Genomic DNA, 284,617 nt, shown 5'->3' on the forward strand with positions numbered 1-284,617 from the left:
GTGGAACAAGATGCTTTCGGAGCTGAGAAGACCTTTTTCTCAGAAGTGCCGGGCTCTTGCCACCAAGCACCTCACTGTGTTTTGTGGCATGGACCTCAGGGGCCTGTCCTGGATGCCAAGGAATGGACATGGTCTCTTTCTCTTTGGAATCCATAGTCTCCCTGTGCTGAACCAGGAGATCACGGGCAAGGACATGTGAAGAGAGAACGACTCATTCATTAACTTTAGGTGTTCTCGCATGTTCTCATTAACCATGTGTTCGGAGTGGTGGGGTTGCTGGAGAGATTTGAATTGAGTCTGTCTCTAAGATTGGCTGAGGTATCAGAGTTTGCACCGGAGGGTCTCCCTGTGGCGAGATGCTGGGACCCCTGAGCTTTAAGGATGCAGAGCGAGAGGTAAGGGGCCTGGTGACCCAAGGGGCAGTTCATTGATTGATTTAGTTATTATAGCACCTTGCCCTTCATCTCATCCAGGACGGGAAAGATGCCATTCCATAGTCTGCCGACTTCTAGAGTGTATTAGTTTCCTTTTGCCGCTATAACAAATGACCGCCAGCTCAGTGGCTTTAAAAGAACACACAGGTTTTATGTTTCAGTTCCGGAGGTCAGAAATCTGCTGTGGGTCCCCCTGCACTGAAATCAAGGTGTCGCCAGGACTGGTTCCTTCCAGAGGCCCAGGGGAGAACGTTTCCCTGCAGGAAGGACGGCAAGCGCCCAGCCTCCAGCCCCAGGTAGGCCCAGCCTCACCGAGGCCACCAGCAGAGTTGGATGATGGGGAACAGGGCCAGCATTGAGAGAGAGAAAGGGAGAGGGAGAGAGAGAGAGAGATAGAAACTTCAGCGATGAGAGAGAATCATCGATGGCCTGCCTCCTGCACACCCACTACTGAAGATTGAGTCCGCAACCTGGGCACGTGCCCTGACCGGGAATCAAACCAGCGACCTCTTGGTTCATGGTTCAATGCTCAGCCACTCAGCCACATGGGCCGGGCCTGGCTTTATGGACATCTAGTTTTTCTAGCATGGGGCGGGGAGCCACCCTGGGGTCTGACTGGTGCCAACTGGTAAATATTTGGAGAGTGTGAGCCTTCGAGTCCCTGCAGGAAAGTAGGCAGGGACTCAGAGCCATTGAGATTTGGACGCTGACGTCAGCTACTTCCATCCCCTGGGGCTGGTGACATGGTGCGCAGGATCCTGTGTAGAAGGCTGCTGCCTGGGGGCGCCTCCCACACAGACCCACAGGCTGCAGGAGAGAGCGGGGCAGCCACGTCTGCTTTGGGCAGAGAGAGGCAGCAGGACTGAGGGGGCTTTAAAGTGACAGAGCCCAGGACACAGCCTGCTGTGTGGAGGGCCGGGGCGGCCCTGCCTCCAGGGCCGGGGGAGGGTGGCCGCTGGCCGGACTGGGGGAACGAGGAAGCAACCCCAAAGGGGCCGCGCCGGTCCTTCCCAACCAGGAGCCGTCCACATTTATAATTGAGATGAGAGAGGGAGCTGCATTATTGATGAAGCAGCTTGGCCGGCCCGGAGCTAACGAGGAAGGAGGAGGCCTTGAGAGGGGAAAGTGGTTTCCAAAGCATCCGTATTTTGCTGAAAAAACGCACACACAAACTATGATTTAGGGTGCACTGAGGTTTAGAACCGGAGATGACTTGAGTGCAGTTAGAGACCGTTGGGGGTGGGGTGGCAGTGGGGGGATCCTGCAGGCTCCTGGTGAGAGAGGGCGCACTGTGGGTCACTCCCTAGTTATAGAGGAGTGTGTGTGTGTGTGTGAGTGTGTGTGTGTGTGTGTGTGTGTGTGTGAAGGTGCAGAGCCTCTGGGACTTGCCTGTTAATTCTGTGCTATGCTAATCAGTATTTTTATTTTTTTTAAATGTATTTTTGTTGACTTCAGAGAGGAAGGGAGAGGGACAGAGAGAGAGAGAAACATCCATGATGAGAGAATCATGGATCAGCTGCCTCCTGCACGCCCCGCACTGGGGACTGAGCCTACAACCCGGGCCTGTGCCCTGACCGGGAATCGAACCGTGACCTCCTGGTTCATAGGTTGAAGCTTAACCCCTGAGCCACGCCGGCCGGGCAGGCTAATCTGCTTTAGACCGAAACTCTGAGAAAAGAGTATGTTTAGTATTCTTTCTTTTTAACATTCAGGTATAATAAATCGAGGTATAAGGTGGTCAGGTTGATGAGGGTTGATCATTGTATGTGCCCATGTAACCGCTGCAAACATCTCCAATCCCTGTGCCCACCCCCAGCCCTGTGGGATGGGGACTCCCCTGAGGCCTTGTGGCCCGTCCATCCGCACTTGATGGGGGACAGTAACGCTTCCATGCTCCTCCTCCTGGAGTTTGAGATGAGGAAAACCTCTCCCCTCTCCATGGCCTGATCTTTCCCTTGAACACTTGGCTCCTACCCTCTGGTTTCTGAGCTGGTTTGGGTGTCTGAAGCTGGGCCGTCTTCACTCCACCGTCTCCTCTCTCCTTCTTCCCAGCTACCACCCCTGAAAGTGACGGAAACCGAGGCTAAATAAGGGAAAGCCACCGAGAAGGAGAAGAAAAGCAAGCACATGCATAGAATTCAAGGTATTCATCTTTTTCTGGTATGTGTTTATTGGTTTTTAGAGGAAGGGAGAGGGATAGAGAGAGAGGAACTTTGATGAGAGCAACATCATTGATCGGCTGCCTCCTGTACGTCCTCTACTGGTGATCGAGCCCACAACCCAGGCATGTGCCCTGTCCTGGAATCGAACCAGTGACCTCTTGGTTAGCCTAACCAACTTGGGACTGGGAGCAACATGATAGGCCGCCTCCAAGATGGCCATCGGTGATCCCCACCCACCTCTGAGTATCCATGCTCTTGTGTAGTTTCCTCCCACCATGTATTGGTCGGTGTGACCGATAAAATAAGGCACAGTGCCCCTCTCTCTTGAGTCGCTCGCTCTGGGGGAAGCCAGCCGCCATGTTGTGAGTCTACGCGAGGAGAAACCGAGGCCTCCTTTCAAAAGCCCCTGCGGGAGCCACCTGGAAGCAAGCCCAGAGTCACAGCGGCAGACGGGGTGGCAGGCAGGGCTCACGCAGGCAGCCCATCGGCTCCTCAAAGAGGAAGTCGGGGCCTGGAGCGGTCATAACATCACACATCTGGTCAGCCCCCAAGCCGCAGTGCTCAGTCTGGTTTCATTTTTAAAATACACTGAGTGGCCAGATTATGATGATCTCTGAATGCATAGTAATCTGGCCACTCAGTGTATATCCTATCTAATAAAAGGCTCATATGCAAATTGTCCCCTTGACCAGGAGTTTGACCAGCAGGCAGGCCGGCCAACCGCCCATGTCCCCTCCCCCTGGCCAGGCTGGCCGGACCCCACCCATGCACAAATTCATGCACCGGGCCTCCAATACACACACACTCACACTGAGTGGCCAGATTATTATGTGTTCAGAGATCATAATAATCTGGCCACTCAGTGTATATTTCTATTGATTTCAGAGAGGAAAGGAGAGGGAGAGAGAGATAGAAACATCAATGATGAGAGACAATCATGAGTCGGCTGCCTCCTACACTGGGGATCGAGCCCACAACCTGGGCCTGTGCCCTGACCGGGAATCGAACCGTGACCTCCTGCTTCATAGGTCGATGCTCAACCACTGAGCCACACCAGCCAGGCAAGACGTGGCTTATTACAGAGTACTGTTACTGTAAAAAAAAAAATCCACTTAGAAATTCAAATGCTTTTCCCTTCACTTTTGTGAAGAGGCTGCAGGCCAACAAAGACAATAGTTTAAAGAAAAGAAACCTCAGGGACAGGGGATAGCTATCCCGTCGGGTGGACGGAAACAGATGCTTTCTGCAATCAAGTTCTGCGTAGCCAACAACAGAAACCAACTCCGCTCGGTTACAAGAAAAGGGGGCTCTTCAAAGAACATCGGGCAACTAACAGCATCACGTGGCGGCCTCGAGGGCAAGTTCAAAGCCCCCCTCTGAGCAGCAGCAAGTCAACCCACACCAGATCCGGGCCGTGGGGGAAGTCCCGGCACTGCCCTGCGCTGAGCGCCACCACCCTCTGATGGGAGGCAGGGAGGGGCGGCCGCCAGCGCCGCTGTGGTCACCACGGCCCTTCCTCCCGGCACTGAGCTGGTGCACGGGCCTGGCAGAGGCGAGGCCCTGCTCGGAGCCCCAGCTGCAAGGCAGTCTGGGAAAGGAGGTCTCTGACCATCACAGCGCCTATGGAGGAGGTCGTGTTTGCTCCTCGCAGACGCACGCAATTGGCAGTTCTCCAAAGAAAGATGCCGGGGAGCCAAGGCAGGTGGCCAGGCTCCTCCTCGCACACAGGAAGCACACCAGGGCTGGGCTGAGAAGGCCCTCCATCCTCTCAGAAGCTCCGCCCACGAATGGGGGCCAGCAGGCAGGCGGGAGGCCCAGGGGACAAAGATACTTGGCCTTGGGGAGGGTGAGCAGAGGTGTGACAGGAGCAGCCGTAGCCCGTGTGGCTCAGTGGATAGAGCAGTAGCCCGTGACTGAGGGTCTCACATTCGATTCTGGTCAAGGGCATGTACCTCAGTTGCAGGCTCGATCCCCAGCCCGGGTCTGGGTGTGTGTGGAAGGCAACTAATTGATGTGTCTCTCTCACATCGATGTTTCTCTCTCTGTGTCTCTCCCCCTCCCTTCTACTTTCTCTAAAAACCAATGGGAAAAAGACCCTCCGGTGAGGATTTTTAAAAAGAGAGAGAGATGTCAGTTGCATTTACCACACAGCCGGGGCCAGAGCAAAGGCTGGGCGAGCGCCCAGGCCTTTCAGCTGGAAATCACATCCTGCTCGGGAACGTAAATGTCACTCTCCCAGGCCCCAGCACAGCGACCCGCCTCCGCGCCGTGCCCAGGACTCCGCAGTCGCTGGCCAATGGGCTGCGATTGCTTTTAGACACAGCCTGTCTGGGTGTGGAAGGCCAAGCCAACAGGAAGCACCGGAACGTTATCACCGACCTAATCTTTTTATTTGCAAAACCAGCCGAACGAACATGCGTCGTGTCAGAAACCCTATAGAGAGAGGACCTGCTCGGCAAATTCTTTCCCAGGCCGGTCATGTTCATCAGTCAAGCCGGCGGCACGACGAGGACCGAAATGCCGATCTGGGTGCCATTGCAGGTGCTTGTTGCTCGTGAAAATTAAGATTCACGCTTCTTCGGAGCCTTCATGCCAACGCCGGTGGGATGTTTGCAGGTTTGTCCGTGGGTGGGCACCAAAAGCCTGGGTCTGCTGCGATCACCGGATGGCAAATGGAGTAAGAGAGAGCGTGAACGCAGCCCAGGAGAGATCTACAGACGAGCTGGGAAGACGTTTGATTTGTTTGCACAATAAATCACAGCCAGAAACGCAGCAACCTGAGAAAAGGCAGTCGACACGTGGAAGGGAGACTGGGCATGGCAGTTTCTTCCTAGGAGGAAGGGATCCCACCGAGCTTGTCCTTGGCACCCTCAGCCTCCCCTTTCTGAGGCTTTTCCGTCTCGGGGTTCCCTTGGACCCCCTCATTCCCACCACCATAGAACAGAGGGGCCGAAAGTTTGTCCTCCGAATAAGTCACACTCAACTGTGAGTGACTGATATTAGGAAACAGAACCAAGTCTGACGCTCTAAGGAGCAAGCTCCCAGAAAGACTTGGGAGATGCTCACTGGGAACGTGGGGTCCTGCATGGGGAAGGGGGTCCCAGGAAGAGACAGAATGGCCAGACTCACTGGGACTGGGTAGAAATTTCCAGCTCAAGTGTATTAAAACAAACAAAAATCACCCCTCAAAGCTGAAGTTTCATGGTACTATCCATACATCGAAGTTAACAGGAAGGCCAGTTTAAAGAAAAGTATTGGCTAAATGATGAAACAGATGGCATGACAAGAAGTTTGCTGAAGGATGCCTGGGAGCCTGGCTCCTCAGAGCCTGGTCCCCAGGCAGCATCCTGGGCATCTCCGGCCCACCAGCTGGAATCTGCATCTTAAAAAGCCCCCGGGACTCGCATTCATGTCAGAATCTGAGAAGCGCCGTCTAAGAAACCTGGGGAGAGCATTCAGGGTGCTGCTATTAGTAGATGGGTCACATACATCTAGCGGAGCCCGAGGGGGCACACTTGGGTCAACTTCTGCCCAGCAGAGAGAATCATTTTGAATGTCCGCGGCTCCTTCCTTCACTCTCCCAGGAAGATGTTTTTGTGTGTGTTTCCACTGTGAGCAGCGCCCAGGGCCTCCCCACTGACCTCCCTTTGCCTGCAGAGAACCGTGGCCTCTGCTGGACCAGAGACACAGCCCGGGGCGGTCTCACGTGCAAGCGGGCGAAGGGGCCCCCGGCCGAGGACAGCCCGGATGGCCCAGGACGGGGCTGAGCCTCAACTCCAGCGCCTCCAGGCCCCGCGGGGCGGCTGCCAGCTGCAGGGGCCCGAAGATGAAAGCGTGAATTTAGCTTGGCCGGCGTCTAGAGAGCTGAGCAGAGCGAGGCCTCCGAGCGAAGGGTAGAAATAGAGAAATAAATAAATAAGATGGAAACACGTTGGCAGATGTTCGCGCTTCCCTTTAAAGCACGAGCTGCACGCATTCGGCCCGTCCTGCGTCCTGCGGGCCAGGCACGGGGCCAGGCGCTTTCCGTGGTCATTCTCTGCGCCTCACGAAAGCCCCGCCGCTCAGCAGCATCCGGACAGGCCCGAGAGGGGTCTTGCCTGGGGTCCCCCAGCCAGCCCTCCCCTCACGTGACCCCACGGCTTTGTGCTGAGAGCCAGCTCTGGGCAGGAAACGGAAACAGGCTGGTCGTCCTTCAGGGCTGCAGCACAACCCGTTTTCCCGGATGGAGAGGACGCTCGGTATCCTAATAAGGCCTCAGAACCCCGAGGCGTGTCTTCATCACGCTCAGCTCTGCCAACACCATCTCATCAATCCTCTCTGCACTCGGACGCTCACGCGGTGGACTGCTAGCCACGCAGCAAGCTTGGAGGCACCGTGGGAGAGAGGCGGAGCAGGCTGCCGAGATGCTCGCCTTCAGGCGGGGGGTGCGTCTATGACAAGGAGCCCGGGGGGCTGCCCCCCACTGGGATGCCAGGGGACCAAATGGGGCCACAACGGGATGTGCATGATGCACAGGAGCCTCTCAGTACCTGGGCGGTTCCTCCCCTCTCCCTCCCTCGCTCTGATTGTGGCTGACCATTTTATTTATTTATTTTTAATATGTTTTTATTGATCTCAGAGAGGCAGGAAGAGGGAGAGAGAGAGAAAAGGAAAACCATCCATGATGAGAGAGAATCATGGATCAGCTGCCTCCTGCACACCCCCTATTGGGAATCGAGCCCGAAACCCGGGCATGTGCCCTGATCAGGAATCGAACCGTGACCTCTTGGTTCATAGGGCAGTGCTGCACCACACAGCCACGCAGGCGGCCCTGACCATTTTATTTATTTATTTATTTTTAAAATATATTTTATTGATTTTTTACAGAGAGGAAAGGAGAGGGATAGAGAGTTAGAAACATCGATGAGAGAGAAACATTGATCAGCTGCCTCCTGCTCACCCCCTACTTGGGATGTGCCCGCAACCAAGGTACATGCCCTGACCAGAATCGAACCTGGGACCTTCCAGTCCTCAGGCTGACGCTCTGTCCACTGAGCCAAACCGGTTTCGGCGGTCCTGACCGTTTTAGATCAGACCTTCCATTCACCCCACAGAGAACGAGATCCACTCAGCCTCTGTCCAAACAGGAGTAGATGCCACTGCTACTGAGACGGTGGGAGAAGCTCACGTTGAAATGCTGTTTCTGAAACATTTCTAGTCTGTGCCCCGTTTAGATCAATGTAAACAGTGTGTGCCCTTCCTTCTTCAATATTATTTGAAATTTCAAGTGAAATGAAACACGAAATCAAAACAAATCAAATGAATGATGTAATTTATGTACTTGATGCAAATGGCCTCCCCCTGCTGAGATCTTAAAATGCCCCTCAATAGGGGAGAACCTGGCTGTTTTCAGCTGAGTTCTGATGGATCAAGTCCATGCCAGACCACGACAAAAAGATGTGGACAGCACAGCACACCTATACTGTTCACACCTGCCCAGCACATGTGCCTGCCCTGCGCTGGGTAGAAGGCTCTGTCACACTCCTTCTTCATAGATGGGACCGTGGCCAAAGCTGAGCCAATCATAGTGCCTCACCTGACCCTGGCTGCGGGGATTGGCCAGGGGGGTGGGCACGTGACCAAATCTGGGCCAATCACAGTGCTTCATCGGCCTCTGGCTACAGGGATTGGCTCAGGGAGTGGGCACATGACTTTTCAAACTGGAGAGGTGGCCCTGAGGGGAGGAATTGGAGAACCCCCTCTCTGTTCTAGAAGCTGAAGGGCAGGGCACCCTGAGGCCAGACACCCCTTTGCTGCCGCCTGGAGAAGCGGTCCGGACAGAGAAGCCAACCACACAGAGAGGCCAAGATAAAACACAGGAGAGCCCCGCCAGAGTGCTCAGTGGTTGAACGTTGACCTATGAACCAGGAGGTCACGGTTCGATTCCCGGTCAGGGCACATGCCCAGCCAGGATGCAGCCTCCATCCCCAGTGTGGGGTGTGCAGGAGGCAGCCCATCAATGATTCTTTCTCTCATTGCATTTGGCACTCTCCCTTTTTTTTTCCCCCCATCTTAACAAGAATGGTTAGCCCTAACTGGTTTGGCTCAGTGGATAGAGAGTCAGACTGCGGATTCAAGGGTCCCAGGTTCGATTCCAGTCAAGGGCATGTACCTTGGTTGTGGGCACATCCCAGTAGGGGGTGTGCAGGAGGCAGCTGATCGATGTTTCTCTCTCATCGATGTTTCTAACTCTCTATCCCTCTCCCTTCCTCTCTGTAAAAAAATCAATAAAATATATATTTAAAAATGAATGGTTAAAAGTTCCAGTTGTCTAAGTAGCTAGAAGTTTAAACTAATTTTCCATTAAAATTTTTTCTCCTAAGATAACTGTAAATAGTAAGACTTTTTTTTTTTCACTATGGAGGAAAGGAAGGAAGGAAACCCTCACTTTACCACCTCCCCTTTGTAAATTTTCTACTTTTTTTTTTTGGTTAAAAGTCTTATTTTCAAACCCCACAGCTCAGAGTTAGTGAATATACCCTTTTTAAAGAAATTGAATTTTGTGGTGACATGACCAAATAGCTTAGAAGGAGAAAAATAAGATCTGATGAAGAAAATACTAGACTTCCAATAACATCTCTCTAAGATCCATTCACATCGCTGCCTTTTTATAAGTTAGAGGTTGAAGTCTAACCCACCTAGGTACACCCAGGACTCTATAAATACACACACACCTCACATCCTTCTAAACGCAGTGAGTGCTGGGCTCGGGGAAAGATTGGAGCCACACAGTTCCCGAGAGAAGCTTGTTTTTTCAAGTTATTAAAAGAAGGTGGCAAGCATTCACAAGGATATGAAAATTCAGCATCGTCTGGAGGGAACGCTTGAATCTGGTTAGCGCGGCTGCCAAGCATCTCAGCTATGTTATGTCAGAATGTTCAATTGCAAGCTCCACGCTAATGGATGGAAAGATGGAGTAAGAGCAGGAAGTTCCTGCAGGAACACAGAACAACCTTGAAGACCGGCGTCCCCACCGTGAACTCAGCAGTCCAGAGGCCACCCTGCCAGGCCCCCTGAGCTACCAGTGAACAGTTAGGAGCGCCAGCTGCCCGCAAGTGGGGAGCAGGGAGCGCCAGATGCCCACAAGTGGGGAGCAGGCCCGCCTCTCTCCACCTTCTCCTAGACATCTCGTAGTGGGAAGATAAACTCACTTTGCTCTTTCTGAAAAAGCAGATGTTTTAAACAAAAACAACATAGCCTGACCAGCGTGGCTCAGTGGCTGAGCATCGACCTATGAACCAGTAGGTCGCGGTTCGATTCCCCGTCAGGGCATATGCCCTGGTTGCGGGCTCAAGCCCCAGTAGAGGGCGTGCAGGAGGCAGCCCATCCATGAGTCTCTCTCATCATTGATGTGTCTATCCCTCCCTCCCTCTCCCTTCTCCTCTGAAATCAATAAAAACATATTTTAAAAAAACAACCAACATAACAACACAGCTCTAGACTCAGAAAAAGTAATCACCTTGGGGTGGGGGATGGGGGCTGAGAGGAGGGGAGGAAAGAAGGGGAAATGGGAGACATCTGTAATACTGTCAACTATAAAATAATATTTAAAAAGAAAAAGATAAAAGTAGTCATTAAAAACTTGGTTCCCCTCTGTTCCATGCAGTTAGCTTGCAGGGTGAGGTTGCTATTTTTATCAGCTGTCTTCAACCCAGCTGTTGCTTCATGTTAACATGGCGAATGGTGTGAAAATCCCAGCAGAGGCACGTGAATCCCAGAGGGATCTGTCTCCTGTCGTTTCTAGAACAGATAAAATGTCATGCGCTGCCGTGGGGGTGGGTCAGGGACGTTGCACCAGTGAAGGCAATGAGACTATTTCTGACATTCATTTTTTTAATATATTTTTTATTGATTTCAGAGAGGAAGGGAGAAGGAGAGAGAGAGAGAGAGAGACATCAATGATGAGAGAGAATCATGGATTGGCTGCCTCCTGCACGCCCCCTACTGGGGATCCTGGGTATGTGCCCTGACCCGGAATCAAACCGTGACCTCCTGGTTCATAGGTAGATGCTCAACCCCTGAGCCACGCCGGCCAGGCTATTTCTGACATTCAAATGATGTGGAGCTGGGGACCAAACTTCCTCTCCATCAGCCCCAACCAAAAAGCCTGCCCTCGGAAAAAACCAGAAGCAGGACTCCTCCGTTTCAGGGGCACCTGGCTGTCCCAGGTGCTGGGCGTTGTGGCGTCCTGAGGTTGGGACAACTGCATAGCCTCCAGCCCGGAGGTGGCCCCCGGAGAACCCACTTCCTTTTTCTGACTTAGAATGTGACTTGTAATTTTAAACCCACTCTTTGGATTTCCTCTGTGCAAATAACAGCATTTTGGCGAGACTGTGCAATGGGGCGGGGGGGGGGGGGGGGGGGGAGGGGAGTGCCACATAAAACTTAGACAATTTAAAAATACAACTCTAATTGCAGGTTGGTTTGCCCAGGGCTTGGCAAATTAGGCGGGCAAATTGGAGGGGCAGTCAGAACTTGCCCCAGGCACAGAAAGACGACTCAGTTACCCATCCGACGGTGTAGTCCACAACTCTTTCAGAGCCTCTGAAAATAGGATGTCAGGGGCTTCCTTCTAGAACAGCAACTGTTTTCTCCGTGTGGGGATTTTGTGCCTCAATTCAAGGGCTTTAATTTCTCTGAGTCTTTTTTTTTCCAACTTTAAGGTGAGGACAAATGATTTCCCTTTTACTACAAAATTCTCAGATCCTTATTTTTTTAAATATATTTTTATTAATTTCATAGAGGAAGGGAGAGGGAAAGAGATATAACATCAATGATGGGAGAGAATCATTCATTGGCTGCCATCCGCAAGCCCCAAACTGGGGATCGAGCCCACAACCCAGGCATGTGCCCTGACCGGGAATTGAACCGGTGACCTCCGGGTTCCTGGTCGATGCTCAACACTTGAGCTCATTGACTATCTTGTTCACAACTGTATATACAAAGCCCAGCCCGGTACCTAGCATGTAAGAGGGTCTGTGATGCTTGTTGGATGGGGGGATAATAAATAAATCGTCAAGGATATTTATAGAGAATTTAGTGGAGCCCTAGCTGGTTTGGCTCAGTGGATAGAGCGTCGGCCTTCGGACTGAAGGGTCCCAGGTTCGATTCCGGTCAAGGGCATGTACCTTGGTTGAGGGCACATCCCCAGTAGGAGGTGTGCAGGAGGCAGCTGATCGATGTTTCTCTCTCATCGATGTTTCTAACTCTCTTTCCCACTCCCTTCCTCTCTGTAAAAAATCAATAAAATATATATTTTTTTTTTTAAAAAAAAAAGAGAATTTAGGGGAGTGCCTGGTGCATAGTAGATGGTGTTCACAATGGGAGGCTCTGGAAATACGATGGTGGGGTCATCACTCTAACTGGGAAGACACTACCGGCATGTAGAGGGCAAGGCCAAGGGCAAGGGCACTAGACAAGGCCTGGGTGTGGGGGGGACACACAACTTCAGAAGATCCTGCCAGACATTGTTGTTAGGGGGGAATCTGTAATGATCTGCATTCATAACACTGTGTTTTACATCTGACCAGAAAGGACCATTCGCACCTTTTAATGGGCACTGAATGGTGCAGGAATGCAATTAGCGCACACACTCAGAAAAGACCCGAATGCATTTTGTTTGCAACTCCATGGAGAATCGTTCCCCTTTGCAACATCTCCATTAGCAACGCTGCTCAGGGTATTTGAACCCTCAATAGAACACGCCTGGATCAGGCTGTGTATGAAAGTGTGATGGTATGTGTTGATGCAAACAAACAAACAAGCACCCTGATTTGTTCGTGTATTATAATGTAATTTCTTCTTTTTTTAAAAAAAATATTTTTATTGATCTCAGAGAGGAAGAAAGAGGGATAGAGATAGAAACATCCATGATGAGAGAGAATTATGGATCTGCTGCCTCCTGCACGCCATACACTGGGGATCGAGCCTGCAACCCGGACATGTGCCCTGACCAGGAATAGAACCGTGACCTCCTGGTTCATGGGTCGATGCTCAACCACTGAGCCATGCCAGCCAGGCTCTGCTTTCTTCTTTATGTTATATTTAAAGCATACTAACTTTTTTGAAATTATGTATATAGGTAGGTTATCTATGCATTTTTTACAAGATCGTAAAAAACCAAAATGCTTGTTTTAAAGGAAGGCAGTAATTCTAATAGGGATTAGAATCACTGTATTTGCTCTTTTTCTTTTAATAATAATAACAATAGAAAGTTAGAGCTTTGTCTTAGGTGAATGGCAAAAGAAATAAGATATCTCTCATTTTCATTCTAAGATCTCACTGTCTTATTCATATTACCAAAATGATCCTTTATACACATTAGAGAAACTTTTTTTAATTTATATTTTAATATTTATTTATTAGATTGGGGTGACATTGGTCCGCATGAACATATAGGTTTCAGGTGTGGGTTTCTGTGTTACAAGATCTGTATATTGCTTTGTGCGCCCACCCCCCAAAGTCAGATCTTCTCCTGTCACCTTGTATTAGCACCCTCTTCTCTCCCCACCCCCTCAGAGATACTCTTAATACTTTGCCCTCAAAGTACTGGTGCCTGAAAGAAAAATGTGCATTGCAGGACTCTGAGTTGTAGCTAACTAGAGGGAACAGAGAATCAGGAAGTTTTAGATCCAGAAATAACCTTAGAAAAAAATGTTTTTCATTCACTTTTACTTTCAAATAGCCAGATTTTTGCTGTAGCAGGCCATCTGGCTAAGAACTCTTTGTAATAACTTTTAAAAAATGATAAAAGTAGTGTATATATTTATTTTTTTAAATTGGAAATTATGATAAAGAACAAAGAACCCGAAAGGACTCACAATCCTATACCTGTTTTCTTCCATTATGGGATTCACAGCCATTTAGTTAACCATATAGCTATATTTTTGGATTGCCAGCTTGCTTCTTTTTACTTTTCTTTCTTTCTCTCTCTCTCTTTTTCTTTCTCTTTCTTCTTCCTCCTCCTCCCCCCTCCTCATCCTTTCCCTCTTCCTCCTCCTTCTTCTTTTCTACTTCAATAATGCTGCCAGAAACATCTTTGTTCCCAGAGTTCTGTTACGTATAATATTATCCCCCCCTTAGTCTACTTTTCTAGAAATAGCCTTTGGACTCAGAGGATCTGGCTGTTTCTGAGGCTCTGGATATATCCCGCAATGATTGTCAATGGCTGCCTAAGTCACGAGATAAAATATTGATGAGGAACTTTATGAAAGATGAATCAGGCAGAAAATACCTAAGTACATCCATCAATCTCCGCATTGCCAACACTGAGACAGCCAAACACGGCATGTACCCCTTGACTGGATGCAGGAGAAGCGACACGGCCCTGCCTATGAGGGATTCTTGCCAAAGTGGAAAAAACAACAACAAAACAAAACAAAACCAATGCAAACCGATCACACTTTCAGCTCTCGTCTCAGTTCACAGGACAGACAAGGGGCAGAGGACGAACTCCCACAGTGCCCCCAGCAAGCGATCCCATGTGGGACCTGGGGCAGCCCACTCCACAACTAATTCAGTTCTTACAACGCGTGGCGTAACACAACAGAGTATGGGTTAAAAGAAATGTAGGGGCGCCCAGCCGGCGTGGCTCAGCGGTTTGAGTGTCAACCCATGAACCAAGAGGTCACCGGTTTGATTCCCGGTCATGGCACATGCCCAGATTGCAGGCTCGATTCCCAGGAGCGGGCGTGCAGGAGGCAGCCGATCCATGATTCTCTCTCATCATAGAAGTTTCTCTCTCTCTCTCTCTCTCTCTCTCTCTCTCTCTCTCTCTCTCTCTCCCCGCCTCTCTCTCTCTCTAAAACCAATTACAAAAATATTTTAAAAAGAAAAAAGAAATGTAGAGGCATAACTAGGTTTGATCTACGGACCCTTCCTGGGATGCTAGAAGAGAGGCCTGAAACAGATTTAACCAAAACAGCTCCGGGCTCTTCATTTGCCCAAAATGGGGGCTGGTTGCTGAGGGAGCTATACCTGCCTACCCCAGGGGTGTGGCTTGTGCCTCCTCCTTCAGCAGGTGGTCATCTGCATAGTCTTAATGTAATACTCCATCTCCCTCCCCCCCCCCCTGCAACCCCGCCCCAACACACTGATCTTAAGTGTAAGAATTCAGTCTTCACGATTCAATGTATTAGCTGTAGAGTTTTCATAAGTGTTCTTTATCAGGTTAAAACATTTTCCTCCTAATCCTAGTTTACTGGGAGTTTGCAGCATAAATGGATGTAGAATTGTTTATCAAATGCCTTTTCTATTGAGATTATATGAGTGGTGTTTTTTTTTCTCTCTCTTTCAATCTGTCCACATGGAGAATTCCATTGTTTGATTTTCAAATGTTACATGAAAGTTGTATTCCTGGGATAAACATCACTTGGCTATGATGTGTTACTTGTTTTATTTTTATTTTTTATCCTCACCTGAGGAGTGAGGATATGTTTTTTAAAATATATTTTATTGATTTTTTACAGAGAGGAAGGGAGAGGGATAGAGAGCTAGAAACATCGATGAGAGAGAAACATCGACCAGCTGCCTCCTGCACACCCCGTACCGGGGATGTGCCCGCAACCAAGGTACATGCCCTTGACCGGAATCGAACCTGGGACCCTTCAGTCCGCAGGCTGATGCTCTATCCACTGAGTCAAACCGGTTTCAGCTGAGGATATTTTTTCATTGATTTTTAGAGAGAGTAGAAGGGAGAGGGGAGGCAGAGAGAGAGAGAGAGAGAGGAGAGAGGAAGCATTGATGTGAGAGAGACACATCGATTGGTTGCCTCGCACCTGTACCCAACAGGTCCTGGGCATCGGACCTGCCACCCAGGTACATCCCCTTGACCGGGAATCGAACCTGCATCCCTCAGGTTTGCAGGCCGGTGCTCTAACCACTGCGCGACACCAGCCAGTGCCCCATCCTGAGTCTCAAGTCCCATCACTCACCGTTGACCAATTTATTTTCGCCTCTGGTCCCTCGGCCAGGCCACACCCTCTCGGGTTTGTGAACACACGGCTCTGTTCCTAGCCAGCGCGTCCCGACCAGCAAGTCACTGTAATTTTTGGTCGCGTTCCCAAACTCCCTCCCAGTGTCATTAGTCACATCCTCCTTCCCCTTTCTGCCTTGAATAGGCCGTCATTATGAGGAGGGCCAGGCCTGTGTCAGGATTGCATGAGAACCGCAGTGTCAGGCCGTCTCCGCGCTGGAGCCGGGGATGGAATCGGCCGGGATCCGGGGCTGGCTGGCACCGTCCCGTGAGTCATCATGGAAACGCCGTCCCCGGATGCTGCTGAGAGGCCCTGGGCGGCTGGTGAGTCCATCTGTCAGATGTGTCATATGAGATCCTGACCCCCTGACATCCTACAACGTTCCACAACGTGTGGGATGTTGGGCCTTCCTTCTGGTCTCCTGGTGACAATAAAATTTGGGTTGTTTCATTCTATTTTTGGTTCTCTTGCAGTTTCCAGTGTGTTTAAAAGAAAAACACACAAAATACTTGTTTTCAGATCACAAAAGGAATACGTTATTCATTGTACAGAAATCGAAAAAGACAGGGGAACGCATGGAAGAAAATTCCACCACCAGAGATATATAGAGTTACATATCTATCTGGTGGTGGAAATATATATATATTATTGATTTCAGAGAGGGAGGAAGAGAGAGATAGAAATATCAATGATGAGAATCATTGATCGGCTGCCTCCCGCATGCCTCCCACTGGGGATCAAACCCACAACCCGGGCGTGTGCCCTGACCAGGAATCGAACCTGGATTCATAGGTTGACGCTCAACCACTGAGCCACACCGGCCGGGCTAGAATTTTTTTAACGAGTTGCATTTGGCCTTAAGATGTTTTCTGGATTATCGTGTGTCTAATACTTTTCCAGGTTGTTTTTTTAAAACTCTCAACAGTGTAGCTCACACAGTCCTCATTTTTTAAAGCATAAAATGATATCATGTTTGCCCTGAAGGAGAACTTACATAAGATACCTAGTTAAACACATTCTTTCTAAAAATGAGAAAAACGAATCCCAAGAGGGTCTTTGGCCCCAGGCTCCCAGCTAGGAGCCCGGAGTCAGGCACGGAGCTCTGGGTGTTTGCCGCAGCTTCCTGCTGCTCCGTGACCCGCCATGTCCGCGCTGGCCTGGATCGCGCTCCTCTCCCACAGGATCTGGAAGGACTCGGGCCTCGCAGGCAATTGGCCTGGAGGAAGTAGCCCTGAGTTCCCAGGCTACCGAATAGGAAATCTGCCCCGGCCTCCCGTGCTGAGCCGGCGGCCTTGTGGAGTTGAGGAGATGGAATTGGCAGTTCAAGGACACTCTGTTGGGAAAACAGCCATTGTCACACATTCCCAGTAGGATACATTGGCCAACGCTCGGATGGAGGCCATTTGGCAGTATGTGGCCAAGTTACTTTCAGAGTTAGACATCTTGTGTTGTTGTTAATCCTCACCTGAGGATATTTTCCATTGGCTTTTAGATAGAGTGGAAGGGAGGGGGAGAGAGAGAAAGAGAGAGAGAGAGAGGCATCAATGTGAGAGAGACACATGGATTGGTTGCCCCCCGCACGCACGTATCTGTGCAAGTACCTCTGTAAGCTAGAATCCCAGACCTAAGATCGCTGCCCTGGCCGGTTTGTCTCAGTGGATAGAGCATCAGCCCTCAGGCTGAAGGGTCCTGGGTTCGATTCCAGTCAAGGGCAGGTATCTCGGTTGCCATCCCCAGCAGGGGGCGTGCAGGAGGCAGCCGATTGACGATTCTCTCTCATCACTGATGTTTCTAACTCTCTCTTCCTCTCCCTTCTTCTCTGAAATCAATAAAAATATATTTTAAAAAATAAGCAAAGAAAATAAACACACCTCTCGAGATTAAAAAAAACAATGTTCGTTGATGGGAGATGTGGCGGGGTCAAGGGGCGCTGTTTCCATGCGGGATAGAAACGGCCGTTCTGTGGCTATAATTTCCGGGACCGCAGCCCGCCTCCAGGCTGGTCTCCAAATGTGAAGCACCAGCATCACCCACCGCAGCCACCAACCCACAGCACATGCTTCCCAGAATGCCCAGCAGCTGGTGAGCAAGGCATGGCTTCTGGGCTCCGGCAGCCATAGGTGGCACCTGCTAGTGGTGAGCGGCCTGCTCTCCCGAGGCCTGGGACAGCTGTGACCTGCAGGTGGGGCCCCTGTGGTTACCCCAACCGCGTCCCCCCCCCCCCCCCCCCACTTCCAGAGAGCTGCCCCGGGTCCTTTTTGTGACATGATCTGGAATCTGTGGCTGCGATGCGGACAGGTGCTCTAGCACCTGTTGCGGTGAGGACTGGGCTGTCATGTGTGACCTGACATGAGACCTGCTGAGCTGTCCTGCTCCTAAAGCTTTCTCTAGAAGGTGGATTTTTTTGCCTCCCTGGATGCAACCCTGCCCCGGCCCCTATAGAGACTCCCCTGGAGCCTGATGTAGATCCATCACCCTCGCTGGCAGGTGACTTAACATCTGTCTTCAGTCCACATCTGAACTATCCTTTGCATTGCTTGTCAGAGAGAGTGGAAGGGAGGGAGGGAGGGGGAGAGAGAGAAACATCGATGGGAGAGAGACGCATCCATTGGTTGCCTCCTACACATACCCCACCAAGGATCGGACCTGCAACCCAGGGTCGTGCCCTTGATCAGGAATCATACCCGAGACCCTTCAGTGCACCGGCCGACAGCCTATCCACTGAGCCACACCGGCCAGGGCCACATCTGAACTATCTTTACTTCCTTCATAGAATTGGTGGCAATGTTGTTTGCTTATAGTAGGCACTCAAAAATACTAACAGGAAAAAGGATGGTAACCATATTCATATTTATTCCATGGCATTGCTCCTATCTGAAGGCTCATGTACCTGTATGTGCCAATTTGCTGGAAACGGATTTGGCTATAATTTTAAAGAAAGGCTTTAAATTGTCCGTTGAATTCGATAATCCCTTGCCTCTTTTACATTCCGATGTTTTTGCAGTTTGCTTTTATAGTGTTTTTACATTGTGTGCATTTTGAGGAAGAAAAAGGAATACTCAGAAAAACATTTTATATGGTCCATACTCTTCCTATCCTGGTAACTGCTTTTGAGAAATGAAAAAAAAAAAAAGCATGTACACGGCCAGAGCGTTTAAACCACGTGTGGGGCCGGGAAATGCCAGCGAGAGCTGCCTGTGAGGTTTCCCGCCCCAGGCCCTTTCATCAAAGAGCCTGCCGTTAGGGAGTTTCTTATCATGGCCCTGGCCGGTGTGGCTCAGTTGGTTGCAGCATTGTCCAGTGCACCGAAGGGTTTCAGGTTCGATTCCCGGTCAGAGCACAGACCCAGGTTGTAGGCTTGATCCCCAGTAGGGGGCGTGCAGGAGACAGCTGATCCATGATTCTCTCTCATCATTGATGTTTCTCTCTCTCCCTTCCTCTCTGAAATCAATAAAAATATATTTTTAAAAATAGCCCTAGGTGGTGTGGCTCAGTGGATAGAGCACCAATACGTGGACTAAAGGGTCCCAGGTTCGATTCTGGTCAAGGGCATATGCCTGGATTGTGGGCTCGATCCCCATTAGGGGGCATGCAGGAGGCAGCCAATCAATGATTCTCTCTCATCATTGATGTTTCTATCTCTCGCTCCCTCTCCCTTCCTCTCTGAAATCAATAAAAATATATTTAAATATATAGATATATATATTTAAAAAATAAAAGAACAAAAGGTGAAACATTGGGGTCTTTCTGTAACCTCAGCTCTGCCCCTGAATTCGGTTGGGGACCACGTATTCTAAAGAGCAGCTGCTCCCAAATGCACCCCGTTACAGATCCAAAGACCAGAAGGGGGATTCTTTATTTTTCATTTTTTATTTTTGGCACGCTGAGTCCTACTCCCCCAAGCTGCTGCAGCCCCGGCCCCTTGAAGCCCGGCGCTTCCTTCACGCAACGTGCCGGGGCACGCAGGCCTCCCGCAAGGGCTGTTTGCATTCCTTGTAGATCCTGTGCCCGATACACACTTTATCGCTTATCTGGGGCGCTTCCCCACCCTGGGCTGAGGGGCGCTGTCCGCCTCCATCTGCTCGCTGCCTCGCAGGTAGAAATGATCAAATGAAGTCAAGACAAGGATCAAGCCTCATAAAAATCTCGCCCGCAGCAAGTACCAGCAAAAAAGCGAGCCGTGCCAAGGCGGCGCGGGCCAACAGGAGCCAGGGGTTGTGCAACCACCCAGCAGGGGTTGAGGTCTCTGACAAACACAGGGACCTCCTTGAAAATGGGAGCTTACCGATGAGGCCTCATTAAAAAAAAAAAGTCATTTGGATCGTTGGCGAATGGGAACCTGGAAAACCGTGCTTTCTGACCTCCTGTGTGTGTGTGTTTTTTTTTCTTCCTGTGTCAAGCCCGGGATAAAATAGATTTTCCATTCTCGGGTTTTCTGGGTTGGTCACTTTGGCTCTAACCTGAACCGAGTTTCCAAGCGGTTGCATCAGACCCAGAATGTTCCACGCGTTGGTTGCCTTTGCCCGGTGGCAGAGAAAGGGCCTTTCTTGCGCTCAGGGGGACATTCACCGGAAGCCCTACTGTGTGTCAGGTCCTCAGCCAGGCTCTGGCGAAGGCAGGAGGTGAGGGAGACGCAGCCACGCCTGCAGGCCAGGCCTCGGCTGAAAGAAGATGGTCTGGGAAGAAAAGCTGGGAGCCAGGGGTGTGGGGAGTCCCCCCCCCGCTCCCCCCCGGACCCACCAGCGGAAGCTCTGAAGGTTAGGGCTCCAATTAGCCAGCACCGTGGCTCTGACTAATGAGAAAAGCCATTGAAGTCTGTGTTCTGATCTCTTTCCTGTTCACCCTGCTGCTGGTGCCGAGGGGACCCCACCCTGAGAAGTGGGAGGTGATTGACACCTGCCACCTGCCAGTGGACAGAGGAGCCTGGCAGCGATTTATTGGTCACATGTGCTCACAGCCTGGGGAGGGCCGCATGGAATGGGGGGGTGCACTCAGGAGCGGAGTGAGCCAGCAAGGACTGTGGGGCGCAGGCTGTGCAGTCACAGGAGGGTGAGAGGACCCCTGGTTCCTGCAGGAGAATGAGATGTGCTGGTGTGAATGACTGTTTGGGCTGGCAGGGACAGGGCACCGGGTTAGGATCTGGTGGGCGCGGCTGGGCTGGCTAACAGGTGAACTAGCTGAAATGAGAGGTCATGGTTAAGACTCTGGGACCCCGGGAGGGCCAAAGATGTCAAGACAGCACAAGGAGCCCGGCCAGTGTGGCTCAGTGGGATGAGATCATCCCAGTGTAAGGTCACGGTTCTAGCCTGCAACCTGACTGGGAATTGAACGGTGACCTCCTGGTTCATGGGTCAACGCTCAACCACTGAGCCACACGGGCCGGGCTGTTTATATATATTTTTTATTGTCTATATACGGCCATGACTGCAAGCTTCATGAGAACACGGGTCTTCTCTGTATTCTCAGGGCCTCGAACAGCCCCTGGAGCACCAGTCCGGCTCAGTGCGAGTTTGTGGGCTCAGGCAGCTGCGACTTGTGCAGGTACATGCCGATTCCTTAGGTGCGGTGTGGGGGTTGCTCAATCCTCAGCATGACCTCAGGGAAGGATTACTATCATCTCCGAGGGAGGAAAAGGGAGGTTTGGAGAGATTGAGCAACTTGGCTAAATTCACCCACGTGGAAAATGGTGCAGGTGCGGTCTAAACAAAGGCCCACTAGACAGGTCCTACCTTTTCAGTGACTCCTGCACGATTGGTCTCACATGGTAACCTTCTAAAGTCCTGACATACAGCTTGCAGTTGGGGGATGGTTTGTATAATGTGACTATCCCCGGGAGACCATGCTCTCCGTATGAGATCTTTGGGACACATGGGCCCAGACTAGGTCTAAACGGACATGCCATAGACGTGGCAGACTGAGCCTGGGAGTGCCCGAGATGCATTTGGAAAGAAATCCTTGGGGGAGAACTAGACAGTTGCAGCCTTTAGAAGAATTATCTGGGACAAAAATACAGAGAAAAGAGGACAGTTGCGAGAGATCATGATCTCATATGTAAGGGGTAGATGTGGGTAGAATATTCGGCGATTTGTGAATGCAACCCTCTTTTAAAAATTTTTTTAAAAATATACTTCTTTATTGATTTCAGAGAGGAAGGGAGGAGAGAGCTAGAAACATCAATGATGAGAGAGAATCATGGATCGGCTGCCTCCTGCATGCCCCCCACTGGGGATTGAGCCCGAAACCCAGGCATGTGCCCTTGGCCAGAATCGAACCTGGGACCCTTCAGTCCGCAGGCTGACGCTCTATCCACTGAGCCAAGCTGGCTAGGGCTACCCTCTTTTTAAAATATGTTTGTTTTTATTGATTTCAGAGAGAGGAAGGAAGAGTGAGAGAAAAAGAAAGATCAATGATGAGAGAGAAGCATGGATTGGCTGCCTCCTGCACACTCCCTACTGGGGATCGAGCCTGCAACCCCAGGCATGTGCCCTGACCGGGAATCAAACTGTGACCTCCTGGTTCATAGGTTGACGTTTAACCACTGAGCAACACTGGCTGTGCTGCAGCCCCTTTTTGGGTGGAACACAAAAAGTGAAAATATACTCAAGGTTTGGAATGACTCTAATTGCCATGTGAATGTCTTGTGGGTTGAGGAGAGCATCACAAAGCCTGGATAAACCCTGTGCGGAAGAAAGAAACACAACCTAACAAAATGACAACTCCTGATAGGAACTGAAAGACTTATTTGAAGTTCGATTGTATAAAAACACCCAGCTGCCAAAGACGCGGGCTCTGACATTTTTTAAGTTTATTTAATCTTTATGTCGACTCTGACATGTTAGGAACATAAACTAAGCAAAGGAGAGGTCTTTGATCTCCTCCGCTGGGAACCTGAATTCATCATTTTCATTACCAGGCATTCAAGAATAAAAGCCCGTGTGATATGCAAATGAGAGAATTGAAAACAACATTTCTTTTTTTCCCCTATATATTTTATTGATTTTTTACAGAGAGGAAGGGAGAGGGAGAGAGAGTTAGAAACATCGATGAGAGAGACACATCCATCAGCCGCCTCCTGCACACCTCCTACTGGGGATGTGCCCACAACCAAGGTATATGCCCTTGACCGGAATCGAACCTGGGACCCTTCAGTCCGCAGGCCGACGCTCTATCCACTGAGCCAAACCGGTTAGGGCGAAAACAACATTTCTAATGCTTGAAAAAAGATGTCATGGACAGCCCAGCCGGTGTGGCCCAGTGGTTGCACATCACCCCTCCCCCCCCATCCCCCTCCACCCACACCCCCTCCACCCACACACCATGGCCTGGCAGCCCTTTTGATCGTAGTGCGGCTCTTCCTCACCTCCATATTGCAGTGCCTAGTGCCGTGGTCGGCAAATTGCGGCTCTCGAGCCACATGCGGCTCTTTGGCCCCTTGAGTGTGCCTCTTCCACAAAATACCACGGCCTGGGTGAGTCTATTTTGAAGAAGTGGCATTAGAAGAAGTTGAAGTTTAAAAAATTTGGCTCTCCAAAGAAATTTCAATCGTTGTACTGTTGATATTTGGCTCTGTGGACTAATGAGTTTGCCGACCACTGGCCTAGTGAGTCCCTTGAGCTCAGACACACCTGAGCGCTTTAGAGAGGCCAGAGCGGGAGGGCTGACAGGTGCTGCTCCTCATCATTGACCTCCCAGATGAGGCAGATAAAAGTGCGCCCATGTGGCCTACGCCCCATTGCATGCCGGGAATCGCTGAAGATGCTGGAGTTCAGGTATGGTTTCTTGCCCCGAACAGAGGCTGTCAAATTGGTTACTTTAATGACAAATAAGAGTGATTCTGTTTTGCTAATGGATTTAGCGGTGCTGTAGAATTCTTCAACTTTTCCTTCCTGCCTGCCTTCCTTCCTCCTCACCACTCCCTGCAATTCTCCAACTGCTTTGATGCGGTGGGTGGGGAGAGAGGTGCTCGCTTAGGGCGATGCAAGCTCCCTTTTCATCTCTGCTTGGGCTGGACTCACCGCCCAAGTTCTCCGCCTGGCTTTCTGGAGTGACCCATCGCCTTGGAAAGGGTAGGAGGTGGTGTGAGCCGAGTGGTCTCAAGAGCTGACCTTTGCATGGGGGGGGGGGGGAGGTAATGGGGTGGAGCCATGAGTAGGAAAACCTCTTGTTGAGCAGCCTTCCTCCCCGTCCAGGATGAAGGACCGGTGGGAAGGAGGGCGTCCTTGCTCACTGTCCCCCCACCTCAGACCCTAGGGCCTAGGCTTTGAAGGAAACGAGTCAGACTCTTTATTTTCCTGGAGCGGAGAAGCCAAACCCAGCTGGGTTTGCAGCGCCCAGCAGGTTCAAGAGCACGCATTTCCACTGGACTTGCTGAGTGACGCCCAATGTTAACGTGTTTTCAAACCCTCCCCATAGCCCCCGCTGCTGGCCCCGCTGAACACGGCCGCCGTGGGCTCCGAGCAGCACCCAGGTTCATTTTTCCGTGTCTGGTGTTGGGTTTTCCCCGGCACATGGCCTCCTCCTTCAGGGAGGAAGCCTGCGAGCCTCCAGCTTCCTTTGCAACTTCCCAGTTCCTCTGCCCACAGCCTCTGGGAGCCTGCTCGCCCACCCCCATCACTTCGTTTTCAAGTGCTAAGGGAAGGAATGTCTCATCTCCAGGTGAAAACAAGCATTGCATTCATTGCAGGTGCAGACGTAAGGCAGCATGGCCTTCGAATGGCTGCAGAGGGAAGCCAGCAGCCTGTAGGACGCAAGGGCCAGCAACAGGAACCCCACAAAACAGGACAGCTGTCCGTCCCAAGCTCATCTCCTTCGCTCCTCTCGCGAAAAAGGCCGCAGGCAGAGTGGTTAGTAAGTAGTTCAAGTCCTCCATGCCCTCCTCTTAAGCCCTGTGACCTCTGCTTCCCTTTCCTCTTCTGTAAAATGGGAACAGAAACTGAATCTATTCATGGTGATGTTGTAAGAGCTGGTGAACTCTGTCTGGCACAGAAGGCATGCTGGCTACGCCTCTATTAGTAATTGATTATTACTGATAGAAAAGACTAGAAGGTTGTGGCTCTCCTGGGTCTTGGAGAGCTTGGCTGGCCAATCCCAAAGGGCCTTTCTAGGCCCTTCAAACCCTACTCTCTCCTCTGGTCCGGGTTCCATTGCGATTGCTCAATGAGGTTAACCTGGGGGCCGCCAAGGCGTGGGCACAGGTGCGGCCCTGACCACAAACAGGGCGTGGGCTTTGGCCAGACCAGGCGAGCCGAGGTCGGGAGAGGCCAAGTGTGCCGTCGGGGCGGGGGCTGGCCGGGCCCCAGAGCCCGGCAGGGGGCGTCTGCGCGGTGCCGGACGCCGTCGGGCAAGAGACCTCATGCTCCGGCCCCGCCCCCTGGCGTCCCGGGTTGGCTGCCGCTGGCGGCCTCGCGCGGCCATTGGCCACGGGCCGCGTCACTCTAGAGCGCTCGGGGCCCGCCCCCGCGGGCTGGTCAGGGCGGTGGGGGCGGCCGGGCGCGACGCTACCGGGCCAGCCCGCCCTGGGAGCCGCCCCAGCCCTCATCAAATGACCAGTATCCCTCCCTGGAGAACGCGGCCCTTCAGAGGAAGGCCAGCTCCATCCCGCAGCCCGGCGCCAAGCCGCCGTCATCTCCCTTCCTGTGCCGGGTGATCCGTCTCCTAACCCACCCGGAAAAACATAGTCCGCCCTCCTGTCCTTGTGGAGTGGCGCTCGCTCCCCATCGGCATGCCTCCCTCAGCCCTCACCAGTGCCTCTCCCATTCCCAGGACTCGAGGGCCCACCGAGGAGGTAGAGCAGGTCCCTAGGGAGAGCTCATGGGAGAAGCGAACCGGGCATCCGGGGGAGAGGAGGGCGAAGGCGAGGCTGGCGGAGGGACACCGTGGCCGCCCGCGCAGTGCGCATGCGCGCGGGCAGGAACGAGTTCCGGTCTGGCCCGGGCCTGGCTCCTAAAAATAGCCCCGGTGTGGGGATCCGTGCGCGGCCGTCCCGGCGAGTCCCGGGCTGAGGGAGGGAGGCGTCTCCGGGCGACGCGGTGCTGGCGGCGGGTCCTGGCTGCGGCGTGTGCACGCCTGCCCGCGGCTTCGGGGCACGGTGAGGGCCGCTGGGGCTCGGGGCTCGGGGCTGGGGGTGCCGGACTGGGCGGCCTTCCGACGACGGGGCCGGCCGGGGGCAATGGCTCGCTGGGGCGGGATGCAGGGCGACCGAGGCAAGGAGCCCGCTGGCCCCAGCGACACTGGGACAGGGCGGCGTCCGGCTGGCGGGAGGCCGTGTCGCGGGCTGGCGGCGCTGGGGCGGGCCGGGTGCGGGGAGGTGGCCCTTGAGGGGTCGGGTCGGTCCTGTCCGCACGGAGGGGCAAGGCACCCGAGGAGGTGGGGGCGGGGTGCCCCAAGGGCGGGCCCGGGTCGGAGGGGTGCCGGAGGGGTGCCGCGGGGCCAGGGAGGGATCGGGCAGCGCGGACTCGGCTGCGGGAGCCTCGGGGCGCGCACGGCTCGGCGTTCGGGGCTGGGGACGTCACCTCCCCGAAAGTTGGAGTCTCCTGGGGGCCTGGCGCCTTTCCGGGGCGGGACCCCGCGCCCGGAGGCCGGGGTCTCCCGGAAGGGATTGACCCCCTCACCCCCCGCCCCCCTCACTCTGGGGGGCGTTCGGGCGCTCGCTGTTGCGGGACTTGAGGTCCCCCCACTTCTGCTCTGGGAGAAGGTCGGTCTGAAGGGGCGGCACATCTGGGGCGAACTCCCGGTGCGTGTAGATGTCAGTGGCGGCGGGGTCGCTGTTGGAGGGTCGGGGAGGTGGCCCCGGCCGGGCGCACCTGCGGGCGCGGGCGGACACGGGACCCTCCGCGGAGGAAGCATCGCGGGGAAGCGGGGCGGGGGCCGAGGCGGACATCCCAGCGGGTCCTGGCTCGCAGGGAAGGGTTTGTGCGGTAGAAACTTTGCCTTTTAGTTCGAGTATCATCTATGTCTTCGAACAGCGAGAATGAAGTGAGGCGGTGACATAGTAAAAAAGAAAGAAAGAAAAAAAAAAACTTTGGAAAAAGTGAGCGTTTCCAAGTTAAGAAAACATTGATTGTTGTTTTTTTACCCCCCGAAAGGGCAGACGAGGTAGGAAGCCGGCCTCCTGGAATGGTCCCTTCGGGAACCGTGTGTACAGGGAAGGAAGCGGCATATCCTTAACCTGGAGGGGGGCGGGGGTCCCCCCCGCAGTCACCCCACGATCAGAGGGGCCTCCTGCTGCGAGGTGCAAACAACGGGGTGTGCGTTTTAAAAACAAATAATTGTTCTCCAGCCTGTTTCCCGTGGGTCTCGCCTCGCGTGTTCCTACGCGCGCGGGAAAGGTTGTCCGAAGCCGCCGCCGCCGCCATCGGGTGTGGATGGCACGGCGGTCCTTTCCCTTTAAGGATCCAGCTGTGTTGTTTTGGCGACTGCCAAGCGCGCCAGTTGTCAGTTGTAAAATCTGTTACCTTGGCAGTGCTTGCACAGTCTGTGCAAAAGGTAAACAGAATAGTTAAAAAATTTTTTGAAAGCCTAAGTATGGCGTTTTTTTAAAAAAAAATGAATTGAGGAATGGGGAATAAAATAACTATGGGGCTGTTATGGCTTTTGGATGTCCACTTTTTTTTTTTTTTTTTGGTGGGTGTGTGTATTTTTGGAGGTCTTGGTCAACTCATTTCTTTCACTGTATGGTAACTTTTGTTTAAGGAAAAAAAGTAAAAAAAATGTTTCCACCAAAGTGGATGCCGGTTTGAGTTAGACTTTGTAGCAGATGGGAGTGAACGCGTTATGGGTCACGAACTATGAAGACCAGCTCGTTCTGCGGAGGACGGTGCCCTGATTGATGCTGGAATCACTTTCAGTTCTCAGGGAGCATTCTTGTGAAAAAGGTGTGATCATCGTGTTATAATGATGAAAGTATTCTGAAGCGCTAAAACTGGGTTTTGGGTATCTCGTGGATTTCAGACTGTAGCAATTTGTTTGCAAGGTTGTTTCCAACAGAAACGTAACTACTTGAAGCAATAGTGACCTCCCTAAACAAACTTGCTTATCTGTTTCTTTTAATTCACACACTGTTGTTACTTGTGTATAAAACTGTGTGTGTTGTTCACGTTGGAACAAAGGGGATGACATTATATTGGACAGAAATTACTTTTCAGTAAAAGTGTTGTTGTTTTTTTAATTAAGGGATTTGAGTGAGTGGTGAGGGTTGTTCAGTGGAAGGAACATAGCTCGTTGGGATTCGGCAATAGTAAGTGTAATGTCATTGTGTTGAAGTATGGCTTGATAATGACCTCCTTCCATATTCTTGGAGTTTTTATATTTCCTTAATAGGTAGGTGTGACAAAGGTTTTTATTTTTATTTTTTTTGTAAATACAACTGGAAGTAATCTTTTAAAGATGTTGAGTGGTGTTTTATTTTTCAAAACGGTTGCATTATAGCTTTGTATCTTCCATTTAGAATGCTGCTCGGGGTAACATTAATCGTATTAACATTCGAGCAATAGCAACATCAGCCATTCATTTGGTTCCCGGGAGAGAAATAGTGACGCGTGTGCTGAGGGTAGTTAGGTAACGACGGAAATGTCTACTAGAACATGATTTTAATGTTTGAGCTGGAGTAGATCTGTGTTCTGATCTTACGAGGAGGAGGAGGCTGTAAACAAATTTGTTGTTGGCAAGTTGCATGTTGTCAGCCAAGTTTTGGGAAGCCTTTTTTTCTCCTTTTGCTGTTTTTAATCTGGCAAGAGGACATACAGTGATGATGGTTCTGGGTTGTCTGTGGGCATTTATACTGTCAGTAATCAGACCATACCCCTCTTGTTTGTTTGCTTGCTTTTTGTTTTTATTTGTTTGTTTGTGGTTTTGTTTAAAGATATACTCTGGGTACCTATGAATGTTACAAAGTGTTGCTGAAGTTTTATCAGTGATGGGACAGTGGGAATACTGCCCTGTGGGTTGAGAGGGATCTGATTGCTCTTTTCTAGAAGAGAAGGAGAATCTGTGAACATTCTCAGTAGATGAAGTAATTAGAGGAATATACATGTGGCAAGGCAGACCTGTCTTCCCGTTAGATAATCTCCCCCAGGAGGACACTGAACCGGGGACTGACCTGCACGTTTGCCTTCAGATCTTGGTTCACGTCTCAGCTCTACCCCTGACAGAGTTATGAGACGTTTGTAAAATCCGAAGGAATTACACTGCCTGCCCCTTGGAATTGTTAGGGTTAAGTGAAATAATGGGTGTGAAAGTGCCTAGCACACTGCCTGAGGCTCAGTGTACAAAAAGGCACAGGGCCTGATCTCGCTTGATTTCTTCCCCCATATATCCCTTCCTTCCAATGAGATTTCTTCCACCATATATCCCTTCCTTCCAATGAGATTTCTTCCCCCATATATCCCTTCCTTCCAATGAGATTATGTAGGTACTTTGCCTAGTACATGTACGTGTAGTGTCTGTGACCAAAGGACTTCCTATAACGTGTAAATAGAGGAGAATTGCACGTATATTTGTTTGGGACACAATATCCCAGCCTCTCAAACTCATTGTCAAAGTCTACATAAAGTGTTTGCCTGGCTCTTCTACATTAGATTTTTAATCTGCAATCATTGTTTGATTCTAACTTCTCTAATGTCCCCAAATTAATAAAAAAGTTACAGTTAAATATAAGCTTCCCTTCTCTTCAGTGAAATGTGCCAGTTAGGAATTAACTGTGTTAAGATGCAGTTATTAAAATTTGAAATTAGAAAAATATTTTTATAATATACCTGCCATAGGTGTATTTTAAAAATAGCTTTTCTTTAGGAGGTAGTCTACAGGGTGGGGCAAAAGTAGGTTTATAGTTGTGAGTACATGCAACAGTTTATTTTTGTGCTATTATTTATTGTACTAGAGGCCCTGTGCACGGATTTGTGCACTGGTGGGGTCCCTTGGCCTGGCCTGCACCCTTTCGCATTCCAGGGGATGTCATATTGCTAGTTTTGGCCCAATCCCCACAGGTCAGGCCAAGGGACCCCACCAGTGCATGAACTGGGCCTCTAGTATGCATATAAAATCTTTGGTTAATCTCTTCCCCCTACCCCCTTCTGTCAGAGGTTCATCAGTCTGTTCCATGTTTCCATGCCTGTGTGTTGAGTGTCTGCCCCCTGGTGGTCAGTGCATGTCATAGCGAACGGTCGAACGGTCGCTTAGGCTTTTATATATATAGGTTGTTTTCTATATGAACAACTGTAGAGTTACTTTTGCCTCCCCCTGTGTAATTTCTATTCTTCATTTTACCTGCTTTGTGGAATGAAATGATTTATCTGTGTGTGCTTTACCTGTGTAGTCTCCAGTCTGTGGACCTGTGTCTAGTTTATTATAATTGAGCGTAAACCCATTTGTTAAGTCTCACGCATAGCACCTGATGTGTGTTGATACCAACTATTAGTAAATACTATATTTTAATATGTTTTTATTTACCAATTTCAATGGTTATTTGTATTTACTGAATTTAATTGTTTATTGAACTTCATACTGTTTTTAATATCACATTGTCTTAGTAATCACTTGAGATGGAGTCATACGTATGTAAGTTAAAAAGTGGCAGGTTTCTGAGATAGAATGCCAGTGTTTGAACCTTGATGTGTGACAGCTGGTAACTTCCTTCTTTAGTTGAATCTGAGGGTGCTGGAAGCCAGAGGAATTGGTAACATGGATGAAAAACAGACAGTAGTGGATGAGACTACTAATAAACATCAACACGCCACATCTTTTTATGGCTGTCTTGAATCAATACTATTTTTATTTTCTTCTTTATACAAAAATATAAACTTTAGTCTGAACTTTAAAAAAAATTCAACCATCAGTAAAGTTAGGTTATGAGAACTATTTTGGGAGTGGGTGGTGAATTTATACTGCATGAGCTGGACCCCTTTACCAGGTTATCTTTGTTACCAGCAGCATGGGTACTAGTGTGCAGGTTGACTTGGGTTAGTTTGAGTTATGATTTGTGACGCCCTGGGAGAAAGGGATCCTCTTCATTTAACCTGGGCAGGTAACTGCTTATTAAAGCAAGGTGCTCTTGCATTGACTACTACTGTGTTTGCCTGTCTCACCTCTTATCTCTCCCCTTCTTCCCTCCCCGCCAAACAATCCATCTTTTACATAGAGATGGAAGTTACATTTCTAAAATTCAGGTCTAAACGTCATTCTTCTTTAATGAAAAAAATTTGAAAGCATGAAAATCAGCAGAGAGGCAGTCATTTAAGGGGTAGAGATTGGCCTCTAGAATCATACCGCTGCCTGGCCGGTGTGGCTCTGGATAGAGCATCTGACTGGGGACCGAAGGGGCCTGGGTTCGATTCTGGTCAAGGGCAGTACCTCGGTTGCAGGCTCCAGGCCCTGGTCCAGGCAACCAATTGATGTGTCTCTCTCACATTGATGTTTCTCTCTCTCTCTGTGTCTCTCCCTCTCTCTCTAAAAATCAATGAAAAAATATCCTCAGGTGAGGATTTAAAAAATAAAATAAATAAAATCATACTGTCTTAGAATACCCAGTCTAGTACTTCGTGTTCTTTGGCGAGGTCTCCATCCTCATGGAGTTGTTGCGAGGATGAGGCGAGATGTGTATTATAAAGGCTTCAGCACGGTGCTTGGTCCCTAAAATGCAGTCACTTCTGTCCCTGCCAGTACTCTCACTACCACTGCTGCTGTGGCTATTGTTTTAGTCATGGTTCACTTCCCGGTAGATTCTATCCTCTCTCCCCAGGTTCATTGTCAGCCTCTGCCCTTCACTGCTCTGCCCCCCTTCAGGCCAGCTGCTGGCTCTTCCCGGGAAGCCACGCCTGCTGATGGCTGCCACGTTTATTTTCCTCGCCCGGAATGGCCCTTCAGTTCCATATCCACTTGGAAATCTAGTTGGGATTTCGAACGTAATTTTAGCCATGTGACGAAAACATAGCTATTTATTCCGCTCCCACAGTCCTCTGCCTCCCTCCTACCCCCAGGCCTTGGTGTCATCGCTGGCTTTCTCCATCTCCGTGGATGGCAGTCCTCGAGCCAAAAGCGTAAGCTGTCTTTCTGCATTCACTCCTTCCTCCCAGATCCAGCCCGATCTCGCCTTCGGCCACACCTTCAGCGTTTATCTTGAGCCGTCCGCCCCTCTGTCTTCCCGGCCACCTCTTGATTGCCAAGCACCCTTACCTTCTGCATGCATCACTGCAGTGGCCTCCTCACGGGGCTCTGGCTCCCTCTCTTGCTCCTCACAAGGTCTTTTCTCACACAGCAGCTCCAGGGATTATTTGAAGAGCTAAATCCTGTCATTTCTCTGCTTCGAATCTTGCACCGACTTCCCATTCCTCTCCTCTCTGTGGCCTGAAGGGTCTTTCTCTCCTCCTCATCTTTCCTTCCAGGGTGCTTCTCCTCAGCCACCTGGCCCCGCCAGTGATCTTGTAGCCCTTGATGTCCTTGGCCTTTGTAATAGCTGCTTGAGATGCTCTTCATAAGGCGGGTTCCCGTCCTCACGCAGACTCTCCAGTCTAATGTCGCACTTCGTTCGTTACTGTCGTCACACAGCTTGCTTGACTTCCTTTAAGATACTTACTGTAATTTACACATAGCTTGTTTAGCTTTTCTTTCTTTTTAAAATATTTTATGGACTTCAGAGAGCAAGAAACAGAGAGAGAAAGAGTGGGGGGGGGGCGGGAAGAGAGAAACATCAATGACGAGAGAGAATCACTGATCGGCTGCCTCCTGCACGCCCCCTCCTGGGGATCATGCCCGCAACCCGGGCATGTTCCCTGACCGGGAATCAAACCGTGATCTCCTGGTTCCTAGGTTGATGCTCAACTACTGAGCCACACCGCCGGGCTAGTGAATGCTTCTTGACGGCCTTTCTCTCTTACCTGAATGTAAACTCTGTGAAGGCGAGGCCTGGTCTGTCTGTTGGTGGCTGTGTCTGCAGGCACTAGCACACTGCCTGGCATGGGATGACGGTAGATGTGTGAGTGAGTGCTTTGGTGTCTTCTGTTCATATTTTTGCTAGGAATCGGCATGCTTCTTTGCTTATATACCTATTGCACTAATTATTCTTCAGGTTGTGGCTCAGTTGTCATCTGTGATGCTAGTTTTAAACTCTCAAGACAAAATGTTTCTCCCTTGGTCTTGATACAACACACTGTCTGTAAAAGAAATGCCAGTTTAGAATGTTTGGAGTGCTAGGCTGGGTGCCTGCACCCAGGGCTCCCAGGCTCGGGACAGACCAGCCCATCACGGAGCTGGGGAATGCTCAGCCAGTGCGGCAGTTTTCCTAATCAGCTACAAAGATCAACCACAACTGGTTTTCCCGGTCTGCCTTTCAGAACGATAAAGGTGCTTTCCGTATGCATCGGTATGCATATTCGCATTGCCATCAGCATTGTGGGTCCAGGCGGTAAGTCAGAGCTGCTGAGTGCAGGTGGCATTTCCCGATATTCCATCTCGCCATCCATCGTTGGCCATGCCTCTCGCTGTGAAAGGTGTTGGAAAGTGTAATGGGTTACTGGGTGCTCCTTACTCACCAGCATCTCCTCCAGCCAGTTCCTCCCTTCAGCTCACCCACCCACTTTGGTTTATCTCGGAAAGGCTAGGGGGAGGGGACTCTGCAGTTTAGCACAGTCTGCAGGAAACACAGTGTGGATTTCACCTGCGTTGCTAACAGATTCGCCAAGAGCTTTTGCCCAACGTCGGGGACCTAACCACTGTTTGCAATAGTGAAAATCAGTCCACGTTGTAAGCAGCTGACTCACACGTGGGGTTTTGGACTATATCCCATTTGCAAGATGGGGACCACGTTAGCAGGATGTTTATCTGGATACTGCAAATCTTTTTCTTAATGGCGTTCTCCGTAATTTGACAAGGATTATGGAGGGGAAGGAAAAGAAGAGTCTGCAAGTTAAGATGGTGTTGTCCAGGAATGGCTCCGTTTCCCAACACTAGTAAAACGTTAGTATTGGCAAGCAGGTTTTTGTGTGTGCGTTTGTTCTGTTTTGTTTTGGGGAAAAAACTTAAAAGAAAAGTTACAATAATAATACAACACACTTCCATCTACCTGCCCGTCGTTAACCTTTGGCATGCTGGCTTCGTTATTTGTGTTTACACAGGGCCGCAACGTCTGGAAACAGATGTTAGTATTTATTTCATTTGCAGCTGGAAGCCCCGTGGTTACATCTTCCGGCGTATGCCAGAGCTGGACGTTGGCTCAGTTCATTGGTCGGCAAACTGAGGCTCGCGAGCCACACGCGGCTCTTTGGCCCCTTGAGTGTGGCTCTTCCACAAAATACCACGTGCGGGCGCGCACGTACAGTGCGATTGAAACTTCGTGGCCCATGCGCAGAAGTCGGTTTTCGGCTCTCAAAAGAAATTTCAGTCGTTGTACTGTTGACGTTTGGCTCTGTTGACTAATGAGTTTGCCGACCACTGGCTCAGGTAGTCAGAGGCGTGTCACCTGATGCAGAGCATCCCAGATGCACAGCGATGGAGATGCTGCATTCACCACTGTGTATTATAACAAGGAAACCGCACGTTGGGCATAGCACGCCTTGTAAAGTAATAGCAGGAATCCACTCTGTAGGTCGCCTTTTGCTTCCTCTTCCTCCTCTTTCCCCCCTCTTCATCTTCCTTTTAAAAAAAAATTGTTTTTAAATTGATTTCAGAGAGGAAGGGTGAGGGAGAGAGAGAGAGAGAGAGAAACATCCATGATGAGAATCATGGACCGGCTGCGTCCTGCACACCCCACACTGGGGATGGAGCCCGCAACCTGGGCATGTGCCCCGATGGGGAATCGATCTGTGACCTCCTGGTTCCTAGGTCGACACTCAACCACTGAGCCATGCCGGCCGGGCTTCTTCCTCTTACAACTATTTTTATTGAACCATTTGAGAGTAGGTTGCACACATCATGATCCTCTACCCTAATTGTCTTAGCTGATACCTTCGAAGAACAAAACACATTCTTACATAACCGTTGTGGTGGATTCTGGAAATTTAATATATTGATGCTGTAATAGGCAGTTCCTGTTGAAATCTTATTTATGCCAATTCTTTAGTAGCATTGTTTCTAATGTAGTATCTATTCCATTATAATTGTCACATCTGCTCTCTTTTCATCTGAAACAGTCCTTCAACCTTTTTTCCCCTTTTTTCTTTTTTCTGACTTAAAAGTGTTGAGGAGCACAGGCCCTTTGTAGGATGGCCGTCGGTTTGGGTTCGTCCTCCTGCTGCTGTGTTGGATCCTGGCTAAGCTTTTTGGGCGGGAATACCTCCTAAGGGATGGCGTGCCCTCGGCACCACGTTAGGAGGCGGTGTGATGTCAGGTTGCCCGTTGATGATGTGCGCGTGGACCCCTTAGGGGAGGTTTGCCTGCCAGTTTCCCCCATATAAAGTGATCATTGTAATCGTTGCTCTGATTGAATCATTTGTGGGGAGACACTTTGGGACTGTAAATACTCTGTCCTCCCTAAAATGCTCACATAATACTTTTAGCAGTCATTGAGGATTCTTGCCTGAATCAGCTATTACACAATGGTTTCAAAACGGTGTTTTTCTATGATTCGTCCCACATTTACTGCTTGGCATTTGACTCCATTGTAAAGAAGAACTTTGCCTTCTCATTTGCTTATTTAATATCTCCATAAATTCATCGACTCTTTTTTTTTTTTAATCAGGTAGGTTACACTCTATTGCCTATCAGTACAGGACTCATTTTGATGAGTTGATGTCCTGCACGGACTCACATTCGGTCAGTGGGCGCTCCATAATTCAGCTTCACTCCTTGATCGTCTTGACACGCGCCTGTCATTTCTGGAGCACTTCCTTCTTTGGGGGCCAGGAGTTATTCCAGGCTCCCCTTCTGCTTTTCCTCCAGCCCTCTCTTCGGGGAGGCCTGGTCTCTCTGATCGGGGGAGAGTATTTAGAAGCGAGACCTGGGCAGGAGGTAGGAGTGCTTGGGACACAGGCTGCGTGGTTCCGGAGGCCTCTCCGCTGCCCAGGCTAAGACACTGCCAGTTTCTGCTGATGCCTCGCGCAGCAGGGTGTACCTTCTTACATTCCCAACGCTCGGAGGAGAAAGGCTTTCCCCTGAAAGTGTCAACAGTTTAAGCGACGACTTCCACCTGATTGTTCTATAGCATTTTGCAATGGTTGTCTGTTGTTTTCCACATCGTAAGCCTCTTGGGAGTAAGAATCCTGTTTTTTATCTCTCTTTAGATATTCAGCGAGTATGTTCCACAGGCCTGGAATATAGTTGATACCCATGTGTTGTTTATAACATATAATTAAAATAATGACTCAGTATTATCTTTATTACTCTCATACCGTAATTAAATATTCTTCTGTTTGTGATAACATTTTAGGTAATTTTGTGGATCCTTTAAAGTGAATTGGTGATTCATTTGCTCTGTTTTTAGTAATCTGCTCTCCTAGAAGAAATGAAAAACGGTCAAGTTTTTCAACTTCAGCATTTAAAACCCTGGTTCCTGAGCTTCAAGTATGCAGTTGAAGAACATCAAAATGCCCAGTCTTGGCATTGCTGTTTTCCAGTGTTTTGTTCTTTAGCAAGTAACACCCTTTCTGCGCATCGCTTAATTATCCAATGAGATGCTATCTAGATGCTCTGTAACTTGGCTTGCTTCATGTCTAATCAACATGGGGTTGTTTATGAAAGTAAAAATGAAGTGCCGCAAAGCTAGTGGAAGGCATACTGTGCTCCCGAGCCCGGGGTTCACAGGCTGGCTTCTGTGTAAGCGTTGTGGTGCCTTGGCGATTGATTCGCAGGGCTGGTCCTTGCCTTATGCGTTCCGTCCACGCGGCTCGGTGATGAGGCGCTCAGTGCCCGGGCTCGACTTTCACAGTGCGATGAGGGGGGTATGGACAGACGTGTTCATCACTGCTTTGCTGTGTGCTTGATGTGGACCGTGCAGGTTCCGGGAACGCAAAGAAGGGGCGATCCACCCAGTTGCGAAGGAGGCAGAAACGTTTATTCCGGAAGTGGCACCTTCAGTTCAGGTTGGACCCTGCAGAGTGAACAGGACAGCTGTGTGAGGAGGCGGGGGACAGCGTTCGCCAGGCCTGTGTTAAGGACAAGAGATGCACTCACAGAGCCTGCATTGCTTGGAGAAGCTCAGCGCACCGGGCACAGGCCGGGCAGAGCCAGAGAGAGCAGCAGGCCCCGCGGGAGTACAGAGGTGGGGCTTGAAGGGGGAAACGGGCAGACTGGGGCAGACTGAAGAGCCCTTAAGCCACGTTAGGGGATTTGTACGTGGTCCGAGGGCGGAGGGAAGCACCCTAAGCCTGGGAGGCGATGGACTACACTGTGGAGAGATCTTTGGAGAGAGTTAAGACTGGTAGGCGGGGAGAACTAAAGGGCTGGCAGCAAATTGGTTAAAAGGGGTCAGGTGCCTCGCTACAGCTGTGGGGGTGGGGGTGGGAGGAATTGGTGGGTTTGAGAGAGAGGTGGGCGGCAGAGTGAAAAGCCTCCGTGATGGGAGGCATGTGGAAGGTGAAAGAAAGAAAGAGTGAGGGGTGAAGATGAGGTGTATGGGCAATCGGGGGAATGAGTGGGCAGCGTACTGAATGGAAGCCAGGAGGAGGAGCAGGGTGAGGACGTCGATGTGTTTACCTGTGATGGAGCGCCTGATGGGTGATAAACAGCTAGGTCAGAGGTGGGAAGGGCTCACTGTCAGAAGTGGGGCAGTTCCTGGTCATGAGGCCCAAGGATTTGGCCAGGACATGCGTGTTGGGAGAGGACTGGAGTGAAGAAATGAAATGGGCAGGGACCCGAGGGGATCTTTGTACAAGAAGCATAAGGAGAAGTCTTGCTGTGACTCGTTCTTGTCTTGGTGATCTGGATGCTCCTGAGAAGTACTGGTTATTCCTTTCTAGAATGTCTTTGAGTTTGGGTTTCTCTTTGGGCAATAACACCACCAGAGTAATGGTAGCATGCCCAGAGGTACGTTTATATCGGTGTCTTATTCCTGGTGATGTTCTTATTGGTCACACAGTTAAGATGGCCTCTCCTGGCTTCTCCATTGAAAGTTAGCTTTTCTCTTTGAGAATGGTATGTATCTGGGGGGAGAGTCTATGTTAGATTTCCTGTTTCTCTTCAGACTTTCACCCACTCCTTTTAGCATCCATCAGTGGACCTTATCTACAGCAATTATTACTGTAATGTTTAACTAATGATTTTGTTTTTCCTTCATTTACCAACTGAAAGTCTACCATAAGGAAGAATTGTCCCTCCTCCATCATTTATTTATTTAGTCACTTATTTATATTGGTACTAGAGGCCCGGTGCACGAAATTCGTGCACTTGAGGGGTGTGTGTGTGTGTGTGTGTGTGTGTGTGTGTGTCCCTCAGCCTGGCTTGTGCCCTCTTGCAGACCGGGAGCCCTTGGGAGATATCCGACTGATGGCTTAGGCCCACTCCCCGCCACCGCACTCGCCAGCTGTGAGCCTGGCTCCTGGCTGAGCAGCGCTCCCCCTATGGGAGCACACTGACCACCAGGGGGCAGCTCCTGCGTTGAGCGTCTGCCCCTGGTGGTCAGTGTATGTCATAGCAACCGGTCATTCTGCTGTTCGGTCAATTTGCATATTAGCCTTTTATTATAGAGGATAGACCCAAAGGTATTTTATCTGTAGGCTATGATTTCATGCTGTCATTATTTACTTTATTGCTCAGATCGGCCCGCGCTGGCCTTTGGGAGTCCCTCTGGTTGCCTGTTGTGTCCTTTTGGCCTGTCCCCATCCTTTTTGACGAACTTCCTTACTGTCCGGGACTGTAAGAAGCTGCAGGCTCAGCCTGCATTTTACCTGTCCCCGTCCTAGGCCTGGAATCATCTTTTGGAGGCTGGTGTTTAGAAACCAAGCTCTGGGCGCTGGTGTTTAGAAACCAAGTTCTGTGCTCATTGGGTGGGGGTGTCAAAAATACATATTTTTGGCGTTCCTAGGCCTTCTCAGTAAAGCGAAGGAACATACATATGTGTACTAACCCACACGTGCACAGCTACAGTCAGGTCTCTGGTACGGCCTGTGTGTCCCTAAATTCCCTGAGTTCTACGAAGTTGTGCAATAAATACCACAGGATTCATGGGATAAATGGAGTTGGGGAACAAACTCAAAAACTTTGTTAGTGACACATTAAAAAGAGAGAGTAGGAACCGAATAAACCTGTTTAAAATAGCAGCGTGGTTTTGGACATGTTAAATGGTTAAGTAATACGTGAGTACATAGCAAATATGGCACTTCACTGTGAAAAACAAGTGTGCTCACATAGGTGGGCGTCGGAGGGCTGTGGCTTGTGAGTCAGTGTGAAGTGGCGGACAGGGAGTTGCGTGAAACCAGATGAAACGTAACACAGATGTGGATGGATGTGGCTCATAGCACACGCCGTGGACTGTGGTAGCTCATTGGTTTTGAGCCCGTTCTCCCTTGGGCGTCTCATTCTGTGACAACGTCTCATTTTGTCTATTTCTTTTCTGAATGCAGCCAGCTTTTCTGTATTTGGACCGTTTGGGGTTTTAATGTCTGAATCTCTGATTCAAAGTGGTTTTCATTGAATTCTCTTTGGAGTTTTGTGTTGCCCTTTTCTCACCTGCTTTGGGGTTGTTTTGAGGGGTTTCGCTCAGTTGGTATGGGTCAAATTCTGTTTCCTGGTCTCCTGCATTCCCGTGTCCTTTGTTCGTCTTTACGGTGGGGGCGTTTGTGGTGTTCCTAGTCTAATGGTGCCCTCTTCTGTCAGCGTAGACCGTCCTCTTACTTCAGTGGTTTTGGTTGGTTTGAATGGTCAGAGAAGGGTTGCGAGACTTGCAATGTTGCGACTCTGTTTGGTCTTTCCAAGACCTTAGATTTTCCCCTTTTCTGTTTCCCTTTACTGTCCACTTGCCAAAGGACATCCCTTTTCCTTCTCCGTTTCCTCCCCCGGAAGCCACATGTGGCACGGGTGGCCCCTGTACATGGCAGGGACGTCTTGATTGGTGCCTGTGCCTTTAAATCGCCAGAACTTTGAACTTCCTTCCCAGTTCCTATCCACCAGGCTCGGTTCCAGTCTTTTCAGATTCAGGGTAGGTTTAATATTTTCGGGCGTTCTTGCTAATGCCACCCCCCCCCGCCCCCCCCCGTCTGCTTTGCTAGCCTCCTTGCCACCAAGCCTGTGTCCAGTAGGGGACAGTAGGGGAGAAGGGACAAGCCTGAGACCCCGAGTGCTGGGATGGGGTGAGTGTTCTGGTCTCATTCCTCATTTTGTGGTTTCAGCATTCCTTGTCTTCAGGCGGTGCTGAAAGCGTGTTTTTGTCGTTTTTTGTAGAATTTCCTTTGCCTTTTTTTCATGTGGTTTAGGGAAATAAATTTTAGAGTTACTTAGATACTCTGTCACCATTGTTCTGAATAAAGTCTCTTCTTTTGGGGGAGAGGGAGTGGGACTCGATTTTTGCCCGTGATTTTCAACCTGTGTGCTGCAAGAATTTTTAAAACCTGACTATTTAGTCGGGCACTGACGTCTTTTCCCTTAGATGTCAAATAAAAAACAACAACAGCCAACACAACAATAGCTGTCTGGTGTGAATGAATCACAATCATACCGATTTTTCTGTCAGAGTGGCAAAAAATACATATTTTTTGGCGTTCCGCAGAATTTTAGTAATTAATTCATTTGTGTGTGCCGTGAGATGGAAAAGGTTGAAAATTGCTGATTTATGCTGTCAGTGCTACAGAGCTTTTAGTTAAGAAAGGACATGGGCAGTCAACTTCCTCTGGTGAGCTAGGGACTCCAGAAAGCTCCTTGTCTGGGAAATAGGCTAATCCTGTGTAATAAAAGCCCAGCGATTGACAGGTGGGACGACCAGAATGACTGGACAACCAGTCGCTATGACATGCACTGACCACCAGGGGGCAGACGCTCAATGCAGGAGCTTCCTCCTTGGCTGACTGGGATGAGTGGCTGCTCCCGCTGTGAACCCTGGGTCGGGCAGGAACCCAGGCTGCGATCCTTGCCTCCTCGCCCCAGGCTCCTCCTCCTCGCTCCCTGCTGCCTCCTCCAGACACCCACAGGCCGCACAGCGCCACCAGAGCTGACCCCGGAGGCTGGGAGGTGGGTTCGTGGCCTACTCTGCCGCCTCTCAGTGTTCCTGTCCCTGGGCCCAGCCCCGACCGGGTCCCTTGGAGAGGCGAGTGCTCTGGCTCCACGGAAGATGCTGGACCAGGGAGCAGCCGCTCAGAGGGCGGGTCCACGGCCGCTTGGCTGACCAGGATGAGTGGCTGATCCCCGCAGGCCACGCCCCCACCAGTGCACGAATCCCGTGCACCAGGCCTCTGGTTGAGTACAAACACTCCGGCTGCATTCGGACAGCACGCAGCTGCGGGTTCTGGGGGGTGGCAAGAGTCTTACATGCTTTTATCTGCAAAGCAAGGTTCTTTATCCCAAGGTTGGTTTCTAGGACGTGTATTGGAAACCTCGGCTCTATTGTCACACGAATGAGGTATGGGCCCATATTCAGCCACGGGCTTCTGTGGAACCTTTTTATTCTCACGTGGGAAGTTCTCAGGAAAGGTGGCTTCTACCCTTCTGACTGAGCTGATGGATATGATCTTCTTTGAAAATTACACCACATGTACTCTCTTCATTATTTTTCTCCTCTCTTTTGGTTTTCCCAGTTTTATTTTATGATCTTGAGAATTGTCCTTTAGTTATAATGAATGGTAGGTGTGTCATTCTTAGACGCCACACGCCTTGTTGAGTTGAATAAGGTGGCACTATATATGTTCATTGTAGCTGAAGTTAATTGGTTCTGTCTTTTATGCTTTCTAACAAGAGAAATTTAAAATAAAGTAGGAATTAGGCATGGGAGTTCTTTCTGAGTGATCTCTAGAATTTAGTTGTTTGAAATATGTATTACCTGTAAGCACTTTTTCCCTAGAATGAAAAAGGATTTTTTGTCAGTGTTTTCTGTTGTTGTAGAAGTTGACTTGTTTCATTAGCCATGTTACATTTCTTTGTGTAAAACTATCCACCAGAATTAAAGGGCATATTGGCTGGAACATCAGAAGTCTTGTGTAACCAATGGAAACCTTCTGCGTCTTTGGGGTGAAAGGCAGGCAGTACCTGTGCCCAGTTGCCCGTCTTTGGAACCTCACTTATGAGTTTTCATTTCCTATTTTTTTTTTCATATTTTCCCTGAGTCTTAGATAATGACTTGACATGCTCTTTATGCATTTTCTTTTTTAACATCTATTTGTATTGATTTCAGAGAGGAAGGGAGAGGGAGAGAGCGAGAGAAACATCAATTGATGAGAGAGAAGCATGAATCGTTTGCCTCCTACATCCCCCCCATTGGGGATCGAGCCCGCAACCCAGGCCTGTGCCCTGATGGGGAATTGAACCATGACCTCCTGGTTCATAGGTCAACACTCAACCACTGAGCCACGCCCCTTGTCTGCAGTTCTGATAGCCAGAGACCTGTCCATAAAAGCTTTCCTTAAGGGAGCTGGTGGCAAGAAGTGGCCTGAGCTGATGCGGGCAGAGTGTCACCTCTGCACCGTCTCCCACCTGAAGTCCGTGTGCCCATTGCCTGGCTGGTGTGGTCCCATCACACAGAACGTCCAGAGCAGGCAAACTATGGGGACAGGAGCAGATGCCCCACTGCTGCGGGCCGGGGTGCGGGCGGGGATAGGGAGCGGGGAGTGACTGCGCATGGTACCGGGTGAGTAGGTTCTGCGATTAGTGGTGACAGTTGCACATCCCTGCGACTATAAAGACACTCCAGTGTGCACTGTAAGTGGGTGAATTGTATGGTGTGCGAATTCTACCCGGGAAAGCTGTTGGGTATTTCTTTAAAAAAGAGCAGCAGCCGCGTGAAGAGATGCTTTGGGCCTCGTGGGCAGGTCAGGGGATATGGATGGAGGTGGACGGGCGTGGTGGACAATGGCATTTCTTGGCGTTAGTATATTGTCACACAGGACACAAATGCTCGCCGCTCCATCCCCGGGCAGAGGATGGAACAGGTTGCCTTGTAGGGGGGCTTATACAAGAACCAGCCCTTCACCCGCACTCAGGGCTGGGATTGCGCCTGATTCCAGGTGCCCGGATTAGCCTGCCTCTCTCTGACCTTTGCATTTATTTGTCACGTTAAACTCAGATGCTTTCCCATCTCCAAGGGGGCGCGTCATTGTGCTGCGCCCATCTGTCTCCCCTGCGCCCCGCTTTGCTCTTTTTGTTCAGCACACCTACTCAAGTTTGTGTCATCTTCCTTTCTTGCCTCCTGTAAGGGGAACAGGCCCTGGCTGCTTAACATCCCTTTCTTCCTTCAATGCTTGCTTCTGTGAGATTTTACTGACTTAAAGATACTGTGTCTGGTGACTTAGTATCTATCTATATGCCTCTGCATCCTCGTAAGACCTTAGCAGCATTTTTTTTTTTCAAGATTAGTATCAGATAGTAAATGATTCCAAATAGATTCCAGAAGTTCTAATTTGGCGTTCGCTGTAATGTTTGCCTTTCTGACGTCGTGAGCAAAGTGATGAGATTTTAACAGGAATGTGAACTAATTGATTTCCAGTGACATCCGTCTGCTCCACGTGTCTGTGTTCTGAGTTCTGTCTTTCCGAATGCATTGGCCTCCCCATCAGTGATTACAGTGATTGTGATGGTGATTGCACAACAGCCCCAGTAATTAGTCAGCACTTAGTGCACTCGTACCGTATGCCAGGCACTACGCTAAGCACATTAGCTGCTTGTTTAATGCTCATAACTAAATTTGCGAAGTTTATGAGCTATTACTGCGTTATTATAGATGCAGAAACCAAGACTTGGAAGATAATGCTGATTGTTCTTAACTTTGTAAGGTCAGAAAATTCTGTTGTATGTAGCTTTCCAGTGTTGAGGGCTGGCTTGCATAATGTGTGAATTTTGGATCTTTGTATGTTCTCTGGTGGTGGCTCAAGAATTTGCAAATTTATTCCTAAGTGGAAGCGTACAGTATGCACTCACTAATGTTTTGCTTTCTTCTCTCACCAACATGTTTTTGCGATTCATTCATGCTTGTGTCTATCCGTTTTTGTTCCATTTTCCGTTGCCTGGTGTCCCACTATATGTTGATACCACACCTCCTCCATTCACCTTTCGTGGACAGCTTGCTTGTTTCCAGTCGAAGCTATTAGAATAAAGCTCCTTTGTATGTTTGAGCACAAGCCCTTGTGTGGACGGATGCTTTTGTTATTCTTGGCAAAAACCAAGGAGTGGGAGTTCTGGATCACATGCTAAGTGTATGTGTTACCATACATGCTAAGTGTATGTTAAGTGGCTAAGAAGCTGTGAAACTGGTTTCCCAAGGAGTTGTATGGTTTCACAGCCTCGCCAGCAATACGAGTTGTGGTTTCTCTGTATCCCCATCAACGCTTGGTGTTGTCCGTCTTCTTAGGTCTGGCTGTCTCAGTGACTGTACAGTAGTCCCCTTCTTGTCCATGGTGTGTGTGGGGGGAGGGGATACATTCCGAGACCCCCAGTGGATGCCTGAAGCCACGGGTAGTATCGAACCCTATATGTGCTATGTTTGTTTCTATCTACACGTTCCGATAGTAAAGTTAATTTAGGTACAGCAAGAAATTAACAATAATAGCTAATAAAACAGAACAATGTTAACAATATACTTTAATAAGAGTTACATAATGAGGTCTCTCTCTCAGAATATCCTATTGCACTGCACTCACCTGTTCACGTAAAGGAAGCACTTGCGGCTTCTCCGTGGCAGATCCGAGTGGCCACATCACTCCTCTTGTGCTTGGGGCCATTGTAGAGTAAACTAAGGTCACGTGGACTCAAGCACTGTGATGCTGCGACCTGATGACCTAGAAGGCCACTAAGCGGCTAATGGGCGGGGAGCATGCGCAGTGTGGGTGCGCTGGACAGAGGGGTGAGTCACATCTCAGGCGGACAGAGAGGGACAGCATGAGATTTCACACTCGTCAGAATAGCATGTAATTTAAAACGTATGGATTGTTTGTTTTTGGAATTTTCCATTTAACATTTTTGAGACCATGACTGAAAGCCCAGAGAGTGAAACCACAGATAAGGGGGGACTACTGTCTACTGGCATCTCATTGTGGTTTTAATTTACATTTCTTTGAGTAATGATACTAAACTTTTTTATTTACTTACTAGAGGCCCGGTGCAGAAAATCCATGCATTCCGGGGGGGTGGGGGGGGTCTCTCAGCCTGGCCTGTGCCCTCTTGCAGTTTGCTTAGGCCTGGCAGCCGGACATCCTTTGCGCGATTGGGGCCAGGGAGGGATTGCGGGAGGGGTCCAGGGCGTGTCTGGCCTGTCTCGCTCAGTCCTGATCGGCTGGACCCCAGCAGCAAGCTAACCTACCGGTTGGAGTGTCTGCCCTCTGGTAGTCAGTGCACATCATAGCGAACGGTTGAGCAGCCTTAGCATATCATTAACATATTACGCTTTGATTGGTTGAACGGATGACTGAACAACCGGACACAGCATATTAGGCTTTTATTATATAGGATTGGTGTTTCATGTGTCTTCTGTGGTGAAATGTCTGTTCATATCTAGATAGAAGTCTTTTTATTCTCACCATTGTAGAATATTTTCTTGCCTATCATGTCAGCAGTACTTTGATTTCCCTTTGCTTTCTCGCTTATTGGCATTCACTGATTAGGCATAAATAACAAGCAAGGAGTTAGTGAGCAAATTATTTATTTTGGGTCATTTAGGACTTCAGTGATCAGCAATTGTAACAGGGTTGTCTGTTTGCTTGGTAAAGGGTAGTTGAGGCATTTGAAGAGAGGAGTTGGAACCTTGGTCATTTAACCTTTCTCGTTAATATGGAAAATTGGAAATGGACAGTAACTTGTGCCACAGTATAAAATATGTATTCAGCATTTATTCATCATTGAAATGATAATATCGCATTTGTTTGCCTTCTTTATTAAAAATAATTTTTTACCATGTGATTTTTGTGACATTATCTTGTGTAATTTTTATTTGTGATAACTGTCCTGTAGAAATTTAAAGTACACTTTACCAGGTATTGAGAAGGTAGCCATTGTCATTTTTGTTCACAGCAGGCGCCCACCTGCCATTTGTCAGGGCGTCTGTCACCTCTAGGTATTGGTGGGCAGTGTCTGTCAATGTGTATCAGAAGCTGCTCAAACGTACCAGCCTCTGAGGCTGAGGTTTGCTCTGTGGTCTTTTGAGCCCGTTGCTGCAGTCTGCATTCATTTCGTCACTTATTTAATTCATTCATAGAAGCGTGACGTGGGCTGTGGTTGGTGAGGCATAGCTGTCGGAGCATGCCTGGATCCTAACGCTGGCTTCGCCACTTCACCAGTTTCACTGCGTGACCTTGGCAAGTCGCTTCTTAGTATTTCAGTTTCCTCTCGAGGACAATAATGAGGTTATTGTTGGCTTTACATCAGTTAACACATGTAAGGCAATTAGGATACCGATTAGCAGATGATAAAGACTCAGATGTTCCTGCTGCTGTTGCAATGGTTCTTGTTACTATTATTACACTGGGTCTTCCCTGGATACCGTTTCTCATGGTTTGGTCCCTCCCTACCACAGTACTTTCTCTCCTGCTTTGTTTTTTCTCATGAAGGACTCTTTACTAACCTGCCATATATATTAGGTGTTCTTCGTTCACTTGGGTAAAAAGCTGAGGAAAGTTACAGACATTGATTTGATAGTTTGGGCAATGGCTTGTGGTCCATGTACGTTAGTTAGAAGTAGAGGGAGCTAGGTGGTTGGTTGGGACCAGGTTTGGGAGGGGCAGCAGTTAGAGGTACAGGGGTCTAGACCTTGCCCAGACAAACAATGGGATTTAGAGGTTCAATATATGAAATTTATTTACAACTCGCTAAAGGATTAACATTTTAGTTTTGGTTTTATTTTTTTGAAGATCGGAGTGTGTTTCATTGTAGATAATTATTAAAGAACTACAGTCATGCAAGTCACCTAGTCATGCAAGTTTACATTATTGGATTAGCATCAGAATTTAGCCTGTCCATTTGGGGTAAGGAGAGGCGTAGTTTTTACCATCTTTCCCTTTTCTGCCTAAATGTCTTGCTACTATTTCCAAGCAAAAATGTAGCAGGACTGGATTATTCTTTATGCACTAATTCATTGGTTAGTATTCCCAGTGTTCCTTTGTTAATGTGAATTATTGACATTGATCAGTTTTATATTCATTTTTGGCATTGTATGGTCGTTTTCATTTTATGTTCCCTTTAAAAGATAGTGAAAGCTACAAGTATATATGTTGTATATGAATACAAACATGTATTCTGGCAATAGAAATCACCCATGGACAGTTGTCTTTCTAAATGAGAATGGAGTACAGTGAACATTTCCAACTATTTTATCCAACCATAAATTCGGTAGGCTGTGTGTACCAGGTAAATATACAGCATTATCATGTGATATACTAGTAGACCATAGGAAAATGGAACCCAGGAAGCCGCTTGGTGAATCTTGGAGTGCATACAATGTTACTGAACATTTCAGTAATACTCCCTGAAAAATGGATTAGTGACATTAGACATGCTCAGTTGCCTAACATTATATTTTTTAGCCAAATAAAACAATTGACCTTTAAACATTTATTTTTCTATTATTCAGCAAGTATTTGTGGAGCTACCTGCTAGGCATAATGTTAGAATTTGTAATAATGAAATATATTTATTTCTGTGTCGGAGTTAAGAACAATTACTAACCCATCTCATATTTTTTTCTTTATCAAGGAGTGGCATTTTGTGAAAAAGTAACAAAGAAGAAGTTTCTTCAAGGATCCTAAGTGCACTTTTTGTTGATACGTCATTTCTAGTAAGACACTTTTCATTTTTCTCTGATATGAAGTAAATAAGTACCATGGAAATGCTTTGTTTAAACATCTAACTTTGGGAGTTACATATGATCCATTCATACTGTCTTGTGAGTTTGAATGGCAGTCATTTTGGAGTTTACCTTGGGGATTAATATAGATGAATTAAGGATTTTTAGAGGCCAATTGAAGTGCATAATAGTATATAGTGATAGTTTATCTGACACTGTTCAGATAACCCCGGATTTTTTCATCATTGCCACCTCCATATCAATTACCTTTGTTCGTTTGTTTTTTTAAAGAAGAAAAAGACCTACAGTGGGTAGTCTGTATTTATTGTGACAAGAATTAGGAGGATGGGAGGGTGTGAGGAGAATTACGTGAGCCGGGGAAGGAGTTTTCAAATAACAGATGAAGAGGACAAATCTAGCCCTGTTTCTTGAAAGATGGGAAGGGTCAATGAAAAAAGTTAAGCTAATTTAGGAGATCCTTGAAAATGTGGGCCTTTTTGTGACTTTCAGTTTATTACCTTAAATCATAGGCCCATAATTGCAAAGCCCTGGAGTACTCTACTTGATTTTAAAACTTTATTGGTCCAGGTTAATGGTTCCAATACGCCAGTACAATATGTAGTCTTACTCAGAAGTTTTCATGAGCGAAACCTCATCTGAGGTCTACCTTTTGTTTTTAATGGGAATAAAACTACATTGATACTAGACTATTTAAAACGAATGGAATTTTGGAAAATGTTAGCAGGGGATATTTCTGGTATGTTATAATAAGTTAGCATTAACATTTTAAATATTAGATCTCATTGATTAAGCCTGGTTATGTCAGTAAAAACCTTGGGGAAGGTACTTAAGACTTTTTGTTGTTGTTCTTGTCATTGTAAGAATAGTTTCGCTATTTAACATAAGGTCTAATTTTTTCCTTGAATAATTATATGATAGAAAGTACTTTTATAAATTTAGAGAATGAGTTCCTTGTTAGAATACTTTATTCTGATATCAGTTTCTTGTAGCTTTATGTTTTTATTGTTAAACTTGGAAGAAAGTGTATTTTTATATCTTTCAGTTCAGGCAACTCGGAGAACAGGCATTGCTTTTCAGTCGAAGCAAAGTATCTTTCAGACCAAAACTTACATGTGTCCAGGCAGGATGGGGCGAATGACGTTTGATTCACACTGTAAAATAGAACCCTTGGTTGGTCTTGTGTGAATCTCTGAATGTTCATTTTCGTCATCTTACTGACGTTTCTCCGAAGTCCCTTTTGTCCACTCACTGCTCAGAACGGAAGGACGGGAGGTAGGGCACTGGGCCCTTCTCACGCCCGTTGCTCAGAACTCGGACCCTCTGAGCCGCCGTGAGGGCTCTGTACACAGGGCAGCCGTTCTGTTCTGGGCCGTGTGTAAGCGTAGGAAGTTACGAGGCTTCCTTCCCCAACGAGCTCCCGGAAGTCGCCAGCGTCTTATTTCCATGCAGGCTCCCCATGGCCCTGAGGGTTAGGCGTGAGCTCATCACTGCCTGCTTAGGAGATACTCTGAGGACTAGGGTGGGAAATGCTCTTTCCTTTTGAATAGATTCATACCCTGACTCAACAGCCTCCGATGAGGGATTTCCCCCTATAATTCCGCCCTAATTTGGAGTAGAAATTGGAGGAGTTGGCACAGAGATTGGGCAAAAATTTTTCTAACCTTTTTTCTTTCATGTTTTAGAACTGCTTTGGGCTTCTGTTTTAGGTCTGTGATCCACTTTGAGTTAAATTTTTTATATGGTGTGAGGGAAGGGATGAGATTTATTTTTTTTGCAAATGTAACATTTTTGAGAAGCTAATATAGTCTGTTGAATTACGTTGGCATCTTTGTTGAAAATCAGTTGACCATTATATGTGGGTGTATTTCAGGAGTCCCTATTCTGTTTTTATTAATCTATAAATCTGTCCTTAATGGCGACGCTGTACTGTCTTGATTATACTGTAGCTTTATGGTGAGTCTTAAAAGCAGATGGTGTAAATCCTCCAATCTTGTTCTACTCCTAAGTTTTCCTATTCTAGGTTCTTTCCCTTTCTCTTTGTGTATTTCAGAATCAGCTGGTCAGTCTACAAAAATGCCTGCTGGCATTTTGATTATGAACACTTTGGTCTGACAGGCCAGTTTGGGGGGAGTTGACCTCTTACGGGTATTTTTCTCTCTAGGCTTCTAATTTAATTCTGTTGTAGTCTGAGAACATACTTTGTGTATTTGTTATAAGTGCAGGATGTTGTCTGTGTTGGTGACTGTTTGGTGGGCACTGAACATTCTGCAGTTGTTGGGTGGAGCTTTCTGAAATGTGAATTCGGTCACATTGGTGGATAGTGCGTTGAAGACTTATCCCTCTGATTTCCTATTATTCCACCACCTGCGGAGGGAGCAGTGTGGGACTCTTCAGCATTGGCTATGGGCTGGGCTCCTTCTCCTTTCACTTCTTGGCTCATGGAATTTGAAGCTCTATAATTAGGTACATGCATATTTAGTGGGGGTTTTTTAATGTCTTCTTGGTGAATTGGGTCCACTGTCTTGAAATGGCCCTCTTTACTTCTGGTAATACGTTGAGAAATAGTTTCTGAAATAGCTCACATAGTTTTGTTTGTTTGTTTGTTCGTTTTATTGCCTTCTCTGTGTGTCTGTCTCTCCTCTAATGTCCACTTGCATAGTTTTTGACAGAAAGTCTGATGTTATTCTGTACCCCCGTATGTAAATTTTCTGTTCCTTTGGACTGCTGAAAGACTTTTTCAAATGCTTGTTTTAGCCATTTGGTTAGGATGTGCCATCGGATGGGTTCCTTTGAGAAAATGCTTAGTTTTTTGTTTTGTGTTTTAGATTTTTTACATGACAACCAGGTCTGGAAACACTGCCGCCGTGTTTGATGGCACAGACAGGCTCCCCCTGGGAGCTCACATGGCGTTGGCCCTGATTGCTCCTGTTCTGGTTGCACCGATGAACACCCATTTCATGTATTTTGTCATTGTCTTCTTTCCTTAGAATTTTTGAAAGTGGAATATTTTTCAAGGGAAGCTGAAATTTAGGTTTCTTTTTGAAAAAATAAACGATTTGACCCACATTTAAAATTTTAAGAACCGTTTCTCTAGAGGATAATTTTGAGTGACTGATTTTCAAAGACAAATGTTTTGTTCCCGGGTGCTTGACTTCCTTTCATTTTCTATCTCACCCCAAGGTGGGCACAGTTCCCTACAATATTACTATCATCAAGATGCCCGAGGTCCCCCAACGTGTATCTTTAGCGCTGATGTCTGAGCCTTCTCTCTAGCTTCCTACTTGACATTTCCAGCTGCCTGACCCATGACCATCTCAAGTTTAATGTGACCAAAACTGAATTCTTAACGCATTGCGGACCAGCAGTTTCATTGCTAGCTTATCCCAGTGGCAGATAAGTTTCTATTGAACGAGTACAAAAAACGTTTTACATAAATGTTAAAGGCACGCCTTAAAATTAAATACCCATTGCATTTTGAAGTTATTTATTACATGTTTTTACAAGCTAGTACCTTTTTCAAGTATGGTACTTTGTAAAACACGGTGTAATATGAAGCGAGAATTCTCGTGAACTGTCCGCAATGTGTTAAGTTCCTCTCTTTCAAAGAAGGAATGAATCCTTATAGATTTTCTCATGATAGATGCCTATTTGGTTGTTAAAAGCATTCAGTTGTTGATTGTACATAATTATTTTATTAGAAAGTAGTTTTATTTTAGTAGCTTTTGATAAAATTTAACAGGTAGTTGATTATTAGAATCATCCAAATGTTGTGTTCTGATGAGTGGTGTTTATTTAATAAGGGCCAAGTTGAAAGTAAAGTTCACCTTCTGTTTAAAGTCCGAGCTCTTAAAATATTTATGTACTTAAGCCACAGGTTCTTTAAAACAGTAAACAAAATTGATTGTAAAAGACTGAACATCTGTAATCAGTATTAGAATGACTTGGTCTGAATTTGAGTGCTAGATTCTGATATCTCGCAAATTAAGACAACAGAACCCATATTGGGAATCTTTCTTAAACTCTAGTTCCTGATTTTTTTTTTTAATGACATACTACAAAAAATAATTCAATTATCTGGGAGTTCAGTTTAAACTGATTTTTTTACTGTATTAATTTTGCCTGAATACAGTTATAGGCCTGGCATTTAATTAGATTCATTTTTACCCCCGAGGGTAAGATATATTACTTTATCTGTGGGCAAAAAAGTGCCCAACAGTGTTTGTTAAACATGGGTTTCAATTTTAAAGGTAGGTTTTAAATGTTGCGATGTCTACTAAGACTCCTTGTATTAGAAACACTTGAAACCTGAAATTATTTTAAAGATGCATACATACTTTTAGAGTACTGTATTTTTGAAAGTGGTCTTTGCCACTTTAGCCACTTTAAGTGTGCAGTTCAGTGGCATGAGGTAGATTCCCATTGCCGTGCAAGGATACCACCATCCATCTTCAGAGCCGTTTCATCATCTGCTGAAACTCTGCACCATTCGCGCTGACTTCCATCCCCCCCTTCCTCCGGTCCCTGGCAACTGCCTGTTTATCTTTTCTGTCTCTATGCATTTGACAGCTCTAAATGCCTCACGTAAGTGGAATCATATAGTATTTGTTCTGTGAATTTATGAATGTCCCAGTCTTTGTCTCCCATCCCTCCAAAAATATTTTTATCATGGAAGTTTTGAAAGCACTAGGTTTTGACAGAGCTGTCATTCACAACATGACAAGTTATATAATTGCCAGCCGTTCCACTATAGAGATAAAGGGAATAAACATCCTTGTTTATGAGTGATCCTCGGAGTCGGAGGAAAATGGACATGGGGTTCACAGGCCCACACCCACCAAGTAAGATGCTGGGTTTATTCTACTCGGGGCATTGGTTTTGGCTTCCTCAGGGAGATGCCATTCCAGTTGATAAGGAGCTCATTAAGTAGCTAACAGAAGAGCATTACATCCAGTGCATGTTATTAGGGAAGTAGATCGTGTCTTTGTGGGTTGACGAATAGCACTTCTGCGGGTGTCGCTGGCAGTTTGCAGGAAGTTTGTAAAGGCAGATTGGAAGTATCCAGATTGTTAGCCATCAGAAGCGTTGAAAGATGTTTAATAATGTGTATGAGGAGCAGCTTTGGAGCTAGACTCCTTGTGTTCATACGCTGAGCTGTGCCTCTTACTGTGTGACCCTGGGCACATTCCTCACTGTCTCTGTGCGTCAGGAACCCTAGTTACCAAATGAGGTAATTACAGCCGACTCAGAAGATTGCAGTGAGGAGAGAATGAATGAAAACGTACCCAGCATTTAGAAAAGTCGCTGGCACACTGACCAGTCTCAGCAAGCCTTGCTCTTGTGGCTATGTCATAAGCATCGAGGAGAAACTCAGCGGTGACAGGTGCACTCTTTTAGCCAGGGCTAGAGGTACAGAAAGACTTAAGAGGTATTGTAGGGGTCAAATGAACAAGGCTTCAACTTACTTTATTTCATTTTTTGTTTATCCTCACCTGAGGACATTTTCCTATTGACTTTTAGGGAGAGTGGAAGAGAGAGACAGAGAGAAACATCGATGTGAGACACATTGATGGGTTGCCTCCTGCACGCGCCCCGACCAGGGCCCAGGCCTGGAAGGCAGGGCTTCACCTTACGTACTGGTTTTAACTAATAATCTCTCAGCGTGCAGCATCACAACAGGTTTGAAGTTTGTACAGCGTTTTCATGACGTGCAAATCTGTAGAACTTAAATTTTCAAATTGGTGTTTTCTTTTAGATCTTTCAGAAAATTTCAGCGGCAGCCCGTGGACCAGAAGCTGCAATAACAGAAGCCGTGTATGATGCATTAGGCTATTGAAGAAAAGCAATTTTTAAATTAAATATTTGGAATATAAGGGAGGAAAGGTGACCGAAAATGGGGCGGAAGAAAATACAAATCACACGCATAATGGATGAAAGGAACCGACAGGTGAGTGGACATCTTCATTTATCTATTTAACAGATGTAAATATTTTTTCCTTAGAAAGGAGTGTAGGATAAAATGGTTGAATTTTTCTTACACATAATTTTAAGTCTAAATATTTTTATTTTTAGACTAAATTAAATATTTTAGCAGTCAGAAAGTTTTGGCTTTTTATCATGTGCTTTAAGGAAACATTTTATTTCAAGAAATCGCATGTGTTAATTATAAAAACATAGGCAGAAGGAAGAAAAGTAAAATCCCTGCAGTGATTTTATGTTCACTAATTGTGTACATTTTTCATAATATATTTATTCTTCTGTACATTTCATTATTAGTATTCTACATAGTGATAAAATTATCACCTCGGTTTTCATAAGTAGGTAATTCTTAAGTTAACTACAGCTATCAGTGAATGTGTTCTGGTCAGTTAAATTTTCAGGTTAACCAACAAATAATCATATTTTTTAGAAACCATGTTATCACAAATATTCTACATCATTTATGTACCTGGTGGGCAAAAGTAGGTTTACAGTTGTTTGTATAGAAATAATCTATAATAATAAAAGCGTAATATGCTAATTAGACTGGATGTCCTTCCGGATGAAGCCGAGGCTATGAGGGAGGCCCGGGTCCCAGGTGAAGCCCAGATCCCGGGTGCCAGAGGGAAGCCAGTGCCGGTAGCCGGGGGAAGGAAGGCCTACTCTTGCATGAATTTCTTGCATGAATTTCATGCATCAGGCCTCCAGTAAATCTATACTAATAAAAGAGTAATATGCTAATTAGACTGGACATCTTCCAGATGTCCTTCCTGATAAAGCTGGGCCCAGGCAAAGCTGCCCGCCCGTAGTCCCAGGTACCTGTGGTTGCGGCCGGCCCGGGCAAAGCTGGCCCTGGTCCCTGGTGCCTGTGGCCGGCCAGAGGAGGGAATCCTGGGTCCTGGGTGTGGCACCGAGGCAGAGGTGGTTATGGGCGTTCAGGCCAGCAGGGGAGCAGTTAGGGGCGATCAAGCAGGTAGGCAAAGGTAGTTAGGGGCGATCAAGCAAGCAGAGGTGGTTAGGGGCAATCATGCAGGCAGGCAGAGGGGTTAGAGGTGATCAGGCAGGCAGGCAGGCAGGCGAGCAGTTAGGAGCCAGCAGTCCCAGATTGCGAGAGGCAGTTGGACATCCCCCGAGGGGTCCCGGATTGGACAGGGTGCAGGCCAGGCTGAGGAACCCACCCTCCCTGCCCCCATGCATAAATTTCATGTACCGGGCCTCTAGTAATAAATAATAATACAATCATAAACTGTTTTCCCTGCGCACCACAATTTTTGTTTGTCTGAGAAGGTCTTTATTTCTTGTGAAGTACAATTTCTCAAGATACAGCATTTACGCTGGTGGGTGCTCCCCGCCCTCCGGCACTTGAAGCTTATCCGTGTGCTCGTCCTCGTTGCGTGGTGTCTGAGGAGAACTTGGATGTAGTTCTTACACTGACACGTCGGTGATAAGGTGTTTTTCCCCTCTGGCTTCTTTCAAGATATTTCTGCCTTTGATTTTATACAGTTTATATATAACATGCCTTGCTGTCATCTTGGGGTTTGGAGGGGTTTTTGTTTGTTGTTTGCATTTATTTTGCTTGGTGTTCTTTGAGCTTCCCGGATTTGTGGTTTGGTGTCTGAACATTAATTTGGGGCAATTCTCAAATGTTATGATTCAAATATTTCTTCTGTGATTTCTCTTTCTTCTCTTGCTGCTGTTTACAGTTTCTGTTGGCATGTCCTCAAGCTCAGAGGTTTCTTCCTCATTAGTTCCATCCTGCTGATGGACCCATCAAAGACACTTCCTTTATGTTAGTGTGTTTTACTGCTGGCATTTAAAAAGGATTTTTTTAAAAAGAATTTCCATCTCTCTGCTTACCTGTTGCTGCATGCTGTCCACTTTTTCCATGAGAGCCTTAGTATGGTCATCATAGCTGTTTTGCATTGCTGGTCCGATAACGCCAACATTTCTTTTTATTTTTATTGATTTTTAGAGAGAATGGAAGGGAGGAAGAGAGACAGAGAGAGAAACTTCGATGTGAGAGGGACACATCGATTAGTTGTCTCCCTCACGTGCCCTGATTGAGCCTGCAACTGAGGTACATGTCCTTGACTGGAATCGAACCAGGGCCCTTCAGTCCTCAGGCCGACGCTCTATCCACTGAGCCATACCGCCTGGGGCTAATCCCAGCAGGTCTGCCGTACTTCTGATGCCTGCTCTGTATCTGCAGACTGTGTCTCTGACCCTTAAGTAAGCCTTGTAAGTAAGTGTTGCAAGGCAGAGGTGGCGACCCTGGGACTGTGGTAGTGGGGGGAGAGCGGACGTGTTCCGGAGCCTCGCTGAGACATAGACTAAGTTAGAACAAAAGTGACCACTGACTTCAGTCACATAAGCTGAAGGATATTGGGGATAGGAATGAAAGTGATGGCAGCAGGTTGAGGCGAATGGGAGTCATGAGATTGGAGAAGGTGTGGATGTTTCTATCAAGCATGCGCTCTCCGGAGGAGGCGAGAAGGGGTGGCACCTGGAGGAGCAGGGCGGGGTCCGGAGAGGCCTGTGCCTCTGCCCTGGTGGAGAGGACGGGGCGCTGTGGGGAAGAGCCCGGAGTGTGTGGAAGGAGCGGGCGGAAGTGCCATCACTAACAGCAGAGCCGGGAGGGCGTGCGAAGGTACGGATGAAGCGCTGGAAGGATAGATTTGGTGATGGAAGGGAGAGGAGAGAGCTGCCTATTCCGTTTCCTCGGTGCAGAGTGGATCTGAGGGAGGGAAGGTAGGAAGTAGTTGACTTGGAGGATGGGCTTGTCAGACAAGCCAAGTCGTGATGGGCAGGCAACACTGAGTGTCGGTTGAGACTTAGGATCATCAGTGTAGAAACACCAAGTGGCCGTGTGTGTGTGTGTGTGTGTGTGTGTGTGTGTGTGTGTGTTCCTGCTCCCAGGAGAAGTGTGAGCTACTTGGGTAAAGACGCAGGGATAATTGGTAGATGAATGGGGGTCGGTCCTGGGTGGGGCTCTGCAGGCACCTATATTAGGAGGGAAGAGGGAAGGAGCTGTTTGCAGGGAGTGAAAACTGATGGGCCATGGGACCTACAGAGGCGAGAACGGACCTGAGCGGGGACAGTACCCGCGTGGTGAGATGAGTAACGGGGCTCGATAAAGGGTGAAGGGTTTCTGGAGGCGCCATACACCGTGGGACAGCGGGGAAGGGCCGGCGGAGTGGGCCGGTGAGATGATGCTGGCGGCGGAGTTCCAGGTGTGGCTTCAGGAGTGAGTGCTTGGCATGTGGAAGGCCGATCATCTGGAGGCTGGGAGATGCAGGACCTGAGAGGCCGGGGTATTTGCAGTGACCCGCCCCCCCATGCTGAGTCACCAGAGACGAAAGAAGAGCAGGGCTAGACAGAAAGGTGGCTCGGTGATGCTCATCGACGTGCGAGGGAGAGGACCCGGGGTCACTTGGCGCTGCCACAGGGGGTTGGTGGTATAAATGCCATGGCGTGAGCTTAAAGGCCCTGGGGTTTGTGAAGAGGAAGGAAGGAAAATAATTTAGAAGAGACTTGGGAGAGAAAGGACGTATTCCAGGCTGAACAAACACAAACCGGGCTGAGAGCACGGCGGGGACAGGAAGAAGCGGTCAGAGGCCATCAGGGAGTGGCTGTCCTGGATGCAGTTCAGGGGTGCACCAGGAGGGCCTGGGAGAGCACGAGGGAGATGGCAGATGTGCTCGGTTCAGTTTGTGGGGAATAGTCCAAGTGAGGAGGGGTTCCTGGAGGGGGGACCTGGGGTTTCTGGTGGGAGCCATTTTAAGCCAGACGGTAAGGGGCCACTGGCCACTGTTCCCTCCTGTGGTCCTTGGCCTTCTGCAGTGGAGCGGGCCGGGGTAAAGGCCTGGCTCCCAGGAGGCTGCCCTGCCGGAGCCCGTGGAGATACGAGATCCATGTGGGACTGTGGTACTAGGGCAAGTGGGCGGGGGGCGGGGGGTAGAGGCTCATGGCGGGTGTGAAGCTAGGAACCTCTCCATCTTCAGACTCTGACTCAGTAGTAAGACTCATTTGCAGGGAGACTGTGTCCAAGTACTAATGCTTTTTACAAATTTTTTTTTATAAAATTTTATTTTTATTGATTTCAGAGAGGAAAGGAGAAGGAAAGGGAAAGATAGAAACATCAACGACGAGAATCATTGATCGGCTGCCTCCCGCACACCCCCCACTGGGGATCAAGCCAGCAACTCTGGCATGTGCCCTTGACCGGAACCGAACCCAGGACCACTCAGTCCGTACGCAGGCCAACACTCTATCCACTCAGCCAAACCAGCCAGGGCCAAATGTTTTAAATTGATTTTTAGAGAGGAGGGGAGAGGGATAGAGAGATAGAAACATCAATGAGAGAGAAACATCATTGATCGGCTGCCTCCTGCACACCCCCCACTGGGGATTGAGCCCGCAACCCAGGCATGTGCCCTGACCGGGAATCGAACCATGACCTCTTGGTTCCTGGGTTGAGCCACACCGGCAGGGCGACTGCTAATGCTTTTAATAAAAATGGCCTTTTCCCCCTTGCTTGTCCAGGTCACCTTCACGAAGAGGAAGTTCGGGCTGATGAAGAAAGCCTACGAACTCAGCGTGCTCTGCGACTGTGAGATCGCGCTCATCATCTTCAACAGCTCCAACAAGCTGTTCCAGTACGCCAGCACCGACATGGACAAGGTGCTGCTCAAGTACACCGAGTACAACGAGCCGCACGAGAGCAGGACCAACTCGGACATCGTCGAGGTGAGAGCCGCTCGCCACTTACCAGCTGTGACTGAGATGGTTTCACATCCCACACAGATCCGTCAGAGCGACCTCTTTTCTCTGAGCCATTGCTTTTTTAAAAATACATTTTTATTGATCAGAGAGGAAGGGAGAGGGAGAGAGAGACAGAAACATCAGTGATGAGAGAATCATGGGTTGGCTGCCTCCTGCACACCCCCACGGGGGTCGAGCCTGTAACCCGGGCACATGCCTTGACCGGGAATCGAACTGTGACCTCCTGGTTCATAGATCGATGCTCAACCACTGAGCCACGTCGGCCGGGCTGTATCATTTCTTAGGAGGATCTAATGGTTGCCTGTGATGACCCACTTCAGCTATAATCGTGTCCTACTCAGTGAGGCAAATGAATGAGGCTGTTGGAACCCACACCCACTTCACCTAGCTTGTCACCTGTGATGACTTAGTTAGGAGTTTCTAAGTTTACATTCTAAGAAACTATTATCACTACGAGTTAGTTTTAATGTCTTCATTGTTCTATGACGTCAGTGATTGCCCACAGCTCGAACACTAACGAAGTGAAAGAAGTGATGTCGCTAATATTTCTCTCGCTAATCGTGCTTTAGTTGTGGGGGAAGGATGCCCTCATTTTCCTTCCCCTTGTAATTCTGCCAGCCTAATTGGCGGAAAAGAAAGAAAAGGGGTTGTTTTTAGGATGATTTCTCTCTATTCAGAAATGCTGTTTTAACACAAAGCCTTCAAAACGGAGGGCCAGCATGCTTCGCCTTGCAAACTCTCCTCTTAAAAGCTAGCATGCCATGTGTATTTCTAACCGAATTTAGTTAGCTCAGTCTTTACTTTGGCCTACTTTGTTATATTTGGAGATTTTGCTTCCTTTTCATTCATATTTATTTCTCTCCTTGAAAAGATACATACTTTGGCTTAATTTTGTAACATTAGAAAGTGATTTTAATAAATTCGGTATTTCCTTGGTGAAAAAAACCGAAACCATGTGAAATGATGCACAACAAACTATAAAAGAAGGAATGAAGCTCCAATCTCGATTTTATTCAAATAATTTAAATTTAGGTGAAGATACTTTATTGTGTAGGCATCTCTTTGCCATCACAGATTATGTTACAGATCTGACAATGAGATCTATACGTTTTCCCTACATTTCTCTGCCTTAGCTATTCCTTTTTTTCACAGTAATTGTGACTGCAAAAAAAAAAAAAATTCTCCTACTTGTGTTAAAAGAGCCCTTCTGTTACTTTTTAAGCAGTTAATTGTGTGAAAAGCAGAGAAAAGTGTAGCATAATTACAGCGAGGACCCGTCTCTCTTGCTGATTGGCCGGTTTTAAGTGGCTCGCTCCAGTAGCCTCCCCGGAAAGTGTCTGACGCATTTGTTCAGGCTCTTGCTGAGCCTTCACTTACACTCGTGGTCACGTCGTTAGCCACGCCCCCTCATTGTCAATTACTTCATATCATTGAGCATTTTTGGTCTCTCTCCTCACTTATACCCAGCACGAACTATGCAGTAGACTTTCCCCTTAATAGAGACACCATGAATTTTGAATCATAACTTTGTAAATGAGGAGATCACCATTCGGGTTAGCTTTCAAAGAGATTTCATAGCTGGATTTTCTTGAAATGGGGATTATCCCTTGTGTGTTTAGTTTAAAATGATAGCTTATTTTTAAAATCTCGATTTCTGATAAAAGGTTGCAGTGCCTTAAGTCAACCAGAACAATAGAGTTGGCTGTAACACTGTCAACAAACGGATGTCCAGCTAGTTTCCCCGGGAGGCGGCGGCCGCCTTCTGGCCCTGCCTTCTCTGCTCCGATGGGCGCAGCCGTGTTGCTCGGGGCCCCAGAAGTCGAGCGTGCGTAGCGCAGGCAGGCAGCGTGTACCCCGCAGAGAACAGGAGGAGGACGGTCTAGCTCAGTCCTCCCAGAGCTTCCGTCTCCTCATCACAGTGTCGGGGTGTGGGTCCCGAGCCCCTCTGAGCGTCTCCTGTATTGCTCCAGCTGCTTCAACAGGAAGGAGAGCTTTGCAGCCCAGTTGTCAAGTGGGATTCCCATATTTTCTTTTTAATGGGAATTCGTGGAGGGAACATAAATCTTAGCAGCAGGTTTTTATGAAGGTCATAAATGCAAAGGGGGGAAGGCAGGTAGGTGATGGTGAGGGACCGTCTGTTGTGGTAGAATCCACGGTAAGGCTTGCTTCTCCTTTCCTGTGTGGTAATGGCGTGCTGAGGTCGCCTGCGTTTAAGATGTTCTTTCTCCCACATAGAAGGTGCTACAACTCGGCCTCAGTAGCAGTGCATACACATCTGAGTCCTCCTATCGGCCGTGGGCCTGGCTTATGCTAATGCAGCACAGACTCAGCCACACCGAGTTCACCAGATAAGAGAAACGCCAACCCCCTCTGGTGCTCCTGCGGCCCAGCATCTTACAGTGCTTACAGATACCGCACTTACGATCCTCTTAGAATGCGACTGTAAGTCTCCCCTTCTCAGAGCTCCCTTCCCAACCGGTGTAGTCATTGGAAGCCCACTCTCTGATGGGCATTTGCTCATTTGACAATAGGAACTGGGGCTCCTGTGTGCCGGGGGCTCAGCAGGGATGTTATTTGGAGAGTTTGAGCTCAAGCCAGTGCCCCGTTCTTCCTGGTTGTATAACCCATTGAGCTCAGCTCTTTCCAGCTGAAGATCTTATATCCATGGACTTCTAACACGGAGTGTGCTGTTCTAGACTCTTCAGCCTTCGCATGGAGCGTGAAATGGAAGCTTAGAAACCGCTATAAACGATAGACTTTAGTGTGTTTCCTTATGCAGTAGGTCACGTGTCACTAACGAGAAACTTGGTGGACAGCTTTCCTAAGCCTCTAGCTGAATTCTCCGACTTCCGGTCGCATATTTGTCAGTCTGTCCAACCGGCAGGATTTTACCTGAACGTCCTTCGGCAGAGTGCTGAATATTAAAGTGGAGCCAACTGCAGATGTATGTCCATTGTGTCCTACACACCGGCCCTTTCGGGGCGCACTGTGACGAGAGAGGAGGGTGGGTGTCCTGTGTTGTTAGCCAACCTGCATGGTCGGCAGCGTGCGGACACGTGTGTTGTGCCTGTGGAATTAGGCCTGGTATGTTGTCTGGGAGCACCACGCTAAATACATATTAAGGCTGTTGGTGTTGGAATATTGCGGGATAAACAGATAGTGAGAAAGATGTGACACTCATTTATCCACCTTTCAGTTTTTAAAAAGAATATTTGTATTGATGTCAGGGGAAGGGAGAGGGAGAGAGAGAGAGAAACATCAAGGATGAGAGGGAATCATTGATCAGCTGCCTCCCCCACGCCCCACACTGGGGATGGAGCCCACAACCTGGCATGTGCCCTGACTGGGAATTGAACCGTGACCTCCTGGTTCATAGGTCGACACTGAACCATTGAGCCACGCCGGCCGGGCACACCCTAGTGTGGAGTAGAGTTTGTGTAGGGGAATGATGAGGGTGAGGAAGAGGCAGGTGGGAATAGCTGGTGGGGAGAGCGCCTGGAGTGCCAGGCTGTGGCATTTGGCATGTGTGCTGTGGCCCCTGGCCACAGAAAGTCAGCGTTTTAAAAGGAGCTTATAGCTTTTGGAAACAGACTGTCCTCGCATCTCTAAACTCCATAGGTTGTCAGCAAGCTGAGGTGTGTGAAGAATGCCGTCTCCCTGGGGAAGGGAGAGGAAGTGGGGTGCGGGCTGTGTCCTGAAGGACAAGTCCGGGTGCTGCTGCTGTCAGGCAGTCTGCGCCCCCGGACACCCTCACACCGCAGAGCCGAGCAGCCGTGTGCTCGGGAAGTCCGCCTTCAGGGAAAGTGTGACCCTCACTGGGAGAGGCAAAATGCTCGGCCCTCTTAGAAGATAACTAGGAAAACGTCTTCATAATGTTGAGGAAGGGAAAGCGTTCTTACACAAGACAGGAATTAATGCCGTAGGGAGAGCTGTAAAGGGAAAATTGGATCAACTTGACTTCATTAAAATGAAGAACCATTTTCATCCAAAGACAAGTATTAAAAAAACATGCCGAAGAATGGGGAGAGGTTTTTACAGTGCATAAAATTAGCAGAGGACTTGTGCTGATTACAAATAAAAAGCCTCTAAAGCAATAAGGAAGAGAAACAGCTCAGTAGAAAACTTGGCAGAGTACTTGACAGGCACTTCACGAGAGAAAATCCAAATGGCCAGGAGATACGGCGTGCGCTTTCTGTTCTCAGTCATCGGAGGAACGCACATCCAGCCCTCCGCGCAGGTGGGAGCGTTCGCTGATGCAACTGCTGAAAACCAGTTTGGCATCGTCTGGTATGACAAGGATAACATTTTATGAAGTAACAACTTCACTCAAATACTTTAGAGACGTGTGCAGATGTGTAGACTTCCTGCCAAAATGAACATACGATCCAACCGGCGTGGCTCAGTGAACGCCGACCCAGGAGGTCACAGTTCGGTCCCTGGTCAAGGCATAGGACCAGGATGCGGGCTTGCTCCCCAGTAGGGGCGGCATTGATGTTCTCTCTCAGCATTGATGTTTCTCTCTTTCTCCTCTCCCTTCCTCTCTCTGAAATCACTGATTGGCTGCCTCTTGCACGTCCCCTACTGGGGATCGAGCCTGCAACCCAGACATGTGCCCTGACCAGGGAATTGAACCATGACCTCCTGGTTCACGGATCGACGCTCAACCACTGAGCCATGCTGTCCGGGCTGATGTACTTTTCTTTATGTATGCTTCGCAATTTAAAAAAATGAAATGTTTTTATGTATTTTCAACTTGTCTAGGAAATATAAGAAGTGTCTTTCAAAATTGGGAACAATTATTAAAAATGGGGAAAAGGAGAACTTTTTTCTTCTTTTTAAATATTTTTATTGATTTCAGAGAGGAAGGGAGAGAGAGATAGAAACATCAATGATGAGAGAGAATCATTGTCGGCTGCCTCCTGCATGCCCCCTACTGGGGATCGAGCCTGCAACCCCGGCATGTGCCTTTGACCAGAATCGAACCTAGGACCCTTCAGTCAGCAGGCCGACGCTCTAGCCATTGAGCCAAACTGGCCAGGGCAGGAGAACTTTTCTTATTTAAAAGATCCCAATGGTCTAAGTTCCTTGCACCTTAAGACATCATTCTGTTATGTTACACGTGCTCATTTGTACCTTGTGCTCCATCTGACTGACTACCCATCCAGCCGGCCCCCAGGGAGCATGCGCTGCCCAGCTGCCTCGCAGAAGTGAGGGGGGTGGTAGGTGGCGAGAGCGTGGAGGGAGGTACTGCTGAGCACTCGGGCGGTGAGAACGCAGGCAAACGGCACCTGAGTCCTTTCAGGCCCCTCGTCCTACCTCTGAGTGCTGTGGCTCCGTTAGTGTGGAGTGGAATGTGACAGTTAGCATTACGGAATTGAGCACACACTGAGGAACATTCTGGATCTCTTAGTAGGTAAAGCCGCAGTTCCGTCAGGCCCGGCTCTGCTGAGCTCTCCGGTGGCGGCTCCCGGGAAGCTGTGAAGCCGAGGCTGGCCTGTCTCTCCTGCGCCTCGCGGCCTTGCTGAGATCACAGCATTCCACTTGTTAGCACCGGGCCCAGGGAAACCTCGCCCTGGCGCTCTGTGCTCACGATAAGGAGACAGAAAAGGCCTTTTTAGGCAGCTGGGTCCTCAGAGCCGCGCTCCATGCTCTGGTGATAAGAGGGCGCAGTTGGCTCCCCAGCAGAGGCACATCAGTCGGTTATCTGCGGGGTTGATAGGGGCTCTCACATTCCCTGCTGGACAGGCCCGAGGGAGAGCCCGCTCCCCGGAGGACTCGCAGGGCGCCCGCTGCTGTGCAGGGAACACGGTGCCGTTATTCAACAAAGGCATGTTTCTCCGGCAGCAGAGGTGTTCGCAGAGATGCGGACTTAGTGATGCTGTTAGTGACCGTGCAAGACTGGATTGTCTCCTCTGAAGGCTGACGAGCATGAGGGGACACCTGGACCTTGGGGCCGGGATCGGTCCACGGCCTCTCGGTGGTGACATGTGTGGAGGCACCTGCTGTGTGTCTGCGGCAGGCCGTGCGCTGTGGAGGTCAGGGCAGCAGCGCTCTGAGTGTTAACACCTCCCTGCGATAGCGGCTGCAGGCTGGGCAGGGTGGCGGGGTCCTCCGTGTTCTGAACAACAGGACCTTTTATGGCCACGCGCACGCAGCGCCCGTGGTGAGTGAGCCCGCAGCCCGGAGCGCAGGCCGGTGCGGGGACCCGCTGCAGAGTGCTGGGTGCGATGGGCGGTGACTGGCGGGTGGCATTGTGCGGGGACTCTTGGCACACATCAGGGAGTTTGAGACGCTAATGCATCTGCACTAATGACTTTTATGGTTCTTTAAGCATGGAAAGAAAATCAATTTAGTGAAGGGCAATTGTAAAATAATTTTACTTCAGAGAAACTAAGAAAAAAGTCACCAATCTTAATGTATTGTGTGATTACTCTTTACTTCCTCCAAGAAAAGAGGAGTAAAAGCAGCATTCACAATTATTATTATTTAATATATATTTTTATTGATTTCAGAGAGGAAGGGAGAGGGAGAGAGAGAAACATCAATGATGAGAGAGAATCATGGATCGGCTGCCTCCTGCATGCCCCCTACTGGGGCTGGAGCCCACAACCTGGAAATGTGCCCTGACTGGAATCGAACCTGGGACCCTTCAGTCAGCAGGCTGACGCTCTAGCCACTGAGCCAAATCAGCCAGGGCAGCATTCACAATTATTGTAAGTCATGTTTTAAAGGATGCCAAAATCTATTACTATGGATTAATTAAAAAGATCCTTCAATCGAATTTAAATAATTATTTGTTAATGAACTTATCTAGTGCTGGTCTGTGGATCAAACCATTTCCTAGTTAAATGAACCCTGGGAGGTAGGCTTACCTGGAAAATTTCAGCTTCCCTTTGGTTGGCTGGAAAATCAACAAATCTCAAAGCTACTTAAGTTGTTGGACCCAGGAATTCTGTGAACTAAGACCCACGAGGGTTTTTAAAAACAGACATTCTAGAAGTAAGTTAGTATTCATAGATTGTCAAGCCCTTGGTTTTCAATACTGGACAAGTCATTTCATGATGATTTTTCCTTTAAAAAATTAAAAAGTAGAAACCCAGCTGTGCACTGTATTTTCACTATATTAGTCAGAAGAAGAAGAAAAGTCATTTTGGTGCAGGGGATACTTGATGACATTCGAGAAAATTCTCCAGAAAGGCACTTCAGTGGATTACGTTAACCCGTGAAGCGCTATGGAAAGGGCAGGGGAGAGAATGCTGAGTCCCTTGTTTTACAAATTTTAAAATATGTAAGGGCACTCTTATGTTCATTCTATATAGGAAGGAGTCGGCACTGTCATATATTCAATATTTGAGTTTTTATACTTCAGAGTTATGTAGGAAAATGATGGTGTTTGAGAACAGGTGAAGAATGAGATTTGGGGATATAGTGCTGCTTGGATGCTCTGGGCATTAGGGTACACTCTCAGAGTCAGTGTCGGTAGGTGAAGCTGCTGAAATGTTCGTCTGTTTAAGGCGCTGTCCTGACTCCTAGGGCAGCATCGTGCTCCATTTCTGTTCCGGTTTCACGCGCATTAGCCCCTCGGGAAGGAGGGCGAGGCTCTCCTCGGGTGGGCTGTCACCGGGAGAGAGGGGGCAACTGATTGTCTTCTCGTGGAAGCGTGGGGAGGGCGAGTCCAAACAGAGTCCTCGCTGTGGGTGTAGAGGGAACATCCTTGTGCTGCTGCCTCTCTGAGGAACAGGTCCCTGTGATCACGTGAGAGCACGTCGGTGGCTCCGCCCAGCCTGTGCTCCAGTCGATTTTGCAGAAAACCTCGTGGCACGTCAGTATCCTGTGTGTGTGAACTTTCCAATTGTATTTCAGACGTTAAGAAAGAAAGGCCTTAATGGTTGTGAGAGCCCTGATGCTGACGATTACTTTGAGCACAGTCCACTCTCGGAGGACAGATTCAGCAAACTAAATGAAGAGAGTGATTTTATTTTCAAACGAGGCCCTGTAAGTACTCCCGCTTCACCTCTCCTTGTGATGTGTTGATCCTGTTTGTTAACTTCACCGTTTAGGCTCTGAACAAGAAGGAGCACCGAGGGTGCGACAGCCCAGACCCCGATACTTCCTATGTGCTAACGCCACATACCGAGGAGAAGTATAAAAAAATTAATGAGGAGTTTGATAATATGATGCGGAATCATAAAATCGCAGTGAGTACTAACGTCTGGTTTGTGCTTTTACCTTGTGCATGAAGCGACTGACCACACGTCTTGTTTATTTTCAGTGACGGCAGTGATAAGTAGGAGGAGGAAAAAAGCATAGTTTATTTTATTTTATAGAACTTTAGGTTGAAATTGCTGAAACCTTATCCTACATGTTCAGTGCCTTAAACATAGACGTGAGAGAAACGTTCTAATCCAGGCTCGCTTCCTACCGCGCCCTGTGCCTTTGGATAGGGCCCTACCCCATCCTGGACTCGTTTCCTTCTCTGTAAAGTGAGTGAGTTGCCTCACGTGATGTTTAAGGTCTCGTCAGCTCTAAACTTAAGCGATTTTAACTGAAGGGTGCATATGACTGCCCCCTACCTCCTATGACTTAAAAAATATTTCATGCACTTTAAATAGATCTTGAGACTATAAAGTATAAAATGGTTAGCTTTATTACAAAATGTGGTGTTTTAAAATTATTATTAAAATACATTTTTATTAATTTCAGAGAGGAAGGGAGAGGGAGAGAGAGAGAAACATCAATGATGAGAGAGAATGATTGATCGGCTGCCGCTTGCACGCCCCCTACTGGGGATGGAGCCCGAAACCCAGGCATGTGCGCCCCCCCCCCCCCCCCCCCCCATGACTGGGAATTGAACTGTGACCTCCTGGTTCACAGGTTGACGCTCAACCACCGAGCCACACTCGTTGGGCTCAAAATTATGTTTACTCATGTTGTATGGTTGCTGTAATAGTAGCAGCTTACTGGTTGGCTCTTTATAAATGTCTTCAAACCACTTGGCAGCAGTACCTCCTGTGCTGAGCTGAGCCTGTGGGTGTTGAGGAAGACCCTGGTTCTATTTCAGTTTAAGCAGCAGCATTCTTTTTTTAATATATTTTATTGATTTTTTACAGAGGAAGAGAGAGGGATAGAGAGTTAGAAACATTGATGAGAGAGAAACATCCATCAGCCGCCTCCTACACACCCCCTACTGGGGATGTGCCTGCAACCAAGGTACATGCCCTTGACCGGAATCGAACCTGGGACCCTTCAGTCCGCAGGCCGACGCTCCATCCACCGAGCCAAACCGGTCTTGGCAGCAGCAGCATTCTTAACCTGGTGCAGAGTGAATAGTTGTTCAGAACTGTCCACGCTCACACCTCCAACCATCATGAAACGGTCTTTCTCTGAGCTCACGCTCCTCAGATAGCTCTTCACAGAGTTCTCATCCGACGCCCCATTGGCAAGAGCTCCTCACGGCCCCTGTTCTGAACCTGAGTTCAAACGCTATGAGGGTCGTGTAGGCCTATGGGACAGACTGGTTCTGATGCTGATATTTATTTCTGTCTGAGTTAATGCTCTTAAAACTATGCCCTGAAGTATGCATCCTGGGCTGTTTCTTCAAAGCAGTTTTATGCTGCACAAGCCACTCCTGAAAGATAGACTTAAGGAGGTATTTTTGTGCTAATACCATCACTGTCTTTAAAAACAATAGCAAACAAAAACATAAAATTCCTTCTGACCTCATATGGATGTTGGTGACCCCGCAGTTAATGTTAAGCTGCAAAAATTGTGTAAATAAAAGTATTTACATTTGAAAAAAATTTAAATCTTATGTCCATTGTTCTGTGTCTGTTAATGACTTACAACTTTCTACCTGGAATAAACTACTGAATAGAATATATAAACTGTGTTCTTCCAACTGAGTTAGCAGTTTCCTTACTTTGCAAATCACTTTAAAAAGTCTGAGGAGGAAGGGCTTCTCATTTTAAATTATGAAGAGGGTTGTTGTTTATCGTGGTTAACAGGCCTGTGGAAATGGTCTGTGCGGGAATGAAAGAGGAAATAGAAAATATTTTAAAGGGTTGTGGACTGTTTGGAGGGAAGGAAGATAGCATTGATAATCGTTATAATTTAATCATCATACAATTTAGAGAGCTTGTCAGTTGTTAATTTTATTGTTTAGATTATTTTTTCCCTTTCGTTACACTCGGATTGCTTTGTGCTACATATGTAACTTAATTGTTGTTTTTAGTTTTGTCCATTAAGAATGCCAGTCAACTAAATCATTCCAGGGTTATTTATAATGTCTGAAATTCTGTGTATTGAGTTTATAATATTTGTACACACTTTGCCCTTTTTATTATAGTGGGAATCTCCCAATAGAAATGTAATGTTACTAACCTGGTTTCATTAAAGTGATGATTTATGCTTACTTGGTAACATAGATTTTGTAATGTCTAAATTTGACCACAGTACTTTAACATTAGGTTGACTTTTTCATCTCTATGAATGTCTGAAATATATAACATATACATTATTTCAAAATATATGTATTAATACATAAAAAATTGAAAAGTATGTCAAACATACTCCTGTTTAAATATAATTCTAAAGGAAATAGCTTACATCTGCGAGGTGAAAATTTAGTAAGGATCTACCCCCATCCTCTACTTTTAATAACGAGTTAGCCATTAAAGTTCATACGTTTAACATAGATGTGAATGCGTTTAACGTAGATGGAAATGAAGCTAACAGCTTCTCTTCCTGTTCTTTCTTTACAGCCCGGGTTGCCGCCTCAGAACTTCTCCATGTCCGTCACGGTCCCTGTGAGCAGCCCCAGCGCCTTGTCCTACACCAACCCCGGGAGCGCCCTGGTGTCCCCGGCTTTGGCGGCCGGCTCCGCGTTGGCAGACTCGGGCATGCTCTCGCCGCCCCAGGCCGCGCTGCACCGGACCGTGTCCCCCAGCGCCCCGCAGCGCCCGCCCAGCACCGGCAGCGCGGGTAGGTAGTGACGGCTGTTCTGGCAGCTCTTTATCAAAAAGGGTAAAAAACCCCAAACTGCTACCCTAAGCAGGTCTTAATGCTGCTACTCTTAGTTTTCTTGTTTTAATAAACAATAATTAGCTTTTAAAGTATTTTTAAAAATATATTGTTATTGATCTCAGAGAGGAAGGGAGAGGGAGGGAGAGGGAGAGGGAGAGAGAAACATCAATGATGAGAGAATCATGGATCGGCTGCCTCCTGCACGCCCCACACTGGGGATCGAACCAGGAATCTGCCCTGACCCGGAATCCAACCTCGACCTCCTGGTTCATAGGTTGATGCTCAGCCACCGAGCCACGCGGCCGGGCTGAAGTATTTTTGGACCATCAGGTCCGGGAGCAGTGTACACTGCCCGCCACCGCTGAGCCTTCCTCCTGGGACAGCGTGCTTGGACGGGCGGACATCTGAGCAGCTGAAGCTGTGTGGGCCGTTCGTGTTGAAAGTCGCGGACAGGCCTCATTGATGGGAGTGAGAGCTCCTGCCTCTCCCCCTGCCGAACGTGGGGGTGGACCGGCAGGATTCGCAGCGCATGGACGGCCCCCCCCCATGGGAAGCGCGCCCCTCTCCGTGCCCTGGTCTGCAGCGCCCCTGAGCGCTGTCACCCCAGCAGCGGGCACTGTCTGGCCTGTCCCAGCGAGGCAGGCGCACGCAGAGCCGGACGGTGAGCTCAGCGCAGGGCGGGCCGAGCAGGCCGACAGCTGCGAGTGCGCAACAGTTCTTCTTGCACGATCATGTGTTAATTACTGCGTTCGGTATATTGTTTGTGCTCCTGTTATGGTGGTGGTGATTCTGTGTCCTTACTTACCAGTTATCGTTTAGGTAGTGATGGCTGGTAACCTCACCCACATAGATTACCCGTCAGTGCCAAGTTCAGGCTGGGCTGGGGTCCTGGCGTGGAGGGAGGCCAGCTCCTCCTCACCTGTCCCCCCCTCTCCCCCCAGGTGGGATGCTGAGCTCGGCGGACCTCACGGTGCCCAATGGAGCTGGGAGCAGCCCCGTCGGTGAGTGGGTCCTGCGGTCGCTCTGTAGATGCCTCTGCCGATGAGGAGGGAAGGGGGCGGGGCATCTCCCTCGTGGACTTGGTTTCTCCCTGAGGCACTTCCTCCTCTACCTCACGTTTCCTGTCTTACTCCGTACGCCTTGGCCTGGATTCAGTTCCTCACTCCTCAGTAAGTATTTGGGGAGAGCCTCCCTCCCAGCAGGCGTCATTCTTTTCTAAAGACTAAGGCGCCACAGTGCAGTTTCTGCAGCAACACTTAAGGAGAAGCTTTCTGTATCATCTCCTCCCAAAACGAGACCGGCAGACCCCCGACCGTCTGACCGCGGGAGACGGGCCGGGAGGCCACCGGAAGGCCGCCGGAAGCAGTGGCGCTGCGTCAGAGGCTCAGAGAGCCGGCCTCGGGCCCAGGGCGCTGGTGGTCACAGTCGGACACTCATGTCGTGTCGGTCGCGGTCGCAGCCAGGCTGGCTTTTCCCTTCGGGACCCTCCCGAGAGCACTGGCAGCCTAAACCCTTGTCCTAGGTGCGCCCGCCGCGTCCAGGGGTCTGGTGACGAGGTTGGGGTCCCGCCCTGACAGGGTGGCGTGTGGAGTTAGGACAGCGGGTCCCTCCGGGTTGTCGTCCGGCTGAGGCATCGAGGTCTCCTACCGGCGACTATCGTCCGAGGGGCCTGAGAGGACAAGCAGGCGCTCCTCTGCCTTAGGCACCGGGTGGGTCCCCGAGACTTCTGGAAGCGCCTTCTGGGCCAGTTCCATGCTCCCCGTCACTCACTGGAACATCCAGCTTCGCCTCAAGGCGATGAGAGGACTGAACGACTGAGGAAGAAGGAACAGGCCCGTTAGGGAGACACGTTCACACACAGTGAGTGCCCTGACGTCGGAACAAGGGCCCAGCGACATCCGCCACCGCGCCAAGGGCTGTGTGAACGGGACTGAACGGGCCGGGCCGGCGGAGGGTCTGCTGACAGAGACTTCATGTGCACAGACTCATGCAGGTCCCGCCAGTGACACATTGGGGCGCTCGCACTGGGTGTGTGTTCCCAGATATTTACGGCCTTTTCGTCTCTGTCGTTGGCACGTCTGTGTTCCCTCTGCGCTTCTACCCCCACCCTGTTCATCTGCTCTCCCTCACCGCCAGCTGCCCGAGGCCGGACCGCCATTCCTCCTGCGTTCCCTGTTCACTTTACTGGGTCTTGGTTTGTTGTTGTAGTTTTTGTAATATATTTTTATTGATTTCAGAGAGGAATGGGGCACCTAAGACCATCTCCCGCCCCGTCCCCCTCCCTCCCCTCCGCTCTCCTATCCCTCTCTCTCTCCTGTCTGGATCCCCGGGTACCAGCCTCCCTGTCCAGCTGAACGGCCTCATCGAGGCCCCGGGGAGGAGGGACTAGCGCTGCTTGATGAGGTTCTTCTGAACGAGATCCTCGTGTCACCTTCTGATGTGTGAGAGGAAGGAGGACTGTGCCCTCAGATCTGAGTGCACGGCAAGTCGGGCATCTTCCAAGGGTTCCCAGAGAGACCGGGGAAAGACGCCCGGGCCCTTATCTGTCTCCTGAAGGAAAGGGCTGCTGTCGCACTTGTTTGTGAATCCGCCATGCTCTTGGTTTCTGGTAAGCCTGCCTGTCTGACGGGGAGGATTGATGAGCCTTCCTATCCAGATGTGGTTGTCTGTGCCCGGCTCACAGCCGAGCTCTGCCCACCGGGGTGGCCGAGGGAGCGGCAGAACCAGGAAACGGCTCTGGGTGTGGGGCGCGGCCGCCTGGATCCAATACGTCCCCCTCAGGATCAGGATCAGGATCAGGATCAGGGATCAGGATCAGGATCAGGATCAGGATCAGGGAGGCAGGAAACGGCCTGAGGGCGCCCGAGAACCAGCCACAGCCGGGGAGCCGCACAGACGCACTGCGGCTCTGGGCCACGCGGCCGAGTTCTGGAGAAGCAAGAAGGCGGTGGGGGTGAGGCGGGGGTGGGGGTGAGGAACCCGGCCGTCCTGAGTGACAACTGCAGGAGGTGCGCAGGCCTGGCACCCGAGCCCCGCCCTGCTTCCTGTCCCTCAGACACGGGCTGCTCGGCGCCCGTCCTGCTGGCAGACGTCACTTTCAGTGTCTCATAGGTAACGTGGCTTCCTCAGGCTCTCACAGGCAGACACTGAAGCGCCCCTTTTCTCCCATTTGCCTTCAGGAACTTACGCCCTCTCCTTCTAGGTACATGTGTTTTTAATTTTGGAATCGATACATCCCTTTGTCAGCTGACCCTATTCCTTACATACTGTCCCTGTAATGTTGCATGCACTGCCAGGCACTGCATACATGTTAAGCGGCTGTAGTAATATTTCTATTTCCCTGAGAAGCGCTGATGAAATGAACACGGTCCCAGCGCCAGCGCCACAGCCCTGGGGGAGACCCGTGCAGGCGCCGTGGGGTTGGTCACTCACGCATCGCAGTGCTCGGGGCCCGTCCTTGCCTTTCTCCGGACGGTCTCGGGCGAGAGGAGGTTCCGGGGCGTGTTTGGCACGTGGCAGGCCGTGAGGTGTGCGTGTGCGTGTGCACTTACCTTTGGATTGTCAAGTTGTCTGTTGTGCTCCGTGCTGGAGGGCAGGAGGGGAGCAAACACAGCTGCCGTTTCCTGTGATGGTCACGGAGCAGCCGTGGACTCAGCTTATCTGTCCCTTCCTTCCCCACCCTTTCCCCGACGCCTGCCTTCTGTCACTTACTGTCCGCTCAGCCTGCTCAGAGCCATTCCCACCGTCTCCCACAGCCCCAGGCCTGGGCCCGCGCCTGCTCTCTGTCTCCTCCTGAGCTCCGTGTGCGGGACCTTAGAGTGCGCTCCCGCCCTTATCTAAGTGTAGCTCTGACCTCTCCCTGCCCCGGGAGTAGGCCGGCTCCTGCTCCTGCTCCTGGAGGAAAAGCTGCGTGAAGACCTGTGGATTTCCTCTTTCCTGTACCTCCCCCTGGTGTCCCACACGTAATAGGGTGGAAAGGGTTACTTCCCCAGCGTGAAGGTAGCTCCGTGTTGTGCGAGTGGAGAGGTTGCTAAGGTTGTGCCAACGCCAAGTCCAGTAGAGAATTTGGGGGCCACTCAGCCCTCCAGTGACTCCGAGGTCACTGTTCCGAATATCTTCTTTTTTGGTCGATTTGTGTGTGGTGTAAGCTGGCGGTCTAGTTTAATTTTTTTGCGTGTGTCTGTCCAGTTTTCCCCATGCCATTTATTAAATAGACTCTTTACTCCATTGTGTGCTGGCCTCCTTTGTTATGGATTATTTGACCACACAGGCGCGGTGTTTTGGGGGGTCTCTACTGTTCCACTTGCCCACGTCAGTTCTTACGCCAGTGCCATGCTGTTTGGATTCCTGTAGCTTGTATGGTAGTTTGATGCCAGGTAGCGTGATACCTCTGCCTTTGTTTTCTTCTCAGGATTGCTGTGGCTATTTGTGGTCTTTTGTGGTTCCATATACATTTTTGGAATATTTTGTGAAAATATTCCAAATGTTCTCGTTTGTGAGATACAGTAGTACATCGAGCTTAAGCGTTATGTCTATTTCACACTTTGGCCAACTTCCTCTGCTTATTTAAAAATATTCAAAGGCACACGGTGAGCTGCTAATGAGTTTTCTTACAGAACTCGTCTGAAATCAGAACTGGGGGAAACTTGCCTCAGACTCACACCCAAGTACGTGGATGGCTCTGTTTATGTTAACGAGTGATATTTCTTTTTTCCAGGGAATGGCTTTGTAAACTCGAGAGCTTCTCCAAATGTAATTGGAACTACGGGTGCGAATAGCTTAGGCAAAGTGATGCCTACAAAGTCTCCCCCCCCTCCAGGTGGCGGCAACCTGGGCATGAACAGCCGAAAGCCGGACCTTCGCGTCGTCATCCCTCCGTCCAGCAAGGGCATGATGCCCCCCCTGGTACGTCACCTTTCCTTCCGTTTCCTTCCTCAGAGCACGCGTCCTACACACTCTCGAGCTATATTTCCTTTTTAAAATATACTTTTATTGATTTCAGGGAGGAAGGGAGAGGGGGACAGAGAGAGAGAAACATCAACGATGAGAGAGAATCTCTGATTGGCTGCCTCCTGCACGCCCCCTACTGGGGATCAAGCCTGCAACCCGGGCCTGGACCCCTGGCCTCCTGGTTCCTAGGTGGATGCTCCATCACTGAGCTGTGCTGGCCGGGCTCGGTCTCTATTTTCTTCTGGAATGTTCGTACTTCCCTAGAACCTGGACTTGTTCCTGATGATTATTCCATGGGAAGTTACCATTTGAAGGAACAAGTCAACTTTAAATACACAGAAATCAGAGTCTGGAGAACCAGACCGGTTATTTAAAATTAACGCTGAACAGGGAGAGGTTCTTTCTTCTCTGTGGAGGGCCTACTTTTAGTGACCTACTGTGCCTGCTTTCTGTGAGGAAACACTACTTGTTAGAAAACTCTGCACACCAAGGAGAACTGTGTGGGACAGGGAAGAATGCATAAAAACGTGAATGAGTTACTTTGCAAGTAAGTTTATTTCTTCTCAAAAAACCTTCCCCTGTGAGTCTGTGAAGAACAGTCTCCGGCCCGGCCGCTGGCAGTGTCTGCGCCGTCCCGGCCTCGTTGGCTGTTGCAGGCTGTGTCCGGAAGCGGAGCGCCTGCCCCCCCCCCCCCCCCGGTCTGTAGGAAACACCCCACCCGCAAGCTTCCCAGCGGCTCTCCGTGTGGCGGCCGGTGCCAGCAGGCCGGGGGCCTCTGGGCGGGGCAGCCGCGGGCTCGCCACCTGAGCTTCACGAGGGGGAGATGCATCAGCTCAGGCAGTCACTCCGCATTTGGTAGCTAACGCTGGGGCTCCCGCACATCTTCCTGTGCGTCAGCTCATCCCCCAGGACCTGGCCTGGCGGGTCGAGGGGAGGAAACAGGAGAGGTTAGTACGGAAGAGCCAGGCCCAGACGCGGAGTCCTAAAGCCGTGGTCGGCAAACCGCGGCTCGCGAGCCACATGCGGCTCTTTGGCCCCTTGAGTGTGGCTCTTCCACAAAATACCACGTGCGGGCGCGCACGTATAGTGCGATTGAAACTTCGTGGCCCATGCGCAGAAGTCGGTTTTCGGCCTGGGCAAGTCCATTTTGAAGAAGTGGTTCTAACGCTGAGTCACACTCAAGGGGCCAAAGAGCCGCATGTGGCTCGCGAGCCGCGGTTTGCCGACCACAGTCCTAAAGCAAAGAAGGACTTTTCATCCGGAGATGCCACTGGACCCCGCCGGCCGGCCAGCGCCCTCGGGCCTGTGGCAGGAGCCTGTGCGCAGGTGCAGCCAGAAGGGTAGGCGGAGCTGGGGAGACACGCTTCAGAGCCCTGGCCCTGGGGACTGACAGACATCTTCCCAGGCGTTGGGCGGCCACAGCAGACAACAAGTCACCTGTGTGGCCGCGTGTGCAGTGATCTCGGGGTGTCCAGCACCCCCTTGTCCGCATGACATGTTTTCCTAGAAGCCTCTCTCTGCGAGTTCCGCCGCTAAGTAACTCTCTTCTCCCTCTCTGTCCGCGTGCAGTCGGAGGAAGAGGAGTTGGAGCTGGTGAGTGGGTGTCTGTTACAGCGATGTGGAAAGTACTAACTCGATGTTTTAACAACCAATGTTCCCTCTGCTACACAGCTTTCTTTCTTGTTATCAAACACGATAGAAACACTGTGAATAACTAAACCAGCCTACTGGTAATGTGGCGTCTAGTTTATTTGTACTTGTCCATCTTGATCCATTTTGTTGGTTGGAGGGAACATTGGCATAAACAGTAGCTGTCCATGATCAGGAGACAGTTGTTACAGCTTTTAAGGAAAGATGCAAAATGCCGTATATAGCTCCCCAAGTTACTGACATATTCTTAGAAGATGACTTCACCTTCCTCAGAGTAACACATGGCCACGTGTTATTTCTCTCTCAAGATGGTGACATCACTGCTGGTGAGGTCACCTTCTGCAGAGCTGGGCTCGCTCATTGTCCACTGAGCAGTCTGCACCCCCCAGGGGCTCCCTGTGTGCCAGCAGGGATGCCTGTCAGTGCCCACAGACAAACTTACTAGTTTCTATCAAGACTTTTCATTCTCAAAAAAAAGTAGCTATTAATACCCTTTTTTCCAAAACATGATTTCTATTGGCTTTTCTTCTAGAAAATAAGTTGGACTAAAAAGAACTTTCAGTTGATGTTTCTTCTTTGCGAACTAAAACCCAAACCTCATAGAAGTGATGAGACGAATTCAACGTCAGCTGCTAATTAGAGGACTTTTAGGGGAATGAGTCTTGAAAATGTTTCCTTTTTAGCATGGACAGAGGGTCAGACTGCATGAACGCATGGAGAATGGCATCTGTTGGTTTTATTTACACACACGTGTGTGTGTGTGTGTGTGTGTGTGTGTTGTATGTGCATGCTGGCCTGTTTTGCACAATTTATTTTAAAACGAGCTCATTCTTTATTGAACTTGGTGATTGCTCGTAGATCTGGATGTGGTTCATTATATCATGTGCAGATTTGGACCGTCTATCGGGGAAATACTTAATGACACAGCAATGTTTACAAATGGAAGTTTACAATTCGAGATAAAATAATTTAGATTAGATTAGATGTCACTATTTACCCTTAAGTTGATATCATGAATGTGTCCTTTTGGATTATCCAGCAGTACGTCGCCCTCTAGTGGTTCCGGAAGTCACAGCGCCAAACACCATCTGTTAGAATGTAGAATTTGAACTTGGATATAATCATTGATGGCTCTGACCCAAAGTGAGGAAGGAGGTGTCCTGGAGCCAGGCCCGAGACCCCAATTCTAGACCAACTGTCCTCCTCACGGCTCCGGGGACTGGCTCCGGACCCCAGGCCCTGTAGGACCTTGGGCCGGAGGGGTGGCGGGACCACAGGTCTGTTGCTTTTGCGCAGGACTGTGTTCGGGGAAGGGAGTGATTTCCCAGTGCTTGTGAGGTGGTGGGTCTGGGACGAAACCCGGGCCGCGGACCCACATCCTGAATGTGCTCCCCACATTCTCTGCCTGAAGATCGTACAGGAAATACAAACTAGGGAGAGAGAACCGAGGTTGGGTCCTTAGCCAGTGACCCATGTTCGGTCCATAGACCTACCCCCAGGCCTCCCCTGCGTGCAGACGACACTGGGAAAGTGGGGAGAGGAGCCCATGAGTCGATGCCTCGTCCTCTCGGGCGCTGACTGGGCCTTTACAACCTGCCGGGTACAGGCCTCCCTGCTCCCTCGGACGCCACTGAGCTGGTGGCTTTCTCTGCCCCGCCCCACGGAGCATGGCTGCTCATCCCTCTGCCCCCGGCTTTTGGGAGGTTCCTGTAGCCACGGCGGCGAGAAGCGGCCGCCGCTCCTCCTAGTCCACACGGGACAGGGACTGCCCCGCCCGCCCTGAGGCCCCGCTGGTCCTGCTGCTCCCCTGGGTGCGGGCAGGACGCCGTGGGGATGGGGCGCCGGCGAGCAGCCGCTACGGGCATTCACACCCTGTCCAGGCCCTTTCCCCACAGCCCCTGCCCACCCCGCAGACGGGTGGGCGATGTGGGTAACGAGGGAGGGCACGCGTGTAGGAGGGCAGGGGCGCATGGGAAACCTGTACCTTCCCTAAAACACAGTCTCAATGTCAGAAATGCAGACACATCCCGGCTGCAGGACCCCAGGGAGGAGCCCGGCGGGAAGGGGTTGGCCCTGGGCCATGGACTTCGTTCCCCGGACACGGATGCCCGGCCGGCCCGGGTACTTAACCCGCCGGTGTCGGCCTCCGATGCCCACACGGGGCGTCGCTCACAGTGCGAGGCCCGGCTGGCAGCCGGCAGCCCTGGAGGAGAGGCGAGGGGCCCGAATCATCGCTGCAAAGTCTGTCCCTCAGCGTGAAGTGTTCAGCTCTTCCCGGCTCTCACCGCGTCCCTGCTCAGGAAGGGGCCCGGCCCAAAGCTGGGCAATGCCGCTCCTCAGCGGAATGTGATTTCCAAGGCGCAGCCTGAGCAGGTTCCTCCTGATGACACCCCCCCCCCCCCCCTCCCGCAGAGCGCGCAGCGGATCAGCAGCTCGCAGGCCTCCCAGCCCCTCGCCACCCCCGTGGTGTCCGTGACGACGCCCAGCCTGCCCCCGCAGGGGCTCGTGTACTCGGCCATGCCCACCGCCTACAACACAGGTAAGTGGCTCACGCCTCCGTTCTGTCACCCACGTGTGCGTCTGTGACTTTAAAGAACACATTTGTGGACGTACACGCTTGCCAGCTTCTGAGACTCATGTGTGCATTGGAAACACACGCCGCCTTCTAGAACATTACAGACAAGACACGGCCAGCGAGGGGTTTCCCAGCGCGACCTTGGTGACTCACAGGCACAGCAGCCGCGAGGAGGACACAGCGCCTCCCCCAGGCTCTGAAGTAGCCGTTTCCCTCGCGCCCCGTTAACCCACTTCGGGGAGGGCCGGGCCTGTCGGACCCGGGAGTCAGGAGGCAGCACCCGCTCCCTCGTGCCCTCCGGGACCCGCCCGGGGCTCCGTGTGCGCTGAGGGCAGAGCCAGCCAGGCCTCAGCCGAGCGTCCTCCCTCAGGCCCTAGGCCTTGCATCTCACAGCGCCCCTCGGGGGTGAGGGGGCGACGGAGGCTGCCGAGTGGGGGCGCTCAGTGCAGTGGGCCCTGTGCTCTGAGGCCTGGCAGACGCTGGGTCCCGGTCGCTGCAGAGGGAGCAGGGATGGGGGACGGGTAGCCTTGCAGCTCAGGGAGCGGACGCCTTACGCTGCGATGGTGCAGGGCTGGACGCAGGTCCGCTCGTCCTGGGCCTGAGGGTCGCACTGAGGGCGCGGAGCCGGGCCCCCTCGATGGCTGCTTTCTTCTCTTAGAACACGTCACTACGGTTTCCAGTGTCGGCAGGGAAGCGGGGCTCATCCCAGCCTCGGGGCGCTGAGCGAGGCAGCGCAGCCGTGCGCTGGGGACTGGGGGTGCGGGGGGCCACCAGCTTAGAGCTGGGAATGCAGGGCCGGGGCAGGGTGAGGGGAAGGTCAGGCGTGTGGGCTGAGCAGCTGGGGCTGAGCTGGGGCCGGAGGTAGACCAGAGACTGAGCGTTTCCTGCAGGTTTGCATGGAAGAGGGCGTGGTGAACGGGAATGGGGGGGAGGGGGTCTATGGGGGAGAAAGAACGACACTGGAATGGCCCGCTACAGTGGAGTTCGGGCTCCATACCCGCTCTGGCCTGAAGGCGTGCGTGACCCAGGCGGGAGGGCGCTGGGTGTTGGAGGCGAGACTGCAGAGGCCATGGGGGTGCAGACGTTCTCTTGAGCGCTGGGAGCCGTGGGGTTCTAAGCAGGGAGGTGTCCTAGCTGTTGTGGCTGCAGTGTGTGTGTGTGTGTGTGTGTGTGTGTGGGAGGGGGGCAGGTGGAGCAAGGCCACGTGGGCAGGGCAGTGGCCGGGGACAGCAACTAGAACCAACCGGACGTGGGAGAGAAGGGTCCAGGGTGACCCCAGGTTGTGGGCTCCAGCAGCGAGGTGAAGGCCGCTGCGATAAGGAGGCGTGGAGGAGAGAGGAGTGGACATCGCAGTGACAGTCCAGCCGGTGGTGGGAGGCGTGGGCTTCGGGGCTCACTGTGGAGGCATCGGTGTGATGGGCGCCCCCCAACTGCTGTGGGGCCGGGTGAGGGCGTGGAGAACACAGGACAGTGCGAGAGGAGCCTGCTCCAACTCGGCTGCTGTGGGCTTGAGTTTTATTTTTCAGTTCCGTTGACCCTCACCATTCTTTTGTATTGGGGTCAGGTGGACAGCACTGTGGTTAAACAGCCCCCCACTTTACAGACTGATCCCCTCATATTTCCAATCTCCCCTCCTCCCTCCCCCCGCACTGCACGTCGTTATTACATTAAGACTCGAGTCCCCGTGCTGGACTGCCTTCCCACGACTGAGCTAACTGCCACTTCTCACCTCCCGTCCCTTCACCGTTCCCCCCGCACCTCCCCCCCACACACACACACACCCCTTTCCGCAGCCATCAGGCTGTCTCCGTCTCTGTGGGTGTTGTTCATTTTGCTCCTTAGAGTCCACACGTCAGTGAAATCATAGGGCGTTTTCCTGTCTGACTTACTTTGCTCAGCGTAACACCCCCTCGGCCCCCCCATGCTGCACGGAGGGAGGTGTCCTTTATGGGAGGGCTGGTCCACCCCCCCCCCCCCATGGGCACCTGGGCTGTGGCAAACAGCACTGCGGTGAACGGAGGGGTGTGAACGGAGGGTGTGCTGTATCCCCTCGGGCAGGAGCCTCGCTGTGGCTGGGGCACAGGCAGTGTCATTGTTAATGTTTTGAGGAAACTCCAGTTTCCACAGCGGCTGCGCCCTCTGCACTCCCACCAGCAGTCACGAGGGCTCCCTCCTCCCCGCATCCCCCCAGCACCTGGGGGTGACGGACGGATGGCCGCCGTTCTGACGGGTGAGGCCGTACCTCCTTGTGGTTCCGGTCTGCCGCCGGCTCCTGCAGGTCCTCTGGAGCAGGGCCGCCTTGAGGCCCTCGGCCATCTTTCATTGGAGCGTGTGTCCCTGCCGGGGGACCTGTCAGACCAGCAGCGCTGAGCGGAACGTCAGGTTTCACCGCCTGCCTTCCTTCCAGGAGTCAGTTCCTGAGCCCGACCGTTAAGTCCTGATCCGTCTGAGCCGATTTCCCCTCGGAGGGTGGAGGGCGGCCCCGTGCTGTGACCGTCTACGCAGCGGAAGCTCTTGCCTCCTTGGTCACGTGCCGCTGGCGTACAGGCGTGGCATCTTCCTGGGCGCCGTCTGTCCCGCTGATGGTGTTTGTGCGTCAGCCTGTGGTGGGGCTAGTGTCGGGCAGGTCACACCTCCACCTTGGTTCTCTCTCAAGACCCCTGGGTTCCTCAGGGCCTCTGAGTTCCAGACACATTTTTGATTCTTTGGTCGAGTTCTGTGAAAAGCACCGTTCAGCTGCTTTTAAAAAAATGGCAACTTGGTGGGAAGACCAGCTTCTTGACACACCCGTGGAGCCGTGAGACAGTTAAGGTAGGAGAGCTTTGGGCACGCTCATGTAGAACTAAGGGACCTGCCCCGACGAGAGCCAATGAGGAATGAAGTGGCCGAGGGAGTGCGCGGGTCCGAGCCTTGTGTGTTGGGGGACAGGTGGACTGGAGCAGGCCCAGGAGCGACCTGCCTGTCGTCCGGGGCAGTTTCCTCATGAACTTGAGCGCAGGTCGCTTGCCCTCGAGGGTGACGGCAGTCCCGTAGCAGAGGGGGCGAGCTGTGCAGTGACACGTGGCTGCCTAGGACACGGAGCTGGACACGGAGCAGGCCGTGCGGACAGGGACCCGTCGGCCCGAGCTGGAGGGTGTCTGTGTTTAGGATGCTAGTGGGGGGAGGGGGGTATTTAAAATAAGTTGCCTAGCAACAGCCTTGGGCGATGGCTTTGTATTATTTACAAGTATCTCCACTTTTTGTGAAATTATAAACTGTGAACATTTGGTACAACATGGAAGCTTCCTTTACTGACATGACCTCAGACCACGGAAGCGAGCGAGGTCTGGAAGCTCCCCCAACGTCTAGGAACGTAGGACTCCTAGAACATCGCGCCCACAAGCCGCCCTCTCTTGCAGATTACTCGCTGACCAGCGCGGACCTGTCGGCCCTGCAGGGCTTCAACTCCCCGGGCATGCTGTCGCTGGGCCAGGTGTCCGCCTGGCAGCAGCACCACCTGGGCCCGGCCGCCCTCAGCTCCCTGGTGTGAGTACCCCCCCCCTGCTGCTCCCTCCCGCTCGGGTCTGCTCTGCTGACGTCCACGACTCTCCCACAGCGACGAGGACCGGCCCCGTGTCCTGTCCCCCTGCTCCCTGGCCTCCGTCCTGCCCCCACAGCGTTCAGGCGGCCGAGGGTTTGGAGGAAAACCTGGTTTGCAGGCTCTGTACGGGCTGGGAGGCTGCGGCACGAGGCGTTCCTCGAAGAGGTTCAGGCAGCCAGGCTGCGATGGGCGTGGGGAGGCACTCAGATCGAGGGGGACGGCTCAGAGGGCACCACGCACCCCCACCTCCCGTTTGAGAGGCAGCGGCCATCCTGAGGCCCCCTCGCCACACCCTCCCTCCACACAGACAGGCCTGGAAAAGGAGCCGCACCCTGGGCTCGCTGGGTCCCGGGGGAGACGAGGCAGACCCCCACACACAGAGGAAGCGCTCACCAAGACAACCTGCTCGTGGGCAGGTGTGGGCAGGTAGCTCTCCAGCTGTGAGGACACACACAGTCACCCTGGTTATTTCCCACGCAAGCACCTCTCAGACCACTCCGCTCGCCCGGAAGGGGAGAGGGGGGCAGTGGGAGCAGACACCACGCACAGAAGGACCGGAGGCCAGGGAGCAGCTGGGGACAGCGGAGCAGACCCGCCGGCCTCCTCCCTGCGGTTCCCGCAGCCCTCCGTGGCCCTGGGCCTGTGCTCTGCCTCCTGAGGGACACCCTAGGAATAGCACTGCGGGGGGGGGGGGGGTTTGTACCCCCTGCAGTCTGGGCAGCCTCCCCTCCTGAGGCTGCTGCTCAGGGGAGAGGGGCGGGCGGCCTGTGCAGAGCGGGGACGGGGGTGTGTGGGGGGGTGCTGCGTGCAGGGCCCGGGCTGTTCCTCCAGCCTCTGCCCGTGCGGCCTGGACATGGGCCGCTGGGCGCTCCGGCCGAGGCGCCGGCCTGGGCACAACTAGCCCCTCGGGTCGCAGCGGGGGGTGGGCTTTCTCTGGGGGCTCGGACCCGCTGACCCCCTTTCCCTGCAGGTCTGGCGCGCAGTTATCTCAGGGTTCGAGCCTCTCCATCACCAACCAGAACGTCAGCATCAAGTCGGAGCCCGTCTCGCCGCCTCGGGACCGCGTGACCCCCTCGGGCTTCCAGCAGCAGCCGCCGCCGCCCGCCCAGCCCCCCCAGCCCCCCGCGCAGCCCCGGCAGGAAGTGGGGCGCTCCCCCGTGGACAGCCTGAGCAGCTCCAGCAGCTCCTACGACGGCAGCGACCGGGAGGACCCGCGGGGGGACTTCCACTCCCCGGTGGTGCTGGGCCGGCCCCCCAACACCGAGGACAGAGAGAGCCCGTCCGTGAAGCGCATGCGGATGGACACGTGGGTGACCTAGGCCCGCCAGGCGGCCTGTGTGACCGCAGTGCACCGCCCCGCGCCGCACAGGGGGGGTCAGGACAAGAGGTAAAGCTATTTATATGTACATACATACATATCTGTCCCGTCACGTATGTATGTATGTGGTGTGAGTGTGTGTGTGGGTGTGTGTTGCAGACACAGATCAGGCCCTTCCCTGCCGACTTGTCCGTCTGCAGACGTGGGCCGTGGGCAGCTGGCCCGGCGCCCGGGACGCCTGTTTCCTAAGCGAGTTTTGCAGAGAAACGTGTGCCCGCAGGGACCTCGCCGCGGGGCCGTGTCCTCCCGAGAAACGCTTTGTAGACAGAGCAGCGCAGGAACCAGAAAGCAATACTGTACATAGTGTCCCCTCCCTCCCCACCCGCATGGCCTGCGAGGGGTGCATGGGGGAGGGCTCACCACAGGCAGAAACGAAACAAACCCCACGCCTCACCGTGTTGCACGCGCAGTGTATTGGGTCGAAGAAGTGATCTTTAGCTGAAGAGAGACTAGCAACGCATGAGACCCGCCGAGAACCCTAGCCTAGAGATAGAGAGCTAACCCAGCAAAGTAATATATTAAGTTATAATTGGGATATGGCAGAAGTTTCTTTTTACAGTCGCATCTTAAAAGTTAAAGAAACGGATTTTAGCTCATGTATATTTTATATGAAAGAAAACACCCTTATGAATTGATGACTATATATAAAATTATATTCACTACTTTTGAAAACATTCTGCTATTATTTATATAAGCCAAAGCTGTATGTTTAAAAAAAATTTTTTTTTTTTTAGAAAATAGCTTTATCTTGTTTTAACTTTTTAGTTTTATTCTAAAGGGGGGAAAATATCTTGCAAACAGAACCTTGGGGGAAAAAAGCCATGAACACTTATTATTCTATATATAAATTAAAAGTTGAGCCAAACTTTCTGTACATAGCATCTTAAATATATTATCACCTTCGATGTAAGTACCTATGTATTGTATGGTCACCAGATTAAAAAGTATATTTTTGTGGATTTGCCGCCAATTTGGGGGAAAAGGCGAGATCCTTGAGTAGAGTACTCACTGTTTGATATTTCCTATTTTGTTAAATATCCTGTACTTCGGGTGTTAATTACTAGCCGGTCTCTGCGAGGACTGTGCGCGGGGTCCCCCTCCTGGTGGTGTGTGTGTGCTGTTGCACTGTAATCCGTGTGCTGTGTGGGGTGAGCATCCTTCTATATTTTATATGTGTACATAAATAGCAAAGTGGCAAAAAAATTGGTGTTAAGTTCATCCTGCATAAGTAGAAAATGTGTTGTAACAGATTTTACAAGGCATTCTTGAAAACTTGCCTTTTGTGAGGAAAAAAATATAGTAGAAAAAGCTGACCTGATTGACAGAGAAAATGGCAAAACAGGTGTGCACCAAGGTTCCCTACGTGGGAAACGGTGAGGGAGGCACCCGTGGGGGCAGGGTCTTCTCTCGGGACCCCCTCGAGTGGCATGACGTGGCTGGTCACGGAGACGCCACTTCTGGGGGGACTGGGGTGCAGATCTGGGCTCGGCCCGCCACCCCGAGGTCAGTGCACCCTCAGCTGGGGCTTGACCACAGCCTTACCCTCACAGGAGGGAGTGGGGGTCCCAGGTTCACCGCTCCCGGGCTGGTGCCGTGAACAAAATTCCAAGCCCCGTAATGTATGTATATCTACCAATGTTTGAAATACTACTTTTCCTGAGAAACTCAAAATAAGGGTTCAAAATGCTGCTATTTTCTACTTTACATTTGCTAGGAGCAGCTGCCGACAGTTTGTACTGCGTTTTGTTTATCCCCCTGAGGTGCACCGTGCGCTCGGGGGACAAACGTCAGCCGGGCGGCCTGGCCCTCCGAGCCCCGGTCCACTCTGTCCTGATCGAGGCCAAAAAGGGAGGGAGCGAGGGGCTCTCTGCACACAGGGCTCCTTCGGAAAGGACTCGTTTTCCTTTAAAATGTCCTCCTCTTCCTGAACTGCTCCCTCACAGGCACATCCGTAACGCCCCCCTAATGGAGACCAGACAGCCCCCCACTTGCACCCCACCAGAGCGGGGACCCTGGCGGCGAACCTCCCCGCTCTGCGTGTCCATGACCTCCTGCTGCACCTGGGATGGGAGTCCCCTCACTCACTGTCCCTCTGTGTGCCTTACGAGACGGCTTTCCGACTGTATCTCGATAGTCCTCCTTCCTATGCAGGTTTCCGATCAGTACGCCCGCTGTTCCTAACACAGCGCCACGCGGGGCAGCCACCCCCGCACCCACAGCCACACCGACCGGGAGCGAGGGGCTGTGCTTCCAGGGACTGAATCCAGACTGTTACCCTCGCCCCACACGCAGTGACCGGGAGCACGTGACCTCCTCCCCATGACGCCACGTACGAACACGCCTCCTGCTGGGCGCCACCCGACTGGGCAGGACACTAGCGGGGTCGCCCAGCACCTCCATTTCTCACCCTTTTAGACGCAGGGTTTTGTATGACACCATCACAAACTTACCTTTCCCGAGGAAGTATTTTACTACTAAACAAAAAAAGCTCAGCGGGAATGGCACTGGTCGGTCCAGTTTCCAGCCGCTGTCCTTCCATCAGGACCCCACCCCAGGGAGGGCGAGGGTCCCCATCGTACGTCACACGGCCCCCCCACACTCCATCTCGAGCCCCCAGTACGTCCACTGCGTTAGAGACTAAATCAGGGTTTGTTCTAAAGGAACGTTTCACCATCCCGCCCCCCCCCCCCCCCCCAGCATCCATCCGTTTTCCGCACGAACCATCCCGCGCACGAGAGACCCACGGTGAACAGGCCAGGGGCCCCTGGCCGGGAGCGCAGGGAGCCAGGCGATGTGAGAATGTGGAAGGACTGACAAATGCAAACGGCCCTTTCTCTGTAGCACTCCCTCCCTTTGCTGTGCGAGAAGACACTGCTTTGCTATATTTAAAACGGCTTTTTTACAAGAGATTTATGTCTTTGGTAAATGTTTGTAGTCACCAGTTCACACGGAAGCTGTACACGGTTTGATCATGTGAACCTTTGGCGGCACAAGCTGGACTTTGTTGCCATCCTTGAGATGAAAAATAAGTTAATCTTTTCCCTGACGTGTTTTTTCTTCCTTCTACAATAAACATGATAGTGAACTTTTTACCAAACCGTCCGACTGCTCGAGGCTGTTGTAACTGTGTGTCCTGCGCGCCCCGCGGTCAAGGCGCCTGGCTCCTCCCGCGGCCTCCAGACCGGCCTGTGGTCCCCGAGCCGGTCCCTGCCCGAGGCCTTCCCGCCCGCAGCGCCAGCCTCACCCTGCGGGCCTGGGGGTTCACGGGCCCTGGTTGCGGGCGGAAGTGAGGAAGGGGCGGCCGACAGCAGATCCCACTTATCTCGGTTGTTTTACCCCAAACGCACACAGCCTGAGGCAGAGGCAGACGCTCAGGAAGCGGGTTCCCTGCCCAGGCCGAGGCGGAGAAGGGCCTCCCCGTCCGTGTACCCAAGTAGCTGCACGTGTGCTGTCCGTCAACGGCAAAGCTCCCCCTTCCTGCTGCTGCCCCTGCCGGCTGCCGTGAGGCTGGTGGGTTTGAAAGCTGGTTGAGTCCTGTGGCTAGAAGTACTCGAACCCCAGCTGCAGCTACTCAGTGCCCCCGTTTCTAAGCCGAACCCCACCTGCAGCTACTCAGTGCCCCGTTTCTAAGCCGAACCCCACCTGCAGCTACTCAGCGCCCCCGTTTCTAAGCCGAACCCCACCTGCAGCTACTCAGCACCCCCGTTTCTAAGCCGAACCCCACCTGCAGCTACTCAGTGCCCCCGTTTCTAAGTCGAACCCCAGCTTCAGCTACTCAGTGCCCCCGTTTCTAAGTCGAACCCCAGCTGCAGCTACTCAGTGCCCCCGTTTCTAAGTCGAACCCCACCTGCAGCTACTCAGTGCCCCCGTTTCTAAGCCGAACCCCACCTGCAGCTACTCAGTGCCCCCGTTTCTAAGCTGAACCCCACCTGCAGCTACTCTGCCCCCGTTTCTAAGCCGAACCCCACCTGCAGCTACTCAGTGCCCCCGTTTCTAAGCCGAACCCCACCTGCAGCTACTCAGTGCCCCCGTTTCTAAGCTGATCCTACCTGCAGCTACTCAGTGCCCCTGTTTCTAAGTTGAACCCCACCTGCAGCTACTCAGTGCCCCCGTTTCTAAGCTGATCCTACCTGCCTGGCAGCAGCCAGGAGAATGACTTCCGTGGGCGCCCTCTGCCCGCTGGGGGTTCCTGCCGCCTGTCCAGGGGCTCACGGGTTGTGGACAAGGAGGGAAGCAGTGTTCCCCACCTCCCACGGGTAGGGGTGCCACAGCGGTGCGGGGCACAGGGCAGGGGCTCCGGGGGGGAGGGGAGGGGGGCCACCAGGCAGCGGGTGAACCGGGTGAGGAGCTGAGCACAGGCTGCCCCCCAGGCCCCGCCCCCCTCGGCCCTGGCCTCGGCCCCTCCTCACACAGCTGCACTAACTGCTTCCTGTGGAACCCTGCCCGCCCCCTTCACCTCTTTGAAATGAATTTTTTAAGTTGGAAAAGCAGAGTTTCCATGTGTGTCACCTAACTTCCCTGGCGCTAACACTCCCGGAGCCAGAGCAGCAACACCCGAAGGGGCCTCCCTCCCCGGGGGCCGGCCCGTCCTGGGGCCCCTCGCCGGGCAGCCGGGCGGGCACCGTGACCAGGGCCCCGAGCGTGGCTGTGCTGTGCCGGGTGCTCCCGGGACCGGAATGGGCTGCACCCTGGGGCCATGGTGCCGAGGCCTCAGGCCACGTGGCGCGGGCCCTGACCACCTGCTCCGTTTCCACTGGGCTCCACCGGAAGTCACCGCCTCCCCTGTGCCTGCCGAGTGTCTCGGGGACACGCTGAGACAGACGGGCTCCCCGCACACTTCCACCCCGCGGGACAGCATCTCCTCTGCGAGGATGACTGCCCTCTCCCTGGTGCCCCGACATCTACTCACCGAGCCGTCCACCCTCCCCGCTCCCCGCAGGGGACCCGCTTTAGTGTGTGCGTTACAACCAGCACCGTCAGGGCTCCGTTCCTCACGCCACCCCCGCTGTGGCCTCCGAGCGCGCCTCCCGCGGGACCCCACGCTCTGGGCATCACCTTCCTCCCCGGCAGCAGCTCCCTCCCGCTGCCCCGCCTCGTGCTGACCAACAACTTCTCCAAAGAGGAGACCAAAGGGGAAGTCAAGACCCAGCTTGAAACACGTGACAATGGAAACCGTGTACCAAACCGATGGTGCGGCAAAACAGTCCTTAGGGGGAGCGCCCGGTACTAAACGCACGGCAGCGAGACAGCAGAGAGCTCACGCCTCCCTCACCTCGAGGAGCTGAAAGGAAAAAGCCCACGTGGCAGCAGGAAGGAAATCACACACACTGAGGGGAGCAAATGCCAGAGAGTCAGAGAAACAGGGAAGATCAGTGAAACTAAGCTGGCTTTCTTATTTTTATTTTTTAAATATTTTTATTGATTCCAGAGAGGAAGGGAGAGAGAGAGAGAGAGAAACATCAATGATGAGAGTCATTCATTGGCTGCCTCCTGCACACCCCCTACTGGGGATCGACCCCACAACCCGGGTACGTGCCCTTGACCCAGAACTGGATTCGGGACCCTTCAGTCCACAGCCCAACACTCTACCCACTGAGCCACACCGGCCAGGGCTAAGCTGGTTTTTTACCAAAAAGATTACCAAGATCGATAAATCTTAAAATATCAGAACCGATGCCTGGACATACGTAGGCCCTGACATATGTAGGCCCTACTGTGAATTAACACCCACAAGTGGGGCAGCCCAGGTCAGACGGGCCCACCCCTGGGCTCAGGAGCCCTGAGCGGACCCAGCGCAGCGTCAGGAGATGGAACCAACCACCAGGTGGCTCCCCAGGCGACGGCTATCAGACGCTCCGGAGCCTGAGCGTCAGGAGGGAGCACCCCCAGACTCACTTCACAAGGCCGCCTGGCCCTGACCCCAAGCCAGAAAAGGACACTACAGCAAAGCGCAGACCGACGTCCCCACGAGCACAGAGGCAAACATCCTCCACGCAATCGCAGCGTCCTGCGGTCAGCGGCACAGCCAGAGGGCCGTTCACCACGCACGAGTGGGCTTTGCTCCAGGGATGCGAGACTGTCCAACCGAACATCCCAGATGGATCGCTGGGACACGCCCGCCTCCTTAACAAAACCCTACGATCATCTCGACGGGGCAGGAGAAGCACGTGGCAGAATTCAACATCCGTCCACGATACAAACTCCCAAGCACTCAGAGAGGAATTCCTCCCGTGACGAAGGCGCCTCGGCAAGCCCCCAGCTCGCGTCATGCTTCTTGGCGGAGGCCGGTGCCAGCTGAGAGCACGCAGGCCAGAGAGAGAAATAAGCATCATTTTGGAAAAGAAGTAAAATGGTCTCTACCTGAAGGTGGCAATTGTTGTTGTTGTTAATCCGCACCTGAGGGTACCTTTCCATTGCTTTTCGGGGGGGGGGGGGGGAGGGGGGGAAAGCAGAGGGAGAGGGTGTGGAGGGGGAGAGACGGAGAGAGAAATATCAGTGTGAGAGAGAGACACATCGAGTGGTTGCCTCCTGCAAACTGAGCGAATCCACAACCCAGGTAGGTGACCTTGACCAGGAATCAACCCCGTGACCTTTCAGTGCGAGAGGGCCAACACGCTAACCATTGAGCAACATGGGCCAGGGCCAGATGACAATCTTATGTCTATGTATGCATATTCCTAAAGACTCCCCCCCAAAACCGTTAGATCTAATCAATAAATTCAGGGCACAAAATTAACATGCAAAAATCAGTAGTGTGCATACACTATGAGTTATTTAAAAAAAAAAGGAAGAATCCCGTTTTAAAATAGCTCCAAAGACAATAAAACACTTCGGGATCCACTCCCGAGGGACAGGTGCAAATCTCCATACTGGAAATGACACGATACTGGCGGCAGCAGCGGAGGATACAAACACATGGCAAGGTATTCCCATGTTCATGGACTGGGGGGTTGACTAGTTTAAAAACTCCCCTATTACACTCAGCGTCATCTACAGACTCATGCTATTCCCTCTGAGATTCCAATGGCATTTTTTTGTTTGTATACAGAAGCAGAAAAAACAATCCTGCGCTGGCCGGTGTGGCTCAGTGGATAGAGCGTCGGCCTGCGGACTGAAGGGTCCCAGGTTTGATTCCGGACAAGGGCACATGCTCAGGTTGTAGGCTCGATCCCTAGTGGGGGGCGTGCAGGAGGCAGCCGATCCATGATTCTCTCTATTGATGTTTCTGTCTCTCCCTCTCCCTTCCTCTCTGAAATCAATAAAAATATATTTAAAAAAAAAAAAAAAAAAGCAATTCGCCCTGGCCGGTGTTGCTCAGTGGATAGAGCATTGGCCTGGGACCAAAAGGTCCCAGGTTCGATGCCGGTCAAGGGCACCTGCCTGGGTTGTGGGCTTGATCCCCAGTGGGGGACTTGCAGGAGGCAGCTGATCCATGATTCTTTCTCATCGTGGATGTTTCTATCTCTCTCTCCCTCTCCCTTCCTCTCTGAAATCAATACAAATATATTTTTTTTAAAAAAGCAATCCTAATTTATATGGAAGCACAAGAGACTCTGAATAGCCAAGGCAATCATCACAAAAAAGTCCGAGGCAAGGGCCATCAAACCCCCTGGTTTCAAGGTATGTTCTAAAGCTACAGTAATCAAAACAGTGTGGCAATGGCGTACAGACAGACACCAGCCACTGGGAAAGAGCTGAGAGCCAGAAATACACACAGGCAGAGCGACACGTCAGATTTGACAAGGGCGCCAGGCGTGCTCCGCGGAGAAAAGGCAGCCTCTTCGGTAACGGGAGAGTCACACGTAGAACATCCCGTCCGCCTGCGGAGGCCTGGCTTCCGGCATTCCTCTGTGCGGCTCAAATAAACACTGTACATCCTGGTCACCCCAGTCTGTGACCTTCAGTGACCGGCAAGGGACCCAGTGAGAAGGTACGGGGAAGCGGGGAGGGGCAAGGGGCAAGCTGTCCACTCTCCAGGCAATGCCCTGTTTCTGTGACTTCAAAGTGAGTGAAGAGCAATTTAGCTCCTTCCTTCATTCAATCATTCATTCATTCAACATTACTGTTTTTCCTTTATGCAAAGGACCAGAACGTCAGATTATACTGATGATTTTTACGTCCAATGTTTATATTAAAACTAGGGGCCCGGTGCACGAAATTCGTGCACTGGGGTGGGGGATCCCTCAGCCCAACCTGCCCCCTCTCACATACTGGGAGCCCTCAGGGGATGTCCTACTGATGGCTTAGGCCCGATCCCCACAGGAAGTGGGCCTAAGCCGCAGTCTGGCCTCCCTTTGTGGGAGGCAACTGTGCTGATCAGGGGAAGGCACCAGCCCCATCACCCCGCTGCTGCAGCCACTGCCAGTCACCACAGCCACCAAGGTGTTTTCATCAACACGGACTCCAGTCCCTTCACCATGAAAAAATGACAACTTTCTTTAGGCATTTTCAAGATGTGTCTTTCATAGGATATGCATTTCTTTCTTTCTTTTTTTTTTTTATCCTCGCCTAAGGATATGTTTCCATTGACTTAGAGAATGTGGAAGAGAAAGGGAAAGACAGAGGGAAACATCAAAGTCAGAGGAACACTTTGATTGGTTGCCTCCTGCCTGAGCCCTGATCTGGGCCCCGGCCAGGGAGGAGCCTGCAACCTAGGTGCATGCCCTTGATCAGAATCAACCCAGACCCTGCTGTGGGCAGGCCGAGGCTCTATCCATTGAGCCAAACCGGCTAGGGCAGGATATGACATTTCTTAGCCCTCCAGCAGCGGACCTTCGTTTTTTTCTCCAGAAGTGTGGTGGAAAAACCCTAGGTCACCTTTTTGGATTCTTATTACCCAAGTTACTAAGAATATTACCAGTGGCATACAGGCAGCTTAGCCAATGTGCAGTCAGAAAAGGTGTTTCCTCTATAGTTCACACCAATCCCGGGCTGGGCCCTGCCCAGGCCTAAAGCCTCTGGCCAAAGCTTTAGGCCTGGGCAGGGGACCTCCAGCTCCCTGTGATCGCAGACACTGCCCATTGGGCAGGGGACCCCAGCTCCCTGCAATCCACCACAGGAGCAGACGCCCTCGCAGGAGCGGACCCCCAGTTGCCTACGATCCGTCGCAGGCTCCCCGCTGGTGCCCAAGGCTGGGAAAGCCTGAGAAAGAAGAACAAAGTAGGAGGGATCTCAATACCAGATTTCAAGCTGTATTACAAAGCCACTGTTCTTAAAACAGCCTGGTACTGGCACAAGAACAGACATATAGACCAATGGAACAGAATAGAGAACCCAGATATCGACCCAAACCACTCTGCTCAATTAATATTTGACAAAGGAGGCACAGACATACAATGGAATAAAGACAGTCTCTTCAACAAATGGTGTTGGGAAAACTGTACAGATACATGCCAAAAAATGAAGCTAGATCACCAACTTACGCCATACACAAAAATAAACTCAAAATGGATACAGGACTTAAACGTAAGACGGGAAACGATGAAAATACTAGAGGAATCCACAGGCAGCAAAATATCAGACGTATGCCGAAAGAACTTCTTCACCGATACTGCCCTTAGGGCAATGGAAGCTAAAGAGAAAATAAACAAATGGGACTACATCAAAATAAAAAAGCAAAGGACACCAGCAATAAAACAACAAGAAAGCCCACTGCATGGGAGAACATAATCGCCAATGATATCAACGATAAGGGTTTAATCTCCAACATTTACAGGGAACTCATGCAGCTTAACAAAAAGAACATAAAACAACCCAATCAAAAAATGGGCAACTGATCTAAACAGACACTTTTCGAAAGAAGACAGAAGAAGACATATGAAAACCTGCTCAAAGTCACTAATCATCAGAGAGATGCAAATTAAAACAACAATGCGGTACCATCTCACACCTGTCAGAATGGCTATCATCAACAAATCAAAAAATGACAAGTGCTGGCGAGGATGCGGAGAAAAAGGAACCCTCGTGCACTGCTGGTGGGAATGCAGACTGGTGCAGCCACTGTGGAGAGCAGTATGGAGTTTCCTCAAAAAACTGAAAATGGAACTCCCATTTGACCCAGTGATCCCACTCCTAGGAATATATCCAAAGAAACTAGAAACACGAATCAGAAAGGATATATGCACCCCTATGTTCATAGCAGCACAATTCACCATAGCTAAGATTTGGAAACAGCCTAAGTGCCCATCAGCAGAAGAGTGGATTAAAAAACTTTGGTACAGCTACACAGTGGAATACTATGCTGTGGTAAAGAAGGAATTCTTACCATTTGCAACAACATGGATGGAATTGGAGAGCATTATGCTAAGCGAAATTAGCCAGGCAGAGAAAGATAAATATCACTCATTTGTGGAACATAATGAAGAATATAAACTGATGAATAAAAATAGATCCAGAGACAGAGAAACATCAATCAGAACGTCAAACCTCAGGGAAGGTGGGGGTCGGTGGGAGTAAGGGGGAGAGACCAACAGAGGGACTGTGTGCATGCATATGGGCCTAATCAATGGACACAGACAACAGGGGGGTGAGGGGTAATGGGGGAATAGGGACACATATGTAAAAAATAAAAATTAAAAAATTAATAAAAAATGTATAAGAAAAAAATGCTTTTAGGGGAGCCACAGGCACGGTGGTGAAAGGACCGCCTTTGCTCTACTTCTGTTAACTTCTGAGGCAACAGCGCCCCCGTCTGGCTGCCCCCCCACATCAGAACCCAGTGGGCAGCTGCGATGGACGTGAGCGCGCTCAGAACCCAGCTCTGTGCTCTCAGAGCTATGCCCTGGGATTCGGCCGCACCTTCTTTTGCACAGCACCCCTCGGCACACAGCACCCCTGGCGCACAGCATCCCCCCCATATCCCCCCCCCCCCCCCCCCCCGCGCACAGCACCCCTCAGGCTCCTCAGCAGCATGCGGAGAATCACCCACAAGTGGGGAAACCTTCCGGTCCAGGAGAAAGGGGTGACTGCGCTTTGGAAACCAGCTGGCCTGCACCTCCCGGAATGACACCGAGCGAGGTAAGGAGGAGGGGGTGCGGGCAGGGCGAGCCCCTCCGGCTGCTGTGTGAGCCTCCGGGCCGGCTCCACGGTTTGCTCGGAGCAAGGCCCCGTGGCGAGTGGAAAAGCCCGCGACCTGCGGACAGAGGCGCATTCTCGCCGACCCCCTCCCTCTTAGTCGGCAGCTGGTTCTAATCACCTGATGATCACACTGGGCTGAGGGGGTTTTCATCGACGCCCTGGAATCCGAGCAGAAGGTGTGTGAGACCGTCTGTCTGTCTGTGCCCCAACAAACTGACAGCGGACGTCTTTCCTCTCGACGGGAAGACGGGCGTTGGGTGGGGGCATATGCGGTCTCCCTGGGTCCACTGAGCACCCCCTCCGAGAACTCCCTGTAGCTGCTCGGTGTGCGGGGCAGGACTCACTCACACACATGGGCCCACACAGCCCGCCCACAGCAGCGTCTTACGAGTCAAATGTGCACATTTCAGCACAATTCGGCGCCCACACGTGTACCGGGGACCAGCCTGTCTGTCTCCCCGGAAACGCCGCCACACCCCACAGGTGTTAGCCACGGGGGCCTCGTCAGAGAGCAGAGTCACTTGAAGGAGGGAAAGTTTAGAGCAAGCTGCGGGCGGCCGTGGAGAAAGCCCGGAAAGCCATGGGCCGCAGAGCGTCAGCCATGCAGATCCACCACCTTCCCCCGGAGGAAACGCAGCCGCCGGCCCGGAGACGCTTTCCTACGTGCTTGGCCACTGTCACCACCCTGAGCACTAAAGACACAGAGAGAAACGGGGTGACACCGGGCACAGCGCAGAGGGGCTCGCTCAGGCAGCTCCAGAGAGCGACGGGCAACGTGACCAATCGAGTAAGGGACCACCAGCAAGCAAGGGTCAGAAAGAGACGCAGCCAAAAATAATAAATGAAAATAAAAATAAAGCAAGCACACTAAAGAAACTTTGCATAAGTTCTGCCTGGCTCCTCTGGCCCCATTAGGTCTTACATACCATGAGCTCGAAAGGAAAGGAAAGGTCCAGAATCTGTTTGGGGGCGGGGCAGGGAGGAGAGGGGGTTTGCAGAGAGGGCTCAGCCCGCCAGCTGGGACTCCTAGCCTGAGGCTGCCAGCCCAGGCCTGGGGGAAAGTGCTTGCACCTGTGAGCCCGGCGGCCTCGAATGTTCCGAGAGGCCTCTCCCAGCCCCTCTGCCCCAGGGCGGGGGGGGGGGGGGGGGGTAAGGGGTTGCCAGGCCTCCCCTGGGGGTCTTACTTGGCAGCCGCACTGCAGGGCCAGCTCCCGCTGCAGCAGCACGATGCTCCCCGCTCCCGGCTGCTCAGGGCGGTGGGCACAGAGCCACCTGGGGGGACTCTTCCTCCGAGGAGCCCCCCGCGTCCCCAGTCGCACAGGCCATGGCGGGGCCCTGGAAGGTCTTGGTTAGCACTCGCTGCTGCCTCAGGCTCTTAACTGCAAACCAAACCGGGGTAACTCCACACCAGCAGCCCCCCTCCCTCCGCGCTAACGGTGAGCGGCTCCTTAGAGCAAACAGTCCAAACGGACCCGGCACCAACTGTGTGTTTGTGCGGAAATAGAGGGCGAGAGAGACAGCAATAACAACACACTTTTTTTCCAATTGTTTTTTTCTGCTGCTGTTGTTCTTCTTCGCCCCTCAGTCTTCATCCGCACCTGTGACTCCCCAAAACCAGAAACGTGGAGAAAAAACTCTGCGGCCGAGAGGAGTAAAGGAGTGGCCGGGACCCCGGCACTGGGCGTCTCGACTCGGAACCGCGGTTCCAGACAACTGGACACAGTGGTTCAACTGGACAGTTCAGTGCCTTTGGGGACCCCAGCGGGACACCCCGCCCCCGCCCCCGCCCCGAGGGCCGCGCCCCTCCGCCCGAATTCAGGGCCGACAGGACCTCCCAGGCCTCAGTGTCCCGCAATGTCTCTTCCGTGAAAGGAAGGGGGTCCCCAAACAGGAGCTGGCACTCAAAACGGGGAGCGGCCCGCCTCTGCGCTTAGACAGGCGGGGCCCCAACTTGACACAGGGCACGACCTCTGACCTCCAACCCCAACCCCCTCGGGCCAGACCCCGTCGGCCGCCGCCCCTCCAGCAGCAGGAGGGTGGCCGGCCCCCCAGCCTCCTAGCCGGGCGAAGCTTAGCGCCCCGGACCCGGACCACAGCCCAGCAAACCCCGATACCTCAGCTCCCAGGTTCGCTGCGACCGTCGCCCGCGCCGCCGACCCGCTGCGCTTTCCCATTGGCTGCGAATATCAGCAGGACTGAGGGGCGAGACAGCCAATGAAATCGGCGGGGGGCGGGCACTAGAGCGAGTCCTGCTATCCTGACTGGTCAGCACCAGACCTGCAAGGAGCGTGGCTCGGGCCTAGGGGCGGGGCCGGGCTCGGGGGCGGGGCTGAGGCCGGGTCTGGGGGCGGGGCTGAGGCCGGGTATTGGGGCGGGGCCTGTATCGGGGGCGGGGCCTGGGCGGGGCCCCGGCTCTCCACCTGAGCCCCGCCCCGCCCTCCTGCCTGTCACGGGCTGTGATTCCCCGGGTGCCTCACTCCACAGGCGGGGGCCAGGCAGAGAAGGGCTCCTTTGCTCAGACGGGCGCGGGGTCCGCGGGTGGAGTTTGCTCCGCCCCGCCCGCGAGGAAAACAACAGTCCACCAGTGTAAACATTGAACCACCACAACTCGGACCTAAACCATTTAATTTATCGAATGCAGGAGGGCAGAGGACTCCTTCACCTTAAAGGTGATGGACTCACACACGAAATCACAAATGTCGAAAACTTCCATCCAAAAAAGAAAACCAGAATTAAAAAAGCAAAACTCACTGGAGGAAAATAAATGCAACAAACACCACAACTGATTAAAACCCTTATTGGAAAGAGACCTCATCAAATGAATAAAGAAAGACACTAAGACCACAATAGATGGATGGGCGCAGACAATTCACCAAAGAATCCAAATGGTACACAGTGAAGAAAAACCAAACCTCACTAGCAGTCAAACTAAACAAAAGGATTAAAACGTTCCATCCTACTTAGAATAAAAGACACGTTCTTTATCTTGGCAGGCAAGTCCAGGATGGTTCTGCTCATTCCTCTCAGCCACGCTGGCCTCTGTAACATTTCCCGGTTAATTTACCTGGAGGTTCTCATATCTAGGTCTGTTTTGCTCACCACTCCCCGTGCCCACCTCAGAACCTACACTTAGTGGATGCTCATTAAGCAGTGGTTCAACAGGACAGACATGAAGTGATGTGATCTGGGGGCCACAGGAGCAAAGTAGCAGGACCTAAATCCAAATCCTAAAAGGCCTCACTCCCAAGACCCTCTGTCCGCCATGGCTGAGCTTCTGGCCCAAAGATGTGATGCCTGGAGCACCTGCAGTCATCTTGGACCATGAGGCAGCAACAGAGGAGGTGGAATCCATGTGTTAAGGATGGCAAAGCAGAAAGGTGGGAGGAGTTACTTGTCCAAAATGTCACAGCTGGTAAGTCCAAGAGGCAGGATATATACCTCCAGGCAGTGGCCACTGAAAGCTTCTGAACAGGACTCAGTTTTAAAAAATATATTTTTTAATTGACTTCAGAGAGGATGGGAGAGAGAGAGAGGAATAGAAACATCTATGATGAGAGAGAATCCTTGATCGGGTGCCTCCTGCACGCCCCCCTGGGGATGGAGCCCACAACCTGGGCGTGTGCCCTGACCGGGAATTGAATCAATAACCTCTTGGTTCCTAGGTCGACCGATGCTCAACCGCTGAGCCACACCAGCCAGGCTCTGCCATGCTGACCTTTAAGCCCAGCTCCGGCTTTCCTGGGCAGGCCTGGGGATTCTGCCAGGTTCCCAGGGCCCAGCTCAACACCTCCACACGCCCCTCCCCTCCCCGCTCCCCTGAGATCAGGTGGGGACAGACCTCATTTATAATTTTTCTATGAGTTACATGCTAACATGGAACTATTTTAGATATATTAGGTTACAGAAAATATTATGAAAATCAATTTCACATATGGATCCTCTTAGCGCTCTGAGTGAGAGGCATTCCCAGGCATGGGCCTGCTGGCTTGGAGAGGATGTTAGTTCAATTTCACTGGCTGTTGCCAGGTTGCTTTCAAACAAATGCCACAACAATTCACATTTCAGCAACAATTTTCAGAGAACCCCATATTGGCACTTATTTTTATCAGTCCGCTAGGTATAAAGTGATAGGCTGTTTCTTAAATTTGCATTTTTCTAACTTCTAACAAGTTTAAGGACCTTTTTTGTGTGGATCACTTAGATTTGCTCCTCTGTGAACGGCTGTGTTAACTGGACTGGGTTTAGCTGTATACAGCAGAAAACCCCAACTGGCAGAGACCATTTTTGTTGTCCTCAGCCCTCATGTGCCAAGACGGCTGCCATAACGCCAGGCATCACATCCTCATTCCAAGCCGCAGGGGAGTGGCAGGCACCCAGGGGAGCACACCGCCCCCCTTTAGGGAGGCTTCTTGGACGTTACACGTAATATTTCTGTTCGCGTATATTGAGTCAGGACTCGTGCCTGGATTGCAGGCTTGATCCCCAGTAGGGGGCATCTGATCAATGTTTCTCTCTCATCGATATTTCTCTCTATCCTTTTCCCTTCCTCTCTTTCTGAAATCAATACAAATCCAACATCCTTTCATGATAAACACATCCAACAAACTAGGAATAGAAGGGAACTTTCTCAACCTGATATAGGTATGACATGAATGGAAACCCCCAAGCTAACATCATACTTAACGAAGAAAGACTAAAAGCGTCCCCCTTAAAATTTGGAACAAGACAAGAATATCTGCTCTTGTCACTTCTATTCAACATTGTAGTGGAGGATCTGACTGGGGCAGTTAGGCAGGGAAATAAAATAAAAACCATTTAGATGGGAAATAGAGAAGTAAAACCATCTCTTTTGCAGATGATGTAATATATGCAGAAACCCCCTGCCAAATCCATAAGAAACGATTAGAGATAACAGATGAGTTAAGCTAGGCCGCACAGAACACACTTCTATATCTGAAAGACATCTTTGATGAATGGTAGAGTCATAAAAGAAATATTCCACAGATAGCAATGAACAGTCTGAAAATAAGACTGCGAAATAATTATACTTACAATAGTAGCAAAAGAGAAGAACAGACTTAGGAGGGCATTTAACAAAAGAAGTGGCGAACTTGTATACTGAAATCTAAGGAATTTAAAAGGACCCCAATAAATGGAAAGACATCTCACATTCATAATAATTTAATATTATGATGGCCATCCTCCCCAGATTGATTTACAGACTCAGTTTAGTACCTCTCAAGATTCCAACTATCTTTTTATTACAGATATCGACAAGCTGATCTTATCATTCGTACAGAAATTCGAAGGACCCGGAGGAGCCAAAACAATTTTGAAAAGCAAGGACAAGATTGGAGGACTCAAAAGTTCCAATTTCACACCTTCCTACAAAGCAACAATCATCACAATTGCCATAAGAAGAGACATACAGAGGAACGGGATAGAACTGACCGTGCAGAAAAATCCACACATTAAAAGGCAATGGTTTCGGACAAGGGGGTCAAGACCATTCAGTGGACATCAAAACAGTCTTTTCCACAAATCCCACAGGACAACTGAATATTCACATTACAAAATAAATGTGCATCACTATTGCACGTCTTATTAAAACATTAACTAAAGCCCGGCCTGCGTGGCTCAGTGGTGGAGTGTTGGCCTATGAACCAGGAAGTCAGAGGTTCGATTCCCGGTCAGGGCACATGCCTGGGTTGCAGGCTCGATCCCCAGTGTGGGGCGTGCAATGATTCTCTCTCATCATTGATGTTTCTATCTCCCCCTCCCTCTCCCTTCTTCTCTGAAATCGATAAAAATATATATTTTTTAAAAACATTAACTGAAAATGAATAAATAAATCTAAGAGCTAAAACTAAAAAATCCTTAGACGCAAACGTGGGCCTGAAAATGCGTGACCTTGGATGAGGCAGAGTTTTCTTGGAGATGACATGGAAAGCACAAGCAATCACAGGAAACAGACAAAGCGGATTTCATCGCAGGTAAAAACACGGCACGTGAAACAGCATGATCAGGGAAGTGAACGGACATCCCACCCATGTGGTCGAGGAAAATCTTCAAAAATCATAGCTCTGACAAGTGTCTAACCTCCAGACTAGAGAAGAATTCACACAACTCAACAACGGACAGACAACCCACTTAAAAATGGACGGAGAATTGGAGTAGACATTGCTCCCAAAAGACATAAAAATGAGCAGTAATCTTTAAGCACATGTAAAGATGTTTAATATCACGGCTGGCTTTTTGGGTTGAATGCACCACATTGTGGATAAAAATACCACCACCACCTAGAAAACGGAAGAGGTCATTTGAGGCTGAATTACTGCACCTGCATTTTTCTGCAGGCAGCGAGGCCGGAGGCACCGGTGCGGGTGCCGGCCAGCAGGGGGCACTGTGATGTCACCCTGGATCCAGCCTGGCTGAGCGCTGGCTCCTTGCCTTGGGCTTCCCCTCAAGATGATCACGCAGCTGGGGAGGGGCCGGGCTTGGATTTCAAGTCCTGTCTCTTTAATGCCAAAGCTCATGGTTTTCCTACTGTCAATCATCCAAGATCAGGGTGCCCGGAGGGATGTGTGAGTGCAGGGATGAGGGGGGGGAGGGGAGGGGGCCCTCTTTCTGGGTGTGAATGACTACCTTCCCTCTGCATCCTAACCTGGTAGAAGGATAATATAGATATTATGTATATATGTACACATGCACATGTGCATATATATGTAAGTATGTATATGTACATTTCTGTGTGTGCATATAACACACACACACACACCTCACCATGAGGACCCCCCCTCCCCCAATAGCCCTATCGGGGGTTAGGGTTCAGCATACCCATTCTATAGAGCACCACCTTGCATCCCAGAGCAGACGTCTCCGATGGTTACTCACCTGTGTGGTGCCTGCCCCGCGCTCTGCTGCTCCGTGCGGGTTCCCGTCACCTGCCGCCCTCCTCTCTGCTTCCCGTTCATTCCTCTTCGCTCACGCGTCTCCTTCCCCGCAGCGCAGGCGTCCTTACTGCACCCTGTGGGCTGGGAGAGTGTCACACCCTGTCCGTGCCACCAGGGACCTCTGCCGCCTCCCCAGTCCCGGGCACAGGCCACCTTGTCGCCCGGCCCTAAGCCCAAGAGCACCCTGAAGGCACCTCTTTCCTGAGCTACAGGAACACCATCCACTTGGGAAACGGACTTTCCAAACACACCCGCTGTTGTACTTGTCGCTAGGAGGCGGGGCATAGCCTCTACCTTGTCCTTACACCTTCCACTGCAGAGGTCACCCCATCCCTTACTCCCTCTACTGCAGAGGTCACCCCATCCCTTACTCCCTCTACTGAGGAGGTCACCCCATCCCTTACTCCCTCTACAGCAGAGGTCACCCCATCCCTTACTCCCTCTACTGAGGAGGTCACCCCATCCCTTACTCCCTCTACTGAGGAGGTCACCCCATCCCTTACTCCCTCTACTGCAGAGGTCACCCCATCCCTTACTCCCTCTACTGAGGAGGTCACCCCATCCCTTACTCCCTCTACAGCAGAGGTCACCCCATCCCTTACTCCCTCTACTGCATGGAGGTCACCCCCATTCCTTACTACCTCTACTGCAAAGAGGTCACCCCATCCCTTACTCCCTCTACTGAGGAGGTCACCCCATCCCTTACTCCCTCTACTGCAGAGGTCACCCCATCCCTTACTCCCTCTACTGCATGGAGGTCACCCCCATTCCTTACTACCTCTACTGCAAAGAGGTCACCATCATTCAAGAAAGCAGTTGTGCCAGCCTGTGTGGCTCAGTGGTTGAGCATCGACCTATGAACCAGGAGGTCACGATTTGATTCCCCGTCAGGGCACTTGCCCAGGTTGCAGGCTCGATCCCAATAGGGGGTGTGCAGGAGGCAGTCGATCCTTGATTCTCTCTCATCATTGGTGTTTCTCTCTCTCTCCCTCTCCCTTCCTCTCTGAAATCAATAATAAAAAGAATAAAAAAGAAAGCAGTTGTCCCCTTGGGCAGGGGCTGGGCTCCAGGAGGGATGCCGTAACACAGGGTAGACTTAGTAATGGGTTTCTGGTCGGAGGAGACCACCAGGGCTGCCCATTAGCACCACATTAGTCAGGGCCATTGTTCAAGAACAAATCAATCATGAATTGGAGCTTGAGCTGCGCATGATTAATTTGCGGCGCGGCGCGGTGTCACCATGAAGAGCGGAATGCGCGAGGAGGTGAGGGTTTAGGTTTCCTGAAACAAAGCTCATTCAGTGATATTCATGAGCGGATGACGTACTGTGCTAACCAGTCCTTGGGATTCGTCCAGCTCCATTAGGGATCCCAGGGGCTGCAGGGCTGCCCAGCTGCGGAGCGTTCTGGAACAGAGGGATTCGTATGCAGCCTGCGTCTGGGGAGAAACCATATCCAGCCCATCGTGTGTTTTCAGAGCTCCACGTGGAGAGCAAACGAGAAAGGAGAGGTTTAAGATTTCCACATAAAATTCCAATGTTGTATGAGGCTGGGGCCAGGGGCCAGATTTCCCTGCAGTTGGGGACGTGGGTCCTCAGAGCCCCATAGGACTGGAAACCGACCTCAACCTGAGTGTCAGCTTTAGTGGAGCAAGACGCAAAGCAAGCTTGGAGTTGCATACTGCTAAGGTGCTTTTAATATATATTTATATATATTATTGATTTTATTATTATTCCTCTTTAATCATGGATAAGATGCTTGTGTCCTCTGTCAAGCACATCCCCTCAATGTTTAAAAAATATTTTTATTGATTTCAGAGAGGAAGCGAGAGATAGATACATCAATGGTGAGAGAGAATCACTGATTGGCTGCCTCCTGCACGTCCCCCACTGGGGATCGAGCCTGCAACCCGGTCATGTGCCCTGACCAGAATCGAACCGTGACCTCCTGGCTCATAGGTCAATGCTCAACCACTGAGCCATGCCGGCCGAACTATTTTTATTGATTTTAGAGAGAGGAAGGGAGAGGGAGAGAGAGATAGAAACACCGATGATGAGAGAGAATCACTGATTGGCTGCCTCCTGCATGCCCCACACTGGGGATCGAGCCACAACACGGTGCCCTGACCAGGAATCTAACAGTGACCTCCAGGTTCATGGGCCGACGCTCAATTAAGATGCTTCCTAATGCTATTGGTCCAGCTACTATTATTGTCATGAGCAAGAATAATGCCAGCTACCATCTCTCGCACCAACGGTGACCAGCTCTGCCTTGGGTGCCTGGTGGACATGAGCATGCACGGCTGTGCACTGGAAGACAAGAAGGCTGCGTACCTGCGGCGTCGAGCACACAAAATCCTGGGGTGCGGAGGCTCGGGAACCGCCTTCTTGCTCCGCTCGCTTTTCCTGTAAATCCACTCCGCGGGGCCGGGTCTCCCCTGTCCGGGGATGAAAACGGCGGCCCGTGAATTTCCTGGTCTCTGCTGGGCAAGAAAAGCAATTCACTGGTCACTGCCTCAGGTCAATTTCAGTTGCAATCTATGATCTCTCTCCAGTAATAACTAGTTCCATTTAATGATCTAAACTCTGAACTTACTTTAAAAATTTACCAGTATATATACATATATATTTTATATATATCATATAAAAATATATTTACATATATTCTATATATATTGGTTTCGGAGCAGAAGGGAAAGAGAGATGGAAACATCAATGATGAGAGAGAATCATGGATCGGCTGCCTCCTGCATGCCCCCTACTGGGGATCCAGCACACAACCCGGGCATGTGCCCTGATCCGTGACCTCCTGGTTCAAAGGTCAATGCTCAATCACTGAGCCACGCTGGTCGGGTCAAACTCTGAACTTATTTAAATTTGAGACCACTGCTCCTTCTTTGGCTTAAGGGGGAACCCTGCTTGGAGAAGGGGTCCCTCCTTCTTGCTCTTGGGCAGGGTGGACAGGAAAGGGGAGCACGGATGTTCTGACCTGCCAGCTGCTATAGGGTACAGGCATCCCTCCAGCCCTTCCATAGGCTGTTTGGAGACACCCCCCACCCACCCCGTCATGTGCTGGGAGCTCTCACCTGGAAGGCTGATGTGGGTGACACGCTTCCCTCCACGGTGGCCGAGGCTCCTGCAGCTCCTGGGATCCTGGCTGATCACGGCTGGACCCTGGCTGTGGTCCCCTCTGAACACAGTCTTCTCGGATGGCGACCCAGGCCCCCTCTACTGGCTCCCTCTCAGAGAGCCCACTTATTGGAACACAGGGCATCCTGGGGCACTCACCTCCCCTTTGTGCTGCCAACAAAGCACCCAGGCAGCCTGCTAGGGACTGAACTGAGCCCCTCTGGTCAATGTTGCAGTGCTAAGCCACAGTGTTACTGTATTTGGAGACAGGGTCTGTAAGGAGTTAAAGAAGGTTAAATGAGGTCATAGGGGTGGGGCCCTGATCCAAGAGGATTAGTGTCCTTATAAGACAAGATACCAGAGTTTGCTCTCTCTGGGACACCAGCTTTCCAGCATCCGAATGAGGGGTTGGGAATGTCATAAAGTTTTGGGGGTCTCTTGGAGGGGTTGAGGAGGTCTGCTGGATAAAGGGAGCCTCCATGGGGTACAGCCAGGAAATTCCCAGGGGGATGGCCCAGGCCCATTTGCATGGGGGTCCAGCTGCCATCTCTCCCTGTTTTGTTCCAGACATACCTGAGACATCTGCTTTCCTGTCATCCCACCTGGTGCCCCAAGGAGATACTCACCCGAGGACAGAACCACAACCACATTGCTACAAGGAGGAGGCAGACACTGGAGGAGCCACTACCACATCTCAGTTGCTGGAGGAGAGGAGCCATGGCCTAGGCCCAGATGCAGACAGGGCCTCAGTCCATGGTTTGGTAGATCAACCCTGGCCCTTGACCCCAGCAGGAAAAAAATGCGAGAACCATGGATTGGCTGCCCCCTACTGGGGATCGAGCTCGCAACCTGGGCATGTGCCCTGCCCGGGAATCGAACCGTGGCCTTCTGGTTCACGTGTGGGTTGATGCCCAACCACTGAGCCACGCCGGCCGGGCTATCCAGGGTTTTGTTTTCATCTCAGTGACTTGGTCAATTCTGAGTTGCCTTGCTGGCTCCTTTTCCTATTTACTCGATTTTGTGTCAAGACCTCCTGTTCATTTACAAATATTTGCTCCTACTAGATTTGTCTTCTGACGTCCCAAAACAGCTGTGTGTGAGAATCCGGCTTATATCTACAAACGGCTGTGTGCGGACGGACACACGTCCATCCGCGTGGCCAGGCAGCTCGGTCTGAATGCAGGACCATTTGGAAAGCACAGTGATGACGTTATGATGTGACATGGGCGATCAAGGCGATGTGGGAGGCACAGGGTTCACTGGAGGCTGCTGTGTGTGTGTGTGTGGGGGGGGGGGCCGGGGGGAGGGCGGTACTCAAACGTTGAGAACTTGGCTTTGCTGAGTCCCAGCCATCCCAAAGCCAGCAGATCCTATCCCTCCCCACCCCCTCCCCCCGGGCAGAAGTGTGTTTATCCTGACTCCGGAGCCAACAGCCCTGTTAGTTTTGAGCGGACTTAAATATTTTTCCACATTTGGGCAGAGCCACGGTTTGCCAAGAGAAGGGCATGGCCACATATTGCCATGATTCTCTGAGGACGGGGACTGTGCCTCACTTATCCCTCCAGCCACCCTCCAGCCACCACGCGGCTCAATAAATGCTTACTGCCCTGGCTGCTTTGGCTCAGTGGACAGAGCATCGGCCCGCAGACTGACGGGTCCTGGATTTGATTCTGGTCAAGGGCATGTACCTTTGTTGGAGGCTCAATCCTGGGCTCTGGTTGGGGCGCGTGCGGGAGGCAACCAATCGATGTGTCTCTCTCACATCGATGTTTCTGTGTCTCTCCCCCTCCCTTCCACTTTCTCTAAAACAGTGGTTGGCAAACCACGGCTCACGAGCCACATGCGGCTCTTTGGCCCCTTGAGTGTGGCTCTCCCACAAAATTCCACGGCCTGGGCGAGTCTATTTTGAAGAAGTGGCGTTAGAAGAAGTTTAAGTTTAAAAAATTTGGCTCTCCAAAGAAATGTCAATCGTTGTCCTGTTGATATTTGGCTCTGTGGACTAATGAGTTTGCCAACCACTGGTCTAAAAAATAAACCAATGGAAAAAGATCCTCTGGTGAGGACAACAACAACAAATGTTTACGAACTCACACTGTAAAATGGCCATTTAACAGGAGTCATGATACAAAGGATAGCCCGGCCGGTGTGGCTCAGTGGTTGAGTGTGGACCTAGGAACCAGGAGGTCATGGTTCAATTCCCGGTCAGGGCACGTGCCCGGGCTGCAGGCCTGACCCCCAGTAGGGGGTGTGCAGAAGGCAGCCCATTGATGGTTCACTTGCATCATTGATGTCTTCCTCTCCCCGCCCCTCTCTTTCTTCATCTCTGAAGTCAATAAAATAAATATTAAAAAGAAAGGAACATTAATGATGAGAGAGAATCACCGATTGGCTGCCTCCTGCATGCCCACACTGGGGATGGAGCCCACACCCGGGCATGTGCCTTGACCGGGAATCGAACCGTGACCTGGTTCATAGGTTGACGCTCCACCACTGAGCCACGCCAGCTGGGCCCCACCCAGGGTTTTGCAACCACACAGGGAGGAGGCCCAGGACGGAGTGGTTGGTTAGCACTTGCTCGCTGGGGGAGACACAGCCAGACCCGCATGGGCCAGCGCCCCCTGACACTGTCCACAGCTGGCCGGCAGCCCCCAGCTCCCTGCAGACAAGCCCCCCGACTTCCCCGGAGGAAGGGGCACGGCCGCTCTCTCTCAGCCTGCGACGGCTCGCTTTTGTCTCGTGCTGCACAGACAGCTTACGACTGTTAGAGGAAAAACGTTTTATTGAACAGACTCAGCTCGCTTCCAACGAAATGACAGATCTTTCACGCACAGTGTGTCCAATGTGTGTCTTCTGTTGTATTTCTCCCCCTCCCCGCTTCTTCTTCTTTCGGAAACCAGCACCAGAAAAGTCAAACAGAACAGCCCGGGTACAGTACGCAATGTGAGTTAGCTAGTGGGGACTATATACATCGGACTCCGGAGAGAACAGAGACACGCTCTTACTGCCACTGAGATCGTCCCGTGTGCAGAGATGGCCACGCCATGGTCAGCCGAGAGGGTTGCATCTGCACCAATGAAAATAGCACCATGAGCCCGGCCGGTGTGGCCCGGGGGTTGAGCGTCAACCTATGAACCAGGAGGTCACGGTTCGATTCCTGGTCAGGCTCGATCCCCAGTAAGGGGCGCGCAGGAGGCCGATCAATGATTCTCTCTCATCATTGATGCTTCTATCTCTCACCCCCTCTCCCTCCCTCCCTCTCTGAAATCAATAAAAATATATTTTAAAAAGAATAGCACCATGAGATCCTAAGACGGTAGTTAGCCACGCATGTGTGCGGCCGCACAGGGACAGTACAGGGCGTTGTTGACCATAAAGACACAGCGCTGCGCTGTGGCCATCACAGGGCGTCCGTGTCCTCTGAACAAAGTGGGGCGAGGAATGCGCCGAGGTCAGTCCTTGCCGGTGAATTTCCGATCGCCAGCGCCCGCGTGAGTGAAAGGCACCTTGGGAAGCAATGGGTGTTTGATAACAACCGCGTCAGCGCTTGCACTCGGAGTGGGTGAGGCCCTTGCCAGGGGCGTGCACTTGATTCAGAGGCGACAGGGAAAGGGCTCAGCTAGGAGCCCAGGCCACGGCCCACGCAGGCGTGCAAGCTAAGCTGCCCCGGCTTCCTTAGCTGACACACACCCCCAACTCTCCTGCCCCCCAGCTCTGTCCATCTGTGATGAACTACAGAACATTTGGGGCTGAGGAAAAACGAAATCCTAGTGCCACAAGATTTAAGAACTTTGTGGGTACAAGAGCTGGGGGCGGGGGGTGTGTGACATGAGAAGGTGGGCAGCTCCATCCTGGCATTCTGTCCTTTCTCTCTGCAGAGCACCGGGCACTGAGCACCAAAGGAGGTTTCTCCACACTCATCTTTGATTCCAGGGGTTGGGGGTGGGGGCGGGGGCCGAGGGGCTGCATCAAGTCCCGGCCACCCCTCTCCACTTCCCCCATCCCCGGAGCAGGCTTGAGAGAGCAGAGGGATTTGTTGTTTGTCATTGTGATTGAAGCTGACCTGAACGTCGTGACATCCACAACACAAACACAGGTCACAGACACAGCACCAATAAGTGAAGCACCTGGAGAAGACCCCATGGACACCCTCTGGGGTGACGGAGGAGATGGTGGGGTCCTCATGGCAAAGTCCTTGAACATGAGCACCCATCCAACTGCCACCATGCTGCTCAGGGAAACGGACCTCCTGGCATCCAGGGCCCCAGTTCCCAGGCTGGGGTCCCTTCCTCCCAGCTCCCGGGAAGTGAGAGGCTTGTGCGCGAGCAGTGCTGTGGGTTGGAGGATCCTGGCTGCACGACTGTTGCGCCCTGTTGTCAGGACTCGTCTGTGCCCTCAGAGGGGTCACCTCCCCAGGCTCCTGGGAGGGCACAGCTCTGTTTTGAGGGGCGAAGGGACTGAAGGTGAGAAAGACCCTCTTCATGCCTTTCTGAGTGTCCTTCTTGCCCCACTGGGAAGATGGTCAACAGGGACAGCATGACAAGGTCTGCGCTACAGGAAGGCTGGAGGGCCGGGCAGTGGTCCCTGGTCCCGGCCAGGCGGCTCTCCTCCACAGATCCTGGCCCACTAGGCGGAGCGCCCCCTGGAGGAAACCCGCCTGCGATGGACGAGGCGGCCAGGCCTGAGCTTGAATCTTCTGAGGTTCTGGAGATAATCAACTTCAGACAGATGGCCAAGGTCACTGGGAAGCCATCCACAAGGTGCCAAGTTTATGAAGTCCTGGCTAGAATGGAGGGCCCCACCCCCAAACAAAGTAAAGTAGAGGGCTCCGGAAGGCAGAGGGAAGCCCCCACAACCCTGACGAAGCTGTCCTGAGCTCCCCGTCTGCCAGGAAGCGATCCCAGAGCTGCTCACAGCACCGGGAAGAGAGGGTCTTCCATTTCCCTGGGTGGACAGCAGAGATCTGACAACGAAACACCTCCCCAAACCTAAACCCTTCCAGAATCTTCTCCCCGACACAGCTGAGGCGATTCGACGTGGCCCCGGTCTCCCATTGGTTCACGCAGACCCAGCCTCGCAGAGGGAAGTCCTCCAGGCCAGGCCCAGGGTCCAGAGAACCTGCTCTCAGCGCTGGGCGGACGGCCAAGTTCCTGTGTTGTGGCCAGGCCCCTCCGGAGAGGCCGCCGGCATCTGTCCTTCCACCCAGGGTGCCGCTGGCTTTCAGAATAAAGCCCGAGTTAATGTCCACGGCCTCATTTTGGCTATCCCGCCCCGGGACACGCGAAGCACCAGGAATTCAGCCGACAGAAGAGCGCCGAGGCAGAGGCGGCCATGACGTCTTGCTCTGTTGTCGGCTGTCAGAGGTGCCCCCGTTGAGGCCCAGGGGACCTTCGAGACTGTGCCGATTCTGTGGTTCAGGCCTATTTCTCCCTTACTGTAGACAGCCATCCAGTGGCTCTGAACAATATATTAAGTATAAAAGCACTAAGGACAAAGGTCAAGTCCACACTTGAGTTCTACGGGGATTGGATTCTTGGGACGGCCTGTGGGGGAGGGGCGCTGTGCTTTGGAGGATCCTGGCTGCAGGACTGCTGTGCCCTCAGGTGGGTGGGTGTTCAGCTGGCCCTGGAGTCAGGAACTCAAGACCTCACACCGGAGTGTGGCGGGACCGTGGGAGCATGTGTCATGAGCTTGGTGAGGGCGGGGGCAGTGGCCGGCGCATCTTGTTGGCGTAGAAGTCCCTGCACGTCTGGCAGCAACGCTGGTACCACCGCATGTCCTGGCAAAGGTTCTTTTCCCGGATGACCCGACAGTACACGGTCCACTGGTCCCGCGTGCATTTATACGTCAGGGCAGCTACGGGGACAGTGGAGAGAGAAAGCCTGGGGGTTACAGATGGCATGGGGTCACCGTGACGCATGCCCGGAGGTGGCCTGTGGCCCGACCCACGCTGGGCCGCCCTTACCGTTGCCCCGTGGAGCCTGGCGGAGACTGAGGAGGTATGTCCCCTGCTGGGGACACTGTGGCTGCTGCTCTCTTCTACGGGGGACACACCCCTGTGCCCAACGTGACCACGTGGCCGAGTCTGGTGGCCTGGCTGCCTCCTTGGGATGGGGGCACTGGCCACCCTGCTTCTGAGCTAAGTGGCGCTTACTGTTATTTTGTGGCAGGAGACCTCGTTGCTATGGGCATTTGTGAAACACAAGGACACGGGGCGCTGAAGATCAAAGGGCCCACACAGCACAAGGTCACAGCGCAAGCAAGGGGCCCGGGTCGCCTTCAGGGTCATGGTTCTGCAGAGAGGAGGTCCTGCCCGAGGGACATCCCTGGGGGACCCCGAGGAGCCTGTGCATGCAACAGCCTGGGGTGCACCTCTACGAGCTCGCGCCCCCTCGCCCCCACCCAGTGCAGCCACATAGCAACGCCCTTCGTTCCGGTGCCATGCCAAGCGGTAGGAAAGCTGTGGGTGGGAAATATGCCCTGGGGACTTCCATTTGGACGAGCAGGAACTCTGTGCAGGCGCCATCGGAGCAGTGTTCAGTGGGTCTCGCCCTGCGCCCCTGCTGCCCGGGCCATGCCCGCTAACGGCCGAGCTGGGAGCCCGCGGGGCCGAGCGGCTCACACAGAAGGTCCCCGTAGAACGAAAGACCAAACCCGCTAACACCCGTCTTCTGGAGCGCGGCTTGAGGAACAGCCCGTGCGGATGGACGTCCCCAGGGATTCACAAATGACGCCCCCAAGGCCTTCGTTTGCAGAAGAAAGCGCCTCCCTTTGCCCCGCCCACACAGGAACCCTAAAACATTGGGAGGAATTCCCTCGCCCTCCCCAGGGGTTGGCAGGGGGTCAGTGGGACACTGGGTTTGAGACAGACATTAGCAAAGGGCTTTCTCATGACAAGGACTGAAATTCCACCTCCGATCTGCTACAGCGGTGACCCATGTCGGCCTCCCCGGGGCTCAGATAAGACCAAGGAAGGAGCTTCCTGGCTCATGGACCGCCCCCCCCCCGCCCCCCGCCCAGTGGGACGCATTGGCGAGGGGACAGGGCACTCACCCAGGCGTGGGGAGGTGATGGTGTTCACGTTGATCTTGTCGTTGCAGACCTCCAGGTGGCACTGCCTGTAGGCGGCGGGCTTCGAGAGGGCGGGGCACTCGTTGCCATGGCGCCCGGTGACCTTGTGCATGCACTGCACCACACGGGACTGCAGGCCCTTCCCGCAGGTGGAGGAGCACTGCGGGGACAGGGCAGCCTGAGCCCCTGAACCCCCGCCTCCCGCCTCATCTCTCCCCGCAGGCCTGCCCCAGGCGTCACCAGGCACAAGCGCCCGGCAGACCCAGTGGGCGCCCTCTGCGCCCAAGGGCTGTGTGCGCCCGGCAGGTGGATTCCTCTCCTTTCTGATGGACAAGCGGGATCATGGGGCTTTTGTTTTGGTTTATTTTTAATAAATATTTGTATTGATTTCAGAGAGGAAGGGAGAGGGAGAGAGAGAGAAACATCCATGATGAGAGAGAATTATGGCTCGGCTGCCTCCTGCACGCCCCCTCCTGGGGATCGAGCCCGCAACCAGGACACGTGCCCTGACTGGGAATTGGACCGTGACCTCCTGGTTCATAGACGGACGCTCAGTCACTGAACCACGCGGCCAGGCTTGTTTTTGTTGTTGTTTTCCACTTTAGAGGGATAACGGGGCACAGACCATGGTGCTGCGGAGGCCCCAGTCTTTCTGAGTCACCGAAGAAGCAGAAACCCCCAGCGACCCCTCTGTGGGCCCGGCCTGCTCACACCAGGGGGCTGTCTCCGGGAGCCCCGGCCCCGCGGTGCGCCCTGTTCCACACCCCACCTCCCGGCCCAGGGCCCTGGTGCCAAGCGAAGTCCTGTGAACACAGAACACAGTCATGCCAACGTCCAGACACAGCAACACGGAGCAGAGTCGCGCCAACACGGGGCGAAGTCGTGACAACAGAGCAAAGCCATGCCGACGCAGTGCAAGGCGATGCCAACGGGTGCAATCCTGTGCCAACGTGGACCACCTGATGCCAACGCAGTGCAAGGCGATGCCAACAGGTGCAATCCTGTGCCAACGTGGACCAGCTGATGCCAACGCAGTGCAAGGTGATGCCAACGTGGACCAGCTGATGCCAACGCAGTGCAAGGCGATGCCAACGGGTGCAATCCTATGCCAACGTGGACCAGCTGATGCCAACGCAGTGCAAGGTGATGCCAACAGGTGCAATCCTGTGCCAACGTGGACCAGCTGATGCCAACGCAGTGCAAGGCGATGCCAACGGGTGCAATCCTATGCCAACGTGGACCAGCTGATGCCAACGCAGTGCAAGGTGATGCCAACAGGTGCAATCCTATGCCACCATGGACCACGTGATGCCAACGCAGTGCAAGGTGATGCCAATGTGGACCACCTGATGCCAACGCAGTGCAAGGTGATGCCAACGTGGACCAGCTGATGCCAACGCAGTGCAAGGCGATGCCAACGGGTGCAATCCTATGCCAACGTGGACCAGCTGATGCCAACGCAGTGCAAGGTGATGCCAACAGGTGCAATCCTGTGCCAACGTGGACCAGCTGATGCCAATGCAGTGCAAGGCGATGCCAACGGGTGCAATCCTGTGCCAACGTGGACCACCTCATGCCAACGCAGTGCAAGGCGATGCCATGGCTTATGAGTGAATCATCAAAGACAGCAGCACAAACACATTCAAAGACAGGCGGCACTCCATGGGCTCAGCTGGCAGTGCCCGGGCACAGCCTGGCAAACGGCACAGACGGCACAGGAAGGGGGGTGATGAGGGCACAGGCAGACACCGCCATGGTCAGGCTGCCCCTTACAGAAGCGCTGCTCTCCCACCGGTTCTGACCTCTGACCCCGCACGAGCGGCAGTTTTATCCGGCCCAACGTTACTGTGCACGCGAGACCGGACACAGCATTATGTCTAGTATGAACCTATGACTTTAATTGTGAACACGGAACTACATGAATGAGTTACGGGCTTTCAGCAGGCGTTTGACGAGCCCGCCTATGCTATTAAAGACGTTTATGTCTAAATTGGTCATAAAATAAAATTAAAACCCTGCTGCCTGAGAAAACGGGGTTTCCATGTGCTCGGGGCCTTGTTTCTGTGACCATTTGGCACAAACCAGACCAGTGAGGAGAGAGAGGGACCCGGCAGCACCAACACCATCCCTTTCCTCCTTAGGTCTGGACTCGCACCCGAGGCCTGGCACCACCTGCTGCCGGAGACACGCCCCGAGGAAGAGCCAGGTTCTCTTTTGTTGTTAGTCCTCACCCAAGGATACTTTCCCCGTGACTTCTAGAGAGAGTGGAAGGGAGGGAGGGAAGGGGGCAGAGAGAGAGAGAAATGTCGAAGTGAGAGAGGCACACTGACTGGTTGCCTCCCGTATGTGCCCAGACCAGGGCCAGGGATGGAGCCTGCAATCCAGATACGTGACCTGGACCAGAATCGAACCTGGGACCCTTCAGTCTGCAGGCCGAAGCTCTATCCACTGAGCCAAACCAGCTAGGGCTTTAAAAAAAATGTTTATTGACTTCTGAGAGAAAGGGAAAGGAGAGATAAAAACATCCATGTTGAGAATCATGGATCAGCTGCCTCCCACACGCCCCCTACTGGGGATGGAGCCCTCACCTGGAATCGGAGCGGGACCTGCTGGTTCACAGGGTGTTGCTCAATCACTGAGCCACACCGTCGGGCAAGAGCTAGGTATCTGTCCAGGCCCTTCTTGGAGGGATAGGGGACAGGTGGCAGCTGGGTTTCCAAGTCCCTAGGAGACAGCACTGGCTCACGAAGAAGCCGCCCGCAGTATGCCTGCCTCACCCCCACGGTGCCCCCTGCCACCAGGGAGCCGGGCCCTGGCAGCCGGGCAGTGGGCCTGGCTGAGTCACTCCTGGCCAGGAGTACCAGCAAGGGTCCCCATGTCTTTTGCAGGTGTGGTCGCCGGGCCTGTGAGAAACCAGGCGAGGCCTCAGTCCTGCGGGGCTGTTAAAACCAAGTGCAAAACGGACAAGGTCTCTGCCCAGAAATGATCAGGGGCCGTCGTAAAACTCAGCTGCCACCTACCAACCAGGTTCGGTTCCCGGTCAGGGCACATGCCCGGGCTGCAGACTCGATCCCCAGTGTGGGGCGGACAAGAGGGGACTGACTGCCTCCTGCACGCCCCCTACTGGGGATGGAGCCTGCAACCCGGGCATGTGCCCTTGACCGGAATCAAATCCGGGACCTTCACCCCGCAGGCTGACGCTCTAGCCACTGAGCCAGACCAGCGAGGGCGAGCAGCGCTATTGTTATGAACAAAAGCAGGCACAGGGCCAAGAGCGGAGGACAGGACTGCCGGGGTGTCCCCTGGCCTATAGCTGAGCGCTCCCAGGTGGCTGGCCCGGCCTCTGCAGGCACGTGTGGCCGGTACTGACCTACTGACCCCGCAGCTCAGCCAGCTGGCCTGCGGGGCACCGAGGCCGAGGTGGCCCTGACGACAGACACGGCTCCTGACAGGTGTGCGGCCGGCTTGTGCACGGCCTCCTCCTGTCACCTGAGCTCCCCACAGTAAGGACGACAGGCGCAGGCAAGGAATTCCATCTCCGTCCCCCAACCCCCCCCCCCCACCCCACCGGCCTCGGCTTCAATTGAACAGCGAGGAGGCCGCCCACCGCGCGGCCCGATAGCATCGGCTTAGCCCCGAGCACAGGAGGAAGCCATTTCTCAAGCTTTAAAACGCAGGCAAACAGATCCATAAAAGACACAGGAACGGATCTGGTCTTGTCTGAAGCCCTCCTTCCCTGCCGGGCGGTTTTCTCCAGTCGCTCGTTACACGAACATTTCACGGGGCTCCCCAGACCCAGGAAACTGAGCGGCAAGGGAGAGGCCCGACATCCGCCCCAACAGCTCCTTGCCTGGGGCTGGAAGGCGGTGCCAGCCCCTCACGCTCCCTCCCCAGCCACAAGGCCTGCTGACCTGCCACCCTGCCTGGGGGCCCTGCCCCAGCCAGGAGGGGGCGCCAAAGACACTTGGGGTGTGAGCTCTCAGGAAAAGCAATCTCTATATAGAAATCTATAGATATATAAAAGGCTGATATGCAGTGTCTCCTCGGGAGTTCGACCGGGAGTTCGACCGCTCGCTATGATGTGTGCTGACCACCAGGTGGCGGCGTGGAATGAAGGAAGGCCCCCGGCCGGCAGCCGGAAGGAAGGCTCCGATCGGCCCTGATCGCTGGCCAGGCCTAGGATCCCTACCTGTGCATGAATTTCGTGCACTGGGCCTCTAGTATTGAAATAAAATAACTGTTGCCCAGCCAGTGTGGCTTAGTGGTTGAGCATAGATCTATAAACATGCACCAAATGCATGAATGGTGTCTCCGGGGGCAGAATGTGAGCCTCAGGGCCTGCGTGACGGGGTCTCCCACCCGGGCCTGCCCGCCCTGAGGCCCCCACTCCTCCCAGCCACACCCCCAGCTGGGAGGGACCAGGTCTCTGTCATCACAGGAGGCCAGACCCTAACGACAGGCTCCACCAGGGCGCGACGTCGCTGCTCCCCCCCCCCCCCCCCCGTCTCTCCTGCACGTAAAGTCACGACTATACAGAACCCCAGGTCCCCGAGGGATGCTTTGAGAATTAGTGAAAGGAGGGTGTAAAAGTCTCGGAAGAGGGACCCGCTGCAGGAATGTCACAGCTGTGTGTGCGTGAGCCGGGTTCCGGGCTCTGGGGGAGCAGGGGACTGGGTGAGGGTGACAGGATGCGCGGTGGACCCTCACTGCCCAGCATCACCCCGATGTGGTCACTGGGCCATTCTCGGAGGGGCAGGTCTGCCTGGGGCAGGTTTGGGTAACAAAGAATGAGAGAAAGAGAAAGGAAGGGAGGTGGGGAGAGGGAAGGAGGGAGGGGGAGAGAAGGAGGGAGGTGGGGAGAGAGAAGGGAGGGGGAAAGGAGAGAGAGGGAGAGAGAGAGAAATAGGGAGAGATGGGGGGAGAGAATACCCCACAGTAACTCCTTCTGTTTGTGCCTGAAAGGCACTTGCCTGGGAAAATGTCAAAGCATGTGTGACAGATCGCCCCCCAACTTGGCATGAGCACCCGCCACAGGCCTCGGAAGCTGTTGGGACCTGAGCCAGCAGGTTAAGCAAGAATGAAAATCCCCCGTCCTGGCTCCAGGCTCGAGGCAGCAGATGCTATCTTAGACATCCGCCCCCCCCCCCACACACAGCCCCCCACATCCCCCACACACACCTCCAACACACATACACACACACACACACACACACACACACCCAACACAGACCTACATACACCTACACACCCAACACACATCTACACATACACACACAGCCCCCCACATTCCCCACACACCTCCCCCCCACACCCAACACACACCTACATACAAACACACCTACACACCCAACACACACCTACACACACACACATACAGCCCCCCATCCCCCCATACACCTACACACACACACCCAACACACTACCAACACACACACACCTACACACACAGCCCCCCACACCTCCCACACACACACCCACACAGCCCCCTACACCCCTCACACACCTACACAAACACACACACACACCCAACACACACCTACACACACACACACCTACACACACACCCAACATACCAGCAACACATACCTACACACACACCACACACAACCCAACACACACACCTACACACACACCTACACACACACACACACAGTGCAACTCACACACCTATACACATACACACACAGCCCCCCACACCCCCAACACACACACACACATACACAGCCATACACACACACACATACACACACACATACACACACACACACAAACCCACCTACACCCCCCACCACAGCCATCCATCCTCCCCACCCCCGGTCTCTCTGACTGGCAGACTCTGGCTGGGACATGGCAGCTGGGGAAGCAGAGAGCTGGGGCGCCCCCAGATGGCAGGCTGGTCTTCCCAGAGCCCTGGATTCCGGCTGGCGAGCAGGGAGCCGGGAGCATGGGGCTCGCAGGGGGCACTCTCCCGTCTCTCCAGTCTGGTACCTGACCTCGCCGCCAGGACAGTTCCAACCCCCTGCACCCGCGTTAGAGCCTCCTTGAGCTTCTACCCCAGGGACAGGGCGGCCTGGGGCGGGAGGTGCAGGGCACACAGCAGCGAGGAGCAGAGCCCGGCGCCGCCAGGCCGGAGCTGCCCGCACCTCACTCTGCTTCCTGCCGGCCCCCCGTGGCCCCGGGAGCCGCTCTCCGGGCTGCGTGTGGCCTCTGCCGCTTCCTTCCCACCCACACCTGCACGCGGGCCTCCGGACGATGCCCGTCTGCCTGTCAGACAGGGCACGGCCCTGCTACGTCCTCAGTGACCCGTCCTCAGCGACCCGTCGGGCACCTCGGGCCCTCCCCGGGAGACGGCGGCCACCAGTTTGAGTTCTGATCAGGAAACAATCAGGGCCCGGCCCGTGTGGCTCAGGGGTTGAGCGTGGACCTATGAACCAGGAGGTCACGGTTCGATTCCCGGTCAGGGCACAGGCCCGGGTTGTGGGCTGGATCCCCAGTGGGGGGCGTGCAGGAGGCAGCCGATCCATGATTCCCTCTCATCATGGATGTTTCTCTCTCTCCCTCTCCCTTCCTCTCTGACATCAATAAGGAATAAATGCATACATACGTAAGTAAATAAATAAAAGCATTGGTGAGAGTTCTGTGGCAGGACTGTCGAAAGCCACCAGCGCGAGGTGGGACAGGGCACACGCGTGGGGTCCCCGGCGGGCGCCGCGTTTGGGAAGGAAGCGGGTCTGCCTGGTCACGCAGGGACCACGGGGCGGAGGGGAGCGGGCGCCGGGCTCACCGTGGACCAGTCCCCGGTCCTCCACGCGTAGCAGCCGGAGTAGTCCTCGCACGCCTCCTCGGCTCGCGGCCGGGTGGACGCGTCGCACTTGCCCTGGGAGTTGGTGCAGGTCACGGTGCGCTTCCGCGTGCCGGGGCCGCAGCTGGCGGAGCACTGCAAAACACGGCTGGCGCTGAAGCCGGGCCGGCACCCTGCCAGCCCCCCACGCCCAGGGAGTCCCGCCAGGCCCAGGCCCGGTGCTGAGGATGTAGAGGCCGGGGGCCAGGCTTCTTCTTTTTTTGTTTTTTTTTTTTTTAAATATATTTTTATTGATTTCAGAGAGGAAGAGAGAGGGAAAGAGAAACATCCATGATGACAGCAGACAGAGAATCATGGATCGGCTGCCTCCTGCACGCCCCTCACTGGGAACCGAGCCTGCAACCCGGGCATGTGCCCTGACTGGGAATCGAACCGGGACTTCCTGGTTCATAGGTCAACGCACAACCACTGAGCCACATCGGCCGGGCCCTAACTTCCTTTTCCATATTTGCTTGATTTACCTAAAACAAGGGGACGATAACAGGGATGTTCTTCAGCTACACCAAAGCTGACTTCTGCAAGAATGCACAGGAAGGACACACGGCCTTCTTTGCATTTCTGCCCTTAGCATTGACCCCAAACGCTGGCTAGCTTTATTTTCCCGAGGGACACGGTTTGGCTCTGTCTGAAGTCCCAGTGGGTTTTCTTTTGCTTTTGGAGACTGAGGTCGACCTGCTTGTTTTAGCAGAAATCCACTGGCCGTGGCGTCACTCGGGGGAGCACGTGTGTTTGTGACCCTGCCTGTGGGGTGAGCGGGGACACCAGGGGTCAGGCTAAGGCGGGCTCTGCCCACAGGGTGGCCCGGGTAGGCGGGCGGCTGCAGGGAGCCCTGGGTGACTGTGCTGAGGGGTGGTCCCCTGTTCTTCCGAGTGGCCACGGTCCCCCCATCATTTCATCAACTCCGTTCTCACCATTTGACTCCTGGCTCCTCTGTGGCACCCGCATCCACCACCACCACCACCCCCCCCCCCCCCGGCTCCTTCTTCAACCAAGAGCCTCCTCCCCACTTCTGCCCGACTCTCTGCTTTGTCGGACCCTCTTCCTCGTTCCTCGTCCCTTTCCCGGGACCTGGGGGACAATGTCCAGTTTCTCTCCTGGCCTCGGACCCAGGGATGGGGCCTGGAAGCCGAGGGCAGGAGACGGCCAGCCCCCTTTCCTTCCTTCTCGACATCTGTGCCTCGTTCTAACAGTGTTGGAGAGCAGCGAGTGAAAGACCGGCCGGGCTGGCTGAACCAGGCAACGCCGTCAATAAACAATCTCCCCCGGAGAAACCTGAACCCCAGTGTTTCCGGGGGGGGGGAGAAATGTCAGAGGGGCTTCGGCACGGGGCAACGTGGTAGAAATATGTTTGGGCCCGGCCGGCGTGGCTCGGTGGTTGAGCATCGACCTATGAACCAGGAAGTCACGGTTCCATTCCCGGTCAGGGCACATGCCCGAGTGGTGGGCTCGATCCCCAGTAGGGGGCGTGCAGGAGGCAGCCGGTGGATGATTCTCTCTCATCAGTGATGTTTCTCTCTCTCTCCCTCTCCCTTCCTCTCTGAAATCAATAAGAATATATTTTAAAAGAAATAAGAAAGAAAGAAGCACTCGGCTCAAGCCTGGGCTGAGCCTGCGGGAGCCGGGTGGGTGCGGATGGGGTTTCAGGGGGAGGCCCGGGCGTGATGGGGCACATAGACAGACAGACAGACGGAGACGGAGACGGAGACGGAGACGCCTCTATAAATCTCGTCTCCGCTGGCTCACGCTCCCCGAGAGGGTGCTCTTGAATCCGATGCTGACAGCTGATAATGTCGGGCTGGGGTATTTTGGGAAAGAGGCATTTGTGTTTCTTCCATATAAGAAAGAATCCAAATGGAAAATTTATGGTTTTGATCTGATTAAAGTATAAATCTTGTTTGGATCAAGACCCAGGTGATTAAGGCCCTACGGCTCCTGGGAGGCGGGGGAGGGGAGAGCAACCACTACCTGCCCCTACCCCTGCAATGAGTACCCCCCTCCCCGAAAAAGGTCCCTGGGATGTTAAACTTACAAACCTAAGTCCATATAAGTAAAATAAAAACCAAGCAAAATTTTTAAACTCTTGGCCTGGTCGGCGTGGCTCAGTGGTTGAGCGTTGACCTATGAACCAGGAGGTCACGGTTTGATCCCCAGTCAGGGCACATGCCCGGGTTGCGGGCTGAATCCCCAGTAGGGGGCGTGCAGGAGGCAGCCGACCCATGATTCTCTCTCATCACTGATGTTTCTATCTCTCTCTCTTCCTCTCCCTGCCGCTCTGAAATCAATACAAATATATTTTAAGACAATTTAAATTGTCTTCTTTTCTTAAGATATCACCAAGGGTGGGTTCAACACGCAGGTCTTTCAATGGGCACACGCCAGGGTCTGTCTGAAAAGCAAGCTTCGCTTTCGAACAGCGCAGGCAGACTTTTCATTCATTAAGAATGAGCTGAATGCTTTCTTATTCAAAATAATCCCAACTGTTTGGCAACAAAAAGGAACTTTAAAAATATTTTCCACACTGAACAGTGTCTTGGACTGAGCCCTCTGACTTTCCTAGAACACCTCTCGAGGGGGACCCGGGGGAAGCTGGCCCTTTATCCAGCGATTCTGCCGTTTTACAGCCAAACCATCAAAATCGGGACTGCAGGGCCGACGTGAAGCCTCGAAGAATGCTGTTCCCGGAGAGAGAACGACATGTGCACGAGCGGCCTTCACATTAAACACCGAGGGCCGCAGGGACCGCTCTCCACAGCGGCGATGGCACGAGATTCGGGACTTGGACAGGCTCAGCGACAGCGGGCCCTCCCGGCATCCGCCTGCCGCGGGGACGCCCAGCCGGCCTCAGGCTGAAGGAAAGCCTGGGAAACCTCCTTCCCCATCCCACACCACGTTCAAACATGCCCCCCGGGCATGAGGGGCAGGCCTGCACATCTGTGTACCATCTACGGGTGTGTCTTTGTATCTATCTACGTGTCTACCGACGTAGCTATGTATCTATCTATATGTCTATGTATCTATCTATGTGTGTATTTATGTGTCTATGTATCTACGTATATACCTATGTAATTATCTATGTATGTATTTATGTAACTGTATACCTATTATCTATGTATTTATGTATCTATGTACATATGTATCTATGTGTTTATGTATCAACTATGTATCCATGTATCTATGTATTTATATATCCACCTATGTATTTATCTATGTATCTATCTATGTATCTATTTACTTATCTATTTATCTATCTCTATTCATCTGTCCATCCATCTATATCTACATGAGAATTTCCATAGGAAATGGGACCTAAAAGCACTCTGGTATATTATCAGAAAACGCCTACCCGTTATCAGTAACACATTTTCCATGTTTTGGCCGCGCTGTTATCGCGGAGGGACTCAGAGAGCACGTGAGCGCCAGTGCAGCTCTGCGTTGATTGGGGGCTGGCGGGGACCGCGACGTGTGAAGTGGTGTCACGAACACGACGCAGGAAAAGGGACCGTGAGGAGGTCCCTGCGGACAAGGGCCCGCGGCCCCGGCGGCGGCCGGGCACCCACCTGTGACCACTCGGACGCTTCCCAGATGGACAGGCAGTCCTGGCCCTCGCAGCTCTGCACGGGGGCGGGCCGGGCGCCCGGGCAGGACAGGGGCCGCGTGGTGACGTGGGAGCCGTTCTGCAGCTGGTACACGCAGGTCACCTCCCGCTGCTGGGTGCCCTTCTCACAGGTCGCTGAGCAGGGGCTCCACGGGCCGGCCACCCACCTGCCCGGGAGGAGAGACAGTGAGAGGAGACCGGGATCCTGGGACCTGGGGCCTGCGGGACGCAGGACGAGGCAGAGCAGAGAGCTCTGCACGGACTCTGTCTTTTCCCTTGTTCATCCTCTCCCGAGGACCCTTTTCCACCGATTTTTAGAGAGAGTGGAAGACAGCGGGAGACAGAGAGAGAGAAACATCGATGTGAGAGAGACACATCGATTGGCTGCCTCGCCCACACCTCGAGCCTAAGCCTGCAACTGAGGGACGCGCCCTGGACCAGCATCGAACCTGAAACCCTCCAGTCCACAGGCCAACACTCTATCCACTGAGCCACACCGGCCGGGCAACCTCCTGATTTCAAAATTTGGGACCTGAACTCCAAACCTTACGGCACCTCTGTGGGCCCGCCGGGTCCGCGGCGGGATTCGGCCCCACGCCTCCCGTCGGGGGCTCCGCGCTTCCACATCCGGGGGCAGCTGTGCCGGAGCGGAGCCGGCGTCCACGCGGCCGTGGGTGTGCTTTCCTCCGCTCTCGCCCACAGAAGCCGTGACGGGGCACCGGCGCTGGTCACACGGGCACCTCAGGCACTGCCTTCTCCTCTGCTTTGGTCCCCACACCCCAGCTGCACTCACTCGTGCGCACACACACACACACACACACACACACGCACGCATCGCACAGACCCACACGCATGTACACACGCACACACACTAGCTCGTCTTTTGGTTGCCTTAACAGATGAGTCCCAAGCATCCTGCCTTCAAACCATTAGAAAGAGAGGCTGCCCAGGTGACTGACGTGGCGTGGCTCTCCCAAGACACCCGCGTGAGTGGGACCAGCCCGAAAGGCACCCCGCAGCCCACACCCAAGCCGGCTGCTGCGGGGAACACAGGGGCTTAATGAACACCAGCAGGCGCCCCCCCGCCCGGCGCCCCCGCGGCCCAGCCCCACACGGCGATGGAGGTGGAACCCCGCCAGCAGCCCCCCGCCACGCCGCCCGGCTGCCCGCTGTGGCTATGAAAATGCTCGGACTTCCTCAGCGCTCTGCCTGCGGAAAGGTTCCCAGGGGAGTTCCCCGAACCAGGGCGAGCCAGCTCGGCCTCTCCAGGGAAGTGTGCGGAGGGGCCGGGCCGAGGGGCCGGCCGGACAGGCCCAAGTGTTGGGAGGCGCAGACACGGGGCTCCCGGAGGGACCAGCCGGGGAGCTGGCTGCCGGCGCCCCGAGCTCGCCCGCCCTCCAAGGCTCTGGCACGCCGCTTTACAAGGAGGCAGTTTGCAGTTCTGCCTGCTCCCACCCAAGACTATCTTTTTTTTATATGTATATATTTTTTTACTGATTTCAGAGAGGAAGGGAGAGGGGGAGAGAGAGAATCATGGATCGGCTGCCTCCTGCACACCCCCTACTGGGGACCGAGCCTGCAACCCGGGCACGTGCCCTGACCAGGAATCGAACCGTGACCTCCTGGTTCACAGGTCGATGCTCAACCACTGAGCCACACCGGCCAGGTCATGACTACCTTTAGCGGCAAGCCTCACATTCGCCCACTGAACCCCGCCTGCCAAAGACGGGCCGATCTTCTGGGTGGTACTGGTTTCCCAAGCCTGCCCTCACCTTGCTCTGGCTAAGAACCTCTTAGGAGGCAAGAGTCTCGTTTGGGCTCACAGCTGAGTCGTTGGTGACCTTGCTCACGAATCTCCGCCCAGGTCCTATCTGTCCATCTGCCAAATGGGATGAGTGGCTCCTACTCATTTGTTTCTCACTGTTATGTGCCAACGCTCGGTCATAGACGGCCATCCCGTTATCATCTAAGTATCCCCTTCCGGATCAACCGAGGCCTTAGCAGACCCGTCACAGAACAGTCCGGGTTCTGCACCCCCAATCCGTCAACTTAGCTGCTTCTTTCTTTAAAAAAAAATATTTTTATTGATTTCAGAGAAGAAGGGAGAGGGAGAGATAGGAACAACAATGACGAGAGAGAATCATGGAACAGCTGCCTCCTGCATGCCTCCCCTACTGGGGATGGAGCCCGCAACCAGAGCATGGGCCCTGACCGGGAATCGAACCCAGGACCTCTCGGTACCTGGGACAATGCTCAATCCGCAGAGCCGCACCAGCCGGGCGTAGCCGCATCTTTCCAAGGCCGCCCCCCTCCTCCTCGGGGCTGGGTCCCACCGAGGCGGCGTGTTCTGAGGACATTGCAGAGCTCGGCTGCGGCACGTTGGAGAGACACTGCGCATTAACACCGCAGGCTAATGAAACCGCTGGGAGTTCCCTATGAAACGTTACAGCGGGACACCTCCACCATAAAGCATTCCTGCCCTTTTGCTCACGTCCCGGAGTGATTCAGGATCCCAAGCACATGGGGTCACAGCAGATGCTGGGCAGATGCTCCTCTGGGAACAGCAGGGAACGAGAGGCAATAATTAGTCTCAATTAAGTTCCCAATGAATTACGGAGCGGGGGGTGGGGGGGGCCTTTGGCGGCTCAGCCCCGAGTGGCTTGCTGGGCCCAAGGCAGTGAACCTGGTCCAAGCCTGTTTAGAAACTTGGGATGGCTTTGGCTAGTTCACGGTCAGAGTAAATTGCATACAAGTCTTGGCATGAGAGGAAATAATGAGTCCCATAACCACTTGCAATTGGAAATAATAATTTGTTAATAATTTTAATAGCTAATGAGCTACAGAAACCATGTCCAGGAGTCCTCCGAGCAGAAGGGGAAAAGATCCATTTTATTTCTGGCTTTCTTCCCTTAAAATATGTTTTATTGATTTTGAGAGAGAGGAAGGGAGAGGAAGAGAGAGAGAAACATCGATTGGCTGCCTCCTGCACGCCCCCTAGTGGGGGTCTACCTGGAAACCCAGGCGGGAATGGAACCGTGCCCTCCTGGTTCACAGGTCGACGCTCAACCGCTAAGTCATGCCAACTGGGGAAAACTCTTACATGTTTACAAATATTTCTCTAAAGCCTCGATGCTTGAAGGACAGTTTTGCTAGATATAAACCCCCCCTTTTCACAGTCTCCTTCCTGGTCTCTGCTGTTGTGTAAGGACACCACTCACACCCACGAGACAACGGGGACCTGGGAGTCGGGGCGCACCCCCAGAAACCACCAGGCGCGCGGGGCCTGGAAGGGAGGAAGAGCAGAGTGGGCGCCCCGTTCTCCGGGGACTCCGACCCCTTCCCAGCCATGGGTTTCCGTGGAGCTCGCCGATTCCGTGGCCGCCCCACCACGGGGCCCCGCCCACCCGCCCGGAGCAGTCACGCCCGGAGGGTGACAAACTCCGCGGGCAGAGCTGCGGTCAGACCCCCAGAGGCCTCCCTGGACGGGAACAGAGGCGACCTGGGTCTCGCTGTCACTCCGTGGTGATGGACCATGGGACTGTTTTTATTTTAAAAAAACAACAAACCTGTTTTTATTGATTTCAGAGAGGAAGAGAGAGAGAGAGAGAGAGAGAGAGAGAAACATCAATGATGAGAGAGAATCGTGGATCGGCTGCCTCCTGCACACCCCCTCCGAGTGGTGGAGCCCCCAACCCGGGCATGTGCCCTGACCGGAAATCGACCCCTGACCTCCTGGTTCACAGGTCGGCGCTCCACCACTGAGCCCCGCCGCCGGGCCCATTGGGTTGTTTTCCAGCTCGATTAGTAGAAATGCCACCGAGACTTGCTAAGTGCCGCTGACCCGAGTACCACCTCGTCACGCTGTCTGTCGGGCACGCAGTGTGCCCAGCAGCGCCCCTCCCCGGGGCGCGCACGCAGCCTGCTTTCCAAGAAATGCGCACCCGCGCCACCGGTCTGAACCGCTGGCTCGCCCTCCGAGGGGCTGACAGCGGGCGGCGTTCCGGGGGCCCGCCCTCGGGTCCTCTCGGGGAACTGGAGCCCGCTCGCAGGCTCTGGCTCTTCTCTGCCGGGCCATGATGTCACCGAGCCACCAGCAGAGCCGGGAGGTGACAGCCGGGAGTTCGGTGACATCCCGGGTTGGAGTTCCTCCCGGAACGGGGCCTCGGACACTCTAACAACGCACGGTGACAGATGACAGGCGGAGCACTTCCGTGTGCCAGGGCTGTCCCGAGCAACGCGTTCCTGTTAACTCAGAGGGGCGTGCTAGCCGTGTCCCCTGCGACCTGGGCATGTGCCCTGGACAGGAATCGAACCCGGGACCCTTCAGTCCGCAGGCCGACGCCCTATCCACTGAGCCACACCGGCCAGGGCCTTCAGTGGTATTTAAACCCAAACACAGGTTAGCAGGCAGAAGTGCGGGCAGGACCCAGCGTTCATCCCCATCCCCATCCAACCTAAGCTCGTTACTTCAACTTCCCAGCATCCTCCCAGCCGCTCTGTAATGAGCCACCTGGGCAACGCACGTCTGGAATCTTCTAGTCGCACCCCAGCCCGTAACCCAATCTCGGGGTCTGAACGACACTGAACCCCTTTCACATCCTCTTTCCCTCCCCACGCCCAGCCCCCGTCCTGCTGATAATATTATCTGAAGTTCACAGATGTAGAGCTTGGAAACATTCACGAGGTGCAAAATGAACCACTCGCAACTGCTCTGCTGTTTCAGTTTACCCCAAAACACATATACATTATGTAACTTGCCCTGGCAGGTTTGGCTCAGTGGATAGAGCATCGGCCTGCAGACTGAAGGGTCCCAGGTTCGAGTCCAGTCAAGGGCATGTACCTTGGTTGCAGGCTCGATCCCTGGCCCTGGTTGGGGTGTGTGCAGGAGGCAACCAATCGATGTGTCTACCTCACATCGATGTTTCTCTCTCTGTCTCTCTCCCACCCTTCCACTCTCTCTAAAAACCAATGGAAAAATATCCTTGGGTGAGGATTAACAACAACAAAAATTATCCAAACTTGTTCTGACAAGAAAGGGAATGTTAGCATATAGGAGGACCTTTTATTACCTGTAAAGTACCAGCAACGGTTAAATTATGTAGTTATACACTGGATTAAAAATGTGTGTGTGTGTGTCTGTGTGTGGTGTCTTAAGAAATGATGAATAGCCCGGCCGGCATGGCTCAGTGGTTGAGTGTCGACCCATGAACCGGGAGGTCACGGTTCCATTCCCGCTCAGGGCACAGGCCTGGGTTGCAGGCTCGATCTCCACTAGGGGGCGTGCAGGAGGCAGACAATCCATGATTCTCTCTCATCACTGATGTTTCTCTCTGTCCTTAACCCTAACCCTAACCCTTCCTCTCTGAAATCAATAAAAATATATTAAAAAACATTTTAAAAAAAATTATAAAAAGAAATGATGGAGAACTCAGCGAACGCTGGGGCCCAACAGCTGGCCGATGAGGGTCATTAATGGGGTGCTGCAGCTGAGCAGTGAGGATGGTTCTGGCTCGCGCTCAGGGGCTCACTGGGCACGGAGGATTTTACAGGCATTACTTCACCAAATCTTCTCAAGGCTCCGGTGAGAGAGGCTCTCATTCCCCAGTTTACAGATGGCGAGGTCAGGTCACGTGCCCGTGAGTGCGCCTTTAGCTCGTGGTGGCACTGTGACCTGACCCAGGATTCCTGGACCCGGGCCCGTGATCAATGACCCCTGGCTCGGCCAGCCCTGGGTAACTGGCAGCATTCCACCCCTTGCCTGGTTAGCTACCAAACCTAACGGATCGCGTGCCTTCTGCCTTCCCATATAGGGATGTGAGGAGCTTTCGTTCCCAACTGGAAGACGAATCTGTTGGCATCAAGGCCACAGTCAAGCGTGACGAGGGGAAGGAAGGGCGAGAGTCCGGCAGGAGCTGATGCTGAGAGCGTGGCAAGAGGAGAGCTACTGGGCGGGGGGCGGGGCGGAGCCAAAGCCACAGTAACAATTAAACGCGCCACTTTTATTTTAGCGGAAAGCGGGACAGAGAAGCTTCACGTGTCAGACCACCTAGAAATGGATGCGATCATGGCATCTTTTCAGATTTTGGCTGTGCCTAAGGATCCACATGTTGTACGCTTCATTATTAAGTCATGATCACACGCATGCACACACACACACGTGCACGCACAAGGCACACACGCAAACACACGGACACAAACTCATGCATATATGCACACATGCATGGGGAATATGCTTCCATAAAAACAGAAGGGATTCCACTCAATCTTAAGCCCAAACCAGGCAGACCTGGTTAAGATATCTGAGCAAAGAGGACATATTTCAACTCCAAGTTCACTTCCTCACAGATGACTATTCGGGGCGCTTGCCAGGCAGATATTTCGTATTCTTCTCTGAATCCCCCGAATTCAACGCACATGCAGTGTGCGCCGCCTGGAAGGGGGCCCAGCCCTAACCACTCTGGGGGCACAGCTCACAGCTCGGCGTTAGCTTTCCAAGTGGCCCGTAAGCTCTGAGGGCTGAAGAGACCAACTCAGTGCCGCTGAGCTGCGGTCCCAGCAGGCCCCGGTCCCTGTCATACCCCTCCTCACTCCAGGACACCGTGGGACCGGGCCTTAAGGGACAGGCTCGCCCCTTCGCTGCCAGATGACGGCAGGGCCTCTGAGCCTCTGGGCCTCTGTCCGGCAGACGGCGGTCAGCACGGGGAAGGCCACGAGCCGCAGCCACGGCAGCTGAGCAGATCTGCGATTTCTGCCTCGCCTGCCAGCGCCGGGGCCGGGTTCGCCATGTGTTTGTGTTGGTGCGGGAGGCTGGCGGGAGGCCATGTGCTGTGTGTGTCAGATTCCAGATTCCAGATGGCTAGGGCGGGGCTTGGGAGCGGTACCCACAGGGGGACGGGGTGGGATTAGAATAAGGAGGTGCTAACGGGTGCAATTGGGGAGGGAAAGGCAGCTTGCTGGGATCTGGATGGGAAAAGAGGGCTGAAGAAAATGGAATGGGGGTTGGGGAAATCGAGGAAAACATACGGGATAAAGAAAACCATCCCCCCGCTTTTTAATTTGATTTTTAGAGAAAGAGGAAGGGAGAGGGAAAGAGAGAGAGAAACATCAACGATGAGAGAGAATCATGGATCGGCTGCCTCCTGCACGCCCCACACTGGGGATGGAGCCCACAACCCAGGCATGTGCCCTTGATGGGAATCGAACCATGACCTCCTGGTTCCTAGGTCGACGCTCAACCGCTGAGCCACGCCGGCCTGACGGATTGTACATGTCCGTCCCAGTTCGGGCTTAGCAGCCAGAGATCCAGTATTTCCAGCACACTGATCCCTCAGCAGCCAGGGAAGGCGGCAGAGAGGGGCCTGTAGCGACTGTCTCACTCCGCCCCACGCCCGGGCGCTGCTGCCCCGCCCCGGAGGCTCGGCGCCGGAGACCCCGCTCCTTACCGTGCCTGGCATGGGTGTGAGTTGCACCTTCGGACCTGGGGCTCCGGGCGGCTCGCCGGGGGGCAGTCGCTGTCATTCACCAGCGTCGTGGTCTTGTTCACGATGCGCGTGCAGGACACGATGGTGCGGCGTTCCCCTGGAAACCAGCGCACAGGGAGCGGAGAGGCTGTGGCTGCCGCCTGGGAGGGGCATTAGGTCCCGCTATGGAGGGGCCTCCGGGGCATCTTCTGATCAGAGACTCGTTGAACCGACTAGGGTCAGGGCCGGAGAACTATAACCTCAGCCAGGAGGGTGTGCAAGACATGGGCAGGGCAGTGCGGGGCAGGAGAAAATTCTAGACTAGGACCAGAAAGAGGCAACCGCTGCCCGGCCGGCGTGGCTCAGTGGTTGAGCCATAGACCCATGAACCAGGAGGTCACGGTTTGATTATGGGTCAGGGCACAGGCCTGGGTTATGAGCTCGATCCCCAGTAGGGGGCGTGCAGGGGGCAGCCGATCCATGATTCTCTCTCTCATCGATGTTTCTCTCTCTCCCTTCCTCTCTGAAATGAACAAACACTGGTTATGTGCCCAGCCTGTCCCTCTCTGTGCCCTGACCTCAGAGCGCCTGGAATCCACGTCTCCTTCCTTTAACAAAACCCGCAGGCACGGGCCCAGGCCCCGCGCTCACCTCCTCCACACTGCACGCTGCACCCTTCCCAGCCGCTGTGGGTCCAGAGGAACAAGGAGTCCTGGGGTTTTTCGGGTTCGCTCTGATTCTCAGCCGTGGCGTTCACGGGGATGGTGTACTCATAGTGAATTCCGTAATTCTGGTCATGAAATAACAGCACCTGGACGGGCGGCAAAAGAAAAGGCCGCTTTAAAAATCGTGCAATAGCCCGGGGGCGGCTGACTGTGCGCGGGGAGCCTCCCTGTGGGGTTTCCCTCCCGGTGGGCACGGGGTTTTAAAACAGGTTGGACCTGCCCAGCCGGTATGGCTCACTGGTTGAGTGTCGACCCAAGAACCAGGAGGTCAGGGTTCGATTCCCTGTCAGGGCGCATGCATGTCCATGTTGCGGCTCCATCCCCAGGAGGGGGCGTGCAGAAGGCAGCTGATCCATGATTCTCTCTCCTCATTGATGTTTCTCTCTCCCTCTCCCTCTCCCTTCCTCTCTCTCTAAAAATCAAACAAGAAAATCATATTCAAATTAACGTTGCAAAACAAGGCCTCCTGTAGGACTTTCACGTGGCCTGGCTGTGGGGGGGGGGGGGGGGGTCTTCAGGGTAGGCCTAAAACCAGCGGGTCCCCCCAGGTCAAAGCCACTAGCAAGTTCACTTCCAGGCCGGGAGGTGCAGGAGGGGCCAGCGGGAGCTGAAGGCAGACCGTGCAGGGCCCACCTGACTAGACGAGGGGAAGGCCAGGTGGCAGGTGCCTGAGACTGGAGCCTCCTCCCTCCCCGGTCTCCCCCTCCCCCAAGCGCTTGAGTGCGCGGTGGGTGGGGGTGGGGCGCCGCGGCAGCATAAACATCTCCTTCTCCAAGGAACAGACTTGCAGGAACGCACTTGGAAACCGGCCTCCGGTGGAAAAGAAAGTTAAAAAGAAAAAAAGCCTCTTTAGAAGAGATCTTTATTATCTCAGTCTGGGAATACAAGCCTGGTGAATGGGGGATCCATCTGAAACCAATTTCGTGCAGTTGCGCAGCCACAGAGAATCTGTGTGCGTGTGCACCACTGGTTTCCCAGGCAGGTCCCGTGGTTCCCCGCGTGTGCGTCCTGGTTTGGGGGGCAATGGCTTCTATGGACAGCCAGAGGGGCGCCTCTCGTTTCTAGATTTGCAAACTGGAAGGAACGGTCATCGTTAGAGAGAGAAGCAGTTAATAGTAACGGGGCTGGGCCTGGGGCTGCGGCGGCGGCGGCTCCGTCTCTCTGAGTTTTGTTTCTCGTGGTCGGAATGGATCCCGGCTGTGCCTGGGCCTGAATGGGCTGGCGATGCCCTCGGGCCGTGGACGCTTTGAGAAGAGACGGAAATAAACCCATCCTGGCGCCTGCTACAGAGGGCAAGTGCCCGGGCGACCGGGAAGGTGACCTTGAGGGTCTCATCTTGCCCTTGGCTTTCTCTTAGGCCCTCCGCATAACTGCTTTTATTTTATTATTATCATCATGATTTCCCATCCTCACCCGAGAATCGTTTTTCCATTGATTTCTAGAGAGAGTGGAAGGGAGGGAGGAGGAAGGGAGAGAGAGAGAGAGAAACATCGACCTGAGAGAGACACATCGATTGGTTGCCTCCTGCACATGCCCCTCCCGGGGCTAGGACACCTGCAATTCAGGTACGTGCCCTTGACCAGGAATCGAACCTGCGACCCTTTGGTCTGCAGGTGGATGTTCTAACCACTGACCAAACCGGCCAGGGCTGCTTTTATTTCATTTCATTTTATTTTATACATTTTTACTGCGTTCAGGGCTCATAGGCACAGCTGTCCCGGGAGTGCTTTGATATTCTTAAAAAGGATGCATCAGCCTAGCTGGTCTGGCTCAGTGGGTAGAGCGTTAGGCACAGACTGAAGGGTTGCAGGTTTGGCTCCGGTCAAGGGCATGTATCTCAGTTGCAGGCTCCAGGCCCGGCCCTGGTTGGGGCATGTGCGGGAGGGAACCAATCAAAGTGTCTCTCTCACATCGATGTTTCTCTCTCTCTCTGTCTCTCCCCGTCCCTTCCACTCTCTCCAAAGAAATCAGTGGAAAAAATCCGCAGGTGAGGGCTAACCAAATAAAAAATAAAAAGGACGCATCAGCAGGTGGTCCGTGGGCTGGGGGGCGTCCTCCCCGACAGGTAAGACAGGACCCCACAGGTTTCTGAGGCCACCCGGGGAGTCGGCATTCCCGTAGAACCTGGGCCGCCCCCCCAGTTCCCGGATGCCTGTTGCAAGCCGAGCTTGGAAAATCTGAGCGCTGTTGGTTTGGAAGGAAACGGAGTCAACAGCTCCTTTCCAAAAGGTAATTTCCAGCGTGGATACACACACCGTGGGGCGGACCGGTGCCATCTGATATAAAAACACAGACTTCGCGCGGGCCGTCTGCTTCCCGGGGCCAAGTCTCCCTGGCGGCCGCATGGCTGCGCGGCTCCTTCCCGGAGGCTGTTCCATTTAAGAAGAGGTTGGAGCCCCGCCGGCGAGGAGCTGGGGCGACGCTCTGAGAGGGGAGAAATCTGAAGCATGCCCAAAGGGACGAGATAAGGAAAGATGGAGGCCGGCCGGCAGGCGTGGCTCTGTGGTTGAGCGTCGACCCATGAACCAGGAGGCCACTGTTTGATTCCCAGTCAGGGCTCATGCCCGTGTTGTGGGCTCCATCCCCAGCAGGGGGCGTGCAGGAGGCAGCTGATCCCTGATTCTCTCTCCTCATTGATGTTTCTCTCTCTCCCTCTCCCTCCCTCTCTGAAATCAATACCAATATATTTAAAAAGAAAAGAGAAGATCCAGAGAGAGCCTTGAGCTGCGGGTGGCCAGGTAAGCCACCAGGAACCGGGTGCACCTGCCCGCCCCCCAAACCCCCAGGAAGAAGTACCCGGGGAGTCCGCGCCAAGCCTCACCATCAAGTGCAGGGGGATTTTGGTCGGCCCCTTGGCGGAGATTTTCTCCCACAGGCCCCTGCGGACGTAGCGGACCGTGGTGCCCGCGATCTGGAACTCTCCGGGGAGCTCGATCTTCCAGTCGCTGTTGATGGACCTCCGACTGGAGTCTTTGAGGGCTGGGAAGAGAACGGAGAGCATGGAACGGAGGCCACGCAGAACGTCTGTACAGAGCGACCTACCACCCAGCCATCCCTCTCCTGGGTACAGACCTCCCAAAAAACTCAAAAACTCAAAAATCAATAAAAACATTAAGAAAAAAAAAAAAAGAGCACAGGGAATTCTAGAGGGACCTGGTTCTGTCTGTGATGTATGTCTGGGGCTCTGATCGGCCGGGAAGAACCATTTCATTTTTGGGCTCCGCCGGGGTCAGAGGTCAGACGTTTTATTTTTATTTACTTATTTTTTAAATATATTTTATTGATTTCAGAGAGGAAGGGAGAGGGAGAGAGATTGAAACAGCAACGATGAGAATCATTGATCGGCTGCCTCCTGCACACCCCCTACTGGGGATCGAGCCCGCAACCTGGGCATGTGCCCTGACCGGGAATAGGACCTGGGATCCTTCAGTCCCCAGGCCTACGCTCTATCCACTGAGCAAATCAGACGTGGCAGGTCGGACGTTTTGAATCGCTGTCTGAAACACAGCAGGGCCTGCCTTTGTGTATTTTGCTGAGGAGCCATTAGGAGCCTCTTAACGGGAGAGGAACTCCCCACAGAAGGGAGGGTGGGTCCCTGCTCCCCTCACCCCCAGGGCAGGGCAGACAACCTCCTCCAGGGCCCAGAACCCGAGGTCACGTGATGCATGTCTGTTTCCAACCCGGCCCTTCTTTCTCCGGGCAGAGATTTACACGTTGTCCATGGACACAGGCTCTGGAGGGAAAGATTGTGGGCCACGCTGGGGAGCATGGAGGAGGCACCCCTGGCCGGGGGGCAGGGCTCCTTGTTAGCTGGCTGCAGGCCCATGCGGGGGTCTGACCCCCGTCCCCAGGCCTCCCGCCCCCGCCCCTCCCCGCGTGGGGCTGCGCAGGAGCGGGCTCCTCGCGTCTCTCCTCCTGGATTGCACTGGAAGACTTGACCCGCAGTCAACCCACTTCTAATCCTGGCGCCGCGTCAGCGCCTTTTATTTCCACCCGGAGGCCCGCCAGCGCTGTTCTGAGCCGTGGATGCGAACTGCAGAGGCATTTCCTGTTCCAGGTGGTTTCGAGCCGCGAGCCAGGCGGCGTGGGCTGGAGGTAGGCGGGGTGAATTCCTCGGGAATCGCTCCCAGCAAATACGAGGGGAACTCAGAGCTCCACGGGCCTGACTTCCAGAGCGCCCAGCCCGGTGCCAACATGGCTGGTTTGAACTCAACTTCAGAAACGTAAGGAGCGTGGGCCACCTCCGGGCTTGCCCTAGTGCCTACCCCAGGCCCTGGAATCCTGGGGTTCTGACTGGCAGAGGAGATGAGGGGACCAAGGCAGGCCGGGCTGGTGCGGCTCAGTGGTGAGCATCGACCTATGAACCAGGAGGTCACGGTTTGATTCCCGGTTTGGGCACATGCCCGGGGTGTGGGCTCCATCCCGTGTGGGGCGTGCAGGAGGCAGCCAATCCATGATTCTCTGTCATCACTGATGTTTCCATCTCTCTCTCCTTCTCCCTTCCTCTCTGACATCAATAAAAATATATATTTTTTAAAAGTCCATTTCAGGTGGGAATTAGAAATAGAAGTTGAGCGATCTAATGGACCCTGACACCCTTCTGCCCTTTCCACATTTCCACGGAAAAGCAGAGATAATGTCCCCAATTCTGCTCACTACCCGGGGCTCGGGTCAGGTGAGCGATGGTGCTGGGAAGTCTTGGCAGCCCAGAACCATGAGTCCTTCTACCATGACACCTAGCATAGGAGTTTAACGCCGATGGCCTGGGACAGTGGTCGGCAAAGTCATGAGTGCACAGAGCCAAATATCAACAGTACGACGATTGAAATGTCTTTGGAGAGCCAATTTTTTAAACTTAAACTTCTTCTAACGCCACTTCTTCAACATAGACTCGCCCAGGCCGTGGTATTCTGTGGAAGAGCCACACTCAAGGGGCCAAAGAGCCGCATGTGGCTCGCGAGCCGCGGTTTGCTGACCACGGGCCTGGGGGAATGCTGCTGACCCCGATGACCGGCCGGCCCTCCACCTCCGCCCTCGGAACAGACACCGGGAGCAGGCCACTGTCGTGGCGTTACCTAGGAAACTGTGGGCGGGTTTGTCCTCCACCACGCGGATCCTCCGGGCTCCGGCGGGAATGACAGCGGCTTCGATATAACCTGCGGTGACAAATCACATGGGTGAACCACCCCTGCCCATCGCCCACCAAAGTCCCCTCTACACCCCCCCCCCCATAGAGATTTCAGAGCTGGTGGGCCGGTGCAGCTATGACAAGTGTCCATCACAGATGTCCTTCTATGGCCAGAACCCCTGGGCTGCCGGAATGCCAGAGAGCACCGCTTACCTATCTGCATGAGTCATGGGTTGAACCGAATCTCCCCCCCGCCCCCCAATTCATTTGCTGAAGTCCTAACCCCGGGTACTCAGAATGCGACCTTATTTGGATTAGCGTCATGGAAGATGCAATTAGTTAAGACGAGGTCTTTGATATGTTGTTAAAAACAGAACAGACTGTTGAAGAAAGTTTCTCTTTAAGAACAAAACGCAAAGGGGTGCGGAGCTCGTGGGTCGCCGTGGGGGGTTCCCGTGGACACAGTCGCTGGCGCCAAGGCCCGAGTGGACGAAAGGCCGTAACGTCACATGGCGATCTAATGAATGAAGTGAAAGCCTCGTACCGAGAGCTTTCAAAACACCCCATTCAAACACGTCGCTGTGTCAACGCAACGAAGGCTGCGCCTGCCCGAGGAAGGCGGCGTGAAGGCCCCTTGGAGCCCACGCCTTCTGCAGGCGAGCAGCCGGGGCCTCGATCGGCTCAGGCTGGGAGGCAACAGGCCGGAGGGTCATCAATAACCTCCATCAGCCTCTCCAGGACACAGAGGAGGGCGTCCCGGAGGGCGTGGGCGCTGTCCCCGTGGGGGCTGCTCGGAATCCCCAGCTAAGTACGGAAGGTAAAAGGGCCCAGAGGAGTTCAGACGAGGGTCAGGATTCCATGGAACCGGCAGAAAGCCTGCGTCTGACAGCCTTTATCTCTCTGGGATGGTATTTCTCTTTGATAGTCACCCTCTAGGTGATGAGACATCCCTCCCGGGTGCTGGGCGGAGATGAAAGGGACCTCCCTATCAGAGCTGACAGAATCGGCCATCCGTCAGCCACACCTGGCGCCAAGGAGCTGTCACATGACCTGGGGGAATCCTACTAGCTCGAAGCTGGGTTCCTCCTTCCACCTGAAATGCCCAGTCCCACCGCCACTGACAGTTAATCTCTACTTGTTCTTTTTTAAAAATATAATATATTTGTATTGATTTCAGAGAAGAAAGGAGAGGGGGAGAGAGACAGAAACATCCATGATGAGAGACAATCATGGATCGGCTGCCTCCTGCACGCCCCCTAGTGGGGATGGAGCCGAAACCCGAGCATGTGCCCTGACCGGGAATCGAACCGTGACCTCCTGGTTCATGGGTCGATGCTCAACCACTGAGCACGCTGCCTGGGCCATCTCTACTGGTTCTTTAGGACGTAGGGGTGCCCTCATCTGCCTGCAGCACCCCCGCCGAGCTGCCTCCCCCTCACACAGGGACTCAGGCTGTTTGCTGGGGGTCCCCTCCCTGGACTTGGTGTCTGTTACATTTTCCTTCTGCATACCTCCTGCCTCTGACATCGTCGTCATGCTGAGTAAATGTGCATTGGATGAAAGGCTCGTGGGCCACCGTGGCTCAGTGGTTGAGCGTGGGCCTATGAACCAGGAGGTCGCGGTTCAATTCCCAGTCAGGACACATGCCCGGGGCTGCGGCCTCGATCCCCCGTAGGGGGTGTGCAGGAGGCAGCCAAGCAATGATTCTCTGTCTTCATTGATGTTTCTCTCTCTCCCCCTTTCCTTCCCTCTCTCTGAAATCAATAAAAACATATTTTTGGAAAAAAAAATCAAAGGAAAAAATATCCTTGGGTCCCGAGGATTAACAACAACAAAAACGTTTGAAGCGGCTCAGTGGCCAGTGGCTATGAGACTAGACGGAGCCGCCCGGCTCCCCTCAGTCCCCCTCAGGAGCCGGGGGGCAGGCACGGATTCTCACACAAGCCCCCATCTTACAGACGGGACCCCCGCGTCATTGTGGATAAAACACCTTCCTCTGCCTTTCAGAAACTGTGCCCCTGAAGTCCCAGGTCACCTCCCCATGACCCACCAGCCCTTCAACACCCAATGCAGGGCAGGCACACGATCGCCGGCTTGGGGGCGAAGGGAGGAAGACACCCGCAGAACACAGGCTTGCGCCCCGCTCACCTGTCCCCCGGGAGTGGCTGAAGTCGCCCTTGACCACGCGGCAGGTCTTGCCGTCCCCGCTGCACACCCCGCACCGGTCCTCCTTGGCCGCCGAGCCAATGATGCCGTCGCAGCCGATTTTCTGGGGGACCAGAGAGCCGCGTGAGCCTGGGTCCCGGTCTCAGGGAGGCCGGGCATGAGGCGACTCCTCCGTGAGGCCCAGCAGACGGGGCTGGGGGCCCCGATACTCCCAGAGGCCCGAGCAAATAGCTAACTTATTTTCAAGTCCGAAGAGCAAAGCGTGAATGGGATCCGGCTTGCATTATGGATCTGTGACTCATTGGAACGATGATAAATGCCACGGAAGGGGACATTTGCACCCACCTCGTGGCCAAATGCATTCTTTAGTGTCTGACAGAGAGAAGGGGGCCCAGGAAGGCGGCAGCGCCCCCAGCCCGGCAGGCGTGACTCAGTGGCCTGTTTTTCTGGCTGGGAAGGCGAGCGTGCGCTTTCTGTAACTTAACAGCCATCTTGCAATGACAGCGCATTCTCTCTCCTCCGTCAGAGGGACGCCACCGACTCCTTATTCCACTGGGACTGAAGACTGTCAGGCCGGGGGCACCAGCCCTCCACCCGGCATTTCCTGGGCTCCCGGTTAGTCCTACCAATTCGCAGCCCTCGCCTATTTTTTTTTTAATGTATATATTTATTGATTTCAGAGAGGAAGGGAGAGGGAGATGGAGAGAGAAACATCAATGATGAGAGAGAATCATGGATCGGCTGCCTCCTGCACGCCCCACACTGGGGATGGAGCCTGCAACCCAGGCCTGTGCCCTGACCGGGAATCGAACCGTGACCTCCAGGTTCCTAGGTGGACGCTCAACCACGGAGCCACGCCGGCCGGGCTTGCCTCCCCCTTCTCGACTCTCCCCTTGTTTGGTTAAAGGGCACGCCATTTCTCTGAGCACGGCGCCTGGAAAAGAACATTGCTGAGTTCTCCCGTGTATCTCACTTTATTTTGCTCCCATGCTTGGTTGCTGACTTGGCAGCAGAATTCTAGAATTCTGCAGGAGTCTATAATTATCTCCATTTCTTCTGCCAGGGTGCGTTTTCCTGTGTGTTTTTCTTGGTCTTTCTCGGGCCGGCTGCTGGTTTCCTTCAAATAGCAGGTCATCTCTGGGTGACCGCTCACATGTGAGAAGGAGGCACACAGGAAGACCAACCCGGGGAGCTAGACTTGAGGGTGGGGGTGCCGCGTGGGGGCCCCCTCCTTCCTGTTTCTCTTTGTCCCCTTCCGTGGCATTTATCATCGTTCCAGTGAGTCACAGACAGGCAACATCGGGATGGGTTTGGGGACCATATCCCAGTGGGAGGGGCAAGTTCCCAAAAGCCAGGCATCTGCGCCCCTTGGGGTACCATTTGCAAAGGCATCTGCTTCGTTCTGTATCTTTTGTCTCGAACCAGAGCAGAGCTTGTCCAAAAACATACGCTCACACGCATCCCCCAGCCTCGCCTCGGCCACACCCGCTCTTCCCTTTGTCATCACGTCTCAAGTTGCTCAGACATTTGTGAACATTCGACACCACGAGACCCTCCTCTTTCAGCCACCGCGACTCCTGGGTGGTCGCCAGGTGAGCCCACAGGAGGGGTGCCAGGTGGTGGGAGGCAGCCCCCTGGCACCTTCTTAAGAAAACCCAGTCCCCTGCCCGGCCGGCCTGGCTTGGTGGTTGCGCAGCGGTCGACCCGTGAACCAGGAGGTCACGGTGCGATTCCCGGTCACGGCACACAGCCGGGTGGCGGGCTCCATGGCCAGCGTGGGGCGTGCAGGAGGCAGCGATCCATCAACAGATGTTTCTCTCTCACTCTCTCTAAAATCAATTTAAATATATATATATATATTAATCCTCACCCAAGGATGTTTTCCCATTGATTTTAGAGAGGGTGAAAGAGAGAAAGACAGAGAGAAATATCGATGTGAGAGAAACACATCGATTGGTTGCCTCCTGCACGCACCCTGACCAGGGCCTGGGCCAGGGAGGAACCTGCAACCGAAGTACTTGCCCTTGACCGGAATCGAACCCGGGACCCTTCGGTCCGCAGGCCAACGCTCTATCCACTGAGCAACACCGGCCAGGGCAATAAAAATATATTTCTTTTTAAAAAGAAAACCCACTTCCCCAGGGCTCCCCGGCCCCCCACCCCCGCCGAGCCCCCGAGGAGAGCGAGCCGCCTCCTTGCAGCCCCGCCGAGCACGGAGAACACACGTCACCTGGCACCTGCCGTGCACGCAGAGGTCGGTCTCGTAGGGCCCGCAGGGCGTGCCGTCCAGGACCCGGTCGGCCACCAGCAGCGGGGACTCCTTCCCCAGGGGCGAGCAGTACAGCTCACACGGCTTATCTGGGGAGGGAAAGGGGGTGAACGTCGGCGTGAGGAGGGCCATGCAGGGCGCGGTTGACTGCTCTGCAAAGGACCCTCGACGGACCACGGACGCCTGCGTGCGCTCTCTACCAGCGTCTCCCTAGGGTCCTCCCGGGCGGGGGGGCGCCTGGGGAGCGAGGGGGGGGGGCCAGAAAGCCTTGTGGGGCTTGCAGGGCCTCAGAGGACCGGACACGGCGCTGGAGGGCTCCTGCCACAGCGGATCCGCTCTCCCCCAGCGCCCGGGCCTTCTCGAACGAGTGCCGTCACTAAAGGGCCACTGCGCTCGCTGCTCTCCGTGGCTGGTGTCCCGTGGCACCCTGACCCACGCCGTGGGTGGGAAGGCGTGTCCTAGAAGGCTAGAGGGGAGTGTCCTAAGGTTATAAGGAAGCGTCCCCTGGCTAAAGCAGTTTCAAAACAGTGAATTAAAAAAATTTTTTTTTTAATTTTTATTGATTTCAGAGAGAGGAAGGGAGAGGGAGAGTGAGAGAAGCATCAATGATGGGAGAGACTCATGGATCGGCTGCCTCCTGCACGCCTGCTACTGGGGATCGAGCCTGCAACCCGGGCCTGTGCCCTGACCGGGAATCGAACCGTGACCTCCTGGTTCATAGGTCGCCGCTCAGCCACGGAGCCACACCGGCCGGGCGGGCACCTTCCCTCTGTTGTGTTAAGCAGCTCCAGCTGGCCTGACTGAGCTGGAGTGTGAGAGCCTTCACCAGCACACCGCCCGGTCCCCCCGGGGGCTCCAACCCGGAGGGGTTCCGCCTTACTGGGGAGACGGACTGGAATGTGCAGGGGCGGGCGCGTGGCCTGCTGGCCCGGCCCGGGAGGCCTGAGCTCTTCAAGGTTTCGGCTGCGATGAGGTTCCACGGGGAAGGCAGGAGCGGGTGGGTTGGCCCTGGGCCACGGCCACGTCCACGGGTTCTGTCGGAGGCTTTTCCACGGAGCAGTGGTTTCTAAGGAGCGAGGGTTTGTGGTCCCGAGTCCTCCCTTGGAAAATCTACCTCTGCAAGAATTTCCTTGTTTTCTTTTTTTCCCCCCCTTCTTTTGAGAAGAGAAAATAGGAAAAAATATAGCGTCTCCCTCCCTGAACTGTGCGTCACCGGCCAAAGAATTCCGCAGCGATAGCAGAGCTATGAATAGGGCAGTCACCGGGGGCTCCCCAAGAGCCGGGCCGACCGCGGGGTCGCGCCTGCCGCTGCCGAGCGGGCCCAGGCCTTTCAGAAAGCGGCGGTGGACAGGGACGCTGACACGCTGCTCTCTCCTCCCTGCTCTGGGTCGGCCATTGAGGATTTGGTCTTTCTCCTCTGCAACGCTCCTCAGCAAAGGGCTGGCTCCTGTTCATGTTTGAGAAGGAGATGAAACCGAATCTGCGGGAAGGCTGGAGAGTGCACCCCAGAGGGGAGGTGGCCCCTGCAAAGCCCTGAACTCCAGGTCTGTCAAAGGCGAAATGCTGACTGTACCCCGGCTTCCTTATCCAAGACGGTGGCCTTTTCAGCACCCGGCCGGCATGGCTCAGTGGTTGAGTATTGACTTAGGAACCAGGAGGTCACGGCTCGAATCCTGGTCAGGGCACATGCCCAGGTTGCAGGCCCTGTCCCTGTAGAGGGTGCGCAGGAGGCAGCCGATCCATGATTCTCTCTCATCATTGATGTTTTTCTCTCTCTCTCCCTCTCCCTTCCTCTCTGAAATCAATAAAAATATATTAAAAATAAATAAGTATGGTGGCCCTTTTCAGATCAAAGGTGGTGGTGCTCACCATGATGTCTTGCTTTGTGGGGGGGGAGGGGGAGGAATACACCAAAAAGCGAGTGGGTGAAACCGTCCGAAGGCAAGGAGCCTCCCCAAGGAGCCCCCGGCGAGGCCCCGGAGGGGGGTCTGGGCAGAGGTGGCTCCCAGCCACTGCGGGGCTGGGCGGCGGGGAGGTCAGCCCTCCCGCCGCGGTTAGACGTGAAAGGCAGCGTTTCGGGACTTGGAGAAATGGGTGGAAAAACAGACATTTCCGTGGGATTTCTGTGTTTGAAGAAACGAGGCCGGAGAACTGAAAACCGAAGCAAGAGGCGAAGGAAAGGAAAACACAGACCCCGTGCACAGAGCGGAGCGGAGGGCGGGGCGAGCCCTGGCCGTGACCTCCTCTCGCTCCCGGGAGTGGGAGGCCCGGCCCAGGGCTCGGAGTCCTTGCCTCTCAGTGTGGGCACGGCTGAAGGTTTGCTGTCTCCCTCCCGCCGGGGGGTCCATGTGCACCCGAGGCTGCTGGGAGCCTCCCGCGGTTTCCTGCGGCCCAGGCACGGCCAGGCCGAGGGCGGCGAGAGTCTGCATGCAGCTGCCGGCGCCCCTCCCGGGAAGCCGAGGTACACAGGCTCCTCGGGGTGGCCCTGGCTGGTCTGGCTCAGTGGATTGAGCGTCGGCCTGCGGACTGAAGGGTCCTGGGTTCGATTTCAGGCCCGGGGTGCAGGCTCAAACCCTAGGAGGGGGCGTGCAGGAGGCTGCCGATCAATGATTCTCTCATCATTGATATGTCTCTCTCACTCCCTCTCCCTTCCTCTCTGAAATCAAAAAAATAAAAAAAATTACAAAAAGAGTGAAAACCAACCCAAAACGATCCTGGAAATTGCAGGGAGCACCAACAATGGAAAGGGAGGCGGCAGACGCCCCCTGACCCGGCCCCGCACAGCCTCCCCCTCCACACAGTTGGCCCTGGGCCCTAGAAGCAGGCAGCAGGCTGCTGGAACCACCCCCCTCTACTTGCTGCAAATGGGGGTGCGGGAGGCATCTGGGCTGCTGCCTGCCTCGCAGGTGCTCTTGGGAAATGGCACAGAGCTATGTCGTCCAAGGTCAACGCCAGGCCCTAGCCGTGGGTCCCTCCCAGGCTGACCTGGGCAGGAGGACTGGGCGTCCTCGGGGCGGACTGCGGTGGGGGTGCCCTCCGGGTTCTCCCAGGAGGTGTTCAGGTTCCCGGGAAAGGAACGGAGGGAAAGGACACGCCCTATCCCTTACCGTCCACCACCACTGCCGTGAGCAGCCCCTTCTTCTTGCTGCTCAGCCGGTCGTGCGTCTGGCACTGCTGGTCCCGGAAGCTGGGCAGGCCCTTGGGGCAGGGCGGGTTCTCGCAGGCCGCGTGCTCCACGCTGGCGCCCAGGCAGTGCGCGCCCCCGGGCCCGGGGCTGGAGGGGAGAGAGCGGCCCACTGAGTTAACCGGCCCGGCGGGTGCTCCGTCCCTGCCTCCTTGCCAGGAGGGGAGGGGCCGGGCAGGTCTCCAGGGCACCCCCTCTGCTCCCCCCCTCCCATCTCGGTGTCAGTGAGCCCTCAGGGAAGTGCAGGCTGAGGCCGTCAGTCAGGGCCATCTGGACACGAATGCGGTGAGTATCGGTTAGCCAGATCCACCCACTGTGTCTTTCATCCGAACTTCAAACTTAGCCATCGGGCCGGCCGGTGTGGCTCAGTGGTTGAACATCGACCTACGAACCAGGAGGTCATGGTTCGATTCCCGGTCAGGGCACATGCCCGGGTTGTGGGCTAGATCCCCAGTAGGGGGCGTGCAGGAGGCAGCCGATGGATGATGCTCTCATCATTGATGTTTCTCTCTCTCTCTCTCCCTCTCCCTTCCTCTCTGAAATCAATACAAATCTATTTAAAAAAATAAAAATAAAAACCATCCACGTGGTTTTGGCGTGGCAAGGGCACATACGGGGTTTCCCTGTGGGAGCCAAAGCCGGGACAGGGGCCTTAGCCAGCAGGTGGCTTCCCCTCCTGATGCTCCGGGGGGCACTCCGCCCCGTGACCTGCCGCCTTCCTGGTTCCGGCTGCTTCCACGCCCTTCCTCCTGGGGCTCCCACAGAGCTGCCTCTCCTCCCGAGAGCCCCGAGCCTTTCCAGCCCTCCTCCCCCAGACACGCGCCCTCGGATGCATGGGGCTCCGGCATCCGCCTTACAGGCGACCTTCCCACCCTGCAGACTTCGGGCGGAAACTCCCACCGAGAGGGACACAGATCAGGGCGGGGAAACACGTGCCGAGGAGGCTGGATCCAAGACACGGATGACCCCCGAGCCTGGATGTCAGCTGGCGAGAAGCGCACATTCCAATAGCTGGAAAGACCAAGACAGAGAGAAAGAAGGGGGTGAAGGGAGGGACTCTCTTGCCAGTGTGTTTGGACAGTGAATAAACCAGCTGGAGGAGACGGGAGAGGGGCCAGGACTGAAGGGAAGGGGGGCGGGGGTGAGGCCAGGCCGAGATGCGCACAGCAGGGAGGCTTGCACATCCTGGGACCTGGCAAGGCAGCCGGCCTGGTGAGGGGAGGACGGAGCCGGAGGGAACGCTGTTGGGTCAGCTTGGCTCTGGGCCGCCATCAGCTGTGTTCTGTAACCGTCACCACACCAGGTCCGCCTGCAAAAGCAGCTGGCGCGGCCGGCCTGGCCCTCACAGCTCCCCAGAGGGAGGCACCCCGCTGCGGCTGAACAGCCCCCCAGGCCGGCCCCTCCACTTCCCATTCACCTGCGGAGGGTCCCTGAAGGCGAGGAAAAGAGCCAGCCATCGCCCTTTAGAACAGGAAGTCTGGTGTTTTTAAAAATATATATTTGTACTGATTTCAGAGAGGAAGGGAGGGGGAGAATAAAGAGAAACTTCCTCGATGAGAGAGAATCATGGATCAGCTGCCTCCTGCACGCCCCACACTGGGGATCGAGCCCACAACCCGGGCCTGTGCCCTGACCCAGAATCGAACCGTGACCTCCTGGATTATAAGTCGATGCTCAACCACTGAGCCACACGGGCTGGGCAGGAAGCTCAGACAGAGCACCAAGGTGTAAATAGTACCAGACTGCTGGGCTCCCTCGGAATAAACCCGACTGGGTCAGAGCTTAGAGCTGGTCCTAAGAGGCCAGGGAGCACCCTATCCATGGGCGACAGTCTCTCGGGCACGGGGCGGGGGGGGGGGGAGGGGAGAGGGGGGCACCGGCGAAGACGGCCCTCGTGTGCAGGGGACTGGCCCGGCTCCCTGGCTGTCCACAGCATTCGGGTGGCCTCAGTGAGCAGATGGTCCCAGGCCCGCCTGACCCACCTCCCTGGCACAGTCCTTTGCAATGAGCTCCGTGCGTCAGGGGAAACACCACGAGGTGAGTGTCTGGGGGGCACTGGAAACGCAGAGGGTCACTGACTCTCAGTGAGCGGGCACCCGGGCGGGGGGCGGGCAGATGTTGGAGGGCTGCACTGAGTGGTGCCAACAGGGGTGGGTCTACCATCTATCCATCATCTACCATCCATCTACCATCTATCCATCTGTCTACCTATCTACCATCTATCTATCTATCTATCTATCTATCTATCTCCTAGTATCTATCTATCTATCTTCTATCACCTATCTATCTGTTATCTATCTACCTATCTATCATCTATCTATTATCTATCATCTATCTTCTATTTATCTATCCATCTATCATGTATCTATTATGTATCATCTATCTATCTATCTATCTATCTTCTATCACCTATATATCTGTTATCTATCTATCTACCTATCTATCATCTATCTATTATCTACCATCTATTCAGCATCTATCATCTATCTATTATCTATCATCTATCTATTATCTATCATCTATCTAATTATCATCTATTTTATCCACCTATCTTCTATCACCTATCTGTTATCTATCTATCTATCTATCTATCTATCTATCTACCTACCTACCTACCTACCTATCATCTAGCTATCTATTACCTATCACCCATCTATCATCTGTCTCCTATTGGTTCTCTTTCTCTGGGGAACCTTAATGCACCATCAGTGCTCTTAAGGGAACAGTCATTCCTAAAGCACTGAGCACCCCTGTGAGTCGGGCGCTCTGTTGGGGGCCAGAGGAAAAGGCTTTAATAGGACCAACTGTGCAGCACCGACTCCCTTAGCACCACCAGGAGGGAAAGGTGTTCCTGGCATGGACTCAACGTGAGCATAAATTTCCCTGTAACCCGGGGGCCTCCACGCTGGCCAGGGGAGCAGCCCCGAGAGATTTAGCGCCGCTGCCCCCCGCCGCCCGCCCCTGGCGCGTGTGATTTATGGGCTGGGCTCCCGCCAGGACAGCAGGGTTCGCACACAGGGGGGTTGCTAATTATTCATCAACATGACTTAATTGTGGATAAAAAGCCTTTCGGGTGAGTCATAATTTATACCGCGCTCGTTTACGGCATTAATGGGATGCAGCTGAGGGCCCCGGAGACGGCGAGCGGGCCATTTTCAGAAAGAGTGAAAAGGGGGCGTTTCGAGAGAAGAGGAAACCCACGTGGCGAGGGAAGCGTGAGTGGGCGCACACCTCGCCCCACGCGTTCCGAACCGACGCGCGAAGATGGGCCAGAGGGCCGGTGTCCCCACCGTCAGAGAAAGACGGCCTGCGAGGAAGAAGACAGCGCCGCTTCCGGTCCCAGTGCCAGGAGGACGGCTTCAGCCAGTGGTCGGCAAACTCATCAGTCCACAGAGCCAAATACCAACAGCACGACAATTGAAATTCCTTTGGAGAGCCACATGTTTTAAACTTAAACTTCTTCTAACACCACTTCTTCAAAATAGACTCGCCCAGGCCGTGGTATTTTGTGGAAGAGCCACACTCAAGGGGCATGTGGCTCGCGAGCCGCGGTTTGCCGACCACTGAGATAGCAGGTGAGCTCCTCGGCCACCCGGGCGCTCCCACAGCAGCCGGCAGCCCGAGCTGGCCGCCGTCCCCGCCTGCGGCTCCCCTGGAGTGACCTCCCCTGCGGAGCCACACGCCGCCGGCCGGAGGTCTGGCCTCCAGCTCTCCCTGGAACCCTTCTTAAAAAAGTCTTTCATTTCTATTGATTTTGTTGTTGTTGCTGTGCATCCTTCCCCCAGGGTATTTTCTGGGCTGATTTTGAGAGAGAGTGGAAGGGAGAGGGAGAGACAGAGAGAAACACCAATGGGAGACAGACACACGGATTGGCTGCCTCCTGCACGCACCCGACGGGCCGGGGATGGAGCCTGAAACCGAGGTGCGTGCCCTTGACCGGAATCCAACCTGCGACCTTTCAGTCTGCAGGCCAACACTTTATCCACTGAGCCACACTGGCTAGAGATGATTGATTTGAGAGAGAGAGGAAGGGAGAGGGAGAGATAGAAACATCAATGATGAGAGAGAATCTATCATGGATCGGCTGCCTCCTGCACGCTCCCTACTGGGATGGAGCCCACAACCCGGGCATGTGCCCTGACCGGGAATGGAATCGTGACCTCCTGGCTCCTAGGGGGATGCTAACCACTGGACAATACCGGCCGGGCTCTGGAAGCCTTTGGATGGAGGTGCCTCTGTTCCCCAGAAAGAACCGGACTGAGGATGCCCCTGACATGCGCCCCGCCCCGGCCCTGGTGTAGTTCCGTTTCCTTGCGCCTCCTTGTGAGACAAACCCTGTCAGGGGCACTGAGACCCGCAGGCCGCGAGCCCCATGGAGGTGCCGGGGAGGCTGGGGGCACTCACGGGGGGTTGTCGCATTTCCTCTGCCGGAAGCGGGCTCCGGTCCCGCACGTGCGGCTGCACATGCTCCAGGCGCCCCAGGGGCTCCAGTCGCCGTCCACGTGCTCCGGGATGGGCGTCTTGCTCACGCACTCGCCCGCGCGGCACCACTGCAACACAGCAGGCCGCCCCCGTGACGAGGTGCCCGCCCCCGCGGTCCCATCGCCCGGCCCCCCTGACGTCCCAGCAGCCTGGGTCGGGGTGGGCGAGCTTGCCACCTCTGCGACCTCCCCACGCAGCGCGGCCTGACACCCACGTCCCTCGGGGCTGGGGTCTCGCCCTAAACGTCCACTTGGATTGCTCCACGCGGGTGTGCTAAGTGCCCAGCAGAGGGCGGAATCCCCGGGGCGCGTGGAGAGACCTGGGCTTGTGCGAACGTGGCTGCGTGAGAGGGCCTCTGACCCCGGAGGGCAGCGGGCCCAGCTCTGGGGCTTCGAACGTCAGGGTGGGGTTTGCTGCTTGGGGAGGACGAGCGGGCCCCACGTGGGCAACGCTGGCTTCCCTGAGGACAAGAGGAAGCCGGCCCTAAAACAGGACTTCCCAACGTGTGAGGCACGAAGCCTGGAGGGGGGGAGCTGAGGTGCCGGTTGCCAATCACAGCCTCCCCTTCGGTCTCGCCATGCCACCAGGGAGCAAGGCTGGCCCTGGACACCTCTCTTCTCTATTTTTAAAAAAATATAGTTTATTAATTTCAGAGAGGAAGGGAGAGGGAGAGAGACAGAAACATCCATGATGAGAATCATGGACCGGCTGCCTCCTGCACGCCCCCTACTGGGGATGGAGCCCGAAACCCGGGCATGTGCCCTGACCGGGAATCAAACCACGACCTCCTGGTTCATAGGTCGACGCTCAGCCACGGAGCCACACTGGCCGGGCGACACCTCTCTTCTCTAACGCTCATCCATCCCCCTGCTGCTAAGGAAGACCAGGCGGCAGGCTCGCTCTCTTAACCTTGAGCTAGCACGGAACAGCTGCTCTCATTAAATCTATTTCACCCCAGTCTTTCCTGTAAGACAAGCGACCCTGCTTTTCCATTTATGATCCATTGATGTAAAAGTTTGCAAGTAAATCCACTTGTATGACAAACAGTGTTAATTTAACAAAAATAATAAGCAGCCCGGCCGACGTGGCTCAGTAGTTGAGCGTCAATCTATGAACCAGGAGGTCACGGTTCCATTCCCGGTCAGGGCACAGGCCCGGGTTGCAGGCTCGATCTCCACTAGGGGGCGTGCAGGAGGCAGACGATCCATGACTCTCTCATCACTGTTGTTTCTCTCACTCCCCCTCTCTCTTCCTCTCTGAAATCAATTAAAAAATATATTAAAAATAATAATGAGCAAATGATTCTTGTATCTTTTAAGGAAACAAAAGGGATAATGGAAGTGGCCCTCAGCCCCGAGTGGGCTCCGTGGGCATTCCTGGGGAGGCCCAGGGGATTCCCCAGGGAACGCTGCAGACGGCTTCTTGGGAGACGTGCCCAATGCCCAGGGGACGGGGCTGCCCACTGGGATGGAGGGAGGCGGTTACCTTGTCTGCCCCACACTCGGTGCCGTCCAGGGGAGGGTCCAGCTTGGTCTTGCAGGAGGCGTCTCCTTCCACCAGGCACCACAGCCCCGCGCACATCAGATGCTGCTGACAAAGAGGAGAAACGTGACTGCCGAGAACACCGCGTGCGGGCCACAGCGGGGTCGCCGGGGGCCCAGCGATGGGTTTGGACTTGGGATTTGAAATAGGAGGGGAGGAGGAAGGTCATGAGCCTGGAGGTCAGAAAAAAAATTTAAAAGGTGCCTGGCCGGAGCGGCTCAGAGGGTGAGCATCGTCTCATGTACCAATAAAAATATATTTTTTAAACACTGTATTCTTTTTTTAAAAAAATCTGTGTCTGTATCTCTATATATATATATATATATATTGATGTCAGAGAGGAAGGGAGAGGGACAGAGAGATGGAAACATCACTGAGGAGAGTCATGGATCGGCTGCCTCCTGCACGCCCCACGCTGGGGATCGAGCCTGCAACCCGGGCATGTGCCCTTGACCGGAATTGAACCCTGACCTCCTGGTTCACTGGTAGGTGCTCAACCACTGAGCCACGCCGGCCGGGCGGTGCACTTCCTCTGACTCCTCTCTCCTCCCACTGCCCTGTGTCCTCACCGTGCTTCCCGGGATCACCTCCCAGATTCACTACTTGCACCCAAACCCCGTCTCGCGGTCGGAAAATTGAGACCAGATGTCCTTAGGGCTCTTTGAAGAGACAGTGTTTGCAGGAGGCCAAACCCAATCAACGACAAAAACACACCTGAGCTGGAGTGGGGACACGTGCCCCTCCAGGGAGGGCCGGGGGGCCTGGAGGTGCGCTTGGGGCAGCGTGAGCGTCGGGGTCCCTGTGCACAGCTGGGGCAGTCACCGCGGGGCTCGCCAAGGGCGTGCCGAGCTCAGTTCCCAGGAATCTCAAACATCTGCGTGGAACAGGCGCTGTCCACGCTGCTAATGGCAGAACGCGTCCAGGAGGGGAGGGGACAGCCCTGGCCGGTTTGGCTCAGTGGAGAGAGCATCGGCCTGAGGACTGAAGGGTCCCGAGTTCGATTCACGGTCAAGGGCACGCAACTGGGTTGCAGGCTCGATCCCCGGCCGTGGTCGGGGCACGTGCAGGAGGCAACCAATCAATGTGTCTCTCTCACATGGATGTTTCTCTCTCTATCTCTTCTCCTCCCTTCCACTCTCTCTAAGAATCAATGGAAAAATGCCCGGCTGGCGTGCCTCAGTGGTTGAGGGTTGACCTATGAACCAGGAGGTCAGGGTTCGATTCCCCATCAGGGCACAGGCCCGGGATGCAGGCTCGATCCCCAGTAGGGGCCTTACAGGAGGCAGCCGGTCCACGATTCTCTCTCATCATGGATGTTTCTAGCTCTCTCTCCCTCTCTTCCTTCCTCTCTGAAATCAATAAAAATATATTTTAAAAAAATAAATAAAACAACAAAAAAGAACCAACGGGAAAATCCCCTCAGGTGAGGAGTAACGAGAAGAGAGAGATGTGAAGGGACAGAGACAAAGGGGAAAAGGCAGGAAAGCAGCGCCCGAGGGGTGTGGACCGAGAGCTAAGAACAGCCCCAGCGCCTGTTTCCAAGGATGTGGGAGCTGCCCTGGGCCCGAGAGAAGTTGATGATTCAAGCGGAATACTGCGCATTGGGTTCAGGAAAGCCCCCGCGCCCCATGTGAGCGGGAAAGAGATGAGAGCCCGGGGCACAGCACCAGCTGGTCCCGTAGAGAGCGACAGGCGGCACCTCATTAAACGGCTGATTCCGCGCCCCCTGACCCGAGAGCTCTGGGGACACGGCTGAGGCAGGAGGAATGTATGGGGCGGGGGCTGGGGGTTAGGAGACATAACGGGCCCTGCAGGAGAGGGAGGAAGAAGGCGGCGGGAACTGTTTATTATGCATTTTATAGACAGCGCTTTCCCATAAAACTTTCCTAAGCATCAAAAAAAAAAAAAAAAAGGGAGAATGAGGTCAGGCAAAGATGTCTTCAACAGAACACAAAACGTCTGAACTATAACAAGAAACACTAATGAATTATATTATATTAAAATGAGGAACTTCTGCCCGGCTGGTGTGACTCAGTGGTTGAGCGTCAACCTATGAACCAGGAGGTCACGGTTCGATTCTCGGTCAGGGCACATGCCCGGGTTGCAAGCTCCATCCCCAGTAGGGGGCGTGCAGGAGGCAGCGGATCCATGATTCTCTCATCATCGATGTTTCTATCTCTCTCTCTTCCTTCCTCTCTAAAAATCAATGGAAAAAAAATATATATGTAAAACGCACATTAAAACAGTTTCTGCAGATAAAGGTGCAGTGACCCAAGCCGAATCAGGGGTGGGAGTGCCCAGGGTCCCCCAACTCCCCGCCCCAGGAGCAGTCCTTAAGTAGCAGTGGAATGCCATTGACCGGCACAAAGCGTCAGAGAAATGAAACTGCTCCCTGGTTCTGTTCCCTCACTGGCTGCCTTCAATGTTTGCCACGGGGACGTCATGTCAAGTGCATTGTGCTGCAAAGGCCCTCGAGATGCTGTGTAACAAACACGCCCGGGGCAGCTGCCTTCCCCGGGACGCTGAGGCACTGTGGGGAGGTGTGGGTCCCTCGGAAGAAAGACACCCCTGCTCGTTCATTCCAGGCTTGACCTTGTCTCTCTTAGCTGGCTGTGCCCCTGTGAAGTCCCCTCCAGGTGGTCTCGATCCCCTTCCTCGCGCGGCACCGCTGAGTGCATGGAGAGACGCTCTGACTCAACGCAGTGCTGACGGGAAGGGTTATGTAAAAACCCTCCGAAATATGCTGCTGATAACACCAGCCAAGAGGGAGATAAAGTAAAACGCTAAGCGCTGGCACTGCAAGTGACTAATCCACATTTTCCACACAGACGCCTGCAGTTTGAAGCCCTTCCCCGCGCCGGCATGCCAGGCCTGCTTCTGGAAGGTTCCGTGAGTCCCGGGTTTGGTCACTCCTTGCATGTTCCTAAAGGCTGTGGCAGAGACCACCATCACCTGGCTGGGGCTGGCTGGGGCTGGCTGGGGCCACCTGGTGCAGGGGGAAGGGGGACGGCTTGGGGGAGGGCAGGGCCAGGGCACCCAGGCGTGCAGCCGGCCAGGGGAACAGGCATGAGGGAGAGCGCAGAGCGGGAGAGCGCTCCGAGGAGGATGTCTACTGTAAACGCTCAAACGCTTCTGGAAAATTGGGGCCATCTGCTGCCAAAGCCCCATAGTTCTGAGAGGAGCTGCAGCTGCCGGGCAGGAAGCTGGGACCGAGGCAGGCACGGCGGCATTCACCCTGGCATCCGACCCAGCTTCCTACCGCACGGCCTGGCCCGTCTGTCTGAGGGGCAGGGCGAGGCTCCCGTCCGGCTGCCGCCCTCTCTGGCCAGGTGTGGCCGTGGGTGTTAAAGGGGCAGGCTTCGTTTAGATCGGTAGTTCCTAAATCGAGCTGAGCGTGACAACCCCGGGAAAGACGTATCAAAAGAAATACCTGGACCGGCCGGTGTGGCTCAGTGGTTGAGCGTTGACCCATGAACCAAAAGGTCACGGTTGGATTTCCGGTCAGGGCATATGTCCAGGTTATGGGCTTGATCCCCAGTAGGAGATCTCATCATTGATGATTCTCTCTCTCCACCCTCACTCCCTTCCTCTCTGAAATCAATAAAAATATATTTTAAAAAAACACAAAACGATACCCACAGCATGCCGAGGTTAAGAAGTACAGAGCAGTAATTGCAGATAGTCCCTGGGATGTAAAGTACAGCAGAGGGAATATAGTCAGTAACATTGTAATTATTATGCATGGGGCCTGGCTGGTGTGGCTCAGTGGTTGAGCATCGACCTATGAACCAGGAGGTCAAGGTTCGATTCCCAGGTTGCAGGCTTGATCCCCAGTAGGGGGCGTGCAGGAGGCAGCCGATCCATGATTCTCTCTCCTCATTGATGTTTCTCTCTCTCTCTCTCCCTCTCCCTTCCTCTCTGACATCAATACAAATATATTTGTAAAAAATCACTTAAAAACAATGGGGGCCGGGAGGGGGCAATGCCACGCTGTTCCTTCCAGCTGTCACCACCCGCAGTCTCACCTTGAGGGAGACCCTGCTCTGCAGGGACTGCTGACAAGGACAGGAGTGACTTGTCGGCATAAGAAAAAAAAAAAAAAAAAAAGACCGGACTGGCTCATCGGTCAAGTTCGTCTCCCCTTTCTAATAAATATTTACTACCCGCTGTTTATAACGTGCAGGTTTGGACTTTCTTGAAACGCTTTCCTGAATTAAAAACATCACATTACCATTGGCTAAAAGAGGAGACGGCTCTATTTGCCAAGGACTTGGAACAAGTGCCAATGAGGCGATGCCAATGAGTTTTGGTTTTTTTTTGTTTTTTGCACTTCTTATTTCCATGGGCAGCTCTAAGCGCACAGCACCAGCCTCTGCACACAAGGGAGACGCGATGCTGGTGGTGGTGGTGGGGGGGCGGCGTGTCTCCAGGGCCCTAACTGCCTTGGTTCTCTGCCTGCAGGTGTTCCAGGAAGCAGGGCCTGGCGCACAGGGGAAGCCAGGTGCTCCCACGCCGCCGGAAGCAGCGTTTTCCCAGAGTCCTTCACCCCAAACCTTAGGGCGAGGAAATGGCCTTTTTAGGCTCCAAATGGTGAATGCCAAAAGAACGCACATGGAGTCCAGTGGAAGGAGGTTCTGGGTTCAAATTTCACCTGAAGAACAGCCCGGCCGGCGTGGCTCCGTGGTTGAGCGTCGACCTATGAGCCAGGAGGTCAGGGCCGATTCCCGCTCAGGGCACATGCCCGGGTTGTGAGGTCGATCTCCACTGTGGGGCGTGCAGGAGGCAGCCGATCCATGATTCTCTCTCATCATTGCTGTTTCTCTCTCTCTCTCCCCCTCCCTTCCTCTCTGAAATCAATAAAAATATATATATATATTTTTTTTTTTGATTTTTTACAGAGAGGAAGGGAGAGGAGAGGGATAGAGAGCTAGAAACATCGATGAGAGAGAATCATCGACCAGCTGCCTCCTGCACACCCCCTACCAGGGATGTGCCCGCAGCCAACGTACATGCCCTTGACCGGAATCGAACCTGGGACCTTTCAGTCCGCAGACCGACGCTCTATCCATTGAGCCAAACCGGTTTTGGCTAAAAATATATTTTTTTAAAAAAAGAAGAAGAGTAATAACTCCCGCAGGCCGGCACATGCCTTGGGGGACAAATGCTGAACCGCTACTCCCAGGCACCCAGAACCTGGCCTCCCACAAGGAGGCACCGGGTGGGGACTCTGAGCCCCTTCTCAGAGTACTATCTGTCCATGCATAATGATGAAGGACAGAAGGTTACCAAGGAAACAATTCAATGCAAATATAATTCCAAATACAAAATAACTACAAAGGCATACGATAGCAATGTGGGTTTCTTAGTGAACACGTTACATAACAAAACCTGACTCTGAGTGTACGAGCGTGTGTATACGTGCACCCGTGTGTGCACTCGGCTCTCCAGGCATGCACTGTGCCAATGCCCATGATGGTAGACGTATATGCATGCCTGCTTGTGTATGTGCATATACATGTGTGTGGATGCATATACACGTGTGTGCGTGCACAGGTGCGTGGAGTGTGAATACCTGTGTCCTCCACGCGCTCCTGCCTGGGCCGCCCCACCCCCCACCCGGGCCGCTTACCTCCATGTTTCTGCAGAAGGTGGCGTTGGTGCCAAACAGGATCTGGCACTGCTCATTGGCGCTGTAGTGCATGCCAGGCAGCTTGTGAGGGAGGCGCACGGCATGCTGGCTCCGGGGGTCCGTGAACAGCAAGCAGGTGCTGACTTTCGACCTGAAACAGACAAGAGGTAAGTCGACACGCAAATGCCTGGGTCTTTGTTTTGATTTTGAGTCACTGAGAAGGCTGCGCCTCCACATTCCTTATGGGATGCCCGGCCGGTGTGGCGGTGGTTGAGCGTCGACCTAGGAACCAGGAGGTCACACTCAGGGCACACGCCCAGGTTGCGGGCTCCATCCCCAGTGTGGGGTGTGCAGGAGGCAGCCGATCCATGATTCTCTCCCATCATGGATGTCTCTCTCTCACTCTCCCTTCCTCTCTCCAATCAGTAAGAAACACTGAACGAGCCCTTGTCCCTGGTGAAGGCGCGTCCCTGTCACAGGAGCCTGGGTGTGGAGCGCATCTGTCTGCTCCAGCCACGGCCACCGCCGCAGTGGTGTCCACTCACGGTCACACACGGCAGAGAGAGGAAGCAGCTCCAGGCACGGTCACGGTGCTGATATTTCCATCAACCAACAAGCATTTTTTAATATGAGCTGGGTGCCCAACGTCATATCAGATGCCTGCGCCTCGCAGGACGCGCACATCACACCAGGCGCACACGGCCCACCAGGTTCACACATCACACCAGGTGCACACGTCACACCCGGTGCACACGAGGGAGAAAGCGTGGCCGATACGGGAGGCCCTGCCCTGACCATGCTTCAGGGCAGCTGAGCATTCTGAGATCCATTGCCCCTTCCCACACGTGCGGAGGCCCCGTGGTGCGTCTCCTGGAAGCACTTTCCATTGCATGGAAGGCACAGAGGGACTCCAGGACTTACTTGAGGAAGTTTTCAAGGTCATCTCGACTGCAGGAGGACCAAGAGAGGTCGCTGGGGTTCCGGCCTTTCACCCACTCCCCCGACATGATGTGGGACCTGCCGGCGCAGGACGAGTGGTCGTCGTCGTGGTTCATGCCCAAGCTGCCGAGGAAGGAAGAGGGGACAGGGACACTTATCCTACGGGCTTCTCACCTCTGCTTCCAGGGTCCAGCATCCAATCCGCCCTCCCCCCCCCCCTTTTTAAAATTGATTTCAGAGAGGAAGGGAGAGGGAGAGAGAGAGAGAAACATCAATGATGAGGGAGAATCATGGATCGGCTGCCTCCTGCACACCCCCTACTGGAGATCAAGCCTGCAACTCGGGCATGTGCCCTTGACCGTGACCTCCTGGTTCATAGGTCGATGCTCAACCACTGAGCCACACTGTCCAGGGCCCACTGATGTTCCTTCCAAACCTACTTGTGTCAGTCATGCTTGCTACTTGGCGGCTAAAAATGGTCAACCGCTAAGTAAGCGCCTGGTGAAGCTCCAGTTTGATGGACTAGCCCTGGGGCTGGGAGCGTGGCATTTGCCTTTAAATGAAGGACTGCTTGACCGAGAGGCTCGTGTTATTGTAGGTTTGCATCCCAGGCGTCCATTCCTCTGGCAGCGCCATAGTTCACAAAAACGAGGCGTGTGAAGCGCACACTGTAATTTTAACGTCAAGGGGCTGTGGGATTCGGGACACGGACTGGCCTCCTGTCACATGGGGCCCAGACGCATCCCACACAATAACTCAGGGCCGGGGTCTGACTGGGTCTGGAGACAAGGAGCACGCTGCTTCTCCCCAAACCCTACGTGTCTGAGGCGCTACGGAAGTGGCAGTTTTAGGAGGCTCTCAGCCTGCCTGTCCCTCTCAGAAGGTTTGGGATTTAAAAAAATATTCAACGTTTTTATTGATTTTCAGCGAGGAAGAGAGAAGGGGCGGGGGGAGAGGGAGGGGGGGGGAGAGAGAGAGAGAGAGAGAGAGAGAGAGAGAGAGAGAGAGAGAGAGAGAGATCCATGATGATAGAGAACCATGGATCGGCTGCCTCCTGCACGCCCCCTAGTGGTGATGGAGTGCACAGCCTGGACATGTGCCCTGACTGGGAATCGAACCAGCAACCTCTTGGTGCACAGCATGAGGCTCAACCACTGAGCCACCACAGTCGGGCCTGAATTCACTTTAGAGGCAAAGACCAATACACTCTCCATAGGGACACAGGGACTATGCTAATGGCAAAGCTAGATATGACCGAATACTGGACGGAGAGCTTCTCATTCAAGCCCAGCGCTTCCTGCACTCAGGGAATAAAAGTCTTGCCCAGCCGGGGTGGCTCAGTGGTTGAGCATCAACCTCTGAACCAGGAGGTCAAGGTTCCATTCCCAGTCAGGGCACGTGCCTGGGTTGCGGGCTCCATCCCTGTGCAGGAGGCAGCCGATCGATGATTCTCTCTCATCCTTGATGTTTCTCTCTCTCTCTCCCTCCCTCTTCATTCCTCTCTGAAATCAATAAAAATACATTAAACAAAAAAATTATCCCGTAGCTTGCTTACTTTCAATGTAAAAGAAAGAAATAATCAAAATACTTAGATGCCACCCCGGCAAATGAAGTGCATGGGAGAAACATCTGGACCCTTTACAGCTCCCCGGGAAATCCAGGCGCACAGTTTCGGCGCGTCCAGGGAGCGCACTGCGGTTGGTGGAATCTGGCCCTGCCCCAAGTTCAAGGCCCACACGTTTCACCTACGGACTAGACCCTGAGGGTGGAGAGTCTCAGGAACGGAGGGGTTTCAGACGTGGAAACCTCCTCCTGCTCAATTATGAAACGCTCCTCTGAGGGGCTTTCCGTGAAGTGCGGTCTCTCTAGACGCCAAAGATTTGTTGTTGAAATTTCCACACCATTGAAACCCTGGCGGCTTTGTTACTGCTCTTTCTTTTCCATTTGTTTATTTATTTATTTATTTAGAGGCTCTTCTGAAGCAATCCTTTTTATCTTTAAAAAAAAACAAACTTCACTTCCCCTAGTGCAAATTATAGGCTCCTTGCAGTTAATCACGCCTGCTTCAACTGGCATTCGAGGTGCAGGATAAAAATAGCTTCTCCTGGCCGCCTTAATGATGGTGTACGCAGCTCTCAGCTCGCCCCCAAAGCCCCTCCGGATTCCGGCTCGGAGCAGCCGTCCTGGGAAGAGGGTGGGATGCCGTCTCCGGCAACGCCAGGAGCGGCGCCCAAGCGGTAATTGGTGTTTTCACTAGCGGCAACTTTGAGGCCGATGAGGGGTTATTCGAGCGGCAACTTTGTAGCGGAGAGGAGGTTATTAAGACAGGGAAGGAGCGGCCACTTTGTAGCGGAGAGCGGGTTATTAAGACAGGGAAGGAGGTCCTCCCTGCAGAATCCCATCCGGGATGTAGAAGGCAAAGGGGTTCCGGGCCCAGAGCCTCTCAGTGTGTGGTTCCCCCAGAGACACGGAGCCCCCCAGTGTGGGTGTCTCCAAGCACAGGTGAGGACGACCAGGGAGGGCGGGAGAGATTTCAAAATCAGGGTGCGGAAGCTGTTCTAGTAAACAAACCCCCATGGAAAATACTTCATTTATTTTAAATATGTTTTCATTGATTGGCGAGAGAGAGAAAAAGAGGGAGAGAGAGAGATAGAAACAATGATGAGAGAGAGAGAGATCCATGGATCGGCTGCCTCCTGCACGCCCCACACTGGGGATGGCGCCTGCGACCCGGGCATGTGCCCTGACCGGGAATCGAACAACCGTGACCTCCTGGTTCATAGGTCGACGCTCAAGCACGGAGCCATGGGGCCGGGCTTCAAGCAGTGTCCTTGCCTCGCCTTGGACTCTGCGTCCAGGGTCAGACGCCAAAGGAAATCTTGGTGATTTCCATGCGATTCCTGGCACTGCTGGGCAGTGGGAAATCCCCGCTTAGGGCACAAAGGCCACTTGAACGGGGCCGCCAGCCAGAAGCTCCTGCGGCTCCGGAAGCTGTCCCGCCCCTCCCGTTCACAATCTCCCCAGACAGGGGCAGAAGGAGAGCCTGCTGTGGCTGGTGTGGGAGAGGGAGGCGGGGGCGGGAAAGGAGGGGGCCCTCCTCGGAAGCCAGTCCTGCCGCTCAGGGCGGACACCGGAGGAGGAGGAGGGACGTGGCCGAGGCGGACGGCAGGGAGGACGGGAGCGGGCTTGCCCATGAATGCATGGCAAGACCCGGCAACGCTCAGCAGCACGTGGAGAAAGTATAATCACAAGAGGACGGGAGCCCCAGCGTTTTGTCCGGTTCTGGAAGCTGGAGCAGACAGACGGGGCTGGGAGGACGCTCACACGCACACTTTGGTCCGGGGGCCACGCACCTTGGCGTGAGACCGGAGCACCCTGCTCGCGTGCCCGACTGCCCCTCAGTCCGGCGCTGACGGCCCCGGGAGCTGAGTAGCAAAGCACAGAAGGACCCGGGGGGCCAGGGAGGAGCGCATCCGAAAACCGAGCCTGGACGGCCTGATGGCAAAGCAGACCCCGGCGCCGTGCCTGCCCGCAGACCCTTTTAGGCCTGCAAGAAAGACCAACCCCGACCGTCGGTGATACAACAGCCCTAATTCCAACAGGACACACCGCCCGGCCACGTGGCTCAGTGGTTGAGCATCGACCTCTGAACCAGGAGGTCAGGGTTCGATTCCCGGTCAGGGCCCATGCCCAGGTTGTGGGCTCGATCCCCAGTGTGGGGCGTGCAGGAGGCAGCCGATCCATGATTCTCTCTCATCATGGATGTTTCTCTCTCTCTCTCCCTCTCCCTTCATCTCTGAAATCAATTAAAAAATATTTAAAAAAAATAAAGATTCCAACCCTCCGAGCCTGCGGCTGGGGGAGCTTGGGGTCCACGCCGTGGAAGCAGCAGAGGCGCGGGGCAGCACGGACCCCGCCCGCGGGGAACTGGAGCGCAGAGACACGTCCGCGGAGAGGCGTTAGACAGGCCGAGGGCCCCACACTTACTTGTGGCCCAGCTCGTGGGCGATGGTGAAGGCGAGGTTGAGGCCGTTGTCCTCGGCGAGCACACACTTCCTCTTGGCGCTGCACACGCCTCCTAAGTAAGCGATGCCTGCAGCGGGGACACAGACACGGCCTTCAGAGTCCGGGTCCGCCCCCGCCAGGAAGGCCCCGACCCGCACGTCACGCACGGCGAAGAGAGGGCAGACGGGGTGACGAGGGGCACGGACCGGGCCTGCCTTCCGGAGCTCACAGCGGGATCGGTGGGCACGCGACGCTCCTGCCTCAGCCTAGTAATAACAGTAACACAACAGATGCCTATCAAGTGTTTTTCTAAAAAAATTTTAAGTATATTTTTATTGATGTCAGAGAGGAAGGGAGAGGAAGGGAGGAGGAGGGAGAGAGAGAAATATCCATGATGAGAGAGAATCATGGATCGGCTGCCTCCTGCACGTCCTACCCTGGGGATGGAGCCCGCACCCCGGGCATGTGCCCTGACCCGGAATCGAACCGTGACCTCCTGGTTCCTAGGTCGATGTTCAACCCCTGAGCCACGCCGGCCGGGTAACATCCTCCTTGTGGATATCATTTCACCCTGGGGTGGACCTGAGCCACTCCCTCCCGCCTGGTCCCTCCAGCAGCCCCCGACCCGCTCGCTAGCCTCCCCGCCGCAGGGAGACGCGCTGACCCGGGGTCCACCGAGCCGGGCACCACTCCGTGTGTCCACTTTCACTAGAAACCAGCAACACGCGGGGCCCGGGGGAGAACGTTCGGATGAAAGGGACAGAGAATGGCTTTTGGCCGTGTGATGCTGCCTTGCTCATGGACATCCCAACCCAGCCTTGCAGGTGACCGTGACCTCCAGCAAGGACGCCGTCTGGCTCCTCGGGGCCTTCCAGGTCATCTCTCTGGTTTTATTTAAAAAAAAAAAAAAAACACCCAAAACATTCTTTGTGGCTTGTTGTGAAGTGGCCAGCAGTGAGCCAGACGCACACTCCCACGCAGCCCTGCCGGTATGCATGTGCAGTGCACACACACACACACACACATGCACACACACATGCATGCACGCATGGGTGCACACACGCGCGCGCACATGCATGCACACACTTGCATGCACACATGGGTGCACACACATACACACACACACACACACACACGCACCCACGTGCGCTTAAAGCCACACCCAGCAGCACCATCCCAGGCCCAGGCCAGGCCTCCGGGGCCAATAAATTAATTACAAACAATCCGATGAGCACGCCCGGGAGAAGCCGTCTGGCGAGGGGGTAAGGGCGACAGCCAAGGCCGGCTGTGCCGAGCCTGCCGTCCCCGGGGCGTCTGCTGACCCAGCACACTCACCGCCACACGGACACGACCCCAGCCTCCGCCGCACCTGGGCCGGAGCAGGCGGCCCCAGTCCCCACTCCCCACTCTGCTGAGGTAACGCACAGGCTAGGGAGCCGCTCAGCACAGAGCCTTCCAGTAATTGCCTTTTAATTTGCCCAAGGCGCAGAGGAGTTCTGGAAAGCTAGAAACAAAGGCTCGGTTTAGTTTTTTTTAAAAAAAAGTTCTCACACGAGGGTGGATGAAGGTCCAGGGCTATTTTTTTCCAATTGACTTTTTTAAAAAATATATTTTTATTGATTTCAAAGAGGAAGGGAGAGAGAGATAGAAACATCAATGATGAGAATCACTGATTGGCTACCTCCCGCATGCCCCCCACCGGGGATCGAGCCCGCAACCCCAGGCATGCGCCCCTGACTGGAATTGAACCCAGGACCCTCTGGTCCGCAGGCCAATGCTCCATCCACTGAGCCAAACCAGCCAGGGCTCAATTGACTTTTAAATAGAGAGGGAGGGGGAGAGAGAGAAACATCCATGATGAGAATCATGGACTGGCTGCCTCCTGCACGCCCCCCTACTGGGGGATGGAGCCCGCAACCGGGGCATGTACCCTGACCATGAATCGAATCGTGACCTCCTGGTTCATAGGACAAGGTTCAATCCACTAAGCCACACAGGCCGGGCAAGGTCCAGTGCTTTTTATTTACTTTTTTATTTGTATTGATTTCAGAGAGGAAGGGAGAAGATATAGAGAGAAACATCCATGATGAGAGAGAATCATGGATCGGCTGCCCCCTGAACACCCCACACTGGGGATCGAGCCCGCAACCCGGGCATGTGCCCTTGACCGGAATCGAACCTGAGACCCTTCAGTCCGCAGGCCGACTCTCTATCCACTGAGCTAAACCAGCCAGGGCGGTCCAGTGCTTTTTACGATTCACTGCGATTGTGAGCACCCTGGTCCTGGAGCCGAGCGAGGGAAAGAGAAAGAAAGGGCCCGGACACACCCGAGTGCATTTACGGGCGACGGTGCGCAAGCGCGCGGAGTCCCACAGCCACGTCGGGGGGACCCCAGGCTGCTGTAAAGTAAGGGCTGCAGGGTCAAAGGGGCACGAAACCAGGAGCTCCAGCGGGAAGCAAAGGCCACGCTGTTCCCCGTTCCCCGAGGGAAACAGCCGTCCAGAGGGAGGGTGAGCTGCCGGCTGGCAGAGACCCCATCACTCCGGCTGCAAAGGCGCCAACCGGCAAACACCCACCTAATCCCCACATCGGAGCTCGTCCACAAAAGAGGAAAACTCAGCCCGGCCGGCGTGGCTCAGTGGTGGTTGAGTGTCGACCTATGAGCCAGGAGGTCGCGGTTTGATTCCCGGTCAGGGCACAGGCCTGAGTCGTGGGCTCAGGGGTGCAGGAGGCAGCCCGTCAATGATTCTTGCATCATTGATGTTTCTCTCCCCCTCTCCCTCCCTCTCTGAAATCAATAAAAATATATTCAAAAAAATAAAAGCATCAATTGCACATGCTGGCAGAGCTTCTTGGAACACAAGGGAAGCCGGAAGGCAATAGCATTTATTAGGGTCCTGTCCACGGGCAGGTGTTGCTCGAATGCTTGGCCCTTCCTGACTTGGCAAGGGTCATGGCCCCATTTCACAGACGGAGAAATGGAGGCTGGGCCACCAACCTCAGATAGAAGCAGGGCTCTCTTTCTCCAACACTCGAGCTCCTCCAGGCAAACCCCAGGCCTCCCTCACCAAAGTTCTGATAAACCAACGACAGTGAATAATCTTTTCAGACTCAGAAGATTTCCCTAAACCTTAATGTGTTTATACAGAGACGTGGGTGGGATGGAGGAGAGGTTCCACGTGGCCAGGTCCAAATGCTCTTAATCCTAAAGATAAAAAGACTCAAGGGATAGAGGCAGTAATATTAACAGCAGTTACCTCCAAGAAATGGTGAAGTCATTATAGCTCTTTTTAATTGTCTCCTCCTTTCTGTGTGTGGCTTAAACCGAATAGAACGAATATGTACTTGCTATGAAGACTGAAGGTATTGGCTATATTTCACTTTCCCAGGAGACATGGGACAGAGGCAGAGGAGGTGCGCACACACACGAGAGTCCTCCAGGCCCGGCCGGCGTGGCTCCGTGGCTGAGCATCGACCTCTGAACCAGGAGGTCACGGTTCGATTCCCGGTCAGGGCACATGCCCAGGTTGTGGGCTCGATCCCTAATTAGGGGCGTGCAGGAGGCAGCTGATCCATGATTCTTTCTCCCCCCCTCTCCCTTCCTCTCTGAAATCAATAAAAAAAAAAGTGTATATATATTTTTAAAGTCCCCTAGATTTTGATTCTGATATGAAGGAAGTTCACGGTCAACACACAATTGTGTGCTTCTATCCCAACTCCCTCTCTCCTACACCCCTGGCAAAACACATTCTTTAAATCGGAGATGCTGAGGACAGGCAAGAAGGGCTGCGGCGAGTTTTTCCCGAACGGAGACCGCGTCCCCGGGAGCCGCCCGGCCTGTCCCCCGCCGTGTCATCTCAGGGCAGACGCTCTGCCTGCGCCGCCAGCTTCCTCTTCTTGGGAGGAGCACCTTTCTGGTGCGGAAACTGGGGGCAAGGAGGTTTCCTTGTTTTCTTTGTCGGGAGAAAACTGCATGGCGTCAGCACATAATTCTTACAGACTTGCCAGGGGACTGCAGATTCCAGAAGTAAACACAGGACAGTGTAAACTCTGGTTCATCCGGCAAACAGTCCCGGGTAAACAGTCCCAGCTGCTGGCCCAGCTGCCCACGCCTCGGACCATCCTGGGCTCCCACCAACCGCTCACGGCACCAGCACCCTCCTGGTTGTCACCGGGATGCCATGTGCCAACGACAAGAAAGAAATTTACGGCTATTCACTGGCAACCACGGTGGTTGAGATCGAGTCCTGAGTTCAGGCTCATTCCCAAGTCCCCGTGCTCTAAGTGGATGGAAGTGTGATTTAAATTTGTGAACCAGCCTGGCGGGCGTGGCTCAGCGGTTGAGCCTCAACCTAGGAACCAGGAGGTCATGGTTCGATACCCAGTCAGGGCACATGCCTGGGTTCGATCCCCAGTAGGGGGTGTGTAGGAGGCAGCCGATCCGTGATTCTCTCTCATCATGGATTTTTCTCTCTCCTTCTCCCTCTCCTTTCCTCTCAAAAATAAAAAAAAAAGTTAAAAATGTAAAAATAATAAATGTGTGAGCCACGTTTAAAGGCAAATAGCGTGCCCTGGCCAGTGTGGCTCAATTGGTTGAGCATCACCCCGTGCACCGAAAGGTCGCCGGTTCGATTCCCGGTCGGGGCACATACCTGGGTTGCGGGCTCATCCCCAGTCAGGACGCCTATGGACCACGTGAGCTGTGTCTACAATTTGCCTTGACTCTATTCCAAGGACCCGTGCAATGGAATGCTCTAGAAAGTTGCCTGGGACGACCTTGACATACGGCTTCACTCCCCCTCACGCTAGCAGCTCTATTTCCACAGGAAGCATAAAATGCAAGGCCGTGCGCAGGAACGCGTGCCAAGTCAGCAGAGAAAAAAGACCCGCGTTCTCAGAATGATGAAGAAACCACACTTCTGGCGAATGCTTGGCCCAGCGAAGCCACCCTCTTGGGGATGCAAGGCGGAATTTCAAAGACCCAGGCCGAGGGTCGAGGGCAGTACGGAGGGGACTTTTGATCTAGGCCCCTCGAGGGTGGCCCTGGCTCTTGGGCCGCGCGTGGGAGTGGGGCAGGGGTGGGGGGAGGTCAGGCCAGGCCCGAGGGCGGCTCTGGGCACCAGCTCCTGAGCAAAAGTCCATAAACACTCCCCTGGCAAGGACACGAGAGCCCCTCAGTAAAGAAGTCCCCACACCCACCTCAGGAAGCCGGCTGCCATGTGGATGCTGACTCAGCACCCTGAGCTCCAGTCAACCGGCCACGAGAAGCCCTCCCTCCCGTGCCCTGAGGGGGCCTGGGCGGGGCTCCTGCTGCTGACAGGATGCGAAAATAAGGACATTGCACCTGGCCGTGTGGCTCAGTGGTTGAGTGTCAACCTATGAACCAGGAGGTTCAGGTTCGATTCCCGGTCAGGGCACATGCCTGGGTTGCAGGCATGATCCCCAGTGGGGGGCGTGCAGGAGGCAGCTGATCCGTGATGCCTTCTCATCACGGATGTTTCTATCCGTCTCTCCCTCTCCCTTCCTCTCTGACATCAGTACAAATACATTTTAAGAAATCATAAACGGGGTGGGAGCCTGCTCTGCGCGGGCCTGTGGGAAGACAGAGAGCTGGGGTGAAACTGCCCACAATTCTGCGACGTCTAAGGCGCTCAGCTCCCGGCAGCAGGAATAAGCTCAGGGCTGGCCTGGCCGAGAGGTACCTTCACCCCAGCTGGCACCTTGGCCGGTGGCTCGGGGACCCCAGCCGGGGCTGGCGCCATCGGAGAGCCTTGGAGAAGCTCTTGGCCCCCACACAGGGGCCCAGTCCAGACCCTATGCTGTGACCTCGTCAGCCAAGTGGGTTTGTGCCCCAAACCATCCTAGTCAACGGCATCGCGCCTTGGCCCCAGAGGGTTTGGGCGGCATTGACGGCACCAGAGCGATCGCCCAACAGTTTGCCCTTTGCCCTTTGCCCCGTAGCTACTGTGGACGCATCCACCTGGAACAACGCCGACGGTGGCCTAAACACCAACACAGCAGCCGGGAGGAAGCAGGCGGCAGGTACGCCCCGGGAGGTGCCCTGGTGTGCAGACGGCTCTCCGCTTTGAGTCTGGGCGTCCGGCCGGCTTTGGCTCGCTCTGGATACCTCGCTGGCAGACGGCTCACCGGGATGAGGGGGGCCTGGCACGTTGGGACAGGGAGGTGTGGCAGCAACAAGGGGGCTTTGTTCTGCCGGATCTTCTGCAAAGCCTGGCGCCCCGACGGGCGTGGGCGCGGAGCCAGGGGAGCGCACCTGGGCGGCCTCTGAGCCTCCCCACGCCGAGCGGGCCGGCTGGGGTCCGAGCACGCGTGCCCGCGGCCATCCCAGAGCAAGACCACCCGTGTCCTGCCCCTTCCAGGGGGGCAGTGTTCGCCCACCCAAAGGAATGTGTGGACATATCATTAGTGACCGGGACGGAGGGCTCGCCTCCGGGCAGAGGTCAGAGAGGACAACTGCTCTGACGGACGGCAGACACCCCTGCACAAGGAAAATCGATTCTGGCTGGGCCGGTGTGGCTCAGTGGTTAAGCACTGACCTATGAACTAGGGGGTCAGGGTTTGATTCCCGGTCAGGGCACATGCCAGGGTGGCGGGCTCCATCCCCAGTGTGGGGAGTGCAGGAGGCAGCCGATCCGTGATTCTCTCTCGTCACTGGAGTTTCTCTCTCTCTCTCCCTCCCTCTCCCTTCTCTAAAAAGATAAAATAAACTTAAAAAAAAAAAAAAGAAGAACGGCTTGAAGCAGACGTGGTTACTCTGCCACAGATTCCTCCGTCATCACACATTCCAGGGGGGACTCCGAGGGGTGTGATCTGAGAGAGACAACGCTCGCCATTGTGCAGAGGCAAAAACGTCTTTCCTCCCCGCTCCCCGCTCCTCACCCCAAGTGCAAAGGCGGGAAAGGGCACTGTGTTCCCGGGGTCCCCTCTGACCTGCCTTACCCTTCTCCTAGCCCCCCCTGCTCCGGAGCGCCACAGGACACAGAGCTCTTTGTCCGCACTGGCTGCCTTCGTCGCTCACTTTCCTTTTCATTTTTAAATAAGTTTTTATTGATTTCACAGAGAGAGAGGAAGGGAGAGGGGGAGAGAGATAGAAACATCAATGATGATAAATCAGTAATAGATATATATTTTAAAAAGAGTCCACTGGCCCGGCCAGCGTGGCTCAGGGGTTGAGCGTCGACCTATGAACCCGAAGATCACGGTTCGATTCCCGGTCAGGGCACAGGCCCGGGTTGCAGGCTCGATCCCCAGTGTGGGGCGTGCAGGAGGCAGCCGATCCATGAGTCTCTCTCATCATTGATGTTTCTCTCTCTCTCTCCCTTCCTCTCTGAAGTCAATAAAAAATATATATATATTTTTTTTTTAAAAAAAGAGGTCAACTGTATTCTGAAGGCAGAGTGGGCAAGAAGGGCTGATTGACTGGAAATACCAGGTACCTTCTGAAACTAAGACCCTGCAACAGCCGATCAGCTTCGAGAAATAGCTAATAAAAATCACAGCCACCACTTCCCACGGCGGTGGGCGCCGTGCCACACGCTGAGCATGTGCTGTGTGCGCACTCCATTCTGACCTCACCGCCGGCACGCAGGGTCCCGCCACCAGGCCGCAGATGGCAGGTGAAGGGGACAAGCCCAAGGGTACACACTGGGGAGCAGCAGCGCCGGGGGCTTCCGCCCGGAGCCCCTTCTTCCGCTCCGAGCCGGGCCTCCCCGGCGCCCTCGCCAGCATCCTTGCCTTCTGCGCTCCCCCCGACGCTCGCATGCAGGCTGAGCAGACCTGCAAGAGGGCCTCTTGGCCCAACACTTCCAGATTTATTTTTCCAAGACGAAAACCTCTGGGGGTTCCCACTTGATCTCCAAACGCGTGTTTGTCTTGGCAGCTGGAGCTCCATGGCAGCAGCAACGCCGCCACCGGCCCGGGAGGCCGGCCCCAGGGGCTCCCCCGTCCCCTCGCCCTGTGGCTCCGGGAACCCTTCCACTCAACCAGTGGCTCGGCCAAGGTGGAGAGGGGAGGCCGGGGCGCTCCCCAGGCACGCCTGGCACGGCCCAGGCCCAGCTGCTGGGTCCCGTTTGATTTTGTAACCATGGGGTCCAGGAGACGGGAGACAATAGAAAATATTGGAAGAGTTTGAAACCAAGCAAGAGAAAAGCCGTGGGAACTTGGAGGAGGAAGTATTAAGTGGAATTGGCGTTTCCAGAAAAAAAAGAAAGAAAGAAAAGAAAAACCACACCAAAGACACGCATCGTTTTCATGGAGTCGAACCGTGGGATACCGTGGGAAACGGGAAAGGCCGCGGGTTGGACAGACTGCGCCCTTCTGAGGACAGGGCGGTCCGGCAGCCCCGCAGGAGAGAGGACGAGAGAAGCTTCTCGGGCGGATGGGCGGGGGGACGTGGAACTCGGGGGGTTCTCCCGTCAACTGGCAGCCGGCACACCCTCACGGCTCAGGGCAGAGATGAGGGGTACGCACTCAGAGGGGAATACACAAACGCCAGCGCTAAGTCATAGGAGAGGAAACCACACACCGCAGGTCCTGGGCTGACGTCGGGATCCGTTCCCACGGCGCCACGTAACGCGATTTTCGCCGTAAGTCGGAACCCGCCTACATCAGCACCTACGTCGCTCACATGGAGCACAGACACAGCAGTCATGAAGTAAAACAGTAAAAAAAATTAAAAGAAAGATAACAATTCCTGACCTTTACTTGTGGTAAATAATAAAAAACATAAAGCACGTATGTACGTAGGTCGAAATGACGGAACTATTTTTTTAAATAAATAAATGGGAGATGGTGACGCAACCACGAAACGACATACGTCGAGTCCGACGTAACCCAAGGGCTGCCTGTAATCAGATGCACATTGGTTGGACACACTGGAGTTCCTGCATATTCATTCATTCATTCACTCACTCATTCACTCTCATTCATTCATTCATATTCATTCACTGATTCACTCATTCATTCAACAATTCAATCATTCATTCATTTCTAGTCATTGAATCATTCGTCATTCCATCAATCATTCATTCCTATTCATTGAGTCACTCATTCATTCAATCATTCGTCCATTCAATCACTCATCCAGTCATCAGTCATTCACCAACAGTGGGGACTAAGTCTTCCCAGCCCTGGGCCAGGCGCTGAGGGACACGGCACACGGGAAAGCCCGTGTCTGTGTAGCGCAGAGTCCTCGGAGGCACATGAGGCACCGGTGCCTCCATGGGGACAAGCTCAGGGAGCAGGAGGGTGCAGCCAAGACAGAAGTGTGGCGGCCGTCCGAGCTGAGTCATGGGCTCGGGGAGGACAGCCCCCGCCGGGCAGCCCCGGCAGTGGACAGGTCAGCATGAACCGGTCACCGACAGCCCCAGCCAGACTGAGACGGGGTCAGCGGTCCCTCTACCAAGGCCTCTGTCACACTGAGACGTCTAGTCACTCCGTTATGGACACGGCCCCAAAGGGGAAGCATGCCCGACACCTAGCTCGCAGATCTGTTCAGAGGACGGGCAAAGTACAGCCTAGAAAGACTGACAGGTGACATCAATGGCAGCTGTCGTCGCCAGCCAGATTTCAAAGGGCCTTGAAGTCCCCTTTGAAGTGATCCTTTTAAGGATTACGAAGATTTTTTATTTTTTTTTAGAGAGTGGAAAGGCGGGGGAGAGTCAGAGAGAGAAACATCGATGTGAGAGACACTTCCATTGGTGTCTCCCACATGAGCCCCAACCAGGGCCGGGGACCGAGCCTGCAACCCAGGTACGTGCCCTTGGCCGGAATCGAACTGGGGACCTTTCAGTCCGCAGGCCGACGCTCTACCCACTGAGCCAAACCAGCCAGGGCAAGGATGATGAAGGTTTAACCAAAACCTCCGGCTTGTACGTGGCAAAGCCAGAGAGAAGGATGGAGATGAGACGCGACCGGCCTCCAGGGGAAGGCCGGGTTTTTGAACACGTGAATTCCACCAGGGGGTACACCGCCCGTCCTAGCCTGTGCTCCTAGGACGCTGAGCACATCGGGAGCAGAAGTTCGCACTCGGCGGCGCCGGATGGTGACCTCGGGAAGAGGGGTTTGGGCAGTCGCTGACCTCACCCCTCTAGGGGGCCCCTGGGAACCTCGCAGTCTATTCCGATGCCCAAGGAATGGGTCAATGGGAAGCCTATGAGAAGCCAGTACACCTGGGGAGGGGAGGGAGGAAGAGGTGGGGGGGGGCGGGGAGAGAAGGAGAAGGAAGAGGAGGGAGGGAGGGGAAGAAGGGAAATGTGCTGGTGGTAGCGTTGCTCTGTGACCGGAAAGCAAAGCCTGCTGCTGCCAGGGCTCAGCCCGCTCACCCCTCACCCGGACGCGTGGGGAAAACCACCCGTGGGCGCGCGAACAAACCAGCAAAAGCTCTGCCTCATGACCATCGCGTTAACTCAGGGGGGTTCCCCCTCCGCGGCTCTGGTGGCCTAGAGGCTCAGAAACAAGTGCGCCCCGAATACAGTCACCTCGGGGCCACCCCGTGGTCCCGCCCCGGGCTTAACATTTCCTATCTTCCTTATGAACCCTCTGTCTGGATGCCTCCTGCCATAAGAACTGGCAACACTTTTCTGGGAAAATAAGCAGAACGAAGTCAAAAGATCCATTTCTACGAGAAAAGAGGCGACTGGAAAGGCAGGAAGTATCGGAAGGGATGCAGCGGGCCCTTCGATTATTATTTTAACTCGGAACTCACCGACGGTGTCGCAGGGTTCGTCCTTGTGCACGCAGAAGTCTGTCCTGCAAAGAACACAGGACAGCAGTCAGGTGCATGCAGCACGGGGCGGGGGGGGGGGAGGGGGGGACACACTGTCCACGCTGAGAGTCGTCCCGCCCATCGCGACGTCATCGCTCCACTTGTCACGGGAGACGATGAAGAGTCATGACCGGCAGGGCTTGCCCATAGCAGCTCATCTGCATTTCCGAGTGCAACCCCCCCCCCTAGCCACACAGGACCCCCCTTTTACAGCTAAACTCTCCCACACGGACCACTCGGTGGCTGGAGCGCCTCCTTCCAACAGCTGAGAGCATTCGGGGAGAAGCGTGGGCCACGTCACGGATCAGAAACAATTACTGGTCAATACCCTCAACCTACGGTGACTTCCCCAAGCCACTCTGCTCGGGCAGCCTCGGGGTTTAGATGCTGGAACCAGAAGGCAACTCAAAAGTCGTTTCTTTTCTTAAATGTATCTATTTTTTTATTTCAGAGAGGAAGGGAGAGGGAGAGAGGGATGGAAACATCAATGATGGGAGAGAATCATGGATCTGCTGCCTTCTGCACGCCCCCCACTGGGGATCGAGCCCGAAACCCAAGCCTGTGCCCCGACCGGGAATCAAACCGTGACCTCCTGGTTCATAGGATGATGCTCAACCCCTGAGCCACGCTGGACGGGCCAGAGTCATTCCTGAACATATTTCTTTAAAGCTCCCCTGGCCCCCCAGGTATGTGGCGGTGGACAAGGGAGAGAGTGAAGCTGCTCAAAACCTGACCCCACCCCCATCCTGCAGGTACAAGAGCCTCATCCTGGCCTCCGGCTGCTCTTGGGGACAAAGGGCTCGGGGCCCGGGGGGTGATAGAGTCACAGCTAACAACGAGCGAGGTGTGGACGCCTAGGTCCCGTCCTCTGTGCGGGCCCCGGGGCCCCCGACTTGGTCCACTCAGGGGTGCTCTGGCGCCCCAGCCGTGGCCGCAGCGGCTGACAACCGGCTCCCGCGCGCCTGCCCGGCAGCTCCCGCTGCCATGACGTCCTGCGTGCTCCCCTCCCCGCACTGGCCGCCTGCAGGCTTGGTGGGCGTCTAGGGGGACACACTCTTGGGCTCGGGCTCAGCCCATGGAGGGGCAGGGAGGGGGGACACAAACGAGAAGAAACCTCGCCTGGGCCGGCGTCAGTGCGGTGCGGGACGAGGACGGGGCCTGCGCGGCCCTGGGCCGGATCACGCTGGGAGGAAGGAGCAGCTTCCCCCGCGCAGCAGCGGCCTCACACCCAATTTCCGTGGGAAAACATCAGCCCGTTATTATCCCCACCCGGGGATCTGCGGCTCTCAGCCTCTAATTATTAAACAATGCCTCTCGGCCAAGTTGGCGGCCGCCCCCCACTCTCACACCGCCTCCCGGGCTGCCGGGAGGTCTTTAATTTAACGTCTGCGAGGGCGTGGAGGGCTTGAGGGGGCGGGCAGACACCAATCCCGCAGGCCCAGCAGCCCCGCAGAACTGGGCACCGTTGGGATGGCTCAGGTAGCTCAGGAGGTGCCGGCCCCAAAGGGAGACAGAGAGCGCCGGCCCTGGGCGGGCTGCTGGGCTCAGAGTCCTCGGCAGGCCTTGGCATAGGCCCTGCCGGCAGCTGAAGAAATCTTGCCCTGGCCCGTGTGGCTCAGTGGTTAGAGTGTCAGCCTGCGCACCGAAGCGTATCGGGTTGGATTCCCGGTCAAGGGCACGTACCTGGGTTGCAGGTTTGATCCCCAGCCCCAGTCAGGGTGTGTGCGGGAGGCAACCAATCAATGTGTCTCTCTCACGTCCATGTTTTTCTCTCTCTCTGTCTCTGCCCCCCCGCCCCACCCCCCCGCCACCTTCCGCCCTTCCCCTCCCTCTAAAAATCAATGGAAAAAATGCCCTCAGTTAAGGATTACAAAAAAAAAAAAAGAAATCTTGCTTTTCTGACCTCCAGTCTCCCCGCTCCCCAGCACCCCCACTCAGAACCACCCGCGTGCAATCAGCACCCCGGAATGTGCTCCGGTGGAAAAGGACATTCTTAAACATGTTTGATTGTGGTAGAACACACCGAACACAAAATTGAGCATCTGTACCATTTTTTTTTTCTTTTTCTTGTTTTGTCACTCTTCAACCCAAGGATATTTTCCATTGATTTTTGGAGAGAGTGGAAGGGAGGGGGAGAGAAAGAGAGAGAGAGAGACATCGATGTGAGAGAGACGCCTTTTGTGTACCCACGCATCCACCGATGGACACGGGAGTTGCTTCCACATTTCTGCTGTTACCCCCACTGCACGGATGAGGAAACTGAGGCTCACACAGGTGGCCAACGGTCCGATGACCAGGCCTGAATTCCTAGCAAACGGCCCTCTTCCCCGGGAAACGGCTTTCTCCAAGCACGTGTGGGGGTGCAGACCGCCTCCCACGTTACCTGGTCACGAACACGGCAGCATCCACGGGGGGCGTGTCATCCTTGCCTCCGGGCACCTGGTTGTTGCCCAGGTACCGGGCGCCTCCGTATTCCTCGTTCTGCCAGTGGCAGAAGCTCTCCAGGGACCGCTCTCCGTGGTGCCCAATGGACAGCTTGGCCTGAAAGAAATGGGGGGGCGGGGGGCGGAAGGAGGGGGCATTGAGAGAAGCCAAGGCCCCGGGAAGTGGGCGTTGGTGCTCAGGCTACAGTGTGAGGTGGACACAGCTGCCCGCGGGGGCGCCGTGCCAGACACGCTTCCCGAACACAAACCTAACGCTGGTGGGTGGACGCAGGGATGCAGACCGAAGCCACTGTGGGGCTACTTGGACGTTCAAATGAAGACCATGCTGTTCATTTATTTTGGTTAATCCTCCCCCGAGGATATTTTTCCACTGATTTTTAGAGAGTGGAAGGGACGGGGAGAGACAGAGAGAGAAACATCGATGTGAGAGACATGAGGTACGTGCTCTTGACCAGAATGGAACCCGGGACCCTTCAGTCTGCAGGCCGACGCTCTATCCACAAAGCCCAACCGGCCAGGGCAAGACTATGTTATTAAAGAAAAGTGTTCTTTGTCCGACTGGTAGAGCATCAGCCCAGGAACCAAGAGGTTGCCGGTTCGATTCCCAGTCAGGGCACATGCCCAGGTTGCAGGCTCGATCCATAGTAAGGGGAGTGCAGGAGGCAGCCGATCCGCGATGTTCCTCTCTCATCGATGTTTCTCTCTCTCTCTCCCTCTCCTTTCCTCTCTCTCTCAAAATCAGTAATCTCTGAGATCAATAAAAATATATTTTTTTAAAAAAGGGCAAGTGTCCTTTTGGGTGACCTGAACTGCATGCGCCCACCAAGCACCGGCCTTTCCCCGTCACCCTCCTGCCTGACCGTGGGAGTGTCCCACGGGGAGCACCCGACCCAAAGACCAGAGAGCGATGCTACGGGGACTCCAAATGTGGGCTGACGCTCAGGGAGAGCGACAGAAGGGCGGCCGTGGTTCCAGAGACCTCGCCACCACCACGCTCTGCACCGCTGAGACGTGCCGGGCGGGGGAGGGAGGAGCTCAGGCCCCTGCTCGGGGTTCCCTCGAGATTCTAAGCGGTCGGACGGACGGCTGCACCCTGAGCTTCCAGGAACGGCACCGGCCCTCCTCCCCACGGACATGCCCGGTCCCTGGCCCCAGGCACACTGATGCCACCTGCAGAGCCTGGGAGCGTGGTAAGTCAGACACCCCCCCCTCCCCGGGCTCCTTCGGAGCTTCCAGACCCGGGACATTCCCTGCGCGCGGCGCTGACGGGACTCACGGGCCGCTGTCGCAGCAGCACGAGCTTGGTGACCTGGATGTTCACCTTAATCCCCAGGGTCTGGTGCTGGAACATGTTGTAAACCTACCGAGAGAGAAAAGGGAGGAAAGAGGTAAATCTAAACATTTTTTAAAAATATCATGGCATCCCGGAGCAGAGAAGAGATACTAGGTAAAAACTAAGGAAGTCGGAGCCAATGGTGGACTCCAGTGAATAATGGACCAATACTGATCCATTAGTTATAACCAACGTGCTAACGTAAGATGTTCGTAACCCGTGAAACGTTATGGGAAACCTCTATGCGTTCAATTTTTCTATAAATCTAAGACATAAAATATAAAGATATAAACCATAAATTCATGAATTTATACATCATAAAGTATAAGTTCTATTAATTAAAAAATATATTACTTAAAAATTAATGGTTAGTCTGGCTGGTGTTGCTCAGTGATTGACCTTCGACCTATGAACCAGGAGGTCAGGGTTCGATTCCCGGTCAAGGGCACATGTCCGCGTTTCAGGCTCAATCCCCAGAAGGGGGCGTGCAGGAGGCAGCCGATCCATGGTTCTCTCTCTTATCATTGACGTTTCTCTCTCTCTCTCTCTCCCTTCTTCGCTGAAATCAATAAAAACATATTTTTAAAAAAACACAAAAACCCTCTTGGCCTGTGCACAGCTCCTCCCCAGGGGTCCCAGTCCGCCCCTCCCTGGCCGTGTCCCCACGTCACCCAGCCAGGACAGCGGCAGGGGGCCCGCCCAGCTGGGCCCCCCAGGCTGCCAAGGAAATGTGACAGCTGCAGCCGGGGCTCTGACCACTCGCCAGGGCGCAGCCAGCGCTGGACGCCCGAGACAGAATTTCCAGACGCCGCGCCGCGCCGTTCCCTGCCCGGCCAGGTGTCTCTCCAAACATCGCATGGACGCTGCCTCCAGACTTGTCCTGAGCAGGAATTTCCATGGGAAAAAACAGTCGGGAGACTCGGTTACATGTCTCCGCGGCCCGCGGCTGTGTGTGTGGTGGCTGTTGTCCGATTCTCGTCTGGCGGACCGGCTGCCAGCACGGTCCTGTGCGTCGGCCCTGCGCTCTGCTGGGCCGTGTGGGAGGCAGCCGAGCGTGGGACAGCTCCTGCCAGGGGGCAAGCACTTCAGTGGCGGTCCGGCTCCCACACCTGCTCCCCTGGACGGGGCACACGGAGGGGCAATGCCTGCCTACAGACCTTATTTTTAAACATACACTTTTCATTGATGTCAGAGAAAGGGAGAGGCAGAGAGAGAGAGACAGAAACACCAGTGATGAGAGAGAATCATGGATCAGCTGCCTCCTGCAGGCCCCCTACTGGGGATGGAGCCTGCAACCAGGGCATGGGCCCTGACCGGGAATCGAACCGTGACCTCCTGGTTCCTAGGTCGACGCTCAAGCACTGAGCCACGCCAGCCGGGCCCAAGAGGGTTTTCACAGCAGCACTCCCTACCCGTGTGAGTCAGGGCCTCCCCAGGGGCACCTGGGGACTGTGAGTGACTCTGCAATTAGGGCGCCATTCGGACCCCACACAGGAGGGGTGTTTCCCTCCCACAGCGCCTCGTGGGGTCCCCGCAGCAGCAGCCCCAACATCACCTGGGGACTTGGAAGGGCATACGCTGCAGCCCGGGCCAGGCCCTACGGCTTGGAGACCCTGGGGTGGGCCCCGACGGCTACATTTAACAAGCCCCATCCCCTCACCCCCCGAGGCCACCGGGTCTGAGGACCAGGGCGTGCTCACACACCGCGCTGTCCTCTCTGGTCGCCAGAGAGAGGCCGCTTATCCGTCCTGCCTGGTCATTGAGTAAAATTGATGTCATTTTCCCCCCGCGCGGAACCTGCCTGGAACGCGTCAGCGTCTCGCTCTGCCGGTGGTTGTTAAGGAAGCTGAGAACAACTGAAGCTCTGTCCAGGGGCCCGTTTTCCAGCGGGGCTGCCCAGACCCAGGTCTGCTGGTGTCAGCTCTCCGGGCCCGGCTGCGATTTGCTCTTTAAAATATCCCAGCTCCTGTGTCACCACGCCCCGCCCCCAACCGAAGGAAAATCAAGTTACGTATGGAAAAAGACACTATGCAACATTTGGAAAACCGTGGGAAGCTGAAAGCCGGGGACACAGCACCCCCTCTCTCTGCGCTGCCCGCTGGGGGACCCCAGAGATGGCTGGCAAGAGGCTTCTCCCTCTGCATGGACCTGGGCAGGTGAGTGGTTTGTGGGGGACACAGAGCTCGGAGCAGGCCTCCACGTCCCTGGATAAGAGCCAGGCGGAGGGATCTTTTAAAACACAAAGCAGGCCCGGCAGCGGGGCTCAGTGGCTGAGCATCGACCTAGGAACCAGGAGGTCGAGGTTTGATTTCTGGTCAGGGCACATGCCCGGGTTGCAGGCTTGATCCCCAGTAGGGGGCGTGCAGGAGGCAGCCGATCCATGATTCTCTCTCATCATTGATGTTTCTCTTTCTCTCTCTCCCTTCCTCTCTGAAATCAACAGAAACATATATTTTAAAAAAAGAGAAATTATAAAAGAAATATAAAAATAGGAGCTTTGTCTTAGGACTACTTCAGTTGTTGTAATGAAGGTTTATTCCTTGCACTCGTGCCCCGGACAATTTAAAAAAAAAATAAATGAGATGAAATTATCCGCAGATGGAGGAGTCGGGAGCGGGGCCAGGCCCCCAGCCCGCCATCTGGGCTTCCTCTGGGTGGACTAGAGGCCGCAACCCGTCATTACCCAGCCACCGGGAAAGACAGAAATCCTGCTCAGGAACCAGGGCCACGCAGCATGAGGAGTTAGCAAAAGCAATCCCACCTCCGGGTAGATCCCTAAAAGGAAACCCAGGCAGGGGCTCCGACGGGTCATCTGCACACCCACGTTCACCACAGCCTCCTTCACAACAGCCCGCAAGTGGGAGCGGCCCGGGGCCATGCACGGGCGAGTGAGCGAACGAGGTCCATGTGCACAGGGAGTACCACGGGGTCTGAGAGAGGAAGGGGAGTCCGGCACACGCCACCACACGAAGGAACCTGGAGGACACTGTGCTCGGTGAAAGAAGCCGGTCACAAAAGGAAACACATACAGCCAAGACTCCACGCATCGGAGGTCCCCACTTGCCGCCAGGCCTCGCTGCGCACCGCAGGACCTGTTTTGTTGTTGTTTTTTGTTGTTGTTGTTTTTATAGTTTTTGCTGTTGTTTAATATATTTTTATTGATTTCAGAGAGGAAGGAAGAGGGGGAGAGAAATAGAAACATCAATGATGAGAGAGAATCATGGACCGGCTGCCTCCTGCACGCCTCCTACTGGAGATCGAACCCACAACCTGGGCATGTGCCCTGACCAGGAATTGAATCGTGACCTCCTGGTTCATAGGTCGATGCTCAACCACTGAGCCACACCGGCTGGGCAGGATCTGTTTTGCATTAAATTTGGATCTTGATCCCTCCTACTAGACTGGACTCCTCTGAGCAGGGAGAGCAGGGATGGGACTCACTGGGCTCTTAATCCCAGGGGAGGGGTCCCCCACACAGCAGGGGTCTTCGATGGCTTCCAGAAGGAGTGGTGGGCCGGGCCCACTCACCATGCAGACCCAGGCAGTCAAACAGCGCCATCCACCGTGGGCACACCCGCCAGCCCCCCGGGGACCACAGGTGTGTGGGCCTGCCTCCCCCTGAACGGAGGAGGAGATGAGGATGCTGCCTGCCTGGGTCGGGACCGCCAGGACTCACCATGTTCATGACGGTGAGGATGAACCTCTGTGCGGCCTCGGCCCCGTGGTACTGCACCATGTCCGCGTCGGCCACCACCAGGGTCTCCACCGTGTGCTCGTTGGTGAGCCGGATGGCGCTCCTCCGCTCCCGCCAGTCCGGCGACGGCCCGCCCTTACTTGGCTTCTTCTTTTCTAGAAAGCAAGGAAGGCGTGAGTGCAGTCCTCGGCGGCGGCGCGATTCCCAACCCCGGGCACGGAGCAGGCCTCCGCGGAGCCTCCCTGCGAGAAGGGACAGTCTGCACCGGCCAGTGGAGGGGTCCGCACGGTCCCAGGGGAGCCAGAGCCCGCTCACAGGGGGGGGATGGGGCCGAAGCGAGATCAGTGATGCGGATCTAGCCAGGCTTTCTTTTTACTAAATACGTTTTTACTGATTTCAGAGAGGAAGAGAGAGAGAGAAACATCAGTGATGAGAGAGAATCATCGATGGGCTGCCTCCTGCACGCCCCCTTCTGGGGATCGAGCTCACAACCCAGTCATGTGCCCTGACCGGGAATCGAACTGGTAACCTCCTGGTTCCTAGGTGGATGCTCAACCACTGAGCCATGCAGGCCAGGCTCGAGATCATTTGAAAGCTGTCCCCTGCCCGGAAACGGTGTGTTCCTGTGTCATGTCCAGGTCGCCTGCCTTCGCTCAACAGCAGAGACGGACTTTGCTAGGTCATCAGTTTCACTGCCTGGATTAGTCGAAGCTGAGCCACACCGGCTGGGCTCCAGGTGATGGGTTAGAGTTTGCGCACACACACAGACTTACATAACACGCTCAGGCCCTCCCAAATTCTTTTCTGATCACTTTTTCTTCTTTAGCCAAAGCAAAGGGTCGGTTTGTAGAAAAACACCCGTTTTTTTGTGCCTGGAAACGGTGGCTCCGCGTGTTGGGAAGCGCTCCCAGCCGGGGGAACTTTCCGGCAGCTGCAGAAACCCAGCATCCTTGAAAGAGAATGGCTCTCTCTTTTCTTTTTCTTTTTTTCAAAAAGGAAAAAAAAAAAATAAGTGTTGCTCTCCAAGGATGAATGCTTTAAATAACTTTGCCCAAGGCCAAGTCGTTTTCATAAAAGGCATCTTTTGCATGTAAATTCCTTACAAGAAAAAGGTGAAAAATAAGAGTTTTGTGATTGGATTTTTTTTGTGTGTGTTGTTGTTTGTTTTTTTTTGGTGTTTTTCTTTTTTCTTTTCTTTTCTTTTCTTTTTTCTTTTTTTGTCTAGTTAAGATCCCAAATAAAGAACTGATCAATCTTGAAGTCCAAAATCAGTGCTTGCAATCAATGATTCTCTCTCAGCATTGATGTTTCTCTCACTCTCTTTCTCCCTTCCTCTCTGAAATCAATTAAAAAATATATTTTTAAAAAATTAGCCTGCTCTATGTAGTCAAACATTTAATGAAGTCACCCCGAATGCCCTGGCAGGGCCTGACCAAGTGATTTCTCGGGGCCTTATATGGCCTGCAGGCCGGACGTTCCCCACCCCCGCCCCACCGTGAGCAGGCTCTGGTCCCGCCCATGTCCTAGGTCGGCAGGTGGCTGATCTGCTCCTCCCACCTCCACCTCAGACCCATGAGAGAGATTTCTGAGCAACTGAGGTGGCAACAGGGCAGATCGAAGGAGAGATCCTCAATTTCATTTCAATAAAGCAAGAGAGACTCGGCTGAAGGGAAAATAAATTTTCAGGGGGGAAAAAACACCCCCTAAACTTAACCGTACGTGAAGCCCAAGTTTTAGGAACAAGTCGAGCTAGTTACAGGCAGCCCGCTGTTCTGTGGTTTGCACGCCTCTGTCCCTTCAAGCACAAGGTAGGCTACTTCCGCGTGTTCCATCGGGGCTCAAAACCCTTCCTTTTTTGGTACGCACAACAACGTTCCAGGGATAAAAGCATTTCGGAAAAACAGGCTGATGGATCTGCCAGATGCAAGCAACATCGTTTCTGACTCCCAGTTACATGTTGCTTGTTACCAGAACCTTCTCTCGTGGGAGTTTGCAGTTTATAGCAAGTCACAGAGGCATTCGGCTTCTCTTGAGCGGAGATCGGCCGGTCTTGCTGACTCTCATGTTCTTCGTGGCTTTGACCAACGGGGAGTCACAAAAGATTTGGCAAGTTGCTCTGCGCGGATGGAAATCTTCCCCCGAGAATCCTTTAGCTATAAATGCGCAGCATTTGTTTTCAAATAGATAATGCAGTTTTACTTAAGTTAGAGTAAGTCTTTAGGAGGAGAGGAGTTTAAGTTTGTTCTGTGACAAATAATGTTCCCGTTTTGGAACTGAAAGTAGAAGGCAATATGTGAATGTTTAAGCGCTAGATAACTTCTATACCAGTGGTCAGCAAACTCATTAGTCAACAGAGCCAAATATCAACAGGACAATAATTGAAATTTCTTTTGAGAGCCAAATTTTTTAAACTTAAACTTCTTCTAACACCACTTCTTCAAAATAGACTCGCCCAGGCCGTGGTATTTTGTGGAAGAGCCACACTCAAGGGGCCAAAGAGCCGCATGTGGCTTGAGAGCTGCGGTTTGCCACTGTTCTATACTAATAAAAGGGTAATATGCAAATTAGTCATGACGCCCTCACAGTAACAACTGAACAGCAGGCCAGCAGAGGGAGGGGGGGGGGCATGCAGGTGGGGATGACCAGGCCAGCAGGGAGGAAGTTAGGGGCGATCAGGCTCACATGCAGAGGTGGTTAGGGGTGATCAGGCTGGCAGGGGGGCAGTTAGGGGCGATCAGGCAGGCAGGCAAGTGAGCAGTTAGGAGCCAGCGGTCCCGGATTGTGAGAGGGATGTCCAACTGCCGGATTCAGCCTGATCCCTAAAACTGGCAGTTGGACATCCTCTGAGGGGTCCCGGATTGGAGAGGGTGCAGGCTGGGCTGAGGGGATCCCCCTCCCCCGTGCACGAATTTCATGCACTGGGCCTCTAGTATGTATATAAAATACTGCAAGGAGCCCAGCTGTCATGGCTCAGTGGTTGAGTGTCAACCTATGAACCAGGAGGTCACAGTTCCATTCCTGGTCAGGGCACATGCCCAGGATGTGGGCTCCATCCCCAGTAGGGGGCGTGCAGGAGGCAGCCGATCAACGATTCTCTCTCATCATTGATGTTTCTCTCTCTCTCTCCCTCTCCCTTCCTCTCTAAGATCAATAAAAATATATTTTTAAAAAATAAATATTTAAAAAAGAACACCTGTGCTATTTCTCTGCGGACGTTCAAGTGCAAAACCTCCGTCTTCATTATGGGAAGGGCACCAAGGAGGGGAATGGAGGGAGGTTTGGGGCAGGCACTCCCTGGAGGGTATGAAAGGCGGACGCTCACATCACTAGAATGGCCAAGACCACTGAGAAAAGTCCATCGATACAGAAAAGGGCAGTTTTTCAAACTCAGAGCCAAGCCTACCAGGCCCCTGACAGAAATTAATTGAGGGCCTCGGCCCCCGTGCGGCTCGAAACACTCAACACTGAAAACGTGATTAACTGCTGCCCCAAAGGGAACCAACCAGCCGTCCAGATGTGACTCAGAGGACCCCCTTCCCCCAGGACAGACCAGGCGTGACGCCCAAACGTGACGCCCAGACGCTCGGCCGGCCCCTGCCCACGGTCAGCCCCGCGCAGGGCAAGGTGTCCCCGAGTCAAAGCCAGGAGGTCCCCGACAGGCGCGGGGAGTCAGAAGACTCTACAGAGGACGAGGAAAAGCAGCAGCCGGCTTGGCCGGGGGTGCCCTAGAGTTTATCATCCGGGAGAAAGTGGTACTTCTTTAAATATCGACACCAACAACATGTGTGATGGCTGTGAGGGCCAGGAGGCCAAGTCCAGGCTCCATAAGGTGTCCTGAGCTCTGGCCTCTGAGTTCTGTCTCTAAATAACGCCTGTCTCGCCCGGCCGGCGTGGCTCAGTGGTTGAGCATCGACCTATGAACCAGGAGGTCAGGGTTCAATTCCCGGTCAGGGCACATGCCCGGGTTGCAGGCTCGATCTCCAGTGGGGGGCGGGCAGGAGGCAGCCGATTGATGATTCTCTCTCATCATGGATGTTTCTCTCTCTTTCTCTCCCTTGCTCTCTGATATCAATAAAAATATCTTTTAAAATAATAATAAATAAATAAATAAATAACGCCCTCTCCTTGGAGAGAAGCCAAGCCCCGTTTCGCCTCCCCCACCCCTGAGTGTCCCTGAGCACGGGGGTGGCATCGATGCCCACGGCGGGTGTGCGTGGGGTCTCCCTGTCCCCACCTGGGGGGCTTTGGCCCCTCCCGGCAGGTTCTCACCACGAAGGCAGTTCCATTCCCTGCCGACCACCAGCCACGCCTGATATTTTCTGCCCCCCGTGGGCGGGCTTTATGGGGCTTTTCCTCTACGGTGCACCGTCCAGCTCTGTCCCAACCCCGAGACACGGGGCCGGATCCATGACTTGCTAATGGCCTGAGAAAGGTCTGGGCTGCAGGCAGAGGGTGCAACCCTATCCCCGTGGTGGCGAGCGAATTCCCCGTCTGGTCCTGCAGGAGACATCGCCCGCCGCCCTGGAGGGGGGCCCTGCGGAGCGGAGCCCTGCCTTCGTGGCTGGAGGACGCCCAAGAACACTGGGCAGCAGATGTCCTGACGAGCCTTTTTTTTTTTTTTTTCTGGGCTTTTCCATGAGAAATGAGTGGACTGAGAAAGCCAGACCATTTGCGGTGGAGAAAAAAAAAAAAGGCAACCCGAAAGGCATTGCTTAGAAAGAGCAAACAGTCGCCGCAAACTGGGTGTCTGCTCCCTTCCCCTCCTCCGCGTGTCGGACACTCTGGCCCGAGTCCTCCTGCTGGGAGGTAGGCCGGGCAGGCTCCCCAGCCCAGGCCCACATTCCCTCCAGCTCTCCCCCTCGGAGGGAGCGGGAAGGGGGACGCTGCTGATTCAAAAATCAGACACTTCTGCGGGAGTTGGCAGGGGCCGCGCGCTCCACCCCCACCGGCCCTGGAACACGAAGTCCGCGCCTCGGCCACCCGGCGGCCTGGGGCCTGGCCCGCGCCTTCTGGGGACCACGATTCCTCTTCCTCCTCCTGCCTCAGGGCGGACCCGGCTGCCAGGAGCTTCCTCCAGCCACCTGGCTGGTCCCGGCCAGCGTGCACTTTAAATAAGCAACTGCATTCTGGACCGGTCTGCCCGCAGCTCCGAGACAGATTTTCCTATGGAAGCTGGAGGCTGGCTCTGCTTCGAGTTATTCAAGTGGGGCGGCGGGGGGGGGGGGGGGGGGGGGGCGGGGGGTGTTGCATAACAGCCCAGGAGAGGACTGGGAAAAGATAACACGCTTAGCGTCCAATTCCTCTGCTTGGGGGAACGGCAGTGAGAAAGGCAGTCTCACACACACACACACACACACACACACACACACACACACACACACACGGCTGGGTGTGCTTTTCCTTTCTGTCTCCACGCTTGAGTTTTCAATTTTCTTTCTCAATCAAGTAATGGGAATATTCCGGAAGAGGGCCAGGGTGCTTGCCCTAGACTGATTTTTCTGTGTTCTCACGGAGAATACGTCCAACGGAAAGGGGAAAAACACAGAATTACGACAGAGAGACTGCGATCACTCAGGCTTATGGAGGAAACATCATTATAAAATATGTGCCATAGGAGCCCGCGTGGCTCAGGGGTTGAGCATCAACCTAGGAACCAGGAGGCCACGGTTCGATTCCCAGCCAGGGCACATGCCCGGGTTGTGGGCTCCACCCTCAGGGGGCGGTGTGTAGGAGGCAGCCGATCCATGATTCTCTCTCATCATTGATGTTTTTCTCTCTCTCTCTCTCTCCCTCTCCCTTCCTCTCTGAAATCAATAAAAACATTTTTTTAAAAAAAACAACAACTGCCAAGAAGCCCGGTCTGGCCAAGCCTTCGCTGAGCTCCAGCCTCAGTTCCGTGAGCCCATGGCAGCGATGTCATCAGTGTTGAAGCCAGTTTGATCTCTCTCATTTCCAACCAAATGAATCTTAATGGATACAAAGCACAAGCCCCAACCGATCATTTACTACAGAGTATACACACACACACGCACACTCACTCACACACGGTCACACATGCAAATTCTTGCATAAATTGGCAATATACAATCTCTGAGTAGTCACAGTATTTTCTAAACACTGACTACAATAACTTGTTAATGCTATAAATGGACCAGACAATATTACAAAATAACTGCAATTACTTAAAAAGAACAATCAGGCCCTAACTGGTTTGGCTCAGTGGATAGAGCGTCGGCCTGCGGACTGAAGGGTCCCAGGTTCGATTCCGGTCAAGGGCATGTACCTTGGTTGTGGGCACATCCCCAGTAGGAGGTGTGCAGGAGGCAGCTGATCGATGTTTCTACCTCTCCATCCCTCTCCCTTCCTCTCTGTAAAAAAATCAATATAATATGTTTTTTAAAAAAGAACAATCAGAACAGAACTTAGATGGCAAAGGACCATGATGCCTTCCTTTGAGGTTACCCTTGTCAGACGTCTTCTAAACATGTAGGAGTCCTGGAGAGAGAGAGAGAGAGAGAGAGAGAGAGAGAGAGAGAGAGTGTGTGTGTTAATCCTTGCCAGAGGATATTTTTCCCATTGATTTTTAGAAAGAGTGGGAGGGAAGGGGAAGAGACAGAGAGAGGGGGAAACACTGATGTGTGAGAGAAGCATCGATGTGAGAGAGAGACATCAACTGGTTACCTCCCACACTCGGACTAAACCTGAAAGCCAGGTATGTGCCCTTAACCGGGAATCGAACCTGAGACCCTTTGGTGCGCAGGCCGACGCTCTGATCGCTGAGACACACTGGCCAGGGCAGGAGTCCTATGGTGACAGTGCCTCGTGGCAAAAAGTCGTTTTATTATTTGAGTCTCTGGCTCTACCATGACATGTCCCATCTACCAGGGTGGAGCAAGAAGAGACGAAATTCAGATGCTCGCTAGAGACTATGAGAGGTGAAGACTCTACACCAGATCTGAAAGGAGACAGGAAAATAACCGCAGAAGACAGACAAAAAATTTTAAACTAAAAATAACCACGTAAAAAAAAACAAAAAAAAAAACACTGAAAAACATTTCAAAAGATCCCAAGTCCCATTTTAGTTGTTGAGAATGGCCAAAAAACCTTCAGAAACGCACACTCTCACCCAAAGGCGGGGAAAGGGCTCACACAGATTCCACATTCTCATGCCAAGTCCCTTCCAAACTGGAGTGATATTTTATGAATCGGTTTATAAGGCCCTAAAAACAAGGAGCTATAACCGAAATAGGATCAGCCCGTCTCCTCTCTGGGAGCCCCAAAGACTGAGAAAATGCAAGCTCAGCCCGGCCGGCGTGGCTCAGTGGCTGAGCGTCGACCTAGGAACCAGGAGGTCAGGGTTCAATTCCCGGTCAGGGCACAGGCCCAGGTTGTGGGCTCGATCCCCAGTAGGGGGCGTGCAGGAGGCAGCCGATCCATGGTTCTCTCTCATCGTTAATGTTTCCCTCTCCCTCCCTCTCTGAAATTAGTAAAAATATCTTTAAAAAATAAATAAAATAAGAAATGCAAGCTCAGTGGTTCCCTCCAGCTGGCCGTGACTGCATTAGTCCCTCTGTGCCCCTGGAGAGCATGGCGGCTTACCTTACTCACAGCTCACTCCAGTGTTTCCTGGAGCAGGAAGACTTATCTGACCCCCTCACCTGCATGAGCCAGCTGGCCACCCCTAAGCCATGTCCCCGGCTGGGGCAACACAACCTTAAGGACGAGGCCCAGGGACCTCCCTGGCCACCACGTTCAGCCATGAAGACCCCATTCCCGTGGGAAAAGCTGGGTCCCTTCGATTCACCTTTCCGGGAAACTCTAACAATGCCGGTTGCGGGCATCTCAGTAATCAATCCATGTTCCCTGTTGCTGAACTCACAACGTGCGATGCTGATTATAAGCCTATTAATAGCGGCCACTGTCCTTCTCAACAGAGCAGCCAAGTTCACGGAGACCCTCGTGCAAAGGAAGGACCCCAGAGCAAAACATACACCTTTCTCCCTGGTCTGTGTCCCCCCTGTCCCCCCACCACCACCACCTCCCCACCCTCCCCCGCCGGGGCAGGGCCTCAAATACGCCCGCCTCTCCCGCACACAGGGGAGCCCCGGGAGGTGCGATGTGGGGGAGGTCAGCTCCTCAGCCGCCTCAGTAATTGCTGCCTGCGCTTTTGCATGACTGCTCTTGTTTTGACTTGGTTTCCAGCACATCCTCCCCGCCCTGCTTTTGTGAATAGTTTCATTTCCTTTGTTGGAGGCTAAACAGTCCTTCCAAAGGATGCCTCCACTATAACCCCAGGGACAGAAATGCAAACACAAGCGCCGTTTATCGTTTATCGTCTCTCGTCAGCGATCCTCGAGGTCACGCCCCTGCAGAGGAGGGCGGCGGGCCACGGGCCGGGCATTCCGCGACATGGCCCACGCGCACCTAGACCAGCCGCAGACGGTGCGGGTTTGACGGGAGGGGGAGGGAGGTTTCCACGCGCTTGCCCTAGCCTAGGACTTCGTGGTACTTGGTAGTTCCCAGTGACTTTACCCCGAGTCCAGCCTCCCTGCTTCTGTGAGGGTGTGGGAAGGAACAGAGCAAAACCCTAATGCTTGCTGGCGTCCTCTCTTCATCCACCACTTGGAGCTCCCCAGCGTGGCAGGGCTGACCTTGACCCAGCGCGGTCACCTCCCATGCCTCCTAGGCTAAGGAAGGATCACCACCGGGCAGGGGCAGGACGGCTCGAAATAGCTGAGCAGAGCTGCAAGGCCCATCTATATATATAAAAGCCTAAACAACCGGCCGACCAGCCAGTAGCTATGATGTGCACTGACCACCAACGGGCAGATGCTCAACGCAGGAGCTGCCGAGCTGTGGTCTCTTGGCAGCAGTGGTTCTCGGGTGAGGCACCCAGAACCAGAGAGGAGGGAGCCCGATTCCATGGTGCATCACCTGAGAACCGCCTTCTCGCAATCCGGGACCCCTGAGGGGCTGTCAGAGAGTTGGTTTCAGCCTGATCCCAGCAGGCCAGACTGAGGGACCCCACAGGTGCACGAATTCATGCACCAGGCCTCTAGTTTCTAAATAACCAAGTCGCCCTAAAAGAGAGTCACAGGTCACGTGACTTGGCTGCATGGGGGGACACACCAGTGGGGGTGGGTAAGGGGGTGTGCGACGGCGCCACATGGGAGTCAGCCGTCCCGTCTCCCAGACTCACCTGTGAGAACCTGGCAGAGCGGGCCGGGGGCCTGGGCCTCGGTGGAGGGGCTGGGTGCCAGGGACCATTTGCGCCTGACCAGGTGCTCTCGGCCGCCGAGCGGGCCCCGGGAACTGTTGAGGGGCTGCAGGAGCACCTGTTCCTGCCCCAGCTGGATGAGGCCGACCTGCCCGGGAAAAACAACACACGGGATGTCGGTCACCTTCGTTCACGCTCGCCTGGGACCCCAGCGGCTCGGGGACAGCAAGGCCACCTGACTGTGGCCTGGTTCCCACACCGGGGCTTTCTCCGAGCAGGAGGCCCAGCGTACGGAGCCCGAGGAGGAGCCTGTGTGTGCCTTGAGGCATCCCACCCGCAGTTGTGTTGGGGAGGGGGTCACAAGGTGTGGGGGGGCGGGGTCCAGTGATATATGCGGCAGCACCCACTTTCCAGGTTTGCTTTCAAAGATGTATTTATTAATCAAAGCAAATTTGGAAAAAAATAAAAACACATATGACTTTTTAAAAGATTTTTAGAGAAAAAGGAAGGGAAAGGGGGGAGGGGGATATATATATATATATATATATATATATATATATATAGAGAGAGAGAGAGAGAGAGAGAGAGAGAGAGAGAGAGATGAGAGCAAACATTGATTGGCTGCCTCCTACACGCTCCCTACTAGGGATCGAGCCCGCATGTGCCCTGAGTGGGAATCGAACCGGCAACCTTCCCGTGCACGGGATGACGAACAACCAATTGAGCCACACCAGCCAGGCCAAAATTGATTTTTAAAATAATTTTTAAAACCATCCCCAAAAGTCTACCTGAGGAGGAGACCCCAAACGTGTTGGGAATGAATGACAATTCTGTCCTTAATGAGAAAATGGATCTCCCTCTGGGGATATTTAGAATTCAACAGAGGATGGAATGGGTCAGACATGTACTCTTCACCAGAATCGAACCTGCGACCCTTCTGTCTACAGGCCGATGCCCTAGCCACTGAGCCATGCCAGCCAGGGCCGAGGGTTTGTTTTTTAACCAAACAAAGAACCTAAAAGTGAAACTGAATAGGTTAGATTTCTAAGCACAGTGTGAAAGGTCAAAACGTTGTTAATCACCAAATTTGTAAGTGGGGCCCAATATTATTCAAAGCCCCCTAAATGCCAAGAGTTGCTGGATGATCAATGAAACAGACTTTGTAAATTGAATGAAAAATTTAAGAACTAGGATTTTTTCATCAGTCGCTTTAATAGGATGAATATTAATTCACACACACATACACACACATACACACACATACATGCACATACACACACATACACACATACATACACACACATACATACACACATACACATACACACACATACACACGATGTGCAGAACTGTTCCTGAACTTGGGACATGCTCCTTCTCCAGGATCCTTCCTTCTCTCTGCCCCATCCCTTTGTCTAAAAGCGATGACACCCTAAACTAGCGCTTCTCAAACCCCAAAGCCCCGGACGTCTGGGTGGAACCCAGAACGTGCCCATCGGACAGGCCCCACGCGATACGGCCACGGCCACGGCCACCCGGGACTGTACTCTGAGACGCTCTGCCTCACGAAGCAGACCCCTCCCCCTTCCCCAAGGACGCGTGGACACCACGCCTCTTCGAAAGTAAATCGGATCGCCCCATACGATCGCCTACAACCTTCCGTCCTCAACACACAGGGGAGACCGTACGGGACGGCTCGAAGCAGATGTCAAGGTCTCTAATTCATTAGAACGTCTGCCAAGAACAACTCGGAGATTTTACGGCCCAAATAAAACCCTTAGAGTGGCGGTGCGTGACCCGCAGGGGAGCGCGGCCTGCGAGCCTCTCCCCTGAAGTTACTACTGGAGCGGGAGGTGCTTTGGGGAGACCAAAGAGGCCGACGGAGGCAGAGGTGGGCCGCGGGGGGCCCACAGGGCCCGCTGGCGCTGGTGTACGGAAGACCTCGATGACCACAGGTAATCATTTCCATGTGGAAGTCAAGTTGGCAGGTCCGGCCTGGGCCATGGGATGGGTCCCGCCCCGAGGAGCCCTCCTGGGTGAACCCGGACCGCCTTCCGAGGAACGGCCGGCATCTCCCTCTCTCCGAGGCTGGATGGGAGCCGACCAGAGCGGCCTGCGCTTGGCAGGTGGGTGACAGGGAGCCGGTCGCTGTCACATGCTGGCTGGCTGGCTGGTTGATTGATAACTGGGAAGGCCTGGGACGGCCTGTGGGGCACGAGGAGAGACGTGTCTCCCAGGCCCTGGTGGCCAGCTCTCCCTCAAGGACTGCACAGGCTCCGCCCACTGCCTTCTCTTTGTGAGCAGCTAAGGGTCTGGCTCCAGGGTCACAGCCCCCGACGACCGGCCGTGCAGCCCCATGTCCTGAAGAACAAGAACGTGCCTTGGCCGGCGGGGCTCCGTGGGTGAGCGTCGATCCAGGAACCGGGAGGTCACGGTTCGATTCCCGGTCAGGGCACATGCCCGGGTTGCGGGCTCCATCCCCAGTAGGAGGCATGCAGGAGGCAGCCGATCCATGATTCTCTCTCATCATGGATGTTTCTATCTCTCTCTCTCTCCCTCTCCCTTCCTCTCTGAAATCAATTAAAAAAAAATTTTTTTTTTAAAAAAGAAGAACAATAAGAACATGACTGCGCATCCGTGCGCAGAAGCGAGCGCAGGGAGAGGTTCACGGTGGCTCTGCGTGGCTCCCCCTGAGGTTCTGGCTGCAAAAACCTCTCCCGCTGGACACATCCGAGGCCGGCCAGCTGCAGCAGCTCAGCGTTCAGGAAATGAACTCCAAGAATGCGATCCGTCTGAGATGCCTCCAGTTCATCGCCCCGTCTCCAGCTCCGCTTTCTTTTTCACGACGTTGCCAGCGAAGCGAAAGTTCAAACGAGGGAATCTCATCCCGTGCCCTGGGTGACGGTCACGGGCAGCCTGAGGCCCCGGAGCGGTGGCGGGTGTACAAGGTCACTTCGAGGCCATGGGGACGTCTCTGCAGAGACAGCTTAGCATTCTCGGGTCCAAGTTCTTCCCTTTGTGTCCCTCCGTCCTTCCAAATTCCAGCTGTCCTCTGCCGTCTTCTTACGTTCCTTAACCGCCACTCAGCTATTTCTTTGCACAGAGCTTTGCGTTTTCCAAGGATGTTTCCGCTGCCCCCGGATAATACTATTCATCGGTGAGTCACTCAGGACGAGGCACCTTCCCGACACCTGGACCAATGTAACGGCGTGCGACCGTGCAGTTTGGTCTGCTTGCTCCCTTCCAAGTGGTCCCCACACCATAGAATTTTTGCCAAGACGAATTCCTGCTGCTGCTCTATGTGGCCACGTGGTGTTGCGTGAAAAAGCAGGCAATTTTATAAGCAATCAAGAGTCTGGTAACTCTTTGTTTGTTGTTATTAATCCTCACCCGAGGATATTTTCCCACTTTTTTTTTTTTTTAGAGAGAGACTGGAAGGGAGGGGGAGAGATGGGGAGAGAGAGAAACATCGACGTGAGAGAGACACATCGATTGGTTGCCTCCCGCGCGTGTCCCAACCAGAGCCGGGGATCGAGCCTGCAACCAAGGTACGTGCCCTTGACCGGAATCGAACCCGGGACCCTTCAGTCTGCAGGCCGACGCTCTATCTACTGAGCCACACCCGCTAGGGCAGTGGTCGGCAAACTCATGAGTCCACAGAGCCAAATACTAACAGTACAACGATTGAAATTTCTTTGGAGAGCCACATTTTTTAAACTTAAACTTCTTCTAACGCCACTTCTTCAACATAGACTCGCCCAGGCCGTGGCGTTTTGTGGAAGAGCCACACTCAAGGGGCCCAAGAGCCGCATGTGGCTCGCGAGCCGCGGTTTGCCGACCACGGCGCTAGGGCACGGGCCCGGCCTCTTAACCTCCCGCAGCCCAGAGCTCCTGAGGGTCCGGGCTGGTCCCAACATCTCACGCACAGCCCGGCCCTGGCAGCCCGGCCTCGGCCAGGAAGGGGTGGCCGGAGCCCGACGCCTGGACTCCCCAGTTTGTCAGCGTTCACCCGAAGCCGCGGGTCACTGCTCGGCTGCCCGACCCCGCGGGCAGGGCCCTCCCGTCCTCCGGCTGCGTGTCCTCACGGGCAGGGGTGGCAGTCACCCCCTCTCTTCCCACCAGCGGCACGGACGCTCATTCCAACCTTGGAGTTCCGTCTCCACTGCCAATCCCGGGGAAGCTGAACCGGGTTCCCGCCGCATTGGCATCCCGCGATCCGGTCCTCCTCACGGGCGGCGGCGGCGGGGCCAAACTGACGTCAGCTATGTGGGGCAGGAAATACCTTCCTCCCCGGCGCGGACGTCATGGCTTTGAAATGACACAGCTACGGACACGCTTCCAAAGCCTGACGCCACCTCCGAGGACTCTGGGAAATGTAAATACAGCGGAGCCGCATAAACAGAACACAGCGAATGCTGGAGCCCGTGGGCTCTGCAGCTCCAGGCAGCGCACACAGCCTGCCCAGCCTTCCGACGTGAGGCTCAGGGAGAGGAGACGCCGCAGCCCACACCTGTGCCCACTGGGAGCACGGAGGGGGCGGGGGGGGGGGGCAGGGTTACTCTTCAGGCCCCTACACAATGAAGGGAGGATCTACTCTCACTGTACCCCTCCTTCCAATGTCTCTGGAGCCCTGGCCAGTTTAGCTCAATGGGTAGAGCGTCGGCCCACGGACTGAAGGGTCCCGGGCTCGATTCCGGTCAAGGGCAGGTACCTCGGTTGCAGGCTCGATCCCCAGTCCTGGTGGGGGCACATGCAGGAGGCAACCGGTCAATGTGTCTCTCTCACATCGATGTTTCTCTCTCAGTCTCTCCCCTCCCTTCCACTCTCTCTAAGAATCAATGGAAAAATATCCTCGGGGTGGGGGGGGGAGGATTAACAAAACAACAACAACAAAATGTCCCAGGAGACAGACAGCAGGGAGGAGTCCACACAGCAGGAGCAGGGCTGTGTCTCCGCCCCTGCTCCCTGAGCCACTGTGGGGACGTTAGGTGTGGCAGGATTTCCTTGATACGCAACATGGTTCAATAAAGTTTTATTGAATGTCCATTTGTTTATTTACCCTCTGCGGCTGCTTTCTTGCTAAAAGGGTCCCCCAATCCCTAAAATAGTTGCTGTTCAGCCTTTTACAGCTTGAGTGGGCCACCCCTGCTCTACCTCCGGTTCTATGGCCACCAGAATTTTTCTACGTGGCGTTGCCCTGTCCCCCACGCCTTGGAGCCACGCCTGTCCTCACACATGCCACGCACACACGCGCACACGCCAGCTCTCCACCTCCCAGTGCTTCCACCGCGGTCAAGAGGGACTCTCAGGTGCCCTCCCACCTGAACTGTCTCAAGCACGGAGCGCCATGCAGACCTAGTCAGCCCTCTACCCCCCTTCTTTCTCTTCTCCATGCGTTCCCGACCACCTTGCAAACCAAGTCCCCAGGCCGTCTGTCCCCTCCTGCCTCCGGCCAGAGTGCACTTAAGGCAGGAGGGCCCAGCATCCAGCTCCCAGGGCCGGGAGGAACAGGGCAGACTAAACAACAGAAGCGACGGCTTGGGCAGGAATTTAGAATCTCTCCTCTACGAGGTCCACCCGCCGCTGGCAGGGCCCAGCTCAGCCTGTTGGCCCTGTTCCTTTATCTAAAGCACAGCGCCCTCACATGGCGCCGGAGCGAAGGGCAGCCCCGAAAGCCTGGAGGACTGACATGAACTCTCATGGCTCCGATGCCATCTGCAGAGGGCCCAGCGCTCGCTCCCTCGCTCGCTCACTCGCTCGCTCGGTGGGGATTTAAACCGATGCGATCCAGATTTCCACCCCCGGCTCCTCCGCAGAGAGCTAGCTACTCGCTGGAAACTTTACACCGAGAAGTCTAAACTCTGACCTCTACAGAAACTCACTAAACCGCAGCAAATGGGATTCAGATGTTTCCATGTACAGTACAGGGATGTGACCTAGACTTTAAACACTTTGGCAACAACAGCAAAAATGATGTGGGCCTTCCAGTCCCTCCCAGAACGTGATCCGGCCTTGACCCCAGTCCTACCGCGATCGGGGCCTTTCTCGCTCCGACTTAACCCTCCTCGCCCACAGCCCACGTTCTCTGCCCCCTCCGCCTACGGCCCGTTTTCCTGGTTTCGCCAAAGAAATCGATTTCTCCTGGCTGAGTAAAAGGAGATCACATTCCGCGCAGGGCACAGAAACGTCCGGACTGGGGCACTGGCGAGTGCCAGGCCTAGGACATTTCCCCTGGGGTCCCCTCCATCGCTCAGAAGAAAACAGAATTGTCCTAGGAACCTGGACCCCAGGCCGTCTGGCTTTGTTGCGGCGTGAGGAAGGGCGAAGGAATTCTAGAAGCTGCAGCCAGATAAGCTCAAGGTGGGGCAAGCAGTTCCTTGTGCCTGGGAAGGGCAGACACACAACGATGTCAGAAACTGCTTCCCTGCCCGGAGGTGGTTGAGCATCACCCTATGAACTGTTTGATTCCCGGTCAGGGCTCATGCCCGGCTTTAGGGCTCAATCCCCAGTAGGGGGCGTGCAGGAGGCAGGCGATGGATGATTCTCTCTCATCATTGATGTTTCTCTCTCTCTCCCCCTCCCCCTTCCTCTCTGAACTCCATAAAAATATATTTTAAAAAATAAGTAGATAGAAACAAGAAACTGCTTCGCCGGCAGCCAGGCATGGCAGTAGACAGAGAAGCAGCTGTGTGGCTCAGGCCCTGCGCCTCTGCCAGGCTTGCTGGGGGCAGCCTGCGCTCCTCGGGCCCGAGGAGGTGCTGGGAAGCACCTGGCCAGGCGGAGTGCGGCGGAGTGACCACTGGGGGTCCAGGCAGGTGCACGGAACACGGGTGCCTGCATTGCAGGGGGCAGGGTCTTGGGGACAGAGGAAGAGCTATCGCCACAGCTGGGGACTTTTGGAGACAGGGAGAACCTTATGTCCAAGGTCAGCACCCCTCGGGCCTGGCTCAGGGTGGGTGCCCCACAATCGCCTACGTGTCGTGTAAGAGAACGAGGGTAGGGGCATCCTCTCCCTCCTGGTTCACAACTAATTAGAGTGGGTTAGTGGCCTGGGAGGGGGAGCCCCCCAAACTCCCTTTTCCATGGACAGAGGTCTCAAAGGGACAGAAGGGAGGGGAATGAATGCCCACCACCCCATCCCCACAGCCAAGAAGAGGGGAGACGGACGCCAACAGGTGTTCCCCAGGACGTGCACACGCTCTACACCTGGGCCCAGAGAGGGGGGAGAGAGAGAGTGCGCCTCTCTGTCTGGGGGCCTGACGGGCTGAGACATATCCCCCTCTGTCTGCGGTAGAGCAGCCCCTGGAGGCTTAAGCTCCCACCAAGGCCCCCCAGCCGAAGCCCAGCCCTCCTGGGGGACCACCCCCTGCGCCGCGACAGACTGAGGGGCAGACCCGGAGGAGGGGCCGCGGGCAGTACCAGGCCGCCGGCGGCGCCGCAGGTGCTGATGGAGACCAGGGAGCCGGGGTGGCCCAGCACGCGGCCGGAGTAGAAGCACAGCTCGGCGGGGCGTCCCCGGCGCCAGGCCTCGCCGGCCTCCTCCACCTCGAAGCCGCCGGACAGGAAGCGCAGGTCGCGGCGCAGCTGCAGGTACAGGTCGCGCCCGAAGGCCGGCAGGTGCAGCAGCAGCGCGCGCTCGCCGGGCGGGGGGCGGGGGGCGGCTGGGGGGGCGCGGGGGCGCCGCCGCCGTCGGGGCCCGGGGACCCCGGGCAGCAGCGGCGGCAGGTGCACGTCGTCCGGGCGCACCCGCCTCGGAAGCACCACTTCCACGTCGGCCGCCCCGTCGCCGACAGCTGAAGGGGAGAGAGGAGACGTGTCAGCGCGGCGGGGCCCACCCGCCCTCCTGCCGGCCCTCCCGCCGGCCGCCCGTCGTGCAAGGGTCCAGACAGCACCCGGACAGCGCGACCCCGAGCGGGCGCGCTCTGCCCGGCCCTGGCCTCGGCGCCTCCGTGCCCGCCAGCGCCTCCGCCCGGGCCCGACCACCCGCCGAAGGTCCCCCGTGCGGCAGCCCGGCTCGGAACCCCATCCTGCGGCTGCGGCCTGCGCCTCGTCGGCCAGGGCGCTGTCAGCCGATCGGCGCCCGAGCAGCGCTGCACGGCCGGGCGCTGGCCGCCTGGCTGCCTCGGGAGGGCAGAAGCAAGGGGGTCGCGAGAGGCACCGGCGAAGAAGGGCGGCGGGAGAGGGGGCGCTACCTGTGCCCGGGTCCAGTCCCCAAACCAGCAGCAGCAGCAAGGGCAGGGCGAGGGGAGGCAGCAGGGCGCCGTCACACATGGTACTGGGGAGGAGCAGCCCCCCGGATGGTCACGGCAGAGCAGGAGCGCGCGAGGCGGCGGCGCCAGCCGGAGTGAAACCCTCCTCCTGCCTCTGGAAAAAGTAATTAGCGCTGCGGACAAACCCAACGTGGTAAACCCGAAGCCCCGCCCTCCCCTCGGAGAGCAGGAGGTGATTGGGCGCTTGCTTTCCCCTGCCCCGCCTCCCCCTCGCCTATTGGCTAGGACGGGTGAAAACCAGGGTGTGTTGTTAGGTTGTAAGCACTTTCTTACACGTGGTTTCTGGGCAGTGGCGGAGACCGGACGCCAGGTGGCGCGCGACCCCGGAGGACCCAGGAGGGGACACCTTGAGGGACCACCTTGGGGAAGTCTCTAATCTTGAAAGTTTCTCCTCATGTTTAAAATCCCTGATCCTGCCGCCCCAGCTGCACAAGAAGACAGGCTGGAAATCGTCCTGGCCAACCGTGCCATCCCTATAAAAGCGCATTCTCGCTGCATCTGGATGTTTGCCGCTGGGCACTTGCTTGCACACCTCTGTTTGCACCTGACTGCCGGCTACATCCAACATAGCAGAATTTATCCAGACCCTTCACACAGCCTGCTGTCTTTATCCTCACAGAAGCCAGCGGAACAGGTATGGTCACACCCTCTTACAGATGGAGAAGTGTCATGGTGACCTTTTTGGTGCAGCTTTTGTTGGCCAAAGAACCAGCTCAAAGGCCTGCGACTCAAAGCCGGTGAGGAGCAGCCAGGGGAACCATGACTTACGCCGCTGAAGTCAGCCTGAAGGAGTCACTGTCAACCTAACAGACGCAGGCAGACTAAAGCAGCAACTAGAGAGCAACTAGACTGTGCGAAACTAGAGAGCTGGGAAATATCAGACACTGGAGAGGACACTCTTGTGCCCATGGCTGGGAGTGAAAACTGGCGCAGCCACTATAAAGAATAGCTGGGCAATCGGCAGTAAAATTTAAAATGCATACACCCAGCAACTCTGTAATTCCCATCTGGTTACCTACCATGGAGAAACAATGGCACAAGGACAAGAATGGTCACCACAGCACACACAAACTGCAAAAACCTGTATGTCCATCATCAGATACATGGCTAACAGAACACCAGGCATCAATAAAGGAAAATGTAGTAATTTGGTGTTTATAATCACATGGAGAGACATCCAAGACTAATTGACAAAACTTTTTTTTTTTTTTAAATCAAGTTGCACCCAGCCGGCATGGCTCAGTGGTTGAGCGTCAACCTATGAGGTCACAGTTCCATTCCCAGTCAGGGCACATGCCCTGGTTGCGGGCTCGATCCCCAGTAGGGGGCGTGCAGGAGGTAGCCGATGGATGATGCCCTCTTATCATTGGTGTTTCTCTCTCTCCCTCTCCCTTCCTCTCTAAAATCAATCCTATATAATAAAAGGCTAATATGCAAATTGTCCCCTTGACCAGGAGTTCGACCAGGGGGTAGGGCTGGCTGGCCAACCACCCAAGGCCCCTCCCGCCAGCCGACCTGGCCCGATTGGCCCCAATTGGGGTGGACCAGCTGGACCCCACCCGTGCATGAATTCGTGCACTGGCCCTCTAGTAAAAGCATATTTTCTTAAAAAATCACTATTTGCCATAATCTCATTTCATGTTTACACACACAAATAGCTTTGTCTTAATTTTTTGGAAGGGCGGGGCTTAAACCCATTTCACAGATGGAAGAGTCAGGGGTCGGGGGGAGATGAACACAAGACACGCAAGCCCACCAAAGCCCTACAGGTGGCAGCAGAGGCCTGAGTGTGACATGCGGGCAGCTGGCCTTGGTTGGCTCTGGGTCAAAACAGCTCCTCCACGCTGTGGTGTGTCCACCTGTGTTTTGTGAACAACTCTCTTCTGGTGGGCGGAGAGCTTTCCCATCATGCTGCTGGAACAGACACCAGCAGGTCGGTCACGTGCCTCTCTTGGACACTTCATGCCCGACAGTCATGCTTGGGTGCCGGCAGCCATCACCATGCCTGTTACTATGGCTACTGAAAGCGGATGACCCCTGGGCAGTATTAAGAGGACTGTGGGCCCTCAGCCCAAACTTGACCCTCGTTAGTCCCCCCTGACTCGGGCCTTTCTTGAGCTGGTGAGCTGGGTGCAGGCGCCTAGACCCTTGTGCATGCTCCATCCATGTGTGGGTGGGAGAAGACCCATGATCCTTCCAGAACCAACTGACTAGACATTGGCCAGGGCGGGGGGTGAGGGGAAGAGGGTGCAAGAGGGGATTCCCGTGACAAACTCTTTGAGACTAAATTCACTTGGTCCTTGAGCCACCCATCCCTCCCTCAGCAGCACCAGCATCTACTTTGGTGGAAACCAGTAGCCATGGCAACCCAGTGGCGAAGCCTATGTGTGCAGAGTCCCTCATGAAAAGGAAACCATTGCCTTCCAGAACCCGCTGCCGAGCCATTGGCCAGGGCGGGAGGTGAGGAGAGAGGGTGTCAGAGGGGAATCCCGCGACAACCTCTTTGAGTCTAAATTCACTTGGTCCTTGAGCCATGGCCCACCCCTCCTCCTAGGAGCCCATGAGATGCCCCATACCCTCCAGCAGGGGGCGTCTGGCATCAGTCCCATCTTCCATCTACAGCCAGATATGTGGGAAAGGCAAGCACAGGCTTGCTCTCAGCTCCAAAGGCCTGGGTTCTTTTTCAATTTTTTTTTTTTGGGGGGGGGTAGCTTTTAAATTTTTTCCCCTGATTTATATTTCACTCTTTCCCTGTAGAGCCTGGAGCCCGGCCCAAAATGCAACTGCTTGGCCAGCATCCTCATCCCCGGGGTGCCTCCTGCCCACCTCTCCCTGTGGGGTCTGCACGCACCTCCCCACTTCCTGGGTCTGCCTCACGGTGAAGGGGTGCCCTAGCCACCCAGGCCATTCCTGCCTGACTCTGGGAATCGCCACTGTCTGGGAATTTCGGCTCACCCAACCAGGCCCTGGTAGTGATATTGCAGAACAAGTCCAAGTTACTAGCCCTGCTCCTTAAAACATTGATTTTAAAATAATTTAAATATTTATAATAGACCAGAGGCCCAGTGCACGGATTCGTGCACTGGTGGGGGGCATGGCCTGCAGGGATTGGCAGCTGTGGGAGAGCAGCTCATCCTGGTCAGCCGAGCAGCGCTCCCACTGTAGGAGAGCACTGACCACCAGGGGGCGGCTCCTGCATTGAGTGTCTGCCTCCTGGTGGTCAGTGCGCATCATAGCGACTGTTCAACCGGTTGTTCTCGTCATTTGCTGTTTGGTCACTGGGCTTTTATATATAGAGAGATTCTTAGAGAGAACGCGAGAGGGAAACACCGATGTGACAGTGAAACATGGATCGGCTGCCTCCTGCACGCCCCCTAATGGGGATCGAGCCCACAACCCGGGCATGTGCCCTGACCGGGAATCGAACTGCTGACCTCTTGGTGTGCGGGACAATGCCCGACCCACTGAGCCACACGGGCCCTATTGTTGAGAAGAACTGTATCTTCCTGTCCCTCCCGAAGCGGGGGAGGCAGCCTCTGACAAAGAGGACCTTGCGCTCCCTTTTTTGCTAAATTAGCGGGACAAGGGCGAGAGTGGGAGGCATGAGCACAGAGCAGCATCCCAACAGCCAGCTCCCCTCCCTCACAGACGACGGAGCAAAGCAATATACGTTCTGTCACTCAGCGGCACACCTGGCCCTGCTCGGCCAGATTCCTCCCCTCACAGCACCGCCCCTCCGGTTCCCACAGTCCCTCCTTCTCTCCCTGTTCCTCTCTCTGCTCCAGGGAAGCAGCTGGTCTGATGAACGAGGCTCGAATTTAACGCGAGGATGTGCGGGAGAAGGGAACTGACCCAGATTTATATTTGACTTTAGGAAATGCCGATGGTGATGGCTCAAACTGGTCGAGTGATTGATGTTTCTCTCTCTCTCTCTCCCTCTCCCTTCCTCTCTCCGAAATCAATAAATATGTATTTTTTTAAAAACTCAGTCATTGCAGCTCACAGTATTAACAAGCTGAAGGGATGGCCAAGAGACAGGAGGCGACATCGGGGACTGATGAATGTGTTGATCGCTTTGATCGCTTAGTGAGTGCGCCCGCGTCACAACTTACCCTACGGTGCACTCCAGACACGGGCCCGTGTCACACAGTGCATGTCAGCTAGCTCCCCCTGAAGCTGTGGCGAAGGCAGTGTTGAATTGAAAATGTGAATCGCTTGACACTATGTTTATGTAATGAAAGCACAAAACGACACTGTATTTCGAAGCAGAAAGTGGACAAGGAAGACATACGTTGAACATATAGACTGCCTTCCCCTCTCCGGGAGTGGAAGGCGGGGGATTAAGAGGAAAATAATGGAAGAGAAGAAAAGAGGGTTCTGGGTGGCCCGTGAGGGTACCAGGCAGTGTGATCGGGTCTGATCTAAGTCCCACTAAAGACCCATCCTTGGGGGAGGGCGGGGAAGGAGGGCAAGAGAAAGCTGGAGGGAGGAAGGAGAGAAAGGGTCGGAGGGAGAGGGGTGTGGGGACAGACAGACACTTAAGAGCTGAAAGACAAATGCATTTTGTAGAAATGACTCTCCCGTTCCACTGCAAACGTGCCCCTGGCTAAGGGCCAGACGCCGGGCTATCTAAGGGTGTAGTTGCCTGGTTATCAAATTCTCCTTCCCCGGAGCCTTCTGGAAGTGGTTGCCAAGAACAGAAGGGGGGAATCCAGCCCTCTCTCTCTCTCTTTTTTTTTTTTCCGTTGGACCTGATTTCACAGTTTCCTCGCTTTATTTCTCCCCGGGGACCCTCAGGCCGCTGCTGCAGGTGGGGTGGGTCGTGGGATTTGGGTCAAGCGCTAGGGTTTCACAAGACTGCACGTGAGCCTGAAGGCGAGACGGATGCCAAGCCCCTGCTCAGAGCCGCGGCCTTCCAGCCAGGCGTGGTGTCCCTTACCCTCGCCTTCCTCTTCCTCCCTGTCCTGAGGCAGGCCGGAGAGGAGGCTGGGCGGCCCTGCACCCTTCCCCGGGGGTCCCACCCACACGCTGGGGCGCGGGGAGGGGAGGGGGGCTCTGCCTGCACCCCCTCCGTTTGCTCATCCCTCTGCCACCCTCCTGCCTGGCTCGCCCAGTTGGCTTCTCCAGGTCCTAAGCACAGGAAGCTCACATCCCAGGACCACCTGAAGCAGCCTCTCCACTGAGAGCCAAGGCCGCGGCTATTGGGGTTGCCTGCGGGGTGCTGGGGAGCGAAAAGGGGGGGGGGGAGGGAGGCAGGAGGGGGCAGGCCGTGAACTTGGCTGGCGCTGGCGCTTGCTCTGAGGCATGGGCAGGTCCCACCCTTTTCAGCCTGGAAACACTTTATGATGATAAAACAAGGTCCCGGGAACCAAAGCAGAGGTCAAACGGGCGGGCGGGCCGGCGGCCAGAGGCACACGGGGTTCTTCAGATGGGCAGGTGGGAGGAGCCACCAGCACAGCCGGCTGTGGTCAAGTTCCGCCCTGAGAAGAAGTGGGGGGGGGGGGGGGTCAAGAGGAGAGGTGGAGGCTGGTAGGGATGGAGGGGCCATGCAGAGGGGTGGGGGAGTTAGGAGGAGCCTGGGAGGAGAAGGGAGAGGGGACCTCTGCCCACCCTGCTCGGACACCTGCTGGCTCTCAAGGGCTCTCTGCCTTCTGTTGGCTCCTTCACACCCCAGCCCACCTCTCTCTCTCTCTCTCTCTCTCTCTCTCTCTCTCTCTCTCTCCCCCCCCCCTCCCCCCTCTCTGCTCTCTCTCCCTCCCTCCCGGTCCCAAGCGTGCTTGCAGTCCCTCTCTGTCACACACATTCTCTGACTCCCAGGCCTGGGCTGTGTGCCCTGCTGTTAGGGGCCGCCATGGGTGCTGGGAGGCTGAGCCGGCCCCTGCAGGAGCCCACAGACGCCCCCACGGTGGCCACAGGCCAGATGTGTTCCTGAGAAGCTCCACTCAGAGACCACACTGACCGCTGTGTTCTTGGACGTGCCTCCTGGACCCAAAGCCCATCATTTGACTTGGCTTACTCAATTGTTCCAGGGTTTTGAGCTTTTTTATTTTATTTTTCTCTTTTTTCTTTTATATTTTTATTGTTTTCAGAGAGGAAGGGAGAGGGAGAGAGAGAGAGATAGAAACATTAATGATGGGAGAGAATCATGGATTGGCTGCCTCTTGCACGCCCCCTACTAGGGATCCAGCCCAAAACCCAGACATGTGCCCTGACCGGGAATCAAACCGTGACCTCCTGGTTCATAGGCAGATGCTCGACCACTGAGCCACACCGGCCAGGACCCTCTCCCCCTTTAACCACCAGTGGATTTTGTCCTTCCCCCCTCTTCTCCTTCACCAGAGCTTGGGGGCCCCCTGGTGGAAGGTTTTTATTTGCAAGGACCAAGAGTTGGCAACTGGGCAAAGGGCCTCTTCATGTATTTATTTTTGGTTTTTACTATATTTTTATTGTGTTCAGAGAGGAAGGGAGGGGGAGAGAGAGAAACATCCGTGATGAGAGAGAATCACTGATCAGCTTTGGTTTAGGGATTTTGTGCCTATGTTCATGAATGACAGCCTGTAATTGTTCGTTTTTTGTTTTTTTCTAATATCTTGTCAGATTTTAGTGTCCAGATTGTGCCGGTCTTATAAAACAAGCGTGGATGTGTTCCTTCCTTTGGTCTCTGGAAAAGCTGGCGTAACGCTTGTGTAAATTCTTTCTGAAATATTGGAAGAATTCCCATCTGGGCCTAAGGACTGCTTTGTGGGGTTGTGTGTGAATTTTATAATTTCAGATTTAATTTTGTCTTATACAGACGACTATTTAGGTAGCTATTTCCTCGTGTGCCCATTTGACAAGTTGTATTTTGCTAGGAACTTATACATTTTACTTACACCTTCCAATATATTGACACAATGAGGGTATGGGCTCTTTTAATGGTATTTTTGGTATTAAAAATTTTTAGGAAAAAGGAAAGGCTGTGGTCAAACAGCACCAACAATCTGAGAAAGGCGAGGACGTCAAAGGCGCTAGCTCTTATTCTCCTGTTATCCGCCCAATGTCTGCTTTATCTGGGTGACGGATTTGGGGTTGACTAGCCCGTGTCAGGGCATGTCCCCATCTATCAGCATGTGAAACGGCTGGTAGGAACGAAGTGGGTGGGGAGTGGGGGCCCCCCCAGAACCCTCACTGCTCTTCAGAAGCACCCAGACGCGGCTGACATGCAGATTTCTGTTTCTCACCCCAAAGCACTGGATGGAAATGTGCAGCGGGCACCAGGCAAGGCGTGCGTAGGTCACAGGGAATGCTGATGGACCCCATTTCCCCTCCGCCCCTGAGAGGCGGGTGAGAAAACACCTCCAGGCCCGGTGCCCTCCTGAGCCCCCAGAGTGCCTCTGCCCCAGGGCCCTGCCGCCAGGACCTCGTGAGGCCCCAGCCTGCAGGTGTCTGTCTGTCTACACTGTGCAGAGCCGAGGCTCACCCCGGTCTAGACCAACCTGCCACCTCTTGTCCGGTGTCGGGACCCCATGGCCAGCAGCCCCACTGTCCTAACGTGGCTCTGTGGCCTGTGCTTCCTGGCAGGGCGTCTCTAGAGTCCAGAGGACCGGCAGATGGTTCCACACCAGGTGAGACCAGTCACCAGCTCTGAGAAGCCGAGCAGGGTGTGCGCCGAATCTACTCAATCCCGGGTGTGCCGGGCCCTGTCTTGGTTGCACTGTTAAGTCATTTCCATGACAGTCACCTTGGGGCGCGGTGGCTGCACTTTTATGACGTCACCTGGCACAGGCTGAGCCCGTGTTTCCTGTAGGTAGAGCGGCTGCTCTAAAACCAGCCCCACACACGCCCCACAGCGCATCTACCTGAGAGGCAGGTTAGGGCCCCAGCTATCAGAGATGGCAGAAACTGGCACATCGATTCTACCTTCACCATTCCAACAAGAACAGGAGAACTGGAGGGTAGAGCAGCCGATAAACAATTCTTTACCGTAAGCAAGAAGATACTTGGTACAGAGACAACACCAAAATCAATCAGAGAACAAATACTCTGCCAACGAAAAACATTAAAAAACACTATCTCAGCATGCTCTTCTTCCACCAAAACAATAATAATGTAATAGTAATAATAGTTCCACAGCGGTGCCCTTGAGAGGGTGCGGGCACTTTGGGTTATAATATAACATTATGGGGACAACGCACTGGACTCGCAGTGGCCACATGGCTGTGCAGAGAACATGTGCCACACGCTTTTCTACTGTCCTAGGGAGTTCTCAAAAGGAGATTCCATTGGGGGAAGAATTCTGAACGGTTTTGGTTTCGGTTTAACCTGAAGGTTTTAAAAACATCTTTTTCGTTAAAAAGAACTAAATTAAAAAAAAAAAAAAGACAACAACAAAAAACATCTTTTAAGTAAAACACACGTTCAGGTACCTGTCCTGCGCACAGAGCCGTCCTGCTCCGGGGCCGCAGCCCAGTCGGCGGGGCCTGTGTGGACGCGTGACCGGTGCCCACGGTCCTAGCTGTGCCTTGGCTTAAATACGGGCCCTGAGTGAAATGAGACGAAGGTGCACAGTGTGACCAAAACGTCCGAGAGACGGGGGTGGGACGGGGTGCACATGGTGCCCGGTTTTCCTTCTGCTGGGAGTGGCCTTTCCTCAGCCAGCAGACACCTAAGCGCCCCGGGCCTGCCCTGCATGCTGGGCTCAGGAGACATGTCCCCGTGGGACCAAGCGCAGCCCCGCAGCCCCGGCCCCTCTGTCCTCCCAGACACGCAGGTGGCCCGGGAGCCGTGGCTGACGCGAGCACCTGCGCTTGCCGTCTGGGGTGTCGGCCAGGCTGCCTTGGGCTCTGTGCTGCTGCTTGGCAGTCCGGCTGGTGACCGGGGAGATGAATGGGCAGCACCCCCCTCCCGGGTCTAAGGTTTCCTCTGGGTCAGGAGCTCACACGCATATCATGCCCAGAGGCTCCGGTTTCCCGGTGAGAGTGGCTCAGGGAGCAACCTGACCGGTCCCACTCCCCCAGGCCCCCAGGTGGACCCCAGGGCCTGCTGGGTAGCTCTGCTGGCCTTTCAGAGAAGAAAAGGAGGACAGACCAGCACAACGCGAGACGATGGGATGGGACCCAACTCCCTCCCTGTGGCCATTGGGCCTGCGGGAGGAGAATTCCCAGGGAATTGGGAAACTACCCTTGGGAAGCTAACAAATAAATAGTTTCAGGGTAGAATGGAAAGGGCCTTCTGGTCATTTGCACTTCCAGATGTCTCCAGGCAGGCTGAGTGGGGACGTTTTAAGACAGGGTCTCTCCTTCAGGCCCATGCAATGCCCAGCTTAGCCAGGTTCTCTCTCCCAAAGGGAGCTGGAATCGCAGGGGACGAGGTGCAGTGACAATAACCCCAGAGTTGCCTTCTCTCGTTGGATCCTTCCTCCGAGCCTGTGAGGTAGGCGGGACAGGTATTCTTCCCCTTGGACAGACGGAGCGACAGGCTTGGGAGGTTTAAAACAAGCCCCTGTCCCATCGCTACCTCTCAGTCGCTCTGGGGCAAGGAGCTGTGTGGCCGAGCCCATCGGAGGAAGCGGGTTAACGGCGCTGCCGCACTCGCTAGGGATGGGCAAGGCGGGCGCTGCAACGCCCGCAGCACAGGGAGCTCCCGAAGTGCCACCATCTCCAAGGAACGACAGCGAGAACCGACACGGCTCCCTGGAGAGATCTTTGAGTCTCTGACCGGTCTGGTCCTACCTGCAGTAAACCCATGGGAACGCTTATATTTAACATTTTAACACAACCCGACAACGCTTTTCTTAAATACATCTGAAGGGGGCGTGGGGAAGAGGGAGGGCGGACCTGGGGTCCCTGTGAGTCCTGGGTTGCAGTGATGGAGGGCAGCCTGGCTTCTGCGGCCCTGGCCACACTGGCCCGCGGGCCCACGTGGGCTTCCCGCTAACGGCCATGGTGACCATTGGGAAGGAGGCTCCGGTCAGGCCCGAGTCCGTTCTTCAAACAGTCTCTCTCTTTGTCTTTGGTGGCTTCTTCCTTCCCCTCTTCCTCTTCCTCTCCCTCCTCTTCGTACTCCTCCTCGTCATCACTCCTCACATCCTGGATGTTCTGGACAAAGGAGAGAATGGACTGTGAGTGACAGCTGGCCAGCCAATCTTGAATGAATGAATGAGCAGGTAAGTGGGCCCAGTTCAGAGCTATGGCCCCCGTCAAAGAAAACCCCCATCCAAACAAGCAAACACTCACTGGGGCAGAACAGGGCATGAGCACAAAGCAAACCTCAACAAACTTAAAGAACTGACACGGGCGAAGTATGCTTTAGGTCATGATGGAATTACACAGAAGACAATGTCAAAAATAGAACAGGAAAGCCCTGGCCGGTATGACTCAGTGTATAGAGCGCTGGTCTGCGGACTCAGGGTCCTGGGTTTGATTCTGGTCAAGGGCACATGCCCGGGTTGCAGCTCGATCCCCAGTAGGGGGCGTGCAGGAGGCAGCCAGTCAATGATTCCCTCTCATCATTGATGTTTCTATCTCTCTCTTCCTCTCTGAAATCAATAAAAATATATTTTAAAAAAATAGAATGGAAAAATCTCAAAATCTTGGAAATTAACACACAAATAATCAATGAATCACAGAGTACATTTCAAGAAACATTAGAAAATATTTTGAACTAAAGTGAAAACACAATATTTCAATGTTGGTGGGATATAACTAAAGCAGTACTTACAAGAAATTTCATAGCATTAAATGTTTATATTCGAAAAGAAGAAGAAATAATATATTCACAAATAAATAATTTAAGCTTATTGTTAAATAATTTTGAGCTTCCACCTTAAAATACTAGAAAAAAAGAAAATAGGTCCAAAGCAAGCAAAAGGAAGAAAATAATGTAAAAAAATCAATGAAAGCAGAAACAATAAAAACAATACAGAAAAGCAATAAAACCAAAATCTAGTTCTTTGAAAATATCCATAAACCGGATAAATCACTAGCAAGGTTGTCAAAGCAAAGAGAAGACACAAATTATCAGAAAACAGGAAGGGGCAATGCCTGTCACCATTGCAGGTACCCCGAGATTAGTAACAGAATGCCATGAACCGCTCCACAGATACCTATCGCACCACTTAGGCAGGTACTAGTAGACCAATTCCCCCAAAACTACAAACACCAAAATTCACCCAAAGTGGTCTAGGCAGCCCGGAGATGGAGGTGACTATGAAAGAACTGAAATTTGTAGTTTAAATTTTTCTGAAAAAGAATTATCATCAGGTCCAGATGGTTTCACTGGCAAGTTCTATGAAACATACACAGAAGAAATAATACCAAGTCTCCACAATGTCTTCCATAAAATAGAAGAGGGAAAACTTACCAACTTTTTATGAGGCCGGGATTACCCTGATACCAAAACCAAAGACCATATAAGAAAAGACATCTAGAGACCAATATCTCTAACAAACATAAATATGAAAGTCCTCAACCGAGTATTCCAAATCAAAACCAGGAAAGTATAAAAATAATAATACACAATGAAGTAGGATTTGTCCTAGTAATGCAAGGCTGGTTCAACATCTGGAAATGAATGAATGTAATCTATTATATTAGCAATCTAAAGAAGGAAAAATAGATGACTATTTGATAAAATTCAACATTCATTCATGATAAAAACAAAAAGCTGAGCAAGGAATAGAAGCTAACACCTACTTAATGGTGACTGACTGAATGCTTTCCCCCTAAGATTAGGCACAAGGCAAGGATGTCCACTTTCACCACTGCTATTCAACACTGTATCAGAAATCTTAGTCAATGTAATAAGGCAAAAAGGAAACAAAGGCCATACAGATTGGGAAGAAGTGCTCCTGCTTGCAGATGACATGATTATCTATGGAGAAAATCCCAAAGAATCTTTCAAAACACTCCGAGAATTAATAAGTAAGTTTAGCACTAAGCCTGCAAGATATGAGGGCAACACAAATTTTCTCTCTCTCTCTCATGTTCTCTCTCTCTCTCTCTCTCTCTCTCACACACACACACACACACACACACTCTCTCTCTTTTGATTTCTAAACACTACTGTAGTATGCTGAAAAATGTCCTCAAAAACATTAGGTCCTAGTTCCTGGAACGTTGAATGTTACCTTCTATGGTAAAGCCTGCAGATGTGGTTAAGTAAAGGATCTTGGGATGAGAAGATTATCGGGTTTATCCAGATGGGTCCTAAGTGCCATTACAGTGTATTTGTAAGAGAGGCGGAGCAAGGTCTGACACAGAGAGAAGAAATAGAAAGACAGAGGCAGAGACTTGGCTACAGGCCAAGGCTGACAGTCATTAGAAGTTGGAAGAGGCAAAGCACAGATTCTCCCCTAGAGCCTCTAGCACAAGCATGTCAAACTCACGACCCTCGGGCCTCATGCAGCCCACAATGAATATTTTTGTGGCCCAGCCAATATAACAGAATGTAAGAAACATTTTAATAAAAATTTCGTGACTTAATTTTTACAATATCCAGTTATATATAATTATTACTAACAAGCTACAATGTTCGCTAATGACTGATGACTATAACCACGCTGCATTCATTTCCCTTACGCGCCTTAGGCGCAGGCGCACCATTTCTCTTCACTACTACCAGCAGCGAATATTTTAGCAGCCGATGGCCACGTCATTAGTCTTGGACTGGCTTGTTTGGTGTGCGCAACAGGAAATATTTCGCTTTCAGAAAACAAGAAAAATAGTTTTATTTGCATTACGCTTATTAATTTGGGCAGTTATTTAGTGTCTGGTAAGTTCATGCTCAAGAAAAAACATTAACTTTTATTAAAATGTTCTATTATTTTATGTTAACAATTATTTACTTCATTCCTTTGTATTCAGCATGTCTCTATTGAAATAAACCCACGTTTCTATGAAAATTGAAGCTTCTGTTTTTTTGCGGCCCACATACACTTACACCTTGTTTGTTTGGCCCATGTTAGCCTATGAGTTTGACATGCTTGCTCTAGCGGGAACACAGCTCTGCCACACCTTGATCTTAATTCAAAATTGACCCCCAGTAGTGCAGGAGGCAGCTGATCAATGATTCTCTCTCACCATTGATGTTTCTCTCTCTCTCCCTCTCCCTTCCTCTCTGAAATCAATAAAAATGTATTTTTTAAAAAACCAATGGGATAATCTCCTCAGGTGAGGCTTAACAAAGAAAAGCAGAAGCACACCTCCCGCCACTGGCCCGGGCTTCGCGGAGCTGCCTGAGCCGAGAGGTGAGCTGGTCCTCGAGGGCGCCCCCGTTGCCCTGAGCCACAACGTCAGCACCCTCACTTCCAGGAAGAGGCCCTGCACCACATGAGAACTTGGGTAAGTTGTGGATCCCATAGTCACGAAGGTTGGGGAGCACCCCTGACATTTCGGGGGCAGTGGCTGGCACGCCGGCCACCCCCAGTGTGCATGATGTCCAGATGGGCCGCCAGGCCGGCATGCAGGTGAAGACCTGGTTACAATTACCTGAGCCCGGAACCTAACTCCACTTGACACTCCAGCACAGCCATTCCTGCCTGGTTTCAATATATTCTCAATTTTCCAGGAATGCAACGATGCACATAAATCAAAGGAAGACTGCTTTTTTTTGTTCAGAACTTCAGTTTCAGAAAAGCACGCCACCAACGGCAAGACTACCAGTGCCGCCGAGTCCCCAGCGCAGCCCTGGTGCCGGTTGTGCGCGCAGCTGCCCCGTTCACAGTCGGTCTACACATAAGCAGATGGCATCTACCGACTTCAGCATGTTGCTGAGTGAAGCCACACACACGTGTTACACGTGAAATGCATATTTATCAGAAGTGTCTTTCATCTCATTTCTTTTTCATTATGGTTGCGGCATTATACTGCTTTCTGAAATTTCGGCTATAGGTGAGTCATATGACCCAGGAATTTCATTTCAGGCTCGTGCCGGGGTGTGGGTCAGCAGGATGGAGGGCCCCCGCCTGAGATGACAAATCAGGTTCAGAAAGGACTTCCTGGGACTGAGCGCTTGTGTGATGGACACGTAGGTGGTTGCGCATGACAGGAACTTGGATAAACTGGAAATTGTGTGGCATTTAATATTAACAAAACCCCATGTTATATTCAAATGTATCATGTATGTGCGATCTGTAACATCACAGCCACAGGTATGAAACCCTGAAGGGGATTTGTTTTCTGCCCTAAAAATCCCCCGTCTCCACCTGACCCCTGACATCCGCTGCAGCAGCACCTGGGCGAGAGGCGGAGAGCTGGACGGGGAGCCAGCTGCCCGGCTCCGTGGAATTCACTGGCGCCCTGTGATTTGGCGCAAAGAACGGGCGTCAACAGTGCTGCTGCTGCTGCTGCTGACAGCTAACGCGTACCACGTGCTTCCTGTGGGCCAGACACTGACTCGAGGGCTTCAGCCTACAGGGCAGGCAGGTCCCAATGCCATCAGCCCCGCTTCACAGGTGAGGAAACTGAGGCAAGGACTAGATCACAGCCAGGAGGTGGGAGAGCTGAGATCTGAAGGTACAGGAGCCTGTGCTCTCAGTTAGTACCCTGCTTGCTTAGCAGGAAGTTACTTGGGATTAAAAAAATTACTATAAAACATTTTCTTATGCTTTTAAAAAGTCCCAAAATAAGTCAAAGGATTTGTCACTGCATTTTACTTTGTGATCTTGGTTAGTCAATGCATTTATGTACTCACTATTTTTCACTTCAGACAAATATTTTACATTGATTTTCTAGTTATTTCAAACAAAGAAGTGTTTGAGCTTGGCTGGTGTGGCTCAGTGGTTGAGCAGCAACCCTTGCACCAAGAGACCACTGGTTTGATTCCCAGTCAGAGCACATGCCCGGGGTTTGGGCTCGATCCCTGGTTGGGGGTGTACAGGAGGCAGCGATTGATGTTTCTCTCTCATCGATGTTTCTCTCTCTTTCTCCCTCTCCCTTCCTCTCTGAAATCAATTTTAAAAAACGAGTGTTTGCATGAAGAGTAATTAGAAAAGGAGGAGTATTACGAGTGAAGGGACTCGGGCCCCAGGCACGGCTGCGCATGCAATGACTGTGACCTTGCTGCAGGCCTCACTTTCCTCGTGGTTATGAGGGCTCCTTTCTCTCACGCCAACGGTGCAGCTTGTGTCAAGTGTCACTCTGTGAACTCGGGGCGCGCTGCCTGTCGAGAGCAGATGGCGGGGGCAGGCTGCCAAGGGGCTGGCTTCTCCACCCGGCCTTTACGGCTCCTCCCTCGTGTCTTGGCCGCGCACCAGGCTAAGATGTCGCAGAGACACGCTTGAGCTGGCCCGCACCCAGCATGCTGTTTACCAGGAAGAAAAGAAAAACTGAGGGACGATCAAGTTCTAGGGATGGTAACGAAAGCAGGCTGTGCCCCTTTAATTCTCCCGGCAGCACTTCTCCTGTCTGCAGGGGAGTGACAGGGGAGCACACGGGCTCGCCACGCTTCCCGCGGCGGTGTGCGGGCTGGCAGCGCATCACCACGTCACCACCTGACGGGACCCTGCGAGGGTTCAGAGCCAAGTCTTGGTCTCGAGCAGCAAGATGCCTGCCCCCCACGGTCGGCATATGTCAGGGTCCCGAGATTACAGTGCTGTTGCTCTTGTAAGGCTTGTGACCACAGAAGCAAATGGTAGGTCCTCATTCATTGTACGCATGCAATGACCCTACTGTTCAGGAAAAAGAAAGTGTGACTATTTAAAAAATCACTATTAAGAAGTATAACCACTTTTGTCTTTTGCAGTCTACCATGCAAACTCATGGAGACCGTAGAAAGATTCATAAATTATTCTCTAACTTTCCACCCCAAACAGCGTGGTTTGCTTCCCCAAATTATGTATTCATTTGCATATTCAAAAGGACTTACGAAGGGCCTACCAGGCAGAAGAAACTTAAAGGGACGAATTCTCACTCTCTGTTATGAGATTTAAAAGAAATTTTTGGAGGCCTACAAACTTCTGCAATCCCATGTATTAAATATACAAGAATTAGTCACTTTAGTAACAATGAAGTTGAGTGTTAAATACTCGATATTTATGAAATATTGTTGAAAACTGACTTGCTCGTTGTTGCTCTAAGAATGTCAACTACCACCTCTGTCCCTCCCCTCCACGGCTCTGTCCCCCCCCCCCCCCTCCGCCCCCTCATGCCATGAATGCACTCTGCCTGAAACAGCATTCTTTCAAAGGCGGCCTAGGGCTTTGGAGGAACAAGCTGGTTTCGCAGCCAGTTTTGCCACCGCGTGGAGAACGGAGTGCACATGCTCGCCAGCTGAAGTCATCGGAACCGCAGCGAGGGGCTGGGGGCCTCCACCGCCGCTGTCAACTCGCAATTGGAAGCAGCTTTTCCACAGCGCAGCACGAGAAACCAGGACTTCCTGTCCACAGCCCCCGGCCCGCTAGGCTTTCACTTAGGCCTGGTACAAGCCATCAGAGATGAGGCAGATGAAAATCACGATGAAACCAAACAAGAATCTCTCCTGGCTTCGAGTTCTGTTCTGCTGGCTCCCTCCCGGCCTGTGGTCACTGTCCCCCGCCAGGTAATGAGACAGTCCCTGCCCAGGGACAGGACTCCGGGAAGGCCTGACCCAAAGCTAAGGCGGTTCAGTCCGGTGTCCTTCCTTCCCTCCAACCCCTGGCCGTGCAGCTGTCTAGCTGCTCAGTCGTATCCTTATCTCAGTCACTTCAACTTTATCAGTCACTTCGAGATAAAACAGCTTTGGCAGAGAACAGAAAAACTCTTTAGAATATTAATAAACCAGAACCAGTCAATGAAATGTTTTCTTGGCACTCCAACCTTAACGGAGAATCTACTCTCAGGAAAACAAGCTCAGGTCAGTAATTTAGATTCTTTTAAAAACACAGCTTTCAGAATTTGGTTTGGGAGTCATAGAGATGTAGCCTGATTTCCCACACCTCTGTCTAGATCGAGACGGTAAGACATGGTAGAAGGTCAATTATCGCAATGTCCGCGCAATTGTCAGCTCCTCAAGGGTCACTGAGGCACAGGTACTCCCTCCGGTAGGAAACCGAGTTAATCAGAGGTGAGCAATGAGCTCATCAGACAAATGACCAGCATCTCCATGGCCTACAGGTCACTCTTTCTGATGAGGATGCGATGCTGGGTCAGACATGGATGGCCCAACTTTGAAAGAGCCTTTCGAGCCTTGGATGTATGATTTGCACACAAAGAGGAGCTGTGATCTGATTTTTTTAACTTGCCTTGAAGGCCAAGTCAAGTCCCGTCTAGTCCATGAAGCGTTCCCTAGTGCCCTGAGTCCATGCCTCTCGTCTTCCACAGCAAGGCCGGCCTCTCTTTAGCACCCGACACCCTGAAGGATACAGACAGTCACTAGCAGGTAACTATCGCCCCAGGTGCTGCGCTTCCTCATTGCTGAGGCCCGCTCCTCCCTGCTCTGAAGTTAACATCCAGAACTGAGCTCAAAACAAAACCATATTCTATTGTCTGAACTGTCTTATCATTGTGTTGTTTAGGAAAACAGATGTTTTCAGAAAAAAATGATTGCCAAATGATATACAGTATTTCAGAGAGTAGGAGAAAACTCAGGGGAGAACATTATATGCAAATCAGATGCTCTAAGATATTGTTCAACTGTCACCATGAAGCTTGTCCCAACCTGGAGCAAATCTAGACTCATTAGGACATTCTTTAAAAAGCAGCAATCAATTTTTAGATTAAAATCTCTTAAAATTAACTTGTCCTCTAATAAAAGCTATTTCTTAAAAGCACCTTCGAGACCTACTTAATGAAAAGTCTAGAAAAAAAAATTTAATAATGATCAAAACTTTAAAAAATAATTCTGGTTAACTATAAATTAACTAGAATGTTCCACTGTCTGGGCCTCACCTTCAATCTGGCACTGAAGTCTACTTGCTAAGAATAATAATGCCCAGCCGGTGTGGCTCAGTAGTTAAGCATCAACCTATGAACCAAAAGGTCCCCACAGTTAAGATTCCCGGGCAGGGCACATGCCCGGGTTGCAGGCTCGACCCCCATTGGGTCGTGTGCAGGAGGCAGCTGATCAATGATTCTCTCTCTCATTGATGTCTCTCTCTTTCCCTCTCCCTTCCTCTCTGAAATCAATTTTAAAAATATTAAAAAATGCAATCAATAGAAACGTGTATTTTTTAAAAGAATAACGAGACTCGGACAGCACTGACCTTGGTGAATATGCATCTCTTGAGCATCTTCAGGATGAAGTAACCCCAGTAAAGGTGGAGGACTTGCAGGACCATGAGCTGCAGGTTGAGGAAGATGTAGGAAAAGAACGGCTCGAGGTAGAGCATCGGGATGACCAGCGTGCAATATAAGATCCTGGAAAACCAAACAGATGAGAGCGTTTCGTTCCAGTCCGAGTATTTGTGACTTTTCAGCGAGAGAACGGCTTTTTTTTCCCTCCCAAGGCATACAGCATTCATTTCATCTCTAATGATGTCCAGGAAATGCTCAATAGACAACAATATGATAGCATTACCTTTTTTATCATTATTGGCAAGCTACAGAAAGCGCGGTCTGCCTCCTGGGAGGAAAGTTAAAGCCAGCGGAATGTTTACAGCCACCCAGCCTGCGCTCCGATGCTCTGGTGCCTCGGTTTCCTCTTTGCAAACAGAAGAGCATGCACGGACCCCACTCCCCCTCCCAGATTTGGAGAACAAACAAGATTATGCGTGGATATATGGGGTTATTATTACCTTACGACATAGTCTCATTTATGGGGAATTCTACAAAAGTCAATTTTCCGGATAAAAGAGGCTCTGAAAGAAGCAACAATTCTATTGCTCCTCCCACTTTCTACAGGGAACTACGTGCTGCCCGGGTTTCATAAACAGACTCCTGGACACAGTGTGAACCGCCCTCGACGACCCTAACACACGGCTCCTCCAGGTGCCACGGCAGCATGACGGGCCAGCGAGTCCCTCCCCAGGCCTCCCACACTACCACATCGCAGAGTTCTTGCACAGGTTTGCTTGTCAGTATTATATCCTAATTATAAAAATAACTTATCCCTAGGAAGTAGGAAAATAAAACTGGAAAGTTGCCCATAATTTTAAACAAATAGCACTGTAATTTTTGTGTATGATCCCTCAATTTTATCCTATACATATTTATTTTATTTTTTAAATTTAACATGTAGTAAAATTAACTATTTTTTGGTTTGCTCTAGGAATTATAATATATCACAGGTTTGTGTGACCACCACCATTAGGGTACAGACAGTTCTGTCACCGCTACCCTTGTGCTGTGCCCGTGTAGTCACACCCTCCCCATGCCTGGCATTGGCAGCCATTCGTCTGCCCTCCGACCCTTGAAGTTTCTCTTTTGTGAGTCAGCTTTGAGTCTGCCCTCTCTCCCCAGCACCGTGCCTTTGAGATTCACCCAAGTTGTCCCGGGTCTCAGTAACATGTTCCTTTTTATTACCGAGTGGTCTTCCAATTTATGGACATACCACAGTTCATCTATTCACCCACTCTGTATAACAAAGATAATAGCCACTTATCCATTTTATTTATGCAAATATTCTTTTAAGCTTAGGAATTACAGAAAAATATAAAGAGGTTAAGTAAAAATCACCTAAAATCTCACAACTCACAGGTAACCTAGTACGTTTTGGTGAATCTAATTTAAGACATCTTTCCTATAAACAATAAAGGCACTTCCCCCTTCCCCATGACTCAATAACATGTTATCACTCAATAACATGTTACAGAGAATTGGCCATGTCCACGAACATAACCTACATACCAGGGGCCAGAAAGCACTTGGTAAAGGAGCAGACAGTAAGTATTTCAGGCCTCTGGGCTATTTGGTCTCTGTTGCAACCACTCAACTCTCCTGCCGCAGTGGTAAAGCAGCTATCGGCAATAAATGCATCAATCAGTGGGTGTGGCTGTGTGCCAATAAAACTATTAACCAAAAGTTTGTGGGCTAGATTTGGCCTGTGAGCCATAGTTTGCCGACCACTACCATCCTATGCAATAGCTGCACAGAATTGGATGAAAACATATTCTTAAAATATTAGAAATGAATGTCCTTGTTCTAAGAAATAATACAGAAGTATTTAAGACTAAAAGGATATGATGTTTGCAACTTTCAAATGGTTCAGAAAAAGTGTGTGTGTGTGTGTGTGTGTGTGTGTGTGTGTGTGTGCTGAGAGAGAAGAGAGAGAAGGGATGACAAAGCAAACGGGACAAACACTAACCAGTAAATCGGGGTAAAGGGCACAGTGAGAGTTCTCTAGAATAAATGGAACTTGTCAGGGAAGCTTGGCATTATTTCTGAAGCAATAAAGGAAGGAAGGAGTCGGGCTAAATTGTGGCTGAGGCCCCATCCCCTAAGATGCTCTGACAGGAAGAGGAGGCTGTGCTGCCCTCTTAAAGGCACACACAGCAGGGGCCCGGCATGTGGGGCCGGGAGCGAGCACTGCGGAGGGCACACTGTGCCGCGAGACACCGAACAAACACGCGGGCCACGCACTGTCTGCTCCCCAAGGGGCGGGACCGGAAAGTCTGGTTCCGAGATACACATCTGCAGCGGCGGCTGGGGAGCGGCCTTCCCCGGAGCCTTCTCCCCTGCACGAGCCCCTCCTTCCCCTGGTGGCCAGGCCAGGCCCTGAGCCCCGGCAGGGTCCTGGGAGCCGACCCCAGGCCGAGACCCGGCTCTGCCCCTGCCTTGTCATTCACTCAGCACGTCAGCTAGAGCCCTGCTGGGTGCCTTCAGTGCTGTCTGGTCTTTTCTTTCCTTAAAACTGTCCTCTCTCCAAGTCGCCATTCCAAGTATTTCCATGTTCTCACCACCCACAGAATTCCCTTGCATGGGAAGTGTCCCAGGGGACCACCTGAAGGGAGGCCAGGGGACCACCTGAATGGAGGCCAGGGGACCACCTGAATGGAGGCCAGGGGACCACCTGAATGGAGGCCAGGGGACCACCTGAATGAAGGCCAGGGGACCACCTGAAGGAAGACCAGGGGACCACCTGAATGAAGGCCAGGGGACCACCTGAAGGAAGACCAGGGGACCACCTGAATGAAGGCCAGGGGACCACCTGAATGGAGGCCAGGGGACCACCTGAAGGAAGGCCAGGGGACCACCTGAATGAAGGCCAGGGCACCACCTGAATGGAGGCCAGGGGACCACCTGAAGGAAGACCAGGGGACCAGTGGTGAAAAACAAAGTTCCATAAGCATATCTACCCTTGGAGCTAAGGATCTGAGTATTATTCACAGTTGGAGATGATTTTGTTTTTGTAAAAAAAATTTTTTTAAAGGTCAGTATTAATAGTCTTTAGCCCAGCTGGAGTGGCTCAGTGGTTGAGCATCAGCCCATGAACCAGGAGGTCACAGTTCGATTCCCGCTCAGGGCACATGCCCAGATTGCAGGTTCCATCCCAGTAGGGGGCGTGCAGGAGGCAGCAGATCCATGATTCTCTCTCATCATTGATGTTTCTGTGTCTCCCTCCCTCTCCTTTCCTCTCTAAAATCAATAAAAAATATATATTTTTTAAAAAACATAAGCCTGAAATTTAAACACTTCTGAATAAACATGAAAACAAATAGGGTAACCAGGCAATTCGATTAAAGCAATTTGGACACTGCCAATTGGAATTCCTGCCTGAGGTTGAGAGTAACAATGTTTAGAAAACCCACGTCACTCACTCTGGCTGCCGGTGACTGAGAGTCAGCTGAGTGAAGCCCCGTGAGGAGCAGGCGGGGGGAAGAGGGAACAGCGGGGTGCAAATGCCAAAGGCAACTCCCCAGGGAACGCACATGTGCTTACGGCTGGGGAAATCCAGGAAAAGCCAAAGAAAGGGAGACAAGTGTCATGTGCAAGCGCCAGTCCTTTCCTGCGAAGCTTCCAGAAAAATTTCACATGGGTCTGCTTTCTCCCTGATCAATCTTTGATCTCACCCCCAAGGGCGCAACAAAGGCGTTTGGAAAGACTAGAGCAGCGGAGTTGCACACTGCCTCCCACCGCAGCTCTAAAACGTCTGAACCCTCAAATCGTCTCTCCTCTGCACGTGGTTCGCTCCACGGGAAATCCCACCCGATCTGGACTCCTAAGACAGCCTTGCAGACGAGTGTGCGCAGGGACAGGGCTGGGACAGATTGTTGGAACAGGCAACAACAGGGACTCGCTTTTCCTCTTTGGTGTCACAAGGTGATCGATTGTGCGACAGGTTCAAACTTTTGGGGAAACTATTTAAGCTAGAGCGCAAGGCACTGCAATGGAGTCTTTCCAAAAGCCTTGAAAACCCACCTCCCGAACTTCCGATAGGCTTCCTTCCACCTCCCAGACAATGCACATCAGTCAACATCAGCACAGGAAAGTTTTTACCAGCGAAAGACATGTTCACAGTCAAGTCTGTTAAGGCTGGTTAACTTGCAATCTCTAACTCCCTGAAGACAGCAAACGGTGCTATGGGCTGCTCTCTGACCTCACTGAAGTGTCAAGGTCAAGACCATGCCAAATGCGTGACTAATTCTCCTTGAAATCCAGAAATGCAGGCATGGGAATGAGTTCTCAGACGTGGGGTTTTTAAAGTCAAGGATGTGTGGGAAAGCAACACGCCACCTCCACAGTCACGCAACCCCGGCGCTGTGACCAGCTGTTTCCTGGGCAAGAAGAAGCCTGCGTGTTGAATCTGAGACATCATGGGAAAGTGTGAGGAGAGCGTCCTTCGTTGCTAAATCAAAAGCCAACCACAGCACAATACTAGAGGCCCTCAAAGAACTCCCCGACTGACGTGTTCCCTGGGGCTTGCTTTTGAAATACATCCACAAATTCTTTGAAACTGCTCCCATCGAGAAATGGAGCCTAATTTTCCATCCCTTTCATATGAGCCGGACTCCCTGACCTGGACCCACTGCAGAAAACGAGGCTGGAAGTGACTTGGTGTGACTTCTGAAGCGAGGTTATAAAAGAGAGACAGATCTGCCTCTCTCTCTCTTATTTTTAAAAATATGTTTTTATTGATTTCAGAGAGGAAGGGAGAGGGGGAGAGAGATAGAAACTTCAGTGATGAGAGAGAATCATGGATCGGCTGCCTCCTGCACGCCCCCCCCTGGGGATGGAGCCTGCAACCTGGGCATGTGCCCTGACCGGGAATCGAACCGTGACCTCCTAGTTCATGGGTCGACGCTCAACCACTGAGCCACGCCGGCTGGACTGCCTCAATCGCTCTTGAGCTATGAGGAGGTCAGGCCGACAGAGGGGCCATGTGTAGCTGCTCCATCTGACGGCACAGCTGCAGCCCTAACCAACCATCAGCATCAACCACGGCTTGTATGTGTTACCTCTACCATGTGGGTAAGGGAGCCTTCAAGAAAACCTCAGCTGACTTCCCCGCCACCATCTGCCTGTAACCACATGAATGCAAACCATGTAGCTGAGGCCAGTCAATTCCCAGAACCATAGCGATAATAATAATCAATAAACGTTGTACTTTTAAGAGTGAGGCCTGCAAACTATGAACTGTGGGCAAAATCTGGCCTGCGACCCATTTTCTACAGCCTGTGAGCTAAGCTGGGTTTGGCACATTTTAAAGGAAACAAAACAATACAAAGAAAAGTATGCAACAGAGACCATATGTGGCCCTCAGAGGTTTAAAATCGTTATTCCATGGCCCTTCACAGAAGTTTGCTCACAGCTGTCGTAAGCCACTACATTTTCAGCAGGTTTGTTATGCGGGTACAGATAGCGGGGACACGTGGACCATAACAGGAGTCAGCGATGGGCAAACCCTGGACATGGAGTACCATGCAACTCACACTGAAAAGCCACGACTCAACTGTTATCTGCAACAATATTCATCCCATCATTAATGACTATCGTGCAATCTTCTGATTTCACAAGCACACTTGCTCAGCCAAAGCAGTGACAGTAATGTGATTCATCAACCAAGAAGAGTAGAACAAGCCTGGATCTCAGATTTGATTCCAGATTAAACTCCCAAGTCTACAAGACTCATTAATCATTTTAGTAATAATAACTGGCATTACTGATACTGTCACAGACATTGCTCAAAACTATTATATATGTACTACTTCAGCTAAGCCTCATGACGACCCTTATTTCCATTTTACAGATGACAACACTGAGGTGCAGATAAATGACCTAACCTATTCACGATCACACAGGCAGTAAGTATAGAGCCAGGGTTTGAACTCAGGACTGACTTCCATCCGTGAACTTAACCGCAGCACTCTGCCTCTCCTGGCCAGAAAATGTCTAATCAAGACATGCAGTCCTGGTTTAAAGAATGCAGATGTGCCCGGCTGGTGTGGCTCAGTGGTAGAGCATCAACCTAAGAACCAGGAGGTCGCAGTTTGATTCCTGGTCAGGACACAAGCCCGGGTTGTGGGTTTGATCCCCAGTAAGGGGCGTGCAGGAGGCAGCCGATCAATGATTCTCTATCATCATTGATGTTTCTCTCTCTCTCTCTCTCTGAAATCAATTAAAAAGGAAAAATAAAAAGAATGCAGCTGCTCCCCGAGGGAGGGCAGCGCCCTGTCCTCTCTGCCCAGACTTCCCTGGATGCTAGTCAAGGGTGCAGTCCATCCACCAGGAATCTGGCCTTACCCTGGTCTCTGGCTCTTTCCCCTGGAACTCAGGAACTTCAGTAGCACTAAGTTTTCTGCTGAGAGGATCTGAAACTCCTAGGCTAGCCCCAAACTCTGCTTGGTGATAAACAGTTCCTTCCAAACCACCAAAGGCTGCCTCCCGCTTTTCTCCTGGTTTCTGTCAACCCACACATGGAGAATGAAGCTTTTTGCCAAAGGAATGGCTGTCAGGGAAGACACAGGTTCTCCACTGCCAGCCCTGGGGTCAAGAGCCAATCAGCATCAAAAGGACACGCAAAGCACGGTGGGGACCAGTGATGGTGGAGAGTGAAAAGAGTATCACTTTCCTCACCTGTGAGCCGGGAGCCATAACAGCTGTCGGATTTGCTGTGCAGACTAGTGCCAAGACAGACAGAGGGCCTAACCCAGGGGCTGGCCTGCAATTAATGGTGGTTATAATCACTATAATTTTGACATAGAACATGCCTCTCCTTTAAAGAGCTGGCCAAGGACATTCACTGGAATAACTGGAAAAGCTGTTCATCACAGGGAAGATCCACCTTCATGGACAGGACAGAGAGGAGGAGGGGCAGCCTCCCCGCTGGGTCACAGTTTCTATCTCCCTTGTCACCAGTCTCTTCCACAGCGGCAGGTGTTAAGTCTTTTGTGTGAGATATATATATTTTTTTAATTTTATTTATTTATTTTTTTTAATTTCAGAGAGGGAGAGAGATAGAAACATCTATGATGAGAGAGAATCATGGATCAGCTGCCTCCTGCACACCCCACACTGGTGATTGGGAATCGAACCGTGACCTCCTGGTTCATAGATCAAAGCTCAACCACTGAGCCACACCAGCCATGCGGCACTGCTTTGATTATACGTGAAAAGGGCCCCTTCATGTTCTTTCTCCCACTGAACTTGGCACGAAGAACTGGAGATCAAGGAAAGAAAGGACAATGCTCCGACTTGACCAACGTGCCAGGCCACCTCGGCGCGGGGACTGACCACAGGGCACCGTCTACTCACCAGAAGGGGAAGATAATGAGGCGGCTGATGAAAAATATGGCGGAAAAGATGAAGAACAGGGTATTGCAAGTTTGCTTCCATCCAGCGTAAGAAAACATCTTCGCAGACTGAAAACAAAGAAAAAAATGGTGTTCAGATAAAATATTAGCACACATTTCTAAAATTAAACATTTATAAATGATAGTGTGTCTGGGATTTGCTTCCAAACAATCAGGGGGAGGGGGGGGGAGGTGGAGTGTGAGTGGGGAAACAGATGAAACAAGATTTGCGGTATTATGGTGGGTTTTTTTGTTAATCCTCACCCGAGGATATTTTTTCTATTGATTTTTTTTAGAGAGAGTGGAAGGGCGGAGGAGAGACAGAGAGAGAGAGAGAAAGAAACATCGATGTGAGCGAGACACATTGATTGGATGCTTCCCACACACGCCCCAACCAGGGCTGGGGATCGAGCCTACAACCGAGGTATGTGCCCTTGACTGGAATTGAACCTGCGACCTTTTAGTCTGTTAACCACTGAGCCAAACCAGCTATGGCTAATTCTGCTGTGTTTTTTACTGAAGGTCCTCAGAACATCTTCTAACAGCAATGAGCTCAACTTGACAACATACCCTAAGGGTCAGGTAGGGCTTCTCCTGTTACAGCTAAGGATAGAAAGCCTGGTTGCCTAAGGAGTCGTCTGGTGTCAATGACAGGGTGGGGGGTGGAGGGGCGGAGGGGCTGGCAGGAACAACCTTGGGCTTATGTTCACCTCCAATGTCTAATAACACAACTTTTGCTAGTGGACACACAGCAAAGCCCGCTGAACTGGAGGGTTTAGAAGCAACAGAGTAGCATACAATCCTTAGGTCCCGGCCAATGTAGTCACACTGTCAGGTGGTCACTGAGACAGGATCGGAGAGCGGGGCGATTACAGCCGAGGCGGCCACATTCAGGGGCAGCACGTGGAGAAGAAACCCAGGCACAAGCCTTTGGCCAAGCCCACTGCTGCCCGAAGGGAATGTAATCATCTTGACCTTCAGACTGGGATTTACATGGCTAACTGTGATTACATACAAGAAACAAAGTGCTCTACACAGCTCATATTTTAATAGTAGCCAGTTGCTTTGAAATGGCTTCTGGTTACGTCTGGAACAGGGTTTGGCGAATTCCAGGCCAGTCTACAGGCTAAAGCTGGTCAGCTCTTGAGTTAAGCATGGTTTTCACATTTTTAAAGGAATAGAAGAACAGAAAAACAAAAAGGAAAAAGAATATGTGAAAAGAGATTCTGTGTGGTGCACAACGCTAGATTTACTATCTGGCCTTTACCAAAAAGTTTGCTGAACCCAGACCTAGAAGAACAAGATCCTACAACAGTCTGGCCGGCGTGGCTCAGTGGCTGAGCGTCAACCTATGAACCAGGAGGTCACGGTTTGATTCCCAGTCAGGGCACATGCCCGGGTTGTGGGCTCGATCCCCAGTGGGGGGCGTGCAGGAGGCAGCCGATCCATGATTCTCTCTCATCGTTGATGTTTCTCTCTCTCTCTCTCTCCCTCTCCCTTCCTCTCTGAAATCAACAAAAATATATTTAAAAAAATAAAAATAAAAGTTTTGTTTCTTTGAGCTTGAAGGATGTGGGGACCCAGAGACATCTGTGGGCTGTGGCTGTTTTCAGGACTCACGGCCCTGCTGGACCCTCACACACGCTTCTTGCTGTGAGGGGCACGGCAGCCCAGGACGTCCTGTTGTTACCAGTGTCTTAATGGCAAGCGTTTACCTCCAGCCAAATGTCGGCCACGTCGTGCACAATCATCACCAGGGTCCCACTGCGAATGTAGTTAGCGCACCAGGAGAAGCTCATCAAGCTGAGAGCAGCCAGGTGGTGGATGACATGAGCGAGAAAATCCTACAGGAGGAGGGGAAGTGGAAACCATTAGGAAAGTGCAATTAGTTCCCAACACTGGAAGAACTAATAATGATGAGGAGGAGGAGGAGGAGAAGGAGGAGGAGGAGGAGGAGGATTTAAAAACTAATAACATTTGCATGTTTTAAAATTTATAAAATGCTTTCACTTTAATTCTAAATATAATCCTTGTGAGGGAGATAGGACAAGAATTGCCCTCACTGATAAAGTCACTTAACTTTGAGAGATCCCCTGTCATCTGTCATCTAAGTCCTGGCATCTGCTGTTTCTCCCACAACCCCACACTGGGTATTTGTACACCCCCCCCCCACCACACACACACACACACCATATCCTGTGTACATTTACATGTATTGTTTATTCCACGTCTAATTCCAAAAAGGAAAACAGACATATAAGAAACACTACACAACCAGTGAAATAAGAGGGGTTGCATCTGAAAGAGATAACAAATAAAAGTGGAATAACCTACAGTAGCAAATCCAGGCTAAAAAAGGTACCACAACTGAGCATAAAAACACAAAGGTTTTCTGCAGCGATGATGTACTAATGGCCAATAAGTCCATGAAAATATGCTCAGCCTCATTAACCATCAGGAAAATGCAAATTAAGGCCACAGGAGATACTACTTCACACCCACCAGGGTCGCTATCACAAAAAAGATAAACAATAAGTGTTGGCAAGAATGTGGAGAAATTGCAACCCTTGCAAACTGCTGTTAGTGGTGGCTGCTTTGTTGAGTAGTGGGCATTTCCCTAAAAGGTTAACCATAGAATTACCATAGAGCCCAGCAATTCCACTCTGAGGTATGTACCCGAGAGAAAAAAAACATATGTCCGTGCAAAATTTTGTATCTGAATGTTCACGGCAGCTTTGTTCCTAATAGCCAAAAAGGTGGAAACAACCCAAATAGCCATCAACTGGTAAGTGGATGAACAAAGTGCAGCATATCCATACAAGGACTATTTAAAAAAAAGAAATGAAATACTGACACGTGCTACAACATGAATAAACTCTGCGAAGACTATGCTAAGTAAAAGAAGCCAGATACAAAAAGAACACATATTGTGTGACTCCATTTATAGGAAATGTCCAGAAGAGACAAATCCATAGAGACAAGAAGCAGACGAGTGGTTGCCCGGGGCCATGGGAGTTAAAAGAAATGGGAACTGACCGCTAGAGTCATTTATTTCTGAGGTGATGAAAATGTTCTCAGATTTGACTGTGGTGACGACGGCAGAACTCTGTGACTAGACTCAAAACCACTGAATTATGTGCTTTAGATGGGTGAATTGTATGGTATGTGAATATTTCAAAAGAGTGCTTTTAAAAAAAACTTAAAAGATTTCAGTTTCCTTGTGGCCAAAGTAAGAGACTAAAGATGATGATAATAATAACCTAATTTATTGAGCACTTACTGTATACCAGGAAGTGCTTCATGTGGTTTAACTTGCTTAATCCCCACAGCAACCAGAGCAGATAGGAACTCTGTTCCACTCCGTGCTATAGACAAGGAGATGAAGGTTGGGGAGTTTAACCGTCTAGCTCAAGATGTTAGTGAGGGTCAAGCGAGGGATTCAAACCCAAGCAATCTGACCCCAGAGTCTGTGCTTTACCCAACTCCTAACCGTTTTATGACTCCGAAGATATGTGTTTATAAACGTATGACATATATCTACACTTAATTTTTTTAAAAGACTCAATGTACCTTGTACATGATAAAGAAAAATCAACTACTAAAAGAAAATCAAAGGTTTTATTGCCTCAAGAAATCAAAAAAGACAGAATCATTACAGGATCAACCTACCTGAGTGTATGTATATGTATGTGTGTGTGTGTATATATATACCTAAAATGATTTTTTTCAATTCTATTTCTTGAGAAAATGACTCGATTAGCTTCAGTGTTAATCCTATATAATAAAAGGCTAATATGCAAATCAACCGAACAGTGGAACGACTGGTTGCTATGACGCGCACTGACCACCAGTGCTAAGGATATCCATCATTCGGACATCCCCTGAGGGCTCCGGGACTGCAAGAGGGCACAGGAACCCCCTCCCGAGTGCATGAATTTCATGCACCGGGCCTCCAGTGTTTATATAATGTTCCACTACAAATACTTACCTAGGCACCAAAGTATGAATATAATTTGCACTATTCTGTGCTATAAAAAGAAGAAAAACCCCACAAAACTATGAACTAGAACTTAACACATATAAAATACAATTTAAAGATTAAGATTTGGGGCAGGGGATAAAACTTTGGAAAAATAATGAATAAAGTAACTTTGTAAGTGAGACACTTACCTTCCTCTTCACATCAGAGCCCAGGCTAAATAAGAGAGAACAATAAAAACTCATTTCCAGGATGTAGTACCAGTACTGGGATGGCAGCAAAGGCTGAGAAAAATGAGAGTATTCACTTTAATGCCATGTAACTCATTTTATACCTATTGATATAACATTCCCCAGGAACCCGAATCTGTATTAATTCTAATAATTCAAGGATGTATATGGTAATCTCTAGGATAATTACTAAAATAATAAAGTATGCATAACTGAAAAGCTAAGTAAGGGAAGAAGTGGAATAATAATTTTTTAAAACTTGACTGTCCCATAAAAATGTAGGAAGAGAAAACAACAAAAAAAAGGGGAAATGCAGAAGGTGGTACAAATAGAAGATAAAATAGCAAGATGGTAAATCTAAACTCAAACACAGAATGAACTGTACACAGACTAATAGAATGAGACACGTGTTGGGTAAGTGAGGATGAGTCCGTTCCAACAGAGAAGGAGAAAAAGGCCTGCAGAGACGTGGACAGAGCAGGACAGTGGTGCAGACCTATCACGGGGGGACAGTATCGGGGGTCTGGGGGCTGAAGCAGTGGGGGCTACATCAGAGGTCCTTACCTGTCTGGGATAGCCATTCCACACCTCCCCGAGGTCATATACCCAAGGTTTCTGGGGGGAAAAAAGTTTGTCAGAATCAAAGGCTGGCTTCAGCAGAAAACGCAAGCTCCTCCTGATGGCACTGACAGGGGCAGGCACGCACAGGAAGATGCATGTGTGCATCCCGCTGCACGTCTCTCCCTCTGGAGGTATCCACACACATCGCTATACAACACCCTGGACTAGTGGATGTGGGGCCAAAACCCGTCCTGTCTCACAGAGCAAATAATTTCAAATGAATGCCTCTTCTAACAAACTGATTTCCGAACCAAATCTATGACTGCTTCTGTAGCAATCAGATAATCTGGAGCAATAAAGTATCTTAAGAGAAATTGAGAGCAGTCTCTAAAAGCTGGCTGTCTTTTATTTTCTATGAACAATGTACTATTAAGTTTATAATCACTTAGTAAGGCAATCATTTAGTAATTATTTACATAACTAGAGGCCCGATGCACGAAGATTCGTGCAAGAATTGGCCTTCCTTCCCCTGGCTGCCAGCACCCCCTTCGCTCTGGCCTGGAGCCGCCTCTCCGCCTTCCCATGCTGCCCAGAGGCCCGGAGTGGCTGGGGCGGTGTGGAATGCCCCCGGCCACTCGGAGCCTGTGTATGTAAATTAACCCGCCATCTTTGTTGGGTTAATTTGCATACTCACTCCTGACTGGCTGGTGGGCATTGCGAAGGTATGGTCAATTTGCATCTTTCTCTTTTATTCGTGTAGATGGTAAGGAGAGATTTAGTTTTTGATGGATGAGTAAGGAAAGTCTTCATGGGACAAGTGGCATTTGCTATGAGGCTGGTTGGAATTGGACAGGTAGAGAGAGATGGGAGGGGCAGGACATTCCTGGCGGAGGGGGAAAATGTGCTAAAATCCCCAAGTGGGGATGTACCAGGCATGTTCTGGGACTGTCAGGAGTCCAGCTTAGTGGGTGCATGAGCTGCCTAAGTGGAAATGGAGAGACTGGGTTAAGCATGAACTTTGCAGATGCACAGTTTAACGGAGGCGCTGGAAGACAGCCTAGGAAAAGCCACTCCCCAGGCCTCAGAGGGTGAGCGGGCTACGAGCTGCTATCTCGTGGAAAGCACTAGATCCTCAGGGAATCAAGGGCAGGGATTTTAAAGATTAAAGACAAGTTCCAATCAAAAATATCACAAAGACAACTTACATCATAAAGAAATGCAATCCCAGCCACAGTGATCACTAAGTAAAATGCAAATCGCCAGCTGCCAAAAGAAAGGAGAGTCTGGTAAGGGAGGCGGACCCTGGAGGGGAAAACATCTGGTGCGGCAGAAAGCCCGAGCATTCTGCAGTCAGGTCCATCAAGTTATCGCGAGACTGCCCCTTAGACGGCCGCAACTTTAGGTCAGTTTTAACCGCAGGGAGCCTACCTTCTTCACTTGTAAAATGGAAACAAAACTTGCCTCAAAATGTAAAAAGAATTGAAAATAATTTATGAAAAATACAGATCATAGTGTCTAGCAGGAAGCAAGCAACAATAAGTGGCAGTTATTATAATTATTATTTGCTTAGTGTACTTCCTAACACACAATAAATGCTGGTTTGATGTATTATCAAATCATTTCTTTTATCCCCATTTCGTTCCCAGTGACGAGGTTTATATGTGGCCTGACTTTTTAGTCTTGCCTTGGAAAAGCATATTTTGAAAGAGTATCTTTTTGTCATGGATGGAGAAAGACCTATAAATTAAGAGACTTAAAAGACACAACCCAACTGTAATGCATGGGTCTTATTTAGACCCTGATTCAAATAAACTACACTGTCAAGAAGATTTGAGACAGGTAAGGAAAAAATGAACACACTGAATATTTGCTGTTATGAAATAAATTGTTTAAGGTATGATCCTGGTATTGCAATTATGTTTAAAATTACTGTGGTATGTATCTTTTAGAGATGTATATTAAAATACCTACTAATGAAATTATACAATGTCTGATATTTACTCCAGAAGTGATCTTCAGTCATAATTGGATGAAAGCAGTCAAAACGTACAAACTTGTAGGTATACGATCAATAAGCACTAGGAATGTGATATATAATATGGTGACTATATTTAACACTGCTGTATGGTATATTTAAAAATTTCTGAGAGTAGATCCTAAAAATTCTCCTTACAAGGAAAATACTTTCTTTTCTTTTTCCTTTTTCTATGAAATGAAGGATGTAACCTAAACCCGCGGCAGTCATTTCACAATATACACTGAGTGGCCAGATGATGATGATCTCCGAATGCATAATAATCTGGCCACTCAGTGTATATTCTATATAATAAAAGGCTAATATGCAAATTGTCCCCTCGACCAGGAGTTTGACCAGCAGGCAGGCTGGCCAACCGCCCATGTCCCCTCCCCCTGAACAGGCTGGCCGGACCCCACCCATGCACGAATTCATGCACCAGGCCTCTAATATATATACATATATATACACTGAGTGGCCAGATTACTATGCGTTCAGAGATCATAATAATCTGGCCACTCAGTGTATGTAAGCCAAGTCATTATACTGTGTGCTTAACTGTATACAGTGCTGTATGTCAGTATATCTCAGGAAAAGTGAAAAGATCGACCCACAGAAATACCTGTGGTGCGGAGGAGTAGGCAGAGCAGAGGTGACACAGGGTGGCCCGGGTTGAGAGTTACTAGAGTTGGTGATGGAGACATAGCATACCCCATTCATTACACCAGTCTTTCTACATTTGTGTATGTTAATAGCTTTGCCAAGTAAATTCTTTTAATTACTGCTGTTTTAGTTAATGATTGCTGAAGCAACAACGGAATATTAAGAATGACATTTGTATAATGTAAGGAACAGAGCTTTCATCAACACGCCCACACACATTAAGAAAAGGGGAATGTGGGCATATTCCCACTGTGGAAACAAGACACCGGGGTTTTCCCAGTTCACACAGCCGAGCACTAAAAGGCTAGAGTACAGGTCTGGACTCTGAGCCCAGGAGTGTCTCCTGAACATGGTCACATAAGCTGAATGACAGCTTGTCTTCCAGGATTGTTTTGATAGAGAAAAAAAGTAGGGTTCGCCCGGTCGGCACAGTTCAGTGGTTGAGCATTGACCTATGAACCAGGAAGTCGCGGTTTGATTCCCAGTCAGGGCACATGCCCGGGTTGCGGGCTTGATCCCTAATAGGGGACGTGCAGGAGGCAGCCGATCAATGATTCTCTCTCATCATTGATGTTTCTCTCTCTTTCTCCCTTCCTCTTTGAAATCAATAAAAAAAAAATATTTTTTAAAAAACTGTAGCACTTCAAAAGCTGGACTGTCCTTCTTACCAAGCCTCCTGGAATTTCTTCATCCTGCAAGGCCTGTCCTGATTCCGCCGACTCCGAAACCATCTTTCAACCTGGCGCTCAGTCAGGTTACACTTCTTTGCCAGGCCATAAACATCGTCCTGAAAAGGGATGAAACGGGTGAATGAGTGATGAAGAGCAGAGTCAGACTGGCAGGCAGTCAAGAAATAGTGTGATTGGATTACGAGAGCTGGTGCACTGGAGAGGAGAGGGACTCAGCATTCGAACTGGAGCCAGAGAATTTACCTCTTTTGTTTATGGATCTCACACACACACACACACACACACACACACACACACACACCATGCCCCCCAAAACCATAGAGAATGTTAGTATCCCAGAACTCTTAACTTCCAAAGAGAGAGCAATTCTCCATAAGTTAGTAGCAACACATATGTTCAGGCTGCATAGTGAGCGAGCTCATTCAGCTCAATGTTATGTCGGGCGTCCTAGGGACCAGGCAGAGGAGAAGCTTAACATGCCGATCAAACCCAATCTCTTCGTTTTTCCGGTGAGAAAACTGGAACACTGAGAGTTTAAGTAAATGCACAAGATGGAAAGCCAGTAGCCAAGTGAGGACTAGAACTTGGGCTGGTGCATATTCTGTTACTTTACATGGTCCAATAGCTCCAGAAGACAACACGGGAGCAGCTCACACAGGTGCTGGCTGTCACTCTCACACTGAATCAGATGGAGAGCCTAATTCAAACTGATCTGAAAGAATTCCGATCATCAAAGTAATGCTTGCAGAATATAAAAATGCTGACTGCTTCTCTTCTGGGCAGCAGAAGCTGCAGGCTATGACTGAAAATTGGAAACGGTATGGACAATGGATTAGCTCCAAGGTCACAGGCCTGAAGCTCTCACAGGCCAGGCAGGAAACAGGAATGACTGAGCGGACGGGTCTGTTTCAGAGCTGCATTCTCTCCACACAGGCTGTGTGGTAAACCCACACTACTCTCCACTTCCACAGTGAAATAAGCTCTGTCTTTTTTTTTTTTTTTTAAGCACTAGCTTTCTTGATCTTTCATTTTCCAATGTGAGTACAAGAAATACTGCCCGGCTGGTGGGGCTCAGTGGTTAAGCATCAACCCAGGAACCAAAAGATGGCGGTTCGATTCCCTGTCAGGGCACATGCCTGGGTTGTGGGCTCGATCCCCACCCAGTAAGGGGCATGCAGGAGGCAGCTGATCAATGACTCTCTGTCATCATTGATGTTTCTATCTCCCTCTCCCTTCCTCTCTCTTTAAAATCAATTTTTTTTAAAACCATAAAAGATAACTTAATTCAATCCTCAGGAGAGCCCTGTGAGATCAGCAATGTTATCATGTTCAATTCACAGAGGGGGAAACTGAGGCACAGAGCGGCTCATCTGCCCAGCTCCACTCCGCCTGCAGTCGAGCCCAAGTCTGGACCGCAGTCTGTCCTCACAGCCTGTGTATTTGGCTCCGACACCAGGGGAGCCTCAGGGAGCAGCAGCGTGGCCGGAGGAGAGGCCTGCGTGAGGGCCAGGAGACCCTGCTCCTCGCCCTACAAGCCAACCCTCCGCGAGAGCAGAGGATGGCCCAACCTCGTTGGCTCTCACACACTCGCCTGTGACATCAACGGAACGAGAGAGTGCTTTGCTCTGAAAAGTCTGAATCTAAGGCTGAGACAGGCGAGCAAACTGCAACGCCTTCATGAACCTCAGCGAGTGGCTTTCTGTCCGTCTCCCAGGGCCACGTGCTCGTCAGAGCTCCTCCGGAGCGACACACTGTTTTCTCTGCATCAGCTCTTGCTGCTGCTTTGCCCGGGGAAGGGGCTAAACCCTAAGTGCTGCCGTTACTCCACTGTATCAATAGCAGAATAATTGATCTGTTGGCCAGGGCCCTTGGGCTGTTACCAGGGCTCACTCCCAATACATCTTGAAGTTATTATTGAGATATATATAGAGAGACGTAAACATATGTATAAATAATGGCCTCGCAGCTGCACATACACAGGCCCAAAAGAATGGTGCGAAGTCATAGCTCAGAACCCTCCTGGGAAGCGGATGTGCACAGTGTTTGGGCCTCATCAATACCATGTTATATACCCTCCTGTGCTAACCAGCCCGGAGTCGGCGCTGTGCACACTGAGTACTTCTGTTTCTATCGAGGCCGCGTAGAACAGCTGGAGGAGCATCCTCAGCGCCACACACTCAACTCTGTCAGGGAGTCATGTGTTGCCCACATGTGTCACCGCTGCAGTTTCTGCCGTTACAGCTTTGGAATACGTCGTTAGAGGTAATACCCGGATCTCGAAGCAGCACAATTTTTTTTTTTTAGTTCTCCCAGCAACTTGTCTTACCTCAGCCAAATTTATGGCTATGTGTAAGACAAAATACAGACAAAACGCTATTGGTATGACACCGGCCAAGTTACTATGGGAGGTATTATGAGATTATTTTGTTTCCACATCTGAAATCACTAGGAAGTCATGTACTTTGCCTTCCTCTATTATATTCTGTCTTCCCAAGTGCCAGTACTTTTAATGTATGGGCATTTTTTGGACAACTTGTTAATCTTGATCTGCTTTGCAAATATTGCCTCAATTTCATAATCTACAAGCAATATAAGTTAGAGATCTTCATTATTTTCCTTCATCTTTCTTCTTGGTTTGAGGGTGATGCAAATGTCCACGCTGTGTGTGAACTGAGTTAGGACAATTACTCCAGGTGTTCCAGCTGCTGAAACACGTTTTCAATCTTCTATTCACAGGTAAAGAAGACACGTGTGCATAACAGGAACAGTGCTGGAGAGGGGGCGGGGGCCAGGTTCCCGCTACAGATTCAGCCAAGGTCATTCAGCTGCATGACCTCGGACACCCCCTTTCTTCCTAAGAGGCCTTAGCTTCCTTGCCTGGATCATGAAGGAAAAGATTACCTAATCCCTAAAACCCTTTCAGCTCAGAACAATTAGGGGGTGTGCAGGAGGCAGCTGATCAATGATTCTCTCTCATCAATGCTGTTTCCATATATATATAAGAATCTAGACCTGCCTTGACACTATTTCTTTTAAACTATTAGATTAAAAACTTCTTCTATGGTACATAGACATGTAGTACACTACATTTTGAGAAGGACATCCTGCATCGTGAAGAGAATTGTGACTCTTAAAAATTCTACCTCTAGGGAGCAGGCAGGGGCACAACAGATTCTATGTGTGTTGAGGCCTTGGATAAAATAAAGTGTCCTTCACACAAAAGCCACCACAATGGACCGGTTCATAAGGAATGCATATTGATGGTGCCACATCATCACAATTGTCAGCTATGGGCTACTTTACCTTCAAAGTGATCTTTTTTTAAGCAGTACATATTATTTATATCCTACCATTAAAAATGAAATTTTGATCTTTATACTCAAGTTATAGCATTAATTGTTAGTGTTCAAGATTAGAGTTGTACACAATAGTCCACCTATTCACATTTGTTATTTTATATTATAACTAGTGGCCTGGTGCACGAATTCGTGCACATTGAAAGGAAATTAATTATAAGAAATATTTTAATATCGTTATTCGCCCTTTCTCTATAATACAAGTGTCAACCAAATTCATGATCAACAATGACAGATTGAAACCCACGCATGCGATTGGCGCCAGTGAGAGCTTTATATACATAGATAAACGTGCTTAATTAGACCTGCTTTCTGATTTAGCTAAACTTTTCCCAGCCCAGTGAAGCACTCCAACTTCTCTTTCAGGTAATTGTCAGCAACACAGCAGTAAATATCAACACGAAGCAGATGATTATTGTAGATCACACAGGGAGAACAAAGGGTAAAATATTTAACTGCAGCAGAGTTTGACTATATTCTGTGCAGTGACAAAACTGAAGTCATTTTCAAGGTCCACCATTTCTTCTTTTCAGTCGAGTCAAGTTTCTAAGCTTTCTAAATCTGTGTTTTAGAGCTAATGAAAAGAAAATAGGATTCCACCGAGTGTCCTATCTACCTACACCAAGACTTCTGTGAGAATCAAATGAGATGAAGCACGGGAAAATGCTTCAGAGATATATGGTTAAAGTGTGAAATGTTTGCACCCGGCTATGAAGCAAGTCGTGTTCCTGGGCTGAAGAAACTGCAAGGAGGCTAGTTGTTGCTAGGGAGAGGAAGCCCGGCGTTGCTACATGATGTCATTACCCGGCACCCACAGTGACAATTGCTGGTCTGGGCTGGGCTGTGGGCCACATTTTGCGCCATGGGGTCTCAGCAACGTTGGCTGCGATTTGGTGGGGTGTCGCTCCGGGTGGTGGCAGGGCCTGTGTCCCACTTGGGGGAAGCCAAGTGTTGCTTTGTGGGTGCCAGGTCTGCAGTGCCATTTCTCTGTAAATGGCTAGTGTGCCTCACAACAGTTCCTGCATTGAGTATCTGCCCCCTGGCGGTTAGTGCGCATCATAGCGACCGGCTGGACGGACACTTAGCATAATAGTCTTTTATATATATAGATATAGATAGATAGATAGATAGATATTTGCCATTTTATACTGTGCTTGGAATGCTATAAAACCTATCAATAGAGAAAAAAATCTGAATGGACCAAATCATTCACCAGTTAACTGGCACCGATTTCTTGCGCAGATGAGGGAAGCTCCAGATGACAGAAACATTAGGAAAGAAGATGTTTAAATCCCTCCAAAAGAATATGAACTTACCTCAGATGGTTTCCTCGTAGAGTGTTTGTAAAAAGTCTCTAAGACAGAGTTTGGTATAATCTTCCGAACTTCCTCTTTGATACCGAAAGCCTTTGCTAGAGGTGTGGCGATAAATCTACAAAAAAATGAAGGACAGTTCAAAGTCTGATAATGAAGCCACAATGACTCCAGAGAACTCAGGTGGTGACTTCGGATTCCAAATGAAAGCCCAGTCACTGGTTCGTGTTGTCACTGGACTACCCACCGCCAACAGCTATCTGCCTTAAGTTCAAGGAGAACAAATTTTGAAACCTTTTATGCAAGCAATACCTTGAAAAATAAAATACTAGCACAGTTCCTTATAGTCCATTTTTTGTAAATTCAAATATATTTATACACAAGATCCAGGAATTCAGATAAGCCATTCCACTTAGAGCTTTATTAAGATTCCCAGAGATTAAAATAAATATTTTGAGATTGAAAGTTTCATTTGGTGATATTATCTTACAGAAATTACTATGTTCCTTTTTGAAGTTCTAACTTGAGAAAATGTCACACTCTTGGGTAAAGGTCTAGGAATGGGATTGCTGGGTGGTGCATCAAGTATGTTATTTAAGTTTATGAGAAACTGGCACATGGTTTGCCAAAGTGGTTGTACCATTTTGCATCCCATCCAATAACATGCCAGAGTTCCAGTTATTCCCTATTCCTGCCAACACTTGGTATTACCAGTCCTGTTTTTGTTTTTGTTTTTTAAAATATATTTTTATTGATTTCAGAGAGGAAGGGAGAGGGAGAGAGAGAGAAATATCAATGATCAAAGAGAATCATTGATCAGCTGCCTCCTGCACACCCCCTACTGGGGATGGAGCCTGCAACCCGGGCATGTGCCCTGACCAGGAATCAAACCATGACCTCCTGGTTCATGGATTGACGCTCAGTAACTAAGCCACACTGGCTAGTGATTTTTTTTTAAAGAAAATTTACCAAGTTGTGCACTCGTCACCATGAGTCAGCTTTAGAGTATTTTCTTCAACCCAATATGACTCCTCATACATGTTTACTGCTAATCCCTGTTTTCTCTCACCACTGCTCCCAGCAATCACTGATCTGTCTTTAGAGCTTTGACTTTTCTGGGTACTAAATACAATGTACTCATACAATATGTGCTTGCTCATATCGGGCTTCCTTCACCTGGCCTAGTGGTTTTGAGGTCCATCCAGTTATTTGGATGTATTCAGAGTTCATTCCTTTTTCTTGTTCACTAATAATCTATTGTACAGAAATACAAACATTAATAACATCTTCTGAAGAGTAAACACTTTAGCTAGTTACCAAAAGAATATACCCATACCAATCCTTGTACTCACATGTTCATAACAGCTTTATTTGTAACAGCCAAAAAGTGTAAATGGTCCACATTTCCAACAACTAGAGGACAGATTAACTGTGGTATAGCCACACACTGAGAGACTACTCAGCCGTGACAAGGCATCACTATACGTACATATAATAACGTGGGTAAACATCTCAAAGCACTATGCTAAGTAAAAACAAGTCAGACACAACAGATTATAATCCAAAGGATTCCATTTATAGGAAATCCAGAAAAGGCAAAATTATATGGACAGAAGCGTGTCAGTGATTGCCAGGAGCTGGTGTTTAGGGGAGAGGCTAACTGAATGGGGCACTGGGAAGTTTTTCGGCTGATAAAAATCTCCCGTCATAATTGTGGTGATGGTTACATGACTGGATACATTTGTCAAAATGCATCCAATTTTGGATGAACTTTGTTATATAAATCATATCTCAATAAAACTAATTTTTTAAAAATAATAATAGATCCCAATTCTTCCTTCAGTTCTAACAAAGGCTCCATCTTCAGCCAGGTCGATCTATTCTTATCCTTACTGAGGAGTTTCTGTGTTTGATTAAATGCTGGAAATTTTAGTTATGAATGACCATTTAGCCCTTCAATTCATTTTTTTTTACAACCATAGGAGTTGAATAAAAATTTCCTAGGATAATCTGATAAAATGCACAAACCAGTCCAACTTCCAGATGGACTAAGTGCTCCTGGAAAGGGCCCATACATGTCAGAGGCACAGGAAAACAAACTAATGATGCACACAGAGCCATGTGGACAGATCATAAACCACAGTGCCATACTCAGGAAAAGGAGCAACAGAATAAGGTCTCATCGCGTACCACGTGTCAGCTAACAATACATACAATTTATGTTTATGCACATGTTTCATGGGGTCATACAAACAAAAAGCCATCAAAAACATGAGAACCCAGCAGGGAGGGGAATGGGACTAGGAACTGAGGATAAAAGGTAATTAGTGAAAAAGTTAATTCCAATCAATCAATCAAAAGAGGTCTTATTTAACACAGACAAAAGACAGCGTGCCATGATTGCGGAAATATGATTAATTATCTCCCCATTTGCACAAAAGGTCCAAATAAAACAAAAACTAATGTGTTCTTAAAACTAACAAAGTCTCAAAAAATGTATCTGACAGGGTTTTGGATAAAGAGTGGAATGGGTTCATTTATCCAACCTACTAGTGGAGAATTGTTACTGGAGAACAAACTCATTGTTTTTACTAGAATAACACAGATACAAAACGGTTTAATACGGTAGTGTTCTCCATCAGAATCACTCAGTGCTATCTCCTCGAATGTTAGAAATGAAGAAATCAGAAAGAAATGAAAAAGCAGAGCAGAATTGAGCCAAGAAGACTTATGTGGTGAGGGAACACAGCCAATCTCAAAGCCAGATGAGTGTAACATTCCCTCTGAAGGGTCATGTGAGAGTAAGTATGTGGATAAGTATACACAGTGGATAAACACACATCCATAGCATACTTGGTGATATGAGAAACATATCTATATTAATTTAAACAAGAGAAATACGGCCTTGTTTTTTTTAACATGTCCAGGCTCGCCTGAACTTGCATTTTATTGATATGGAGTAGAAAAAAGTCCAAGAGGAAAAAAAGAAAAAAACAACACATGGACTTCTGCTCCCATGTAAATGGTTCAGAGCGAGGTTAATTACCAGGAGAGGGTCTCTTAGGTTTGCTACTATTGCAGAACCGAGCCTTCAGACGGCCCCATGCGGACACCCCAATCGCCCCCTCTTTACCTGGCACGGCCTGGGTTACCTGTGAGCCAAAAGCCTTGCAATCCCAGAGGTCCCCCCTCTTTTCAATACTATTTTATTGAACAAAAGGCAGGCAGGCCTAGGCAGATATTAAGCAGATGAGGTTTAAGTGCGTCTCCTACACAGGAACAATAGCCCACTGCATGGGACTGCTTCCCTGATCCTGAGGATTTGAAGGCTCTTTGACCAGAGTTTGGTCAGAGGGTTTTATGTGAGAAAGCAGAACGCCTGGAGCAATGCAATCGCAGTAACACTTAAGTCTAAGGTGCAAATTTGGAGACTGTTTCAGTGAGGACAGTAGTAATCTTTTTTTAAAACAATATATATATATTTTTTATTGATGTCAGAGAGGAAGGGAGAGGGAAAGAGAGATAGAAACATCAATGATGAGAGAGAATCATGGATCGGCTGCCTCCTGCACGCCCCCTACTGGGGATCGAGCCCACAACCCGGGCATGTTCCCTGACAGGAATCAAACCCTGACCTCCTGGTTCATAGGTAGATGCTCAACCACTGAGCCACGCCGGCCGGGCTAGCAAGCCTTCCTGAACTCCTGGAGATTGCTGCACCCTCCCTTCCTTAAGGAATGATGGACCTGCTGTCCCCTGTGCCCTGTGCTGCCGAGCAGAAGTGATAAAGATGGGGAATCTATTCACTGCACAACTAAGTGAAAGAAAAGTGATGACCTTCTGGTTTTCCCAGCTCCACCCCTGCCTTGGACTATTCTGGGAACATAATTTACTCTGAGATAATGTGTTTATTCCACAAGTGTTTAAATTTGAGTAGCTCAGATCCCTTTAAATCACACTTGAGACACATAAATGCAGAGTGCCTGGATACACTGGTTAGAAACTGCAATTCTAGACACACACACACACACACAAAATCAACCATAAGCCACAAACTAACATTTGTAAGGAAAGGAAATCCTAAAATACAAAGCAAATGTCGGTTACTTTCAAATGAGGGACTTGCTTGTCCTTTACCAGATCTGTCTCCACTTGGCTCTCTACGGCTCGTAAAGGGAGGGGCGCCGCTTCCTGGTTTTAAATGGCTCCTGGCTAGCACTACAGGATAAAAGTGAGCAGCCAAACCACCAGGCCTGGTCACAATTCCTAGGACAACAGAAGGAAGCCTTCTCGCGATAAACATAGGATATGTTGAAACGCAGTGTCAAATTTACATCAATTGCTTTTTGTTGTTAATCCTCACCTGAGGATATTTTTCCATTGCTTTTTAGAGAGGGTGAAAGGGAGGGGGAGAGACAGAGAGAGAGAGAAACATCAATGTGAGAGACACATCGATTGGTTGCCTCCCGCACAGGCCCCAACCAGGGCTTGGGACCAAGCCTGCAACCGAAGTATATGCCCTTGACCAGAACTGAACCTCGACCTTCAGTCTGCCAGCCGACGCTCTAACCACTGACCCAAACTAGCTAGGGCTACATGAATTTTTAAGATAGTTCAGAAAATTTCACATTTGCTATCATCCCTTGAGGCTATGTCTTCTGTATTCCTAAGAGATAATAATTTACTCTCTTTGACCATCAGGGGTAGTTCATTGTGGAAGTCCGAGAAGTTATGGGGAAAATAGAAAACCAACAACCCTAAACCTCATGTTATAACAAGTGTGTTCAAGTCCCAAATCTCCTCCTTACATACTTCCTGTTTCACCTTGGCCGGGTCACTTACCTCTCATTTTCTCCACTGAGTTTATGTACCTCTTCAACTATAAGTTTCTATGCAAACGCAAGGTGTCAGTAATATTTTACTTATGACGTAAATGGTTTAATCTAATACAAACGATATAGAAGCCCTGGAAAAAATATAACTTATTTTTCAAAAAGCATGCTTTCGCCCAGCTGGCGTGGCTCAGTGGTTGAACAGCGACCTATGAACCGGGAGGTCATGGTTCAATTCCCAGTCGCCCCCGGTTGTGGGCTTGATCCGCAGTAGGGGACGTGAGGGAGGCAGCTGATCAAAGATTCTCATTGATATTTCTATCTCTCTCCTTTCCCTTCCTCTCTGAAATCGATAAAAAATATACATGTTTTTAAAAGCATGCTTTCTCTCCCATGTTAACCTTTCTCGTGCATGAAGAGCGATGAGACGCGTGGAACAACATACAGTGCTCTGCAGCGTCCCAGAACGGAAAGAGCTCCCTCCGGGTGAGTTCCTGGGAGTTCAAGTTATAAAGGTGATGCTGACTTGACTCAGTCCCTTGAGAGGCATCAGGAATGGTCGTGAGAATTAATAGAGGATTGGATTCCTTCCTAATTGTTGTTGGCGAGGCCAAGACCAAGGCGAACAAGTTGGTCCTCCACAGCTGCGCTGCTTTGGCAACCAGAAGAATTTCCTAGTTCTCTGTCCCGATCAAAACCTAAAAAATGGAGCTGTCCACCCAAAAAGGTAGGAGATCTGCAATGCAAATAAGCAGAGGGCCTGGGTGCCAGATGCAGAGAGCACCCGGCGGGCGCGCGAGGCAAGGAAAGCGACCCTGCAGGCCAGGGAGGAGGAACTGGCTAATGCGGTAGGCAGGGGAACCCTACTTTGTTATCTATGCATTCCCTGGCGAACCCAAACATCTGAGGGAAAAGCAGAACCCACTGTCAGAAAGGAGGCATGTTGGCAGATGTTCTCCGCTCGGGTTTCGTGGCATCGGGGGCTTCCTCTGCCTCCCAACAGCACGCACGTGGCTGGCCCACGGGAAGCTGCTGTTTGTACAGAAACCTGTGGGGCAGCCCGTGAAACAGAGCCGGTCAAGCTAACTCTGGAGATAAGGGCCCTGCAAATGGTTATGCACATGTGATCTGCATTACGGTTAGTCTTGGACAAAATGATCTTTATCGGATTTCGTCTTAAGTTTTTCCAAGTCTTGACATTCAAATATTCTTTTTGCTCCAAAAAAATAATGTGCTAATAACAGGTTTTTGAAACCGAGACAGCTACAGAGATTACAGATGGACATTTATCTCCTGTTATCATGACACTAGCGCAGTTTTAATAAGAAGGCTGGAAGTAATATCTGTTTAAATTAAGAAAAAAGAAGTTTGCTTTTCCTGACAAAGCAAATTTCTACTTTTTTCTTTGATTTCCTTATACCTTGGAAAGAAGGGCGGCTATTAAAACTTTCAATAAACCTTTAAAATAAACGATGAGTAAAGCAAGATGAAGTCTGCTCTTTAAGGAGCCATATTTGCTATTTGGTAGGCATTTGGAAATGATAACGCACCCTCTAATCACAGCTCTCTAGCGCTGCCTTTCTGGGGTGCGTGTCCTTTGTCACAGACCTGGCCCAGGGAACGTGAGTCGGGTTCCCACGCTGTCATTGACCCTAATAAGCTCAGTGATACTTAACCTCTCGGCCTCAATTTTCTCACTGTGCAACTAAAGCACTTGTTTCTCCTTTTATTTGTTCGGCTCCTAGGTAACAGTTGGTGTGCACTGATTTCATGCACGCCCCCCCAGGATCTGCACCCCATTAGCGGCAACCTCTGAACAGCAGATTCTTCAAGGATCTGACCAGGACTCTCTCATTCTACAGCTGGGACCAGGAAGGGGCATGGGAAGGAAAGACACACAAGCAATACTTACTTTTCAAAGAAATGTCGGATAATCAGCAAGCCAAAGGCATATGGGATGGTCATGTACAGATGAGAGGGTTTTACAAAGACGAGTCCATCGTGATCTTCGAGGTCTGACCACTTTATTGCTGGAGGGAGCCAGAATCTTTCCAACCAAAACCAGTCTTTAAACGTCTGAAACATTCTAGAGAGACAGAAAAAGAACACATTAGATTTGCAAGACAAATAAAACTGAGATAACAATGAGAATCTTTACTCAAAATGCCGAAACCAGACAGTTCTGCGTTGGGGGTGGGGAGAGAAGGTAACAACAGAATAGTATTATGCGATGGGTTGCACATCTCTTCATTGCAGTCAATGAGAATTGCTCTGCCAATACCAACAGAACCATTTTGGCCGTGGTGGGCAAACTGAAGTTCAACAGCACTGTTCATACTTTCTGTACAACATGTTACTGTTATGGGTAGACACCTTCCTCTTGTGTGATTCTATGGTATGAAAAATAACCTCTACAACTTCAACATGCCAAAGGTCAGCACCACGACAGCTCCAAATATGAATACATTTTCACTAGAGTCCTAAGAACTTCTCCGGCAGATACAGAACAAGCACATTTTACTTCATATTAAAATTCGTTCCAATTAGTCCATGCCAACAAGTATTTCTTTAAGCATATTTTTCTTGATTTCAGGGAGGAAGGGAGAGGGAGAGGGAGAGAGAGATAGAAACATCAATGATGAGAGAGAATCATGGATCAGCTGCCTCCTGCACACCCCCTATTGGGGATCGAGCCTGCAACCTGGGCGTGTGCCCTGACCGGGAATCGAACCGTAACCTCCTGGTTCATAGGTTGACACTCAACCACTGAGCCACACCAGCTGGGCAAGATTTTTTTTATGTTGTTATAATAATTGCTATATAAAAGTTTGGTCACTCCTAAAACATGATTCCAGGCAGTGCAGGTGAATTTGTCCAGTGAAATAGAAATACTTGTTAATTTATATTTATTATAACATTTATAATTCAGTGAATAAATGAGTAGCTAAACTTTATCGTTCTGATTAAATAATTAAATGAACAGCTTACGGGGATTATGTAGGAGTCGCTGCTCTGAATAATGCCCTGCGCACCACATGTGAGCAATGAATCAAGATGTGTTGAGAGCCATAGTAACTTCAATGCCCAATAGCCAAACACATTGAAAGGGAAACAGACACGGAAAGAATTCAGAAGTTGAGGGTGGGCCCCTGGGAAATGCCGTTCAAATTGAGAAAATAAGGAAATCTTCATTATTCACTTTTTCTTCCCGAGCTGCCACTGAGCATCCATTATTGCTGCTCCAAAGGAGTTAAAAGCCAATGCAAAATGCATCACAGCCCTGAAAATGAGGACGAAAGTTACAGAACTACTAGAAGATTCTAAAGGAGTAGATGTCCGTGACCCTGGATTAGGCCAGGGGTGGGGAACCTTTCCTCTGCCAAGGGCCATTTGGATACTTATAACATCATTTGCTTAATATAATTCACTTACTATACATTTATGTTGCTAGGAAAACAGCTCCTAGATTTATTGAATTTTGAGTCCCTCCTGCGGTTGCCTTGGCAGGGCCAAACCAAATGATTTCTCGGTCCTGATATGACCCACGGGCCGGACGTTCCCCACCCCTGGGTTAGGCAAAGCCTTCTTGTGTAGGACACCAAAAGCAAAGTGACAAAATATAAAACAGATTAAGTTGGACTTCATCGAAGTGAAAACCTTCTGTGCGATTAGCCTCTCCTGCCGCACGGCCACAGGCCTCTGCCCTCCGTTCGAGTCACCTTTCTGGCCCCCTCACACCGGAAGTGCCATGTGGAGGAAGCCAGCACCCGGCCCTCACAGTAGCAGGGAATCCATCTTTCCCACCGTCCGAGCCAAGGTGGACAGTTCCCCATCTGCTGGCGGCCGGCCTGGGATGGCCTCGGCTTGGCCAGTTGGATGCTGTTCTCGGGACTCTGAGGCTGGAGCCAACAGCGCTGTCCAGCGGCAGCAGCTACTAAAAAATACAGCTGTCTCTCCGCCTGCTGGCCTCCTGACCGCCTTGTCTCTAGTCATCCAAGTCTGGCCACCGCCCTCCCACGCTGGGAGTCACTGCCAATCAAGTCCGTTGCTTTGATGGTAAGAGGTGGACACGGTTGCCTACGACCAAGAGCACTGGCTGACACACCTGGTGTTTGTTTCCCCACCTTCTTTTTTAAATATATAAATTATATATATTGATTTCCGAGACGAAGGGAGAGGGAGAGAGAGAAATATCAATGAGAGAGAATCATTGATCGGCTGCCTCCTGCACACCCCACACTGGGGATCGAGCATGTGCCCAGGAATTGAACTGTGACCTCCTGGTTCATAGATAGACGCTTAACCACTGAGCCACACCTAGCATTTCCTGACCTTCTTGACCGAAATGGACAGCTCAATTCAGCTGCGTAGCAGAAGCGCCTGGATTAGGATTTTCTTCCACAGCATATGGGAGAAGCAGGGACGCCCTGGAATAACTGAGGAGGGGCTGGCAGCCTGTCCCTCTGTTTAGCCTCTGATCTCATCTCGCTGACACTGGGCACCCATTTGTCCCTTTTCTTCTCTTCCTCCCCCATTTCTGACCCGGCTCTAAATTCAAATCTGACAGTGGCCCTCATAGTCACTGCTAACTGAGGGCTTTTTGTTCTTGTCCTTCAGTGTGAAAGAGGCTGCGGCCTCCCCGATACAGCCTCAGCAAGAAGCTGGGTGGGGTGCAAAACCCATGACTGACACGGTGAGCGGAATGAGACCTTTGTGCTGTGTTACCGGACTAAGTATTGCAATACTTCAACAATATCCAGATGGAAAAAGAATTAGAAAGGATTGACATAGGGAGATACCTGCATTAACAAGCCCACAGCCCAGCCGGCGTGGCCCAGTGGTTGACCATCGACCCATGAATCAGGTCACAGGTTCAATTCCCACTCAGGGCACATGCCCAGGTTGTGGGCTCATCCCCAGTAGGGGGCGTGCAGGAGGCAGCCCATCCATGATTCTCTCTCCGTATGGATGTTTCTCTCTATCACTCTGCTTTCCTCTCTAAAAATAAATAAAAACATATATTTTTCCAAAAACCCACACATTACTGCTCTAAAAAAAAAAATCTGAGCATTGGCAACAATGAATTTGTCGCTGCGGGGGGGGGGGGGGGGGGGAGACGCCTTCCTGTGACTCAGTCACTTTCTGGACAGTTTGACTCTCACATGCAACTTGCAGCCCATCTCTCATCTTCATTTCTTTGGCTGAACTCTAGGCCTTTCTGGCACCTGAAAAACTGTCAGCTCAGTTAACACTCCTCAGTCTCTCTGCATGGTATTCTCTGGGAAGTAGACAGATTTATTCACTCCCTTTTTTCATCAGTTTCTCAAACTTCCCTTTTCCCATCGCTTGTACTTTCTTAAGGACTGCAATTTTTATGGATATAAAAAATGTCAAGCTATTTTTAAAAATATTTACAAGAAAAATGCTTGCACTGATTTCTCTCTATTTAGGGAAGTGTCGGTAATGGACGTGGCATCATAGCCCAGCTGTGTTTTCCCACCTGCTATTATTGTGAAATGTCTAAACCCTATTTTCAACGCCAACTGCCAGTCGTTTGCAGGAAGACACTCTCACTAATGTAGGTTCTTCTGACTCATTCGTGTCTGACCTCATGGATACAGAAGCAAACAGGGTGAAGGAAGCCTGCTGAGCCACTTTCTCGGATGAACACCATTAAAGCTGACCTTGGGAATGAAGAAATAAACCCATCTGGGCCGCAAGTTGACCACTGTTTGAAGCAACATTTTTGTGAAGTACTACAAATACAGCACTTGCCCAGCCCATTTGGCTCACTGGTTGAGTGTTGACCTAAGAACCTGGAGGTCATTGTTTGATTCCCCATCAGGGCACATGCCCAGATGTGGGCTCGATCCCCAGTAGGGGGTGTGCAGGAGGCAGCCGATCCATGACTCTCATCCTTGATGTTCCTCTCTCTCTCCCTCTCCCTTCCTCTCTGAAATCAATAAAAAGATCAAATAAAAATACAGCGCTTGAACTCTTGCTGAGGTAGGAACTCCTGGTTGGGGTGGGGCTTCCAGCGTTTCTGGTGATTACCACATAATGCCTGCTGCAAATCCACCAGCTCAGAAGATGGCTCACCCTACAGAACATCTCTCTCAAGTGGAGGAGTGACAAGAAAATGTCTCTACAGAACAGAAAATGTCACTCCGACAGAGGACAGTGACGAGAACTGGGAAGTTAGACAAGTCAAATTGAAGGAAGGTGTGTGAAGGGAAGAGACATTCTACAACCCACATTCACAATACCTGAGGATGACATGGTTGGAGGGCGGGAGAGGAAGTGAGAGCTTTGGAGGTCAGGTGACCAGACTACAGGGAGGCCAGGGTCCTCGGTAAAGAGAAAGTCAAGCCTGGCTGGTGTGGCTCAGTGGTTGAGCATCAACCTATGAACCAGGAGGTCATGGATTGATTCCCAACTCGGGGCTAATGCCCTGGTTGCAGGCTCGATCCCCAGTGTGGGGTGTGCAGGAGGTGACCAATCAATGATTCTCTCTTATCATTGTTGTTTCTATCTCTTTCTCCCTCCTCCTCCCACTCTGAACATTTTTTAAAAAGAGAGAAAGTCAGCCCCAGGAGAGCGGGGACCTTGCCCGGCCTGCCCACTACTGCATGCCCAAAGCTTGCACACACAGACACTAACTAAGGGTTTGCTGAATGAATGGATGGGAAACTTACTGGGGCTGAAAAATCAAGAAGAGATGCTATGGCCATAAATGTTATCTAATTTAATTATCTACAAATAACTTCATTTTTTTTAGTTGCCAAACGATTTTTGAAACTTGGAGCAGGGGTCAGGTAAACATGCTTATCTACATTGAGTCTGTTTGTGTTTTCTTTGGAACGAACTCTATGAACTTGGCCCAAAATACTGGTTATGCCTTTAAGATAAAACACGAAGGAAAACAGGAGCCCCTACTTGCGTTCTGTCCACGGTGCAAGGACAGAGCCAAATGGAATCCTACTTCTAAGAGCAACTTAAATCGGGCCATTTCGCATGGATGAGCCAGTGCAAGCGCCAGAGCAACTTAACTCGGGAGCACATTTGTTATGATTCAGTTAGTGCATCAAGGCCTGGAAATGTTCAAAAACTGCAGAGGAAGAGCAAAAACAACTGTACTTTGTGTAAGAAGTGATTAACTTACAGCAAGATCAAAACAGCTTCAAGTAATTCTCTCATACTAAATTTTCCAATTATATCGCTATAAGCCTTGAAGAAATTCAGAACAGACTTAGAGACAAAAAAACAGAAAAACTCAGAGTATTTGCAACAAAAGCATGGTGTCACCTCAGAGATGTCACCGAGGGGTATCAGGATGCCCTAGGTATCCATTCATTCTGCCTTTTAGCCACAGGCCCTCACCCCCAAGTTTTACCAGGCTCATGACTGCCCTGGCATGTGAGTCAACGTTTCCCAACCTCCCTCGCTGGCCGTGTGGGGTCTGGGTCAGCGACACAGGCGAGGAATTGATCCGGGTAAGCTTCGTAACGACCAAGCTGCCTGTCCTGGTTTCTGTCTGTCTTCCTTCCTGACAGCTGGAAAGGGGGGTGATACCTGGACTGTTACATGCAAGAGAAATAAACTTCAGCCCAGCTGGCATGATTCAGTGGTTGAGGGTCAACCCATGAACCAAGAGGTCATGGTTTGATTCCTGGTCAGGGCACATGCCTGGGTTGCGGGCTCCATCCCCAGTGTGGGGCATGCAAGAGCAGCTAGCTCATCAATGATTCTATCATCATTGATGTATGTCTGTCTGTCTGTCTCTCTCTCTCTCTCTCCCTCCCTCCCTCCCTCCCTCTCTCCCTTCTTCTCTGAAATAAACACACACCAAAATCTACAAATGAGAGACAGCTGCTCAGACTGAGCCAGGGGGACCAGTCTGGAGCGCCCGTGGAGGATGGGTTTTAGGGGCAATTCACCCTTTTTGCCTGCTCTGTGAAATGGGCCTGGTCCCTGTACTTATTTCTCTCTGCCAGCAGAGGGTGGTAGAGAGGCACTGCGGAAGAAAGAAAGGTGCTTCTGGCCCTGGAGGGCTCCCAGTGAGGGCTCCCACCGCCCCCAGCAGCCAGCAGCTGCCACTGGCACCTCCCTTAGGAGTTTTGTGGCAGCTGACACTCCCAGTGAACAAAGAGGGCAGATCTCCAGCAAGTTCCAGAGGGCTGGCTTCCAGCCAGTTCTGTGGGTACCATAGCAACGAAGACTCTGCACCCTCTGCATCAGGATCTGCACATCAGCCTGGGCGCGGCGGGGGGGGGGGGGGGGGGGGGGGGGGGGCTGTCTTCCTTGGGGGCTCCGCCAGCCCCTGCAGCTTCCTATAGCGGTGATTCCTGTACTCTTCAGAGCTCCTCGTAGCCGGCGTTTTGTTACTCCGATCCTGATTGGACCAAGACTGCCCTGATGGAAAAATCCAACCATCTTGATGTGCTTATTCGAATACTAATTACCAAGAGCTCAAGTTATCCTGAGCGAGTCAGAAAGGCCTCTAAAATGCCCACTCCGAGGGCGCGCCGTGGCCTTGCTCCCTTCCATCTGTACGCAGAGTCCGCTCGCAGCTTAAAGGAGGACGCGGCCTGTCAGGAGGCTGTGCGCCTGCACTTTGCTCCCACTGATCCTACAGCCTAGAAAGGCCCGCTGGCCAACCATCGCTTTCCACTGGGCGGTACTTCTTCATCGCTAGCAAACATAATAGGCATATTTTCCCAGCAAAACTAATAAGCCCTTAACATGCCAACTAGGCACTTGGCGTCTACATGGTCAAGTTCTCTTTCCAGCCAGGGCTACCCCTGGTGCTGCTCTCCGCGCCATGCTTCCTTTGCCCTGTGAGAAAGGTCACAGTGTGCCTTCATCGGGCTCCTCCCGCAGCGACCCTGCACTTCAGCGGCCCGTCCTGATGTCAATGTGGAGCCAGTGCAGTGTTACTCCGAGAACAGCACCGTTTGCGGCTGCGTGGGGAAGAAACGCCACGTGGGGACGGCACGGCCAAGGCTCTTCTCCACCGCCTCTCCCATGGTGGGGAGGCAGCTTCCCAAACACGTTTTTGTAAAATAAATGTTTAATATGCAAAAGCTAATAGCTGGTTTGAAGTAAGGCAAGTCTGTTACCTACATAAAACTCATCTCAGCCTCTTTACACACACGTACGCTAACCAGGACAGCCTTTGGTATTCTAGCAGTTTCAAAGAAAACAGGAAATATGCTTCCTGCCCAGCCAGTGTGGCTCAATGGTTGAGTATCGACCTATGAACCAGGTGGTCACAGTTCGATTCACATGCCTAGGTTGTGTACGTCCCCTACTGGAGGCAGCCGATGGATGATTCCTGATTCTCTCTCATCATTGATGTTTCTAGCACTCTCTCCCTCTACCTCTCTGAAATCAGTAAAATATATACTTTAAAAATGTTTAATAAAAACAATGCTTCCTTGCTGACTTTAGACTTAGAGGTAATAAGGGTAAGGCGCAAAATGCAGTTTAAGGAGGCAGAGTCCCCAAAATGTTACTCCTCTGGGTGCCTCTTTGCCTGTTCGGAGACGCTGGCTGGTCTCCGCCCTGGGCGCTCAGTGACAGATGGCCAGGGCCCAGCGGAGGACCAGGAGGGAGGCAGGTGGCTATGGAAGTTTCCGCAGGCTGATACATGGGTAGGAACTGGCGGAAAAACAGGTCTGACTGCGACCAGAAGGACGTGGAGCAAAGCCAAGCACAGACAGATCTTAGGAGAGTGCAATTCCCAGGGCTCAGAGGAAAGGAGCCCAAGAGCATTGGGCGGAAATCCACGAGAAAGTGACATGGGGTTGATAACGAATAATCTGCTCTCAAAGCTGGCATTCTCTTCCCCACCTGTTTTTTTTTAAGGTAACTTTAGCCGTCTACATGTACACTGATGCTGGGTAACCAGGCAATGGTACTGCAATGCACAGAAATCTAACCCAGTTAGGATCACGTCAGCACTTCCTCTCCAGTTGCTATTAAATAGTTTGCTCCTCTGCACCAAATCATCCCATGCACGCTCTCCTCCCCTGCCTGGTGAGTCACACGTCTTGCTTCACAAATTACTCTGTTATTAGGCCCAGTCGCAAGTGAGTAATGAATGCAAAAGCAAGGGAGTTGCGAACCTCTTTGCCAGTGACTCACAGAGGGGCCCGAGGCAAGGCCCCGATTCCGACTCAAGTTTTCCCATTTGAGCCTCCGAGATGGGCTTCCTGTCTGCAAGGCCCTCCCGCGCACCGCTGAAGGGAGCTGCAGGAGCTTCCCTGTCACTTAGTCCCAGGGGAAAAGGGTCCGTAAGACTGCTATACAAATGGCAAACCCATAGTTGATGAATAAAATGAAAAACGAAGGAAAAAAAAACACAACCGATCCAGTGCTTCACACGTCACCTCGGGTAGCTAGCTGCCTTTCAAACAGCTGAAACCCTCGAGAAAGAACTATGGCTCTGGAGTCAGAATGCCGGGTGCAGGCCTCCTGGGAACGTAATAGCTAAGTGGTCTTGGGCAACTCCATCTCTCCGAATGCTCCTTGCTCACTTGCTGCTGATTCTACCTACTGCAAACACCCGCTGTAGGTATGTGAAAATATCTGAATGCAATGGAGCGCTGGGTCAATGTCACATACTAATATTATCTTATCACCCTAACCTTCTGGGGATGGGAAAGAATCCATGTCAGGCTCGTTTAAATAATGAGATTAAACAATGAGTTTCAAAAGACTCCTCAAGAGAGAGCAATAGGGCACCCTCCACAGCCGCCTTCCCCCCACTACCACCCCCGCCCGCCCAGATCTCCACAGCGTGCTGCTGGGAAGAGGTAACACTGGGTCATGTCCTCGCAGTGAGGGAGCCTACACAATGGGCACAAACAGTGCGGAGCAGCAAGCCCAGGGGCATGTCCTGGAGACACTGTACATGTTCTCTAGAGTCCACCTTCCCAACCATGAGGTTCCCCCGAGGGGACCACCCAGGCTTTCCCCCACAACATATTGAGGTGGAATTCCCAGGAAAGAACCTGTGGGAACCCAAGGCCTATTGGCTTATCAGAAATTAGGGTTTGGGCCCAACCAGCATGGCTTAATGGCTGAGCATCCATTTATGCACCAGGAAGTCATGGTTCAATTCCCAGTCAGGGCACATGCCCGGGTTGCAGGCTCAATGCCCAGTAGGAGGCATGTAGGAGGCAGCCGATCCATGATTCTCTCTCATCATTGATGTTTCTATCTCTCCTCTCTCCCTCTCCCCAACTCTCTCTCTAAAAATCAATAAACCTATTTGTAAGAAAAGGGATTAGGGTTTGGGACTCTGAATGCCCATCCTCTCCCCTTCCCGGCTACATGATCTCACAGGAGAAGGGACTTCCACGCGCTGACTATCTTGGCATTTAAATAGGGGTAAGGATTTTTCGTTTTGGTCAGGATTAAACAATGGCATGTGTCTACATGGCTTTATAGAACGCCCGGCCTATAGTCAATGCCCAGTAAGCTGTGTGTGTGTGTCAGAGCAGAGGTCACTGTTTGCACCTCTGTCAATGGCCCCGTGGGCCCCTGAGCGGTGTGGGGGTGACCCAGACCCCGGGTGGGTGAGGCGGCCACTTCTCAGAGGGACGAGGGCCACCTGCTCCCCTCAGGGACAGCAGGATCTCTTCCACGTCGGGACCCGCCTTGGGCAGTGTCTCCACGGGAGTCGTTTTATGGGGTGAGACCCACACGAGGGCGAGGGCGTGGGGCCACATCTTGATCAGGAAGGAATCTGGAGCATCCGTCTCCCTCACAGCTGGAGGGGCAGGGCTTACTCCCCGGGAAGGACCCGGGGTTACTAAGGCACACTGATGAAGCAAGCCCCACATTCTAATATTTTTAAATGCACGCTTACGTAATGTGGAAAGGCGGGGTTTCCTGCAGTGCCGCCTGCCGCCCCCACAGAGGGCAGCGCCCCTTGGAAAAGGAGGAGATGACAAACATGCCACTCATCCGCAGCGAGGGTGGGGAGCAGTGGGTCTGAGAGCCCCCAGGACAGGGCAGGGAGGCGGCGAAGGAGGGCAGAGGAACCAGCTCCATTACACGTTCTCAGTGGCTTTCGTCTTTGGCTTTGAAAGCACAAACAAAGCCTGAACAAGAAATGGCCAGACTTCCCTCTGCAAGGACTGCCGGCGCAGGCCGGGCAATGGCCCCTGCTGCGGGTGGCGCCGCTCTCTCCCTCGGCCAGCCAGCTGCTCCCTCTGTCCACGGACACCAGCCCTTACTATTTCTTTAAAATATATTTGTATTGACTTCAGAGAAGAAGGAAGCAGGAGAAAGAAAGAGAAACATCAGTGATGACAGAGAATCACTGATTGGTTGTCTCCTGCACGCCCCACACTGGGGATCAAGCCCACAACCCGGGCATGTGCCCTTAAACAGGAATCGAACTGTGACCTCCTGGTTCATAGGGTGATGCTCAGCCACTGAGCCTCACCGGCCGGGCAGCCCTGTTTTTATTCACCAAGAGAAAATAACCATAAACTCTCACCACTGAGAAGAACTAGTCATTCCTGTCCAGCCTCTCTCTAATGCAAGAAGCCCCTTCGAAGAAAAGAACAAAACAAAAGAGTGTAAGGCCAGATCTTTACCAGATAGGGGAGAGAGAGATACAGAGACAGAGATACAGGGCGTCTACAAAGTCTGGAACATAGAGAAAATGTTTCATTTACTCAAGATACTTTTTTTGGATTAATGATGAAATCCATAGCTTCAAATGTAGAGATATTTTGTGTGCAAAAGTGTTTGGAAGAAAAAAATCTTGAGTCTACTGCATGAATATGTAACATAAAAATAAAAAATTCCCCAGGTTTCCAGGCTTTCAAACATCCATTCTTCCCAAAGGGGTGTCCTTACATGTCTGTCTGATATGCAGCTATAAGTTCTCATTGGGTCTCTATGATTTCTGCTTCCAATGCAGATGAGTTGCTGGGAATTTGAGGAAACACTGCTCACACACAGCAAGGTCAGATGGCACCTGGCACTGTCAACTCCCTTCTCCCTGGGGAGGGGGGCGCACAAGTGCCAAGCGGATTTTCCGCGCCCTCCTCTATTGGCTGATTTTAGGTCTATAAAGTGCCTAAGTCGTCTTTCTGAAATGTCGTCTTCTTTATACCAAGACTTATTGGATATGTCCTCAAAATTTTTTCTGTCAAAAAATGCAGTTGGCAGAAGTGCTGCTACGGATTATACAGATGCCGAGCCTGAGCTGTGTGAATGAATCCAAACTGTGTGTGAGCCTGCAGGGAACAGTGGGGGGGGGGTACCCACTGGGAAGGGGACCAGCTCCATGTGCTGGGTGAGGGGGTTCATGTTCCTCTGTCATTCAGGTGAGTGACATTTACATAGAAATGTCTTCAGGTTGATCTGAAAGAAAGGCATGATCTGAAAGAAAGTGAGCAATAGGATCATGTGATCTTCAACTCCAACTATCCCAGGTATAAGAAGTGCCTGAAATAGACATGAGAGAAACACCACTCTAAACCTACGTGACTCTCTTCCCAGACCCCAGGAGACCCCTCTGAGCCTCAGCGAGTCCTCTGTTCAGGGGGAGGGGGAGCCTGAATACGTCTCTTCCCTGCTGATGAAGATGTTCTCAGGACATTTCCTCCTGCTAGTGGATGAGGTGGGGATGTTACTCACCTCCCACCTTACGAAATCTAAGCAGCATCCACCTTTGCCATGCGGTGAGGTGGGTGTTTGCGGGCGTGGTGGTGGAAGAGGAGTCACATTTACATGTTTCACGCAATTCTGAAACAGCTCAGCCTCTGTCACTCTGTCACCCATCAGTCATGACACCACCGAGTACACCTGTGTGTGCCCGGGGCGCTAACCTTGCCCAGGAGCAGCCCACCCTACCCACCCGGCCTCCTTTCAGAAACCTTACTGTGGCCCTTGCCTGACCACACCTCTCTCCTGGGGGCGGAGGAGTCCACAGGCCCACGGGGACATGCCCCCTTTCTAGACTTGCTCGGGATACCCAGGACCCAAGATTTCCCTGCCCAAACAGCTCTGAGCCCACTTGCAAGGCCAGCATGGATGCTGCCCACATCTGTCCTCCTAAAAGTGACAGCACAGCGTACTCGTAGGTGTAGGGACGGCCAAAGGAGACAGCTGGGGAGGGCAAGAGAGGACCCACGCTTGGACACGGAAACAGGGTGTCAATACAGAGGGGCACTGGGTTCTCGCTGAGCAGGACAGGATGGGGGCTGTGAGGAGGGGCAGGCTGAGGGCCACATGCCTCCGGATGTACTCTGGCCCTGGGCCCTGACAATGTGAGGGTGGGCCTGTCCACAGGGCCTCAGGATAGATCTGCAACCCTAGAGGTCCCAGGAATTCTGGGAGCCAGGGATCTGCTCAGGCTGTGCAGCCACAAGAGAGGCTGGCCGCATGACCAGGACAGAAATCCTCATGGGACGCCTGACTGCACGGCTGAACCGCTCCTCCACTCTGGCTTCCCCGATGCTGCCAAGCCCTCCTTCCTCTTCACTGTTCCCTCTCACCTGACCAGAAAGTAGACGGGGAACTACGTTGGCAAAGCTTTGGGTAAGAAGGCGCAGGGAATTATGGGCTTGGTCATGAGCCCCTCCGGAGCTCTCCCCTGACCCAGTAGGAATTGGTTAGGCTGGAAGGGTGTGGGCCTGGGGCAAGCCCACCGACGTGTCAGCAAGAACCGCTGGTGCAGGAGAAAGTTCAAGGCGTGTGATTCAGATGACCGGCGGCACTGACACACGGTTTTGCTGCTGAAAACCGAGAATAACTACACTACTTTCCCACAGAATACAAATTAAAGGATGATTAAAATGGTAACAACTAATCCCAACTTACAAAGTTTCTTCCACAAGCGTGAGCTCATTGAATCCTCACAAAGATAGGGTCTAGGAATACCTCAATTTACAAGTAAAGAATAAAGTGGGGAGGGGTCGAGTGACTTGCTCTGACTGACACAGAGCCGCACGCAAATGGAGGCACTGAGGGCAGAAGGCTACTTCTCTTGTCCTGACTCCATTCTGCTTTCACCAAATCAGTACTGGGGAGCGTGCTCTGCGAGTAACTCTCCACCACGCACACGGTCGCGTTTGAGTGTCATCCTGTGATGCTTTCGGAGAAATGCGATTTCGGAAGTTCTCTCACGGGGAGAGACCGGAAGCGGGAGACCGACAGGACAGAGCCAGCCCTCCTTCCGCACTGAGCAGCAGGCTTTGGGGGTGGGAAGGAGGAGCAAGGTAGGGGTGCGCCCAGAGCACGCAGGGTGAACACCACCTGAGATCGAGGCTCGTCACCGCCTGGTGAAGTCTTTCATGCGACAGACAGCTCCCCTTTCAAAAAGAAAAAGCTAGGAAGCTACCGTATTTCACAGAGAATAATATGGTACTTGCCTGGCCCAAACACCACTGCTCCCCAGAATATGAAAAACAATACCATGTGATAAACTTTTGAGTTACAGCTGTTATTTTCCATGATTTCCATTAAGAAAACACAGTAGAGGTAAAATGAAACGTAAATAATGATAATTACCTTGAGTGTATCTGACAGCTCACTTCCAACGAACTCAGGTATGGTATATATATACGTATGTGTGTGTGTATATATTAAAGTGTCACGTTTCCTTTCACAGCATCCCTGCAGGAGCAGAAAAGGGCAAGTAATCAGTAGACTATACAATTATACCCACAGGTTTCCTTCTAACTATAAAACTTCAAGTCACCGTTACAAACCAGTAGTAGAACTTGGTGCCAATCAAATTGGGCCAACCAATCAGTTTTCTTTGACCTTCCTAGCATTTAAAACCCTTCGAGCCCACAGTTAAAACACAGGATCTGAAGCGCAATAAAGCAAAAGGTGCCTCTACCTACGGGAGCTACAGGCCACCGCTGACCAGCCTGGGCCACTGCCAACTCAGTCACCGGACTGGCTTCCTAAGGCACTTAGCTCTGGAATTCCTTCATTTATCCGTGTGAATTATGTCTTCCAGGTAACCTGAGGAAAGGTAGTCATGGCCTAGCATAGCCTGGTGTGATTACAGTCATGTTAAAGCAGATGGTTTTCCAAAGGGCCAGCTGTGACCCTTCAGTGCCCTGGCTGTCCACTCTGGCCCTACATGGGAATTACTTGGAGGTATTTGTAAGCCACACTCTCCCCTCATCCAGACCAAGTAAATCAGGGTCTCTGAAGGTGCCGACCTAGCATTGGGACTGTTGTTGTTGCTGCTTGACAAACTCATTTACTGAGGTACAGCATACAAATAGCAAAGTGACAAATCGTAAAGGTGAACACACCTATGTTATAACCAGCAGCCAGACCGAGAAGAGGGATGTTACCAGGACCCCAGACCCTGCCTTTGGGCCCCTCCCAGTCACAACCTGACCTTCCCCAACTATCGAACCCTTACTTCTAGCTCCATGGACTAATGTTGCGGTTCTTAAACTTCATATCAACGGAATCATACCAAATGCATCCCTTTGCACCTGGATTCTTGCTCTCGGCGCTTGTGACTGAGGTGCATCAGGCTGGTGCATGTATAGTAGATGAGTCATTTTCTTCGGTGCTTAGTATTCCACAGCATGACTATATCACATCCTGTTTCCCCATTCTACTGTGGATGGAAACTTGGGGCGTTTTGAGTTTGGGGCTATAACAAATAATGCTGCTGTCTATGAACATTCTTAAACATGTCGTTTGGTACACATATGTATGCGTTTCCGTAGGGCATGTACCTAGGAGTGGAAATGCTAGGCCTTTGTATATGCAGTTTCAACAGACATTGTTGGACTGCTTTCCAAAGCTGTGACCTCAATTTATGCTCCTACATCAGTACGAGAGAGAGAGAGATTTGTTGTTTCACTTTTTCATGCATTCAGTCATTGGTTGATTTTCTTATGTGCCCTGACTGGGGACCGAACCTGCCACCTTGGCGTATCGGGACAATGCTGTAACCACAGCACTACCAGGCCAGGGCCTGGCTTGAGTATTTTTTTTTAAGTTCTCTATTGAGTCTTATTTTCAGCCAGTATTGAGAACCACTATGAATGGGTCAGAAAAGTAATTCATAGGCCATGACCAGAGATTGTCTACAGTGGAACGGAATAGAAGAGAAAACATCAATATGTATCAAGCATTGTTTAGTGAAACTTTTTCAGTTAGTGTGTGTGTGTGTGTGTGTGTGTGTGTGTGTGTGTGTGTTTGAAGGGGTCTAAAAAGCATTTTCTTGCCATCGATGATAATCAAAAAACATTTTTTAAATCCACTGTAATAGTGTAATCAGTAAAACAATTACTTAGGAAAACTCAACTTGCATATTACTTTACAGTCATCATCTAGAAATGCTCTGTAAGAAGCTGTACTCCCCCGGCTGGCTGTGGACCAGAATTCCCAGAGAGCAGCTCTTGCTGGAAACAAGTCAGGGAAAGCCGCTGACGGCTAATGCACCAGAAGGAGCTCATTAGGGGACCCTGGCCTTTGACCCACAGTGGAATATGATAATGAGCCCATGATGTGAACACTGTAAAAGAAAATGGTTACTCTGCACAACCTGGGATCTGTTCAGCATCAGCATATTCTAAGTTTGTAAAGTTTTAATCAGATGTTAAACAAGAAAACACATTTGAGGGCAAGAAATCGAAGCCAATTTAGTTATTAAATGATATCAAGTCATCTTCATTACTGAAGAATATGCTCTCCGAATTTTTGCTTGCATTTTGACATGATTACTTTATTGTTCAGCCTGAGTGAGGGCCAATCTAATCAACAAGTATTTATTGACTACCCACTAAAATACATATGTCTGGCAAAGGAATCAAAATAAAAGAAATAGACCTTGTTTTTGCATATGATATCTATAGAGGATAAATGGATTAACGCATATGACTTTTTCTCCCTAAGTACTTCATTTTAGAACATGGAGATAGTAAATGAAAATGATTTTAAGCCCTTTAATGTAATATTTTATCTCTTCAAATAACCCAAACATAGGCTCCAGTTGTGAATTTTATAATTTTCCCTTTAATGAGAAATGTACTCAGTGACCATTTCACAATGTAGACAAATACCGAGTCATTCTGTAACATCTGAACGAATGTATGTTATGTCAATTACATCTCAATTAAAAGAAAAAGCTGGAGCACTCCTTCCATTTCTCCCTTGGCCAGGCTGGTGACCCCATGGCACGTGGACGTCCCCGCTGCAGGACGCAAGCAGGCAGCACAGGCTATGACGGGGGAAGAAATAAACCTCTGGTGGGCACACACAAACATAGGTGTCTTTTGGTTTTGTTTTACATTTTGCACATGCACATGAATGTGTGTGTATGTGAGTCTGTCTGTGGTGTGTGTGTGCCTGTTTGTGGTGTGTGTGTGTGTGCCTGTTTGTGGTGTGTGTGTGTACACGCGCATGCCAATGCTAAGCTACTTCATTTTGGAAATTGTAGTGAAATATCTGAGTTTCCTGGCATTTCCTGAAGATATAACTCAGGAAACAAAAAAAAGGAAACTTTCCATTGAATTGGAACTTCTGTAAACCAAACATCAGCTATGCGTTAGGCCTCCGGTCTGTTCCGTTTACTCTCCTTAAGAACATAGCACACAGGAGCTCTTAATGCTGTGACCTAAAATTGAAGTTCTCCATAGGATGTAATAGACACTCTCAATAGTGTCTATTTCGTCCTGAAGAGATATATGATTTAGCTACTCATATCAGTGATTGGTGAGGTGGGAAAGTAAATAAATTTTCCAAGTTTAAAAAAAAAAAGAACATAGCACAGCCTGACTGGCGTGGCTCAGTGGTTGAGCGTCGACCTACGAACCAGGAGGTCACAATTTGATTCCCAGTCAGGGCACATACCCAGGTTACTGGCTCGATCCCCAGTAGGGTGCGCACAGGAGGCAGCTGATCAATGATTCTCATCACTGATGTTTCTAACTCTCTCGCCCTCTCCCTTCCTCTCTAAAATCAATAAATATATACATTTTAAAAGAACATAGCACAGACCCCCTTCCACAGACTCTCCAGTACCCAGGGGGGGCAGAAATAAAGAAGGAATGCTAATCCAGATGAACCAAACTTTTTAACTTTGCATTGGAGCAGCATACAGACACTTACAGTCTGAGAAACCTTTAAGTCTCATACTTGGGAAAGATGACATGTGTCTCAAAGTCAAGTTCTTTTCTCAGTAAAGCTATCTTCTGTTTATTAAGGGGCTTTCTCAGACTTTAAGGTAAGACAAGAATGAAATTTGGAAATAATTTAGCTGTTTTAAAAACACAGCGATTGCTGAAGTCTATATACAATCAAGCATCTGTCCACCATCAACAGAAAGCCCATGGGGAATTCTGGCTGTTACAGCATCGAACAAGGTCAAATTCTTAATCTCTCGCTCACCTGCCATTGGAAGTTTTATACCTAAGCCCTAATTTATTTTAATTGGGATTTTAGCTTAGTTTATGTTTTCATAATTTAAAGTCCTTTCTACAAGACATAATCTTAGGGCAATAAATGTAGTATGAGCCATAAGATGATGACACTGACGGTTGCATAGGACTTAGGGGAAACGTCCTGCTACTTGCATGGTGCCTAACGTTTGGTCTGTCTAGGGTGGACACAAAGATTCCTTCAATCGTCTGGCTCCACCAAGTACAGGAAACAACCAACGCAGACTGTGTAAGGCCAGAAAGGCCAGTGCGGGCGTTTCCAGGAAAGGGAGGTGTGACTGCGCTGGATCCCGGCAGGAGCTTCCTGGGGCTCCCGCCTCCTCTCTGTGCTGATCTGCACTTCCCCGGGAATCAGAGGTGGGATAGGCTGTCCAAACATCGCTCCTGATGCCAACCCGCCTACTTGCGAAACGTGACTTCAGGCTTTCAGCCAGTAAATAAGCCAACCACGCATGTTTCAAACCCATCTTTAGGAAGGTGTGTTATCTCTAGCTCAGTCTTGGCACTGGATCCCTGAAGTCACATTGGGGAGCCTCGGACACCCAAGGCTGCTGTGTGGAAGGCCTGCCGGGGGTCTAAGGTCAATAAAAGGGCGCCACACTGTATACTCTCTGTTCCTCCTCTCATGCGCACCCACCGGCAATGCTTCTTTGGGGGCCCAGGAGAACTCAGGTGGGGTGTGTGTGTGTGTGTGTGTGTGTGTGTGTGTACTGACCTCCAACTCTGCAATAATTCACACAAGACACTGACTTATGAAGCATCTGATGTTCTTGCTTTCCTACCTACGTTCACTCTGCTTTAGGGACTCTGAGCACAGGAGAGTCACGACCCTGGTCCAAAGTGGGATCAGCTCCACTATGAAAGATCCCCATAATCGCAATGGAATTTTCTAAGAAAGTAAGTCTCACTGTGATATAATGAAGCATCAATGAATGACCAGAGACGTGAATACAGATGAATACAGATGGAAAGTCCACCACTTGTCAGTCACGTGGGAGGTGCTTTGCTTCGATCGGCTGCCTCCTGCACGCCCCCTACTGGGGATTGAGCCCGCAACCCGAGCATGTGTCCTCACTGGGAATAGAACCAGCAACCTCTTGGTTCCTGGGCTGATGCTGAGCCGCTGACCACATCAGCCAGGCTCGTCTTTCTGTTCTTTATAACCAACAACCCCGTGCTGTGGACATTATAATCATCGCCTTATCAATAAGGAAACAGGTTTGAAGAAATTCTCTGACTTTCCCAGGCCACCGAGTTAACAAGCAGGGGGACTGAAATCTAGATCTTTCTGCCTCTCTAGCCCACATTCTGCCCACCAGACCATGCCTGCCCCCCAACAGTGAAGCAGATCACAGACTGACTTTTGGCCTTTTGCTGTAAGACGCCACGTGAGCGTATTATCGTGGGTTCAGGGCCGCTCACAGGACGAGGGCTCCGTGAAGGGCTGATGGCATCGGACAGGAATGCAGAAGGCTCCGATCGCATAGATCTCTGCGTGCCGTAAGGCATCAGCGTCCTGGCTCCCTCCCTCCCCTGCTCTGCCTGTCAGCCTCACTCAGCCCAGATTTCCTCATCTGAAAGCTGCCCAACGTGAGCTTTATCTCACTGAAATAAGCAGGGAAATGCACATATACACAGCATGTGTGTGTGTGTGTGTGAGAGAGAGAGAGACAGAGAGAGACAGAGAGAGAGAGATTATTACTAACCCAGAATTCTCTTGAAACTTGTGTAAATTAATTGGGTTGCTTTTAGAAAAGGCAGAAATATTTTTAATAGGAAGAGCCTACAATTACTGTCTGCATGAACATATGCCTCTTGCCCCTTAAAGAATGTGTCCCTTTGGGCAGGAATTCTACAGATGAAATTTTAAGTGGAAACCCCCCTTTAAATAAAAAAAGGATTGTAGGGGGTGTTGGGGGTGGGGGAGGAATGAGAAGGAGTTGTCTGAAGCCCAGCCCTCACTCATGGTACAGAAGACCCCTGAATGCATGGATTCATGAATGAATTCATCTGCACCACCTGGTGAGTCCCAGGGTTTCTTTTCCTGCGCTGAGTAAGGCTTTTTAGGAAATAAAATGGCTTGAAAGCACATCCTTGCTAAACACGTGCTTGAGTAGGAAAAAACAGTTTTGTTTTGCTTCTCCCCACGAGGCAGTTTGAGAGCTCATCAGTTGGTGTCTTCTAGAGCGACACTGAGCCCTAGCCGGTTTGGCGCAGTGGATAGAGCGACACTGCGGTTATGCCTCTGGACAGGGCAGCTCAGAAAAGCTCACCCCCGTGGGGGAACGGGTCCTGCCTTGTCCCCCATTAAAGCCATCCTGGGGCGGTCAGGGTGGCCTGAGCACATGCGGTCAGGCTTTTCACTTCTCCACAATCCAGGCTTTCCCAGCAAACCACGCTGTGCGGCTGCGCTCGGCCTCCTGGGGTCTCACTCTCCTGGGATCTCACTCCCGGGCGATTCTCCGTGTCCCTTCAAGGAATCAGTGCAAACTCCTCCGCCAGCCGGGTCACAGGTCCCAAGGCCACACTTACTCTCCCCACCAAAGACATCTGAAGTACCGCTCACCAAGCAAAGGATTCAAACCCCTCTTTTCTGTCTCTCTCCCAGAAAATCTGGCCAAAATGAGCATTGTGACCCCCTCTTCTCTCTCACTCTCTCTCTCACACTCACACACAATCAAACACACACACACACACACACACACACACACACACACTCACTCACAATCAAACACACACAGTCAAGGCCTCCTGGGTTTGAAAGTTCTCATCAGCGCAGAGGTGCCTACCTTTCTGGAGCTTCAGTCCACAGAAGGCGCCCCCAGCCCCGGCTCCGCAGCCGACTGCCCGCGTTCCAGCCTCCAGCAGGGCACCTGCTACCAGAGGGCAGCGCTCCTCATCGCTGCGTGCGGGCGCTGGGATTCCTGCAGGGACCCACCCTCCGAAGTTGCAAGTCAAGATTTCTGACTGAGGGCGATCCGTGACGTGAGGCAGAGCGACTGGATGGCACCTGCAGGTTCTTCCAGATGGGATGTCCTTCCCTGCCTCACCACTGGGAGAGGAGAAAACTGGAATTCAGTCAGACACGGAACCACGGCGAGTTGCCTCATCGCCCGGCCTTTCGGGGCGCACGGTTATGAGTCAACTGCTGAACAGGATGGTCTTGTTGCACGGAAGGGAGGGGGTTATGCGTGGTGGGGAGGAACCTGAAACATTAACAATGCGCTGCCACCGAGCTGGTAGGGCAGCCATGGAACTCTCTAGAAGCCTGTGAGGACTGGCGTGGCTTTGTGCTCATCACCTCGGAGCATCAGCCCACATGTGTGCCTATTTCTTAGCTTTTCTGAACCACGTAACAACAAAAAATAAAAGAGCGGGCCACCTGTCCTAGTTAGAGAAGCCAGATGTGACTCTGTCTGCACCTATTCAGCCAGTCTCATGGAAACCATCCAGCCGGCAGAGGACACGCCTATGCGCGGCAGGATCTACATGTTGTCGCTGCCGCTCCGGGCACGTCAATGTCAAAGGCATGGCCCCTACAGTCTATGTGAGACCGTGTGTGCCTTTTGGGGCCCTTTTCACTTTCTCCCGCCTGAAGATGAAACATCTGCAGGCGTGAGTTATTGAAAGGCGCTCTGAGAGGGACGGAGCTTGGACAAGTTGGATCCTGCACCCCTCACCAGCCAAACCTCACCTGCCAGGGGTGCAGGCAGCACCGCCCACTCCGCAGCCCGACTCAGGGCTCCTCTCATTGGCTGCAAGCCCGACTCAGGGCTCCTCTCATTGGCTGACTCCGCTGCGGAAAGACAGCTTTCCTGTGTCAGCTAAGAGATGACAGCAAAGTCAGAACTGACTGGAGGCGGAGAAGGGGAACGCCACAGTTCTCCGGTTTAGCTAAAGAATTTACTTCAAAGGAGGAGGGCCGGGAAAGGCCTCTTCACTCAACACTTGCTCTCTCCATTCTCCCTAGTCTGTCTCTTCTCTCCCGGGCTTTCTTTTTCCCCTAAGTGTGCATTTTAAAACTCCTCTGGCAGGAGGGCTGCACTTGCGTCACTGCGTGTGGCGGGTGGTGGTCAGACCCTCAGCATCTCTCACCGGAGACTGCAGAACTGCCTGCTCTTCCCGCCCCCAGATTGTCCATTTCTAGGCCACTCACCTCCAACTGCCACCCCCTTACCTTCCTAAATAGACATTTTTTTCTTTATTTTTTATCCTCACCTGAGGATATTTTCTGCATTGCTTTTCAGAGACAGTAGAAGGGAAGAAAGAGGGGAAAGAGAAAGAGAGAAAGAGTGGGGGGGGGGGGGGAAGAGAGAGAAAAAAACATCGAAGTGAGAGAGAGACACATCAATTAGTTGCCTTCTGCACAAACCCCAACCAGGGGCAGAGAGTGAACTGACAACCAAGATATCAGGAATCGAACCCAAGACCTTCCGGTGTGCAGGCTGATGCTCTAACCCAGGGGTCCTCAAACTCTTTAAACAGGGGGCCAGTTCACTGTCCATCAGACCGTTGGAGGACCGGACTATAGTTTAAAAAAAACTATGAACAAATTCCTATGCACACTGCACATATCTTATTTTGAAGTAAAAAAACAAAACGGCAAAAACACCCACATGTGGCCCGCGGGCCGTAGTTTGAGGACGCCTGCTCTAACCACTTAGCACACCGGCCAGGGCAAACATTTTTTTCTTTATCATGACTCTCTCCCCTGCTGACCAGGCTCTACGCCTCCTTTTCCCTATAGGCTTCCTTAGCACGGGGACAGCCTGGTTGCAACCAATTTTCCAGAATCTCCTTTTACTCCTCCCGAGATTTTCCAGGCAAAGCAGACAGACAGCTCCGGCGCCCACCCACGGGCTGCCTCCGCTGCCAGGTCCCCTGCTCTCAGCGCGCCCTGTTCTGTTTACACCTACCTTACAACACGTCCCACTGTTATAACTTAACTGGGGCTGCGTCTGCTTCCCCGATGCCCTGGGAATCCCTCTGGGACTTCCCCTAGACATCTCTCTACCCCTGGAGCTTAACACAGTGCCTCGCTCGCAGTACCTGTCAAACTTGAACACCATCCATGGTTCAGTGTTTGGCAGGTAAATCTTCCACTCCCGGGAAATCTGGGGAAGAGAAGGCCCCTGAACCCCACTGCAGATTCCCCGTCTCAGAACTGAGTAAGCCAAAGAGTACTGCAGTCACGTTTTAGGGGTTTGGGGGGTTTTTGCTTTAGTCATTTGTATACTTAAATACATGTCATCTCCCGATGAAATGGAATGTTCACATTGAGTCTGAAGTATTTGCACATAGCTCAGTATCTCCTCTATCATCAAAAAGCAGATTGCTATCGGCTGTATTTCTTGAATCAGTGTCAAGGTGGAGTTCCGCCTCATTCTTCAGGGGCAGGTGTAAAATTAACCTGCTGCGCGCCCTATGCAACAGGGGCAACCGCCAGAAAAGTAGAAGTAAGGGGTTCTGAGGGTTTGCTCGGTGTGGCCTGAGGCGGGGGGAGGGGGGGTTGGCGCTGTGTCTCTCCCCGCAAGCCTGGCGTGTGTGCGCACAGCCCCTCTGAGGAAGGTAAATAACCCAAGCGCGGTTCTTTTGAGGAGTCCTAAGGTAATGCCGTTCTCTTCCTCTTCCTCTTTCTCTTTCTCACTTGTGCCTCGTGATAAATTTATCAGTCCATTGCTAACAGAGCATGCTATGTGGGAAGCATGATAGAGTATGTTGTATGTGTGAGGGTCATTTCTTCAAGGTATAACACTTAACTGTTTCATTTTCTCAGAAAACTTGAGGAGTAAGTTATCTTTTAATTAGTTTTACATTTTGAATCCTCATTCACAGATGTTGAGGCATTTATTAAAATCTTAACGCCTGGCCGGTGCAATTCAGTGGTTGAGCATCGACCCATGAACTAAGAAGTCGCAGTTCGATTCCCAGTTGGGGCACGTGCCTGGGTTATGGCTCGATCCCCAGTGTGCGGCGTGCAGGAGGCAGCCGATCCATGATTTTCTCTCATCATTGATGTTTCTCTCTCTCTCTCCCTCTTCCTTCCTCTCTGAAATCAATAAAAACATATTTTTAAAAATATGTGAGTTGTCAATACGGTGTTCTGTGTGGCAAAGTAATAAGGAAACAGAATGCCCTGTATCCCTCCCGTCATCATTCATTCAACACATGGTTTATGTAAAGTGTTTAAAACAAAGATGGCGATGATGTTTTTGACCTCATGGAAATTACTATCTATCTTTCCCCTTTCTCCTGGTCGCCCTTCTATCCCATACCATACAGGCCACCTTCCAACAAAGAACTGGGGGAAGATCTGCTTGGCTAACCCAAGAATAGGCACTTCTCTTCTCCATGTGAATTCCTTTTTTTTTTTAATATGTATTTTTATTGATGTCAGAGAGGAAGGAGATAGAGATAGAAACACCAATGATTGGCTGCCTCCTACACACCCCACACCGGGGATAGAGACCGCAATGTGGGCATGTGCCCTGACTAGGAATCAAACCCTGACCTCCTGGTTCATAGGTCGATGCTCAACCCCTGAGCCACACCAGCCAGGTCGCTTGTGAATTCTTAAGTAGGATCTTTGTAAAAGCAGACGGAGCGCCCTATGAAAACACAAGCTGGGCTAAGCTCTATGATGTCAGCCAGCTAAGACTCATTCCCACGGACGAGAAACTCACCCCTCTGCCCACTTAGTACCAAGAGACCGGCCTACTCCACGGGCACTAGACACACAGCCCAGGCTTGTGGTGGAGCGTGAGCAGGTGCGGGTCTGTGGCTGCTGGACAGGCTCGGTCACTCTCTGCTCATTCCCAGACCCTTCTGAAAGGCAGCTCTAAACCAAATGCATCTCCCTCACCAGTGCTTTTGGTGGATGCCACAAAGCATCCTTGGGGACCAGAAAATCCCCGTGCAACTAGAAGTGGCACCCAGACCCCGATCCTGGGGCGCTATTTTCTTTTCCTTTCTAGCCCCTGAGGTCAAGGTGCCCTCTGCCTGTCAAGTTACCAGGTAATCTTGTTTTTTTTAATATATATATATATATATATATATATATATATATATATATATATATATATATATATATATTTCAGAGAAGAAGGGAGAGGGAGAGAGAGAAAAACATCAATGAGAGAGAACCATGTATTGGCTGCCTCCTGCACACCCCCCACTGGGGATCAAGCCAGCAACCTGGGCATGTGCCGTGATCAGGAATTGAACCATGACCTCCTGGTTCATAGTTCAACACTCAACTACTGAGCCATGCTGGGCAGGTTACCAGGTAGTATTAAAACACAGCCCTCATCAAATTCCTTCCTTGCTCTGAAATGTATTGCTCCTTTATGCTGGATACATTATCTATAAACTTCTATGACTATTTCCTAAACTCCCCTCTACAATGTCATCCCCACCCAGCTTATCCCACTTTACTCTCCAATTGCACCCCAATTTCTATCTCCCCTTGGGCGGGCCAATGGCTATGTCCCCTCTCACCTTTGCTCATGCCCCACCCAAATCTGCTTCTCATACCGGCCTGGGTCAATCTTTCTCTTCCTTGAGTCTTCACACTGATTGTCCAAATCACACCAGGATTCCCTGTTTATGCACAGCCCCATTCTTTCATAATAAAGTACAAAAAATATTTGATCGTTGTGTGTATTTGTGCACAGACACACACGCAGGTAGGTGCCTTGTCTGCACGGGGCTGTTAACACCCTCTGATCTCGCCCCACAAACACTCCCAGGTTCACAGGAGACCCTGGATAAGTATCAGTTAAGGATGTGATACCACTCTTGCCCCGGATGTCGGAAGTTAGACGTACCTTGTGCAGCTGCTCTTGCTCCTTCCATGGGGTGTTCATTCCTTCAGCAGTTATTCACGGAGCACCGCCCATGCGCCTGAAAATAGGGAGATCCCGGTGAACAAGGCAGCTACGGTCCCTGCTTTCTCCAGACTTGGAGTCTCTCGAGTTTGGGCTATGGCTGGAACAGGCCCACTCTCTGGATGGCGACAGTCACTCGCTCTCCCTCCCTGGGAGTCTACCAACAGGTCACCTGAGCTACACAGCAAGGGGTTGGGGCTAACTCCTCAGACGACACTGAGCAAAGGGATATGAGCAAAATGCCATGTACCAAGCTGATTATAAAGTGTTCCTCACTGGCTTCTACTGAGATCTCAAATGAGGAGAAATATTCTTTTTTTCTTTAAGGCTGGTTTTGAATTAAAAATTGAGACATCACGTTTGCCCAGCTGGCATGGCTCAGTGGTTGAGCATCGACCTAGGAACCAGGAGGTCTGGTTCGATTCCCGGTCAGGGCACATGCCTGGGTTGCAGGCTCCATCCCCAGTGTGGAGCACAGAGGAGGCAGACAATCAATGATTCTCTCTCATCATTGATGTTTCTATCTCTCCCTCCCTTCCTCTCTGAGATCAATAAAAATGTTTTAAATATAAAATATAATAAATAAATAAATAAAACATCATCCGTGGGCCATACACAATTATCAACTTAAAAATCAGCCTGCCGTATTTGGTCCAACATTTCATTAACTCACCCCTAATGCCCTGGCAGGGCCAGGCCACATGATTTCTCAGGCCTTGTATTTAGAGTACAATTTATGCATATTTTCACAATAGCAATGATGGCCGGTGGCTTCGGTAATCGGCGACCATCAGCGCCACTGATGGCAGATGTGACGGCAATTCTGCCATTCCATTCCTTACCCATCGGCAGCGATCTACACTGGCGGTGATGGATCAGATACCCAAACGGATGCCATGCTAATGTCATGTAAAGCAGATAGAAAACACGGAGCTAATGAGGGCAGAAATGCCACCTGGCGCTTCCACGGTTTCAATCATGTAACCAGTTGGTATGGAGATGGATCGTGACTACTGCAAGGGGACGTGGTGATTAGGTAACATATTTACCCTGCTCCCAACCAGTAACTTATAATTTTTCAAATGGAATCCACAATAAATATATTTTGCATCATGACCTAGAACAAATACACCTACAATACAAACACACCTCGTACAAAAAAACCCAAAGCAACACTTACCCATACTGTTGGCGATGTATTTTTCTGTTCTAACCTAATATAGACGCGTTCAACAATGCTGGTCTGGACCGACTGAATTGTTTTTACTGACCTTCTTAATGAGACACGGTGAACGCTGCCCAAACCAACCTATTTGGATTGTTTTTGCCCTTTCGACAACTCCACCTACTACTTTTTTTTCTCATTCCAACGGATTTAAAGACATTTTATGATGGCATTAAAAATATATAGGGTGTCCCAGAAAAATGCATACACACATTTTGAACAATTATAAAGGCGGCATTTATTAAAATACATTTCATTTTCAAAATGGAGCTATCAGAGGATAAAAGTGTGCATGCATTTCTTTGGGGCACCCTGTATATGAATAAGCGTCCAATATCAGAGTGATTTAGGTCCATACAAACTATGACGAGGAAGAGGGTAGGTGGCATTCTCGCCTTTGAGGTCCCAGTACCTCCACCTCAGTGCTCCGTCTGAGCCGTAATGGGTCCCTGACAAATCTTGTTGGCTTTTAGGGTAAATAAAGGAGCATTTTCAGTGTTGACAGCCCTGGCACAGACAGTAACTTTCACTGAGCGGAACAAAGCCCAGCCACAGCGGCCGTAGAGTTGAGTCCAGACCTTAGTTCCACTCCAGCCAGGCTCCAGGGCTCCCTGCTGAGCCCCCTTCCTCAGAACCGAAGAAACCCGGGCTCCATCTCTCTTCACCTGAGGGGGTGGGGGTTCAGATCCAGAGGTGAGGGAGCCAACCCTGCCATCCACAAAACCCCTCAGGCAAAGGGAACCACTTGGCTCTGTAGCCCCCGCCGCACCTGGTGGGCTGTGCAAGGCCCAGGCACAGGGGCTGCGGCCCAGGAGGGAGACCGCGCCTGGACACGGGCTCGGCCTGTGCGGGGACAGGGGCCTGGACACATGGCCTGTGCGGGGACAGGGGCCGGACATAAGGCCTGTGAGGGGACAGGGGCCGGACATAAGGCCTGTGAGGGGACAGGGGGCCGGACATAAGGCCTGTGAGGGGACAGGGGGCTGGACATAAGGCCTGTGAGGGGACAGGGGGCCGGACATAAGGCCTGTGAGGGGACAGGGGGCTGGACATAAGGCCTGTGAGGGGACAGGGGCCGGACATAAGGCCTGTGAGGGGACAGGGGGCCGGACATAAGGCCTGTGAGGGGACAGGGGGCCGGACATAAGGCCTGTGAGGGGACAGGGGGCCGGACATAAGGCCTGTGAGGGGACAGGGGGCTGGACATAAGGCCTGTGAGGGGACAGGGGGCTGGACATAAGGCCTGTGAGGGGACAGGGGGCTGGACATAAGGCCTGTGAGGGGACAGGGGCCCGGACATAAGGCCTGTGAGGGGACAGGGGCCCGGACATAAGGCCTGTGCAGGAACAGGGGCCCGGACACATGGCCTGTGCGGGGACAGGGGCCCGGACATAAGGCCTGTGAGGGAACAGGGGGCTGGGGCACATGGCCTGTGCGGGGACAGGGGCCCGGTGAGGGGACAGGGGCCCGGACATAAGGCCCGTGCGGGGACAGGGAACCAGACATAAGGCCTGTGCGGGGACAGGGAACCGGACATAAGGCCTGTGCGGGGACAGGGGCCCGGTGAGAGGACAGGGGCCCGGTGAGGGGACAGGGAACCGGACATAAGGCCTGTGCGGGGACAGGGGCCCTGTGAGGGGACAGGGGCCCGGACATAAGGCCTGTGCGGGGACAGGGGCCCTGTGAGGGGACAGGGGCCCGGACATAAGGCCTGTGCGGGGACAGGGCCTCAAACATGACCTGCGTGGGAACAGGCACTGCACCTGGGGGGTAGGCCGCCCCCACCTCCCCTCAGTCCCCCCCCTCAGTCCCCCCCCCCCCCCCCCCCCCCGCCCCACACACACCCGGGCCGCCAGGCCTTGCGCTGCACGCTCCGCACCTTCTCCCGCACCGTCCCTGACGCCCGGTCCGGCGGGTCCTGCTGCGCAGGCGCGGCAGCGGCGCCTCTGGCCGCGGTGCATGCTGGGCCGGCGCTCGAGGCCCGCGCAGGTGGCGGCCCGCGTGCACCAGGACCGCGGCTTCCGGTCCACGGCTTCCGGTCCGTGGCAGGTGCTGGAGCCGGGCTGCCGTAAACTGAGTCCACGCCTTGATGAAAACAGAACTAAACCCTGGAAATCTTCATGAAGGAGGAGGGGTCGTGTAGTCTGGGGACCCCGCCCAGCCCTGGGTTTCAGACCCCGACTCTTCAAGTTACTAACTTTGGGGGGTGGGGTAGCCTTGGGCTTTTTCATGGCCTTTTATTTACTTTTATTATTTATTTATTTATCTTTATTTCAGGGAGGAGGGAGGAGAGAGAAACATCCATGATGAGAATCATGGATCGGCTGCCTCCTGCACGCCCCACACTGGGGATCGAGCCCGCAGCTGGGCATGAGCCCTTGGCGGGAATCAAACCCTGACCTCCTGGTCCATGGGTGGATGCTCAACCACTGAGCCACACCAGCCGGGCCCAATGTACTTTTCTTTAGATACCGCAGTGGCTTTTTGCAACAGCGTGTTCACAGTAGGCAGGATGGACAGTACAGATGCGGAAGAATCCCCGTGTCACCTGTGCCATGTCACTATTGCAAATGGCATGCTGCTGTGTGTGTGAGCCCAGCCTCCCACGGTAGGTATGTCACCTGACCTGCCACGAATGGAATGACACATCTTCCTCAACAGGGCCCTCTGCCATCCTCCACGACAGACTATTATTAAAGAACTAAATAAGCTCTACCGTTCATTTCCTTTTTTTTTAATATCTATTTTTATGGACTTCAGAGTAGGAGAGGGAGAGAAACATCAATGATGAGAGATTGTCATGGATCGGCTGCCTCCTGCACGCCCCACACTGGGGATCGAGCCTGCAACCCAGGCGTGTGCCCTGACCAGGAATCGAACCACAACCTTCTGGTTCATAGGTCGATGCTTAACCACTGAGCAACACCAGCTGGGCTGTTCATTTGCTTTTTACAGTGCTGTTAAAAGCAATGCGCCTGGTGGAATTCCAATGGCTTTTCTCTCTTCATGCTTTCTTTGCAATTCAAGTACAGCCCGGCCAGTGTGGCTCTGTGGTTAATCATGGACTTATGAGCCAGGAAATCAGGGTTGGATTCCCGGTCAAGGCACAAGCCTGGGTTGCGGGCTCGATCCCTAGTAGGAGGCGTGCAGAAGGCGGCTGATCTAGGATTCTCTCTCATCATTGATGTTTCTCTCCCCCTCTCCCTTCCTCTCTGAAATCAATAAAAATATATTTTAAAAATATATATAGACTAGTGAGCTTTGTAATTAGGAGTAAGGAATACACCATGTAAAGGCTTCTATGGCTTTGCTCAGCTCTACCTTCTTCAGAATGAGCAGAAAAAGTTAGAACTGCTTTGCTAGTCTGACCTGTGAGAACACTCAGAAAGGCATTTCGTCAACCACAGTGTCTGAGAGGGCATTCAAATAAGCATCACCATTTTACATAAAGGACGAGACCAATTAAAAGTCCAGTATTTAGGTCAAGTTTCCAAACACCTGGGCAGCTCCAGCCTGGTGCCTGCAGCCCCCGTGGGGTGTGCTCCCCGAAGGGGTGGGAGGAGCCGGACAGGCAGAGCCTGAGGCCCCGTAACCTGGACGTGGCCTTCAGTGATGGTGTGGTTTTCAGCCTTTTTGTCACTCAAAAATTCCCGGTGTTCAGAGAACAGGTAAGTTGAAAACCACTGTCTTTCTGTGGTTTCTCTCCTCCTCCCCTGTGGATCCAACTAAAACTGCTCTCTCAGCACTGGCTGGTGTGGCTCAGTGGATAGAGCACCGGCCCATGGACTGAAGGGTTCCAGGTTTAATTCCGGTCGGGGGCACGTGCCTTGGTTGCAGGCTCCATCCCCAGCCCGGGCCCTGGTCGGGGCGTGTGCTGGAGGCAACCAATCCATGTATCTCTCTCACATCGATGTTTCTCCCTCTCTCTCTCCACTCTGTGTGAAAATCAGTGGGGAAAATATCCTCGGGTGAGGATTAAAAAAAAAATCCTTAGAGAGGGAGCCCTTCTCATTAACTCAGCATCTGTCATGTGCTCAGAATGGGATTGACAGGAGGCTATTCACTAGGGACAATGGGAAAAGAGCTTGGCAAACAGAGACTGTTCACGCATGATTAAAATATGTGTCAAATGCTACAATACAGGAAAGAGCACACAGTACTATTTAATGGTTCAAAACAGACGAGGAAGGCCATAGTCCGTTTGGCTCAGTGAATAGAGCGTTGGCCCACGGACTGAAGGATCCCGGGTTCGATCCCAGCCAAGGGCATATACCTCAATGCAGGCTCAATCGCTGGCCTTGGTCAGTCAGTGCGAGTGCAGGAGGCAACCAATCGATGTGTCTGTCTCTCTCTCACATCGATGTTTCTCTCTCCCTCTCCCCCTCTCTTCCATTCTTTCTAAAAATCAACGGAAAGATACCCTCGGGTGAGAATTAACAAAATAGATGGGGGAGGCTTCCCAGATCCAACATGGAAGATGGGGCGTGATGAGGGAATATGTGAGAAAATCAAGGTGATGCTGCTCAGACATGGGTGGGGGAGAACCACGGGTGAGAGCAGCAGGTTGGGGCCCATTGCACAAGGCCCTGCAGAACCTGTTTGAGGCTGACAAACAGCCACCATCCCAGCACACGGGGAGTGCTGGGGACAATGCGGAGAGGTTTAATGGCGGAAATGCAGCGACTTGACCATTATTTAAAAAAATAATTTAGAGCACGCTTCCAAATAGTGCTGAAGAAGCCAGACACCAAAGAACACGTACGCTAGGGTTCCATTTGTAGAAAAGACAAAACCAGGCAATATTTATCTACGTTCTCTCCATTCAAGATAGAGCTACCTTTATGGCCGTGGGAGGGAGGGAGAGAGAGAAACATCGATGAGAGAGGATCACTGATCGGCTGCCTCCTGCACGCCCCCTACTGGGGATCGAGCCTGCAACGTGGGCATGTGCCCCGACTGGGAATGGAGCCTCGACCTCTTGGTTCATAGGTCGACACGCGCAGGCTGGACTCGCTACATCTTTTTAAGTCACCAGGCTGCTTCCAATCGGCAAAAAGAAAAAAGAACCCTTCGGAGGTTTGCTTTTTGACCGGCACCTCATTCGGGCAAAACAAATAGTTCCTGGAAATGAAATGCCACCGTTTCAAAAAGGGCTCGTACTTTTATTACAGATCGCCTCCATCTGTTTTAACAACCTCAGGAGGGCCGTCGGGTTATATGGGAAAAGGTTTTTCTTCTGCAAACGGGAAATGGCACCTTGCAGCTCCTGGAAGCACTTCAGTGTTTGGTACAATGTTCCCACTTCACAGACAGCGGCCCTTGGGGGTTCGCCACAGCCCACAGAGAAAGGAGTATCGGCTTCTTTCGGAACCACAGGCCCCGACGGCAGCTCCAAGCTCAGTTCTTTCTCACCCCTCCTTGTTCCCACTGTGTCCTGCGTTTTCTCCGTGGCTTCTCGGTGTACAGGCGTCTGCTTACTATTTGCTGAGCACACGTCTGGGGACTCTACCTCGGAGTCATCGGAGGTGTCGTAATCCACCAGGCTCTGGGCAGCTTGCGGGGGAGCCCGACTCCCGGGCTGGGGCGAGGCGTGGCTCTCCCGGGACATCACAACCTGGTTCGCTGGGTCCGGGGAAGCCTCCGACGCCCAGGAGACACAGGCGTGCGCGCTCCTGTGACAGCCCAGGGCAGCCAGCGGCCTGGATTCTGTGTGGTTGCTGCCTGTGTCTTGGACAAGTGAGGAGGTCCGACCACAAGTATTTATGCTATCGGTACATTCAGTTACATCAAAGTGCTTGCAGATGGTAAGAAATGCATCCCAGTCTTTGGGCAGTAGTTTCAAGTATCGGACAAAATATTCCAGGAAACAGGTTTCGGAGGAAATCAAAAAGTCAAGAAGAACTGTAGAATCAAATCCTATATTTTTTAAAAGGAATAAAAAAATGCAGTGCGGGTTGTAGCCATTTTCGTGTGTGTGACGGTCCCACGTTTCTTTTTCCTGGGCCAAGTTTTGAGCAGCTTCATGTTCTCTGAAAATAAAGATAACAGAGACCCCCAGATTAATGACCTTTTACAAAAATAAGTGTTGGCAGATGTAATTCACATGCAATAATTCACCTACCAGATTACTGTGTAATCTATGCATTATTTGAAAAGAAAAAAAGTCGCCCTACCCGGTTTGGCTCAGTGGATAGAGGGTCAGCCTGCGGACTGAAAGGTCCCAGGTTCGATTCCGGTCAAGGGCATGTACCTTGGTTGCAGGCACATCTCCAGTGGGGGGTGTGCAGGAGGCAGCTGATCGATGTTTCTCTCTCATCGATGTTTCCAACTATCTCTCTACCTTCCTCTCTGTAAAAAATCAATAAAATATATTTTTTTAAAAAGCCAAGACAATCTCTTTCTCCACAAACTCTATATTAACCTGACTCAACAGAATAAACAAAATCCACTGACTTTGGTAGTTCTAGTGTTTGTCTGCCCAACGAGAAGTACCGTCTCCCATTCCTTGACATCAGACTTCATTCCGGCCCGTAACTACTAATTCCACATGGTAAGGTGGAGCTGGACCCTACCCTCCTCCCTTCCTTCTACCCTCTCCTGATCCTGGTGGACATGTGACCCAGACTGACCAATCAGCTCTCCCCTGGGACTTGTGCTGGAGTTATTCATGATTATTTATAACTGGAAGGCTGCTGTAAGTCTGACATTGCTAGTGGCCCTGCCTCAGGATGAATTCAGAGGTGTGAGACAGAGAAGAGAAATAATCAACCCGCCGGTGTGGCTCAGTGGTTGAGCGTCGACCCATGTACCATGGGGTCGCCAGTTCGATTCCCAGTCAGGGCACATTCCCAGGTTATTTGCTCTATCCCCAGTAGGAGGTGTGCAGGAGGCAGCCGATCCATGATTCTCTCTCACCATTGATGTTTCTCTCTCTCTCTCTCTCTCTCTCTCTCTCTCTCTCTTTCTCTCTCTCTTCCTCTCTGAAATCAACAAAAAATATATATTTAAAAAGAAAGCAGAAATTGTGGATAAGGTCATCAGTTATTAGCTTCCTAACCAATTACAGAGATGTGCCACAAGAAGGCATTACCTCAGCCCAGCTGTTTTAATAAAGCAGAAATAAGATCAGTATACAATGTCATCAGTAATATGACTTCATAATCAATTTCACAGCACTGCCTCAAGGTGGGATCAGCCCCAGTTGAACTGGGTATAAAAATGAAAACTTTCCCAACCAATTAGTAAATATTATAAAAGGAAAGAACATGAAAACTTAGAATAGCAGCTCCTTTGATGACTTACAAGTTTTTACTCGCCTTTACAACGGCAAACATCACCTTATAGAAGCTCCATATAGAAAAGTCAGTCTTAGAAGCAAGAGCTCCTACACAAATCAGTGAGATTAGGATTTAGACACAGGCAGCACAGAGATGGAGACTACACCAGTGCTTCCGCTTGCTAAGGCCAGGCTAGTTATGCTAACCTGGGTTGCCTCGCCGACCACATCTTCTAACGAGAACTAAAATGTAATCTCGTTTTCATGCAGGGCAGAGTTAAAGGAAGGAACTGGCTCTCACCAGGAAACCACAAGATTGTTAGGGATGTTTTTTTTCCTCCTAATGATGGAAAGTAAACAATAGGGCCAGCGCAGTATTAAAAATGTTCTCTGCTTTCCTGGCATGTGGTGAGTGCAATGACTTGACAATATACCAACCTGGTGAGCTTGAGGTAGATGCCCATTGATGCTTTGGCAGCCTCCAGCATGTCATCGTCTTGTTCTATGAAGACCCTAGACAGCCACTCGCACGGATTGTGTGCCTGCACGGAGGGCTGGAGGTGAGGCTTTAAGAAGGTCAGCAGCTCAGACATGTACCTCTGCAAATCAACTTCAAAACATGAACATTTTTAAAATGTGGGCAACGGTTTACAAATACATTCAGATCTTGCCTAGGTATATACATAATGACAGCACCTGAAGTACTTTATATCACACTCAAAATGTCTGCAAGTTAGGGAATTGAGCTTCAGAGAAAAAAAATGACTAATCAATAGAATGCCATTAAAATGAACAGTCAGACTGTTCATCAATTCTTGCTAAAAGTACATAAATGAATGGATGGGCAGTAGACAACAGAAATCACTGAATGCCATAGCTGTTACTAGTGGCAACAATGCAAGGAAACAAAAAACAAACTTCTTTTTGGTTATTTAAAGCATTAAAAGCAAGTACTACTATTAATAGTAAGCACAAAACTCAAACAGGTTTGGGAAATTTTAAGTGCAACTTACAACTCTGAATTATGTAACATATGCCACCTAGTGTTGTAAATTATAACTGCACACAATTATATCTAATATACAAGTATAGCTAAATGATGTCCAAAGCAATTCAGGAAGTCACTGCTTACAAGCCAAACCTTTCACTAGAACTATACGCTGCCTGTTTAGAGATGTTTGCTCTTCGTTTTTCTCAAATGAAGAGGAGGACGTGTCTTCCCAGCACCTAAACTGAATATCATACTTTAAATGGTTGTCTTAGGTCTCTACATCCTGGAAATTACATGCCACAATTCCTTCATCAATATCTCTTCACAGATTAGTTTCCATTCAATTCCTAATTATTAATAATCTACATGAGTAGATATATTAATTTTATAAAGAATATGAAAATGCTACAAATACCCATATATCAGTTGACTTATATCACTACTTTGCACTGACTTAACAACACCTCCTTTCTAAAAAACTTCGTCATTAATTATACGAGTTCAGCTTAGCCCACAAAATGTTGATGTTCCTGAAGGTAATTCTAATTTTTTTTAAAGAATATCTGATAAATTATTATTAGGATTACATGTAGCTTAAATTAGTAGACTTATAGTTCTGAGATTTGATAATTATAATTGTACTTCAGTAAGTAATTACCCTTTACTTCACATACAAAAGGAGTTTGGAGACCAGCTGGTGTGGCTCAGGGGTTGAGAGTCAACCTATGAACCAGGAGGTCACAGTTCAATTTCCCATCAGGGCACATGCCTGGATTGCAGGCTCCATTCCCAGTAGGCGGTGTGGGTGCAGGAGGCAGCCGATTGATGATTCTCTCTCAACACTGATGTTTCTATCTCTCTCTTCCTCTCCCTCTCTGAAGTCAATAATTAATATATATATATACATATATACATACATACACACACACACACACACACACACACACACACACACACACACATATGGAGTCAGAAGAATTACCTTTCATTTCCTTGGCAGAAGCACACTTTTGAAACTTGATTTCTAAGGATTTCATGATAAGCAAGCTCGTGGCTCTAAGGATCACGTGATCTGGACCAGGGGGCCGCTCACATCCAGGCTGAACCTCACCGCCTGCGAAGCAGGAGGGTTTTCCATGGACAGACAACATCCCCAATAAGCCCAAATCCACAGCTTGCAACACAGCGTCAGCTAAAGCCGCCACGTCCCCGTCTAAATGCTGATCCGGTGGCGCCAGGGCGGCGGCAGCCCCGCGACAAAGGTCTTCACCCACTTTCCAGAGAAGGCACTTTTTGAGGAATATGACGAACTTCCTTTGGACGAAAGCCTGAACGGGCCAGGTGACGGCGTTCAGGACACAGGACGGTTTCAAAAAGACGATCCTCTGGCAGGTGAAATGCAGGTCCCGGTGGGCTCTGGAAGCTATGAGAAGTTCCAGCAATTCCAGGATGCCCAGCAAGCTGTTTGCTATGTTACAAGCGCCCGGGGGTCTTTCAAGATGCTGAGAAAAGAAGGAGTTGTAAAAGACTTCAAAGGGCGTGTCCAAAGGAGCCAGGAACTGCTTCAAAAGTTCTGCAATTATAAAAAAGGTAACAATAAACAACAGGGAAAACAAAGCCTTCTACACATACACTTTTACAATTCCATTTCTAGAAATGCTATCACTTTACAAGATGAACAAATGGATTTGCATTACCTCTCCTGTGAACAAACAAAGATACACAGACTAACCTTAGTAACTAAGGTTAAAGTCCCGCTTTACAAGTAACCATAGCACCAGACTATTTTAATTTTTAATAACAATGAAAAAGCTTTTAATTTTTTTTTAAGGTATCCTTTCCTGGCCAGTGTGGCTCAGTGGTTGAGCATCGACCTATGAACCAGGAGGTCACAGTTCGATTCCCAATCAAGACACATGCCCAAGTTACAGGCCCGATCCCCAGTACAGGGCGTGCAGGAGGCAGCCGGTCAATGATTCCCTCTCATCATTGATGTTTCTCTCTCTCTCTCTCCCTCTCCCTTCCTCTCTGAAATCAATACAAATATATATATTTTTAAAAAGGTATCCTCAATCAAAAAATATGGGGCAAGATTCTTGGATTTTTCATACTTGAAAACAGATCAGATGTTGTAAAATAAGTTTTACTCTTTGTTATAAATGTAATTCCCCTTGGGAGCAAGTTAATGACAGTTGTTTATGGGGAAATATAATTCATACCTGATTTTTGTGAACATGTATCTTTAAAGATTTCTTTTATTACAGCAGTAAGAGTCCAGAGGCAGTATACTACCTTATCACTTTCAGAGTATTCAGAAAGACTTTTTTGGCAAAAAGCAATCCAGGAATTACTTAATGTTATCTACAAGACACAAAATTTTAAAAAGTGGTAAGTTATAACTAGAGGCCCGGTGCACAGATTCATGCACTGGTGGGGTCCCTCGGCCTGACCTGCAGGGATCAGACTGAAACCAGCTCTCCAACATCCCCCGAGGGGTCCCGGATTAAGAAAGGGAGGTTCTTGGGTGATGCACCCTAGAATCGGGCTCCCTCCTCTCTGGTTCCAGGTGCGTGAGCCAAGAACCACTGCCAAGTGACCAGAGCTCAGCAGCTCCTACATTGAGCATATGCCCCCTGGTGGTCAGTGCACATCATAGCTACTGGCCGGTCGCTTAGGCTTTTATATATATAGACTAGAGGCCCAGTGCATGAAAGTCATGCACAGGTAGGGTCCCTAGGCCTGGCCGATGAGAGCCTTCCGGCTGCCAGCCAGGGCCTCCCTTTGTTTCATGCCGCCCCCTGGTGGTCATCACATGTCATAGTGAGCGATCGGTCTCCCAGTTGGTCTCCTGGTTGAACTCCCGTGGGGACAATTTGCATATTAGGCTCTTATATATATTAATATTGTCCTTACAATTACGAATCACCTATTACACACAATACAACTCTATACAACATTGTTTTAAGAAAGTATGATATTTGTTAAAAATAAGACACACGCACACACAAAACAGAAAAAACAATAGGGCACAAATATCCTAATATTCTTAAGCCAAAAAATTCAATATGTCATAGAAATAAAGGATCGAAAGGGAACATGAAAATATCAGCAGTGGTTCTCTCCAGGTGGTGAAAGGTGTACATTTTATTTTGTTCTTTGTACTTTTTCTCATTTCTCAAAATTTTCTAATGCAAATACCTACCTTTTTGTATTCAGGAAAAAAATGTCATTTTCAGAAAGGAACAAGCATTTACAGCTGAAAGTCAGTAGGTGCTTAGGTTTGTTTAGTAACTAATTCAGAGATAAGAGAAAAATCTGATGTGTTTCTTCTTTTCTTCATTTTGCTGAGACCATTCTTAAAATTTACTTAGAGTAAACCTGTGAAAAATGGTCTTGCTTTGAAGCATAATAGTAATCCCTCCTTTGGAAAAACTGCTGTTTGAAACTGCTGTTTTGAAATTCTCTGCTATTTTTTTGCTAGTCCTTCTGTTATTTTTAGACTGCAAAATAACTTTGTTTTTTAGCTTGAGTAATAGAAAAGATAAACTTAACTGTCTGACCTTGCAAGCTAGCTATCTAAAGGGGCTGATACGCTGATACTGATAATAATTCCCATATTCTCATGCCAAGTGTTTGTTCATTATGTATCCAAGGTTACAGATGTCTATATAGATAGGTACTCAAGGTTACAGGTATCTGTACAGATATGCTATGTACTCAAGGTTACAAGCTGTCTACAAAAATAACTTACACGAAGAACTAGAAGGATATAAAAAGGAAATACTCCCTCCTGTGTTTGTTCAGAATTTGACAGAGGTAATCTGCTCCGAACCTGCGCGCAATAAAGATGACTCCTAACACTATGGTTCATTAAGGCGTCTTGTCTAGCTCGCTGATCTGCGATACAACAGGTTGATCTCAAGCAGGGGTTTCTAACCCTTTCCTTGAGGGGCGGAAGGAAACGCACCTTCTCCTTTGAGAATCTGAAGTTATGGAATCACTGGCTTGAACCCCCCTTCAGGTTAAGAGTCTAATTTGTAATGAGCTAGAGCAGTGGTCGGCAAACTGCGGCTCGCGAGCCACATGCGGCTCTTTGGCCCCTTGAGGGTGACTCTTCCACAAAATACCACGTGCGGGCCCGCACGTACAGTGCGATTGAAACTTCGTGGCCCATGCGCAGAAGTCGGTTTTTCGGCTCTCAAAAGAAATTTCAATCGTTGTCCTGTTGATATTTGGCTCTGTTGACTGATGAGTTTGCCGACCACTGAGCTAGAGCATATCGAAGACTCGAATCCTTAATGCACGTCAGGTTATCAGGGTAGCAGTCATGTTACTGATACAACCACTTGAAGGGGGAAATGGGTGCCCAAGAGCAACTTTAAAGAACCTAGAAGAGAAAGCATAACAGGGGGTGAGGCCTTACCTTTTCTCTCAGTTGGAAATACAGAAGCCACGCCAGGCATTTTGCAGTCACGTGAGACAGCAACTTATCGGAGTCTTGGAACATGCAGATCTGTAGGAGAATAAATAAGTTGACCTATGACTGGTGAGTGTTTTTAAAACTTTGATCTCTAAAAACAGACAGAAAACACATGGCTTACTAATTGGGAATCCAGGTCCGATGATTTTAAAAGAATTGTAAGGATCTCTCTGTACTTCTCCTTCGCACGGAACGCGGTCTCCTCGGACAGTACCCTGCTCACCATCACTTGGATCACCGTCAACCGAAGGAGCGTGAAATCTCGGGCACTGCTCTTCCAAGGCGCAGGCGCGACAGGAACGGTAGCCGAATGGACAGGGGACGGCTGGCACTTGCCCTCGACACCGAGGGTGATGGCGCCACCGAGGGCGATGGCGCCCTGGGAGGAGGCGGTCCCAGAGCCATCGTGATCTGGAAACGCTGGGTGGAAATAGCGGATGTAATCCTGCGTGTCGTTTTCCAGTGTGGCTCCGACAAGTACCTTCTTATATAACTGGTCTAAAACCTCAAAGGAATCCTTCATTTTGACTGCCGACGTCTGTCTTCTAGACAGGAAGTTGGGCGATCCCAAGTGGTAAATATGAACCTTGGAAATGCGACAAATCTCTAAGGTGTTTCTTCCACAGAACCTACAATGGAAAAAATAAAACACTTTAAAAGTATAAGTGCGTGCCTTTTGGGGGGATGAGGACAAATATGTGATACCTTAATCAATAAAGAAATTTAAAAAAAAAAGTATAAGTGTTCCAGCCTGGCCAGTGTGGGTCAGCGGTTGAGCGTGAACCTAGGAATCAGGAGGTCACGGTTAGATTCCCAGTCAGGACACATGCCCGGGTTGCAGGCTTGACCCCAAGTAGAGGGCGTGCAGGAGGCAGCCGATTCATGATTCTCTCTCATCACTTCATCACTGATGTTTCTCTCTCTCTCTCTCTCTCTCTCCCTCTCTCTCCTGCTCCCTTCCTCTCTGAAAACCAAAAAAAAAAAAAATATATATATATATATATTATTAAAAAAATAAATAAATAAAATGGGTCTGGTTAGACTCTACAGAAAGTTGAGGGAGGTGGGGGAGGCCTGGGTATCAGGGCCAAGGTTAGGGGGGCACATAAGTTCCCAACATCCCTGCCGATCACCAGGGCCATCACAGCTGGTCGACTATGGTCTGGAGAGCACCCCACACCCTATTTTGAAAGGAGGGGGGAGGGATCGCTTCCGAACAGCTTGTGCTGTGCTGGGTACCTTCCCTTTGCCCTGCGGGTTATACGCATCACCTGTCTCCCAGCCCCAACAGGCTCCAACAGGAGATGGGGGGGGGGGGGGGACAGAAGGAGGGAGAGGGAGGGAGAAAGGTTCAGGAACTGCTCCTTCTATTTACCTTGGGGGGCCTAGAGCAGGTGCTGGCTGTTCCTGGCCCCAGGGGCTCATTTTCTTAAAACAATGGAGCTCAAGTTTCATGGGCCTCAGAATCACTAGGAAGAGGGCAGGGCCTTCCCCCAGGGGTTTCAGACACAGTAGTTCTGGGGCTGGGGGCCCCCATGTTTCTTTCTAACAAGTTCCCAGGTTCCCATGGAAGCACTGAGAATATTTAATACCTGCCTCGCTCTTGTAAATTGTCCCCTTATTAAACTCTCATCTGTAGAACTCTGCTACAGGTCATTTTTTTTTTAGCCTGATAATTAAGTCATAGATAAAAGACTTAAATGATGTGGTTAAGGCAGATCTGATTCAGTGAGTCGGGGGTGATGGGGGGGGGCAAGAACTGGACTGGGCACTAAACTTCAATGAGCACTGACCAATCTACTTGATTTTACTGATAAGGAATCTGACCACATTAGGCTGATGTTATATCATGGCAATGCTACCGTTTTGTTTTTCATGGAAAACGTCGACTGTATCAATATTTAAAAAAAGAAAAAAGACTTTTCTACCCTTAGATGGTAAAATAGGGTTCTACATTTTGAGTGCTGCTTGCAGAATGAAAGGTTTCCTCCCTCATTCCCCTTCGCCAATCTACGCCCCTGTCCTGCCTCCTCCCACCCCTGCCAACAGCACTACCTAGATTTTACTGGACTGAATTCTAAATTCTGTGCGCACAAATAAATTTGAATTTTTAAAAAATATTTTTTATTGATTTCAGAGAGAAAGGGAGCGGGAGAGAGAGAAACATCAATAATGAGAGAGAATCATGGATCAGCTGCCTCCTGCACGCCCCCTACTGGGGATGGAGCCCACAACCCGGGCTTGTGCCCTTGACCAGAAATCAAACCTTGACCTCCTGGTTCATAGTTCGACGCTCAAGTGCGGAGCCACACCAGTTGGGCAAGGTTTGATTTTCAATGATTGAAAAAAAAATGAGGTTACCTACCCCACCTCAGCCAAGTACCACACGCTCAATGCTTTGAGAAACTACAGGGCTTTTATGGTGAAAACATTTGCACAGCTCAAGTCGAGGAAGCCAGTACTCCTTTATTATTTAACAGTCCACGGGAAAGGCTCCTTCCTGACTCTGGCTCCTGATAAAATGCTGTTCCCTCTGCCTAGAAAAAGCTCTCCCACTTTTCCTTTTGTTTGAAGCTCGAATATACATTTCTATGCAACAAACTGCACAGCCTAGAAGAAATAAAGTTCTGGGAACACACAACCTACCAAGACTGAATCATGAAGAAATAGAAAATGTGAACACATGGCTACTTAGAGAAGATTGAACCCGTAATCAGAAACCTCCCAAACACTCAGCCTGGCCGGTTTGGCTCAATGGATAGAGCGCCGGCCTCGGGGCCAAAGGGTCCCGGGTTCGATTCCGGTCAAGGGCTTGCACCTGGGTTACGGCCTCTATTGGCCTGGTGGGGGGCGATAAGGGAGGTAACCATTGGATGCGTCTCTCTCACATACCTGTTACTCTCTCTAAATCAATGGGAAAAAATATCCTCGGGTGAGGATTCGCACAAAAATAAAATGAAAACTCCAAGGGTCAAGGGTTCTCTACTCCCTTTCCCCCCTTCCTTCACAGGAATCCGCATCCTGGTGGGGGAAAGCCCTTGGAGCGTCACCATCATTACAAAGACAGTCAGTCCCCGCTTCCTCGGTCTGCTCAGCCTGGAGCTACCGCGGCCCAAGGGATGGAGACCAGCCCAGGACCCGGCACTGGGGCGGTGGGACAAGGCGCCCCTGGGACTCCCGCCTCCCCAACCTTCAACCCTCGGGCCAGCCGCTCGGTCGGCCGCACGCACGGCTCCCCCGCCGCCGAGCTCAGTTTACCTGTCAGGGATGCTCCGCCACCGCCGTGCCCGCGACCGCCGGCCCCCTCCGGGCCACCGTAATTCACAGACCGTCGAGGTGGCCCCGCCTCCCGCATGCGTAGAAGCGCTATTCGGCGTACAGCGTCTCCTAGCAACCGCTTCGAGTCCCTCCGCTAGGGGTGGGCTTTGGAAGCCACAGCGGGGAAGCCTAGAGGGGGGTGAGCGAGTGCAGCCAATCGGAGACGAGTCCCAGCTTCGATGGCCACGCCTCCTCCAACTGTCGCGAATGCGCAGCCGGCTTTACGGCAGGCGAAGGGGTGGTGCCGCTAGGGATAAGGAGGAGAGAAGGAAGCGAGCAGCCAATCAAGTCGCCTCCTCCCTCCAGCCCCACCCACCCCGGACTTGGTTTACGGCTCCGGGCTCTGGCTCCAGGGCGGGCGCTGATTGGCTGCTGAAGGCTTGGTCCCATCCCAGTGACCCCAAAGTGCTGGAGGGAGGGGGCGGGGGTGGCCCAGTGCAAAGTGCATCCTGAAAGCCCCCCGCCTGGCGCCCCCGCGGCTGGCACTGAGGACCCTACCCAAGCCGAGACCTCGCTGCCCCGGGAGCTCCCGTGCCCTCGCCTCGGAGCTGGGAGCCTCCGGCCCGGACCGCGGCAGCCCCTCTGCTCGGAGCCCTCAGACCGGGACCCCCCCCCCCTCCCGCCCGTCCCCGAGCCGGGACTTCCTCCCTGCACCCCTGCCCCGAGGCTGCTCCCGCGGCCGGGACCGCCGCCTAGCGTCTGCTCGGCTGTGTGGATGCTCGCCGGGCTGGGGCCGGGAGGCTCCGGAACCCCCCGTGTCCGGCCCTGCCCGAGGCATTTCTTCAATGGAGAAGTTGGTGAGTGTGGAGGAGGCTGAGAGGAGGAAGCGCCGCAGCAGCTGAGGAGACAGGTAAAGTCAGTTACCTTCCCTGAAGCGAGGGGGGCGGCTGGGAGGGCAGGGAGGGGGGGGAAAAATCACTGCATCTTCCTACCTGCCCTGAACCAACCCCTCTCTCCCTCTCTCTCTCCCTCCCCCCTCCCCCCCTTTGCTCCCCTTCCTCCAAGCCCCCCCCCCCTCCCTGCTCCTCGCCCCTGGGGCGCTGCCCTGCACCTCACCTCTCCCTGGTTTCTGATTTCCAGGTTTGCTGTTTGGCTACCGGAGTCTGCAAAAGCCCACCCACCTGGGAAGGAGCCCAGAGCTTCTAGCATCCTCCTCCTCCTCACAGGTAATCAGCCGGCCCTCCCCCATTGTTTACCCCCCTGGGCCCCTGGCTCATTAGGCAAGAGCTCTCCTTTCACGATGGTTCCCTGAGGGGTGCAGCTCGTTCCTGGACCCCCCTTTGCACCGCAAAACACACACACACCCATACACCAGAAACGCTGCTCTTTTTGCCCTGCTCCTGGACATTTTCATAACTTTTCTACTCCCTCATCGTCTCTCCCCGCCCCCTATCCCCCTTTCTCTCTCTG

The 284,617-nt window shown here is 51.9% G+C and overlaps 5 protein-coding genes and 1 long non-coding RNA gene across 12 annotated transcripts in view; 2 read left to right on the forward strand and 4 right to left on the reverse strand.

The window, feature by feature from the left end:
- The first annotated feature begins 25,545 nt into the window (after positions 1-25,545).
- Positions 25,546-86,491, forward strand: MEF2A (myocyte enhancer factor 2A). 5 transcript variants are annotated; one of them, XM_079763912.1, is made up of 12 exons: positions 25,546-25,696; positions 47,350-47,431; positions 53,214-53,405; positions 57,980-58,183; positions 66,083-66,214; positions 66,280-66,417; positions 68,980-69,199; positions 70,183-70,242; positions 73,959-74,146; positions 78,254-78,380; positions 81,815-81,941; positions 82,967-86,491. In XM_079763912.1, the coding sequence occupies exons 3-12, from the start codon at positions 53,352-53,354 to the stop codon at positions 83,313-83,315; spliced, it is 1,599 nt and encodes a 532-aa protein (XP_079620038.1). In that variant the 5' UTR covers positions 25,546-25,696; positions 47,350-47,431; positions 53,214-53,351; the 3' UTR covers positions 83,316-86,491. The 5 variants fall into 5 exon arrangements, with proteins under 5 accessions (XP_079620038.1, XP_079620036.1, XP_079620034.1 ...); XM_079763910.1 differs by lacking the exon at positions 66,280-66,417; XM_079763908.1 differs by lacking the exon at positions 66,083-66,214.
- On the reverse strand, positions 74,178-96,611 carry LOC307094838. The gene is made up of 3 exons (XR_013813134.1): positions 96,565-96,611; positions 76,839-76,929; positions 74,178-75,108 (listed from the first exon to the last, which is right to left on the reverse strand). It is a non-coding gene; the product is annotated as an uncharacterized lncRNA (long non-coding RNA).
- Positions 96,612-107,302: 10,691 nt separating this feature from the next.
- ADAMTS17 (ADAM metallopeptidase with thrombospondin type 1 motif 17) lies at positions 107,303-195,411 on the reverse strand. 2 transcript variants are annotated; one of them, XM_079764018.1, is made up of 23 exons: positions 195,251-195,411; positions 194,478-194,851; positions 187,041-187,206; positions 177,824-177,996; positions 174,091-174,174; positions 172,754-172,911; positions 170,311-170,354; positions 159,567-159,672; positions 155,562-155,702; positions 154,641-154,791; positions 148,955-149,056; positions 147,392-147,537; positions 142,911-143,077; positions 139,765-139,892; positions 137,517-137,637; positions 135,316-135,396; positions 133,062-133,219; positions 130,167-130,326; positions 129,498-129,633; positions 122,018-122,222; positions 118,383-118,535; positions 111,581-111,758; positions 107,303-110,383 (listed from the first exon to the last, which is right to left on the reverse strand). In XM_079764018.1, the coding sequence occupies exons 1-23, from the start codon at positions 195,327-195,329 to the stop codon at positions 110,211-110,213; spliced, it is 3,384 nt and encodes a 1,127-aa protein (XP_079620144.1). In that variant the 5' UTR covers positions 195,330-195,411; the 3' UTR covers positions 107,303-110,210. The 2 variants fall into 2 exon arrangements, with proteins under 2 accessions (XP_079620144.1, XP_079620143.1); XM_079764017.1 differs by having other exon boundaries at positions 148,955-149,059.
- A 7,948-nt stretch (positions 195,412-203,359) lies between these two features.
- On the reverse strand, positions 203,360-261,043 carry CERS3 (ceramide synthase 3). Its single transcript, XM_079764243.1, has 12 exons — positions 260,821-261,043; positions 254,124-254,228; positions 240,499-240,672; positions 233,758-233,872; positions 229,065-229,183; positions 226,925-226,982; positions 225,723-225,773; positions 225,120-225,212; positions 222,665-222,793; positions 220,912-221,018; positions 213,486-213,639; positions 203,360-205,404 (listed from the first exon to the last, which is right to left on the reverse strand). The coding sequence occupies exons 3-12, from the start codon at positions 240,669-240,671 to the stop codon at positions 205,240-205,242; spliced, it is 1,164 nt and encodes a 387-aa protein (XP_079620369.1). The 5' UTR covers position 240,672; positions 254,124-254,228; positions 260,821-261,043; the 3' UTR covers positions 203,360-205,239.
- A 10,638-nt stretch (positions 261,044-271,681) lies between these two features.
- On the reverse strand, positions 271,682-283,194 carry LINS1 (lines homolog 1). Of its 2 annotated transcripts, XM_079764202.1 has the most exons (7): positions 283,148-283,194; positions 280,011-280,518; positions 279,833-279,922; positions 277,629-277,770; positions 276,392-276,982; positions 274,857-275,028; positions 271,682-273,171 (listed from the first exon to the last, which is right to left on the reverse strand). In XM_079764202.1, exons 2-7 carry the CDS (start codon positions 280,410-280,412, stop codon positions 272,286-272,288), a joined length of 2,283 nt encoding a protein of 760 aa, XP_079620328.1. In that variant the 5' UTR covers positions 280,413-280,518; positions 283,148-283,194; the 3' UTR covers positions 271,682-272,285. The 2 variants fall into 2 exon arrangements, with proteins under 2 accessions (XP_079620328.1, XP_079620329.1); XM_079764203.1 differs by lacking the exons at positions 277,629-277,770; positions 283,148-283,194 and having other exon boundaries at positions 280,011-280,146.
- Positions 283,195-283,605: 411 nt separating this feature from the next.
- ASB7 (ankyrin repeat and SOCS box containing 7) overlaps positions 283,606-284,617 on the forward strand; it is a 33,762-nt gene continuing 32,750 nt past the window's right edge. The window contains exons 1-2 of the mRNA XM_079763839.1: positions 283,606-284,057; positions 284,288-284,373. The gene's annotated coding sequence lies outside the window, so the exon portion shown is untranslated. The remainder of the gene's footprint in view (positions 284,058-284,287; positions 284,374-284,617) is intronic.

This window comes from Cnephaeus nilssonii, assembly GCF_951640355.1.
Source record: "Cnephaeus nilssonii genome assembly, chromosome: 24".
In the NCBI taxonomy this organism is placed as follows: Eukaryota; Metazoa; Chordata; class Mammalia; order Chiroptera; family Vespertilionidae; genus Cnephaeus; species Cnephaeus nilssonii.

What these genes read in the sequence shown, in the direction of transcription:
- CERS3 (XM_079764243.1), bottom strand. Translation starts at nt 240,671, where the DNA reads ATGTTTCAGACGTTTAAAGACTGGTTTTGGTTGGAAAGATTCTGGCTC. An exon ending in GGATTGCATTTCTTTATGAT is followed by an intron (nt 225,774 to 226,924) that starts GTAAGTTGTCTT and finishes TTTTCCCCCCAG; the next exon opens with AAACCTTGGGTATATGACCT. An exon ending in TGGCCGACATTTGGCTGGAG is followed by an intron (nt 221,019 to 222,664) that starts GTAAACGCTTGC and finishes CTTTGTTTTCAG; the next exon opens with TCTGCGAAGATGTTTTCTTA.
- ADAMTS17 (XM_079764017.1), bottom strand. Translation starts at nt 195,329, where the DNA reads ATGTGTGACGGCGCCCTGCTGCCTCCCCTCGCCCTGCCCTTGCTGCTG. An exon ending in GGGACTGGACCCGGGCACAG is followed by an intron (nt 194,852 to 195,250) that starts GTAGCGCCCCCT and finishes TCTCCCCTTCAG; the next exon opens with CTGTCGGCGACGGGGCGGCC. An exon ending in GGACCGGGGACTGGTCCACG is followed by an intron (nt 111,759 to 118,382) that starts GTGAGCCCGGCG and finishes CTGTCCCCGCAG; the next exon opens with TGCTCCTCCACCTGCGGGAA.
- MEF2A (XM_079763912.1), top strand. Translation starts at nt 53,352, where the DNA reads ATGGGGCGGAAGAAAATACAAATCACACGCATAATGGATGAAAGGAAC. An exon ending in TGCGGAATCATAAAATCGCA is followed by an intron (nt 66,418 to 68,979) that starts GTGAGTACTAAC and finishes CTTTCTTTACAG; the next exon opens with CCCGGGTTGCCGCCTCAGAA. An exon ending in GCCCAGCACCGGCAGCGCGG is followed by an intron (nt 69,200 to 70,182) that starts GTAGGTAGTGAC and finishes CTCTCCCCCCAG; the next exon opens with GTGGGATGCTGAGCTCGGCG.
- LINS1 (XM_079764202.1), bottom strand. Translation starts at nt 280,412, where the DNA reads ATGAAGGATTCCTTTGAGGTTTTAGACCAGTTATATAAGAAGGTACTT. An exon ending in CGGACCTGGATTCCCAATTA is followed by an intron (nt 279,923 to 280,010) that starts GTAAGCCATGTG and finishes ATTCTCCTACAG; the next exon opens with ATCTGCATGTTCCAAGACTC. An exon ending in TACATGTTCACAAAAATCAG is followed by an intron (nt 276,983 to 277,628) that starts GTATGAATTATA and finishes TTATAATTGCAG; the next exon opens with AACTTTTGAAGCAGTTCCTG.